Genomic DNA, 288358 nt, shown 5'->3' on the forward strand with positions numbered 1-288358 from the left:
CAGAACTTTGAATAAGGAATGGGCTACTGCAAAAAATATGATCTGCTCAGTGATAATGTGTTAGCTGAAAGTTTGTCAGACAATATTGTATATAAAGTCTTAATATCCATAACTTCCACGGTCGATTTTCCTATTCAGTGTGTGGTTTGTTACTTCGCTGCAGTGGTACAGCCAAACTAGGACAGCAGTAGCAGAAACCAAACAAGCTGCTTCTGTACTGCGTAGGTTTCCAGAGCACACCAAATTGTATGTCAGCTACAGGCAGCGGGTGATCACTACCGTATTTCTCAGTGTTTTTCCTGTTGCTCTTGCTTACTGCAGAGGAGCAGCGCTGACACATTACTGAAGAGAGCAAGGAGCAGCTGGTAAATCCGTTTGGGTTTCAGTTTTCCTGAATAAGGTACTACACAGCTTTTGTATATTGTGAGTAATTCTGGTGACTGTCACAAATGGCCTGAAATTTACATCCAGATCAAAGGACAAAATGTAGACTAAGCAGCAATGATTGCATATGAGAAAGGTTTCAGTGCATATAACTTGATGTGGGACCTGGAGGCTGGCTTGTCACTGGCTGTTAATAAATATGCCTGCAGAGGTCATCAAGGGCACAAACAGGTATTCAAGGAGAGGGCAGGAGACCAAAACTCCTTTTCCTCTGCTGAAAGCAAGGGCACATTGCACCTTTATCTCTGAAGAAGATTCAATTTTCTCACTGTACTCTTCTTTAATTGCTGAACATGTGTGTGTTCCCCTTGCTACTGCTTGTTCCCCCACGAATTGCATAGCCTCTCTGAGCAGTGTGTTGCTCTGCACTAGTGAGATTTTTCTCCCTAGTAGCTGAGACTCACTTCATAGAGTCTGAGCACCAGCTTAACTGTCCAAGTCTTCCAGGCATCGCTCGATGACCCTGTCTTTCCTGATTCTGCCTACGTGGGTCATCCCCTGTCCATGCCCATTGCCTGGCAGATACACAGCAGATACCTCTAACAGAGTGCTGTTGTGTTGGGTCACAGGCATTAACATTTGCTTCTGTGCCCCATCTTTGACCTTACGATGTTGTGCATTTTTTAGACTGCAGTCATGTCAAAAGACTGATGTCATTTCAGAGCAAAACAGTGGAAAAAATGGGGTCAGAGTGAAAGCTTTTATTCCAGTATAAATAACTGAAATAACAACACAGGCACTCCCAAACCTTGACAAAGCACTTCTCTTTGTATGCATGTTTACTTTTCTTTTTAATAAAATGTGCTCTGTTCCCAAATTCCCTCTTCTGTCATGGAAGTGTTAGAATTGGATGAGATACGTATTAACCTCTTGAAAGATTAGTGATCCTCTAACACAGATTTTAGTAGCTCATTAGTGTAAAAGGAAGTATTGCTGTACTGATGGGACATAAACATGATTCATATTCAAAAATAATACAGTGCTTTGAGTTCTATTGCTAACTCCCTCTGGCTACAAGGGCAAAGTGCAGCCATTAAAAAGCAGAAACCAAGAAAATACAGACAAGTGAATCTGACCTGAGCGATACGCAGGCAAACTCATCGCTGGAGGAGGTCAGATTGTTTTACAGGTGTAAATGGTTGCACTTCTGTGGGCTTAACTACAGCAATTCTTGTTTACAGCAGCCAAGAATCTAACCCCAAATGTTTGAATAGTTTGATACACAGTGGGAAGAAGAGAAATCTGCTGTCCACTATTTAGTTGTACTGAGCACTTGAACTATTCATATTTTTGATGTCTCCAGCTCGCATTGTGGCCTCAAAGAAGAAAATGGGCAAGTAACCAAAACAATGAAATCTAGTCTACAAATGAAACATGGGAGTAAATTTTAATTTAATTTAAGCTCTGGCTGTTTCCTCTGTGGCCAGATCATTCCCTGAGTATATCTGACTCCAAAGTCCCTTTGGCAGACTTATGGAGGTAGCTGCTTTGAAGACTACATCGCCTGTAAGCACTGATGAGCTAATCACCACTATCCAGCAAGAGCTGGTGTAAAACAGTTTGTTTGGCATTGCCCTTTGTTAAGTAACCTACCTTGTTTAATGCATTTGTCTTTTTGGTATATTCTGCAATGGACTCCAGAACCTGCCTAGTAGCATTTGCTCTAGCACTTTGGAGAAGGTGTTCATACATTCAACACCTCCCTTGGTGTTTTAAAGTAACTGGGGAGAAAAAAGGATGCTCTGCACAGCTCACCTCCATCCATATATGTTCCGGCAAAGTATCCTGTTCTTGGAAGAACTTAATGATCTGATTCCTTTCCTTCTCTCCTTTTTACTATACTCCCCTTTACTATACTCCCCTTCTTCCCTGCACTTGCTATTTATTTATTTATTTATTTATTTATTTATTTATTTATTTATTTATTTATTTTTGAATGTATATGTTTTAAAGTCTACTGATTGGTGTTGGGAGACATAACAGATAACGATTGTTTCCAAATGGAATTTCCAAGTGTGGTTTCATAACGATAGTGTTGTGACTACATTTATTTCCCAAACAAAAAAGTTGTGTTCCCTTCAAAAAGCAAAATGTGTAGATAAATAGAGCTTATAGTAAATAGCTGAAATTATTTTTTTTTCTAAGAAGTTTAGACTCAGCTAAAAAAATGTAGTTCTAAACAGAATGTTGGAGACACTTGCAATTGATTGGTATGCTGTTAACCTGGGAGATCAAGCTGACTGTCATGTGTTATTAATATATTGCAATGAATGCACTGGATGGTGTCACTTGCTAGGAAGAACTTGTGCTATTGATACTGCATGTTTTTTCAATTGCAGCTTGTGGTTAACTGATTCAACATTAAATTCCCCTTTACTTTTGCTCTGTATTGCAGAGATGAATTGTTTTGTGGGCAGAGAGCAACAGAGTATTGATCTACAAGCCAAATCTTTCTGCCCACCTTTTACATGCCTTTTTGCTTACTACATGGCAGAGTAAATTAAACCTATCTGCTACTGTAAGCTTCTATTTCAGTATAAATCTCTCCTTTTATCTTAAGCTCTTTATCAAGGTTTTAACAGTGAATTCTGCTCATTCAGTTATTCCTGTCTGTTCAGATTCACCAGTTCTAGGATTCTTCATGTCAGACAGTATCTGCTTCAGTAGGATCAGAATTATTTAGCAGCTTTGAAAATGCTACTGTCATTTATTTTAGGAGTCAGCTGTCTTAGAAGGACCAGGAAAGGCCAAAGTAGTTTGCATTTATTGGCAAACTATTGCTTGTGTTAGTACTGACTTTTAATTTCACTGCAAAGATGAGAAAGTAAACATTATTTTGGAAAGTTTAGTCAATAGATGTGGTTGACAGATTTTTTTTTCTTCTGTATTTAGAAAAGAATAAGCCAAATGTTAAAAGTGAAATCCATATTCCACCGTCCTCCTCCCCCCTTCAAAAAAAAAAAAAAAAAAGAGAAAAAAAAGGACTTAAATACACAAGCTGAAACAATGAAACAATGGAAAGTTGTAAATAATATCCTCAAAAATACCAAGGTAACAAGGTTGGTCACCATGTGCAGATATTTACGTAATTAAAGTCCTTGAAATATACTGTTTCACTAACATTAGAGCTAGGTGATGGCTTAAAACACTGTCCAACAGTAACTATCTCAGGAAAAAATACAAAATGTTTCTGTAAGTCAGAGAAGTGAAAGACCTAGGTATGAATCCAGTAAGATTCAGTGTGCATGGGTTGTGCTTCGCAATGGAAGTTTGGAAAATTTTTTTTGAAAAAATCTCCTCTGCTTACACAAGGAGAACATGTAACTGCCAATGATGAACACCAGGTTGAACCAATATGACTTTCAGGTCTGTGCACCCATCTTCCTTTGCTGTTACTGCAAGAAGGACTAGGAAAACAAATGCAAATGCTATTGAGAAGTCTAAAGTTTTTCAACAGAAATTATTCGAAATTCCACATTTGGTGGTTAAATAAACACACCCTTTATCTAGAAAGAGAAAAGGAATCAAATTGAAAACAGCTTCTTCTGTATTTTGTAGATTATATATATAGTGTAGAATGGAAGGGAATGAAACACCAATACCTGCTGATTTTAATGGACTTGCATCTGATTTGCACTTCCATAAATACAGATCATAGAATCATACAATGGTTTAGGTTGGAAGAGACCTTAAAGATCATCTAACTCCAACCCCCTTGCCGTAGGCAGGGATATCACCCACCAGATCAGGTTGGCTAAGGTCCTATCCAACTTGGCCTTGATTTTCAGACCTACTTGTTCATAAAACATAAACTGAATGGTAAAAGGAGGGCTTTTCTGTTTAAGAGGTATGTCTGTTAATGCTCTCAGAAACTTAAAACTTTTCTAAATATTAGTTTAAAAGCTCATGCTTCAGAGTTTAACTAATCCTGGTATATTTAATTGAGCAGTGGTATGATGTAGATAATTCACACTATTGCTACAAATTTTTGCTCAACGTTCCCTTAGACCGTACACTGCTGCATGGCAATTTTTATACAAAAGTATAATAGATTATATTATTTTTGCTTATTAACACTCAAGACGGGTATAAATCACCTCAAGTCTTTGAAGTATGGTACAGAATAGATTTACTGTCATTTTTGACTGCAAAACTGATTATTAGATTTTAAATATTTTAGCTATAAAGATTACAGGTGAAAACTTTCAGAAGTCATTTGTGTTGTCTACATGATTTCAGAGATGTTGGACAAAATGATCAAAAATTCCATTGGTGTTGAAGTACTCTGAAGCTAATAAAGAAGACAACAGAAAAAAAAGATTTGACTGTGGTTTGAAAACAGTACCATGTTGGTTAAAGGTTAAATCTTGGCCAATGATGATTTTCATTTCCTTTCTAGTAGTGACTTTTTCCTTTACAAGAAGGGACATTGAAGAATTGCTCTGCCTCATTTAAATTTCTCAAGCAATGGTAGCTGTCTTTCCCCTCACCGAGGTTGTCTTGTATGTGGAAGAGAGGTTTTCTTCTTTGCTAAAAGAAGGAAAGCTTTCAAGCTTTTCAGCATACTCCTCTACTGGACAACAGTTTTAAAAATTGCAATATTTTCTTATGATTTATTTGTTTATTTATTGCATCACAAGTTTTATTACTCTCTTTGAAGCCTGAGCTCTGGGTGTAAGGAACTTATATGAAAATCCTAGCTTTTACAGGGGGAGGTTTTGGGGGACTGTTCCTTGGAGTGTAATCACTAACAGCTTCATGGAGTTCAGAAAGCAAATGAAGTAACTTCTAGTAACTGTTATTTCCTGATGTTCTCTCATGAGAGAGGAGGAATGGAAAACAAAGTCCAGAGTTATTATTTAAGAATAAAATCTGACTTTCAACATACTCATTTGGAAAATAAGTAACTTCTGTCCACTCTCTCAGCCTTCTCTGTGTGGTAGACAGCAAAGATATCTACTCAAAGGAAGCAAAAATAACCCTTTAGTAAAGTTCGGTCTTGAGGTCTGAGATTCCCACATACACCGGGGAAGGACACGCATGAAGGAAACAGGTAAGGAGACCCTCCAGCACCAGATAGTCCATATCCCACTTTCTGGAGGATGAGGAAAGAGGACACTTCCCAGAAAAAACTAATTTATGCTGACTAAAACTAGTAGCACTTCAGTATAGTGTCTTTTGTAAAATGTCAATTTATGCATATAAAATGGTTTCAGTAATATTGCACTTCACCAGGATGAACAAGTGCTACTTTCAGTAACTTTGTTTTTCTGCAAAACTGTAGGCAGCAGAAAGGGGCACTATGTCATCTCAGTGACATTTTTATAATCATTAACGTTTCAACTTGAAATTCTCAATAGCTGCAGAAAGGCTCAGTCTCTGAAATAAATGTGTCCACAATACTGATTAGAAACTGAAGGGATTAAGTTGATGTCTCTGATGTTATTGCTTGCTGAAATGAAAAGGAAAAAATGTTTAAAGACCCAGATATAATTTACTTCACTTCCCCAGACCTATCAAAGGGTTAGCTTCAATAACTAAGTAATGGCTGCTTTATAGTTTGGATTTTCTGACCTGATGTTTTCAAAAGGCTAATAAAAAGCTACACTGCTGAGAGGAAATTTTAGGTTGAAATGACTGTAAAAATAAAATAGTAATGATAAAGCAATTTGTGTCAGTCTGAGAGTGGAAGTTAAACCTGTAACTATTCCATTCTTGAACAGCAAGTGAGAGGATAAGAAACACCTACATGTTTGCATGTGCATAACTAACTGTGCTTTAAGGTGAGGTTTGTGTATGAATGGAATTTTAAGAATGTTTTGTTAAACATCTAATCTTCATGGAAAATATTCCCTCTCACTCTACAGGATGGCTCTGTCCAAGCCTAGGTTGTGAGAAATAGCATTTTACAGATTCTTAACTTCTTTACTGAAAGGGTTGTGAGGCATTGGAACAGACTGCCCAGGGAAGTGGTGGAGTCACCATCCCTGGAAGTCTTCAAAAGATGTTTAGATGTAGAGCTTAGGGATATGGTTTAGTGGGGACTGCTAGCGTTAGGTCAGAGGTTGGACTCGATGACCTTGAGGTCTCTTCCAACCTAGAAATTCTGTGATTCTGTGATTCTGTGATTCTGTGATACAGATGCTGACCCACAATATTATGTTGGGTGCAAACTAGAGCTTGCATATCAACATTATATTAAAATTTGTGTAGGATACATCTTAGGCATTACTCCTACAATTAATAATTAGCTGGTTCAACTATTTATTTTTAATGTATACTTCAGCCTCTATGGAATTGGAGCTAGAATTTTTTGAATATCCTTTTTACAAAAAGGAGTGTTTAGGCTGATAAGAATGTGATCTCTCACTCGCTAGAGTGACTGAAATTAGTCATACCCTTTTTTCCTGTATCTGGGATAACTACATCCAGAACACTAATTTTCCCTTCATAAATGTGGTGTATGGGATGTCTAAGTGCACTTATTCAGCTAATAGCACTACAGGACAAATATTATGGAGAAGAGTAATGGAAAGAGAAATGCTTTAACCCTTCTTTTTTCAAAGTGGATTTTTTCCTCTCCTGTTGAATAAATTCCTCATATATATATATATGTGACAAGAATTCAAGAATTGTATTGTGTGTGCTTGTGCCTATATAGTGGAACAGAGAAGTGAAGTGCGTCTCTGCAGTGCCAGCAGTGGTAGTGCAGGTAGTGCAACTGTCTTCTGCTAGCCCAAGTCTGCAGAATCTTTGGAGATGTTTTCTCTCAAATACTGCCAAGTTACACTCTATTTTCCTTGTAGGCCTAAGTTTTACTTTTCCATTATGTTAGCTGTCTGCTTTTTTTTTTTTTTTCCCCTGGCTTGTAATCCCAGTGCTTCAGGGAAACTTCATTTAGATTTATACACTTCAAAGAGACAGAGTCTTTATATGCCAGCTTTCCTGACCCCATAGAAGAAATAAAACCCCTCAGTCATAATGAAAGATTACAATCACCAAGTGTTTGTTCTTCTAGTTGTGTCATGTGTAGTTTAGTCACAGTTAATGTATATTATACATATTACAGTGCCTTTTGTCAGCTATATTAAGTAGACAAGGTCCCCTGTTATCTGGTAGCCAAGGTCATACTGTATTGAGTGACAAATGCAGGCATCAAATCTGCTGAAAACAATGAATAGTTCACCATGAGAATAACAAGATCAGTTACAGAATCACAGAATCACAAAATCACAGAATTTCTAGGTTGGAAGAGACCTCAAGATCATCGAGTCCAACCTCTGACCTAATGCTAGCAGTCCCCACTAAACCATATGCCTAAGCTCTACATCTAAACGTCTTTTAAAGACTTCCAGGGATGGTGACTCCACCACTTCCCTGGGCAGCCTGTTCCAGTGTCCAACAACCCTTTCGGTAAAGAAGTTCTTCCTAACATCTAACCTAAAACTCCCCTGGGGCAACTTCAGCCCATTCCCCCTCGTCCTGTCACCAGGCACATGGGAGAACAGGCCAACCCCCACCTCACTACAGCCTCCTTTAAGGTATCTGTAAAGAGCAATAAGGTCACCCCTGAGCCTCCTTTTCTCCAGGCTGAACAAGCCCAGCTCCCTCAGCCGCTCCTTGTAGGACTTGTTCTCCAGGACCCTCACCAGCTTAGTCGCCCTTCTCTGGACCCGCTCAAGCACCTCGATGTCCTTCTTGTAGCGAGGGGCCCAAACCTGAACACAGTACTCGAGGTGCAGCCTCACCAGAGCTGAGTACGGGGGGACGATCACCTCCCTAGCCCTGCTGGCCACACTGTTTCTGATACAAGCCAGGATGCCGTTGGCCTTCTTGGCCACCTGAGCACACTGCTGGTTCATATTCAGCCGACTATCCACCATCACTCCCAGGTCCTTCTCTGCCTGGCAGCTCTCCAACCTGTAGCTCTGATGTGTTAAATTTCTGGCTTGATTTTCACTGAATTCATCTAACCATAGTGGCACAGCACATAAACTTAAACAAAACAAACCAAACAAACAAACCAAAAAAACTGTAAGGTGGTCATTGTATTAAGAAATACTTTCTCCCTCGCATTTATTGTTCAGCTTAAAACTCTATCTGCAGCCATCTTATTTGGAAATATGTGCCACACACACACACACACACACACACGAAGATGAAAAGAAATCATCATTCAGTAGGGAATCATAATTCAGTTGGAAAGCTACCTCTTTGCTCTCTAATCAAGGACTGTGTCAGCTTGGTTATTGTCAGCTGTTGTTGGTCTTCAGCAGTTGAAGCATCTTCAGAAAGCTGAGTTTCCTGATAAGCCATATACAAATAAGTGGTATATGTAGGAGACATGGGAAAAGTTGTCAAGCTCTTTTGAACACAGGCACTCTATGCCTGCTCTTTGCACAACTCATCTCTTTGTTAGATTTCATGCTAGTTTTCTGCAAAACATTTTATCTGGAGAAAAATGTGACTATTCTTAGTCTCTTCAGTAAAAAAAAAAAAAAAAAAAAAGCATCAAGAGCAAGCTCTCGTGTCAGAAAAGGAAATAGCCTAATTCATCTGCAAAACAGCAGATTCAAAAAGAAACATTGGCAACAGATTTTATATTTTTCACTTTACTAAAATGATAAAATTAGCTGAAATTGATCATCTTTTAAAGGTACAAATGCTGATAAATATCTAAACTTTGTAAGTTACAGGCTGCTTCTATGAGAAAAAAAAAAAGCAACAGTTAATGGTTCAAATGCTTCAGAAACTCATAAAGAAGAAAGGAAAGGATGATAAGTCTTCTTTCAGAAAGAGAGAAACAAGCTGGGGTTGCCATAGAGTCTAGAAAATCAAAGTGAAATAAAAGAGGGTGAATAGCGTCATCAAATCTATGGAGAGCACATCTTACCCACCATGCAGCCAGCACATTTCAGAGAATAGACTGGGGCTTCAGAGGCCCCTTTCAGTGAAGGTCCAGCAAATGGCAACAGTACACTGTTCTTTGCCCCCACATCCAAGTCAAACCACAAGTCGTTATTCTGCAAATATCCTTACAGAGAGACAGTAAGTGAATACATGTGAATATTGGGAACCAGTCCTCTGCAGTATTTGCCCAGTTGCTGTGGCTACATTATGTTGCTGCTAAACAGCTCAAGTGAGTCTTTGCCAGGTGCTCAAAATAATGAAATTAATTTAAAAATATATATATATATAAATATAAAAATAAACCCTCAACACTTAACAACTGCCAAAGCTTTTTTTTCCTCTTTTATAAGAGGCAAACAAGACTATTTTACAAGCAGAACCACCTTCTGTTTCTTGGATTTTGCAGAAATGTTCTCCAAAAAGCACAAAGGAATTTCAGCCATTTCTTATCAGTAATGGAGCTGAGTAAATCATTCAAACATCTGTTTTAAAAACATCCTATACCATATTGTGTATTTCAATTAAAGTATTAAGAAATCAGTTACAGCTGAATATCTAAGACACTGTAAAGCTAAGGAGAAGCTTACGAGGAGACAGAACTGGCTGCAGCTTAATGTCATAGCTAACTTTGCCAAACCAGCTGGACATTTTTTTTGTCACACTTTCTACTAGATACAGAGGTACAGCATTCCCAGTATTTAGAAACTGAATATAGGTCTGATAAGTATCAAAGGATTCTTAAGTGTATTTCACTCTAATAGACATTACTGTTGAAAGACTTTACATTCTACGTGACTGCAGCAACAATAAAATACTTGACTGTTTTCTCTTCACTACGCAAGGGTTCAAATATTATTCTCATGCCTAGACATTACCAACAATTTTCACTGAATGTTTCAAGTTGGAAGGGACTTCTGGAGTTCATCTGGTCAAACTCCCCAGCTCAAGAAGGGCCACCTAGAGCCCTTGAAAAAAACTTCAAAAATGTGATATAGAGAGTGAAAGCATAAAAACCCTAGGTGTAATGTACATAGAACAAAGGGAAAGGCAACTAGCTAGTAACAGATTACAATGCAACTCCATAAACAGATGACATAAAGACAGATGGAGTCATTTGCTTTCATGGAATAGTTCAGTTGGAAGGGAACTTCAAAGGTCAAGTCCAACTGGCTGACCACTTCAGGGCTGAACAGAAGTTAAAGCATATTATTGAAGGCATTGTCCAAATTGTCTTGAACACTGACAGGCACACGACATCAGCCACCTCAATATGAAGCCTGGTGCAATGTCTGACCACCCTCATGGTACAGAACTTTTTATGTCCAGTCTGAACCTCCCCTGATGCAGATCTGTGCCATTAATACCCCTCCTACCATTGGTTCCCTTGGAGTAGAAATTGGTGCCTCTTTCTGTGCACCCCCTGCTCAGGAGGTTGTAGGGAGCAATGACGGTGCCTCTCAGCCTTATTTCTATTTAAAAAAAATAAGATTAACTACTAAAAATATAACGACAAGAGTGGCTTTTACTGAAATATAAGCAGCAAAAAAAAAGAAAAAAAAATCCTCTTTCCCCCTCCATGAATAAGGCAATCCCAATCCTCATATGATATTTGAGATTGTTTTAAATACCTAAAACAGGATTTTGTGATTCCAGCAAACAGAGTAAAGAGGAGACTTGTGGCTGCTTAAAGCCCAGACAATTCCACTCACTCATTCACCTATTGGGACAGTTAGAGTAGAGACTGGATCTTTTTTTGATATATTGGCTCAATACAGAAAATACTCCAATTTACAATAAGAAATAAAAAATAAAAAATAAAAAATCATTAGATGTTTGTCATAAGCATATGACAAGCAGAGTTGAGGAGTGTATGATAAACAAGGAGTAACTACAGAAGTTAAAGTCAGAACAAACTATACTATCACCGAATCCAGCCTCTTCTCTAATGCTTGGTATAGTATTTCTCCCATTTATTTACTTGAAAGAACACATCCACCAAGAAAGCATCCAACCCACCACTCCTCACAGCATGTTGTCCCATCCACTCACACGTTTCTGATCAAAACCAAAAACTTTTGAACAAAGCTGGCTTTCACTAACATTCTCTGATTCTTGTCTTCTCCCTGCAGCACTGACACTGTTCCTCCTCTGGAGGTGTCTCCTAGTCATAGTTTGTTTTTAAACCATGATTTTGAATTAACTGCTTAACTCCTGCAATATGTTTGAAATTGGATTATAACAGTGAGCATAGATGTTCAGTTTTACTCAGAAGCGGGCCACAGAGAAGCAGATATACAGACTTCTAGCCATGTGGACTACTGGAGCTCCTTAGGTGAAGGAGCTCCAAAACCCTCATGCTGTGATCACCAGTGCAATGAGCAGTTCCCTCAGCAACCAACAGTTTTCACTCTCGGGTTTCCATCCTGCAGGCACCCCTGGAATTTGTTGAAGTACCAGCACTCAAGTTTCAAAAAAGTATCACTCAGTTGCTGTTATCACTCAGGATGTATGAGACAAATGTGAATTTGGGCATGACTACTAACTGGAAGTTTGTAATTTTGTCAATTTTTACTGCTTTTTGTGGAAAATATACTGACAAGAAACCTAAAGAGATAATAGCAAATGTACTGGACTGCAGACAAGTATTACAAATAAAAGACAGATTCTGAAACAATCTGCCTTCAAATTCATTGTGTTTATAACTTCTTTAATTATAATTCTCCAAAACCCTTGCCAAAACACTGTTGGGTAACACTTGTGTTATGTCTAGATTCTATCCTGACATTATTCCTACTTCTTACACTTTTTCTGGTAATGCAGATAGAGCAGTTGTTCCTAGTTTTTAAAATTCAGTGAGTGACTGCATTTTCTGGGGAAAAAAATAATACTTTAAAAAAAAAAAAAAAAAAAAAAAAAGGAAGGGAGAAATAAGAGAAAGACCCACAATACCAAGGAGGTAGGGAAAGAAGGCAATCGATATTCATTTGTTTAGCAATCTTAAAATATATATTTTTATATATAAATAAACCACTTAGGTCTTTGCAAACTCCTCATCCTGACATCTTATGGTTTCAGTGTAACAGATGTTAATAGGTTTTCAATGCTTTTCTGTGGTTAATAGTATTTTGATAACATAGCTTGTCTTTTCATAAGATGTATCATGATCTCTTAACAGGCATAAACATAGTCAGCCTATTGCAGTTGTGATGATGAACAGATCTGACTCAACAGAAATATAACAGCTTTTCTAAATAAAATCCAAGAAAATGGTATTGGACAGAGAATGATCACAGATGTTATATATATATATATATATATATATTTAAAAATATCAAGTCCAACCTTTCCTGAAACATCCCCAGGGATGGTGACTCCATCATTGATCATTGAGACCAGCTCCTGAGTCTGCACAGGACCACCCAAAAATCAGACCATGTGTCTGACATTATTGTCCAAATATTTCTACTCCAGCAAGCTCAGTGACATGACCACTTCCCTGGAGAACCTGTTCCAATGCCTGATCACCCTCTCAGTGAGGAACTTTTTTCCTAACATCCAACGGGAACCTTCCCAGATGCAGCTCCATGCCCTTCCTTCAGGTTCTGCAGCTGTCCCCAGAGAGCAGAGCTCAGCGCGTGCCCCTCCACTCCCCTCCTGAAGGAGCTGCAGGCCATCATGAGGCCTCCCCTCAGCCTGCTCTGCTCTGGACTCAGCAAACCAAACACCCTCAGCCACTCCTTATATGTCTTCCTCTCTACACTCTTTGACATCTTTGTAGCAATCCTTTGGACACTCTCTAGTAGTTTTATATCTTTATTCTGTGGCACCCAAAACTGCACACAGTCCACAAGGTGAGGCCACACTAGCACAGAGCAGAGCAGGACAATCCCTTCCCTCACCCAGGTGGCAGTGCCATGCCTGATGCACCCAGGGTACGGTTGGCCCTCCTGACTGCCAGGGCTCACTGCTGGCTCATATTCAACTTGCTGTCAACCAAAACTCCCAGACCGCTTGCTGTGGGGCTGCTCTCCAGCCTATCATCCCCCAGACTGTACATATATCCAGGGTTACCCCTTCCCAGATAAAGAATTTGGCACTTGCTCTTGTTAAACTGCATATTGTTAGTGATTGCCCAGCTCTCTACTTTGTCAAGATCTCTCGGCAAAGCCTCTCTGCAAACCCCTTGACAGAGTCAACAGCTCTTCCTGATTTAATATCATCTGCAAACTTACTCAGTACACCTTCATGTCCTACATCCAAGTTATTTATGGAAACCTTAAAGAGAACTGGCCATAAAATGAAGCCCCATAGAACCCCACTAATCACTGGCCACCAGCCTGATGTAGCCCCATTCACTATAACCCTTTGAGCTAGGAATTTACCTAGCTGAGTCCTGGGAACCATCATTCCTCATGCATTTGATTCCAGGACTCATCCAAGGCCCTCAATAGGAGGCATATAATGGGACAACTCCCAAACAGAAGTCATTTAGTCCATCCTCCTGTCCCTGGGTAAAATCAATTCTGCCTAAATCATTCCTGACAAAAGTTTATCAATCCTATTTTTAAAAACTTCAATGACAGAGATTTCATATCTTCCCCAAGCAATCTGTTTCAGTGTTCAACCTTCCTTACCGTTAGAAACATTTTTTGTTTCCTATACTAAACCTCTCACATTGCTGTTTCTGCCCATTTATTTTCTTCCATCCAAGTCCACTGCGAACCATTTATTTACAACCTTTTTGCTGCAACATTTTCCATCATTAAGAGTATCACATCTCCATTTTTTGTTTCCCTCTCTAGGCTAAAAGGGTAAAACTAATGGTTATTTCTTGGTGTTTTGGGGTTTTATTGTGGTTATTGTTTTTTGTTTTTGTTTTTTTTTTTAATGTCCAATTAACATGCGATTCATGCTAATGTGTGTCTTATTAACAATTTTTAGACACCTACAATCCAAAAATATTTTAAGAGAATCATTTACATTTTTTATGGGTATTAATATATGTATATATATATTTAAAAATTCATTTGATCTTCTAATGCTAACATAAAACGGTCCCCATGACTTGTATCACAAAAGCTGCCAGCATTATAGAAATGAAAACATAGTTTATTGATGCTAATGGCATCAAACTTCCTATTTTGAATTCTTCATTTTTCCTGAAGAAGAATTATGAGTCATTGTTTCATAGCAGGAGACACACCGGGATGCAATATCACCAAAGACACATAACCAATTTGTCACTAAAACAGCTCAGCATTGAATGAAGCTATAATAAATTGGTGTTTATATATATATATATATATATAGAGAGAGAGAGAGAGAGAGAGAGAGAGACACATATGGGGGTTGTAAAGCATGAAATAGGTCACAGAGAAAATCTGATCCTATAATTCAGTTCAGTTGTAGCATAAAGCTCAAGCAATGAGATCTTAATAAACACCTTAAATGTCCATTAGACAGCCTGAACTTAACTTTCTGCAGCCTAGAGGATCCAGACCACTATGTTGTGGACATACCTGATCTACCAAGTAAGATCTACCAAGGAGAATCACTGAGTTATGGTGTCTCAATTATCTTGAAGGCTTATAATTCTTTTAGTGAAAACTGCATTATATTTCTCCTTCAAATTGCTTTCAGTTTCATTATCAAAAATCCCCAGGTATAACAGCACTGTATCTTATTTAAAATGTCTTTCTATGGTGTTGCATCTTTGAATGTCTATTAAATGTCCTATTCCACCTGAAAGAAGAAAGATGGTAAATAAACCTAGCCTGAATGTACATGAATGCTATATTCATGTGCATGCAGATGTGTATGTGCCATGCTTGCATATGAGCTGTGTTAAATCTACATGGATAAGAACAGATCATCTGTAAGTTAAGTCAAGTAAACACAAATTTTGGAGCTTACTCCCAGACTTAAAGTTGTTTTGCTCTACTTTATCAAACCCAAGTGGAAAGAATGCTCTCTCATTACAGAATCGTATTTAAAGAAGGAAAAATCAGCCTGGATATTGCTGCCCTACAATACCGTTCATCTTGAAAGCCTGGAGGTTTGTGTGGCCCCCTAAGACTGGGCAACTGGTATGCTACAAGTTGGTTGACTGAATTAGGGATGTTTTGTGGGACTCATCATCTGACAAATACTTGAGATTAAGTGCATCTACTGAGATCAAATGCCAGAAGGCTTCAGACATGCACCACAATGAAAACTAAAAAGTTTTCTTTTTTGCCAATATCACCTCAAAGCTACTTGACAACATCTAGATTCAGTTTGATTCTCCCCAAAGACAAAAGATTAGAGCTAAGCAAGGGTCAGACTAGCGAGAGAAGGATGAGAAGGAAGGGATGAAGCTGGTTTATTTTCTCTTGAGGAGCAGATGGATTCATTAATGCAAAAACCTTCTCCTTTCACTAGGAGAACACTATAACTTCAATGCCTTTCCAACAGTGGGAAAAGGATGGCTATTAACCTGATTTTCAAATGTCTGGCACAAGTTAAGTAAACAGCTGTGCCATGGCTGTTATCTTACTCAGAATGGCAAGTGTTATAAGCTATTACCTACTTTACCTGTGGTCAGAGCTACTCTTGGCAGTTGAAGTGCATATGGTGTTGCTGTTCATTTCAGTGAATAACTAACTGATACAGGGATCTTAGCGATGTTCCACTTCAAATAAAAGAAAATTGCCTGCCCTACGAAAGCTTCAAAGTCTAAGAACAAAAACAGATGAGTTACTTACCGAGGTCATAAGGTTTCAAGCCTGAAAAGAAACTCAGAATTCATCAGATACATCCTTTCCTATTACAAGTGTTATAAAACCTTGTTCATATTGGAGGTACACCATTGGAACACAAGCTGTTTGATTCCATCTCCCCTAGTCCACTTATATACTGCACTCCTAAGCCCTCTTAGGTCTTGTTGTACTGGGTTAGAAGACACGTTGGTATAGTCATTTAAGTATTTTGCTGTCTTTGCTGAAGTACTTCCCTCTGTGAATCCTATTTGTCATATGTACAGCTTCTGCTGTGATCACTTTACGTATGCTTGTCTACCTCCTTCTCCATTGCCAGAACTTGTGTTTCTTTGTAAAGAAAACACCCATAATATATTATTCCCTAGAGTTAAAAATACAAGGACAGACTGCCCTTGAGCACCATTCAAGGACATAATACAAGCAAATGGGAAGCTACCTTCTCCAATATACAAATATACTTATGTCTTTATCATAGAATCATTAGAATTGGAAAAGACCTCCAAGATCATCTGATCCAACCATCCCCCTATCACCAATAGCACTCACTAAACCATGTCCCTAAGTACCACATTCAACCTTTTCTTAAGCACACCCAGGAACGCTGACTCCACCACCTCCCTGGGCAACACATTCCAATACCTAAACACTCTATTTGAGATGAAATTTCTCCTAATTTCCAAACTGAAATAAATAAATAAAATAAACCTGTAATGAAGTTTCATTTATATCAACACTAGCATACCCACCCTTTCCAGTTTTGACTTTGTAATCTAAACTTCCTAGTGACTCTTTATATGCTGGTGTACTACAAAGACTAAAGCCACACTCATTTAATAGGTGTGCACACAGATAAGACACATGGAGGCACTATAGCCATGGTGAGAAATATTAATAGCAGTATGCATTCATAACAAGAACAAAAAACATTGCAGGTCTCTAGCTTAATTTTTAAAGGCTTCACCTGGTAGCAAAAACATCTAGAGCAGAAAATATTCCAGTAGCTCTCCCAGAAATGACATCCTTCTGTCTCTTCTGGAAAGAGGGGAATTAAAAGCAGTTCATGTCAGCAAAGATTTTGAAGAGGCCAAAAGTTGCCTAGACAAATTTTCCTAAAGAAACTGAGATACTTAAATCTTACAGAATTTGAATTCAAACTATCTTTCTATTATCTTTTGAAAAATCATACCTATTATCAGTCTACCCAAAGCTGTAGAGCAAGGAAATCCCTGAACTTACTTCTTAAGTTATGCCTCAATTGTAAACTATTTTTAGCATGGCAAAAAGAGGCACTGCTGTTAAATTCACCAACTATCTTTCCAGTGAATTCTCTCACTTTTGTAAGGGAGCAGGTCTGAGTCCCACTGACACAGTAAAGATGTGCCACTTTAAGATGTCCCACAAGTCACATCTTTCCCACTCCCTTTAGATGCCGTTGTCTCCAGTCTCACATGGTCTATACACTATTTCAGGAACCAGTATTTGTAAGCATGCAGATATTTTTAAGATTATGCAAGACAAATGGCTGCAAGACAGCAGTGAAAACTCACTGGTTCTCTGTTTCAATGACTCATGGTTCTGTCTAATCTACCACCAAAAGACAAGGTCCATAGACTAAAGCCCAAGGGACCTCCTAGAAGCTGCTGACAGTCTACACTAACTGCAGACTGAACATGTGCTTCAGCCACTCTTTAAAGTTAAGTAGTCAAAGGACAGGGTTTCCTGGAAACAACACACCTTCTCAGCACTGCTCAAGCTCCTTTCTCTGGCTAGAAATAAACAGAGGCTCCCTAAAGAGCTGTAGTACACTGTGACTAAGGAAAATTTATTCACTTCAAATGGAAGAAATGATTTCCTGGGGTGGACGCCAAGTACTCTCATTTGTGCCATGCCCTGGACCAAAACACTAACTGTGCCTAGATTTGAACAGTTTTATATGAGTAACAGACTTTCAAAATAGCTCCTTTATTAAGATAAACTAAACCCTGAGAAGGAGTTATTTTAAACTCTTTGTCCAGAGAGGCAAAATCATTTGACACTAGATCATGCTTTTGAGAAGATGCCTGCTAAAGTTGATTAAGCCTCGTTCATTTATTCAGCAAGATTTAGTTTAGGGTAGAGGGGGAAATTTCACCTTTGTGCCACAAGTGAGGAGAGGAAGGAAACCATGGCCTCATCCTTGGCTGAAGCCATCTTGCTCTCTCAATCTGGGAGAAAGCTAGCTGGAAACCTGGTCTCTCCTGGCTGCAGACCACTTGCTGCATACCCAGCATCACACAGAGAGGATCCTTCAGAGTGCAAGAACTTTGGTTGTGTCACATTAATGTAAGGGACATTTGACACCAGTGCTTGTCTAGCATAGCAGATCGTAAAATCAATCATATACTTCCAGACACACAGAGTGACTGATATCTAATTTCCATTGAGATGCTGATTCTTTGCTTTCTCTTCAAAAGCTAAATTAGTTCAGGAGAGACACTTCAAACATACCAAAGAGCTCCCTAATTTTCTTCCAGGCTTTTCTTAGATCAGCAGCTTAAGATTTGCAAGAATCAACAGTCATTCATCTTCTAGACCCACAGAGAATGTCTTTCTTTCTGTCCCTTTTTAAGTCTGGCCCTCTTAACACCTGGCCCCTCTTCAAGCTCTTAGCCACCACTGTATCACAGAAAGAATGACATCTCCTTACCAGGGCTCCCCCAGATCACACTGGCCAAACAAGACCTTCTGATCATGTTCAATCACTCCAAGGGAAGAACCTCTGACACTTGGGACCTTGCCTGATTCAGAGATCAGCAGCCAATACCGTGTAGAGTTGATTTCCTCTCTTTCCCTGGCTACATCCTGAAACAAAGTGGAAAATAAAATAAAATTAAAATAAAATAAAATAAAATAAAATAAAATAAAATAAAATAAAATAAAATAAAATAAAATAAAATAAAATAAAATAAAATAAAATAAAATAAAATAAAATAAAATAAAATAAAATAAGAAGGAGATTGGGTTTACATGCCAAGGCACTGGCAGTGAAGGGCTGCTCTGCAAGGAGAGGCTGGACCTGCCCTTGCTGGACACAGCTGGTTTCAGTTAGCTCCAAGAGACACAGATGAGCCCAGCAGTGATGCTGGTGGCACCTCTATGAAAATATGTTTAGGAAAGAGAAAAATATGAGAGACAGAAAAAAAAAAAAAAAAGACATGAGAGACATCGCTGCAGATACCAGAGAAGAAGCAGGAGGACAGGATGATGCACTACAGGCTCTGGAGCAGAGATTTCCCTGCAGCTTGTGGAGAGCCCACATTGGAGCAGGTATTCTGCATCATGTTTCAGACTGTATACGCAGGGAGATCATAGCAAATTCTGAGCAGCCACTTCTTTTAATAGAGTTCAGTGTTTTGCATTGGCCAATGGCATTCATTAAGATCAGCTGTAGTTCAACATAAAGCAGTCAAAGTGTCAATCTGAATAAAAACAAACATGGATAATCTAAAAATGGCTTAAGCCTGTGTGACATAGAGCCCCCTGTACAGCTCATAGTCTGCAAGGATGGAATTAATTTAACTGAACTTCACCCTTCTGTGTTTATATCCATTACTTGAAAGATTATATCATCAGTGACAAAAATAAATAATTATAAAAAGTAATCATTATAAGACATGATTTATTTTGTCTTAAATGAATGTCTGAAGCAGGTCAAGTGAATGATCCCTAAAAGTACCTGCTTCTCTCCACTTACTTAAAATAAAGTCTGTTTCACATGGTGTGAAATTTGCATCATACATATCTAAATGAGATGAGGTCAGTCTTATCTCTAATGACTATTTGGTCTGTTCTGTGTTGGTTTATCAATACATTTAATACATACATAATTCAATACATTCAGGATCGCTAGCATAACCCACAAAAATAAGCATTTGTAGTACTCCGGGTCCACTAAAAAGTTTTGCACAAAGATAGCATATATTCTTTTAACACACAAACAAGCAGTGGCCTGTGATGAAGCCCTGCACATCTGTTGAGGCACTTAGTATAAGTAGGATAGTAAAATACGAAAATTTTCATCAACAATAAGGGAAAACACATTCATAACTTGTAAAAGGATTGCAAAACCCCAGAAATATAAGACACCAGTTTCACGGACCATACCAGAATTGAAATTAAGTAATCAGGCAGTCAGCAAGGTAGTTAAAGGACTTGACTTCACAGTTTTTGAAAAATGATTGAGCTGAGTCAAAATATGATGTTAGTGGTTTTGGTGTGTTATGTATCATAGCTCAGTAAATACTCACTCAGTGAATACTCATATGCACTGCCTGTGGCCAACAAGCACAGAGAGCAGCCACCCTCAGTCACCATGGGCAGCCCCTGCCCCTGTCTGGGGCTCTCCTCACCTCAGGCCAGGGCTGTCAGTCCCACGTCTCCCTGGTGGCTGTCAGACACCCATCCTGGGGTGGCCATGTCACACACCCACAATGACATGGGTCTGGTCATGTGTCTGTGTGAGCCTCCAGCTCTAGAAGATGAAGAAGGAACAGCCACCACCTGTCCCACCAGGGACAACTCCTGCCTCCCTGCCTGGGCTCAGCCCTCCCCATTCCTGCCCCACTCCCCACCTCAGTCCTTGATCACCTGCTCCTCACCTCCTTCCTGGGTGACTGTGTCATCTGTGACATGGTTCACAGCCAAAATTCTGCCACTGTGACACAGCCACCACATCACCAGGGCAGGTGACAGGAGTACTAAATACATTTTAATCCCAATTTAAGTGCCAAGAAGTTCACAATACTAAAATGAGACTCTGAAAAATATGCTGGTTTTCTTTTGTACTTCAATACTAGAGATGAACCTTTATTCTGCTCAAAACACTGTTTGGTCTCATGTTAAAATTATATGAATGGATGTTGAATAGCTCATAACAGAATTCCTTTCTTTTAGTAAACCCTGAAAACATAGTGACTGCCATACTTGCAGTCAATGCACAGAATGAATACCATTCAGTTAAATGTCAAAATTTTGTTGTTAGGTATGCAGCCTGACCAGTTGGTTTTTGGATGGCACTATTGTCTTGATCCAAAAGTAGTGTACATAGTTTCCTCTCTAGCATTCCTGTGATGACTGTCAAAATAATAGAACTTCATAGACAGACTTTTTAACACCCTTCCAATGAAGACAGTACTGTTTTTAGTCCCAGGGACAGATGGAGAATGGTGTCTCATGAGACCCCACGTGGAGTACTGCAGTCAGCTCTGGGGCACCCAGCACAAGAAGGACATGGAAGTACAAGAATGAATCCAGAGGAGGACCACAAGGATGATCAAGGGCCGGAACACCTGTCCAATAAAGAAAGGCTGAAGGAGTTGGGGTTGTTCAGCCTAGAGAAGGCCCCAGGGAGACCATATAACAATCTTCCAATACCAAAAGAGGGCCTACAGGAAAGCTGGGAGGGACTCTGTCAGGGAACATAGTGATAGAAAAATAAGTAATGGCTTTAAACTAAAAAAGGATAGAATTAGATTAGAGGAGGGATGAAATTCTTTACTATGAGGGTGGTGAGGCCCTGGCACAGGTTGCCCAGAGAAGCTGTGGATGCCCCATCCCCAGAAGTGTTCAAGCCCAGGCTGGATGAGGCTTTGAGCAACCTGGTCTGGTAGGAGGTGTCCCTGCCCATGGCAGGGGAGTTGGAACTACATGGTCTTGAAGATCCCTACCAGCCAAAACCATTCTGTGATTCTATGGTTCTAGTCACAGAAATTTAGAAGTGTCTTCAAATGTGGGGTGTCCCACCTGAGAATTGGAAGTTTTGATTTTGCAGATCTAGCATTATACAGTATTTATCATTTGTACTGACTCTTTTTTTTTAACATTGTATATCAACAAAATCCTTAAGGGTGATATTTGTTTTCTTTTGTCATGGACAATTACATTACTGATACATTTATAGAGATGCTTGTCTCTATAGATACATAGAAAATTGAGTAAGTGAAGAGTGATCAGTACTTCTACAGTGGATGACCTCTTCGGTTATGATGTATAGCACCATTCAATGTTCCTGTTTCTCTCCATTGCCTGTAAAAAGAATGTAATGTAATCTGTGCCAAAAGAGAAGGGATACCTCTTTAGCATCACAGCCTGCTGGCTGGGGCAGATTCTCAGGAAGCTGATGAAGTTCTGTTCCCTCACTGCATGAACTTTTCCACTTCCCAAAGACTTAATCCTGCACATTAATGTTTTACACAGTCACACAAGAGGAGGAAGTTGTGGGTGTCACCGGGGCTATTTATGAAGTCTGCATGAGACATTTATTGGGTAATGCATGCAAACAGTAGACTCATTTTTTATTTTTATTTTTATTTAGTTTATCATTTTGTATTCTACCCCAACATGACTCTGACTCCTAAACAGTAAAAATACATCATTACCATCTTTATAGTTCCCCTGGGTTCTTGTATCATGATGTAACACCCTTTGTTAGGATAAAATCTGAGCAGGAAGGGAACATGTCAGGACTTTAATATTAACAGATTTCCTCTGTGCTTTATTCTGAAATTCTGTGCTTTCTCTGCTTTAATCTGTGCTTTCACACAGCAGCAAGGTGAATGCAAAGGTCAACAAAAATAAGCAATAATTTGCTTTTCAGGCTTTCCAAACCTACTGTTTTCCCCTTATCAAGCCCTTGCCTTAAGAGAACTTTCCAGGAGCCTGTTCCAGGTTTTTGAAACCAGATTCTACACACACATTTAACAGTAAATCTGAGATGCATGTCAGTGTTTGCTAACTAGTGTCTTCAGTTGAAGAAAATTTCAAACTATTTCACTATGACGATTTTTCAAACCATATACAAACCATTTTCAAACACCATTTAGATTATCCGAATCCAAGTTTCTTAGATTCTCTTATATACCAAGCAAGCATTCCCCTCCACGCCCCCTACAGTATTTATAATATATTATTGCCCAGACACCAATCAAGTTCATGAGTCCTTCTTCCCTTTACATGGCATAAAGTATGCCATTGTGCATGGTATAGGTCTTATCTGTTGCCACCTTTCCCATGTATGTTGGCAGAGAGGTTCCTGCAGAACTTGCTTCCCTGCTGCCTGGCATCTGTTTCATTGCACAGCAACATTGGGTTAGTAGTTGTTGTGTGTAGCCTCTACAGTATATAGTCTTATCCCAAACAGCTTTTAAGCTAAATACAAAAGACATTACAAGATGGTGTATGGCAAGTAATACCGCTCCCACTTTATAGATGTTCACTTTTTTATGGCATTTTGGCAATTGGGTGCATTTTGGCATCGGTCACAAAAATTTCTTGCACTTCCCCATACTTTTCTCCCCGTTTCTAACAGCAGACACACCTCCCACACCCACCCCACCCCAAACTTTCTGCAGATACCAGGCTGAAACAAGTACCAAACCCCTCAGGAAAAACACCACGTGGTAGAAAGTTGAAAAGATGTGTGAAACCCACGTGGTGCTAAAGCCTTCTATCTGGGGTAAGCCATTTCCTAACATTTCCAATTAAGATCTTACGGTTTAATTAATATACAATATTAGGAGCACAAAATAGCTCTTCTTTTCACCACCACTACAAACACCTTGTGATCACTTACTTGCAATTCATCTCATGCAAGGCACCAAAAATGCTGAGAAGGAACAGAGGTAAAGGGAATAGATAGATGATCATCAAGTGAGTAAAAAAAAGGAATGTAGTTAATGTGTAAACCAAAGGCGATATAAGGGTCATTCCTTTTTCATATCTTTGCTCCCTTTAGATGCATTTCCTTCTTTGTAGAACAATAAAACATTCCATTAAAAGCTTCTAGCAATGGATATAATTAATAATTTGTATTTCCGCACTATCTTGCTACCTATTATTCACTATTCCACACTATTCTCTAATGTGTTGGCACATCACTGCAGGCCAGATGTATACAGGCAATCAAAAAGACTGCATTCTCCTTCTATTCATTAAATTCTTCTGGGATACTTACATTTTCTTTCATTCAGTTTCTTATTTTTTCCTGCCAGCTTCTGATTTATTAAGGAGAATAACAAGACAGCACAATGCTAATTCATTGCATTAGTAAGTGTCATCCAAATATCATTTCTTTTTGTCTAGCAATTAATCTGTGCTACTGAATTACTTCTCCTGCAAGTTTTTATCCTGTCTTTAATCTAATTAGTGTCCAGAAAGGGAACTAAATACCAAAATAAATATCTGATTGACACCAAGTGGTACATTCCAGTGTCCAAGTTTCCAGCAGAGAATAAATCCTGATGTTGTTGCTTCTGTGTTACCTGACACTGTGGATAGCTGTGCTTCTGTAAAGTGATTGTAAAGTTCTATCAGAATTCTCCAGTCCATTTTTTTTTTGTTGTTATATAAGTGTCTCTATAGTTGTCATTATCTCTTTTTCATGTTTACTAATTTAAACAATATTTCCATATTCATATGTTATGTAGAAATCAGCTTAATGGTTACAAAGACTGGATGAGGAAGGAAGACTTTTCTGTGATGCTTATTTCCAGTTATCTATAGCAAACTCCTTGCTCAGTAGCACTGTGAAGAATGTAAGTGAGGAGGATTAGGTGGGAAAGAGAGCCAAGAAAGCCACTGAATAGTTCTAGTATCATATCTTACAATGGAAAACTTAAAAAAAAAAAAAAAAAAAAAAAAGTAATCAGTTCTGTTTTGCTGTGGAGATAAAATAGTTTTGCCTTTTGATCTGTATTATTGCCTGAGCATGCATAAATGACCACAGAGCCATACTTATTCTGTTTTACTCTAATATTTCACATGAAAGTAATCTCTTAGTTTTTCCATGTTATGAAAAATCTCCCCAGAAAGTTTGAAATGGATGTTGGTTTTATTTAGTTAGTTTGTTGTTTAGAATTTGACTATTTCATTAGTCATACATCATGATAGAACGTTATCACTGATTTTTCATGTAAGCAGTTCCACCTGACACAATACCAAAGCTAAGAAAATCATGCCACTCCAGAAATCATTTACTAAAATCAAAGTGATTTCAGTTTGGGGGATACATTCCTTCTAATTAAGTAATAACATCTCAGTACAGATGCTCTGAAAGGCAACTTCCCAGAAAATAAAGCAAAACAGAAGTCAGGTTTCTTAGCAATACAAAAAGCTAAGCTTACTGTGGGTGTTGTGGTTTAACCTGGCAGGCAGCTAAGCACCACACTCACTCCCCAGTGGGACTGGGGAGAGAATTAAAAATGTTAGAAGTCTGAGAATATGTGGGTTGAAATAAAGACACTTCAACAAGAAAGAAAGAAAAACGAAACTAAACTAAACTGCAAAAATAAACAACAACAACAACAAAAAACTTATGCACAATGCAACTGCTGGCTGACAGCCAGTGAATGCCCAATGAAAGTCTCCAAGGAATGGTAGCCCACTCCAGCCAATCCCTCCTGGTTTTATTGCTGAGCAGGGGGGAAGGAGGGGGAATGTGAGAGGGTGGAATCAGATATCTTTAAGGTCTTCCCAACCCAAACCTTTCAATGATTTGATGGTAGGAAATATCTCTTTGTTCAGCTTTCCTGGCTGTGTCCTGTCTCAGCCCCCTGTGCACCCCCAGGTACCTCACTGTCAGAGCAGCACCAGGAGCTGAGCAGTCCTTGGCTCCGTGTGAATGCTGCTCTGCAACAACTAAAATATTAGTGTTTTATCAATATTATTTCCATCAAAAATCCACAACACAGCACTATACCAACTACTAAGAAGACAAATAACTATCCCAGTCAAAACAAGGACACTGGGACTCAAATCAGCTGATGAAAACAACCACCATACACAGACCTTACTCAGCAGTAATATCGCTCTGCCATCTCACAGTTGGATCTGGTGCCCATCACAGCACTAATTGGCTTTATGTTTTCATTGTACTTACTACAAGCACTCTTTCATTCGTTAGCAGTTCTAACTGTCACATAGTTTTTGGTCATATATACAAGAAGAAAGTATCTCATATATTTTACAAATCTTGCCACTGTATTTCAGGACATGAAATCTAAAGCTCAACTGCATTTTTTCTGGATTCAGTTGTGCAATGCAAAGTATGGTGTGTCACTGCTAACTCTGCCTGTCTATTTGGAGACCCATTTAGAAATTTTAGTACAGAATTGTACATAATGTATTCTAGTTTCCTCTCAAAAGATATAAATGTCACCACTGCCGTGTCTGGAAAGGATTTAGTCTTGACAGTCCTAAAGTTTCTAGAGGAAGCCTATGCTTTCTCAACTTGCTTAAGCTAGGAGTCTCTCTGTTCATCTCAGCTCGAATGTTGACCTGGCAGATGTGGGAGGTTTTGAGGGCATAAAATCAATGGCAATACAATGGCTGAGGTTCACACTTGAGCCATGTTTTGTGAGAGAATTTGAGTGAGGCATTCAAGAGGAGACGTTTCAAAATTCTTCAATGTGGAGAAGGTTTCCTAAATCTGTGGGGAAAAGTATAGTTTAAAGCGTGTTCCGTGTTCCTCTTCAGGTACTACCACATTCTGATCAAGTTCCTGATCAGACATGAGCTTTTGTGGATCCCTTTCATTTCTACTAATCATATTTGAGTATTGATCTTCAATGGAGATCAAAAAAATACATGGACATATGAACCTGGGAACTAAAATTCATAACTACTGGAGCAACAGTAGTTATGACTGAATAGACATTGGTTCATAGTTATTTACAATTTTCCTCAACCACTTCTCCCCTCTGCTCCACAGGTAACAACCAACCTTTTCTTTCATACAGTCTGTTTTTCTCACCAGTATATAAATTACACCCATATCAATGGTTTCCACCTGGAGTTTAGCTTGATACTTACTGTACTTCTTCTAGAGAAGGGCTTTATCCTCAGAAAGGTTGTCTATTCTTATATATATATTACATATTGACATACATATATCTATATATATATTGACTTACATATATCTTTACATATTGAGTTTTTACACTGGCATAACATTGTTTTCTGTTTTTCTCTTGAATCATTTCCTAATAAGCCCCAGGATTTGATCTGTTGCTTGACTTTTGTTTGTTTGTTTGTTTTGCCAACTGCGAAGTATTAAGCACATTTTTTCATGGGTCTATCTATCATAACTTTATGTCTCACTCCTTTATCATTAACGGTCACCTCAGAGTCCCTCATTCTATACAGAAAGCTGAGAGTCTTTCTCCTTACACACATCACTTGACATTTATCTACCCTGAATTTCATCTTTCATTTTATTGTCCAGTCACTCAGTCACATAATATCCCTACGTAGTTCTTCATACTCAGCTCCTGTCTTTTTTTACTTTGAATAACTTCATATCATCAGCAGACTTTATCACCTCAGAGCTCACTCTCTTTTCCAGCTCATTTATGAATATGCTATCCAGAGAACAGATGTGCACTATTTAGAGAAAAGCTGTTAGTGAAAGGCACTGTGAGCCCTTCGTTACTTGAGTTAAAAAAGCATCCTGAGGCATTTGTGGTAGAAGTGCCAGTCAAATGCTAGTGGATGGAGGACTTTACAAGTGGATTTGCATTTGGATGTTCCCTATATAGACAAGTTCACTGGGCTACAAAGACCCAGGCAAGAGGAAGGTTCTCTATCCAACACAGACACTTCACAGAAGGTAAGGAAGCAGTAATTTTCAGATAATGTGGAAAGGGTTGCTCAATATTATGTCTACATACAGATTTCTTTAAATTCTTAGCCCATAATTTGTTACGGTTAGGAGGAAACACTGGCCACTAATCTACAGGACAAAGTCATATGCATTGCCACCTTGTTCCAAGTGCTTGAAAAGAATTTTCTCCAGTTTTTGAACTGTTTTCATTGTTGGTTAGCTGGAGGTTGTTTATCCTGCTATCTCATCACTTGAAATCAAATAATACAAATTAAAAGGCAAAGAGCATACATCATACTAAAATTGAGTTATTACTGGATGGAACTATTAAAAAAGGGCATCTTGCTTTTCATTATGGAGATGAAATTCTTCTGGAAAAAAAAAAAAAAAAAAAAAAAAAAAAAGAAAGAAAAAAAATCAGTCATGAAGGTGATAAAACAACTAAATGTGTAATCCCAAAGCAGTGCTGTAGCAGCAGACTGCATAAAGGTAAATTTTGTGTAAGTAGGGTAGTAGCAAATAAAATGGGTATGGGAGTAACTGTGTCAAAGCAAATGTCTAAGGGAAACAATTCCATTAGTCAGAAAATGTATTGCTAAAAATTAATGTTAACAGAAAAAAAGATAATTATACTGTACTTACAGACTCTCAGAAGTGGCAAGGTATTTGCAGCTGTTTATGTCTCTGTGTTTCAACTGCAAAGTAGTCTTCTCACAGTAGCACGAAACTCTTTACCTATTTCTATCACCTATTTGAGAAATGGTTTCACATTAGTATGAGCCTTCATGCCATAATTTTAATATCTAAGAAAAACTTCCTCTGCAGTGTTCATTGTCAGGCATACTCCAACTCAGAAATACCTTGGGCATAACTGGGAAACAATCATTTTCATCATCTGATCAAATGGTGAGATACAGTCATATCTGAAGAACTAGATTTGAAGGACTGTAATTAGTCTTAATTGACTTATCCAAACAGCAAATGAGAGATTCATCTTCCACCTTCTTTCCACCTTCTTTTTCTTTTTCTTTTTCTTTTTCTTTTTCTTTTTCTTTTTCTTTTTCTTTTTCTTTTTCTTTTCCTTTTTCTTTTTCTTTTTCTTTTTCTTTTTCTTTTTCTTTTTCTTTTTCTTTTTCTTTTTTTTTTCTTTTTCTCTTTCTTTTTCTTTTTCCTCTTCTTTTACTTTTCCTTTTTCTTTTCCTTTTTCTTTTTCTTTCTCTTTTTCAGTATTTCATAGACAAAATAATCTTTTTGCTGGCAGTTTGAAACCAACAGCTGGACCTGACCTTAGAGGTCTTCTCCAACGTCTATGATTTTAATATCTCTCCCATCTAATCTGATTTGAAAGACTTGTTTCACCTAACTACTTAAATCTTGCATTTATAACTATTTGGTACAATTTCGTAATGTTGATTAGTCCATTACCTCTTGTGTTGTATGAGAAAATTTTTATCCTGAGGGATTTAGATATTTATCTTAATATAACTGTAATATTGTGTGTAAATTTTTCTTTGATCTTCAGAATGTCACTGAAAAAGTTCCATTTGGGATTGCATTGATTAGTTTTAATCAAGGAGACATCATTAAATATCATGCATCTAGCATAAACGATTATTTTACCCTTTGACTATTTTATGCAGGTCATGAATAATGAATAATGTGGCACTAAAAAATAATTATGACACCAAAGGTATTTACCACACAGACGTCTGACTACATCTTTCATTAGTACCTGCAACATCACTTCAGATTTTAATTTTGCTTGTGTGTTTTAAAAATATCTACTGTCCTAGGTCATCACCAGAGCTGTCCTTTTGGTTCCTCAAAGCAATCAAGCACATGATTAAAACTGTGTGCTTAATGTTGCAGGGCATCCAAGGGCTTTTACATGTATTACAGTATTACTTTTCAATTATTTCATTTAGAGGCAGGTTTAAGTGTTGCCACATCACAGTCTTTATTCCCATCTGAAATACTCTCTTCCTAGAGCTAGAACTTCAGTGGAGGTAAACCAGAGTAGCTCCCCATTTTCAGTGCAAAAATTATTATTATTATTATTATACATATATATATATATAGCTGATTTTTATTATCCAATATGACTTTTTTACTGTTAAAGCTTAGTGAGGTCATATAGCAAAATAGGTCCCATTTAGGAATCAATTCTCTAACATTTATCAAAAACAGGGGTAAAAAAAAGATACATGTAAAAGAACACTGGTAGACTCCAGCTGTTCAGAAAAACATTTTTTAACCATTCATATTATTCCTAGGTTTCATTCATGTGCCTAGAGCACTTCCTTTACCATTTGTAATAGGAAGTCCACTCAACCAAATTCTACATGACATTTGAAGAGGATGTTGCTTTCCTGGAACAAAAAGTACTATTACATGATTTTTCTCATATTTTAAAAATTTTTCTAGTGTCCAATTTTTTCATTTTCTAACACTAAAGTGGCATCTGTGAACTTTATACCTTTTGTTCTACCCTGTACATCTTTTCCCTGCTTCTTTTGAACAATGGATCACAAAGCCAATGGTACAAAGACCACTGCACATTAATTATGCTTTGGGAAAGGCTGTCAGCCAATGATCAAATGCTTAGCTTTCAAATACTCTTTTTTTCTACTTGTTCTATGTATTATAGTCTAGCCAGGATATGATTCAGTAATGGGTGATGTTACAGTCAAACAAAGACTTTTTTTCTTTCTTCTTTGGATGTGGATACTTCTCCTCAATTTTTATTCTGTTTTCCAGTGAATCCAACAGTTTAAATAGACATTTTTAAGTGCATGTCTTGCTCCTCTTTAGTCATTTTGATTTTTGATTTAAGGAAGAGAAAGAAAAGGTTTTCTAAGAAATGTATATAAAACTAATCAAAAGAAACAAGTTGTTCAATCAATATAAGAGGATTGATTGATTGATTGATTGATTGATTGATTTATTTCAGGACTGTGTACCCAAAGTACCCTAAAGCAGTGTATTTTAATGTATGGAGAACTTTTGTATGTTATTCCCAACTAGTAACAATAAAAATGAGATCCATACTACATATCATAATGGCTTTCCATAGGAAAATACTGGTGTTTAAAGAAAATCCTCAAGCTCAGTATGTATCTATAAACAGAATGTACATTGCATGTGATTTGTTAGGAAGTAATTCAAATGGATATTATGGCAACTAAGAATTTTCAGGGTATTTAATTTTTATTATGATGGTAAGCCCAATTAAAGAAAGTAATTTTCATCTTTTACACTGGTTAAGAAATTAATAGCAATGTTTTGCGAAACCTGTGCTGTGGAATGGTGTCTCAGGAAAGCAATGGCCATGGATTCAATTTTCTACAGGTAGTTTACCTGGTACCATTTGAAACACCTTTGGTATACTGCTAGGTCTTCAGATGCTACTGCAGATGTGCACAGATCTTCTGCAAATACTGGGCAATACCCACCAGCACCAGTGGATTCTTTAGAGCATATCAAATCTTATATACACGCAATAACTGAGCCATGTTCTAATTCCAAAGCTGGTGTGACATCCAGAGCATCCACTGCTTCTGTGTTGCCAAGCTGTTAAGGGCAAAGAACCTCACACATCTGCTGTAAATTTATCCAGCCTTAGTAGCCCCATCTACTTCCAGACACACAGAAGAGATGCTTCATTGATTACTCTTTTAGTGAGGTATGTTGCAGTTTTGGGAACTAAAGGATTGTACAGAATGCTCCATCACATGTATTAGGCAGTGAGGAAAATGCCGCCACAGTTAGTGATTGAGATTAGCAAGAGAGAAAACTAGATAGATGAATGTAATGATACTGAAGAAATAAGGCAGTTAAACAGATAGTAACACATTAGCAATATTTTAGTTTTAAAATATTGTAAAACATATCATTGGACTTAGACATTTAGGTGTTTTTGGTGTACATCTTTTTTTTTATTATTATTATTTTGTAAGAGATATTGGCTAAGCATAAAGATTACATATCTGCAAAGTACTGTGCATCACTTTATTATTTGTTCATGAACTTGGAAAAGGATGCTTTTTTCTCCTCACTGAAAGTCTCTAGGATTTGAAGAGAGGGTAGTTAAAATTCTATATGTGCTCTGTCTTCCCTTTATCTGGGAGAGACAATGAAGAAATTCTTCTATAAAACACTGTCCATTATTTACAAAACTTTTTCGTGCCTCCCTTTTGCACTTTACTGAATAACTTTTCCTTTCTTATTAAATCTTTGTCCTCTTGCTTATAAATCAGGATAATGCACAGTTATTAAAGTAATTACTAAAATGATGACTTTATTTTCTAAGTCCTGTCTTATTTTTGTATTTTAGAGGGAATGGGTTTCTGACAGATTATGGAGCTTGTGCTCTTAAATTGCTATTGAAATACAGCTAAGCCAATGGATAAAATTAATTATGACCTACATCATGACCTGCATTCAATATATTTCTGGGGGACAGATTAACAGTATCATGTGGGGAGGAACCACTTAGGAGCAGCCACTTGCAAACTCTGCCATAGCAGGAGTGGCTACCTTACTCCTCAGAGCTTTCTGATCAGGTCCTGTTTCTCATTCCTCTAGGAGGGATTAGACAGACCTCTATACTGGTTTGGGCTGGGAAGGAGTAACTTTTCTTCATATGATTAAAACAGTGTTGAAAACACAGTGCTGTTTTAGTTCCCACCGAACAGTGCTTACAGAACACGACAGCCTTCTCTGTTCCTCACACTGTCCCCACAGTGAGGTACCTGGGGGTGTACAGGGAGCTGGGAGGGGACACAACCAGGAGCTGACCGAGACTGACCAAAGGGCTACTCCATACCATATCACATTGTGCTCAGCATTGATCACATAGCTTAAGACAGGAGAGGCAGAAGGGGTATCGGTGAAGGGAATGGGAAAGAGGTTTTCACCCTGTGACCTCAAATCACCACTGGTCTCTCTCTGTCCCTTGTCTCCTGTACCTACACCTGATGGACACAGGAGAGAATTCAAAAATGACCCCCAGTGTTCAGTCTTTACTACTCTGTTGAGTGCCCCAGTGACTTCAACAGTTAATCATGGTTTTACTTATTCCCTTGGCCCATGTGTCTCTTGTTCAAAAGCAGGGTTTTACCAAGCAGCAATTAATTGCCTTTCTCTAACCACCTAGATTAAGACACTCTCCCAGTAGTTCAGGGATGTGGGCTTGAGCTGTTAGGAGCCCAAATCTCTCAGGTATGCTCGGAAACCCCTTACTGAACAGGGCCTCCTAGGGACTCATGCTGTATCTACACTGCAATTTGTGATGTGATCTACTGATGTCTTGGCAATTTTCCCAGTTTCGGCTCCAGAAACAACCTAGCTGCAATTGTGCTGAACTCTGCATGTGCTTGCTTTTCTGTGCTCTTCTGCAATCTTTACTATTCATATGCTCACTAGCCAAGATGTGCAGCCCAGTTTGTGAATTATAAATAAAGATGAAAGACAGTAGGGAGAAGTGTTGAGTTTCTGCTTCTGGAAGAAACAATCCCTAAAGTAAAGGTATGCATCCAGGTCTTAAATTTCCCACTTAGTATCCTTAATGCCCTCTCCCCTACCATTTTTTCTTCTTTTTTTTTTTTTTTTTTTTTTTTTTTTTTTTTTTTTTTTTTTCCAGTTTCCAATTGAAGATAGATATTTCAGGGTTTAAAATAAAGCTCAAGATATTTTTCAGATTCAGTGTCTCATTAGTTTTACCATAGACCAGGTATTCTGTAACAAAGTGCCACAGAAGAGCTTTCATCAATAATGTAATGATAATTGCCTAAGAATATAGGCATGGAAAAGTCTGTGAGCAATGGCAACTCTTTTTATTATATCCAAACTGTATAGCTGGAAAAGTAGGGAAGATGATGAAGGGCCTTTACATATAAACTTCTACAATTATATGGCTTTCCAGCATTACAGATTTTCTGCCTGTTTTGAATAGATATGTAATGAGAAAACAGAGGTGACTTGGATAATGAGAGGCAAGTTACTACAGACCAGGAATTAATGTTAGCTCAGCAATATGTAAGAATATTTTTTACAAACTATATTTGGCTTTTCTTTGGCTACACAGAAAGTTTTAAAATCTTCAGTATAAAATTCTCTTATTCATCTTGTAGAATTTATGCTACTATAAATGCAATTTAGCATTCAATGATAACACACTTTGCAACTGAGGTAATTTGTCATATCTGTTATAAAGATACAAATAGAAAAAGAATAGTATCTTTCTCATTTCTATTTTTCTGCAAATTAAATGAATTTTCCCATATCTAACTTTTACAGTGTCTTCCTGATGTAACCATTAAGCAGAGCTAGCAGCTGCAAAGTACACCTTCATATTCTTGAAAAATAAAGATTACCAAATAATCACACAAAAGACTGAAAAATATCCATGGACAACTAACAAGTTGCAATAAACTCTAGTAGCAAGATGAGCTTTGGAAAACCACACATGACTTCAGAACTATGTTTGTCACTATACATCATTTGTCTCGACTTCTAGGAAACCACCCATATTCTGAATCTCAGGGACAGCACAAGAAACAATAACATTAAGTTGCATATTTTTGGTTGGCTTAAATGATGTACAGGCAACTGTATAAGAAACTGCTGAAGGTAGAGGACTAGGATCTATGTCTGATTTGTATTTAATCCAGCTCTTCTACTGATGAGTTTTATCATCCATTTAATACCTTTGAGCCAGTATGTACCGGTCTTTAAAGTGAAGTATGTCTAACTGAAGTCTGTCTAATTCACAAGACTCTGAGCTTCATAAATAACATTTGTAAAGTAGCTTCCTATTGCAAGTGCTTGAAAGGTGTATGCAACGTGATTAAGAAATGTACTAGAGCACATGGCTGAGAATTGGGTGCCCAAGTAGCTCTAAAAATGCGTCTCTTGTGCTATACGTGTATTTGAATTTAGGCACTTGCTTATATACTGCCCAAGACTGGAACAGTGATGGTTGTTTTAAGTATGGCAAACTCATTTCCAAAGAACTACAGTCATGCTAAACTATATAGAAGGAAGGAGTAAAAACAAAAACAAACAAACAAAAAAACTCAACTTCTTCAGGAACAGCAATTAATTTTCAGTTCTTATATTGTTCTTTTTATTATACATCTCCTTTGAAACTCAATCTGAGCTACTTCTAAACAGAAATATTTTCTAAATGACTTGTTCCAACCACTAAATTTTTGACTCTGTTTCAGTGCTAACTGATCTTCTGCAGTCCTTTTACACTATTTTTGACACCTATCCTATTTTCAAAGAATTGCCACTTCAGTTTTGCATGTTAATTGCAGATGAATTGATTCATGAACAGATGCAACCATCTTTGACTCAAAACAGAGACAAATTCATCAGCCTTTTAAATCTTGAATAGAAAATGAAACATACCATAAATCTCTTCATGGAAAATATTGCGGAAGTTATGCTGGGAGAAAGAAACAACATTTATGCTGTGTCTTACAGAGCTTGCAATGATAGCCGGTGCAAGTGGGAAAAGGTTGAGATGACACTATGCATTAAACCAAAAACTAAAGGTAGATCACGCTGCTGCTCTGTGACTTTTATCAGTGAAGAACACCATAGGTCAAAATTTTGATGAAATCATCATGATGGGAGAAGTTCCCACTTTGGCGCTTATTAATGGCTTTTATTCTGAATACGGATATATATCTATATATCATATGTATATATCTAACATTCTTTGCTCCAATTCAAGCTCCTTCACTCTTCAGAAATTAGTAAAAGCAGATGTAAATGTGATCCCAAAGTCTCTGAAACCAAGTATCAATTCACTGTAACTAAAACTGGAACACACTGCAGATCTCATAACTTCCAGTCTTACTACTAGACTATTAGGCACCAGCTCTCACTATGTAATTCATTTCACTTTGTTTCATATGTACCAATCAGTAAAAAGAGATTAAAAATATTTTTGACTAAGAGTATTTTGCACATACATATACTAAAAATTCCCACAGGAAAGAATCACACTATGATTAGGATAAGTTATTTTTCTAGAGCTCCAGGCATAGCAGATAAAAGGCTGTAGCTGTAGTATGTGCAGCTATGCAAGTATGAAAGATTTGTTTTACACCACAATAGTCCTTACCTCTCATTTACACAATGAATGTTATCTCCTCATCATACTGCCTCACCCATTTCCCAGAAGTAAATATAAGTAAGAAATAATTTAACGTAGGGATATTTTCTTGTTCCCATCACTCTATGGGAAAATATTGAGTATTTCCAATTCTTTTAGTTTGGATTTCATTTAAATTGTGGCTGTTTTAACACTGGATACTCATTGTTCATAAATCATCCAGTGCATTATGTTTGCCTCTGTATATTTAGCTTCATTAGATTTTGTGGCAAAAAGTGGCACAGGTAACCCACTTACCTATATACTCTTTGCAGTATCATTTTAATTATTTACATGCGTGCAGCTATGCTTGCTCTGCCATCTCTGAAAGTACAGAAAATTTGGAGTCAAACTCTGAAAAGTCTCTGTGGAGCATGAGATTAGGCATCTGCAGATTGTGGACAGATTAAATAATACACAAGAGCGTTATATTCTTCTCCTATACATAATAATGCTGTACACATGAGAGACAAGTAGTTTATTAATGTCATCTGAAGTCTAAAGAGTTTCAAGAGGTAGCTCAACCTGGTTCTATTCCTCTTTTATGCTGAACAGACTGTCTTCTCTGATGCAATGCTGCCAATATGCCCTTTCTGTATTTTTTTCTTACACTCAGACTAATTTTTATGTATGTCATGCCCTTTGGGTCTAAATGTGTTTAGTAGTACTTAGAAGCCAAGTTTCTAGGTGCCTTTGAAATGCTAGAGAGGAGAAAGCCAGATAGATTGTCCAGGGTTCCATTTACCTTGTATCTATTTTAGAAGAACATTAAATCAAGGATTTAAAACACCCCTGTTAATTACCACTTGCTGTAGTTAATTATAAGACAAGATGGCAAAATAGCCTACTGAGTCATTTGAATAGACCTTGCAAAGATTGGATCTTCTGTGATGCTATGTCCTGAATTCCAAGTTTAACATTTAATATAGATTCAAATCTATAATCTGCATTGGTTAAACACTGCAGCCTTTGGGTTCAGGACTAAGACCTATGTAGTTAGAATAATTTTTTTTTTTTTTTTTTTTTCTTCTGAGAACTTTGTGAACACTAAATAGTTAACATTTATAACACTTTTTGAGTATACATAGTGCTATGTGTCTAGTAAGTAAAACTTTTCCATAGGATAGATGGCTCAAGAGCTATAATATTGTTCTTGGCTATGGACATAGAGATTTTAATTCTCTACATTTCAACATAATTCCCATGTAATATGGAACAAGTTACCTACTCTCAGCAATGATGCCTATTACTAAACCTGAGCTACATGGTCACAGCAATGTCCTGACATGGTCGTACAGTCTGGTGACCTGGTTACAAGATCAACCTTGTCCTTATAAACAACCAAAATGAAGACTGACTAAAAATCGTACCTTCAGTTGTAGATGGTAAATCAGTCCTTTCTAGGAAGAATAGCTTTCTTGTACATGCCATACTAGTCCCATGAAGTCACTGCAAAGGCGGGCAAGAAATATGAAAATGGCCAGGCACATGCTGCTAGGGTGGATCTGCTGTCACTGCAGATTAGGGTGCCTTTGGGTGCACCTTACATTGGAAAAGGTATTAGAGATTTTCTTACTGTGTGAAGCAGCTGGCTTACCCAAAACCTGTCCCTCGCATCACTCCCTATGTTGAATCACATGGTCAGCTGGCAAATCTATGTTCAAATCAGCACTGCTTTCAAAAAATAGTACACAAAGAGCCTATGGTTTCCAGATCTCCTTCTGTAAAATGACGGCAGGTTATAATTAATACAGTCTAACACAGTTGTTATGGAGATTAACATATTTTGAAATGGTGAGCTGCTCAGATACTATTTTAAATAGAGACCTTAAGTGAATGTTACTGATCGTAATTATGTAAGTTCCACATAGTATATTACATAGAACACAATAAAAGACATTCTTATTTTTAGTATTAATAGAAAAAATAAAAGTAGACAGTTACAATGTGTTATTTTTAAACATATTTGTATAATGATCCAAGAGAAAATATAACAATTCTGAATTACATCTGAATGGTGTCATCTCCAAAAAATTCAAGTAATAGTGCTTATAGTTGATAGTATCAGATCTTCAACTTCTATCTATATTCTCTCCAGTACTTACAACCCTGAAGACATAGTCACCAAAATCATAATTTTGATTATAAAAGGAACATAATAAACCATCTTTTTTTTCCATTCATTTGGACAGCTGGGGTCCAGCTGGGTTCATCCATGAGGGTTTCTCAATATGCAAATAGATCAGGTCTTAGAGTCACAAAAGATGAATCACAGATGATTTCATGAACTGAAGACAGGAGAGGACAGTTGCAATGTCTTCATTAAGCAGGTGATGGGCATCTGGCTGACCAGATAATAAATCCACAAAAACAAAGTTTTCAAGGCCGTCTTTAGGAAATGTTTGATCTATCAATGTTAACCTTACACGGGGTCCTTTTACTAATCACATTCATTCTACTGGCTGAATTGGCTGCATATATTTGGCTAAGGAAGTGGTAATGCCCTGTGCTGAATACAGTTGCCCTACTAATCCAAGGACTAATGATAGCCTGATAGACCACCAAAGAGAAATAAATAAATAAATAAATAAATAAATAATCCCTTTGGTCCTTTGGTTCAGATGAGATTTGGATTAAAGGCCAACAAAATATGTACTGAGGATATTAATTATATTTATGAACTTGTCATGATCCTTAATTGCAACTGAATTTTATATTTCATCTCTAGATCAGTGTTGATATTTTATTGTAAGACACTGAAGAACAATTACTTTTCTTCTATGTCTTTTAGAGCAAAACACATTTTGCAGCAGATGACACATGAAGAAAGAGTTGGACTGTAGAAAGGCAATCAGATATATCCACAACACAGGAATTTTCATTTGTCTAGAGACAGCTTTTGTTCTTTAATCTAAAAGAAGTGATATACATTATGAGCCTTATAGTGAAGATGAAAACAAAAAAATCCCCAATATAAAACCAAGTTGAATTTCAATTACATTAAAACTCATTATAAATGATCTCTTTTTCACGTTTTACAGAAATCAAAAAGCTTCATGAGAAAGATTTATGAGAATATGATGATGGTAGTTTCTGATTCTAAATCACTTTATTTTCTTCAATGAATCAAATATAGAGTGAAAGATACTAAGTAAAATACATTACAAAAAAAAAAAAAAAAAAAAAAAAAAAAAAAAGGCACTAAAAATAAGTTCACCAGAGTACTAAATAGTAGTAAATGTATCAAAACTTTGTATGTAATTTCATTAAGTAGATGAGTACATTGCAACAACTGACTTAACTAAAAATAGTTAAGAGAAAATGCCAGAAAAGCCAAGAACACAGATCTCAGTATTTGGAAAGTTTGTCCTTTGTACCTTTTCCACTGCAAGTGTGACACATGAAGGACCAGTACTCAAAGGCTAAGAATACTGTCTCTCAGCACAAAAAGAGCAAAGGAATGAAGAAGATGAGAAAGATGACAGCACTTGGATAAAAGCCAGTCATATATAGATATGGGCACAGAATAATAGAAGAGACTGGCACACATCCCAAATCAATTAAGGAAGATTACTATTGCATAGGCTAAAATATTTGCCCTCAGAATACCTAAGATGTGAATAACAAAGTTTAAGAATAGCTGGAAAAAAAATATATATATATGAATTTGTGAAGATAGGATGAAAATAAAGGCAACATGAATTATAAACCAAAGAAAGTCACAAAAGCATTGTGATTTTACTGACTTCATTCTTCATTTGACATATCTCTGTAACCCACCCAGGGTCTCAAATCACTGATTATAGTCTGTATTTGTGAGTAACTTAGCAGCTGTGAAACACGCTGAGTTACCTTATCCTGAAACCAGGGAGACTGTCACTTCAGAGTTAGCACTCATGAAAAGCTATAAATTAGTGTAACTTCACGAGAGCTTAATCTACTTAAACTGTGAGATATTTTTACCAAACCAGACATGTCTAACAATATGAACTTCCATTTTTACATTAATAATGTTCAATGGAGAGTAAACAAAAACTACAAACAAGCTCCTGCTCACAAATAAATTCTGGGTGTAAATAAGCATAAATACATTTCCACCACTCCTTCAGGAAGAGAAAAAATCATCATTCTTCTTAATCAATCAATCTTCTTAACCTTCTTAATCATCAACCTTCATTTTAAAACACAGGATGAAGTTAAAATAATGCATAAAAGCTGTGTATGATAGTTAAACATACATTAATAATCAGTTACTTGGGCTACAGCTGATAATTACTTACTTGGGCTGCCCATGATGGCTGACTATCACTTTGGGACTGTATCTGAAAATAGGCATGAATTGACAGAAAGTAAAGCTATTAAAACTATTTACTGTTTAACTTTTATGAATAAAAAAATAACATTTGTGATTCAGTTCTTTGAACCTTAGCTCCTTCCACTGCAATTATAGACTGAATTCCAAGCTAAGGAGGAATATCTTCCTTGTATTTTATTTTTTCTTCATGGTTCTCAAATATCTAACATAACAGCAATGCTTCTCATTTTTCATCTGAATCTCTGTTTACACTTTTTAGGTGTAGCATACTTATAAGGGAATTGTCAAACAGAGATTGTCCCTTACACTTCATTTGCTTTTTCTTCTATGCTCTCTGCAACAGAATTTAGAAGCATACATTATTACTCCTTCTATAGAGAGTTACTATCCTTAATTTGTATATGAAAGCACTAAGAAAATATAATACAAAAATGGTCAAACAGTAAATTATAGATTGGCTACCTGCTTCGCAGTCACAGAGCTAGGTTACCTGAACTGATTTTCCTGAATATATCTGATGATGAACATAAAATAGGGTCTCTTTCTTCTGCAAATACATTAGAAGGCAGAGTGTGTGCATGCAAGTGCATGCAATAAATTATTCTAACAAAGAATAAATAACCTGTACTGTATAGATAGATAAAAGTATCATCTGTAAGAATACAGTCAAGATAAGTGCATAATTTCCAGTACAAAATCTTGCACAAACACCACAGTTTTCAGATATTTAAATTCCTTCTGTGTTGAAACTGTGAGGTTTGATCAGAAAACAGTTTGAATGTTTTCATAAAATCTTCAGTAAACCTTTTCTATCTCTTTTTATCCAAGAAAGAAACCTGACTATTTTGCCCTCTACAAATTGTTCTTTTCAAATTTCAGTGACTCAGCTGATTTTGTTACAGATTGGTTTACTTTGATGACTGACTGAAGACCAGTGCAGCTGATTGCATTGTGTTGAAGTTTTAGGCAAGGATATTTCTTTCTTAGGTAAATAATTGTGAGTGTCTTTATTGGAGTTTTTGCTTGGTGCCTAAGGTTTGCACTAACAACATAACTGTCTGTGTGTAGCAGTCATTCTGTGGAGGACTTTGAAATATTTTCTGCCATGCAGATTTGCATTGGGTAAATTCAGATGATGTTGCTAAATACAATTAACTTTCCATCTCCACTGACATTTGATATAGGGCAGCTGACAGCAAAGCCATACAAATATGAGCTCTCTCCAAAACACCTTTCTAACACATTGAGCAATCCCAAAGCACATGTTTAAAAGGGGTGGGGTGGGGGGAATATGTCTAATCATGCACTGAATTGGTCAGTGTTAATGCAAAGACTACAAAGTTCATGGTCTGCTTCTCTCTCTTCCCAAGTAAAGCTGCAATTACAGTACGTATGCATTTGTAATGCCTGGACTGTGGCTGAAGGCAATGTGTTTTTCTGAAAATCGTGTTTCCAAAATAAGTAGACATTTTTTGAAATAAAGGTCTTAATCAGTTTTCTGGCATCCTGCAGTAAACTAAATCAAGTCAGCCTTAGAATTCATGTCTCCAAAGCCCATTTCCAATATGTTAGATGTTAATGTCTTGCCTAGGAAGGTCACCACATTCTCATACACTGTTCAGTGGGTTCATAATGGCTCATAAGGAGCTCACACAATTCCCCCCTGCTTAATGTAAGTTTCCACTGTGATACAGCCAGAGTGAGCCTCTAATGCATGGTCTTGCTGACCTCCACCATCTGGGGCAGCTTTAAAGCAAGTGAAGTGCAGAGGAAAGTAAGTTAGGAAGAAAAGGCAACAATAGCTAATGCTTGGTGAAACTGTAAGACTCCTTGTTGCTCACACAATATCCCCCAAGACATTTACACCAGAAGGGCATATGAAAGGTGTCTTGTAAACTTAAATTGAGCTGTGTCTGAGGAACCATTAATGAAGAGGTACAACCCACAGTCCCCCTGTTGTGGCTGAGATTTTTTTAAGTGACAACATTGCACAAGCAATTTTAAGTGCTTAGTTAAGGTCCTTTTCCATGAGTCTGTAACACCTGCACAGAAAGTCATTGACCTACATGCAAGGGCATGGTACAGTCTTACCAGGAAGAATCAGAGAAAATTTTGTCAGACATTTTAGCCTAATGAGTTAAACACTGAATTGGGCTGCCTTTTGTTACCTGATAATTTTGTGTCATTTGATATTAGACAAATAATTCAACCACAGTTTTCCCTGTGCCTACAGCATGGATGTTAACAAACATCTAACAAGCTTCCAGAGAAAGGCTCCTATGATTGGGCCATTTTTGTAAAAACTTTTGAAAATGTTATATGCTTATTAACTCTGAAGGAGTTAATGCTGAGCAAAGGACTGGAGTGGAGACATGCACAGGCTTACAGGGCTGCCATACAAGCTCTGCTGCCTTCCACTGAACCTAGAGAGGCTGGAAGTTTCCCAGGAAGAGCTGGTAAAACTATTATTAACTTGCTCTCCTTTCCTGCTATAGGACTCTCTTTTCAAACTTTAACTATTTGAACTGAAATGCAATATTCCAAGTGTCTGCCTCAGGCTGATGTCTTTTCATTCCCAGAGAATAACTATTATACTGCTATTGCTATGCCAAACTTTCAAAAGGCATTCTGTGCAACCTTAATTTTGTCCCTTGTATGTAACTATTATGAATTCATCTAATAAATAACATGATCAGAGACTATTTTTTTCTTATAGAATATGCTTCATTCAGTGCCCCAAATGTAAGTCATCAATGAATGCAGGGTTCACTTGGCTTACCTTCAGACATCTGCAGCCCTGATGTCCGCACGTGAGCTCATCACATTGGGTTTCCCTTGCTGTCACTGAAAAACAAAACAGATTCTGACAGGGGTCAGCTCAGCTTATTCTTATATAGACATCTCAGACACATGAATCCCATTCAAAACTGTTAAATTTGTCTGTGTAACAGACATATCTGTAGTTAGACACAGAATTTTATTTTGCAGAATAAACACCAGGCATTTAAGTTGGGTGCTATAACGTATAGTGAAATTTCTCAAGTGGCATTGGAGTGTTGAAAGAGTAAATAGTTTCCACTAGTTTTAGATACTAAGATTTATAAACCTTAGCATTATATAGTGCTATTCAAGAAACAACTTATGTTACCTTCAAGTATAGATATGCATGCTCTGTACTTCTTCAAGTCAGACCCTAGTGTCTCTAGCTGGGCATCCAGAAAATGAGAAACACAGCAATAGAGACCAGCTGTGAGAAGTTTGGTTTACATCATCTGTGTAGCAATACAACCAGACAGGTGTAGAAATCCTTTCAGAGAACTCAGTTGTCTTTAGTTTTCTCTTCCATCCCCTTCCCACACCACTCACTTCATAAGTTTCAACTCTGCAATAGATGAAGTAAATGTTCTACATATTATCTCCATTTTACTGTAAAATCATAACTCATCTCCCTCCCTTATGTGTACTAAATCCTCTGAAAAAGGTATTTTGCACATCAAAAAATAAAGAATATAACCCACATATGCAAAAGGAGGCTGAATTAAGATTCACAAAACATTTTATTTCTGAAATTTCCTGATTGCTTTGATTGTTCTGGCTGGAATTCGTCTTCCCTAACTTATGTTTCCTTAAGTTAGACATTTAAGTCTGCACTAATCATGCATAGTCATCTTACAATTGGGGGGAAAAAGGAAAGTTATTCATTGGGGTGGCCTGGGGCAAGAGGAACTCAACACATCTGAAGATAAATATGAAAATCTTACGTTAGATGAAGCACCCTCTGGTGGCACCTGTTTCTCTCACAGGCTACAAAGGGAGACTATCTCAGATTTAACCTACCATGTTTTGTTCATCCTTCTAAGCTTTTTCTAAGTCTGTGTTTAGAGATGATTCTACGCTTGTTAAAATACCACACCAGTACGTTAAAACGCCCACAGTGACTGCAAGTGTGCACAAATCTTTCTCTTGTTTGTCTCCCTTGAATGCATATTTTTATTTGGTTGCTCCATCTTATAGGCCTCTGGAGAGGCCTCGGTATTTAACTTAGAAAGTACTTCTGAATGAAAATAGAGCTAGATAAATGACAAAATATATTTTACTGTACATGCTACTGCCTAGGAATACACTGAATTAGTATGCTCTGTTGGGCTTTCTCCCAGGAGACTGATTTAGTCTAATGATAGTGCAAGGTCATTAGCACAGTATCAGCATAAATTCTGCTTAACCAATGCCAGGTGGTTAACTAGTTTATGTTAATGTGTTGTGTGCATAAAGCTGTGAACTCACCTCCTTCTTATGACAATGTGCTTTGAAGAAAGATTTGGCCAGCCTGAAAGTACTTACACTAATCAGGAACCAGAGGTAAATAATTCTCACTTATGCACGTAAGATGATGAGATGCATATTCTTGTGCACTGTCATCTAAAGTTGATTGAAAGTATTTTTTTTCTTAACAAGATGATTTATAAATTGCACATATTTAAAAGCAAGAAATTATGATATGTTTAGTGTGCTTTTTCCAGTACTTAGAAATCAAGTCCATTTGAAACTCTATTTTCTTATCTATTGTACTTTGTTGTATATGTGTTCTATTTTCAGCGTGATACAAAATTATTTTCCCTGAAAAAAAAAAAAAAATGAACTGTAAGCATAGAGTACATTTTAAGATGTAAGCACCAGGAGGCAAAGTTCTGAACTTCAGTTTTGCATTTCTGACCCTTAGGTCTGACTTTATCCATTTAGAAGTGTCTAGTTATTGATTGTGAAATGACTAAAAAGACCTCATCTTGCTGTATCTGAAATATGAGCACCACAAAAGGAAATACAACAAGTTTACTTTCCAAGCACAAAACCACATGCAGGACTAAGATGGTCAACAATGGAAAAGTGATCCTCCATCAAGTATTATGCATTTCTTAGTGCAAGCCACAAATTTCCCTATTTGTGAAATGATGTGGAAAATTCTTGAGTTGGAAAGAACAGAAGAAACTACGGCTCAGGTTTTTGGACTATCAGATTTAGTAAGCATCTCCATTGCACATGGACAACCAAACTTCAAAGAGGAATGAAATTACCCATCAAGGAAAGAAAAAAAAAAAAAAAAAAAAAAAAAAAAAAAATTGCATAATAATAGCTCAGTGGTTTTGAAACTCTGCCGACAAGATGAGTAAGTAAAACTGAAAACAAAGATTGAAAGACAAGCTGTAACTCAGGAGGACATAACTCAGGAGGACGAGGAAGAGTTTTACTACAAGGTTCAATCCTTAAAAAATTATTAAATTCATATGATCTAGATGGCTTGTATAGGACACACATTTTATGATGATTCCTCAGAACTTCAACTCTCAGGAAACTGAGAGGGAATCTTTAATCAACAAAGGAAAACATTTGATCTCTGACATGTCTTTACAATTGAGCACATACTGCAAAGAAGTTTGTTCCATCTTTGTGTAGCAAAGACACAAATTACTGCTCTGAGGGTTCTGCACTGAGGTGCCTTTTAGTCTCTATAATATTGTGCAGCTGGTGAGTCCTAATTATTCATAAAATAACAATTTACAGGATTTGAGTGTTCCCAGCTATGCTGAAACTGTGGTGGAGAAGGAAAATGCTCAAGTCAAGTTCACTTCTCTCTTTCCTGTCCAAGAGGTTAGAACACAGAAAAGACCAGAGTTAATACATGTAGTCTGAGCAAAATAACAGTCTGAGGTACCTAAAGCATATTTTTATCTGTTTCACTATAACTGGACACTTTATTTTGTAACTAATAGATACAATGTTCAGACAGAAAACATGAATTTACACAAGAAATTTTAGTCTGAAACCTCTGATCCCTGAGGTCTTAGTCTGCCAGTAATAAACATTCTTAGAATTTCTATAAAATTCTAGGTGACAATTTTCTAACTCAAATCATATCCAGGATAAACAAAATCTGTTTGACCTCATTTTGACAGATGCAAAAAAATTGGTCACAGAAGTAACAAGGGTGGTTAGGTAGAATTGACTGTGGCTTGAGGACAGCTGTTTTACTAAGTCCAGAGCAGTAGGCTCATATTACTTGTATCCAAATATTTTAAGAGGCCAAGCTGAGGATACTAATAGATCCTTATTGCTCATACACCATACAGGATCCAAAGGAAAATAAAATAAAATAAAACAAAATTAAAATAAAATAAAATAAAATAGTTATTAAACACTTGAATTACTTAATGATGGTGAGGAACTCTCTGTCTCAATGTACTGTAAACTGAGTTTCTTTCTATTTTAAAATTAAGGTTTGATTTTATTTTTTTTTTTTCCTAAAAGATATCAAACTGGCTTTTGAGAAATTGTTGCAGGTTAGAAAAAAATGTTTTGTCTCATTTATGCAAGAAGTCAGGCTACATCATCTCAGAAGGGTCTCTTCTGTCCTTAAAATCTATGAAGCTGAGAACTGGGATACAGAAGAAATATAGTCTTTTTGATAGTATTATTTTCTTATTAAGAAATACTTAAAGTGTAGCCCATTGTTTTTAATCATGAATTTAAATGTAAATGGTTGTTCCACTGCTATCAATTGAAACAAAAAAAAAAATTCTATTTAACCTCAGGAGGGCAACATTTCATCTTTCATTGTGATTCATATGCATTTTTTTGGAAGTATGACCATGAATGTTGCACGTTGCATGTCCTGTCACTGCGTACCACTGGGAGAGTCTGAGTGATATGGCAGTTTCTTTAAATGTAATGAATGAACACATTCAATTTCTGACATCCCTTCCTCCTCCCTCCCTACCTGTGTGTATCTGCCAGTGGTGCAATTTTGTCTCTAACACTTGCAGTGAGGACATAGCCAAAAGTTGCATTTGGCAGCAAAAATCATTTAAGAGTTGGGAAGGGAAGCAGGCTAACAGAGAAAGAAAGGAGGGCACAGAACCCTGCAGCACTGCAGGCACAAGAGCAAAAAGTGAAATAAAGCTTAAATTAAAGCTGCAAGCAGCTGTTATGAAAAATGAGAGACAAGTGAGCCACAGCTGGCTGCTGGAGGAGGACAAACAGCAGCACCAGTTGCAGGTCTGTGGCCCAGCTCTAATGTCCAGAGTGTTTTAATGAGCTGCCATTAATCAAAGCTAAGTTCCTAGTGTGTAGCTGGTGGTACCAGCCAGCTCTGCTTGGGCTGGTGTTTGATAATCTCCACACCTAAGGTGTTCAGTTTCGTAGCGGGTTTTCTCTGTATGCTGCTGAACTGCTGCCTATAGCTCAGATAGGAAACCTGGGCCACTCATCGCTGTGCTGCCCTCCTCTTGGTGTCCTGCTCCACCAGGTGGGCTATTGTGATTGTCTTATCAACACATCACTTTGAACTATTTGCTATTTCTACCCATATAGTGGGTTTGGTCCACTTTTCTCTTGCACACTTTTGGTCTGCTGTCATATTTACATTCATTTGCTCAGACTTGCTTTCAGCAATTGTGAGTGTTTTTTTGTTTGTTTGTTTGTTTGTTTTCTCCATCCTACTCTACACACCTCTGCTCTTTCTCAAGTCATTCACAAATTATAAACAAGGGGATGGGATCACTGCCATCACTTGTTGCCCTCCTCTAACAGACATCACAGCGCTGCCCTGAATTCATCCTTGGAGGTAAATAGTTTTAGTTGTCATTTTCCAATAACTGCAGAACCAACTACAAATTTCATCCCTGGTTTGCAATATGGTACATATTAACATGCTTTTCCCTGTTATTTTCACAGACTTTTTAGAATTGATTGATAGACCCTGTGAGTTCCTAACTACATCTTGAAACTGCATGTCTAGGTTTAGGAAAACATTAAATCTTGATTTTCAGTGAAGAAGAATATAAAGCAACTTTGATACTTTTCAGTGTGGCAAGCCATGGAAGTATGCCTTTTATTTCTAATCTTAATTTAAAAGTCTAGCTCCAACTTTTACCATGATAAGTCATTTTTCACTAGACACAATAGCCTCCTGGAATCAATAGCCTACCTTCATGGAGGCACCTTCAGGCTGTGAGCCCTCTGATTTTCTCATTGACCAGCTAAATGGTTCATGATCTTTAGACTTTTCCCTGAATGGTATGTTTTTCACCCCCTAACCGACCATGTGACTTTCTTTTCCCTTTTTTTTTTTTTTTTTTTTTCTTCTGTTTGTCATGGTCCTTTTTCAGACTGTATTCACAGGAACTTGATGCAGCAGTCTAATAGGAATGGAAGAAAGCATAATACCCTTACTCTAACTGGTATTTCCTAGTTAAATAAATAGTGCTATTGCACAAAGATCTTGGATTTTGCTACTTATTCACCATACTGCCAATGCTTTAAGATGTGCATACAGCACATCTGTGCTCCATGAACAAACCGTGTGATACAGGAGCGTCTGCCAGCCAGCAAGTAATAACAGTGAGGGCTTCAGCCCGTTGACTTCCTTGATAATCCATCCCCATAATCATTCCTGCATCAGTGGTTTCCAGGGTTAAATACTTTATCCAGTAGCTATAAATGTATTTATTCCCTATGCTGTCTCTGTAGTCAGTGGAGAGAAACCGTAACTACCAGAAAACAATTCATCCCAGCACAGCACAGCTGCCTAAAACTGATGGGCTAAACTGCTCTCTGATGGCACCTGCTTCTCCCTATGGATCTTATGTGACTGGCCTACACCAGGAACTTGTAGAAGACTGAAATGAGGTCAGATAGACACCATGGGCACTGGGTAGCCCTACTATTGGCTATTTAAAAACATAAGTTATGCCAGTGCTTGCTCAGCTTTGCAGTTCTACCCTGTATCTACACATCTATTTCCATATAACACCATTGGTATAAATCAAACTTTTACTCCCTCAAGAATTTTGTCATTTGCAAATGTCATGAGTAATGATTGCATTTTTCCCAGGTCATTGTTGAAAATACAAATCAATTCAGAACCACAAATTATACTAAGTGGGACCCTCTTGCAAATAATCCATTTAATAGTGTTTCCTTTTTTATTAACGTTTTTTAATCTTTCATTTAATGAATTTTCAAAACATTTAGTAAGCATGACTTTCATTTCATAAGATTTATATTGTGTGGTACTATGTCAAATGCCTTATAAAGGCTGTAATTTGATGTTATTCTGTTTGTCAACCAGACTTCCAAGTTAGCATGATAAGATATAAGTTGATTAGCATTCATTATCTCATTTCCCTATTAATTTGTATTAATTGAACCTCATATCGACTGTTACACTATTTTGCCAGGATCTCAGTTAGGATGACAGATTTTATCTAGGTCAACACACTTACACATCCATATGTCCTTTTTTGCAGTGACCATTAGTTACTGCTGGTCTTCATATAGAAATCTTTATAGAATGCTTTAAATTATCCCAACCCCCTAGAAGAGAGTTTAGCTAATGCATTAGAATGTTCCCCAGAAAGTGAAGATCCAGTGATCTGCTCTTAAAACTGTCCAAGTATAATCCAAACTTCTCATCCTTTGACATGGAGTTCTCTGATGCTTCTTTATAAAGGTACATTTTTTTTATTTTATTTTATTATTTTTTTTGTAGTGGTTTTGTGCTCTTTAAGGTGAATTGAGAAGCTCTAGAAACAGTCATTGTAGTACAGGCTTTTTTACAAAGGTCTACCAGTGCATGTCAGCCTTGCTACTCTGTCCCACAATCTTGCTTTACACCTGTATATTGAATGAAAAAAAAATAAAAAAAAAAAATAAAAAATATGCCTCTGTTTGGAACCCCACAGTAATATTCCTTGGCTGTTTTCTGACCTGAGAAAAAAATCAATGCTTCTGCAAAACTACTTTCAGATTTAGAGCAAAGACAGAAGCATACCATGCTTTGCAAAGGGAGGAACAGAAGTGTACCATGAATGTACGATAGGAGTCATACACAGTTCCTCTTGAGATATGTCAAAGCCACTGGTGCTGGAATCCACTTGCCTGTTTTCATCGCTGTCTAATTTATGAGGCCCCACGCTGTTTTGCTTGAGAGTTCTCTAAGCAACAAGTACACTCAGCAGTACCTCTGCTGCAGAAACAGGAATTTCATCTTAGGCACCACAGAAGTATCTAATATTAAAAAATAATAATAATAAAATAAAAAAAAAAAATAGACATAGCTTAAAATAAAAAATAGACATAGCTGTAGAAAGCTTCAGATCTGAGCCCTGGTCAGCTGGAGGAAATTTAAACTTATAGTCTGCATCAAGCCAGGGAGCACATCAGCCAAACAGCTGCAGAGTGTTTTTTAGGTGAAAGCTTGTTCCACTCCTGTGTTGAAGCTGGACCTGCACAGCCAGGGGGACATGGGGCCAGAAAGAGAGCAGATGACTCCAGCTCCAGAGACAGTTCTTGGGAAGACATATGAGTTTTATAAAATGCAAATTTTATAAATGTGGATAAAGAGGGGTACAGAAAGAAGAATAGTCTTGGAAACAGCATCCTTTCTTGACTGAGCTTTATAACTGCTCAGATACTGTCAGAACACCTTTTTTGCCTTCTGGGTGCAAGGTGATATATCCTTCTTCCTCTTCCTCCTCCACCATCTCTTAAGGGCCGCTGCACACCCCCAGGGGGAAGCAACCACAGGCTGTAACAACCTAAGCAAGAAGGAGGGCCTCAGGGCACTGAGAAAGATTTCACTGAGGTGTTTTGACCAGGGCATTGGTCACTCCCTTTTATCTGAAAAGGCAGCCACAGTTTTCCTCTGGGCTGCCTGCCTTTAGGAGATGGTTTGGTTGCTGAAATCTTTCTGAGGTTTTCTGCTAGTTCCTTATATTGTAATTGGAAAGAGACAGACGTGGACTGGATGAACAGAAGACATCTTCAGAGCTCCCCCTATCTTCATTTTCTGTATCTCCTTTACTTAACTTTCTGCTTCTGTTAGGATGATTGGATTCACCACCTTGCCTCTCTGCCTGTCCAGTTCCCCCTTGAAGTGGGCACCTACAATATAGGCACATTTGCTCACAGATGAAGCACTACTGGGGCCTTTCCTTTATCTTCCACACAGGAGCTGGATTAGGTTCACTGTCAGCTTTGGGGAACACAAAAGGGATAAAGAAGCCTGAGTTATGCATTAACAGAATTGCACCCTACTGGCTCCTTAAGACACACAAGATGTTTCAGTTCCATTGTCATTTTAGCATGCTTTTGGAGAAAATGTTTCATACAGCCAGAGGCAGTCCTCTGTGTGTAGCAGGACTCGTCCCATAGTCCTGACACAGCACTCTATCAACACACTTTGCCTATTACTAAGGTGGTGTTTGATGTTATAAGGTCTGGCACCGTGTTACAAGTTGCTAGCTGCCTGGGATTGTATGTAATGCCTTAAGAAACAAAGTGAGTAGGTAAGGATTTATTAGAGAACAGTTAAAACCTGACTGTTTTTTCTCTGCCTTCACTTCGCTTGATTATTTTCATTGTAGCTAATGGAAAGGAAAAGAGTATTAAAAAAGCAATCTGATCACAATCTGCTCACATACCTTCTGCTCAGACCTTAACTCTTCCAGGCGCTAATGCAAGCTTTTAATAGCAGACCCAATTTAACGAGGAGAATTAATTAGCTGCAATTAACCATTTATGAAATGCTTTGGACATTTACGGTGGTGGTGCTTGGCATGGGAGGAGAGCCCATGCATTTCTCTCCCAGGGCCACGTGCGGTTTCTCTTCGTGTTCTCGCTGGCTGCGCCCCCGAGCTTCCTGCAGCAGCTGGGGTACTTCGAGCCACCCTTGCCCAACCCGAGATGGGGGACGGGGGGCGCTCCGGAGGGGGCCGGCCCCCTCTCACCATCCCTCCCCTCACCCCTTCTCCCCGGGCCGGGAGCGCGGGGAGGGCCCGGGCACGGCTCCCGCCCGCCTCCCTTCCCTCCCAACCCCCGGGCCGCCTTCCCCACACCCCCGGGCCGCCCCCGACCCCAGCGGCGGCTGCAGCCGGGCCGGGCCGAGCCGAGCCGAGCGGAGCCGAGCCGAGCAGGGGCGCTGCGAGGCTCCGGCCGCAGGGGAGCGCGGCTGCGGCAGCCCCCGCCTGCGGCCCGGGAGGGGGCGGCGGGTCCCCGCCGGGGGATCTCTACCTCACCTTGCTGCCTCGGGACGGCCCCAGAAAAGCAGCAAAAAAAAGTTGAGAGCGCAGGAAGTTTTAGGAGCAGCTGGGAGAGTAACTCGGGAGCTCCGGCTGCGATTTCGGGCTCCGTTTTAATTTTTTATTTCATTTTATTTTATTTTATTTTATTTTTGCACCTCCAGCAACCCGCGACAGCAACAACCATAAAGTGCAGGGGGTGGGGGACAGATAAATTGCGAGAGGCAAGCGCCAGGTTTCTTTGCAGAGCCGCGGTCCCGTGCCCAGCGGATCCCAATGCAACTGCTCATCCTCCTCCTCCTCTACGCCGTCGTCTGTGCGAACTTTTGCAGCCGTCAGGGCACCACCGCCCCTGCCCAGAGCGGATCTATAAAAGCCTTGCGGTCCTCCAACATCAGGCGAGATGGTAAGCGTCCTTCTGCCTTCTTTATTCCCCGAAGGGCTCGGTTCGCAGGCGGCGTCCCGAGGGCTACCGCCCCCTTCCCCCGGGGGTCGGTCGTGGGTCGGGGTGTCCCGTCCCCGGGGTTCTTGCGGGGCTCGTCCCGGGAGCGTGCGGCCAGGGGGCGGGAGGGAGGCTGCAGCTCTGCCCAATAACGGCTCCTCCGGGCTCTCCCAAACTTCTCGGGCAACTCCGAGGAGATTTGCAGGGAGCCGGCGGCAACCACCACGTCCCCTCCACACGGCGCAGAGTGCACGGGTCTACGAGGGTCCCAGCTCGTCAGGGCGGAGGGGTAGTCTCCTGTGTTCCCCGCGTCCCTCTGAGGAGACGGTGTCACTCTGAGGAGCCCCGTGTCCCTCTGAGGAACGTTGTGTCCCCCATGTGCCCCAACGAGCCCCAGGGTGGGACACTGCCATTGCCTGAGGGGAGCTCAGCAGGAGCTTGGCCACTACTTTGGGCTCCTCTCATGGGGCTCGGCCAAAGAGCTGTCTGCTGGTGGCCTGCTTTGAGCTTGGCCGAAGGCAGCTGAGGCTGCAGGGTCTTGAACCATGGCTGGCTGCTTTCTGGGGTCTGTCAGGCAGTGCCCAGTGAGGATGGGTTCCTTTTCTTGTGCCAGCCACACAGTTGGCAGAGGTGGGATGTCCACTGGTGGTGAACACCAAGAAGGGTGAATGGGGACTTTGAGACACTGCCTGTGTGGTAGGAGCAGTGGTCTCAGTCTTCAAACAATGGCACGTTGCCTGCTGCAGGCTGCTGGTGGAGGATGGCCTCAGCCTGGACAGCGAAGGTGCTGCCAAGCCGTGGCTTCGTGGTGGATGACTGCAGAGGCTGCACAGAAGTAACACAACTGGAGTTTACCTTTAGAAAACACTTGCTCATGATGAAGGCTAAAGAAAACCAAGGCTTTGGGTTGGGGAAGGGGGGTGAGCCTCTGGTCTGGTGACCCCTTTGTGTACCAGCTTCATGTGAGAGGACCTGATCTTGCCTGTTGCCCCATACCTTGCAGAGGGAAATGCAAGATGTTCTCCTGAAGAGTAACAGAGTTACATTTGGTCTTCAAGTTAATGTTTTACAGTTGCCAGAATTTATATCTTTTATAAACCCTTTTTAAAAACCCACTCACTTGAGACATTTCCAAGATTGTACTCTGCATTTGCCAGTGTTTATTTTTCAGTGTGTATACAGTTCCTGTAATGGGTATACAGTTGATCTAGGGAGATGTTTTTGATTCGGCTTTGGAGTCATGTTGAACTTAGTAATCTTTTGTATACCTTCCCTTGTCAGTGCATGAAGGCATAGGAAAGGTGAAGAGACTTTTTGTCTAGAATTGAGATAGCAAATCTGGAAACAAGACAAAATTGCAGTTACTTTGGTTTGGAAATCAAATTTAATCTAATACAAAATGTATGTGTTTGCAATAAAAGCCTACATCCGTTATTTCTGTTTCATCATTTAAAACTGTTGTGTATTTTATCAAGATTCATGACTTGTTAGCCTGCCATCTTAAATGTCTCAGAAGAGCTGAAACTGTCTCTGAACTAAATGAAGCAATCTTCCTTCCAAGTCAAACTCCAAACAAGCTTTCTGATGGAAAACTACAGCAATTTACTTAAAACTTAAAATGTGGGTTACTCTGATCTTCTCTGTAGAGTCAATAGAGAAATCTGTAACCCACAATATGAATAAAGTTTTCAAGTTATTGGCAGTGTGATGGGTGTTCTACTCCAAAGAGGAAAACTTCTTTTAGTGAAGTAACTTCTTGGGGCTACCATGAGAATTGCTCTTTTCCTAGATGTGATATTTAACTTTGTGATTAAACTTTGTACCTTTAAATCAGACTTTGACACCTTGTAATGACTAAACTTGCTGGGTTTCAGGTGGGCTGGCAGTGGGCCATTTGAAAATGAGAGATACATATATGAAACTGTACGTTATTTTTGATGGACCTTCAGTGTGCTGTATGATAGTCAGGCCTGCTGTGTATGGATGTAGTAAAATGAACCCATGCAGAGGTCAGACATCTCTGTAGCCCTTTAATGGATGTGATCCATGTAATGAGAAGGTAACACAATTTTAGAAAGACCACATGCAGACCTCCAACCCACTGCAATACTGCCTTGCTCTCTCCTGGCACTTGGGAATCTTGATTTTTCTCTGCAAAGAACAGCATGTTCTCATGTGGCCAGTGGAGCTGGGCATCTTCTTACAACATCTAAAGCAGGTCAGTTGCCGATAGGCCTGATTTTACTCAAGCGAATCAAACTGTTGCTTGAGTTTGTTGACTGAAGTTCTATATTTGTGCAGCCAAAGGTTATGAGCTGTATTCCAAATATTGCATGCATGTGACAAGCTCACAAGCAAAGTGTTTAGACCGTACTTGGCTGTATGCCACTAAAAGTATTTCTGTCTTTTATAATTTTTAGAGTCTTGTTTTGATCTGAAGTGCTGATATGGGATTGCATTAAAGACATGTGGGTTGCATTGCTGAGTGAGACAGACAATATTTTTTGCATTGTAAATATTTGAAGATCTGACAATATGGAATAGGATCTAAGAGCACACAATACACTGGGGGTAATATGTTCCAACAGTCTCAAAATGCACAGCAGGGATAAAAACTAATTTAATATTATGTCCTGGGTTGATGATCATGATTATTATGTTGTGGAATTAAGAGAGATACTGAAGAGGAAGCCAGATCTGTTCATCTCTTTAAAAAAAAATATTATATCTTGGCAAGTCCAAGACCACCTGCACATTTTATTAAAAAAGAAAACAATCCTTTGGATTCCAGTTTTCTGTTACCTCCAAGCAGGATAAACTAGGGATAACTGAATACACAGAGCTTTAATATGGATCCTTGGTCTTCTTTCTGGCCAAAATAAACCTTTTTTAGTGTGCAAGATTCCAGATTGTCTTTCTTCTTTTAGGCTGAAAGAGGTTGGCCTATTTGTAATTGCACTCACTTAAGGCTGAGATTGCTCTAGGAAGAAGTCTGTAGATGAAGGGCAATGCATATAAAATCACTCCTATTTAATGATTGCAAAACCTAACCAGACTGTACTTCCTGCTGAAGATATTAAGAGTATAAATAAATTGCTTACAAGACATCCTCTTGTCATCGTGCAAGGACAGGCGTTGATGATTCAGCTCTGTCCGGTGTAGCACTAATCAATAATTTAAAGTGTCCTACAGATGCCAGAAACATTTATAGCACATGTAATGGTATTTATTTAAAGTCTTTATTAATGCCATTATCTGTTAAGCATTTTGAAAATCATCAGAATTCCACACAAAAGGCTTTGAGATGATTCCATTTGCCTCAGTTTCCCTATTTGCATTATTCAGGTAGTGCTGCCTAATGACAAGAAATTGGGCATTTTTGTTGTTTATGTTTTCTTGTAGATGAAAAGTGGAGATGAAAAGTGCTAAATAATATTTACTGTATGCTGTCTAACTGAAACATCAGTTATTTGTTGTTATCTGTTATGAACAAACATCTGTATGAATGCTCAATCTATCCCTAATCTGTGTACTCAGACTAAGCATCACTATGCATATTTTAAACTTCAAAATCCAAAGTTTAAATAAAAAGCATAGACATAGCAAAGAACATAGCATAGTGGCAGATTGTTTCAGTATGTAACACCCAGAAGCCATGGAATTGGTGTCTCCTGAGGTGGCTTAGAGAATGTGACATCAGACAACTTGAGATATGTTTCTGGGGTCATGTGTTTCTCATTTTGAATCCAAAAAATTAGGAGCTCCCAAGCCTTAGTTTGCTTGCACACCAAAGAAATACAAAGAAGAATTGTACTTCAACATTCTGAAGAAATAGCAACAGCTTTTGGCTGTCCAAGATGATGTGTACCATTAATTCTACTCTCCGCTTTCCTGTGTTGGTCTATGCATAAGCACACAGAAAAGTATTTGATAATTTGGTCTGTTTTCTCAAGAGATGAGCATTAACCATCTGCTCTTGGGAGAAGACAGGACTGAATCTTTTTTCATACCACGTAAGAATGGCTGTTGTATCACTACTGGTATAGGAACCTTGGAATGCATTTATGGAGTTCTTCTATAGTATAGAATATATAAAATATTGTATACGTTTGTTTTTTTGTTTGTTTGTTTGTTTTTTTTTTTTTTTTTGTGATTCTTTTTTAAATGACTGTGGTAACATAAAATTGTGTCAACTGCAAAATAATTAAAATAAATTTTAGGCTTCATCAGATAAAAAAAAATAATTTAGTAATTTACCTTTAGTAATGCAATTTAGTCTGTGATTGTTTGACTTTGATGATGTTTCTTATCTGTATAATTAACTGTTTGGACTGAAGTAACAAAGGATATTACATGAGAATTGCAACCCTGACTCAGTGGCAAGCATTAAGGAGGTCTCTAAAGGTGCTTCAAAACACGTTCTATTGAGCAGATGTATATCACACAGTGGAAGTTGCTTTACTTATAAACACTCCAGCCAGTCTCCCAGTAGTTCTTGTTTCTTTTTGATACATTTATTTGTATGGGACTTAATTAGGACAGCTAATTATTAAAGGCCTTGCAGAGAAAACTTGATAATTGTAGTACTTTGGTTATTAGAAAGGGAACATTGCTGTAAATTGCAAAATAATGTTGTTTTTTTAACTGTGATCCCACAGAGATATGTTTTATAAAGCACCTAGGAATAGGCATAAGTAGGAAACTCATGGGGAATCATTAGTGCAGTAACATTTGTCATGTGCTTAAACAGAAGATCCATATAATTCCATTAAAGACACGGGGCTACATCCTGCGGGATTCTATGGTAACGAAGCTTGGATAGTTTATATGAAAGTGTGACTGTGTCCAGTTAAACTAACTGTGTCTTATGATGAAGAAGGAGTACAAGCATTTGCTCTTGTATTTGCAGTATCTGTCAAATATTCTTTTAAAATAACAATATATATAAATATAATGCTTACGTATTATAGGTGTGTTATGCATATGCATACACATAATATATGTTGTGTCTTTTGAATATTGTACAGTATAGCACATATGCATGTATATAATACATAAGTCAGAGGACACAGGAACAGGGAAATCAGAATAAGCATGCAATATTATTGGTTACTAAATTAACATTAGAAACTTAAGGAAAGAACCCAGAAAACATTTTTTTTTGTTTTAGAATACTAACAAAACAAAAAAAAATCCAGTTTTAATGTAACTTTTAAAAATTCTGTTGAACAATGAATTGTTAGACAGATATTTGAGCCAAACCATTCCCTGTAGTTAAGATCCTCTTTATGTGCTGTCATTAGCCATATAATTCATGGAATATGAGTTGAAACTTAAAGGTGTTTGACAGCTGTCCAGGCTGCAAGTAGAAGTTCTGAAGTTCTTTACATGCTGTTAAACTTTTTATTAAGTAAAAAGGAATTTATAGGGAAAGAGATGATTGAAGACAGAAATTCTTTCAACAAAATAATATACATATTCACTTCATTACATTTCTGGCACTCCTTCCTTAGACAAGATATAAATATTACATAAAAAGAACAGATCTACAAAATATGTATTATTTTTACAACAAGAAGCCCCTTTAGGAATGCAAAATTAGAAGGACGTGGAATGGCTTTCATTTTATAACTCTAATAATAGTACGTTTACAAAAGGTGTGGTACAAATCTGAATGTTTTATGCTCCAATGTTTTCATACTGATAGTCTTCCTTATATTAAAACATATCTGCAGCAAATTATAGGATGATCCCTTTAACATCAAATAAAATATATTACAGGACTGTCTTTGAACACAAGCAAAGTAGCTGCCTGAGATACCAGAGTCCAAAAGGCCTCAAAATGCCCAGGTCCTTATTGCCTCCAGAGCAATAATGATGACCTCAACAGGTCCCTACAGCCTCAGCGGTTCTGTGAGTCTGTAATGGCACCTACTGCTGCTGACAGAGAAATGGGGATTAGTGGAATACATCCTCACCCAGAACCAGCAGCTGCTTTCCCCATCTCTTCCATCCCCCTCTCACTTTTCTGCACTCTCACCTGTTCTCCCATGCACAGCAGCAGCAGGAGCATGAAATCTGGTTCTTCCACAGCTCTGGGCCCAGCCGCATCCCTTCCTCTTGCCCTTGTCCTCTGTTACTTGTATAGCAATATCCGATTTTGCCTTCCCAGATAAGAAACCTTGAGTTAACTTTCAATGTTCATAGCATGTTCTCAGCCCTTGAGTAGTTTGCTTCTGCCTGTGCTGGCTTTGTGGACCTGCAGAGATTTGCCACTTAAAATAAACTAAATGGGTCCTAAGAGATACCGTGAACATTCTCTGTTGGCATTCTCTGTAGTAAGATTTTTTCTGCAGTAAGAATTTGTCTGCTAATGCAGGAAAATTTAGCAGTACTCCTAGTTTGTTGATTCAAGTTGTATCCAAGGATTGCCTCCCCAAAGCTGCTGATTATATTATATTTAAGAGGTTGATTACATTATACCACATTTTGAATAAAGGAGTCCACTTATATCATTGCTTCTGGTGAGGATCTCTTGGCTAAAAGACTGGAGTGGGTTAGGTTACTTGGCAGCTTATTTCAAATCAATCTCCTGTTTACAAAGCTAAGGAAGCGTCCTGTGTATAGTGTCAAACTGGATAGATTCTCTTTTGGGAGCATGGGTTTGGCTCTAATATTTTTGGTAGTGAATAAATCCTACATGATCTCAAGCTTCCTATTGTACTTGAGTAATCTTCAGTTTCATGCTTCCTTTTTGATCTGTGTCCCATGCTGTGAAGGCCAACATCCCTTATTTCTGCTTTGGCAGTCAGAGCTCTGTGTATTTGGGGATGGTGCAGGAGGACACACTTTTACCTTCTGTGCAAACTTCCTGCCAATGTATTTTAGCCCTGCTGTGCATTGGGAGTTGGTGTTGTTAAACTCTATAAAAATATTTATTAAAACACCAGGTCCATGAAGAAGTTGAAAAATAGCAGACTTGACCTTCGTTGCGCTGAAATCAATGACAGAACTTCCATCAGCTCTTACTGCAGCAGGGTCTGGCTCACACTTTACATGAGTTAAAGCAGGATAAAGGAAGAGGCTCAGGAATTCAACAAAGAGCTTCTCATTGTTGTGTAGGTAAATTTTACAATACCGACAGTTAAGATATTTAATTAGTGTCCACACACTGGAAAAAAAATAAATGAAATTTTCACTCATAGAGATGAAGAAGCAACTGATGTAATTACAGATTGCGTAGCAAATGTGTCCTGGTGGTTTGCTGTTTTTCCTCCTGTACTGACAATCTTATGTGTCATGCACAGGATATCCTACAAGAGACTTGATCTGCAGTACATTTCTAAATAAGACTTTAAGGAAAGATGTCAGTATTTCACAGTCTCTTGCATTGTTTTTTGTTTTTTTTTTTAAGTTTAAAAAAGCCCAAAGTGTAATATGCGTGGGTTTTTGTTATTGTTTTTTCTTGGATCAGTTGCAGAAGATTTTTCTCATAGTTGAACATGTTTCTAATCTGATGTGACTCACAATAAAAGTGGATTGAGAATGAAGCAGCAAGCCAGACTAGTTAGAGAGAAGGAATAAAAATAGGTACACAGAATGTTGATTACCAGATGTACTGTGGAATTTGGAAACTGTTCATGTACCCTTGTGGCCTTAATTTTTCAACCAGGAATTTGCTTGAAAGATAAATACTTCGCTTCAGCAAATGAGTGACAGCAGTGTTGCATGAAAATGGCAAGTAGATGGTAATAATGCCGTTATATTCTTTGTGGAAATGGACAAACACGGCTTCTTAATCACGATGCCTCAGCAGGGGATAAGCACTGATAGGAATAATTTCACTAACACATCAAGATGTCAGTAAAAGAGTTTAAAACCTCATCACAGAAGCCTATGGAGAATTTGCTTCTTTGAAATCAACAGAAAGTCCCAGCGTTACTGTACTCTGGTTTCTCTCCTAGATCAGACTGTATGTGTGTTCCCTTGCTGCTCTAAGTCACGTTCACATTTCTGTCTTGGGTTGCTCATAAGGAACACTGAGTCATCTTTATGCTGAGGTCAGCACAGGAGATGTGGGTTTGCCTCATTCCTGCCCATAAACTGTGACCTGGGATCCCTAGATCCCTGTGCCTGCATGTGTCACAGTTGATCTGGTAGTGCACAGTATGGTAATAAGGTTGATGGAAGGGTGTGTTCCTTCCATCCTTGGAATGGCAGAGAACAGTTCTTGCCTGCAAAGGGTTGCTTTTGGTTTTGTTTGTAATTAGCACTTGTCACGCTGTAGAGCTTTATGACATGATATGCATTTCTCACCAGTTCCCATCATTCATTAGATCCTGGAAAGTGGGAGCCAAAGTTTCCTTCTCCTAAGCAAGAGGTAAAATTGACACATCATGTAGTAGCTATCTGCTTGCTCCTATTGTATGTGTGATCTCCTTTACATAAGTAGCACTTGGAAACCTACGAACCTCCAAAAACAATTCTTTGACATTTTCTGTTCATTGTATTCAAAATGTCTTGCATGGTACCTCTGAGAACTGGGTGCTGCAGGGAAGCCTTGTGGCAACCCCACCTTGCAGCACCCTCGAGTGATGTCCACATGTCTTGTGTCTATCCTGTCTCCTGTCCACTTTTATCCTCAGAGTTGCAACCAGTCTCAGAGCTGAGAGATGTATTGAGTGAGAATCCATGGGTAGCCATTTTGGAGAATGGTGAACCATGCAAAACAACCATGTTATGGCATGCATAAAACCAAAATATCTTGGTTTCACTTGCATGCCTGAAAGTAACTGGCATGGAGCAGGAAAAAAAAAAAAAAAATGGCACTCTGCCCTCCGAACAAAATCCAAAACAGAAAAGCTGCAGGAAAGCTGCAATTCTGCTTTTTTGTTTCTTTGCATGTTCCTTGGGTTTGGTTTTATCTAGTACATAAGGAAACAGAGGAGAGCCATCAAAAAGAAATAACAATGATTTGATATGTTGGTTTAATTAATTAATTTTGAAAATTGATTTTAAAAGCTTTTCTTATCAATACATGCAGGGTATTTTTAAGGCTTGCAGGTGCTGCCTTTTATTTTTTGTGCAAGGATCCTGTCTAAGGATTTGTCTCCACAGCCTACAGCAGTGCTGTTTCCTTATGCTACTGTTATTTTCTGTGCTATCACCAACTCTTGCAGGACTTAAAGTCAAGTCTTGTCAGGTAGATTGCTTTTCAACTTACCTTAGGCAAGCCATTAGTCAAAATATTGACTGAGTAAAAAAGTGTCTCCTATTTCTCTTATCAGAAGAGAGACAGAATATTTTTCCATATATGCTTTTGCAATGAAGTAATTACAAATTTAAGTACATGTCACTGGAGTTTTGACAGTGTATTTCTGGCACTTCATTTTCAAAGAGGCCTTCAACATGATGCCCAACCTGAAAACAAATACCCAGAGCTGCCTTGTTTCTCTCTAAAGACGACAGCCAGCGTGGTAACCTAATGGGTCTTCTGTTTCTCTTCTGTTCACATGGGCAGGAGAGAACCATTTCCTGTGCTAATTTGTTCTAAATCAATATCCTTTCCAGAATAACAGAATCAGAGAATGGTTAAAGGGACCTCTGGGGGCCATCTGGTCCAACCCCTGCTTAAGCAGGGACACCCAAAACAGGCTGCCGAGGACCATGTCCGAGAAGTTTTTGAAGATCCCCAAGGAGAAGACCCCACAGCCTCTCTGGACAGCCTGTGCCAGGGCTCCCCCAACCACACACCACAGAAGTGCCTGGTGCTCAGAGGGAGCCTCCTGTGTGCCTGTTCATGCCCACTGCCTCCTGTCCTGGCTCTGGGCACCACCAAGCAGAACCTGGCTCCATTCTCTTAGTACCCTGCATTCAAATCCCCCCTGATAATATTCTGTATTGGATTACCATGGCAAAGTTTTGATAGTGAGGGGTTGCAAGGGTGGACTCTGTGAGCACAGCCCAGCAGTTGCCCCATGTCAGATCAAAGCCAGCTCCAGCAGGCTCCAAAAGGGACTTGCTGCTGGCCAGAGCCAAGCCATGAGTGATGCTGGGTGGGCCTCTGGGAGAGAAGATTGAAGGAAGGGGAAATCTGCTGCACTACAGCAGCTGGGAGAGAGGGGTGAGAGCTGAGAGAGAAGCAGCCCTGCAGCCCCCAAGGGGAGTGCAGCAGGAGGGCAGGAGGTGCTCCATGCACAAGGCAGCACAAGATCCCCTGCGGTCCGTGGAGAGGCCCCTGGTGGAGCAGGCTGTCCCCTTGCAGCCCATGGGTCCCACATGGAGCAGATCTCCATGCTGCAGCGCCCCCATGGGCGGAGGAGCCTCCGGTGTTGCAGGTGGATGTGGCCTGGAGGAGGCTGCAGCCCATGGAGAGGAGCCCATGCAGGAGCAGGGTGTCTGGGGGGAGCTGCTGCCCACCCGTGGGGGACCCATGCTGGAGCAGTTGGCTCCTGGGGGATGGACCCCGTGGTATGGAGCCGTGTGGGATCAGTTCCTGAAGAGTTGCAGCCTGTGGGCAGCCCCTGCAGGCTCAGTTCAGGAAGGATGGCATCCCATGGGAGGGACCCCAGGGGGAGCAGGGGCAGAGAGGGACCATGAGGGAGCAGTGGAGATGAAGCGCCAGAGACTGATCACAGCCCCCATTCCCCTTCCTCCTGTGCTACTTGGGGGGAGGAGGTAGAAAAGGATGGATGGGGGGAAGGTGTTTTTGGTTCACTTTTATTTCTCACTTCTCTAGTCTGTTAGCAGTAGGCAATAAATTGCATTAATCTTCTTGTGATGAGTCAGTTTCTCCCGTGACAGTAAATTTGTGAGCCATCTCCCTGACTTTATCTTGACTCTTGAGCTCTTTTTCATCATATTTTCTCCCACTATTGATTTGATGATGGGGAGTGAAAGAATAGTTGTGGTGGAGTTTAGCTGCCCATCAGGGAGAAACCACCACAGATCGCCCCCGTGCCTTCTTTTTTCCAGGGTGAACAGTTTTTATTTTACTTTTATTTTGGCTAAAATGCAACCTTGTACTTACAAGAAGAACCAGCATGAACTCCATGGTATTATCACTCTTTTCTTTTGATTTCTTTTGAGTTTGATGGTCTTGCCAGTTTAAAACTTGTTAAAACTTCAAGTTAAAATAGAAGACCTGAGCATGCGAATCCCAGCTGTTCTGTACAATGACTTGGGCTGAACATCTTACCGATGAATCAGCATCTTGCATGGGTTTCCAAAAGGTGTGAGTGAGCCTGCTGAAAAAGCTGTGCAGAAGACAACTGAGGAGCTCTCACTAGAGACTGAGCTCATCTGTTATAAGAAAGCTGCAGAGCTTTCTTATAAAGCCACAGCTGAGATATGCTGGGCTTGCTTCTCATGGTTACTAGTAAGGGGTTCTCAACAGCAATGATTGCTCAATGATATCACTTGGAGTGCCCATTTTTTTTCCTGTACATGTACCATTTCTGTTAAGAAGTTGGTAATTTTTTATTTTTCAGAGCTGACATCTGAAGCCCAGAAAAAGAGAATTTCCTCAATTCTGGAAGCTGAAGTTTTCTGTTACCTGTCCAATCACCAGATTTACCATATTGAAAACAAAGCATAGCCCTCGCAAATCTTTGGCTGAATATTTGCCCTTATAATAATGCAAAGGAAAGCAACCAGAATAAAAGGGGAAAAAATAAAAAATAAAACCACAAAACAAAACAAAACCCTTAGCAACAGAGACATTTTCATTTCAGTTCTTGCCAAGACTAAAAACAGTGCTTAGAATGACAAGACAAGTACCGTTAATCTCATTTTGAAAATGAAATTAAAAGTCACGTTAGGTGAGAAGTACAATTGATTGCAGCCTTGTTAAAGAAGAAATGGGGTAGTATGTATGGTAGTCTACCCATTATTGTACTACCTCATCCATGTCTTGCTGACGGACATGGAAGGGCATCCCCTTGTTCCAGCCTGTGCTGGATGGCATTCCTCCTGCCTCCTCCTCCCCTCTGCCTGAAGAACTGAGTCACAGCTTAGCCCTGTGTCAGCAAACAGTCTAATACATCAACACATTTGACTTTCTGCAGCTCCTCCAAGGAGTACTGCACCTTTTGTTAGAACAAACAGATGTACGTTTGGTCTCTGTATTCCTCACTGAGTAGTGTGGGAGAGTCAGCCCACATGAGACTCATGTGAGACACATCATTTGTGTCATTTCATGTCCTTGTGTATCATTTGCACCTCCCACGGACGATTGACACTGGGTGTAGATCATCACCTGTCATCACCTTACTTCCAAGACCTAGAATAATGTAATTCTAAATATTGTGTGATTGTGCTCAATTTGTACAAAAGTATTTTATTGTAATTATGACCTTATTAACATAGTATGATTTCAGCTGCTGTTCATCTTCCACTAATGACTAGTAAATAAAATGCTAATCTGTTTTATAGCTTTTCTGTTGCAAAAGTTCAGGTATTCGGATAGCTTAATTAGCATCTGATTTGAGCATTACACTGAATCATTGCTGTAATCTGACAATTTTAGAGATCTTTGCTGAGAGGAATCTAACTGTAATGAAACTGTTAATGGCATTGCAGTTTGAGGGAGGTCCATGCTTCCAATATTAACAGGTATTTCTAGATTCATCTGCTAATGATTCCTATTTGACATATAGTAATGAAGAGAAGGAACAGAACCTGGTTAAACCATGTATAAAACAATTATGGCTTTTTTCCTTTGTGGTTGGCAGAGGAGAAAGGAATATTAGAGAAAACATGAGAAGCGGTGTCTTTATGTTTGCTTTTCTCTATGTCTGGTAGCTGGAGACCTTTCTGTATGCAAAGAAACATATGGTTGAGGAATCTTGAGAGAAAACAGTTTCTAGTATTGTGTCTCAAAAATCCATCAGGATCATTCAATCACCACTGAGGCAGCTGCTGATACCATCTAATTTTAAGCATGTAAATTATGAGTTATTCTTCTATGAGATGCATTACCCTCTGGTGGTGACTGCCTCTCCCTGGGATTATTCTGGCAGCCTCCAAACTAAAACATAATGAATACACCTCGGACAAGCCTCAGTTGTCCTGTCTTGGAGAAATTCTCTGCCACAAGCATGGTTTGGCTACCATCCATTTTGCCTGTGATAGGGGTGTTAAGTGGATTACATAGGGCTTCTTCAAAGAGATTTCTGGTGTCCCAGACTTTCAAGGATTTAGTTTTGGGATCTTACTGTATTTTGTCACCTTCTCCCCCATCCCGTTTTTTTCTGAGAGAATGAATGGTGTTTCCTCGCCTTGTATGTGTGTGTAGCAGTTTATCTACAGAAAGGCACTAAAATACCTTGCAGAATTACTTGGTTCTAGTGCAAATACTCTGTGTTTCCACAGAGCATTCTAAATATAATATACAACTTGTCCGCTGTAAGATTTGTCTCTTACTCCCTTGAGCTCTTCCTGAAAGAATAACCTCAGAATTATTTTTTTTTTCTATTGATTTCTGTTTTGAAAAGAAAAAATAAAGCTGTTATGGACTAAATGACATCATCAGCTAGTGAAATGTTCCTATGTCACTATAGTTAGAATTTCTCTTAAAGTGCAAAGCATCACATATTCATTAGTTCCACTATCCACTCCTAATAGGCACGGGTAATAAGCAGATACTCATCTCTGGGTACCTAACTCCAAATTCCAGTGCCCAAATGCTACTTTTTTGTTTGTTTATTTACAGGCCTACATCCTTCTGTACAAACTCTGTGCAAGACTTTTTATAGTTCTGATAGACACAGAAAAGCAGGTCACACTTCTCTGCTTCTAGAGTTTTGGAGCTGTCTAGATATAAAACTTTTATACTGCAGTAATAAATGTGTGTTCTCAGCCATAATCATGTTTTATATTTCAATGAAAAGCTTTTTAAACCTGCATTGTTTTGAAGAATTGATGTCATATGATCTTGATAAAATTAATAGCATTGTGAAGGTCTATTTGCTTTTTGTATTGTTTACATCTATTACACTGAAAATGAATGCTGGTGGTCCTGCTATGCTCTGGAGACTATTCTGTACAAATTTTATAACATCTGCAAATTTCTCTTTATGATTAGTTTTGAGGGAGTTTTTCCTTAAATGTAGAGTTCAATCATGTGATAAAAACATTGTTAATCAAAAATGCATGCTTTCTAGTTTGGGAAGAAATACATTTAAAATCATGACAGCTTATTTGAAGAAGTGAGCAAACTGTAATACACTGAAAGTTATAATATGTGGTATTGGATTAGTAAAAATTCTACTACTTGAAATACTGCTGTTTCCTTAATTATGTATGGGGTTGAAAAACTATGTTTATCTTTTTGGGCTAGCTTAAGTTTTGCAGCCATGTCACAGTAGGATATACTTCATTAACTATCTGTATTTCCTATATTTACTATGGATTGAATTCTGGTGTTAGCATTTTTAAAAAAATCTGAGGCTTAAATTGCTGCTAACAGAAATTTTGCTTTTGTTATTCTTGTTTCAATTTCCCTGGAAAGTATAGAATTATTATTATTATTATTATTATTATTATTATTTTATTTTATTTTATTTTATTATTATTTTTTGTCTTTGTAAGTTTGAGGTTAAAAAAAACACAACAACAACAACAACAACAACAAACAGACAAACAGCAACAGAAAAGCTCATTTTCTCATTCAGTTCATAAATGAAAACCAAGAATTACTGACTGTAAGATTTTTAAGTGTACAAAGTCAGCATGCAAGAGAAAACACTCATAATACAAATAGGGACATTACCTGTACAGATGCTTTCAAAAAGATGTTAACTTTCAATTCATTTTATATTGGAGCCCATAAATCATTTGGAAATATGGCCACTGTTATGTGAATAGTAGTGGGAGTTCATTAATAGGCTGTATTCCTTTATTTACTAAATCAGACTTGAATGCAAAACATGTTACGGTACTTTTTCTGACACTTTCAGCACAATCAAGGTAATTTTATATAACTAAGAGCTATTTAAAATGCTGGGATTTGCACATTTTAATTGAATCCTGATTTCTATCCAATACAGTTTGATGCAAATTACAGTCAAAACAATCACTTTCATTATTAAAAGTATGTTCTCTGACATCTTAAAATCATGAAATTCAGAATGCACAACAAATATATAGTGAGACAAGTAGCTATAAATATTATTAGATGAGACATAGTTCATCTTCTTAGGGAGCTGAAATAATTACCATATCTTGTGCTAAGTTAAATTTAATTGCAGACATATTTCCTTAACGTCTGTATCTTTAAACATTCTTTTAAACAAGCAAGCCTAAAAAGTAAAAGGAAAACTCAGATTAAAATTAAAGATACGAAGCTATGTCTCCTACTAGTAGCTTCAAATCCCAGCTGAAACCTGAGATGTGAATCAGTCCATTTTTCCAACCCCACAGTAGACCAGAAAACATGTAGTGCAGTCGGTCAGTCAGTTTATCTGAAGTTCTGGCTGCAGGACTTTACAAAAATGTGTGTGTGTATGTGTGTGTTGGCCTTGTGTTTAAGGGATTTTTACACATTTACATTTAGATTCATGCTGCCTTACTGTGTGCTTCAATGAAGCAGAAATATAACTGACAGAGAAGAAAGTTAATCTTACCAAACTTAGGTTGTCTGAAAAACTGGGTGTCTTGTTAAGCTTCCCTTGTAATTGAGGGGGGTGAGAAAGCTCCTGCAGAGAGCCATTCATCCTGTTGGGCTTAGATGTCCATCTTCAGGCTGGATGAATTACCTTCTGCATGCATGTTCTTTCATCACACAGTGCAGAGCAAGTCTAGGCAACTAGGTCACAGCAAGCTCAGAGAAGTACCCGAAAATATGCCTGTCCTTATCACACTCTAAGAAATGTGAGGTATTCTTGATCTTTTCAAAAAGTTGCATCTTTAGGATAAGATAAAGATTTCTTCAGAGTGATGAACAATGGCCATTATACTGGTTATTTCTGACGAGCAATTGATATCAATACATCACTCTGTGAGTGTGAGCTTCAAGGAGTACCTTCACTACCACTGCTTTTGTGATAAAATGTGGAGGGCTGGCACTGCTGTTGGAATAAGGGCAGGTTTAAGATTAGATTTTCCTTCCTTTTTTTTCAAGATCACGGGCATTTATTAAATAGACTTAGAAAATACATATTTGCACAAGATCTCATGTTAGCAATTTTTTATGTGTACAGAGGCCAACTGAGATTAGTATTTATCGCCACTGCCAGCTGGGTTAGACCTCGTAATGGCATTAGGCTCTGACTCATGGAGGATGAATTTGTCAGAGGTTTCTGGCAGGAGGTGAAATCACTGCTTGCAAGGAAACATCTCTCAGTGATGCTTGGTTGAAGGTACAGCTGTGAAAGTCAAGCCAGAGATTGCTGCAGAGTTGTAAGTACTAGGGGAAATATGTGTGTGTGGGGAGGAGGGGGGAGGGGGGAAGGGAATGCTGACTCCCAAAATGTCAAGAACTTCATTAGTCTTCTAGCAGAATCCTATGAAAATAACTCTTATTATGGGCTAGTTGTATGAACACAAAATGCAAACATGAATCTACACTTTTCTGAGCCCTTTACTTCCTAAATCTTTACAGTTGTGTTTGTTTCATGCTGCTTGACTGAAGCTTCTTCCTCATTTCCCTCTCTTGCCTCCTTCCCTCATCCTGACCAAACCACCAAACCCAGTGGGAACAAAACACTGACTCAGAAACCTGTGCCTGCTGATTTCTTCCCTGGACCTGCAACAACTCAGCTGGTAACAGCTCAGGGTTTCTTCACAGAATGAGGTACTAAAAGCATGCAGAGGAGGAGGTGGGCAGAACCAGGCCCTCTCGTTGTTTTTTGTTTTGTATTGTTTTGTTTTTTTCAGATGCTTAAAAAACTTTCAAAAACACAATCTCTGGGCAGCAGTTATTCTTGGCTTAATGCAAAAAAGAAGAGACTTGTTAAGCACCGAAATAAAAACCCTGTTCATTATAGTCTTTGTTCATCATTTCCCAGGGGACGTAGAAAACAAGAGGTTAGATAGCAGCTTAGGTAAAGACATGGAAAGAAGTCATAACACAGGTAAAGCCCTCATGGGAGAGGTGGGTGATATAAGTTCAGAAGGACAAAAGACAATTCTGAGGATGTGCAGCTGTAGCACGTGTGGTCATTGACTTCCATGTGTGTTCCAGCACCTTGAACTGTGGAATGTGAGGTATTTGAGAGCTTTCTACCACTCACATGATATAAGATGCCATTTCTCCTTCTTGACTGACAGCTCTAAAAGCAAGGAAAAAATGAGTAATCCCACACATATTTAGTATTTGTTTTAAAATGTATTTCCTTGTTTAAAATAAACCTAAGTGCATATATAAAATGGCTAAATCTTATTGTGTTAAGGCTTAAACTTTATTTAATATATTGAGTTCAAATAAAATGTAATTCTTTGAACGCAGAAGTAATGCAACCTGATCTCTTTGGGCTTTGTACCTCATTGTAGGCTGTGCTGTGAAATGTGAGCTGTATTTGAAACTTTTCACAGTCTTAAAGCATACAGTAACCTTCCCCCTCTGATTTGCCTACTGACCAGTAAGAATAAAGCTTATGCAGCTTCCCTTTCCTGGAGAGGCATTAATAGAGTCTCTTTTCTCTTTTTTTCCTGCCTGTCCTCAGAAAAGTAACAGAAATGTAATACCTTTGAGGCTTTTATCCTCAGTTTAGCCAACAAGTTCAGTAGTTATTAGGACACCTCACAAATGGGAATATAAGCACAGAGCAAATTCAAAGCAGAGATGTTACTGAGTGCTTAAGTATTAAATAAAATAGATTTTGTGTACACCTAGACATACATTTATGGAAGCACTACAACATGAAATCTGGTCTCAGCACTCATCCCAGTAGAGTGCATGGTAAAGCTATCAGCAACTTCAATGGGAATAGAGAATTGAGAGCTTTCAGAAATCCCCATCCAGTAATGTTTTTATTTCTCAGAGAGTTATAAGTATTTCAGAGAGCAGAATTTAAACCCACAAAGGAAGAAAGGAAGAGTCATAAGAAGAAGCATATTCTTGAAAATTGTAGTAGTCAAGAGAAATTAAGGAGAGGAGGAGTCCAGAGAGATTACGTGCCACTAAGAATGGAAATATGGTGTGTATATCTAAACTTTGCAAGTAAAGGCAGTTAATGTGCAATCCCCATCTTAAGGTAGAATACACATTAACACCTATCGTAGGCTACAGGCAGCATGGGAGAAGGAGAGAGATAAATCACATTTTGGAAATCAGACTAGGATTTATATCTCTGTAGGGACACCATGAGAATCTAAGGTTTGTTCAGTATTGTGCAACAGCTCTGAATCCAGAACGCTTGCGACCAGAAACTTTTTATTTTTCTGGACATCCAGATGCTGTGTCTGGTTCATGTGTAGCATATTTACAACAAAATAGAACGTTGTGGGTTGTCATGCTCTATTTCATTCTTTTCCAAGGAAAGATGCCAACCAATTCTTATTTAGCCCTTGACGTTTTTTCCTTCCAACTGTTGGGGTTAATAACATATTTACGAGGTTGTACTTTTGTCCACACAGAGACATCATAGTTTAAATTGTATAATTATAAATCAGTTGTCTCGTCAAAGTTAGCTTGGAAAGCTTTAGGATCAGATACCACCAAAAATCAAATGTAAGGAAATACAGATGTGTCCAATAGAAGCTTTGTCTTGTTGCTTTGTCTTACACCTGTGAGATATCTTTTATTTGAATATACAAGCTATTCCAAAAAACAAACAAACAAACAAACAAAACAAACAAACAAACAAACAAACAAACAAAAAAAAAACATGAAAAAGCTAGCAAATAGATATGCAGAAGTGAGATGATGTATAAATAACATTGCACAGAAAAGCTGAGATGGATTTTTTTTTTTTTTGGCCCTCTTTGGGAATAGATTATTGAACACAATTTATCTGAAAAACAGTGTTTCTGTGGAGGTCTTTTAAGGATTTATTTGCACAATAAATTCACTCATGCAAATCACAATGATAGAAGGTCTGATGCAGAATATTTCTGAAGGATATTTGATTGCATCTAATGTGAGACAAATGGTTTAATAAGTTTTGAGCAATACTAAGACACTCCTGGATTTGACCATATGCCCTAGAAGATAATGAATGACCTTGCTACTGTTGTGCAGAACTTGTCCCTGAATGAAATTGAATAGAAACTATCATTAAATCAGCTGCATTTTTCTAAGGCTATGAATCCAAGTAGAATTAATAAAAACAATAATAATAATTTTTATTTTGTTATCTGGTATTAGAAAAATCTCATACATTTTGCTGTTTTAAGCCATCCTCTGTGGCTTGGCACAAGTATTATCATGAAAAAAGAATAGTAGACTGATCAGAACAAATGATTTGGTCTGTTCCAGCAGTTCTTACCAGGACATATAAACCAACTGGCTGAAGAATTTCTTCTTGGCTCTTACTGAGTTTATATTAAACAACAAAGCAAAGGCAGATGTGTAGAGTATGTTGGAGATAATGATTTGGACAAGTAGTGACCATTTGTCCTCTGCTCTGATTATCATCTATTGATCCACTGAAAAGTAGCACTTCAATATAATCTAAGCTAGAGGTCTCAGCCTCAATCTTCTGGTTTGAATACCATTCCACTGTGGGTAAGGCTTCTTCAGAATAAAGGAACTGAAGATAATGATAGCACTTTGTTTCTTAATTTTAGTCTGCACCTTGAAAGCTATGTAATAATAACAATAATAATTAAAATAAAATAAAATAAAATAAAATAAAATAAAATAAATAAAATAAAATAAAATAAAATAAATAAAATAAAATAAATAAAATAAATAAAATAATAAAATAAAATAAATAAAATAAAATAAAATAAAATAAAATAAAAAAATAACATGAAATAAAATAAAATAAAGCTGAAGTCTTCATTTCTCTTCTTGCATCTATGTATCTTTTCCCTCAATGTCTTCATTAGGTTCACAAATGTTAGATGGCTTTCTTGTTCTCCTTACTTAACTTGATCTTGAAAAGTGCTGAGAACTGTGGCTTAGGAACAGCAGCAAATGTAAATGGGTGTTTAATGCTGTGAGCAGATCACTGTAGTCAGTGTTCTTAACATTTCTCAACAGTATGTTCTCTCTAAGCTGTCATCCACTTCCAAGGGTTTTTGTTGCCTACTTGACTGGAGTCTTGTCAGCTTGATTGTCTTTCCTTCTCCTCATTCATTCTTCAGCTAAATAATTGTCCTTATTCATAAGCCTATCAATTTCTGTCTTTCATTTCCCCATGTGGCTCCTTTCTAGACTTCAGTAGGGGTAGGTAGTGCCTCATGCTACCCACAGTTGGTCTTTCACTTATCACACCTTTTTGTTGTATGCTGTGTTCTCGTAAAGCAACATTTTCCTGAGGCCAGAATCTTTCTCTGTTAACATAGCTGTAGCCATCTTTCTGATAGGCGGTATTCCTAGCATAATTCACAGTTCATACAAAATCCTTTGCTAAAATTCACAGATTTTATTTGCTGTAGAATATGTGCTGGCACCTCACCTCTGTTCTTTTCTTAGCTTGCACATTGCACTTGGAAGGGCTGCCTCCGTCCAAGTCCCCATACACAGGTCAAGTGAGCTGCATCTTAAAAATAATATATTCTGTACTGCTTCTGGTCCTACTGGCTGTACTAAAGCTGCTTAGCAACCTTGTTATAATTCCGACCATGGTCTGCCTGTGCCAAGTTTATGTCTGTTTGTTCCCAGATAAACTCTGTCCTCTAGCCTGGGTGATTTTCTCCCCTTGGAATTGACTTCTTGGTATATTTATAGAAAATGATCATCTACATATTGACAAACTGACCCTTTCTAATAGGAAGATGTTCCTAGTCATTTTCTTTGTTTTCCAGTCCTTTCTGCAATGCAGAACTTGCACTCTTGTCTACAGTTTAACATTATACTGCTGTGCCAGCAACGTTAGTGGTTGAAAGCTAATAGGACAAATAAATTAGGTTTTTGATTTCTAAGCTATTAAAATGCCTTTCTGAGTGACACTAAGTTGTTTTGTGAGCAGTGGACCAACAAGGCTTGGTTTCGTAATGCCTTTAATCTTTACGGTGAAAGCTCATATGGATTCCCTGATGCCTGATGAGGGTGCTCCAGTTCTGCATCTTTTCTTTGAATGGTGTCATTAGCAGAGTCACTTCTAGATGCCTTCCTGTTTTTTTCTGACCATGTAGAAATACAGTATCTTAAAACTCCTTCTGTCTCAGATTGGTTAAAAATCCAGTAGTAGGAATTGACAAGCAAACATGTAGCCTTGGCACATCCACACAGGAACGAGCTTTAAAATTCCATTCGCCCGTAAATGTGCTGACTCAATCAATATAAGATCGCTTTGTATATTTAATGTTACTGTGGATCCTTCAAGCATATTGTAATTATTAAGTAATAGTTCACCAAGCAAAAGTCTAATTTGCTTTGAAACATTAAGAAAGTTTTACTAAAAATAAGGAAATATGTACAAACAGTTTAAAAGACAGTTTCATGCTTACATAAAGGAATAGATCTCTCTGTTCCTTGTGGCCTTTTGCAGAAAGTGGAGATGTTAATATTCCTAAATACCAGGCATATACAACCCATTGGGGTGGTTAAATGTCAGAGCTGGAAAAGATGAGCTCTACAGCTTTGAACATCTTGGATTTTTTGTTAGCTTAAGTGGAAGAAAGTGAGCAAGAACATTTACACTAGTAGAATTCTCCATCAGATTGTGTCCTTCCTTCCAGCACCTTTCAGTGTGAACATAAAAAGTTCAGTGTGAACTAAATCTTATTTTAGGCCCTGAATCAAGGCAACACTTAGGTACATACTTCCATCCCATCAGCTTCAATAATATTAAGCTCATGTTTACTTACTGACCCGGAAAGAGATTTTTTTGTTTGTTTGTTTTCTTTTTGCAAACATTTACACAATATGAGTATGACAAATGGCAATGTTAAATAAACTGCTTGGTTTGACTTGTTGATTTGTTACCTAAGAAAAGAATTGAGCTACATTCAGTTTAGTGTAATACATGGATTTTTATTTTTTGTGTCCATGCAGGTACATTGTAAATTAGGAGCCGATCCCAAAAGTTATATGAACCAGTTTCCTGTAGGTGAAAACCTGTTTCCAAGATAGATTGTCAAATCTTCATAGTTGCGAGATCACAGAGTGTACTGCTGTGTGCTAGCAACTACAGTTCAGAAGGCTCTCAGCAAAACTTTCATGTCACTGCACAGTGAAATGTGACCAATATTTGCATTTCTTCAGAATAACTTAATGTGTTTGTTATAATAAACTTTGTTCTTGTTTTCTATGAGAAGTGTATTATGATCTAAGAATGAGTGTTGCTGCAATTAAAAATAAGAAACATGACTACTTTTTTATGTTGGAAGACTTTAAGGATTCTTTCTTTTATACTAAAGCCTATTTACATTCCATCTACATCATTATCATTATTTCCATTGTGGCTGCTGGTGACTGCGTGCATGTTGAGTTGCAAGACTTGCTTCACCATCACTCTTAACTCTAAATAAAGGGTTCATTTTTGAGTCTACAGGACCTTGCTCTTGCTTCGAGCCACTGTAACTTGAGTGATTTCAGTAGAACTAGGATGCTATAAGGACTGGCCTGATGGATTAGGCTGGTAATGTTTACACTGGCGGTTCAAATAATGATATTGTGACAGACTTACCGTATTGTTATAAACACAGGTTTATTTATCCCAGGGTAGTTATTCTGCAAGAGGAGTTCCTACAGAACACAAAGGCAAGTTTTAGAACAGAAGAAACTACTAGTTTAGCATCCTCCATTAAACAGACTATAGAATTTCACCAAATTAGTACTTCATTGCAGCGAGATATTTCTAAGTTTATTTTTTTTCATTACTTAACACTATTTTAAGACTTTAAATTGCTAGAATCCACTGTTAAGTTAGTCCACTGGTTCAGAGTTTAATTTGATTTAATATTTTCAGTCTGAATTTGTCTAGACTTGCCTTTGAACTGTAACAGCTTGTTGTGCCATAAATATAAATATTTGTGGTAACGGCAGTGGGAACAGAAGATGAGTACTGGCTAAGAAATATGTGGATTTGCTCTTTTGTTAAAGACAACTCCCAGCTTTTTAAGGCAATAAGACAAACTTCTTTATGTTGGTATTATACAGTTTTGTCACCTATGTGACTGACCAGAACTTAGGTTTTTCAAGATAATTTTGCACTAAATTAGTAAACTTTAAAACATGATGTAACATGAAATCAAATGCAGAATGTGCAGTATATCCTGGGATGATTTCCAGGCTCAGAGCAGTTTATGATCTACGAGTGAGAAGCATGATCATAACACAGCTGCTTTGCCAGAAGTGCATACTTTGCTTTATATCTTGGACCCTCCAGTGAATGTTGTTGTTACATGCAAAGTTTCTCTCCTCTCACTCTGCTGGGTCTGATAATACTGAATTAGCTCTTCTCCAGCTAGTAAAGAGGGACCTATTTCTCCCACCTTCCACCTGGTGAGGTCTGTTGTGTTCCCTCCAACTTCTGCTTCCCTCTGCCTGTCTTACTGCTGAAGACAGTCTTGCATAAAACTTGAGAAGTGTGGACCCTTGGAACTCATGCCTGTCAGTCTCCAGAAACCCCTAAATAATTGTAGGACAGCAGCAGATATGTTTACGTCTTGGGCTCTGGAAGATGTGATTTTGTGTGGAAAGCCTGGTGTTTTTTTTGGGTTGGTTGATTGGCTGTTTTTTTTTTTTTTGGTTGGTTGATTTTGATTTTTTTATTTTTTTTTTAAATTTTTATTTATTTATTTGTCCTAGCATGCAGAGAGCTCTGCAAGTTTGGTTTGGGGTGTATCTGCATACAACATCTTTCTCTCCAGTGTGGTCATCCTTCAGATTTGGTATGGCTTCCCAAGTCATGTTTAGCCCCATGTTGAACCACTTTGTGAGCTCTTAACTCTTACTTAGCAGAAGCTTGGGGTTGTAACAGAGTATTGGATGTTGTTCTGGGAAAATAAAAAGAAAAAGAAGAAGAAGGAGGAGAAGAAGAAGAAGAAGAAGAAGAAGAAGAAGAAGAAGAAGAAGAAGAAGAAGAAGAAGAAGGAAAAGAAGAAGAAGATGACGACGATGAAGAAGAAGAAGAAGAAGAAGAAGGTGACGAAGGAGAAGAAAAAGAAGAAGAAGAAGAAGAAGATGACGGCGAAGGAGAAGAAGAAGAAGAAGAAGGAAAAAGAAAAAGAAAAAGAAAAAGAAAAAGAAAGAAAAAAGAAAAAGAAAAAGAAAAAGAAAAAGAAAAAGAAAAAGAAAAAGAAAAAGAAAAAGAAAAAGACAAAGAAAAAGAAAAAGAAAAAGAAAGGAAAAAAGAAAAAAAGAAAAAAAAAAAAAGAAAAGAAAAAAGAAAAAAGAAAAAGAAAAATAAAAATCTAATTGTGAACCTAACTGGGGATTGTATTAGAATATTAATGTCTTGGGTGTTTTTAAAGAAATCTGTTACTGGTCTGGCTGGAATGTTAACTTCCCGGCAGCAGCCCATACAGTGCCGTACTCTGTACTTGTAGCTGGAACAGCAGTGTTATCACACCAGTGTTGTGTCTACTGCTGAGCAGCAGTGGCACAGCATTGGGCCTATCTCTAACCCTCCTAGGGGGTGGGCAAAAGTGAGGAGAGAAACAGCACTAGGGCAGCTGACCTAAACCAATCAAAGGATATTCCATACCATCTGATGTCACACTCAGCAATAAAAGGTGGAAACAGGAAGAAGAGGGGAGGGGTGGGCTCTTGTTGGGAAAACGTCGGTCCTCCTCTCGAAACACCGGTCTGCGTGGCAAAAGCAGCATATTTGACAATAGATCTGACCCTAAAAATCAGACTGTATAGCGTAACAGGGTATTTTTGGTTAGGGGATTTCCTCAATCTATAGCCTGTCTTCTTTCTTCTTTTCTATATTTTATTTCCCTGCTCCCAGGGGAAGATATGTTTGTTTACGTTACTTTTTCTGCTTTGTTTCTGTCTCTTTGTAAATTGGTATGCTAGATCATACATTCCTCTGAGAGCTTGTAGCACGTGGTTAAAAGTTGCACAACTGTGTGCAAAAGTGACTGAGATGGAGGAGATCATGGAAAGCTGAAAGCCAATTTTGTGATTGGAAGCCAAAGCTGAGATGCCAATTTCTTTTTTGTGTGTGTGTGTCTTGTTGCTAGAGAGAAGTTTATATATCTAATAAATGTCAGAAAAGTCTGTGAAAGGACAGAGTAGAGGATGCATGAGAAATGAAAAATAAATGGGAATCTGAAACATTATTGAGAACACGTCTCTTCCAAAAACCAAATTTGCCTTTCCTTGTAATTTAGCGGAAGTGAGTCCAGTGCCTTACTAGTGCACAGCACAGGTTAGAGAAAACAATGTGTAAAAGTAAAAAGTAAAAGTGAGTAATGTGGTGGTATCACAGATTGGAAAGGGAGTGAAGGGACTCACGTAGGTGTAATCATGAGTGACTTCACTGTTTTTTCTTTTCCTTTAAAAGTTTTACCTCATGGTTGAACAATCTGGCAACTTCCTCAAATAGATGACAAATTTTGCATGGCAGTCGACAACAATATGAGAAGGGAATTGCAGTTTTTTTTTTTTTTTTCTCAACAAATTTGTTTGCACTTCTTACCCAAGGTTAGAGGACTGGAGCACCTGTCGTGATGAGGATGAGCTTAAAGAGCTGGGTGTGTTTAGCTTGGAAAGAGAAGACTGAGGGAAGACCTCATCACTGTATATAAATATCTGAGGGGAGGGTGCTGAGGGATGGAGCCAGTCTTTTCAGCTGTTCCAAGCAACAGGAAGAGAGGTAACAGGCACAAACTGAAGCACAGGAGGTTCTGGCTCAATATGAGGGGACACTTTATGTGAGGGTGACAGAGCACCTGGACAGGGTGCCCAGAGAGGTTGTGGAGTCTCCTTCTCTGGAGATATTAAAAACCCTCCTGGATGCCATTATGCACAATGTGCTCTAGGGGAGTTGGCAGGGGGTTGGGCTAGATGAAATTCAGAAGTCCCCATCCAACACTGCCCGTTCTGTGATTCTGTGATTCTAAGTTAAAGCAAAAATGAATCTGTCTCAAACAACTACTATTATTCCTTCTTTGTGTTATACCCTAATATTGAGCATTCTGCATATGTCATACATAATACAGAAAAGATTTTAGAACTATTTTGAGAGAGTCTGTAGCAGTATGGTGTAATTTTTATGCCTTCCTACTTATAAAAACAAAAGCAGTAAGCTGAAATGAGTAACGGGGGGGGGGGACAAAAAATGCCGTAACCACTTTTCAATAATCCATTAATGTCATTTCATTAATCAGATGCATCAGCTAATATATGTTTTATGGCTCGTTCTCTACCATTTTAATGTTGTTATGTAGGTACTGAAATACAAGATAGGAGTGAAGCAATGGACAAACCAAATATCAACTTGACTAATCGGAGGGCTGTATGGTCACCAACCACATGAGACCAACAAGAGCAAGAACCAGATTCTGCACCTGGGAAGGGGTAACCCTGGATACACGTACAAACTGGGGGATGAGAGATTAGAAAGCAGCCCATAGAAAGGGGATCTTTTTTTTTTCATTTTGTGTGTGTGTGTGTGTGTGTGTTTTCTTTGTTCACAGCAAACTGAACATGAGTCAGCAGTGTGCCCTGGCAGCCAAAAGGGACAACCTGGAGAGCATCAGGCACAGCACTGCTAGCTGGACAATTGGACAATGGAAGGGATTGTCCTGCTCTGCTCTGTGCTGGTGGGGCCTCACCTCAAGTACTGTGTGCAGTTTTGGGCACTACAATAAAAGGACGTAAAACTGTGAGAGAGTGTCCAGTGGAGGGCTACAAAGATGATGAAGAGTCTAGAAGGGAATATGTATGAGGAGTGGCTGAGGTCCCTTGTTTTTTTCAGCCCAGAGCAGAGCAGGCTGAGGAGAGGCCTCATGGTGGCCTGCACCTCCTTCACGAGGGGGGTGGAGGGGCAGGAGCTGAGCTCTGCTCTCTGGCGACAGCGACAGGACCTGAGGGAACGGCATGAAGCTGGGACAGGGAGGGTTCAGGCTGGGTGTTAGGGAAAGGTTCTGCCACTGAGAAGGTGGTCGGGTACTGGGACAGGCTCACCAGCAAAGGGGTCAGGCCACTGAGCCTGCTGGAGTTCAACAAGCATTTGGAAAACACTCTCAGATATACAGTCTGATTTTTGTGTGGTCCTGTGTGGAGCTAGGAGTTGAATTCAACAGTCCTTGTGGGTTCCTTCCAACTCAGCATATTCTATGACTCTATGATTTTACATCTTTTTTTTTTTTTTTTTGATACAAATTTATACAAAAGCAGATCTTATAAATTCTATGGATGTCTTGGGAAAAAAAAAAAAAAAAAAAAAAAAAAAAAAAAAAAAAAAAGAACAAGTTCTATTTTCTGTATTCTTATGTAGTATAAATGTATAAATACATAAATACAAGTATAAATTGGACTAAATTATGACTCATAGTAAATACATTCATGACCCTTTTCATTGATAAACCAGAAAACAATGTAGTAATAACTAAGTAAATAAACTGAAATGCTTCTGGAGAGCCTGTGATGAAAAATAAGAATAACTTCAGCTCTGCATCTTCAGCAGCTGGAACCTTTTCTCACATAATAACATCATGATGTTAGGTTTTTGTCCTTGTTCCATGTGGCCTTCCATTTAGAGGTGTCTGTTTTAGCCGCTAGACTACTACCACTTTCCAGATAGTGATGACAATAGCAATTGGCAACATTCAGCAGAAGGTCCCTGAGGTTGGGAGGCAGTGAAATGGGGAGGAAGAAACAGCCCCTGCTACAGCTTGGGTCCTATTCCACACTATAGCAAGGCAGAGTACTGGGTGTGCATAGTGTAACTCCTTTGCATGTGGTTGCATGGCAGGTGTAAGATACACCTATTTGTTGGCAGCTTGAGATGCCAGCTACAGTCAGCATCATGGCTGAGAGGTTTCCTGCTAAATGGAGAATTTGCCCCTACACTGCACTTCCCTGAAGTCCAATATTTTAGTATTAGGAAATTCACAGAAGGTGGATTTGGTTTAAAAGATTCAGGTTCACTAAATGGCTTCTGCAACATCCCTTGTTCTGTGAGTAATGTACCTGCCTTTTGACATCATTCCGTGACACTGCAGCCATTCAATTCTCTTTTTTTTTTTTCCTTTTGCATAAAAGAGGGGAGAGTTTCAGGGCCTCGGGGATGAATGTGAACATTTCTCTGTCTTATCCTTATTGATTTCCTGTTATAACTTGTAGCATAATAGTGATAATAGCCCGAGCACACTGTTTTTCTCAGCAATAAAGCATGTGATAAACTACTGGTCCTTTTGTGTCTTAATTTGCCCTGTTGGCAGCCACATTAGGGCTTTTTACATAGTTTAGTGATAGTTTTATTACTTGATTCAATTAAAACAGCAGACTAGCTGAATGAAGGATAGAGGTGCAAACGTAGTTCTCATCTGATGCATGGAAAATCTAGTGTCCTGAGCTGTACATTGATTCTTACAGACACAGCATCAGTTTTGTGTCAGTGTGGAATAGTGCTTGGTCATTCCAGCCCTTGTGACTGTAAAGGAAACCCCAATTTAGACATACATAGTTTCAGGTGACTTACCCAACTAGAGAGTCCAATTTTCCTTAATGCAAGGACTTTATTCACATATACCTAATGTAATTTTGGACTAACTTGATCATCATGCACTTGCAGGAGCATAAAGCTCGGGACAGGCAGGGAAGCTTTGCCCAAGCAATTTTGGTAGCTAGTGCTTCCTAAGCTTTATGCTGCTGCACCTGTACTATTACACCAGAGTAGCTGTTTTCAAAAAATGTAATGGTTTCCCATGAGCTGCCATTGCTGCAGACTGTAATATAATCATGTTCATGTCCTTCAGCCTCAGAGATGAGATCCATCTGGTAGATACTGCATATATAATATCTAATCTCTGAGAGTTTGTGACACCTGGCTTTTATCCATGTAAACTTAATATGTCTTTGAAGCTTGTACAATGTAAAAGCTGAGTAGTATTGCTATATCATCTGTTATTCCATTTCACCCTCAAGGCTGTACTGCTTTAATATGTTATATTAATAGAAATTCTTTTTAAAAAAAAAAAAAAAAAAAAGTCAGCTTGCTATGATAGAGGTTGTAACAGCTACATCTTTGTACAGATTCCTAAAGAAATAGTGTTTGGAAGAAACAATTTTCTTCTGGGTTTGTTAAGGGAGACCAGTTTGTTATACAGTGTATTCCTTGTTTAGAACATGCATAGCAACATATATAACATTAGCTAATTAGTTATCTCACAGTGCTTGCAAAGTGGTGACTGCAGAAAGAGAACTGAGGCCACATGTCTTGTCCAGGATCGTAAAGGGAGTCAGTGCTTGATCCAAGTAGTTCCTGGCTTTCATGTGCAGTCTCCTGCATACACACAGGTTATTTTCAGTTGTGCACAGATTGCAGTAACACAAGGGTTGGACCAAAGGATATAAAAATCAGAGCAAATTTAGAGACATTTTCTCTGCTACGCTCTTCCAACTTTTAGTAATCAATACTACAGAGACTTGCTGAGCCATAGTTTGCATCCAAAACATATTTTATAGCTTGTGATGAATTCATTCTCTGCAAATATCTACAATTTTTCTGAAGTCATTTGAACTTTTAGCCCATTCCATATCCTATAATAGTGAGCTCTACAAGGTAATTACATGCTGCATAAAAACTTTATTTCATTTTGCCCTCTTTATGCATGCCTCTTGTATTGCACAGTATCTTATTTTCTGCACTGGAAGAGGACTTCTATTCTTGTCCCTGTGTAGAGCATGGCAGAGAGCAAGGCTCGGGTGTTTGGCTGTGCTCACGCATGTGGTTACCATCCTTATGTCTCATGAGCCAAGCAGCACACAACTGGAGTGACTGGACTCAATACTGGAGACTTCCTGGCTATAGGAAAGTAAAGTAATACAATCCTTCTGATTTTAATGTCAACCCAATCATTTCTTGGCCTGCTTTCCTTTGGCAGAAAAAGCTCTGAGTGGCACTTTTCCTGACTTTCTGGAAAGAGACTGTACTCAATGAAGTGTCTGACCTTCCCCGCTACCTCTGTGTTATAAACACACTGTACCCTTTTCAGCCTAGGAATGGAAAAGCATTTAATCCTAAAAGCATAAGGGAGTTATTTCGGTTAGTTTTAATTAAATGCCTTAAACCTTCTTTACTCCTGCTAATTAAAAAAGAGAAAAATTAAAGTCACATATAAACAATCTTTAATACAAAACCAATTGTACTTTTTATGGTGGTTAGCAATAGTACACAAGGTGAGGATTAATATCCATTGAGATCTGAATGGTTTCTATTGTTTCTTTTTAATACCAGATTACTTTGTCTGGTGTATCTGTTATTGTGTTTTAAGGCTAGACTGGTTGCTTTCCTTTAGCATCTGTGAGAAAAAGGCTTGGGGAGGAGGCCGAGTCCTTTGGTTAAGCCCAGCTGTGACTTTGGTGCACTCCACAGAATGGTCCCTTGTGTGGTGATGGATCCTTGGAGCAGGGAAGGAACCTGCAAGTGCAGCAGCATTGCCTATGCAGGACAGCTTCTTCCTAGTCCTCCCAGCATTGCTCTGAGTTGTTCTGAAGTCTTTTCCTTACTTCTTGTTCACTCTCTAGACAGATTTCCCTTTTGTTTGAGGGTGATACTTTTCCTGATCCCTCTTGATTTTTTGCTGGAGGGCCTTCCACCACACATTCCCACAGTAGCCGTACACAATAGAAGGTCTGTGCAGTTCAGCTGATGTTTTTCAATAATAGAGTTCCCTTTTCCCTTTTTCTTACAGAAATAAGAGGGGAGGTGACAGGTGCTTCATCTCTTTACCATGCCAGGCAGCTAGCCAGCCATTCTGTGTGTCACCTTTAGAAAGGACCTAACAGTGGAGGGAAAAATGTCATCTTGAGACCTTTCAAATCTTTTTGGACTACCACTAGCAGACGAGAATCTCAAATAAATTCTAGCTGGTATAAAAAAGTCATTCCACTTTTACTAGAACATAAGAAAAAAAGAAAAAAAAAATGCCATACTTGGAACATATTCTACACTAAGAAGCTGCATACCTGTTGTATTTTATCTGTGATAGGTCAAAACGCTAATAGAAAGTTTAGCACTGTCTAATAAATCCTATGGCTTTTTAGAGTAATTCCTCTTGAACTCCTAACTTTTCTATAAATCTTGAACATAGGACACCTGTTGGAGAGCTGCTCTTACAGCCTGGCTTGCTTTCTAGTGTTTATATCCTGTTTCACTAACTTTCCACAGTGGTATCTCATTGCATCTCTCCCAGTGACTTTTTCCCCACCCCACAGATTAAATCCTGCCTCAAGATGATGATCCTTACTGAAAATAATACATGATCTTATCCCAGGATAGAGCTTGGCCTCAGGAGATGTGATTTTGTCAAGCTCCCAGTCAGGAGGAATTGCCGAGGCGTTCAGCAGGGATGACTCCACACCCACAAACACCAGCGGTACAGGCCCTGGAATGTTGTTTGTGTCTGCAAAACTCTTTGTGCTTAAGATACACAGGGCCACCCTGGAAGAAGCAGACAAGATAAGTGGGACAGCTGATTCCTGCCTTGCTCGGGGAAGCCAAGATGCTTCAGCAGCTCCTGTTTCCCCAATGAGAAGATCATGAGAGTGATGAGCAATGCCTTGCCCAGTCCCCTGCACCACTGGACACTGGGCACCCTGAGGTGCCTGATTTCGGGGTTGTGACTGTCTGTCTGTGCAGGGAGACAGGGAGAGGTGGTCATGGAGGCTGGGTGTGATGGATACCTGTTGCCTCTCCACCTTAGAAGCTGTGGTGGATGGGTGCTCATGGAGCAGTGGTATGCATTGCCTCCTCCACTCTGCCATCAGTCAGGAACAAGCAGACTCTCACTGTAGTCTCATGCTGAGGAGTAAAGACTTTGCTTTACTCTTTTTTGGCATGAAACGGTGAAGCACAGACGTTTTTCAAGCAGATAAGGCCCTGAATAATTTCCATTTTTAAAACAAACAAGCTTACTTGAGCATTTGTGTCTCACCACCGGTTGGCTGTATCTCTTGCTGCTGTTGCTTTCCCTGCAGTACTGAAGGGGTGGGAATTTCTTGAGACCAGTCAAGTAGGGTATACCCGCTGCCTGTCACAACTGTATTATTTTTTTCTTGTGACTGAAGAGTTTTCAACATGACCAAACTTCATTTATGTCTTGAAGTTTTTATGAAGTGGCATCTTTGAAGAAAATTGCTTTGATTGTCTCCAGACAGAGTCGCTGCAGATAGTGGCCCTGTGCACCAGTGAGGAAGCCTGCCAGTCCTTCCTTTCCAGCACAATGTGCAGAGATGTTGGTGTAGAGAGTGAAATGTGACCCTATTTGAGGATACACACCCCGGAGGCTGCTAGCTACATCGCAGCATTCAAAGCTTCCCCAGTGATGGCACTTTATCTCTCTTGTGCAGTAATACAGCAGAGCTAAAAAATGACTGCATAACTGAGTGTCAGGTGAATTTTTTTCTTTTTTTTTTTTTTTTCCTTTCTTCTGGATACAAATTAAGCAGTGTGAATTTGTCTTCTCAGACTAATAAAGGACCTGTGATATTTTAAATTTACTGCTTGAAGAGTTTTAACAGAAAGCAAATATAACAGTAGCCTGATCTCTAGAAGAGGAATCCTTCACAGTGACTTTGCTCATTTTCTTTTTTACCTAGGTGGGTTTATTTTTTCTTAGTCATAGCAATCATTTACAGACTTGATTCTGCTTCTAAGAGAGCATTGAAGCAGTCCTGAATGCCCCCTCCTGCTTCTTTTTTTTCTGTTGAATTTAATGCTAACTTTTCAGTCAATTTCATTTAAGTACATGACATTTTCTGCAGTCAAAAGTGCTGTCCAAACCTGAACTCGTTCACTTTTCCTGAATGGCTGCAAGGGAGGTAGGAAAACATTGTTCCCATCACTTTAGACTGGAAAATCAAGGTTAAAAGTCTCTTAGCTAAAATGCAGGTCGTACAAAGCCTGTGACTTTGTTAAGAGTTTAAGTCAGCAGCAGAACGGGGCTTTGACATCAGAATTACTACATTCGTGTCTTGAGCTCAAGATTTAAACAGATGACTTTTGTCTCACACTTTACAATTATTAAATGTGCTCCTCTTGTGTGTGCAGTGCAGTGTGGTGTCCTCTGACTCTTTCCAGCTCCTTAGGTCAAATGCAGCTTGATCTGTGGTCTCTGCAGCACATCTTCCTGCTCGAGGACAGAGAAGTGATGCTTCAGGGTTGCACTGCCGCTGCCCTCTCTTCCTTACAGGGCACCATCCCCAGCAGCAGTTTTGATCTGTGAGCAAAGACCTCTCCTACCACAAGCTGTACAGTGGCAGCTTACAGTTAGGTGACCCAGAAACTCCAAGTTTGCTCAGATTCTGGATCTATACATTTTCATAAAACAAACAAAGAAACAAGCTAGACTAATGCAACTCTCCCTAGTTAATAATTACTTCCCACTCATTCAAGTCTCAGCTTGCATGGCGACAAAGCATCAGATTGACTGAAAAATGTTCAAAAGCAACATTCTTAAAATGTCATTAGAGTCAGAACTCCCTTATAAATATGAGATGTGTTTTGCCTTTAGATATTTTTTTCTGCAAGCTTCATCATTTAAAACAAAGTGATTAATTAAACAAAAGAACTTTGTCAGTAATTAATGACTTAATCTGTTTATTTCTGATAACTGTCTTCAAGGTTTTAGAGCTGCAGTGCTCATCCTCTCACCCTGTGTTTTTATTCACAAGACAAAATTAGAAAGCAAGCCGTCTGAAGGTTTGTTTTTTTTTTTTTTTTTTCTCGACTTGTAGTTGGTTTCAGCTTGGAATGAATTATTCGGTGAACCAAAAATATTTAAATAAACTGTCAAGAAAGATACATTATCTCTGTATTTGCAGAAGAGACTAGTGCTGTCAGAATCTGTTTTTGCACTCTTTATTGAAGGTGCTTAACCACTGTCTTCCATTTAGCTGGTTACTAATAAACCACTTTAGTTTTTTGACTTGTTTTAAAACTGTAACAAGCATGTTATGTTTCAATTATTCATTATAAGTAAAATGGTATTAATATTTTATGTTTTAATAGATACCATTGTTTTGCACTAGCCTAATTTAAATAAATAATATTTGATTTCTATTTGGTCTTTTTTTTCCATCAATTCTCACCTACCTGCAGGTGGCCAAGAGGCATCCTGGAGAGTTGAGGTCCATCAGATTATAGTTCTTAAACCACAGAGAGCTGAAGCTTATGAAAAGACATGAGATCCATAAGCACCCATTGAGTTGACTATGATATTTTTCTCAGTCAATCTTTTTTCATTTAGGTCTTGTCTTCACTTTATCTTTCCAAGGAAGAGTCTGAGGGGGCAATAGATAGAAATGAGGTGTTCTGGGCTCTCTGCCCCATGTATGTCCATGATACTGCCTCCCACTTAATTTGCAATATCCACAAACAACTTCAACCAACCTTTGAGAGTCTTTTAAACTGGTCTGTTTCAGGAATTCTGTTGCAATCCTAGTTCACTTTTTTCTGTGGCACATCAAAACTACTTCTCAGAGTCCTCCTGTGTGTAATCTACAAAGCACTCAGCAGCAAGGTGCCCTTTCAAAGTGGTTTTCTATCCTTTCTCCTTCATTCATGGACACAGAAGAGGGATTTTCTGTCTTGTGTTCTACAGCCTGGATTTTCCCAAGTCTTCTGCCATTTCTTCCTCTTTTACTTCCTTTTGTACTGTGTTGCATTCCTTCTTCTGCAATTTGTTGCTGAGGATCCCACATACCAGGAATGGATGTGTTGTCAGAGTCACTGCAAAACAGCTGAGCTGGGAAAACAATAGTTGAGTAAGTTTGATGGATTGAGCAAGTGTTTAATGAGGATCAAGGGAGAAGAGGAGAGGGGCTATAAGGAGCTCCTAAAGTACTGCATTTCCCCTCTGGCTCTCATCTCATCACTTTGCTTCATACCAAAGAGCTGAAGCCAGCTGCCTTACAGTATTTGAGCACAGCAAGTTACAGCAGCTGATTCTCATCCCTGACACAGGCTGCGTATGCTCTTCTGTCAGTATAGAAGTGCCATAAACAAGCTCTAGTGGGGCAAGGAGAGCAATTTGCAGGCACAAAACTGACATAGGCCAAGAATTCAGTAGCTTTGTCATATTGCCACTGCAGATCCCACCATAAAATTGAGTGTGCAAGCTTGCATTCACTGTTGGGCTGATAGAGGAATTCATGAGCTCAGCTGAAGCCACAGGTTGCCCTAAACTGATGCAGACCATGTTTAGTTTAGCTTTGTTTCACTAGCTGTTTTGATCCTTGCAATTGTTTTGAAGTTGTTTAGGGAAGAAGCTGCATGAAAAATGACACACTTACAAGGGAATTTACATAATCCAACTTGGTCCATCTATGTATTAATGCATCCCATTCTAAGAGGCACAGAGCATGAACTCCTTTCCAGGGGAGCCTGTCTTTTCTGGTTACAGAAAAAAACTTGAGGTGGCATGTGTAGATGGTAACTCTGGTTTAGATCATAACATCGGAATAAACACTACCTAGGGTAATCTAACATCTTTTTATTCTTTATTTTTTATTTCCTGCTTCTTTGTTGGGGAGGATAAAGAAAATTCTCTGTGTGGCTTTGAACTGGTACTTACCTTAAACTCAAACTGAGAGGAGAGGGCAGGAGTGGTTCATTCCCCTCAGATAAAAATTTGGGTCAGTGTAGTTACATGACACAGACTATCCAGTGCAGTCTTTCTGACGAGAAAGCTTCAGCAACCAAAAGTGGTAGCTTCACCTTCTTTTGCTGGACTTTGTTACTTAAAAATCCTGGATCTTTGCAAGAATTTACACTCCTCTCTATCATTATGTTGATTTCCTTGTGGCTTTTCTTGTTGAGAGACCATATTGATCATCTTTCTGTTTCCAAGCCTATGAGGAATCTGTGGCCAAAATATGTCTCAAATCTGTTCAGCTGCAAACTTCTGTCTTCCTCCTCCCATTTGCTGTGAAAGCTCTAGCCTTTCCACCTCTGTCAATGTCTGAGACATCATGCCTGTTGCTGAGGTCTGTGTTGGAGCCTGTGCCAGACCCAAACCTCACTGGGGGCTGGCAGCTTCTCCTCTGACACATGGAGCCAAGTTCTGCCTCCAGACTGAAGCTCAGTGAGACCAGGAATAAGGAGACCTCAGCTAAAGGGCAGGGGGTGAATTTCCTTTGGCCTGCAGAAGGCTTATTTTGAAATTTTTAAAGGAGCATACCCCTTGCATGTTTCAGTCCCTGGATGATACTAGATCGCTGCAGTGACTGAAGCTACGGAAGTGGCCAGAGTTACGAGCAGCCTGTCAAAAGGAAAAGAGTATCAAATTGTGGTACTTTGCCAAAACACGTTAGGCACAGATTTTAAAAAGCCCTCTTGTCTGCTAAGCCCGTATGCAAGATGAAAGTAGGGGTGACCACAAGGTCAGGCACCAGACTGGAGGTTCACTCCAGCTGAGAGGCAGCAATTACAGCCTGACCATAGGCAGAAAGGACTGCCAGACCATTTGAAAGCTCTGTGAACAACCATGGTTTGTTCTCAGAAAAATATATGTTATGACTCTTGTTTATTTTTCATTATGTTCATGAAGTGAGTGAATCTTCACATCTCAGTTAGTAGCTGGAACAAACAGAGTGTCTTTGGTTTTTCTTGTTTAAATATATATAGCTTAATATGTGTATACTCAGATATAAGAAAGGGGTGCAAGGCATTTTCCAGTCCTCTAATAACCTGATCACAGGGCTCTCACAGCCTGAGTTCGCTAGAATAGTTGTCCCTATTAAATAAGCCTCTTATTTTGCACTTGGGGTCAAGTAAGTGACCTTTATTAATATGAATAACTTGTACTGTAAGTGAGCAGCAACAATGATATCATATGAATTAAGGTTATTTAGGAACAGAGGAAGCTGCAGAATTATATTAATATCATTTGGTTCCATTACCTACAACACAAAAAAGATTGAGTGGATCGGGTCAATCAGTTTGTTGTTCACATTTTGTTTTTTTTTTTTTCACACATTTTTTCACTTTTAAAGCTGGGAGAAGAAACAGATGGCAGAGAGGAAACACAGTAAAGCTGTTTTGGATAAGTAGGAAGTGATGGAACCTGCTCAAGAGGTAAGGGTTGGTTTTGAGGACTATGCACACCCTTTTTACTGGGTGGCTGTTGTACCCACCCTGCTCCATGGCTTTCCTTACACAATTATGGAAATGTTCCTGAGCCATCTCTGATTCTAAAAAGTCCAAGATGCAGATGTTCCCATATTGCTGGTCCATTCCCATGGTGGTCATTCCCAGTGACCACCCTGGGACATCCACCTAGCCTTACCTCTCTGTTGTGCTTCAGGGTTCCAACAAGTAACAAGTAACAAGTGCTAGATCTCCCGGTCAGACTGGGATACATCCAGCTCTTGGGATTTTATTTAAGCATCTAGCCTAGGGAAAATTTCTGTAAACTTTGCCCACTGTCAATGGAAAGAGCTATGCATCTCTGCAAGACAGTTCTTCCAGTCCTTCACAAGGTATCCCTGGTAAGTGGACCATTGGGTGTTTCTGGTTCTCAGGTGACAGTGCAGGAAGCTTCAATTTGATGCTTAATTTTTTATGACTAAGGCAGGGCCATGATTCTTTGTAAAATGGAAAGGATAAAGCTCTGGGTGTGAGATTCTGGCTGTATGTGTGTTTTAGAGCAATGATTTAGATACTTCTTTACACTGTTAGAGAACAAAGCGCTGTCCTATTTCAGACATAGAAAAACTGATTTCCATTGGGTTTCATCAAGTGCTAAGCAAACATGTTAAACATATTCTTTTTTATTATTATTATTTCCTGTTTTTAACCCTGGTAATTTCCAAGTGGTTTTATTTGTAAAACAGTCACTTAATATGGAAAAGGAGAAATGTTATCATTAAGTTTGGGTTGCTTCAAGTTCAAGGTTTTTTGTCCCATTTTTACATATGAAATACATATAAGTGCATTACTATTTTTGTAGTAAACGTTAATGTTTCTTTAATGGTTAGCTATGCTCAAGAAGAAATTGCACCTACTGTGCTAAATTGTTATTCTGAAACAAAATCCCTGTGTACAGTAGTACCTAATTTGTGGAATTTACACATTTAGAAAGCATTATTTACATGGTATTTTATTCAAATAAATATTTCCCATTTAACTGGGAAAAATGCACTAAGTTGCTTTTATCATGAGGAAGAGAAGAGTAACAGACTGAAATTGTATGTTTATCTTCTTTTGAAGGCAAACCTGTATTAGATATAGGGTAGTAAAAATTGACTCTGTTACTGGAGTCTGAAATTGTATAACCACAAGTGTGCGCTAGATGATATCTGGCTAATATGGGGGATTTTCAAAGGCATCGTGATTGTACAAAAATTCTAAATGTTTGAAATATTTGAAGTATCTGCATTATATTATAGCGGAACTAACTCACATATTATAACTGAGACTCTGCCAATGTCTCCGCTGCAGGAGTGTCTGTTTTACATTCTCAAACACATGCCAGACTTCAACCACAGTACATTTTTCTTTTATCCTTAACATATAACCATGCTATTCAAATATGTGGATAATTTTTTAAAATGAGCTAGCTTTTGCCATAGCTTTTTACAGTTGAGACAAAGTACCCATCTTAGTCAGCATTTGTGCAGTTGTCTGTAACTAAATAATGTGAGAACTTACTGTTCTTTTGTAGTGTAGATTCAGTAACGATAAAGCTAAAGATGCCAGACATTCACTGGAAATCAAAATATGGCTCCATATTAATTGCCTATGGGTTCTTTCTCCTTCCTCACTGAAAATGTCAGGAGACTTGCATTCCTGATATGAGGAATGTTAATATAATTTTCATGTTAAACTTATAATTGCAGGGCTATCAGGCCTGTACTAGTTCTGTAATAACAGTTTGCTGTAGGTCTTACATAGATGGCAAATGAAGCCCAGAGTAGGTTTGAAGGTGGTAAATAACTAGTATGAATAAGATGAGTGGAAGAGAAAAGGCTGGGAAAAGAACATGTTAAAACCCTGTTTTCCCTACAACTTCCATTGCAATTCTTACTGGTCTTATACTCTTTCTGCATTTCAGTTCACCTCTGTATGATGTTAATAATGTCCAGTATTTTTAGACTGTTGGAGGATTTTCTTCTTTCAAGACTATGCAACAATGCCATGTGAATCACTTAACATCCCTCTTCTGCACAGACCTGAATCTTTTCTTCCAGCAATGCTCCCTTGCCTTACTGGAGTTTTGTGACCATAAATGTGTTAAAGATTTTACAGTACTATGGTTGTTTTGGGCACAGGAATGTCATGGATATGTCTTTAAGCAGACCTACCGTGGCTGAAATTTCAGGCCAGGATGTTCTTATTCAGTTGTTTTTCTCTTATGGAATATCTTCCCGCACAGATAACATTATAAAATGCATTAAATACATAATTTGGTATTGTACTTTTCAGTGGATTTGGAGATGGTGGGATTTTATCCTTTGATGAAATTGAGTCCTTCTGGGTTATGCAGCAAACATCTTGGAGGTGGTAATAACACTGGGTTATGATTCTTGTGTTTTTTCTTGCTCTTTATTTAGAAGGATTTTGCATAGATCAACCTACTCTGATTTTTTTTTTCCTGAATTTCCATAGTCAGTATTAAAAAGGCCTCTCTGATCCATCCACCAACATGATTTCTTTCTTCTGCAGCAGGATCAAAGCATCATAGAAATGCCTGGGTTGGAAGGAGCCTTAGAGATCATCTGGATGATCTTTGATTTCACTGGTGAGAATATGGGGTGTTGCTGAGACAAAGGCAGGTTGAGCTAGCATTCTCAGGCCAATCTCCTCTCCATTACCCAGCCATTTAGAAAAATTCATCATGAATAAATATTGTAGGTTTGACTTAGTACCAAATGTCAACCAGCTTATTTTGTAGGAAGCTTCAGAAGTAATTTCTGACCTGTTCTTGCTTTTTTTTTTTTTTTTTTTTTTTTTTTTTTTTTTCTCTTTTTTCCTGCCAAAATATCTGCTAATACCACCAAAATTCAGTTTTTTTATTAGGCCTCTATGGTTTGCTTGATGCTAGATATTCTAAAGAGAATTCTGAAGAGAATTTTGCGACCTTAATGCTCTCTACAGGTACCTCAAAGGAGGCTGTAGCGAGGTGGGGGTTGGTCTGTTCTCCCACGTGCCTGGTGACAGGACAAGGGGGAATGGGCTAAAGTTGTGCCAGGGGAGTTTTAGGTTGGATGTTAGGAAGAACTTTTTTACTGAAAGGGTTGTGAGGCATTGGAATGGGCTGCCCAGGGAAGTGGTTGAGTCACCATCCCTGGAGGTCTTTAAAAGACATTTAGATGTAGCGCTTAGTGATATGGTTTAGTGGAGGACTGGTTAGTGTTAGGTCACAGGTTGGACTTGATGATCTTGAGGTCTCTTCCAACCTAGAAATTCTGTGATTCTGTGATTCTGTGAGAAAATTAAGACTTACTTTCCTGTAGTTTTATGTAATGACCTAACTAAAACTATCCCGTCCAGGAACAAAAAAAAAAAAAAAAATACTGTTTGGGGTCAAGAGTAAACACACATTTTAGGTTGAAATAATCTCACCGCATTACCTGTGGTATATTGTTCCTCTTTAACTAAATCCATTGCAACAGGTCCAGACTAGGTTTATGCCATCAAAGTAACTTGACAGATATATTTATTTACAAGCCTTTGGTGTAGGCTAAGCAAATTGTAGTAGGAGGTCATGAAATTCAGAAGCTCTAAGTCAGGTTTCTGTCTGAAGCTTGAGAGCAGATGAAACAGTTCAAGCAAGCAGAAGCATTCCAGTGTTGGAGTTTGTCATGCCATTGATCTTTGTTTAGTTGGTAATTGCTTTTAATGCACTGAAGATTTCCTTATTTTCTTCTTCAGTCTCATATAAAGTTCAATATTACAGTGTTTATCACCCAGAATTTCACTTACATTCTTGTGGGGCATCATAGTTGAGCATCATATTGAACTAGTATATCATTTCCTCATTGAGGATATTTTTTAGAAGGTGAAGTTGTTATATGAAAGAAGATAATTCAGTTTTCTCTGAACACAATCACAAAATATTTAGCAATTTTAAAAGTGTCTTGAAACCAATAGATATTATTGCTTTTATTTCAGAAGAAGCTTTTGCAATCTTAAAGGGACAATGCCAGTCTACTTTTCATTAAGACGATTCTCCTTTACTCTTGGTTGCAGTGCACATTTAAATCCTAAAAATATTGTTGTTTGTATTTGGTTTTATTCTGCAAATCTACTAAGATATATCAGACTGAAAGAATCAAAGAAAGGATCAGTCCCCAGTCACAGGTCCATTCTCTGGTTCCTGCTCAGGAGAATAATGCTGCTATGGTCATGTTTCTGATACAACGGAGATAAGGTTAATAGGGTTCAAAATTTCTCTATAAGAAAAAGTGAAAGCTATTTTGTTGAAGTGTGTGAAACAAGCTGACATGAAAATATACCCAGGTTTTATTAGACCTCCTCAACTTCAAATATACCTACAAAAAAGACATGCTAGTTCTACTACGGCAAGTGGGTGCTTTTGGCCTCTGATTTGTATACCACATGACATATCTGAGAGAGTTACAAACTCTTGAAATGTGAATGATTTGGTCTTTGTTATGTGTGTATGTACTGAGGGGTGGAGGTAGTGCAATTGCAGGTTGACCTTTGGATATAGCAGCCATAGCAATTGCTGCTATAATAATCACCCTCCTTTCAATTCCCTGAGAGAATGGAAATTACAGTTCTACAGATTGCTTCTAATTTTATGCATGAGCTTGTTTTGAGCCATCTATCACTGAGGTGCATGTTGCCTCTTTACTGTGGCTATTAAACAGCCAGTAACACGCACACTGTATTTGTTGGTGTATAGTGCTGGTGTATAGTGCTGGCTGACCAGATGAAGCCATTGTCACATGGGCATCCTTCCATCTTCCAAAGGAGTTGCTCTTCTCCTCTAACCATGATGAAAGTTGGTGTTGAATGCTTCTGCTTTTCCCAGCAGGCATGAGTGGTGGCCCTGCCCCAGGCTCTGTCCAGATACAGAGCGGATTTGCCCTCTGTAAGGGCTGATCCCTGCCACCTTCTTATAGCCACTGTGGTGACCTGAAATGAATTAGCTCTTGCTGACATGATGTGGTTCTGGGTTGCTCAAAGGCAGGACTGTACATGCCTTCATGGGCACTGGTGTCATTCAGAATGATTTCTGACCTGTTGCATTTTTTGGTTTGTTTGTGTTGGGTTTGGTTTTATGTTTGGAGTAGGAAGAGAGCTGGTACTGGTGGCTTATGGTCACTAGAGAAGGCACTGTCTCTCTTTGAAAGTTATTCAAGAGATGTCTTACTGTGTAATTAAGCTTAGTGTCTTTGGACCTTGCCTTAGTCAATAAACTTGTCTCCTCCTGAGGTGTATAACCTCTTTGAGCCAAACCTGGAGCTCTTTGCGAAGTTCTTATTCAAGCAATACTTCCATGGCCTTTCTGTGAACATTTTGCCTGAGTGAAATTGTGTTAAAACAGTGTAATGACTCCAGGAAGGATGAAAGTGACAGTAGGCAGGCACAGGGATTCACAAAGCTCAAGAAAGCAAAAGGGCTTAGAGCTGTGCTGTGGCTGTGACTAAGCTGCATGGAAATATGAGGACAGAATCTTTAATGTGGTGGAGCCAGGGAACGGAAAGCTGTGAGCAGATTTTTAGAGGGTCAGAGACGAGGTCAGAGAGTCAGTCATGAGAGAAGACTTCCAGCAGAAGTTAGTGCTGGGATAGAAAAAGGTAATAAATATTTTGTAAGATTGAAAAGATTGAAAACAATGGGAGTGATGCTACATCATGCTCAATTATCCTGTGCCTCACCTTAGAAGCTTCAACTTGAATGATTATGGGCATTGTTTTATCCTTGTGCTTCTAGAATTGATCCAAATGGATCTGGGAAATAGCATGCTAGGAGGATATAATGGAGCAAGGTTGCACTGCTTCTTGTGCATGTTGCCAGTTTAAATACAAACACAAGCAGTTAATCAATTTTCACAGATTGTTGTTTTAAATTTCAGGTTGTTATTCTTCTCATGGTGTTCTGCTTTCTCTATATCCACTTTAGGACTCTTGAGTTCAAAAGCATAGAATTGACTTTTGTTTCCCTGGCATGAAGTAACTGTGTTTGCAACACAGATATCGGCATTGCCAAGAGGAACCCTCAGAAACAGCTCTTGCTGCACCACAAAAAAAAAAAAAAAAAAAAAAAAGTTCTGAAAGGAATATACAAAGAGATGGTGTACAGTGGTCAGAACCAAGTGGTCACAACCTGAGTGAAATTTGGCTGCAGTGACATTTCTGGTAAAACTAGATGGATTACTACAAACCCGAGTCTGAGGCTTTGGATTTCATTTCCATCACTGCCATTGAACATGCTGTTCCCCACATATAAAGTCAATATCATGACACTTTCCCATCATTGTACAATACTGCAGGGTCAGTGGAAGGAAGGTCCAAACTAAATCTAGGTACCTAGTTTATTAAGTATTGTTTTATTTAGTATTGTTTTATTGCTGGCTTATCATAAGATAGAAAGTGTGGGGAGGTTTCCCAGCTGTTTTCAGGCACCTCTTGAGTGGACTTTCCCCTTTCTGACAGCTGAGGCCACATCACCCTCTCTGTCATACCATTTGTCCCATGAAACAAGACAGATAGCCACAAAGTGCTCAACTTCTTTAGTCTGTGGCATTAATTCACCATCTGTCCAGCATCTTGCAGCTGCTAGAGATGTGTAATTTCCCTGCAGGGTAGAATATACTCACTGCAGCTGTGGATCCTAGGGGATTAGTGATGCTAATATGGGGCCACTAGCTGGAGAGGATATTCATATCTTAGGCAGGCCTTTTGGTTTGTTATCAGAAATGCACATTCTTTGAAGTGACTTTTCTGATATAGCTTGTCTTCATTTATATTGTTCTAAGTTACAGTCTCTTAAAGTTTTTCAAGCAGCTCTTTATCATTGTGGAAATATATCTCCAATTGAGAAGAGCAGATGGGCAACTCACTTCAGACTCGGTAGGGAATTAGGTTTGTGAGCCTGTCTTATAAGTAAGCTGGATTTAGGGTCTGAAGTTTGCCCTTAGTTTTGAAAGAATATTATACATTTTTCCTGCCTAGGAGCAGTGAAGCTAGCACAGTAGTTTCTATATGTGTGCAGTTATGGTAAGTGAGTGCATCAAATCTGTGCATCAGATACATTTCCCTCTAACTGTGAGTGTCCAACATGTTCTGTCTAGGGTCAGCCGAGTCACAAACCATTTTTTAATATAGATCCTGACACTGTCTCTTCTGTCTCATGTTGCATATATTTATGCACATAGACACATTTGCATATATCTGTGAAAAAATGCATCACAATTTTGCATAGAGAAGCAACACAATAAAGTAAAATTAACCTGTAAAAATTAACTTGAGAGGACAGGAGGCTGCCCGTAAAAGTACTAACAGTCTATTGTAGACAACAAGCTAATGAGTCTTCTTCCAGTTTATAGGATTCTTCCTGTTTATAGGATTCACTTCACATGATGCTTAAATAGTATCATGTGCCGAAGTACTAGAGGAAGGATCATGAAGGTTTGGGGGAGGTTTGCCAGATTGGTAGCTCCGTCTGTGAAGTCTCACTAAATGCATGATGGCACTGCAGGGTGGCTGCAGCTGTGCAGGTGTCAGAGAATCTGTGCACTGTGCCTGGGCAGAGGGGCAGAGTGCTCGTAGCCAGAAGGGGAGGGTGGTAAATGTGGTAGTGTAGGACTGCAACATTAGGAACAGGAGTTTGCAGATATGCACTTGTGCAGAGTGATCTTAGCAGCTCGATTCATTCTACAGTATTCCTGAGAGGGATCCCCCCATCTCTCCACCTTAAAGACCACCCACTCGTCTAACAGCACCTGCCTACCTTCACCCTCCGTACACAAGCAGCTGCCTTCCCCACCACCCCAGGGCAGCAGCAGCTTGCTCCCACCTTTTCCTTAGTTAGGTAGGCATCTCACCCCCTAGCAACTGCAGCTCACCCCCTCCTTCTCTCCCTCCCTCCTTCCCTCAGGAGCAGCAGCCTCCTCCCATCGGCTTCTCAGAGACAGCCAGCATGGCCCCCAGGCCTGCGAGCCGGCACTGGAGGAAGCGTTTGGCTGCTCAGACAGCCATTCTTTGTGCTGCCCAGGAAAAAAGCAGCTGGCTGAATGGAGGCACTGGAGTTGACTTGCTGGCTGCCAATTCGGCCATGCTGTTTAGCACATTCCAGCTATGAATAGTGTAAAATGATATACCAGCAGTACAGATGTGGTTTGCTCACTGGCACTTTGCTTTCCAACATTCCTTGTACATGCTGCATGCACATTGCTCTTTTATTCTTTTTCTTTGATTAAAAAATGGTGCAGAAGGGATAGATGCTTTTTTTGTTGTTGTTGTGTAGACATCATCAATTCTCTGCATTGGCCAAAGAACAGAGATTATGGTACAACTTCTATGCAGTTTGAAATACACAGTAAGGCATGCTTGTAAAGGCATCCACTACTCTACTGACTGTGTGTATGTGCAAGCACGTATGTATTTTTTGCTGTGCTCCTGGAATATCATATACTTTCACACTGCAGGAAGCAAAATATCAGGATACTAGGAAAAAGAGAATCATGGAGTCACAGACTCACTGTACAGCTGAGCTAGGAAGACAGCTCTGTAGATCATTTTGTCCCACCCTCCCCCCCCCCCCCCCCCCCCCCTCAAATCATGGCCACCTACAGCCAGTTACTGAAGGACACGTACAATCAGGTTTGAATATCCTTAAGAATGGACAACCCCGCAAATTCTGGGGAACGTTTCCCAGGTTTTGACCATCCTTAAGGGTAATAAATAAATAATAATTTAATGAATTCCTGTGTATTTCAGCTTTTGGCCCATGGGCAAAAGTATTGGTGGTGAATATAATCCTTCTGGCATAAACTGTTAAATCTGGGATTGGGATAAAGTCTGGTCCAGTCTGGATTCCTCAGAGTTTGGACAGCAAAAGGGACTCCATTCTGAACCTCATGACTCAACATGAGGGTCTCCCTGATGCTTTTAGTCTGACCCTGTTCTCTATGCAGTAAATAATCAAGTGGCTTTGCCATCACAAATCTGGTTAACGTCACAGTTACCATTAGAGCTTTGGTAAATCACTGTCTCATTCACGATTAAGCCCTGTTAAATCACTGTTTTCATCTATAAATATATTGCTGCTTATCTCTTACAGGTGAAGTGCATAATTTTCAACATCAGTTCTTCCTTGTTTATGAACATCAGGTCCAGCAGAGCTGCACACAATTTAAAACTCTCAATAGCAGGAGTTTTAAAGATTACCTGTTACATAGATGAACTTTCTTGAGCTATTGGTAGATTTGATGTATCGCATTCACTTTTTTGTGTCTTGAATGAAAGTTCACATCACCATTCCCTGCAAATTATGGTCCAGGATATTTATATAGTGACATGCTCTGCTGTTGTAGATGGCACTGCATGAACACTCTTCTGATCCACTAAGTGTTATCATATAATTCTATGATTTGGCTGTATACATATAATTCTATGTTGTGGCACCTGAAAGAGCACAATATAGTTACTCCTTGCCAAAATTATCAACACTGTGTGGAAACAGTGGGACTTTGAATGTATTACATGGAAGCACCGTTCTTTCTGAAAAGAGTTTTTAAAGATATACCAAAATTAAGGATGTTATGAAAATTATATTTTAATTCCCTCATTTTGCAGGGAGGTTAGGCTGAGTCAGTTGACATTTGCATGCATCTGCCACATTGATCTCATTCTGACCTGTTAGCTGTACAAGTATGGGCATATGTCTTCCTGAAATCTCACTTTGGGAAGAGACATCAATACAGAAATGTCTGGAATTTCACATCTGATGTTGCTTTTACCAGGTTTAGTTGCATTTTCTTTCCTAGAACTGTGTTCTTTCCCAAGGACAAGTCAGTGTTTGGCTCTTAGCTGTTACAGAAAATGCCAGTGGTGATATAATCAGTTCCTTACTGTCAGTGTGTCAATTCTCAGTTGGCTAGCACAGCAATAGATTAAAAACTTAAGTGGGTGGAAAAACAGCTTTAATTAATTAAGATGGTTCATAATTATTTCTAATGTTACTGTTCTCTGGGGACATAGATAGTCACCCATGAATATGTTGCATTAGTTTTTTTTTTTTTAAAAAAAAAAAAGAGTAATTTCTCCAAAAGGGAAATATATTTTTTATTAAAAGTTAACCAGTAACAGCCTATTTAGATTTTTCCATCTATTTCTTTTATTACAAGTGAGAGTTGTTAGCAAGGTTCATAGATGATGGGTTACACTAAATGATATAATCCTGCCTTTTTCTGTATCTGCTTCAACCCTTGGACATCAGTTGAGTGCCCTTGGGGTAGCTGGGGACAATATTTGCCCCAGAATATGTGCAGGTAAGTAATTTTTTTATTTTATTTTATTTTTTTTTTATTGATAAGTAGCTGTGTGGGCTTTAATGTACAACACTAAATGTTTGTGTTATTCAATATCACTTTCCCCAAGAACATTTTTATGACTACCAAGCTTTTGATGACAATCTTTTTACATGATCGAATTCACTTTCTGTCTCTAGAGGCTACAAATACTAAAAAATCTGATATCTCTTAGAAAATTAAGCTTCAGCATTCATTTTTAGTATCTCTTTTCTAGATCTCTGACACTCCCTCTGGTGAGGACTTGCCAGGAATGCGTTTTGTGGGTATTTATAGCACTATTTCTTTTGTAAACTAAATCTTTTTTGATAGACTTTGACTTTTGGTCTCATTTTTATTCCATATCTCTTTGCGGGTAGTATAAGACCTCTGACATGCAGTAATCCGCTGGAATGAGAGAAGGTTGTTTACTGTAGGTTTATACAAGTTTGAGGGCTTTATGCGAGTTTGGGATATAATTCAAAGTCCTTTTTTGAGTGTCATTATTGTTTGGTTCTTCCAGATCTTTTGTAATGTATTCTGGTGACTCTCTGCTTCAGACTATATTGATCATATATATCTATCCTGACTAAACAAAAAATATGGGTGAAAATGAAGATTAAGTGCATGAAATATTGACACAATGTCAGAGGGGATGTTTCTTTAAGCTTTGTATATATGTCATAAATCTCAAAACAGGAGGTAAAAGAACTGACTGACTGCTCATCTATCTATATATAACCCCTTGCATCAAGATCTCTGATCCAGAAGATTGGGTTGCTTGGTGAAAGTCAACCAAGGCTGACCACTAAGAGAGTTCAAAGTTGGTTTTGTAAGTTGTGTTGTCCTTTTGTTGATCTTAACTATGTTGTGTACGTCATGCCTGATGTAACTTTGCAAATGTGGGCAATTTCCCAGTACTAATTACTTTGAAATGACCTTGTGTCCTTATCTTGAAGAAAAAAGGAGGACAGCTAGATGCACCTCATGCATCCTAAGGACCACTGTCCATTCATCCTACTGACCAGGACTGTATCCCCCTCTCACCCAAAAGTATGCTTTTTTTTCTTTGTTACAAGAACATTTCAGCAAACATGTAAGAGTCCATTACACAACTGCAAATTTAGCTTCTTTCAGTGTCCTAAGCTTTAGTCAAAGTAGTGACTTCCCAAAGTTCATAGTGTTTGTCCTCACAGTTATATGCAACTTTAATCTCTGGGAATCCTCTGTATCTGAAAGCCTCCTCCCATTCATCTTGATTTTACTTTATTTATCTATTTATTTATTGTTGTTATTGTTTGTTTTGCTTTGACATCACCATGAGGATATCTAGGCCAAAAAATATTGTTTTATATGATAATTACTAAATAACACTACTCAATAACCTTAATAACCTAAGAGCTGAAGGAAGTGAGGTAGTTTTTTCATTTGTTCAGTTGATTCATGCTGTTTTTCAACCCTCTTTCTCTATTACATTATCCTCCCTTCTTCATTTCTGAACTTGTGATAGTTAAAATAAATATGCAAAGAAGCCCTCATTGAAAATGCTGCTGACATTGCAGCTCTCCTAGAAATACCTGTGGTACCTTTCAAGCAACTGCGATATTCAGCACACTGTGCTGTGCAGTGTGTTATGATAGCTACCCTGCTATCAATAGTGAGATAGCTAATTTAAAGATAGCTCAAATATGTTCCCTCGAGCTCTAGCAACTGGAGTGTTGACTGTGAATAAGTACTCTGATTACACGGTGAATAAGTATTCTATATAATATATGGGATATACCCAACAAGATAATGGAAAAATAGAAAAGGAAGACTGGTTTTCTCTGTTTGTAGGTATTCAGTTTGACTGCAGGAAATGAAAAAGGTGAGGAAAATTATGGGAGGGGAGAGGCAGGACATCATCATGATAAGGATCACTGTGTTTGTTTCTTCTTGTGATAACGTAGCATTAAAATTCTGAGCACCACGGCAGTGTGCTCGTGGTTGATGCATTCCAGGAGCAAGCAAATGCAATTCAACAGTGCTTACATTTGTTAGCAGATCTTGCAGTTGGGAAGGAAGGGGAGAGTCCACATTAAAGCTGCTAGCATTTGAACACTGACTTCAGATTCCAGAATAGCATATTGTCTTGCAATTATTTCTTTTAGAGTTGATCCAGTGAACTTTCCTCCACTTTTGCAGTCCCACATCTGCTTTGTTAGACAGATGTAACTGGTTTAGAGTCATTGTCATAAAAAAGAAACCTTTTTTCTTTCAAAGCAATCCATAGCTTGGCAGGGAATAAAATGGCCACTTCAGCACTAGTGACAGAAAAATCTGCCTTTAATTGACAGAAATAGCTTTCTCTGGACTCTTGTTTAGTCACAATATCTGGGAATACATATGCCCTGAAATACCCTGGGGGCTAGCATGTGGCATATAAATACAGTTTACTTTTATACTTGCTGTGTACTTGCTTTATACTTTTTTTTTCCTTGCTGTGTTTCTCTCTGAATTCTCCTTCCTCTTCTGCTGTAACACTTCATTCAGATTCATGCATTGCTGTACTGCAGTGCTGTGTTGCAATAACTCTCTCTCTCCTTTATCTTTTGCAATAAAGCAACTACATTTTATGCTTTTGTTGTTGTTGTTGTTTGTTTGTTGGTTGGTTGTTTTTTTAGTTCCTATGCTGGTATTTTTTCCAGGAACCTTGGCTGCTATCATGAACCAAAGAAATTTCAGAGGCTCAGATCTGACCTGAAAAACTTCATGTCTACTGAAATAACTTTGGGGAGAAAAATGTAATTTGATGAGCTAGAACGTAAAAACACAGCACAAACTCTTTATGTCCTCTTCTTGCTCACAAAGCAATGCAGAAAACAGGCAAAACACATTTCACCATTTATTTTTTTGTCACGCATAGTGAAATATTTTCCAAATCCCTAGGTCATTCTGCAGACTCAGCCTTTAATAAGGGGCAGCATGGACTTGTCTCTGGGCAGTGAGGATTGTAGGTTAATGCATCTTCCTCTGCAACTATTCTGTCTCGTTTTCTGCAAGTTCACATCAAACCATTGAGCAGAGAATTTACAAGCCATAAAAATGCATTATTCAGTTATGAAGTAACAGCCTCATCACCATGACTTCAGCAAGTGCTCATAAAAGCCAGAGTCAGATTTATAAGCAGAGGAATTGCCAGCTATGTCTAACATGTGGCTTGTAGTGACAGACTTGCCATTTTACATCAACCAGTAAAGTGAAGTTCTGGTTAGGTGTATTACAAATGACCTTTCCTTACAAAGATTAGATGGGTTAAAAACAGACAAACATTTCAAGCGAAGCACTTGGCTTATGGAGAAAGTATTGTCTGCTTGGATGTGGTTTTCATCATTGCAAGTGAACTTTCAGATTCTTTGTTGTTTTCCCAAAAGCCGTTGTGACATAGAAAGCTGTTATTCTTTCGTGTCACTGCAAAACCGAGTTTGGTCACTATCCCATGGGTATCTTATCATTAAAAATAAACAAAATTTCCTGCAATAAAATTGCATGCTTCTTAAGTCAGGTGATTATAAATATTGGACTCAACTTTTAGTCAAGGATTCTAAGGAGAAGCAATAACTTTTATTATTGCAAATAATGTTCTTGAGAAAAAAAAAAAAAAAAAAAGAAAAAAAAAAAAGAAAAGGAAAAAAAAAAAAAAAAAATTGGGGCATATTAACCCTTTTTCAAGTGAAAAAGGCAAGTCAGTTCAAAAAAAAAAAAAAAAAACCTTTTGGGAAATTAGGCCATCTCAAAGAATTGGTTACTCTTTATGAGTGGGGCTATTGCTAAGAGAATATGCTAATATGCTGATGAGGGGCTGAACACATACAGAGTGGAGTGCCATTACCAGGCCACCTGTGGTGGCAAAGCCAGTTTTCATTTTCCCACCCTTGCTGTTCATTTATGCTCTTCTTCATCACCCTGCAGTTTTTCCCATGCAACTGGTGCCACAGTGCTGGGAGGAGAACCAATGACATGACCAAGTTAGGGAGAAAAAAAGGAATTCTAAAAAGGAGGGGCCTTAGGCACTATTTCAGTTGTAGCTTGAGATACTAATTTGTAAATCTCATCAAACATGTTCTTTTCTTTGGATACTGCTTCAGCTCAACACCTAAGCAGTATGTTTACACTTTACATTGGTCAGCCTAGGGAAGAGCTTGTGGCACATTGCTTTGCTTTTCTCTTAATTGCTCTCCTTAGTTTTTGGAACATGGAATCCATGTTTTCCTTTTTCTGTTCCTTCAGAAGCTCACCAGTTCTACATGACCTTTCAAAACTTATTGCCAGTGGCTCAGAAAGTTCATTTATTCCCTTTACACTTGAGGCTGCATTTCATAGCACGTATTAGTGGCCTGTAAAATATTAACAAAGAAACTAAGCCATTCTTTTCCTTACAGGAATATGAAAAAGGGTGAAAGTCACTGATATTTCATATATCATACACAGATATACATAGCTGGAGAATAATCACTCTGATTATTCTGAATATTTTAAGAATTGCTGTGATGCAAAAAATGGTTAGTGGAGTCTGGAGCCTGTTATTATGAATGAACTATAACAAAGATGTTGCGAGGTCCTTCACATTACTTCAGAATAGCTGTTGCTTATTAACCATGCAATGACCCTCTAGTATTGCAGAAGCTTTTCAAAGACATTTAAAGATCATTAAAATATTAGTCATTTAAAGATCATTTAGAAGGCATTTAAAGTCATCTGTGTGACCCTGGAGATCTTGTGAGGCCCATGACTGTCAATGTGGACACTTAAATGTTTTACAGGTTAGTCCTGTATTGTTTCAATAGTCATGAAAATACCGTGCCTGTAATGTAAAACATTGACACTCCATGTTAATATTAGTGTAATTCCAGTCATTGCGTCCGGTTACATAAAATTCTGTAGCTCATAGAACAGTAGGACATTGTCTTGTTTCTTGCTCAAGTGGTGATCTGGTGACAAGAGCCAGCAGCAGTTTAAGCAGACATCATATCTACTTCTGTTTGCTGTGATTGCCCATCTTTTCCTTCTCTGCTACTTGCAATTATTTGTCAAAAAATTAAGAAAACATAAATACATATGTTTTCATTTTCTAAGAATGTTGCTCAAAGTCTGATTCCAGACCATTGTGAAAATCATATAATCTGGAGCATAATATTATACCCGATAAGGTTACAAATGAGAGTATTTCCAAGAAAAACACTCAATACCTAATGAACTCAGCAAAGTTAATAGTTCCTGACATTAGTATTTGGCTGAAGGTCACAGTGAAATAATTCTGGTTTGAGAGATGCTTTCTGTTTTTTTGAATGCCTGTTGTGGTGCAGGCATGTTGATGCTGCCAGCACATTTGTGTGTTTCTAAGAATTTATTTCCATAGAGCATTGCAGTGTGGAAATGATACTGAATTATGTTTCAAAATTGAGATATGGAACATAAAAAGGGGAATGGAAGTAATTCAGCATCAGAAGCGTAAGCCATGAGACAGGGCAGTGCTCTGTACTTCTTGGAAGCATATGGAAGTGGTCTGAATATTTGTTTTGCACTTCTCTTCATGGATGCAGAGAAAACCTAGCACAAACAGTCTCTTCTCCTAACTACTTCTACCCTTCATTTCCACAAATGAGTTTTGAATGGTGATCCCATAAAGATGCTTAAAGACATAAAATAATGATATAAAAAAGAAAGAAAAAAACAGCTGTGTGAAAACATTTTAAGGCAGAAGTCAGTGACCTGCATAAAAAAAAAAAAATAATAATAATAATAATAATTAAAAAAATCATGCTGAGTCATAAACATTCTTACCAATCTATGTTTAAGAAAGGATGACAAAATTGTTTGTAACCCTATTATTTTTTGGTATTATCATTTGGTGGTTGCAAATTAGTAGTCTGGGCTTTATGATTATTAGTCATCAATTAGGATTCATTAGGATTGTACCCTTCCATAGATATCATAGCACTCTGGCGAAGGGCAGAATAAATACATAAAGATGTCGTTGTTGCAGAGTGGGCCTGTGGCAGGCACACAGTCTGCATTTGCTATGGTGGAAGCAAAAGTTTTCTGCATTTTGTACAAATTGCTAAATGCAGGTGGGCATGGGCCCTGCTTGTTTTGGGTACAATGAAGGATTATGACACATTATTAAAAATTGAAATTGTTAATTGCTGACAGACTTTCATGTTTGCTGGAGCAGACTGTTGTGGGCATGGATGCATCCTGTCCTTTGAGGTGCTTGTGAGCTTACTGCAGGGAAAGTTGCAGGGATCACCAGCAGACCTCTGTAACCCTCTTCCCAAGAAAATCAGCTCAGTCATTGCAACTGAGAGCTCAAATTCCTGTTTCCCCCATCCAAAATTCCAGTTTAAACACATATTTCATTAAATTCAAGCAAGCGGTTATTTCATTAATTTTTTTCAAACACTTGCTGTATTTATTTTTGTTAGCCTCTCAAAATATTTATCAAATCCAAAAGATGGTATAAGTTTTCTATCGATTTTATCATAGCTTCCATTTCAAATAAGACAATTCTTACTTACTTCTTTCTGTTAAAATTGCTTGGAAGTCAGTTTTATGCTGGCACATCAGAAAATGAGACCAGTTATACTTCAGAACAACACTTCAAAGATTTTATTGATTTTTTTTTTCCAGAGGAATGTTTCATCAAGGGCTTGCAGTGAAGTTCTTTCTTCAACACTTGTGGTGATATATAGTGCTTTAAAAAGGCAAAATGTTGTCTTCTTAAACGATTGACCTTCTAAGGAAAAGGCATCAGTGACTGAAGAGTTTTGAATATATAGAATAAGTTGAAATTTAAGTAGATTAGTTAGTAATGCAGATTTTTCCCCTTATGGTATATAGATCTATATACTTGCAAGAAGCAAAATGTGCAGGTAGTTTTCAGTTAAAGATATCTTCTTTGAAACTATTGTGCGGCCACCTTCTCTTTGCGTGTGCATGTGTGTGAATGCATGAACGTTTTAATCAGAAATTTTAATGTCATAATGTGGTAAGCATTTCATTCTGGTCTTTTTAAAAACAGCACATCAAGTAATATATTTTGAGATATTATTTTTTCTGGTGTAATGTGTATTTTTACACAAGATTTAACTCAAGAATACCTGGAAAGTCTTATGTGTTTATGGGTAGAGAGCAGGATGAGAGAGACCAAGGACATTTGGGGGGTAAGCAGAGTGTTGGATGAGATAAGGGTTTTATTGCTAGTCTTTCAGGATCTGGCTGTATTACGAGAGACACAGTGGTATGGCACAGTTATGCACATTCCCAGAGGAGTGCTGATAAACCTCACAGAATCACAGAATCACAGAATTTTCTAGGTTGGAAGAGACCTCAAGGTCATCGAGTCCAACCTCCAACCTAACGCTAACAGCCCTCCACTAAACCATATCCCTAAGCTCTACATCTAAACGTCTTTTGAAGACTTCCAGGGATGTTCCTCGTAACATGCCAACGCAGAGAGGGTACTTGGTAGAGGTGGTTCAACAAAGCTATCTCAGAAATATTTATAATGCTTTTAAATAACTTTGTAGGATTATTAATCATATTCATACGCCTCTAAAGCTAGACTCAATTCTTCACTGTGTCCTGGAGCTTATCCTTGTAATTCTGTGTATGGGCTGAGAAATCCCATGCTGACCACTGTGCCCCTGGGGAGGAGCAGGAGGCAGCCACCTCCCAGTACATGCCTGCCCCTGCAAGTGTTCTGCCCTCTTCCAGGGCCTGCCAGCACAAGAGCCCTGTGGTGGGACAGTTCTGGGGAGAAAGGGTTGCCTCAGCTCAGCTCCATTCAGTCCTGTTGAGCATAACATTTCCTATGAAGACTTCATTCATTTCCTTCTGTCTGTCTGTCTGTCTGTCTCTGTCTCTCTCTCTCTTTCTTTTATTTATGACCCTACTACACTTTGACAGCTTGGGAACAATTTTTGAGAGTTGGATATCTACCTTAAGCTATATTGTTTTAATTATTTTTTTTGGATAAATGGTGAGGAAAATTTGGTGTATTTCTGAGAATAAAACTGTTGAAGAATATGTTTGTTTGTTTGTTTGTTTTTATCAAGATAACTGTGGTGACTTTGCTTGACTAGATATAACTCCTCTGTATTTTGCTGAAGACCTGTAATTTATAAGGAGATGGTTGGTCATGGGGATGTGAGGCTGTACACTTGTCTGAGTGAAAAGCTGTGTTTGCAGCAGTGTAGATCATGTCCTAGTTAAGGTTGAAGAACATTTTCTCTGTGGTTGCACCAGACCAGGTGTGTTCCCCAGACCAAAGCAGGGAGCCTCAGATAGCATGTACTTCCCTTGACACCCTTGCAGACTCAGTGGAGTAGAGGATCACTGATCAATGTAAGGGAGGCATCACAGCCACCAGTGTGCACCAGCAGGACAGAGCTGCTCCAGAGAGGGCCTTGCCCTCTGCTTCTCTATCTCAAAGCGGTAGGTGATGTGCAGCCACATGCTGAGTATCTCATCTCCAGCAAGATGTAGGGGCTGGGACATGCACCCAGCCATTGCTGCCCACTGCAGTGTGTAGGCTCTAAGGTTCACTCCTCACAGATTCCTGAGTCTTGAACTGTGCTACTGGAGCAGAAATGTGGTCTTCAAAACTCAGAATACCCAAACTGGCAGTGTAAAGTTGGAAATCAAACTCCTGCCATTAAACCCAGCAGCAGTGGTCACTCACGGTGGGTTTCCTCTTTTTGCGTGTGCCCAGTTTGAGTCTGCCTCTGATCTGTGTAAGTGCTTGCTGACTTTATCTGCAGCTGCTAGCTGTGCTTTGAGTGCAGAAAATACTGCTACTACAGAAACAAAATGCTGGATTGCTGCTTTGTCCCTGAACCCTGTCCATTCTGCATGCTGAACAGTGTGGGGAGATACAGCATGTGGCCACATAATTTTTGGCACTCGGGAAGAAAGGGAGCAGGAGTGAGGTTTGATGGGCATCTCCACTCTGATGCTTTGTAGGTCTTCAGTGCTCAGCTTAGCAGTTCATGCTGTTCTTTCCAGAGAGCGTGTGTGTGTATCTGTAAGGTAGATATATACATACCTATTTATGTCCACGGGTTTCTGTGCATCAGGTGAGATGTGCTGTGATCTGCGTGGGGATGGGGGAGCCGTGGCTGTGTGTGCTTCATGTCACCTGGAGCTGACATTGTGCCGGTGCTTACGGGAGCCCTTCTTTCGCCGCCTCACCCCATAGCTGCCTCCCACCAGCACCTGCTCCAAGCAGAATAAAAGCATTACACTCACAGATCTGGTAGTCACCTCCCAAGATATATCTTAACATGTCCTACACTGCCCAGAACATAAATGGACATTTGAGGACAAGGTAACTGATACACACCCCTGGAGAGATGTTAGATGAAGTAGACACTTTGTCTCATGAAATTGAAATGTATGCAGATGGCGTTTCTTCTTACATAAAGGGTGGTCACATGGAGCAGGGACTGGCAGTCACATTTATCCTTATTAAAAAGCGGACAAAGAGCCAAGGCTTGTTGTGGTCCCACAGCAGCACCAAATGGTGGCAGGGGAAAAGAAAATCAAGTCTTACTCTTTTTAACCTTTTTATTCCTCTTAATCTGTGCTTGGCTGAGGACAGCTAGGGTAAGGAACAAAGGATACAGAAATACCTGCAAAATCCAAGCTTGTGCTAAGAGCTCAGAACAAGCAGTCAAACCTTCTGGTTTTTGAAAAAGAGGTAGAAACAACACATTCCTAGCAAATCTGCTAAAGTTGTCAGTTCTGTTAGGTCCTGCAGTCTGTAACAGCTAGTGTCAAGTGTATTGGAGGCACAGGAGTACTGTGTCTTTGATTCTGAGTTAGCCTAGGGCAAAAAATGTGGTCTTGTCCAGAAGAAAAATAATAGTGAATTTTTTTATTTTTTCATTTTTTTTTCCCTTGCACAATTAGGAGGGACCAAAGTATTCTCAGTCTAATTTAGTTCTCTAAAACTTAATACAAACCATTCATTTCAAGTCATGTATGAGAAACTGTCCTTATGTCCATATTCCAGAGTGGTTAGCATGTTGGCCACAGGAAGCTGATCTATTTCTCCTTAAATCTGACTTGCTCTTGTTATAGCTAAATTACAGAAGCTGGTTAAAACATTTGGTAGCAATCCACAAGATCCTTAGAGCCCTCTCCATGATAGCAGGTGCTGTCCATATCTTGACCAAGGTACCTGGTTGTGGTGAGGGGCACTTCAGGTAGGAAGGTGCTTCAGCTCTTTGGGCCTTCCCAAGACCTCAGTGGAACAGAGCAGATGGTGTCTGGGGTGCCATGAGAGGAGCTGGAGCAACCAGCATCACTGTTCCCTCATCAGCTTCCTCCTGCTCAAACATTACTGCATTACTGTACTAAACAATGGGCATCCGAAAGTGAGACAATTCAGGTGGTCCAGCCAGGAGACAAGCATCTTCATTAATCATGAATCCACTTAAATAGAACCTATGTAACAGGTTTTTGCAAGATGCCTTACATTCAAACAGTTAAAATGAAAGACATGACCCTGTTCAGCATGTTCATATCCCAGACCTGATTTTTTTTAGGTTACATTCCCCAGAGAAGACCCAGTCTTGTCCTCCACCACAAGTATGGTCAGGGATCATCTTTGTCTTGAGTGTTGTATGAAAAAGAAGATGTAGTTACCCCAAGCAGGTGGAATCCAACACAAGCAATGGCAGTCTCAAACAAGTTAGCATAACAAGCAGATGGACAGACCTGGCTGTTGTAAAGGTTTCATAGGTGTTATGTGCAGCAGTGTAAGAAATTATAAACAAGCTGAAAATATAGACAGGCAGTATTTTGTTTTCTTCAGTCTAAAGCTGCACAGTGAGTGCAGTGAGCCTCGCATTTGTTTGTCAGGTCAAAGTGAGCTGCAGCAGAGACTGTGATTGGACCCATGTTGTGCTTTGTGTTAGTGTGTTTTGGCTGGGTGCCTCACGTTCTCTGCTGAAGGTAATGCTCCTTCTTCTCCATGTGCTTGCGCCTGCCCACAGAGGCTTACGTGCGTAATTATCAGGACAATACCTGCTTGCTGAAGTAGTAACAGATGCTGAAATACTTTTGCTTGGTCTCTTGCACAAATTACTTGTGTTACCACTGACATAAGTGACGGGCATATCAAGGGAGCCAGATGGATCTGGGATGTTTGCCTCTCCCATCCACTTCTAGAGAAAGGTGGAATCCTGACTGTGATAGCCCTGTGAGATCCTTAAATAGGCCAAATGTGCCCATATTCAGAGTTTATGTCAAATCTGCAACTCAGTCTTGAATAAAGAAAAGTATGCAAACAGGGAATTTCAGACCCTTGCCCCTGAAAGCCACAAACATTGCCTTTTAAAATAAATCATTGCCATATGTTTGGTTTTAAGGCACCTCAAAAGGACTTACATGAGTGATAAAAATGTAAAGACCTTTTTATTAGAGTTCTACCTTTGGAACAAAACAAGGCTTCTGCAAGGGTGATATCTCCCCTTAAAGTCAGAAAAAGGATTCCCCTTCCTTGGGGCATTTCTTGCCTTGGGATAAAAAAAAAAAAAAACTTGTGTTTCCCCTCGTTTCCCCTCTGAATAATTTTTTTAAAGGTGCTATTGTTTGCTGACTATAGTATAGCAGATCTCCAGGACTTGAAGCCAACACACTCTTCAGTTTCACTGTTGAGTCTTGTTTGTTTTCTGTGTTTGTGTGGACATAGATGTGCAGGACCTCATACTTTCATCAAGACAGCTTTGTCAGATTGGCGTCCTGACCTGGGCTCTGGACTTCAGGGCCCAGAGCAAACCAAGTAATTTGTGACTGAAATAGTGCCATCATCCCTTTGTCCATCACAGGCAGATCTACAAGCATTCCTTAACACAGGATACGTACTGCAATTACAATACAGCCCATTACTTTATTTTTTGACAACTGAATGTGCACAACCTTATCTCTGCTAAGACAGATAATTCTGGAAGGCAAAGGAGCAAATTTTCCATATATTATTCATGCTTGTTAGAAAACAAAGAGAATGTAGTGAAACTTATGATCTTTCAGGCACTTAGGTTTATAAGTAACTTCAGAGATGTCAGTGGAGGCACCAAGAGCAGTTGAGAGCCTTCAAATCTCTTTTGGAAATGACAGGAAGTCTCTTCACCTCAGTCTCAATCTGAGGATAGATGAAGTCATATGAATAGCTGCCTCCCAAGATCAAAAATATTGTTTATTGATTATGAACTTGCAAAGACTTCTACTTAAAATATAAATCTTCTTAATTCTTTATTCCTGACTAAGTTTGATCTGAACGTCTTCAGAATCTTAAGGACCAAGTACTGTGTCCCAGAGCAGTTTTCTGTGTCTTACATTATGAAGTCAAGGTACTGCTGCAAATGAAAAATTCTGCATGTGTTTTGGAAATCTTCTTTTATAGGATTAGAGAAAACTATCTCCCTTATAATTGAACTGTATGTCCCTGTAAAACAATTTAAAATGTATTTTTCTGAGAAAAAATACAAAACAGAACAAAATAACTTTCTCCTATAATAGTCACAGACACCTTTATTGCATCTCTGCTGCTACAACTACTGTTTTAAAACTTTCTCTGGGTTGCACAAACCTTTGCAATTCTGCCACCAAACTGGGAATTAGACTATTATTTCTAATCTTAATTTCTTAACCTAATATTGGAATTGCTTTGTTATGTTGACCCTTCAATTTCTCTAAGTGTAGATACCCTTTGAAGGGCACATTAAAACTACTGATGAAAGCAAGATTAGATAATATTATGGTAGTGACTGTTTCTTCTACATGTATCAACCTTTCCATCAATTGAATGATCACTGACAAATGTGTGTTTTCCAGTGCTTAGGATTCCGAGTAGAATAAATGGATATAATTGCTCATCTGTTTTTCTGCTTTTTGGTTATGCATGTACTTTCAAAGCAGAGTGTGGGAAACATGATTGGGACCCATAATGAATGGTGGCAGGTAATGGTTATGGTATCTGTCAAACATGTATGCTGTCACCCTGGATAAAGTTGAAGGAAAGATGTTGACCGTTTTGCTAAGTAATTTCTGGGGAAAGATTGGGTTAGAAATTAATGCAGCTGTGGACTCATTTCTCTGCACTCATTTTCCATTCAGTATTTTGTTGATATAAAGAGATTTCTAGTTTAAATATCATGTATGGTCCCTGAGATCTGGTTACATCCTATTCAGCCAACAAGAGCTACTATTGAATGCTTCCCCTGCCAATCCTTATCGAAGTGCTGCTTTACCACAGCATTTGGAGAATTAAATTAATGCCTGAATCTAGTGGAGAAATCATGCCATCACTTTTTGAAAACATTTTAATTAGTTTTGCTCATTATCCCTGAAGGCATCTAGAAGAAATCTGATTCATGAACATATACTCCATATTGCTGCTAAAGTCAAGCTGGGAGAAATTCCTGTGTTTACTTATTATTATTTCCCTATAAGAAACCAAACTGCCATATCTCTTTCTCATATATTGATATGCACTAACACAAATACATTCACACACACACACATACATGTGTATACACGTTTTATCTGTTATGTCTTGATCTCCAATCTTTACGTTTAAGGTCTAAAAAAGCTGATTTGGGCATTATCTATTTCCCACATCTCCCTGAACCCTCTTATTAAGACACTCAGCCTGAAACCATGAAAACTAATGCGGGGCTGACCTTGGAAAATGGTTGCCATGAGCTCTTGCCCTGGCAGAAAGTCAGGTGCTTGCTGTTCTTACTAGGTTATTCTCCCTGTTCTGACACTGTTATTGCATGATCTTGAAAATGCCACTTAGACACTGCAGTACTAAAACTCTGGGTTCTGTTTGCTGGTCTGTGTGCCACTGCCAAATACTGTGGGGTACAGTTTATAGAATCCTAGAATCCTAGAATCATTTAGGTTGGAAGGACATCCAAGATCATAAAATCCAACTGTTAACCTAGCACTGCCAAGTCTACCACTAAACTATGTCCCTGAGCACCACATCTACATGTCTTTTGAATCCCTCCAGGGATGGTGACTCAACCACTTCCCTGGGCAGCCTCCTCCAATACCGCACAACCTTTCAGTGAAGAAATTTTTCCCAGTATCCAAACTAAACCACCCCTGGCACAACTTTCCTCTTGTCCTGTCTCTTGTTGACTTGGAGAAGAGACCAGCATCCAACCCTGCTACAACCTCCTTTGAGGTACTTGTATAGAGTGATAAGGTCTCCCCTGAGCCTCCTTTTCTCTAGGCTAAACAACCCCAGCTCCCTCAGCTGCTCCTCATAAGATTTGTTCTCCAGACCCTTCATCAGCTTTGTTAGCTTTCTTTGGACATGCTCCAGCACCTCAATGCTCTTCTTGTAGCAAGGGGCCCAAAACTGAACACAGTACTCAAGGTGCAGCCTCACCAGAGCTGAGTACAGAGGGACAATCACTTCCCTTTTTCTGCTGACCACTCTATTTCTGATACAAGTCACGAAGCTCTTGGCCCCCTTGGCCACCTGAGCATGTTGTTGGCTCACATTTGGCCTGACTGTTGACTGATACCCTCAGATCCCTTTCCTCCGGAAAGCTTTCCAGCTACTCTTCCCCCAGCCTGTAGCACTGCATTGGGTTGTTGTGCCCAAACAGTTGCAGGACCTGGTACTGACCCTTGCTGAACCTCATACAACTGGCCTTGGCTCATTGGCCGAGCCTATGCAGAAAAAGGCTGTAAGGAAAAAGGCAGAGATAACAGTATATCTCAGTATATAGAAGCTAAGACGTTGATCAAGCAAGATAGACACAGTTGGAAACCAATCTTCATTCCTTCTGCTGTTCACAGAACTGCTGTTTCTAACCTAACATGTTTTGGCTTCGGCATATAGCTGGTTTCCTGCCACAAATTGTAATGGATGTTCATGATGCTCCCTTCTGGTTTGACCATCTATGAACTGTTTGACCAACAATAACATATTTGTTGATTCTTGGATACATATAAAGATCTCTTACTTTTCTTCATTTTTTTTTCTTTTTTTTTTTTCTTTTTTTTTGATGACATTGTGAGTATGACAAGTGGATGATCATGGACTTAAACAGGGATTTGGATTTGCTTTGATTAGGGTATCAATTAAGTAGTTAAATGCCGTCCATTATCTCAAAAATGTTCTGAAATTTCTTCACTAATGGTTTGAAAAGAGGGGATCCCAACTTTTACTTCTTTTTTTCAAGCCATCTTCAGCCATAGTGTTTTCAAATGAGGATAGTTCTGCATCCTCCCAAGACCCTTCTGAGTATTACTGTAGTGCGCATTCACACCTTTAAGAAAAAAAACAAGAGATATGAACAGTAGAATAGAATAGTTCAGTTGAAAGGAACCTGCAAAGGACATCATCAAGTCCAACTGGCTGACCACTTCAGGGATAACCAAAAGTTAAAGCATAATAATGAGGGCATTGTCCAAATGCCTCTTGAACAGTGACTACATGGGGCATCAACCACCTCTCTATGAACCCTGTTCCAGTGTCTGACCAACCTCATGGTAAAGAAATTTTTCCTCATGCCCAGTCTTCCCTGGAGCAGTTCCATGCTGTTCCCTTGTGTTCTAACATTGGTTCCAGGGAGAAGAGAATGGCACCTTCCTTGGCTCTTCCCTCCTAGGGAGCAGTGAGGCTGCCTCACAGACTCCTCTTCTCCATACTGGTCAACCCAATGGTCATCAGCCTCTCCGCAAAAGAACTCTTTTCACAGTGTTATTCACCAGTGATGCATATAAAACATGGGTAAGCAACTTAGTTACAAGTTGTAAGTTATAAGGCCTGCTATGGCCTAAGTTTCTTTTTGCACCTAGATGGTTTGCTACAGAAATTCTTTATCTTTGGGAAATTATTTATTGTAGTACTCCATACAGCTGGTTGATTGTTACAAAAAAAAAAAAAAAAATCAATTTCAAGCACATTTTTTACCTTTTCATTCTGGAAATTTAGTAGTATGCAAAGGCTGTGAAGAAGCAAACCCTGTAGGAAAAAGTGCATTCAGTTTTTTGATCTTGAGATCTTGATCCCCAAATCAATTATGAGTCTCTTTTTCTAACACAGTTACAGTGTCCAGATATGAAAGGTTGTTCATGATATTGCAGTAGAATATGATTGTCATCAGACAAATGCTTTAAGTAATTTGAATGCAATCACAGATACAAATACATATCAACTGAAAATATTTTCACGTTTTGGTGCATGGAGTTGGACAAAAATAATATTGCCCATGGTTTCTCTCGAGCAGAAGCATACAATTTCTGCATAAAACATAACATCCTGAAGAGTAGTAAGTACTTACTCTTCGATTCTATGTAATGCTTACAATACATCAATATTTTTTTTGTTATTTTGGTCTGTATTTTAGGAAAAAACAAAACAAAACAAAACAGCTAAGGCTTTGGACTTTTTTTTAAGGAAAAGCAATTTCAGAGATTAATACATATTTTTAGCAACCACTTTCTAGTAATAAACCCTCCAGAATAATGAAAAATAAGGTAAAGTATAAATGATTGATTGATGATTAATGCTGGGGGGTGGGGGGGGGATTGTTCCTTTATGGGTTTGCTGAAAAGGTCTATTAAAACCACATACAACTTTAAAAATAACAATTGAGTCTTTATAGTCAAGTTAAGATATCACTTTGGAAAAAAAAGAAAAGCTTTAGCATTTTCCACCTCTCTTTCTCCAGCTACTTTTGTGTTCATTTTGACATAAGTACAGCCACATTCTTCAACCAATTTCTTTCAAAGGAATCAAAGTCAAAAGTTGATTCTATACATAGTGATGCCACTTCTGGAATATTCATTTTTTCAACGGTTAAGCTGCTACCTCTGAATGGACACAGATTATTGAACAATAGTAAGGTAATACAGAGAAATCTTCAATCTCTCAGGGTATTTAAAATAACAGCTTTCTCCTGCCTTTAAAGATAAATAGTTTTGGTGAGAAGCGTTCAACTCCTTTGATGTTTAAATATTAGACGTTATAGCTCTTCCAGACAACATTAAACAGAAATGATATCTCAGTTCAAATCATAATGGTTGGAAAACTTTTCTCACTAATGTGTTTGCCAGCTGAAGGACCTTGTGCACATCTGCCTGATTGTCACACTAAAACACTTAGTGCAGAGAGTATGAGGTGTAAGTTGCTTGCAGCTTAAATATGCTTTGTAGTCAAGGACTTGGTTTTCTATTTTGTATTTTTTGTCATCATTTTTGGATCTTACAAAAAAGATCCAAAGAGAGTCTTTGTGTTGACTTCAGTAGCATTTGAACTGGGAATGTAGGAGTCTGAAAAACACTGTTATTTTGCTAAGGAGTTGTTTTCCTTGATTTCTTTGGCCAAATATTGATTTTGTTCCCCCGTGTGCTTTGAATGTTACTTGGAATTAGTGTCTACTTTTATTAGAAGACAGCTTTAAGATGGGGAACAGTATCATGTCTTTCCTAAGCATCTTTTAGAAAGCAGTATCACAGCTGTAAGAAGAGCTTTGCAATCTGTGTTTGTTAATTACTGCTACAAAATGCTCAGAATAAAGTATTTATGATTGTTGTTTATGGGTTTTCTTAAAAAAAAAAAAAAAATGGGGTCCAGCCCTGACATCTTATTTACACCCAGACAGAAAGCCAGTTAAGTCAGGAGTGTTTTAGCCCTTTTCCATTTTCCCCAAGATGTTCACTTCCAGGAGACCAGTAGTCTAAATTGTAGTAGTCTTGCCAGTGTCTTTCATCTGTCCTTCTTGCATTCATGGATCCCTCATAAGAAGTATTGAGGCCACTAAAAATCCATTTGTGAAAATCACTGAGATGACTCAGACACGAAGAGGAGAGACCTGATGAAAATACTTTGCGCACAAAAGCATTTTGATTTTTTTAAGCCGTTTCACCTACTCTAAGTAAAATAATTTACCTTTCCTTGCAAACGTTCTCTGCTATCCTTAGACTGTTGGAGCTGTATTATTTTTCTACTGGAAAATACTAGATAAAATTAGTAATGAATGTTCAGTGACTGTTGCTTTTTATATATTCCTGTTACTTATAGTTTCAGTGAACTGTTTTTCATGCTCCTTCTCCACTTCTTTTCCTATCCCACCTCTTGTCATCATGGCAACTTCTGCAGAAGGGCTCTACATAATCATATGGTGCCCAGTTCAGAAAAGGCCTTGAATCTTGAGAAATGCAGTTTCCTGCCAACATACATTTTAAGAGCAGTAGTCAGTGTTAGAGATATTTTTTCACCAGAGGTGTCCCCAGGCAATTATGACATGCTCCTTTACCAACCCCAGTGGAAGACCAAAGAAGCTATGGGCATGGATGTCCTAGGTCTTGCAGAAAAGGGTACCTTTTTTCTTTTTCTCTTTTTCTTTTTCTTTTTCTTTTTCTTTTTCTTTTTCTTTTTCTTTTTCTTTTTCTTTTTCTTTTTCTTTTTCTTTTTCTTTTTCTTTTTCTTTTTCTTTTTCTTTTTCTTTTTCTTTTTCTTTTTCCTTTTCCTTTTCTTTTTCTTTTTCTTTTTCTTTTTCCTTTTTCTTTTTCTTTTTCCTTTTTCTTTTTCTTTTTTTTTTTTGGGGGGGGAGGGATGGGGATGGGAAGGAGGAGGGAGCTAGGGGCAGGTATTGGGTATCTATGGTTAAGTTAGGTGCAGATATGTTGTCTGGACCGTGATATGTTCAAAGAGGTGTAAATGAGAAATGTGTTGTCTATCATCATGACCAGTGATGCAAACAATTTAGTAGTTTTCTTTGTTTGTAGAAGGAGGGGAAGGAAAGGAAGGAAGACTCACACATCAGATGATGTGGTTGATCAACATATTAACGAATATAGCAAATTCCCATCTGTTTATATGGTTTATGTCTTTCCCAACCATGAAAATGAGATGAGGCAGAAGAGAAGCAAGAAACAAAATCCAGCATGAATGAAAAACTGAAGCTCAATTACATTGCTGCTGAAACTAACGCAACTTCAAAGATAAGATCATGTCCTAAGAAAGAGACGACATGAACATCCACAAATACCATCTTCCCCTAATTCTGTTTGGCAAGAACATTGGGGGCTTTTCTATCCAGATTTCTGTTTTTCATTCGGAATGTGCTTAAGCCCCTGTGTGTCTTCTGTAATAATCAATTTATTTTTTAATGACAAGCAGGATCTAGAATAAAGGATATTATAACAAGAGAGCTTTTCATAATAACTAATTGCAACTTGATGGTGGTTTGAGGTTTTTTTCAGTTTCAGTCTGCTTTGTTTCTTTTATTCATGCTGGCAATGGCAGTGAGGGGGGAAATAAAACATTTTGAGATCCAGCCTATTCTGATAATTGTATTACTTCCTGTGATAACATGAACACTTGAAAAAATACTTGTGATGTCTACAGATTCTTTGCAATAATAATGCTCTGTCACAGTTCTTTCTGAGGTTTCTATGAAAGAAGTAGCTGAAGTGGCTTTACTGCTGATAGAAGCACTGTTTATGGTTACTTTAATCAATATTTACTTTCAGCAAGAGAGCTTTTTCAAGTAATGGGAGTAAAAATAGTTTTCTATTAATCAGTGTAAATGCATAAGCCTGTACAAAAATATTATAATTTAATCATAGACTTGCTTATTCACATATATATGTATATATATATATATATATATTCCAGGAGTATACATGCTCAAATGTATTAGCTGTGTACCCAGATCCTCAAAAATAGTTGTGAATATTTAGTACCTGCATGCATGGAAATTAAAAAGATCAATATTTTGACATCTACCACTGTACCTGCTGCTCCACTTTATGCTTCATGAAAAGCTGTTATAAACTGCTAGAAAATAACTATTGCCTCTTCTAAACATGGGATCAGGAATAATTTGTGTTCAGTCAGTCAGTGTTTGGTAACTCTTGGATGTGGACTGTGACAAATTTTGAGGGTAAAGCCCTGCAGAAAATGAGGTGCTTCCAGGCTCTTGGGAACCTAAGAAGCAAGGCTAAATTTTAGTAAGAATAAGATGCCCAAGTGGCATTATTGGATCTAGCCACAATTTGTGTGACAAAGAGTACAAGTAATAATAAGTGTATTGATTCTCTGGATTAAATGATCCAGTGTCCAATTTCTCTGAATTGTAAATTTCGTCTGAATCCCAAGATAACTTAAAATTCCCTCTGTAATATCTGTTCAATACATAGTCTCTTAGGACAACAGTTTGTTTCCCATTATATTTGTCAACAGCTGGCATAATGGAGCCTTGGCCTTACTCTGCTTTAAGTGTTTATTAATACTACCACTACTACTATGATGATGATAGCAACTTATAGCTCTGATATGTCTCTTGTCCCAAGAAATCTCCCTTCACTTATCTGCCACTGTTGAATTTGGAGAGTAATACTACCTTCAGTGTCTTTCCACTAACCTTAAATATTTATGGTAATGTCAAATGCTTTGACAGCCTTTGCCTCTTGCTCCTTTTTATCAGAGAGAAAAAACAGTCTGCAGGCTTCTTGGTAATCATCTGTGCATTATGTTCTCTAGAAAGTCATTCTTAACAAACTTTATTCCTCTCTAATAGTTGGTCCAGCTTTTTAGTTCTTGGTTTTTTTTTGAGGGGAGAGAGCAATTAATCCCTACATCCATGCTGTACAGTCTCACTGTTTTTCTACTAAGAAAAAAAAACACTTTTTTTTACTTTTTATTTTTGTTTATTTCTCTCTTCATTATATCTTGTTTCAAGCCTGCAGTGGACTTTATTCTTTGTCCTTCTTTAATATATCTTTTAACAATGTGCTATTGTCATTGTGCTTTTTCAGAACCAGCTCATCCAAACTCAGTTTATTTGAGCTGACTCTTTTGCCCTTGGATTTCTTGACAAATTGTTATAGTACATGAAGATTGATAATTCTGCATCTTGACACAAACAACAACCTGTACTTAGAAAATGTGAAGAACTTAATACATACCTAATTGATTCATAGGCTTTTAATTACTAATTAGTATTTCTTTCAGGAGTTGCTTCTTATGCTTCTTAAAAGCAGTGTGTCTATGGCTACATGGAAATATTTCAGATTATTCAAGGAGGAAAAAAGAAAACAAACTCAAATATTATACCCAGGAATCTGCTATTGATAATATTTTAGAGAATTTTGAATTAAGGCCTGAAACTATCTCTGGTGATGATGTCAGTAATGAATCATAGAATGGTTTGGGATGGAAGGGACCTTAAAGACCATCTAATTCCAATCCCTTGGCCATGGACAGGGACACCTCCCACTAGATCAGGTTGCTCAACGCCCTATCCAGCCTCGTCTTGAACACTTCCAGGGATGGGGCATCTCAGCCTTTCTTCATGGGAGAGGTGCTCCAGCCCATTGATCATCCTTGTGGCCCTCCTCTGGGCTTGTTTTAATATGTGATATTGAAGGAATAACATCAGTTCTAAAAAATTCACAAGTGTTCTAGCATCTCAGTAATTCTGTGGGATAGACTATGCTTTTTAATGTGAAATTCCTAGTTCAACACCTGTGTTCTAGTTTGGTATATAGTAGTGGAAACTTTGGTCAAAAGATGTGAGCAAGAAAAGAAAAAAAAAATGACAAGGATTACATTGCCCATGTTGACATGGGCACTAATCATTCTGGTAAAGGTGTTTATGCTGCTCTACAGTAAGGCAGGGAGTTCAAGGTCCTGTTACTGCCTGAAGAAGAACAGTTGACCTCACTACGAGCTCAATCCCAGGCCTAAAAATGAGGCCAGTTCCAATTTAGTCAGCCAAACAATACTGATTCACACCAGTTGATGATCTGATGTTTCGTTTGAGTCATACAAGTGTCCCCAGCGCAGGTATATGAGACTTTTTAGAGTGCCCTACTGCCCATTTGATTTCTTTTTTGAAAATTATAACCCCATTAAAATGTGAAAAGTGTTGAGTGAAATACATATATTTGGCTGAATTCAGTTCTAATTTCTAGGCCAGAGAGGCATGTTTTAGATTTTTCTGATATCAGCATAGCCGATTTAGTTCAATTTATCATAACTTCAGTGTATCACTGTGCTAGTCATTTATTGCTCCTGCTGTTTCTCTGATTCTGCATCCTGCTCTTACAGCTTTCTCTTTCCTCTTTCATCTCTTACTGTGGTTAGATCCTCAGCTGGTGTAAGTAGCTGTGACCACTGTAAGGATGCTGCTGATTTACACAAGCGAATGTTCTGGTTCCAGATTGTCTTGCTGCTTTATGAAAATGGATTTGGTGAATGAGCTTCATCTGTAAATGTCTGATCTAAGTTTATTAACATCCTAATATGTCTCAGGCAAGTATTTTTAAGCGTGTTTTCATTTTATTTTGTAGGAGAATTTTATGTTTATTCTTTCTTTATTACTTAAATGCTGTGTTGAAGAAACAAATTGTCCATTGAGATGGGTTTAGTGGAGCATTTGTTTCTTTCTTGACAGAATATTTCTCTGCATCCATTAAAAAGTGGGAGCAAAAAAATAGAAAAGGAGTTTATTTAAAGCTTTATGTATGAAATAGCCAAGTAAATGTGCATATGGGTAGAGTTGAATTGGCAGGTTGGGGATTATCAGTCCCGTAATTAAAGGGAATGAATCAGAAAGACAACTTGCTGCCTTTACTTTGCAACAATATATCAGAAAAACTGTACTCCAGTGTTGGCCACCCTTGTCAGGCTGTGACCTGTGGGCTCTCTGGAATTTCAGGTTACTTTTGGGGAATGCCATTGCCTTCTACCAGTGAGTGCTAGCACTGACCCTGATGCACCCAGAAGGGAGAGAGAGAGGGAGGGAGAGCTGCCTTCTCCTTGCCGAATATTTGCTGCACAAATCTTGATAATGTTTGCTCATGTCACAGTGGATTTGAGAAACACTTAAGGACCTGTAATTCTGAGAGAGCATGGATATTGACAGCCCAGGCAATAGCATGCTCCATCACATCACTAGTCTATGAGGTTCTCAGGAAGAAAAGCAAGGGATGATGGCACCAAAATGTTGCCCAATGTCTTCTACACTGAAAGAATATGAACTGAGTTGGAAAATCTAGTGTATGGAAAGCAAGTGGGGTGAAACATCTTGTTTAAATTCTCCCAGTACTGCTGCAGTTTCCCTGAGCTAATGTTCCCTGTGGGTGTAGCCAAGTTCAGCATCTCACCAGTCTTTGCAGCTTCAACTGCAAGCAGTTAGGAGAGAAAAGGCTGATGTGGAAGGACTCAATCTTCATAAAAACAGGGGAGGTTTACAATGTTTCAAGTCTGTTTTAGTAAAAAAAATCACAGGTGAGGCTTTGGAAACTGTTGTGAGATCAGGAGCATCCTGTGAGAATACAAAACAACACAAAACAAACAAACAAAACAACCACCACAACAAAAAGCAGCCAACCAACCACTTTAAATGAATCAAACCGATATGCAGGCCAGCAGCTGTACGACAGTTGTGCAGAGCTAAGTAAAACACTATTTACACTGCTCACAACTGATTTTAGTAACACACAATACATCTTTTATTTACCAAAGGTGTCAGTTATTTAATTGTAGTTTGTACTAGAAGGTTCTCAGAGTCATCACTGTGGTAATTCCTTAATTACAGCCTAAGCTTCAACAACAACAACAACAAACAACAGAACATTTCACACTGGGGAACCCAAAAATGGCTGTTGCCATTTCATCTTATTACATACTCTTAAATGTCTGCTGTAGAGTTGGACTTCTGAAGTCTAAATCAAGAAAGGTTTAAAATTTTGTCTTTTGATGAACAATTCTCCCATGGAAAAGACTGATAAACTCAGCAGGAATGACTGCAGCACAATGAAAGTGCAAATAAAACAAAACAAAATGAAAGAATACAAAATAAAAGAAAACAAAACAGAACAAAAAGTTGTCTAGAATTTTTGCGAGCAAATAGAAACTGGACAAATACATTTTTGACACCAAATTTCTAGTAAATCATGTTTTCATATTTGCTCTGCCAAGCTGATTTTTTTTATTATTATTTTTTCTCTTTCATGGGTCAAACATACGAACATTTTTCCTCCTTTGGGCAGAGGTTCAACCTGGCAAGAGTAAAGTGGCTTGTAACTCTTATTTTCCTATCTTTAAATGCAATAAAAAAGCTTTTACTATTCTCCCCCCACACACACACACACTTTTTTTTTTTTTTCTCTAGAAACTGACTAAACCTTATGCAGTAGTATGGTGAATTTATTTTTCCTTTCTTGGTGCAGTAATTTGGGGATGTCTGGCTCAAGGTTGCTGAGGCTATTTTAAAAAATGGCATCACAATGTATTCATTTCTAGTTACAAGGAGAGATGGACTGATGTTATTTTTTTTTTTTTTGTCTTACTGGACTGTAATCCTAGATGCCATCAAAACATGCAAAGCAAACAAAGTCACTTGTTTGTGTAGTCCAAAGGATGCAAAGGTAAGCTTCATTGTTTAAAGCATTAGTGTGGAAAAAAATGCCTAGGCAATGGTGCGGTATGTCCCTGTCTCCATTCAATAGCTCTGATACAGAATGTTCACAAAATGAAATGTTATAAGAATATTGTGTTTATTGGACTTTCTCACTCTTTTTATCACAGTCACATAAGCCTCTTATCATGCTGCTCCTCTGGCCAAACAGCTGCTTGAAGCTGTGTTAAATAGTGAACACACAGTTGTGCCTTTCTACTGAACAGAACCCAAGTGACTTGGGAACCTGAGTTCATCTAGATGTGCAGCATCAATGTTTGCATAGAGGTGGGGTGAAACAGCAGTGAAAAAGCACCCCCTGACTTCCCACAATAGGGCTGCCAAAAAACAGCCCACAGGCTGCAAGCCCTGGAGGTCTGGCATCACTCTCCACATGCAGGGTCCCACTGCTCCTGGGGACCTGCCCTGGTCATGCCTCAGCCAGCTACCAGGCTCCTGTCTAGTGGCCAGAAGTGTGCATCCCAACATTGTTTACTTCTCTGCTTTTTTAGTCTGCAGTTTAGGTCAACAGCAGTAAGGGATAGCCTGAGATTTCTCTCTTAAATCCTCTGCCCGAGCATCAGCTGGCATTTCTTGACTGAACTAGTCTTTCAGCTAGGTAGGGGCAAATCAAGTTCACTTTTTGTCTGGAAGCTTTAGACTGAGGGGATGCTAAGGGTGTCTGCTGGTTAATGTTGTCTCTCGTGTGTTCTGAAAGCCGGAGGAGTGAAATGTGCTGCTTTGGGTTCCTGCTTGCAAGATCTGGAGACAAAGATGGTTGAATTTGTCATTGTAACTGCTCAATTCTTTTTTCTGTCAAATGTTTCACTGAACCTGCAGTCAAAGGACAACTTTGAAGCTTTGTATTACCTCCAGCATGATTACACTGTGGACTCCTTTTTTCTGTTTAAAAGAGAGAGTTCATTGAAGGCCCATGAAAGTGAAGGATTATTTAATTACTTCTTGATTTGCCAACACTATACTCAACTCTGTTCAGAACATAAAGATATATATTGTCTGTTCCCAGAGTCTTAGGGGAGTCTTGAATATGGTTTTCTCCACACAGGTTTCAATGTGTTTTCATCTGCTCACGCAGTATCTTTTGTTGCTCTTAACTTCTTGGCAGCAAACCTAAGCACAGGGAAACGTATTACAGTAGGTTTGAGAATACATGGCAGCAGAAGTTCAAGTTCTGCTCTGATCTTTGTGTTTGTTTTTTTTTGTTGGTGGTGGTGGTGGTGGTGGTGTTTTTTTTGTTTTTTCAGATGAAAATGCATGAGGTGAAAATTATTTAATAGGACAGAAAATCATTCTCTCAGGAAGAAAACCTCCATGCATATGTTCATTTTATTGTGCTCTAACTTGCTGGAAAAGAGGAAAGTACTGTTTTGTTATTGTTGTTGTTGTTGTTTTAATTATTATTAAAAATTGTATTTTTCCATCCTGTTTGAGGAGCTTCTGGGTAAAGAACAAAACCTGGTTTTCTAAGGTCATTGCCCAATTAGGGTTTTGCAGTAGAAATCTGGAAAGACATATGCAATTCTTTGTCCCATCGCTGTTTTGCTGAATGTTAATCATTTATCTTTAGAATTCCTAGTTCTTCTAGACTTTATCTTGTAAATTGTAAAATTTTCAGAGGAGAAGTTCTCCCTCACATTGTTTCTGTGGTGTACAAATACAAAACGTTGATTGGAATCACCAGCTGCCACAAAATTGACAGTGAAATTGTCAGGTTCACATAGACAGAAAGCAAAATCAATGAGACAACCACTGTCAGAGAACTGCAGAACACCCATCAGCTGACCTCAGAACTACCTTTACCCTTGTGTGCCTTTTTACTGCTTCCATTGTCCCTCCATCGTTGTGCACTACAGTGAGGAAAGAGCAAGACAACTAAGTTGTAAGAAAACCAAGGCTTGATTCATGCAGTCAGTATCACTAAGTGAACGTAAATTCCACATTGGTACATAAAAATGATGTGATTCTCATTGCTTACCATCCTTACACTCATTTTGGAGCTGGGACTGACATATATATGAGCTTGACATGTATAAAGCCCAGTACCATTGGAGCTGAATGCAGGTGGTATGGATGTAGCAGGGACTGCATGGGGCAGCAGTATGAGTTGAGCCTGAGTGATGGCTTAGCTCCACAACTTCTCAGCAATTCTTTCTTTGTTGTTGTTCAAACTATCCCTTTCTAGCCTAGAAGTAATGTTTCAAATCTCTTCCTTCTGGTAACCAGCTGTTTTTTTCCAGAAAGTAGTTGGGAATCTGGGATATGGACATGGAACTTCGAGAGCCAACTCCATTTCTAATTTTGTGATCAGAATGTGGCAGTGCTGGTGTAAGATACTGTTGCTACATGTGGCATAGCAGCACCTGAGCTTGTGGGTTGTGCTGATGCACACCAGCATCATTTTCGCAGCCAATGATCCCTATACACTGGCAAAGAATGAGTTCTCCCACCAGGTATTTGTGCCACATCTTGTTTCATTCTTTGGTGCAGGATTAAGGAAATCTCCAGATGATCTTCTGATGCAAGATCATAACAGTAAAGGAAGGCCACAGCCAAGAATTTTATGAATGTGCCTGGAAACTTTGTTAAATTGCAGTATCTATCCACCCGACAGCTCTGCAGTGTTCTGATGCCAAATCTTTGGAGAAAATCCTAAGCACTTACAGGAAAGATCCTCTGCATTTAAAGCATACGGTGCTTTCAGTATGTACAACTTAAATTGCTTTCCAGACTGGGGAAACGTTTCTCAGCACATGGGTTTTATCTAAATGATAGAAAACCTTCCCCAGGGTCTTACTTGTGTTCTGCCTCCATGCTGGGAAAAGACCTCAATGTATGCTGTCCTCTTTGCCCCAGTGCTGTGGTTTCCATCATAAGAAAACTCAGGCATGAGGGCTAAAAGGGAGCCATGGTGTACTCTGGTCTAAACTGTCAGAGACCCTGGACAGGATGCCTTGGAGCCAGAAAGTAGAAAGTTGCTGGCTCCTTCCTTTGTGGCTAAGTTTTGAGTTCTGGCCTCTGCTCCAAGAACTGCTTGTGCATTTTACCTCTAACTATTTCTTGGCAAATGGACAGCCCATCTTGGAAGCATCATCCAGAACCCATCTATCCCTGGGGAGGAGACAGATGTGGTCTGAATTCTCTCAAACAAATACAAGAAGAGCAACACAACCTCCCATTTCCTTGCAAAGGTTTGCTGCTAGGCTACTATAGAAAAAGGAAAGGACTACCTACAGTGAGATCTGCCTACATTGTTCTTTTTTTTTTTTTTTTTCTTTGAAAAGGTCTAGATACCTGTCTTAATGAGGGCATACATGGCTATCAATCCTAAGAGAGCACATGTATGTAGAGATGGCTTGCTGCCAAATGTGCAACTTCTGGTAGTTAACACTCCATAGACTGATCCTGATCATTTTCTCCCTGGATGCATAACAGGTAGTCTGGCACTGGACCTAGTACTCCAGGTCTCATTTCAGCTACCAGGTCCAACATGGGATGCCTAGCTTGGGGGGACTTCAATATTTTTATCTTTGTGCAATTAGTCATATACTGACCCTAACAGACTAAAAACATGCCTTTGACAAAATCAGGCCACAGAAAAGATGTCTGCCAGACTTTGCATTTTAAGAAGAAACACTTCAATCCCTTCCAGAGATTCTGGATCTAGAGTTTCAGTGCTGATATAGAGGGTAAAGAAACTCATATTGCAAGAGAAAATTGCTTTGATTTGTGTTTTGAATCAGTCTTTTCATTTACTGCCTAATGTTTTAACATATGACCTTCCACTCAGTAATCTGCTACAATATATTTAGCATGAGAAACCTTTCCCCTTTTGACTGATTTTGTCTTTTCCTTTTATCAATATTTTTCTTTCTTTAAGGTAGTTCCACATCTTGTTGAATCTTAGGAGTGTTTAACTGAATTAGTTTCTATAACAATATCTTAAATCCTCTTTTACAACAAATGACACCAGATTTCTGATAAAAATAGCCCTTGGTCATAAACATCTAAAAATCAATGAAAGGAAAATGAAAATTAGTATATTTTCATTACACCAGAAGAACATAAAGGAAATTTTCTGCACAGGCCTGCTTACCTGAAACTACTAAACAAGAAAATTTCTCTAGTTTAAATTCTCCAGTTCTTCACTTAGCAAACCCATATGAGCCAAAGTCCAGTGTTGATATTCATGCTTAAAAGCTGTGTCTATTATGGTCTTGTTTGAGGCACTACACATCTGCTGATAAGTCTTACAACAAGTTTGCTATGTACCAGCCTGTTCATGGAGGTGTCAGAACTCATTGCAAACTTCCGCTTCAGTTACTGGGTTTCCTTTGTGTTCTCTGCAGAACCAGGGAAGTAATTTCCTTTATTTTTCTGAAACAATTTCTCAAGGTTTTCTGTATTTTTGTTCTCATGATCATGGGGTTATTTGCATTGGTCCTATTCCACATCATTACAACTACATGTTCTTGATTATATGCATTTTCCTTTTTCATACTTAATTATGGAATCTCAAGAGAAAAATACATTCAGCTGTTGGTGTAAGAGTCCAGCAGGAAGTCCAATCCATTGCAACACAACCACCCATGAAAGAACTGGCAGTTAACAACATATTTTATATGTTGGCGTAGCATATGTTGTTTTTCTATAGACATTTTTGCTTTAATTATGGCATTCGGCATGTCCTTTTGTGTGGAATGAAATCTCTATCAAGAGGTCAAATAAAAGCAAGTAATAAAATTCACTACAGAAAGCAAATGTCACAGAGTTTGTTATCTCCATAAAAACAAGTAAGGATTTGTTTTTTCAGTGTTCATCTGTGGAACACAGTTCAAGTCTTAACAAGGTGCTTACCAAGGGTGACACAGAAGAGTCCCTCTTCATCTCACCAAAATCCAGGCAGGTCTGTCCTTCATGTCAGGACTATTTCTTAAGTATTGCATTCATAAAGCAGTTATGGTGGTAACCATTCAACAGTACAAATATTATTAAATTAGAATTAAAAAATGCTTATTATAGTGAGAAGCACTGTAACAGGCTGTCTCTGTGAGTTATGTGTCTGGACTTCCTTATCAATTGTCCACTTAATATTCTTGTGAGTGGTCTTTGCTGAGGTCCTGTTAAACAGCAGATTGAATATGTAATTCCAAGACTCGTGGGGTTTTCTGCACAGAGACTCACACTGACTACTAACTGTTCTATTATAAAATGGATGATGGCTCTGACTTGAATTCTGTGTGTGAATTCTGTGTGTGAATTTTAGACAGTGTTGTTATGTTTCTTTTTTTTTCCATTCTCCACCTTCGGTGCTGGTATTCTGCACTGGATAATATTGCTTCTTTTAAATACAGCTCAGTTTTTCATGCTTTGATATACCCTATATACACGATAAAACATTATTCTAGCCACATGACTCAGAAATTTGGAGGGAGCTGGGTGAGTGCATGTCAGATCTGAATCTGGCTGAACATGCACACAGCATCTTTTGATATTACTTCAGTGACAGCATTGGTCATGCTTTGGATTTGAACTCTGATGTCTGGAATATCTTACATGTTCCTCATCAAAAGTAAGTACCTGTTGATAAGAGAAGGAGCAAGTACCTTGAGCTGCTTGTTTGAAGTTCAGAGGCCAGCCTACCTGACTGAGTCTTTCATCATTCCCAGTGGGTTTGGGGCCCACTTATTAATTGCTTGATAACTGGCTTGCAAGGAATACAAGATGGTGTTAAAATCCTGCTCTCTTAAAATCCCACTTTCTTATTAGGTTTTGATCTTTGAGCTGAACACAATCTAAGGTAATGCTTTGGACTGGATCCCCTGGCCTGATATGCCCTTACATATGCAGTCTTATTCCAAAATGATTGCTTTCCCAGTTTAGTCCCACTTAGTGAGCTTAAATTTACAACTTGAAGTCTGGACAGGCTTAAAGTGCTATTTCACTCTCATTTATGGCAATCCCAACCCATTCCCCCCCTTGCTCCGCAGACACCCATGCAGGCCCATTCTGTGTTTTTGCAGATCTTTTATTGATGACTGTCTATAGGAGCAGAAATGAGCTAGATGTTTGAAGCTCTGCCCCTGAAATGACAGAGATGTCTAAGACAGGTACTACCATGTAGTACTATTTTCTTCATTAGAGAGAAGAAACATAATATTGTGTTGACTATCCAAGGTTCATTTTATTGTTGATATTTACTAAAAATATATGCATAATATTTTTAACTAGGTAAATGACCTTACAGTTTTATATCTTCCCAACAAGCTGAGACCAGTTATGAAATACACTATTTCAACCATGAAGTCTGTCATCTTTTTTCTCTGATTTATGCAGAACCTTATGGATAACAAATAAAGTTTCTCCTTATTGCAGGAGGTTGAAGGAATTAAAAAAAAAAAAAAAAAAAAAAAGCCAATGAATATCTGAACAGGCTGCCATAAATACAGCTTGTTTGGCATGCTTGTCCCCAGGATTAAATGATTTGTGGCCTGGATTCAAAAATGTTTTACTGTTCTTTGCTTCTCACTCAGAGGATTCAGCTATTTAGATCAGGCTAATTTTCAACTGAAGGAACTGAAGAGCTATTATTCTCCCCGAAGGTTATCTCCTTTGTTTAAAAACTGGTGGCAAACCATTGACCACTGTATTTGTTTCAAAGACGGCAGCAGTGGGGGAGGAGAGTTATATCTGGAAAACTCCCACATACAAACTCCCAAGGTTATTTCCTGAAATAAAACAAATAGTTTCACAAGTGATGAAATGAACTTCACATGGTTTCCAGCAACTTTCTCCCGAACTGTAACAGAGGATGAGCTCATCAGGTTATGCTCCATGGGATTTAAGAGGGTATACTTCTTGTCATAAAGCATGTCAGAATGTCGTATCTTTTCAGTTTCTACAACTGTGTCAAAGTTTATTGATGTTGGCCAACTTCTACAAGTACATGTACAAGGAGAAGAAAGACAGAAGCAAACTTATGCACAGAAAAACGCTTTTACAAGTGAGGCTAAAACTTCAGAAACCTTACAAAAGTGGGACTAAATGTTCCATATTATTGGTTAGGCCTTTAGACAAGGTCATTCTCTGAATTCTCCTTTCTGAAGCAATTGGCACTTACAGACTCTCTTTGCTCAATGGATATCCAAGAACAGATGGCAGCTCAGCTATTAGCAAGCAGTAATTGCATTTTGGTTTTATTTTGATTTTAAGTGAAGGAATTCATTGTCTGTTGAGCGATGATAATAAAAGCAGACTTCTTTCTGTATCGGGTATGTCAGGACTAGGAGCAGGTTCAACAATAGCATGTAGATACATTGTGAAAGCTTACTAGGAAATGCAGAAATCCAGAGCAACCACAGAGCATGACATTAGGAGAGCATGCCCTAGCTGGGAAGGATAATCACTGGATGTGCTGGGAACTTGTGCTGGGGACAGTTTTCAGACAAGCCCTATTTTCAGAGTATTGGGCTGGACTTCCCCCTGTGTATCACACTCAGATATCTCCATGCAGGTGGCGGGAGGCAAACACATCTGAACATGCATCTTCTATAAGCTATGAGTTCCTCTAACCTGGAAGGCTGTAGTATAGACCAGTAAGTTTAAAATTATTAGTTGGGCAAGAATTAAGGGAATAAAAGATAGGTTCATCCAGAAAACTAAAATATAGACAAAGTTGCTTTGCAGTCAGTTCAGCCTCTGCAGGGAATTGCTTTACTGCAAAGAATGTCTCCCAGCTTCCATTTCACTCATCTTTCTTATGAAATAGGCTCCCTCCCCCATATGTAAGGATGTCTTTCTAGCTCCTGCCATCTAGAATATCCTCCTTGTGTGTATTGCTTAAACGGCCTCTGTTTTTTGCCTTATGACTTAACACTTTCCTTTATTCATTGTGAAATGATTTTATATGCTTTTTTGTAAATGTGACAGGTAGTGTATTAACCACTGTCATCTTTTATTTAGTACCATAAAGCATTAAGGAATACAGTTACTACATGGCATTCAGGACACTGTATAATACTGCATTGTATTGCATTACAGCTTGGGACAGTTGTGTGCCTTGAAAGAAAGAGGTACTCTCTTTTCCTTTGCCTACATCTTTTTCCTTTTTTTTTTTCTTTTTTTCCTGACATTCCCCATGTCCAGTACCTGATTTCCATGAGTTCCCCCGGTGTATCTGATGAAGACAATGTTTGTGATGCTTGTCTGCTTGGAATGGTCTTGTTATTTTAGTCTCATGTCTTAGCTCCTACAAGAAATACAGGAGTTGCTTACATCTCCTCAAGCTGTTTCCCAGATTCTCAACAATTTGTGAGGGGCCAACTTCCAGAGACAAAATTTGGGTTGACCATGTTCCCATGTCTATTTTAACCAGTTAATTCTACAAAACTGCACTGAAAATCCTATTAGAAAACTGTAGATTAATTCCTGGCTGCACTACTTCAGACTGAAAATTAGCACATGGGGACAGAGGTAAGAGGGAATCAAACTGTTTGAAAGCTCTTGAAGAGTCTACTCCAGTGTCAAGTGAAGGCTTTGCATTTCATCCCTTGTGAAGGATTATAGAAACAGCATTTGTGTCCATTATTGTCAAACAGATTTTCTTTCTGTGTGGAAAAGCCATACCTTCATCCTGTTATATTTTTATTGAGAATTCTCCTCCCATTCTTCCCTCTAGCCTTTCCTTATAATGAGTTACTCTATAATTACTGTATTTGTTATGATAGAGATAAGTCACTGTGCTTTGATTTTATAAGCTTTTCAATGTGCTGGTTTATTTCTCAATTTACCTATTTAACTTTGATAATGCAGAACTGTGCCAAGCATTGCTCTGATCTAGTCAGCAGGGGCAGAGCACCCCAATCTGTTGGATTCAGAGTTTTAGTTAAATTAAAAACTGACAGAGCATGTCTCCTTGAGGAACAAGAACATTGGTAACATGCTTTCATTACTGGTGTGCTGAGTAACATGAACAGATTTTTTTTGGGGGGGTACATATACAAGCCCATATCTGTGCTCATATCTGGCTGGAAAGGGGAACTCTTCTGTGAGAAAGATGAACCACATTGAATCCCCCAATGAAATGTGTGGTTATAGTGGGAAAATTGAAAGAATTTGCTGCCCAGGGAAAAAATAAAAAATAAATTAAATAAATTACTCTCAGGTATAGGAGGAATTTGCCATGTTTTAATACAGCAACCTTTGTTCTGGCTTAGGGAATGGTTGCTTCATTCAAAAGTGCAGGATTTGCTTTCATCAAAACTGTTTTATTCTTATCCATTTTTCTGGACATTTTGGACTCTGTGAATATCCTCTGTCCTCTTGGGTGGGTGTACTGGGTGTTCTCAGAGTCCAAAGTTGCTCAGCATTTCTGAAGGAACTCAGTAGGGTTGGCTGGACATTTTGTTTCATTCCAGATTAGGGGAAAAAAAAAAAAAAAAAAAAAAAAAAAAAAGATTTTTTTTTTGTTGGTTGGTTTCTTTTTTTGGTGTTGTTGTTGTTACAGAAAATATATATATATAGAAAACAGCCTTGTTTATAGATGCTCCTGATGGAAATTACAACAAAACTGACTTGTGGGTGGTCTTTATTTTCACTGAATTTTCAGTCAGTTTCTCAGTGCAAAATCACTTGGTCAAAACAGAACAAAACAAACAAAACTTTGTGAACTATCTAGTCAAGGCTGTATTTGGTTAGAAAGGATGGCTCAGGGTGTGAAAACATTTCATCTTGAATGAAAGCATCTTAAAAAGATGTCACAAATAGATCTTTGGAGATTTTTACAAGAAACACAGACTTTTAAGTTTCAGGTTGTTTGGATGCAAGAATTATTACCTTGTCAGAAGGGTACAATGAACTGTTGACACACATTCACACTGCTTACAGCTTTTTGGAAGGTGGTATTTACAGCCAGGAACCAGTGAAAAGCCACCTGAAAACTAAATTCACTTACCATGAAGTTTGCAACATTTCTCTGGGTTTCTATTTTCCATAATTATTTAGCTAACAAACAAAATGTATTTGCTTATTTTGTTGTTGTTGTTGTTTGTTTGTTTGTTTGTTTGTTAGTTGGGGGGGAAAGGAGGGATATTCAGTGTATTATTGAGTCTTGGTCCTGAAATTAAGTAGAGTGGTTTGGGCGGGAGAATTCCTCAATAGCCAAAGTCAGGAGAAGGCACTGGTTTTACATTTAGGCTGCCTGCAGTGGAGGTTGACCAAACCTTCAGCAGAGAACTGGTGCTGATGTTCAATTTAAGATCAGGACACCAGAGCTCAGATGTTTACATGAAAGCTAGTGCCCATGTTCCCATTAGTTAACATTTGTTCAATGCAGTTGAGTAACTGAGTGAAGACCTGTCAGAGTATAGGTCCCTCTGGCTATGCTGAGGAGTTCAGCTTGCTGACACACAGGTGGCTCTGTGAGACAGCACAGCTTCCACAGGACTCTGTCTGAGGCTGATAGATGTGTTGCTGGACCTCTCCATCCTCATGGAGACCACGAAGGAAATCATATGGTATTGTAAATGGTGTTAGAAATCTGCAAGTAATTGAGCTGGGCTCAGTTACTCAAGATCTCCATGCATCATATGGGGAGTGTAGATAGCCATTTCACACGTGGAGGCTCAGATTCAAATATCTTGACTGGAAACTGCATGTTGCGCTGAAGCCATCTGATCTTTGAAATTTCACCACACTAAAACTTTCAATGCACAAAAATCTAGTTGTTTGCCATTTGTCGGTGCTGGGAGTCAAATCCCACTATTGGTAACAGCTGGACAATGCAAGTACATGGCACAATTGAGAGGACCCTTTGACTTTTAGAGATCTGGGTCTTGACACGGTTTCCGTTATCCTTGGAGTAAGGGATTTACAGCAGCTGAAGTTTTACCTCAGTATAAGCAAACTTTAGGAACAATTGAGTATTTGCTCAGGCAAAGTTGTGAAATTTTAATTAAGTAAGAGTTTGGTTGTTTGTCTTGAAGTTTCTCAATATGGTGGTGGGTGAGCCAGCTTCTGATTTCTGTTTTGTCATTGTAAGTGTGGAGTACGTACTTGTGTTAATGATCCTTTGACACCAGAAGAATCACACCATAAGAAGACTGTCAGGATGTGACCTAACACATGCTTCTGAGAGGAAATACTTAAGCACAATAAACAAATTTTCAGTCACTCTTTCCTTGTTATTGCTGCTTTGCTTAGAGGGCTTCTCTCCCCAGAACACCAAATTTGGGGAACAAGGATGTTTGCCTTTTCACTTTGCTCTGTCTTACTTGATTGTTCTTATGTTTACAACTTTTATTAAAGTTCAAATTCTGTTTTAAAACTGAAATGGTGAGAAGGGAGTTATATAATCAATATTGATGTAAAAGTAATGATATATTTATCATAAAATAAAGACTGTATACAATTGAGTATTGTTGTTCTTATTGTTTAATGGGGGTTGAATTAAGAGAATGTACATTGTGCTTCCTATTTAATAATGAATGCTCCTAGTTCCAACTTTAAAAAGTGTTAAGAAGTCACAGACTTTAAATGCAAATAATTTGTTCTGTTTTTTAAATTGTTGTATTTTTTTGCCTTCCTGTAACTGGAACAACATACTAATTTCTACAAGTTGTGACTACTAACAGAGAGCAATCACCTCACAGACTTGTACCGAAAAGAAGAGACCATCAGCGTGGCAGGGAACGGCTGCATTCACAGTCCTCGCTTCCCGAGCAGTTACCCCAGGAACCTCCTGCTGACATGGCGGCTCCACTCCCCAGAGAGCACCAGGATCCAGCTCGCCTTTGATAATCAGTTTGGACTGGAAGAGCCTGAAAATGAAATCTGCAGGTGAGTGGCAAACCGTGCTGTGTGGAAGTTTGCAAAGAGTTCTTTAGTATGACCTAGCATAACGGCGTGAACATTGGCATGACACCACAAACCAAAACCTGAGTAACCCTGGCCCTGCTTCAAGCCCCAAGCTTCCACGAGTTCCTTCCAAGCTGCCTTGGTCTTTGAGTTTATCACAAACTGAGCTGCCCTAGACTTGAAGCAGTTTTGGCAGGCTTTAGTCCTTCTGTAACATTCCAGGTACAATGCACTTGTACACTCAAATCCAGCTACCTAACAGCTCAGAAACTACTTTAATAGGATTTTGTCCTCTATCAGCTCTGTCATGTTTCAGCCAGACAAACACATCTTTTTCAGTAGGTGTAAGGCACTGGGAGGAATTCATGAGTAGGTATGTGTATGTATTGGGATGTGAGGGACAGATAAAAATGCATTGAAATGTACAATGAAGTTCTTCAAATTATTTGTTTATTTAATGCTATTCTTCACTGGCACAGTTTCTTTTAAATCCTTTAAATGTAGGCCCACAAACATCAGTATACTCTGCACAGTAATATATCTAATAGAATATACTCTACTGTATTGCAGTTCCTTTGTTTCTTTCTTTTAAGCCAAAATGACCATAAGCCCAGTTGATCTGGCTGATTAACCCAGGTGGATAAACCGCTTTGCAATAGCAGAGCACAAAGCTGAATCTCTCCAGCATTCACTAAAATGCTATAAATAACAATTTTTTGGTTTGTTTATATTTCCTTTGTTCAACTATGTGGTCTGTGAGGGACAGCAGGCTCAAGTTTGCTGTGTGCTCGGAAAGCCAGATTGCTGTGATGCTGTCTACTTCAAAAGCTCAAGTCTCAGCTTCCAGCTCTTTGCCTGATCATGCCGTTACTTGTGCCTTATCTATGTAGAGAACTCAGCTGTAAGAATTTCTGCACACCCAGCCCCTGCTTATCTTATCTTCTTTGTCAATTAATTTGCATTTATAGGACTTGGTAGCTCTGCAGGGTTTTACAGGGTGGATCTTTTTTGTGTTTTTGCTTTGTTGATTTTCTGCGTTACCAATAGAGAGAACCATTTCTGCAGGTTTGTTTTCCATTTAGCAATAAAGGAATGCAGACTGAAGCTGGCTTTCCTCCCCTGCGTATTTATTGTCTTGGCAGCTTCTGCTCTGCTCGGGTGCTGTTGGTCTAAGATCAGCAGCACAGTAATAAGTTACCTCCTAGCACCTCGAACACTTTTGCAGATTGAAAGCCTAATGCATACAGAAGCGGCCTGTTAATATTTACATAGGAGATAAACTGTGGCTGACCTTAAATCATTGCAACTTTGAAACAGGGAGCTAATTTGCCATGGAAAAAGATGAAATATTTTCTTTTAAGAGTCATTAAAGGTGGTGGCATGATGAGGGGAAGTCAAGGTATTATTGGAATTCTGGACTTTGACCATCTTGGAAGGCATGCGGCCTGCTTTTCCCAGAGAAGCTAATTTAGGATGCAGAAAGAAGCAAAGACCTTCCATAATCCATATGTCTATGGAAGCTGGAAAAATATCACATTATTTTCAGAAACAGAGCTGTCCCTGGAGTTACTGCAGTTTTATTTGCCTAGTATACTTCCAGAGCGAGGAATTTCTCAGAGAGACAACTTGTAATGGCTTTAAGCCTGTTCGTTTCTGTATGCATAGCTAGATTTTTTGTTAATGCCTGATATATTTTTCAAAACTAGTTTTTTTCTTCAACTTTAGTGCCTGACAATCCCTCCAGTGCTGCTTTAGACAGACAGCTAGGCACGTTTTTAATTGAAATGAATGCTGTGAGTAGAGCGTGTGTCTGAATGCTGTGTGTATTGAACAAGTTATTCAGGGTCTCTGCACCTTAGATTCCTTTTGTACTTGCTTTTGACTTTATGATTTTTTCCAGAAAGTTCCTAGTGTTTTCTTTCAATTTTTCATTAATGCTAATTATTGTAATTTGCATACTATTAAGGCTGAACTGATTGAAATTCATTCAGGCTAAGGAATGAAAAGGTACATTTTAGCAGAGCTGTTTCAGAGGGGGAAATATTTCAGGTTTTGCAGATCTTTCTAGAAGTGTTGTTAGCATTTCCACAGGTAATTGATAAAGGGTGATTCTGAAAAGCAATTAAGTTATGCAGCCTCTGAGGCTCTGTGGATGCACATATACAACAGAAATTGCAGCTACTTCCATGTTTTTTGCAGCCAAATCTTTGCTGTTGAAAGCAGAGAAACTTACTTAGAAGGGCTTTGCCCCATTTTTGCTAGCAGTTGCTCTGGCTCCTGGTCTTAGGAAGTGGAAGCCAGTCAGGGCAATTTTCACAAAAGCCTACAAGGTTTTGTTCAATCTCCTACTGAAAATGACACAACATCTTGTGTTAGGAAATGTATTTACTGGATGCTGCTGGAGGAGCCAATCTGTTTGGCACAGGGCCTCAGGAAAGGTGGCAGGGCAAGAGGCTGGGCCTGCAGGGCACTGGGGCAGGAGTTAACAACACGGGCTTTGGGCAGCCTAAGTGTCCTTGAGCTGACACCACCTCAAAGTATGGCCCCATCTGTACCTGCCAGCTCAGCAAAGGGGCTGATGCACTGCCCAGAGGCAGTGGAGGACATTTGCATGGGCGGTGGGGGAGTTCTTCTGGGGTACCACATCCATCCCCACCAGAAAATGGGCCTGGCCAGAGGATGGTGGAGAGTGACCAAGACAAATTTACCTCAGTCCTGAACTAAACTTTCTAATGTCACAAAAAAATGTTTGCTTCAGCAGGGTTTGGGCAGATGTAGTGATTCAGTTATGGTGAATCTGTTATTTTCTGTCCTGTGTAATTTGGGGGTTGTGAATGTAAAAGCAGCAGGGCTGATATTCTCAAGCTGCATCATGCTTGGATTTTTTTTTTTTTACACGGGCTCTCAGCAGAAAAAGGAAAGCAGGTCTGTTATTTACAGAGCTATTCAACTCCCACAAGTGGTGAGAGAGGCAGGCACTTGGTCCACAGACCCAGGGGATGGGGAGCTCTTTGATACCACATTTTTACTAAAAGTCATTTAACGATATTAAACTCCCTCTTTGGAAGGAACACATGCTTTGGCAATAAAAGCCTTTCCTGAGTGAAGTCCTCCAAGGTTTTCAGGCTTAGCTGTGCTCTGGGGATGGCAGCTCTCCCTGTCTCCCCTTGCCTGTGCTCTGACTGCCCACCTTGTCATCACCTCTCCCTTGCTGGCTGCAATGTGTGGGGCCTAATTCTGGCTCCATGGATATCGAGGGACTGTTTTTCTCAAAGATGCAGTGAAATCAGGACTCTGGCCTCTTTCTTCTTTTTCTCCAGCTCAATAAATGAGCTCAATAAACGACCCAAGCACATGAACAAATAGGCCATGGTAGCAAACACCATCACCTTATCCTCCCATCCCTGGGGTTTGGTGTTTCCTGCTCCTGGCAGAGCCATGTTTGGACTGAGGAGCACCAGAGCTGTACCTGGCCAGGGTGTAATGTAGCAGGAGCATATTCCACCTACAAGGAAGGTCCTAAAAATCACCTTTCAGCAGCATGTACTGCCCCATGTGCCCCCAGCATCTTCCTTTTCTCCTGGCTCCTGCCCCAGCACAGCAGACAGGAGCCAGTGGCCGCTGCCGCAGGGAGTTCAGGGACCACCACCAAGCTCGCAAATGCTTGCAGCTGCTCAGCTCAGGCAGCCTGCCTTAAATAATATTTTATCAGATCTCTAAATTATTTATCCACCATGTGAAGCACAATGCGTGTGTTTACTGTGTAGCAAGCAGGTCTAAATGCCTGATATTGCTATTTCGACATTGTATAGAATACTGTCTGCCATGTTCCAGGAGTACCAGAAATAGCCATTTGAGCAGCCAGGCAGTAGCTTGCAGCTTACAGCTTAGTATGTTTCGTGCTAAGCAGGCATGTACACCATTTATAATATTTAGCCCAATGTTTTGCAGTAGAGAATGGGGGCCAGTTGTCTGTGCATCTCCAGCTCCATCTCCTGTCTATTTACAGCCACTTTCTGTAACCAGAGCCAGCAAAAATTAATCCTTCAAACTGGTTCCTAGGTATGACTTTGTGGAAGTGGAAGATTTGTCGGAGACCAGCACTGTTATACGAGGACGATGGTGTGGGCACAAGGAAGTACCTCCAAGAATAACATCAAGAACAAATCAGATAAAGATAACCTTCAAATCCGATGACTACTTTGTGGCTAAACCTGGATTCAAGATTTGTTACTCCCTTGTGGTAAGTCATCTCACTGTATAATGGATGGAAGACAGATTGTAGTGTAAAAGAGCATCAGTACTTGAAGACCGGGTAGTGCAGATAACTGTATTAGATCAAAAGACTAATTGACTAGAAGTATTTTCATTCCAGCAACTACATTAGTACATCTCAAAGTAGTTTTGACATTCTGTCATTAAATATAAAATAAAGTCAAGTCCAGGCCAAGATTTACACTAATAACATGTTTCAGAAGCACTAACACTTTGTGCACTGAGGCTGCACTGCGAGTGCCTTGACAGATGCTGCAGAAATAGCAAAGAAATGGCTGCTCCTTTTTTAATGTTCATTTGAGGTCAAATAAAAATACCTTCAGGGGTTATTGCTGCGATTCTGAGTTAGATGCAGATCAGTTTATTCTACATGCAATAAAATTCCACATGTAAGACACAGTGTGTTAATGCTCGGGCTGTATTTTTAACCATGTATAAACATATGAGCACATCCGTTTGCATATGCAGTAGCATTACCAGTGTATCATGTACAGTTTCAATGAGACAAAAACATTTAAAAATAAATAAATTTGTCTTTAGAGAACAGGAATGCTTATTATTTAAGTAGGTTTTGATACAAGTATGTATTCCTTGTATTGTCCTGATTAATATTATAATGCTTTTGGTGCAGTGTAGCTCGAAAGAGGCAGATTTTGCAAACACTCAGGAAATGGTAAGCAGTAATTTATTATACTGTCATCATTATATTTTCATATCCATCGCAATTCTTATTCCCTTTTGTTAGTCCACTGTTACTTAACAAGAGTGAGAAAGCTTGAAATAGCAGTAACGTTAATGCTGTAACAGGACTCACTGTTTTAAGTCATTTCACTTCAACCTCTTGGCTTTGCATGCATGTATGCCTATGTATGCTAAAAAGAATCCATAAACAGCGCATTGTCAAGACAAGTATAAAACCATAAAGATTGTGCTTCTTTGCATTTAAATTGGTAGGCTTCAAGTGGAGTAAAGCATTGCACTGTGAGTAAATCCTGAGCTCTAATTTACTCTAATTTGAAGATAATCTTCAAAGACTAAAATGTAGGCAGAACATTGTATGAAAGACCATTGGGCATAAAAAAGACATTGAAGCAGCCTCTCTTTAGCCTGCTTGTATTTCAGTGCAGCTACAAAAAACTGATGCTTTAGCAACCTTGATTCCAGACCACATACTGATAGCATTAGACTTTCCAACAATTAATGTTATCACTCAAAACACAGGACTCTCTTCACTAGAAAGCTCAGAAAAGCTACTCTATTTATCTAATTTCAACACTATAAGTAAACAGTGAATTTTATACTCTAGCAAATCGATTCACAAGAATACTCTCTAATAGACCCTCTGAATGAAATACTTTTTAATTTTTTTTTATTTTTTTTTTTTCTCAGAGAGAGCTGTGCTGGTGATTAGCAGCATTCTTACATCTCAGTGAGATAGGGGATGATACATACCTAGATAGTTTTCAGATTACAAATGGTCCAACCTAAAACTGTGTGATTAATATTCAGCATATTCAGCTCTTATCCAACAGTCCCCGCAGCCTTTCTGAGCTTGGTTCACAGAGATATGCTGAGCACTGCTGACCCCTGAAGGTTGAACTCATTGTGCTTTTGTAGGTGGCAAAGCAGGGAGCATTAACGAAGCATGCAAAACCACATGGTATTTTGTATCAGACAAAATGAAAGACCTTTACACTGTTTTTTTTCTTTCCCTTGTAACCTTCTGCATGACAAGGCTACTTCTGGGGGCTTACCTGGAAAACTGTATGCAAGATATGTGCAAGCGTTTAACTCCCTTGTTTTTTTCTTATGTGTGGAGTTGGTATCTGCATGGCAGTTATTTATTTGTACACCTGAATGAGGCTGTTAGTTTAAAAAAAAAAAAAAAAAAAAGAAGCAAGCAATTTGGAGTGTTCACTTGAGTTTATTGATCAGCTGCATCTTCGGAGCTTGATGCCAGAATGACTGGACGAATTTCTCCCTGCTATCCATGCAGCCAAACAACATTGCAGCATTGCTCTCTGGTCTTCTTGATTATGAATTTTCAAGGAAGTCAGTTAAGTTCACTTCATTTGATGCAGATCAAGTTTTTACTTAGTTCAGCACTCCGCATGAGGCACAAATGATGCACCACTGAGCTTAGCAGAGACATACTTCATTATCTTCGTGTACTTGTGTTTTTGCATTAACTTCACATTTCAGTGCAATTTAGAGAAACAAAAAGGGATTTTTTTTTTTTTTCTTAGAATTCATAAATTACACTTGTATCCATAAAAATCACATTTGCCTTTGTAAAACCAGGCATGCAACGTAAGCAACCTACATAAGATGAAGAGGCTCAGAGTGGTGGGATTAGACTTCAAAGTGGCTCTGGAAGAAAAGACTGAAGAGATGCAAGGGTGATCTTAAACAGGACAGTTTTGAAAGCCATATGGATTTATGAGAGTAATTAACTGCCTAAATATAAAATAAGGGACAATGGGCAAGGGAGCAGAGATGTGAAGGAAAAACAAAACAAAAACAACAAAAAATCTGAGCATCTAAACACAGCATTTAGCAGTTTTTGCTTGTCAAGGCTGGTTCCCTTCACATTTTCCACTTACTCTACCTCCCTCCACATCGTCTGCCCATCTCTGTCTCTGCTGTCTCCTCTCTGGGTCTGAGGGACTAGGAAGGCTGAAGGGCGAACAGCAAGGGTGGTTTTGGAGGGAAGTGGTGAGATCCATGTCGCCACTCGATCTATGCACATTCGATCCATGTGCTGTTGGTGTTGCTAGTCCTTGATACACTTTTTCCCAAGTCATACAACTCCCTGAGGGTGGGAGCTCCAGGGTGGAGCTGACTCCAGGAGCTTATTTTGTGAGCTCCACCCACCCCAAGTTGAGTCAGAAGTGTCCTGTCACAGCTAGAAGAAGACAGTCGTACTCTGTGGTGGTCTGTGATGGTGCAGAAGCAGGTAAGTATGCACAGCTGGCAGCTCATGTCTTGGCATATTTCACAACCAAAGCCTCTAGTTGTAGCTGTGCACTTTGTTGATATAACCTGAGTATTCACATGGAGAAACGTCTCCCTTGAATATCTTTAAAAATTTTCTTTTCCTTCAGGCTTCACAGACCTAAAGCAAAAGAGGTCTGGACCAAGCCCAGGATGGCTATTACGCAGGAACCTCACTTAGTTGAAAATTTGTTTGAAATTATTCCCTGACACTATCACTTAAAGTGCTTGTTTCTCAAACAAATTTATTTCATTTTTCCTCATTGTATTGCCTTAGAAATATTAGTTTACAGCATACAAGGCACTGAGGTATCCCAATCTTTTTTTTTTTTTTTTTTTTTTTTCCTCAAACTTGATATAATTTCTTACTCCAAGGGTATAGTATTTCACAACAAATGCTCTGTGTGAAATAGAGGAAGACAAGTTACCTTTGGTTACTTACACAGCTTCTAACAGGTAGGTAGGCAATGTCAGGAGACAGGGCCCTGGGTTGCACACCTTAAATGAGGTGATGAGAATTTTCCATATCTTCACAAATGTAAAATTTCATTCCACCATTGGTTTCAGAGCAGTTACCTCAACTGGGGAATCTTGCTTCTAGCAAGTCAGTATTCAGTAATTACTAAGAATACAACATCAATTATTTTGAGATGTAGGAATGTAAATTAAATTATGTTATTACACATGGAAATAATCTTTGCTTGTTTGAAATCATTTTATACAATCTCCCTTTTCCTTCTGAAGTGAAATTCTTCTGATGTCCTCTTTCTGAAAGGGAATATTAACAAGATCAGACCCTGCATGTTACAAGTACATTAGCAGGGACATTTACTAGAATAATCTAGGAACTCATTCAGCAACACGTTTGAAGAGTAAAGGTGAATGTTTTGAATTAAAATTCCCAACTCTGCATCTAATTTCATTTTAATTAGACAACTGGAAAATGTTGGATTCCATTTGCTAATCAGAACCATTATTTTAAGTTTATTGTAAGAGGCATATATTTGTTCAACTTTCATAACAGTAAATTGCTATTGCCTTACTAATCCTTTCATTAATCTTAAATTAAGTCCATGTTTGGGAACTTTGATTTAAACCATTGTTGGAAACAAGGGCCCTAGGAAAACTTGTAACAAACATGTGTACAAACATACATATATATAAAGTTGTAAGGTTAAAAAATATATATTTACATACACATATTTTTGCACATATATACATACATATGTAAGCATGCATATCTGTTTTTATCTTTCTTTTTAATGTAATTCATTAATAGGAAACATCACATGACATTAATAACAATCCTTGCTTATCTGGGAATTATAAATCAAAACTGATATACATGCGCTGTTAAACAGAAGAACGGAAGCACAGTTGTCCTAGGATAAATTTAGCATTAAAATGTGTATCAATGTGTTAGATTCTAAGTAATTTTTGCTTGTTTGTAACAACATTTCTTGAATGAAGAAGCCTTAAAGAAATGAATGGAAAAGAGAGGACTTTGGGTTTTGATCCATTGTGGAATTTTACAAAGAACTGCCTTTCCACTAAACATCCAAGCTATACTTCATCATTTATGATCAAAGAGCACTGGTCACAGAGTGGGGTAAGACCCGACAGGCAGACTAATAAAATGTAATTGTTTTCTCATGCAAAAAGTGTTGACCGATGCAAACACTACAGTTAAACTGTTGGATACTTGCCTGTTAAGCATTTTCATGCCAAAAACTTAAAGCACAATCAGAGAATTAAAATGTACAATATTAAAACTGATCGTGATGTTCATGCAAAGACAGTCATTCTGTATTAAGTGACTGGATCCTCGTATTTAGCAGATTTGCAGATTTGTTTGCATAAATAATGCAGCATCAGGCAGAATGTTTTAAAATGTAAATAAGTAAACTTCCTTGCAAGAGTTAATACAACAGCGAAGAGATTCAGTCACCAGATTCATGAGAGCCATAAAGGATGAATCCTTTATCACCGTCCACAGGACTGAATCCAGCCCAGAAGCTGCAGGAGCCTTTGCTGCTGTGATTCTGTTTTAGCTCATCACTTCTTTCACAGAATAGATATTTCATTTCTGTCTCCAAGACAAAATATTCTGCCTGAAAACCAATATAATATATCCAATGTGACAACAGGCATGATAATGATGCATGAGCATCTTCCCTGCTTTTAGATAATCCACAGAAGGAATCTTGGTAAATTGCTGGGGGTACAAAGGAAAGGAATGGGTATGGAGGGGGAATGTCTTGGTTAATAAATTGATTGAAAGTGAAATAGATCTCACAGTGAAGAAGCCAGAATTTACACATGTGGAAGCTTTATCTGTTGTTCTGCTACTCTTTCTCTGATTTAAATTTTGATTTCCTGTCCAAACTAGACAGCAAAAAACAAAAATTTATAAATACCATCAATGTGCAAAACTCGTAATAGTTTATATGAGAAAACTTCTATTTTCTTAAGTTCATTCCGAAAACTGTTTTCTATGCCTTGCTTAAGGCATATCATCCTCATAAAATTAACAGCCAGAGTTTCATATTTCAGGACAGAAGTAATTAATTCCTTTCTAATTAGATAAAACTTGCCCCAAATCTTTAACATTCCTTTCACAATTTTACATCAGTAGAAGATCTATGTACTTCTTCTTTAATTTGGAAGGTGTTACAGTGTTCTAAAAACCAGCATAAAATGGGAAATATTATAAGGAGAGGTTGTGCCTCAGTGCATCTTGAGACATGAACATCTCAAAATAATTTCTTATGAGAAGAAGCAATACTTTCTATTTAATGAAGATTCCTGAGTACCTAGCAAACCTCAATCTGCTGCTTAATTCATCTCACAGACCTAACCTGTCCTTCAGCAGGGTTTGATGAAGAAAGGCAGCAGTGTGCAGGAACGTTCCAGTTCTCCTAGTACTCAGAGCAGAACGAAAGGTAGCTCAACAGAAACAATGCTGACATACCTGGGTTGATAAAGCACAACTGGACAGACACTTTCACAGCAGCATTGTCTGCTCTAGGGGCAGCCAAAGTTCCTAATTAAAAGATTCATTCCAACATTTGTATCTAGGAAACACATACAGCCAAAGAGGTAAGTCCGCAGAGAGAGAGAGGGCAGCAGAAATGTCAAAAAGCAGCAGTCAGAGAGGCAGAAGACCCAAACAAGCAGATTCTTGAAAGTTTAAGAACAAATAAAAAATCTGAATGACAGAGTGTGACTGACAATATCAAACTAAGCAGTTACATCATGAAAGATAAGCAAAATTCCATCTTTACCAAGAAGATATCCAAGTGTCACTTGCTCATTACAGCAAGATTAAAGCAGTTTCAGTTGGACTGAAGAAGGGAGAATGGAAATTAAGGAAACACTTACAACAAGGGAATCAGGGGGATTTGTGAAACCAGAATATTTGTGGCATGGTTAGGAGAGGAAGACTTAAAACATAAACCCAATATAGCACGAAATAGGAAAGACTGGTTCTAGAAAGCAAAGCAAAAGTAGGGCAATTCCAGTTTCTTTTAGCAAAACCTCTGACTGTAAAGTTTAGAAGCAGTAGGCTTGGATTTGGGGATGTATCAAAGGTGAAAAGAGTCAGCCAGAAGCATGGGTGAGAAATTCAATTACCTCCAGGGAAATACAAACCTTCTGGCAAGGAAGATACCAAACTGAGAAATGAGGCCCAGCAAGTACACAGAAGTTAGTGGAATGTTTTAGACTTCAACTGATAAGACAATTGTTTTAATCAGAAAACAAAATAGACCTTAGCGTCTATGTTTTCCCAGCTGCAAACATGTATGCCTGGAAGTTTTGTTGTTTGAACTGCATGGTGGAGAACTGGCCATTTGTTCTCCTCCGTCTCTGAGTTGTTGACAGCTCAGTTAAAATGTGGCTCCCTTGCAGGATGTTGTCATCGATCTGTCTTAACATAACAGCAATCCTGTTGATGTCCAATTTCTGCTGAAAATACTACATCTTTAATCAAATAATGTGTTATACACTGTTTGAAAATTCACCAAACTTGTGGCTGTGGTCAAGGACAAGAAAATGCAGCACTTTACAACTTCAAAGGATTACACAAATGCAAGCATGTTATTTTCAAACCCAGTATCCTGTCCCAAATAATTGACTTTAACAAGACTTTAAAGGCATTGCTTATTTAGAACAGCTTTAGGTTTTGAAGAACTGCATTTCCTGCCAGCAGAACTGTTTTAAGAATTCCTGAGGAAGTTAGTGACCCAAAGAGGAAGTTCCTACTTTTCTAAGGTAAGTTAGAGATACAAAGATGAGGACAGAAAAGGCTAATGTGCAGTATAAGATGTTACTATGTTATACAAGAAAAAAAAAAAAAAAAAAAAAAAAAAAAAAAAAAGTTTATTTTTGTGGTAGTTATCAAAAGCCTTATTCAGCATCAACTTGATTTCTTGGAAAATATAGCAGAAACAAATTGAAAGATGCAAATTGCAAGAAGCACACAGCCATGTTAGTAGTGAGATTAAACAACTACATAGAGTGTAAGAATAGAGAATAAGGGCAGCAGGTTTGTTGCAGTTGTTGACAGTTGTCTGACACCAACAGAATGGTGGCTTTGTTTTTTTATTAAATGAATGAAGTGAACCTGTTACATAGCTGTGGACCATGATCTTGCTAGCATCCTTTGCCAAGTGCAGGAACACTTGAAGATTCATGATGGGTTTTCTGTCCCTTCAGCTTGCACGTCCATGCGGAAGCCCAGTTCATAATCAGTTTATAGTCCCAACATAGCTGTGGAAGTTAAAACAAAAATGAACAATATGAAAGATAATCTTTTCCTTGCTTTTCAAATGTCAGTTGGGGTCAAGCAATCCCTGTTAAATAAATCTATGGAGGAACACAAATACAAATTGACTTCCAGTGAGAGAGAGTTCATGATTTACTAGTCAGTGGCAAAACTGTGCTATTGGACAAGTAGGAAATGAAACTCATCCCAAAACTTATTGGAAAGATCCTAAATAACTACTGACAATGAGAGAAATAAATCAGTGATTCCTAGCTATCTGGAATACTTGTGAATGAGTGGCAGCTAAAAAAATGTATGGAGGATATTCAAAACATTTATGTACTAAAACTGTTCTGGGCAAATCAATTAGTTTTCAAAGGGATTTATGGTTCCTGGCTTGCCAGACTTAAAATCAGTCACATTATCTACACCATATGTTGGAAAGGATTTTCAGGGTATCGATAAAGAAATATTCCTAATCAACAATAAGCACGTATAGCTAGCAGAAAGCTAGAAATGTTCCAGCATTGAAAAATGTAATACATAAAATGAAAAAGTAAATTTACTGTGCCATGGGAGAAGATAAAAATCATCTCGTTCCCTGTCCTGGTTTCCTGTGTCTGTGTAACCAAACAGAAAATATCAATAGCTTGGACTTGATGTTTCAACACTGTAATAGGAACAGATCCATTCCAGTCTCAGTGCAGCTCCTACTGGAAGACATTGAGTCTTCTAGGAAAGACATTGCAGCTATAGTCCATTGTAGAGTTGACCATTAGGAGGGCATACAAGGACAGATGGGAACTATATTAGCAAATTGACATGCCATGGATACCCTCTCAGTGGACCTCTCTGTGTCTACGCTAAGGAAGAGGGTTAAATCCAGTCATTATCCCACATTTTCTCCAAACTACATCTCAGTGTGTATGAACATGAGGTGAGTTTACACTGTCAAATTTTTTTAATAGCACTCATTAAGCTGTCCGTCACATTAGTTGTTTGGTTGAAAAATAGCACTTGTTGAGGACTTGAGAACATAATTCTGGCTCTGCAAATTCATATTCTGCCCTTTAACTCTGCTTTAGCAACAGCTGAAGAATGTTAGCATGTGGAATTACAATAATATATTAAGAACTTATCTTTCATTTTCTTTGGTGTCACTGTATGAAGGTGTTTTTATAGAAATCTAATTCTAGATGACAAATTTGTAGGGAGAACAGAGATGTCATGTTTGGTTCTGTAAAGAGGTTGATTAGGCACTAAGCTTGTGTAGTAATGCTGCAAATAGGTATTAAGTAACTCCTGGTGCCTTGGTGTGGCAAGGCTTGTCCATCCTTCCACTGTGGGTGCAAGGGAAGAGGAAATGGCCTTTTCTTCCAGACCTTGTTTCCTAGTGAGTAGTCTCTACTCTGCTTTTGCACAAAAGGTAAAGGTGCAGTTTAACTTCAGTGTGGGCTGAAGAATGGGAAGTTAATCTGCTTTTACATTTTTCTTCTGACTGAGTTCCAGAGAAAGTGACTGGTGAATCAAAATGTGCTAGACCTCCAACCTACACTGAAGAACCTGTGAAAACCCTTCACAGCAAGTGTTGGTTGCAGTTGTCTTTTAAATCAAAACAAGAACTGTGTGTCTTCACAGTCTCATAGAGGTGGGTTCCTAGGCTCAACTTCATGTTTTGTATTACACCAGTTTTGTTTATTCAACCATGTGTCAATGTTATCTTACAAAGCCTGGCAGCCCAATCCTGCTCTTGTACTGTTCTAGCCCAAGTTTGCATTGAAGGGTCTGTTTCAAGCTTAGAACAGTTCACATTTTTGTCATTCTTGGCAAACCAGGGGAAACAATGCATTGTGTATAATGCGTGTTTAATTGCTTACAGAATAAATCTTTGCCTTGTTTGTTGCAACAGCTGTAACCACTGGAAAATACTTACAACGCTGGATCAAATGATAATTCATTTGATTTAAGGTTTCTGAGCTAGAGGCTGGAGGCTTTTTTTATTATTATTATTCAGTATGTGTAATGCAGCAAAATATACAATCTGAGAATTTAAAGATATGAAGTCATTCAGCCCATTTTTCTCTAAGGACAAGAATATTTTTGCTTTGTAAGTGTACTGGTTGTTCATCTGGTACCATTTTTAAATATAACAAGCATAGGAGCATACCTCTTGGGAGATTAAACCATAGACTAATAAATCACTGTCAGAAAGACATTTTTTCTTTCATAATCAGTTTTAATTTCCCCTTTTTTCATTCAGTACCACTGAATGCAATTACATTCCTTCCTAATTTTTGATAAAGAAGTCTGTTCTCTTTGTCGTGGGTGTCTATCTGTTTCAGATCTTTGTAGGGTGCTTTCACACTTCCTTGTTTATTGCTTAGTCAAGCAATAAAGTCCAAACTTAGCTTTTAATCTTTCCCCAAAAATTCAGGATATGCATTTCCCACAGAGGTTTTTTGATGTTCTTTTCAAAACTCCCCCACAGTTTCTCAGCTTTTCATAATGTCTCTGTGGTAGTGAAGGGAACTGAATCTGGAGGACTGTGTTACCAGATCTGTATAGGAGGATAATGTCACCTGCCATGGTACCGTGCTTAAGCAGGGCTATATGACAGTGGCTTAGTTGCCCAAACACTGAGAACGTGTCTTTTAATGCGTTTTCCTCTGTCAGCACAATCTGTCTCTGAGCTTGCAAGTTCCCTAGGTGCCTCCCACTCAGCATGTAGTTTAGGAAGACATTAGGGTGCATTTTTCCAGGGTGAACTTTCCCCTTGCTGGGTTGGGATAGTATTTATGACTTTTCCATGCCCTCACAAAGATGCCCATGCCCATTTCTGCCTTACTGGCAAGCTTGGATGCAGCCTCCTGCCTTCAGGGAGGGCATGAACTTCACAGCTGTGGCTCTGGGCCAGGCTCCACAGAAGCTGCCTGCCCCAGTGCTTCAGGCTGCCTTTTCACAGCCTTAGGTTTTCCCATCCGGAACACAGATACAGTGATCCATTGTGAAATGCCATGAGATTAACTTCTGCAAGATGCTACTGAGGCACCTTGTGTTGTTTCTGTTTGCAGTCTGGGATTCTGTACCAGCTGGGTGGGCTGTATTGCCAAATGGAGATTGCTAAACAAAGGGGTTTGTCAGCTACACTGTTTTATCTGGGTGTTCATGTTTGTGTGTGTGCCAGACTTACCTGAGATCCCCTCTAGTTTAAGAAATTGTATGACTACAAAATGGAGAACAGTGGTTCCAGCTTCCAAACCAGGAAGATGAAAGAGCAAGCCTCACCTTCAGAGCATGACAAGCCATTGAGTTTTTACTTCTTGCAGATGTTTTTGCATCTGGGAAAAAGATGGTCTGGTAGTTATTCTCATCCTTCTCCTCCCTGGGATGCATCATAACCAGAGCTCTTGTGATGCCTACACTTCCTTTTAACATTTTTTTTTTGGTCTTAATCTGACTCTGCAATTCCAGGCACAGGTCACTGGAAAAGGTCCTTCCCCCATGCTGGAGAAGACTGTGTGCTTGCAAACCTGCACTGTTCTTTGCTCAGCACATTGCTTCTAGCTTAAATGACCTTCATGCTATGCATCGTATTTCCAAAGACAGTCGTGGCACTGTATAAATCTGATTTGGATTTTTTATGCTTACATCTTTATTAAATGTATAGCCTTCTGTTTTGCTCTGAGGACTTTATAAAGTCCATGCATGTATCCATAGTAATACAGATGACAGATATGTCACAGAGTATTTCTGTTTTTCCCTTACACATGCATATTCACATTCATTTTTTATTGGTTGCAGGGTTCTTGTCACTTTAAACTTGATAGGATAAATCTTACAAGAAAATTTGGGGCTAAAAGACACTGCTACATAAAATAAATCCCTGCCTGGTGCTGACCTCTATGCTACTAAATGAAATACCTCCTCAAACCAAGTGCCTAGGTTGTTATCATAGTTCTTTGCCTACAAGCCCCTGTCTGTCTTTCAACCCAAGCATTTCTATCCAAGCTAAACTGACTTTGGACATACATGCCATGCCAAAGGTCTATCTTATTTCTTGTCTTTTGTAATGCCATGAAAAATGCTGTTTTGGATTGATTACTTGTTTTGTTTTATTTTGTTTCCTCTTTACTAGTTTGATGCCTAATCATATCAATGCCTAATTAAAGATCTGACCAGTAACTGCACAGGGCTAGAATTTGCAACTTGTGTGCACCACTGGAAACAAAAAATATTTTTTAGATCTGTGGAATTTTTGTATCTTGTTATCAGATCATTTCAGTAGAATCAAATAACATCCAGCTTTTATGTGAACCTTGACAACAGTTTTGTTTTGTTTTGTTTTGTTTTCATTTTAATCATTTTTATTTGAGATTTTTTTTTTTAATTACACAGTTTGATGTTTTGTGGAAGGCGAAACTTCTTTTTCAGCTCCCTTTCTGTTCTTAAGTTGCAAGAACAACTTAACTTTGGTTTTTTTTGTTTGTTTGTTTGTTTTGTTTTTTTTTAATACTTCCAATAATCTTGGCAGTTATATAAATGCTTATTTTCAACCAATATTTATACCCTGATGTATCTCTTAGGTGATGTATAGTAAAAAAAAAATAAAATAAAATAAAAAAAAAAATTCTAAAACATTCTGTAATGTAATTTTCCTTCAACTATAGAAATCAGGCCACATATTTTCTCATTGCATGTTCTTGATACTGTGCACCATTGAAGTCTACCCATCAGTCATATAATGAAACATAAATACAAGCTCTTGCTGGGTCCGACTCTTTATATGTAGGATCAGACTCTAATAAAGAAGTCTATGTATCCCACATTGTCAGCAAAGTGATGTACTAGTAATTTAAAAATGCTAGGTGTGAGCCAAAGCATAGAGCTAGCATGGACCCTGGGCCATTTCCAATATGCAGTTTGCAGTTGCCACTCTGTTTTGCAGGGTCATCGTTATGTCCTTGGATATGAATCATACCACACCTTACTGAGCTCTTTTTCATTTCATGCACTAATGTAGATGTTGTCTAAAGGTTCTTACATGGAGATTGGTCTTACCTTTCATTTTGCCTTCACTGTGAGTGATAGTTCATGGCATCCGTGAGCCATGGGGGTCCAGTGTTTGAAGATCCATGGGTAATTTTAAAAGATAATCTTATCTTTGGAAAAAAAAAACAAAAACAAAAACAAAAACAAAAACATATATAAAGAACAAACAAACCCTTAAATGTGGGAAAATGGCCTGAACAGAATTAGGCTGCAAAGCAGGGTAAAACAACAGGCTTTGGATAGCAAATATTTTTTCTCACTCTGAGGTCTGGCTGAGAATCTTAAGATGAAAAAGTGTTCTGAAGAACCCAGTTACAGTGAGGACAGGTAGTCCGACCGCTCCAAGCAGATTGAGTTACATGCTAAAGAGGCTGCTAATTATGGAAATGCAAAGCTTTGCTTTCTCTAGAAGTGTTGGAAATTGGAAAATTGGAAAAAAATGGAAATTGGAAATGCTCTGCAGGTATTGATATCTACACCAAGCAGATATCAATTGTTGTTTTTACAGAGGAGGTAAATTTTTTTCACCACTCTGGAAATGACATTATTTCAAAATGTGCCTCACAGTATATGTCTGAGGTCCTGCCCATTAGGCACACATGATGAAAACAAGGTTTTCCGTGCTTTTTTTAGGATCATGATTAGCAGAGAGTGTGGATATATTAGTCACATTCAGGCCTCCCACCACCACCACCTTTTCTGCATAGATATTATTTTATGCAGAAGATGTAGCATCATTAAGTTCTGATGGAAAATAAAAATAAAAATAAATAAAAACAAAGAGCAGTCAGGACAAATAATATAAGTAAGCAGAAAATAGGACACTCCACTTCCTTTATATATAATTTATCTCCTTCACAGATATGTGAAAGTAAACACCCTGCTTTGCCACCTTGTCCACTGGCATTGATAGCTTAGTGCTGCTTGGGGCACATTTTCTGGGTACATTAAGAAACAGATTAAAAGCAGAGAAAAAGCTTGTGATGCCAGCTAGTGGCATCTGGAGGTTTGCAAAGATGTTTATCTTCTGGTGGAACAGTGGCTGTTCAGGAGGGTTTGTCATCCTTAGGAATAGAAAGGATGGATGGGAGAGCTGTACTAAAACCAGCAGTGAAAGCTCAACATATGATAGTTTTGTTGTTCAAGAAAGACTCATACTTTCTGATCAAAGTCAGAAAGTGATGGAGGGTGCGAGAGCCCTTTCCCAGTGTTTTCTCCCTTCAAGCCTGTGTTGCTGAAGGAGGTGGAGAGCCCCAAACCCTAGCCTGTTCAGACCAGCACTGCAAGACCATGATGGCATGGGCTTGGTGCCACCGTAGTGTCTTCAGAGAAGCTATCTCCTGCAATTTTCGTTGATAGTGATATCACAGTATGGTTAAAACAAATTGATTTTGCCTGTTATGTGTAGAATACGTGTCCCCAGTATCTAGCAAAGTCACCTGCACCCACAGACCTTACGCTCTTCAGAGCAAAACCCTGCCTTCCCCCACGGAAGGTGGTGAAGTGGTGCAGGTGTTCACACACAGCCCCAGCAGTGAGGAAAGGATCTACCTCTGCCCCAGGACCCCTGAAAGGCTGAGATTTGTGTCTCCCATGGTTTTGGGAAACCCTCCTCCCCATGCCCTCAGCAATATCCCTGTGCATGTGCACAGGCAGAAGTTGCCTTGCATGCCATGCCACTGCATTGTTTGCAGATTAGTTTCATATTTTTCCCCTTTTCTAAGCACAGTCTCTTGGCACTAGTTCCTTTCTGAGTCTGTCTGTGCCATCAAACAGAGTTTCTGGTTTGGACCTTTTTTTCCATTTACATTCTTCTAAATGAAAGCTTATTTTTCTTTCCTGCCCCTGCTTCTGACCTCTTGTAGTCCCGGCATATTTCTTTGTATTAAATGGTGTTTAAAACTCCTAATTTATTTTTTTTCCAACTTCTAATGTTTTTTTCAGCTTCAATTTCTGTGACATTTTATAGGTCATTAGTATTAAACTGAAATAAACCATTCCCCTTGATTTTTATTGCTTTAAAAATATTTAGCCTATTTTAATTCTACAGCCATCTTTGGTCTATTTGGTTACGCTTATATTCAGTCTGAACTTAAATAAATATATGTCAAGCACTAATTCTGAGCTAGTACGCACCTTCCTGCTCTGGAGACCGTTATCTCAGTTCAGTGTTTGTGAGCATTTCCCAGTTCGGATTTTGGTAAAGCAATCCCAAAACTGATAACACCAGTCAGTTCAGTCAGATCATTTACAATGAGGCAAATGTAAAATGTCTTCTTTCTTTCTAGTCTTCATTCATAGTCTTACCTGTAATTGAAGTTCAGAAAAATAGTACATAAAAGAAATGAGGGACATGATTCTTCCTAAAGTAGTTGTATTTAGCTTGAACAGCAGTGCAATTTTGTAGGAATAGATTTGGGACTGGAAGCCCAGTCTACATAGTTTTATTTTTCTTAAATTAAAAGAAATTCTACATAAGCAGTATCCCTTGCTCTTTGAAATAAATCATCTGCTTTTGATCCCATCAAAAAAATAAATAAATAAATTAAAAAAAAATGGAAAAGCTAAGAGAAACTGGTTCTTGTATTCTTCAGAGATTATTTGTTCTTGCTTGATTATTGTTATCATCTTAGAAACTTTACATAGCAGTCCTTTCTTGTTGTTCTAAAAAAATGCAATGCCTTCCAGTTAAAGCAGAAGGGTGAACAAATTGTTTTGCTTTGCATTATCTGTGAAGCACAACACATGCTCCTGCTGCATGCTTACTGCAGAATTAAATGGCATCCTCTGGGAGAGAGCTCAAAAACAAATGTATCCTTCACAAAAAATCAATAGTCTGGGATTGCTGCTAGGACAGCTTATGTCCCTTACTGGTACCTTTTTACATTGCATCCTCAGCTTTGGAATTAAATTTGCTTAGCTCCATTAGAGTTTTTCATTATTATTACTGTTCCTTCTGTTTTTCTCCCAAACCTCATTTGAAAATGTGAGTGTGCATGTCAGAGCACTTTGCAGATCCACCTAATAGAACAACAGAAAATTTGGAATATTAAAAGAAATTAAGCTTTGTCAATTATTATTTTCCACTGATGATAGAATGTACTATATATGTACTATATACCAGAATGTATCTATAAATACAGGTACAAACCCTAGTGGGAAGAAGACATAAAATGAATAGTTGTCCCTTAGGAGGTCTTCTGTCAATATTTTTCCTTCTAACCCTAGTACCAGGGCCTCTCAGTACCTTACCTTTTGTTGTGAGTCACACCAACATTGAGGGCCTGTAATAACCAGCTGTCACCGCCTTCTGTTAAGTCTGAAGGACTTTTTTGCTCACCAGGACACTGCAGGGCAAGTGAAGTGTCAGCTTTCTCAGTTTTGTTTGGGGAAGATTCACCTATTACCAGAAAGGCTGCTTCCAGGAAACCTGCCAGTCAGCATGATGGAAGTTCCCCAAGGTCCTCTCAAGGGCACTGGACTCCAAGTTCGACAATTCTGTCTCCTGGGGTCGCTGCTCCCAGGTTCTTGTCCATCTTGCTGCACGGGACATTGGAGAGGGATCAGCAAGCTCTTAAAACTGTGCCAGTGTTGTGGCCCTGGGGCCCTTAGACACCAACCTGAGGTGAGCAAGGAGACAGATCACCTTCAGCACCCTCAGTTGTTACTGCCAAGAGCTGGGCATTGCAGACCACCTGCACAAGGTACAAAGAGTCACTGCTGGAAGCAAGTCTCTCTTTCTATGTCATAGAAATAAACATATAGGAAGCAGAGAGCAGTGGTACTGTTAGCTTCATGCACCTGGGTATTATCCCTACAGGCAATAAGGTGAAGCAGGCCTCACAGGGAAATAGTGAGTGCAGTAAAAGTATATAACATCAATAGGAAGAGAGTGGCTGGGCCACTGCACGCTCATTAGTCTGACCTAGAAAGCTTACAGGGCACTTGTCACCAGAACAGGTAGTTAAAGGTACAGGAAAATAGGAGAAAAAAATTGTATCTGTTTATCAAAGGAGCTCGTGTGAGGCTTGAAGAATAGTGTGAGAGAACGGAAGTTCTGTATGGCAAATGTAACCAGACTGCAGAGGAGCACCTCACCTGTGCCACACAGGAAGCAGTCACTTAGCCGGAGGAGATGGCAATTAAAAAAAGTGACACAAGGCAAAGGGGAAGCAGTGTGCTGTAATGCAGAGGGGGGGAATGCACCAGGGAGAGCTTGCTAAAGGGACATTCTAAAGGGTTGGCCTTATGATTGGTTTTATTATTTTTTTTTTTCTTAAGGACAAGAGCCTAGCCTGTCACAGTAGCATTTTAATGAATTTTGCATCACACACAGAGCTGAAGTGCATTGCCCAAGAATGGGAAAGTCAGAATATCAGGGAGGAAAACTGGTTGACCTTGAACACCAGAGAACTGGTTCTCCATGAAATGCAGCCATACAAAAATAAATAAATAAATAAAATAAATAAAAGAAACCAGGGGTCACTCAGATAGAGATTAATACTAAAAACATTTGCTGCTAAATGATGTCTCACTGGTTAGCACAGAGCAAATAAGAGTTTCTGTGTGTAATAGGCATAGAAATACCAAGGAGGCAGTAATTTCACTTCCTGTGTAACTTTTCTGTGTACAGAAAAGTTCTGAGTACTACCATGTACACTTTTCTGGGATACTTTGTACAATTTCATCCTCATGGTACAGAATGAACACATCTTTCTTGAGCTGGACTCAGGGAACAGCTACAGGACAGCTGAGGGTAGAGAGGACATTTCTCATTGAAAGCCAAGACAACTTGGCTTGCTTAGCATAATAAAATGGATGCTGAGAGGAGATATAACATCTCTTCAGAAGCACTGCAGGAAGAACACTCAGGAGAGGAAGAAAAGGACAAAGCTGGTGCTTACATAAGTGCAATAAAGATAAATTTAGCTTGGAAACTGCCATCCAATCTGAGGAACTTGAAGGAGGAAAGAAAACCTAACTAGGTTCAAAATGGACAGTGAGCTGCTTATGATGATGGAATTGCCTGAAATAATTAACACTTGGAAGTGATGACTTGACATATTATTTCAAGCTGTGTGTCCCGGTGTTTAAATTTACAGGTAGAATTTGCTATTCTAGTAAAAATGAGACTACGGAGTATTTGTAATGAATGGTGGTTGATTTATGTCTTGTTTGCAATTGCTTAGCTACAGTATGCATCAGAGTAGCTATTAGCTGGCAGAATCCCATGTATATAGAGATTTAAAGACAGGCCTACATGATAAAAGGAAAAATTTGAAGCTAATGCATGCTTTGCACAGCTTGGTGATGAAGTCCTGTGCCCTCGTGGGTGTATGCATTAGATGGGGTGCTCATGGGCAATTTGATGCTAAATGACATCTGATTTTTCAAAGACACAGCTATCGTCTCATTTCAACAAGTATTGTGTGACCTTTTAGAGAGATTATTTAAATGTCAGTGTCTTGGGCACTCTCACACTAGGCACCCAGCAATGCCTGATTCCAAAACAAGGTGAAGGATGAAGACAAGTATTGACCGAACACAACTTTTATTAAATGTATTTTCCTGCTTCAGTTTTACTTTGACTTTAAATGTATCAAACTGCAGTTAACCTAAATCATTATTACAGCCTTACATTTTTGAAATTTTAAGTATCTTATTCTTCCTGTTCAGTAACTAGTAAATGTGTCAGAACAAATCAAGAGTGATTTTATCTGTCATTTTGCACTAGTGTTAACTTAGTCATAACTAATAAGGTTGTAGTTACAGATACGTAGTGGCAATTGGGCTGCAGAAACTCAATTTATGTCTTCTGTTAAAGGGCAGGAATCATACTGTCACATTTGGAATCAGACATTTTGGTGGCTGTTTGACCTTTCGTTACTTTAAAGCAGTGGTGTTGTGGATGGTCTGCCTTATACAACTACATCAAGAAACAGAAAGAAAAAAGTCAGTCTGGTTAAAGTTATTTGTTCATATCTTATTTGTTCCAGTAATAGCTTCCTCGGTGATAACATGATCATACTTCCAGTTTGACTATTACTACCTTTGGATTACAGCTACGCAGTTTTGTTAAATGCTTGCATTGCTAGAGAAAAGAGCATGTTAACATTGGTAACAGCCTCTTGAGCTAACTAAAGGTTGTTATCCAGAGAGACCACATTATGCTAGCTCTGGCCTTGAAAGACACCAATCTCCATGTAGTGTTCTATTGCACAGCATGATTTACACATTACAAATAATCAGTATTGCATGTTTTCCAAATTCAGCATCTTTTATTTTAAAGCCTGGTCACTAGAACTGTACAGAGTGGTTGTTTGGCCGTCATGGCAGATAAGAAAAATGCAGCCTCTCAGTTCCTAGTGAGTAGCCTGCTGTAGTTATCTTTCAACATCCTTAGGACAAGTGGTAATAAATATCATTCTGGTAGGAAAGTGAAATTTAGCAATGTGATGGATTGAAATTATGGTAAAAGGAACAGGTATTTCAAAGTGTTCATCTCTATCGTTTTATTTGTCTTTAAGAACAGAAATTGGAGTGTACACTGTACACTGCATAGGAAATTATAGTGAATCAGTGGAAGTGTACAAACTTGAGTATTTGTCACAGCATTATTTTAATGCAACCATGACTTTTATTTTGCCTCTTGCCACTGATACACAGTGTGTTCTGAGCTTGTGTCTTTATTTGCTTGAGATATCTGTTGCTTTCTATATAAATGTAATATCTGAAATGTAGTATCTGTAATTTCAGTGTTCAGAGGAAACGTTGGTACTTAGGGTAATTTGATCTACAAACTACAAGTGCAAGCTTATCTGCTTATCAGCTAACTGTCTGTTCTCAACTCTGAATCCATGTTGACCATGGTTCAAAAACAGCCACCATTGATTTTCCTTTTATTAATTTTAATGTTAGGATAATTTCATCACTTTTTCTTCAATTTTTAATTTACCCTAGGTTTTTCTTACAGACCTTCCACTGTCCTAGCCCTTTAGTTTTAAGTTTTTGATCACGGTTTCCTTTTGTTTCTGCACTGGAACGTTTTGAGCATGCCCCATTTCACCTCTGATCTAGTTTTGCAGAACCTGTTTGGTGGCTCAGTACATCTCTTAACCCTACTTCTCTGTAAACCTCTAGAAGCAACTTCTGTTGTGTAGTTTAAAGATCTGCCATCTAAGTACCGCAGTTGAGCTGCACATAGGCAGAGCTCAACTTTCAGCATTTTAGTGCTCGCTTTTCCTTTGTTATGCTCATTTTTCCTTAGTTTCCTTAGTTCCTTAATTTCCTTAAGTAAACAATCTTTTAGCAAGCTTAATCCATTTACCCCTGGGGCCTGCAGATTATGAAAAGCACTTCAGAGAGGAGTTTATAGACATCTGGGGTTACTTCTTTTCATGGGAGGGATTGCTGCCAGTGTGTTGTGCCTTTCCTGTGGCAGTCATTGCCTATCCCAGGCCTTGTGCCTCATAAGATCTCAAGCACCAAGGTAACAAAAGGCTGGACTACAGTGATAAAGTGTATAAAAAAACAAGAATCACAGAAATGTTATAAAGTGCTTATTGTCCATAAATCAAGGACCAGGTATAATTCAGCATGGCTGTGAGGACTCAGGTGTTGCTGGATTTGTGGTGCAGCAAAGTGAGTCATGGACACCATGCTTCGCAAACTGGCAAGCTTCCCATACCCAGCCTCATCCCTGGTATCTTCCCCATGTCTCCCTGTTCCCATTGACCCTGCCAAACCCCATGGCTTGAGCCTTGCAGATCCTGTGCTGCTGCAGGTCACAGAGCCCTGGTCATGCAAACCATCTCCCTCAGCAGCCAGTGTTGTCTCCACAGGCTCATGTATCCTTAGCAGTGGCCATTATGCATCACTTCTGAAAGCTTCTGGTTAAACAAAGTATGCCCTGTGACTCCCTCTCACTTCATGAAGATAATGGTCAGAGACAGGGTGCAAACAAAGTCAGTCTGTGAAGGAGAGAGAGTAGCTTATCTTTGTCTGAACCAGAGCCACGAACAATATGTCAATGTCCATACATATTCAGCTCTGAAGACTGGCTTGCTATGGTGTAATTTTGGAAGTTGAGGTATGGAAGTCATTTTTCTCCAATAAAAGTAGCTTCTGTCAGAAGATGATTGGAAGCCCTGGGGCTTTGCCTGTAGTTTTGGTGCTTGTAGAGTAAATACATTGCTTTGCTGAAGTCTCGTGTAATAATGCAAAATTACCATGACACATGTATGAGTGAAAGCACTGTTGTCAGGGTAGACAGGGTAGCCAAATTATTGCCACCCTGTTTTTCCAGTATTCAGTTTAAAAAGATGTGGTTGTGTTTGTTGTTGTTGTTGCTGTTGTTGATGTTGCCTTTTATATGTTTTAACTAAAAGTTTTAATGTCATTTTAAGTAAAGAAGAAAAAGAAAAGCCAAGTGATCATGTGCCAATTCCATATACAAGGTAGTATGAATTGAATTGAACTGAATAGATAGCACTGAAAATAGATTTGTCCTTCAGGATCTGTTAGGTGAGGAAGGAGGAGAGGGTTTTGCAATGATGACAATCACTTTGATATCATTACTTGAAATAGCTGCAAGCAGAAGCCATAGATAATAATAATCTTCAAACTGTAGGGGTTGATAGCTCCAAGAAGCCAAGAATGACTGCAACTGCCTTAAGTGGTGGTGGAACAAAGCCATCTAGTTGTGAATACTTTATGCAGATGAAATATAATCACAGAGTCAAAATATGCAGTCATCAGGTTTGAGATCCAAGAAGCAGGTGGTACACATGTCTATCTCAGGGTTTTGGAGGGCTTCCCTGGCATCAGGCCTCTCAAAGAATCATAGACTAAAGAAATTGTTTTGATGCCTACAATTAGAGAACACAAGGGGACCGTCACTTCAAACAGAAAATTATTCCTTGTCTGTGGTCTCCTCCAGGCATTCAATGAGGCAGATTGTTCCTGCTATAAAATAATGCTTCAGAACTCAATGCCACTTTTTTCTGGAAGGGGTAAATGGAACCTAATGACAGAGAGGAAAAGATTTCCAAATTTTGCAACTGGCAACTACTACGAGATGATCCATGAGCTTTTAAAATCCATGTCCATGTACATCAAAGCATGGCTTCTCAATAACTGAGCAACCAAATTTGTAGAGAATGTGGCTAAGGTAGCCCACTACTCCTGAATTATTTATGACCTGGTCACAGCATTTGTAGATGTGTTTACTATTTATAAAAAGCCTGCAGGAAAAATTTCAAAGATAAATTTTTGCTTCTGTATTCCTAGAAAAAAAGACCACTGTAATTATTAACATTTTAATAACCCTGCAGTTTCAGTGATCACTTAGTCACAGAATCACAGAATTTCTAGGTTGGAAAAGACCTCAAGATCATCGAGTCCAACCTCTGACCTAACACTAACCAGTCCTCCAGTAAACCATATCACTAAGCTCTACATCTAAACGTCTTTTAAAGACCTCCAGGGATGGTGACTCAACCACTTCCCTGGGCAGCCCATTCCAATGCATAACAACCCTTTTGGTAAAGAAGTTCTTCCTAACATCCAACCTAAACCTCCCCTGGTACAACTTTAGCCCATTCCCCCTCGACCTGTCACCAGGAACGTGGGAGAATAGACCAATTGCTACAGCCTCCTTTAAGGTACCTGTAGAGAACAATAAGGTTGCCCCTGAGCCTCCTCTTCTCCAGGCTGAACAGTAACAGTATAGTTTGATGTTGATACTTAATTTCTATTAATCTTAAGTACTAAAGCAATTACTACAGTTTTGGAGCCACAAGCTTAAGAGAAAAGAACATTTTAAGGAAGAAAAAAAAGGAACAGTATCAATAGTGAATAAACGGTCTTGTGACTTTTAGGACATTTTAATATTTTTCTGTAGCAGATGAAAAACAGTAAAGTACCATGCATATGAAGTTCATATCTGAAAGCAGCTCTGTTCTTTCTTGACAAATGGAGAAATTTATTGACGATCTCTCAGATTATGTGATCAATTTTTTCTTTTGCATTCATAAGAAATAATGAACATGTGGATATGTGTATGGTCCAATGTGGTGTTGAGAGCACCAGCTGAGTAGTTAGTCTTCCATTTTCCCTTTTAAGTTGTCAACTTAAAAAGTGCATACAGAGACTGAGTCAGTGTAAAGTGAGACCAGACATTGATCCTTCTTCCTTGAACACTTTCATCATTAATTCTGTTATTAGAAACTAATATCTTGGTATGCTGTCACTTCAGTCTGCTTTCTTTATGTGCCCATTCATACTGATCATTAGCATTTCTCTGCATGTGTATGTTAAATAAACATTCCCTAATGCTGCCTTTTTCCTTCATTTTTCTTAGTTTAATTATTCTAGTTGGAAATAAGTAAATCTGCCAAAAGATTAAAGAAATGGCTTATTCATTATTTAAGTAATGATTGCCCGTCACTGGTCAGACGAGTGAGTTGGTATTCAACTGACCACAGGTCAATATCTACAATGTTGAAATCTATATCTATGCTAATCACCCCAGGGCTGTCTTTATAGAAAATGGAAAAGAAAAAAAGCATTTTTAGGATCTGATTGTTGTCATCCCAAATTAGGCAACTAAATTAAATCAGGGGATTTACAGCCTAAAATGCTACTCTTACTTGACTATAATTGAAAGAATGACTAGTTTAGATGTTTGCTTTGTAGATGTCCAAAGGTACATGTAGATTAGATAGATCCTATTGCCATGCTCAAATTAATCATAAAAGCTCAGGGTTTTTGTGATATGACACTTCTAATGTGAATGTACTGTGGCTGTGTTTGTTGACATAAAGGGCATAGTGCCATTCAGTGCCCTGCACAGATGAGCAAGTCCTGCTCAGCACAAGCACCAAAAGCAGTACAGTCATGTTAGGACTACGTTTCAAATAGATTATGTTACCCTGCTTTTCACCATGACATACCAGGGTAGGTCCACATTCTTTCCAGAATGGGTCATTTTGGGAAACAGCATTACACTCTGATTGTATACATGCAGAGGTGGTTAATACTTGTTAGAAGTTAGGTCCTGTTACAAAGAAAAACATACATATTACATATTACAAACAATAATAATACCTAGCCTTGCCTCAGCAAGCTTACAACGAGCTAATTTATAAAGAACAAGTAGGGAGGAACCTGAATACAAGTAACATTATTCTGTGGAAAGGTTTAGGAATGATACATGGCAATTCCTCTTTCATGGAATAGGGTTCAAAAAGGTGACAGACGTTGAATGCTGAGAATTTTTAGGTTCGGTAGTTAATTCAGGACATTGCCTTAACGGTGATTTTTCCTGTGGGTTTTTCCCCTTAGGATGATTTCCAGCATGCAGCCTCAGAAACCAACTGGGAGTCAGTCACAAGCTCTGTCTCAGTAAGTAGCTTGTTACTATTTTGCCCATGAATAGATTGATAGAATGGCATGAATCCAAATCACTGTTATGGTACCTACACAGAGAAGCCATGTATTCACCTTTGGCAGAGGATAAAATAAGTGAGTAACAAACTTACGCTTTTTAACCACTGTGTTTTTAAAGGGAAAAGATTCAAAATATGCCATTGGCTGTTGTAACCACATGAGATAGCCATTGGGAAACATTTATTGCTTCCAAATTCATCTTGCCAAAATGAAAATACAAGATATAAACTCCTTAGGATTTTCAGTGGTAAAATGTCTTGACCTAAATAGAAGATTTTACTTATAGCAGGCTGGTAGAAAAAGGGATTTAGCATTTTATTGTCAATATGAGATTTTTTAAGTGTTTGTAATATAATACTGTATCTAAAAGTCTCCATATTCATCAATGAAATGTGACTCAGGGAAAAAAAAAAAAAAAAAAAAAAAAAAAAAGGAAGCCAGTGTACAAATATTTTTCTTTTCATCACACTCAGTTTGTGTCATTGGATAAAAGTCTGTCCCCTCCTATATTTCTCAAGTAAATATATTCTGGGTCCACATTGCAGGGAATAGCAAGGTATCATCAGACCTCGGGCAGTCCTTTTCTGTGCACCATTCTGGCTGGTGAAGACCATGTCACAGGTCTTACAAACTCCTCCTTAAACACATAAGTGCTCAAAGCAGACTTGAGACCAATGAGAACAATGTTTGGAGCATTTTTGGATGAGAGTTTACTGATGGCACCTATCAGTAGTTATGAGGAGTTGCCAGTGGAGGAACAGTAAATAAAATATGGGTAAATTCTACTGATTAGTATCCAAGCCAGACAATGAGTAGAGAGAAAATTCTGTAGTGACAAAAAAGAGTCTATTCCAATCTCACCTGCATTTACTCTTGATTTTGCAGCTGACATTTGTCCTTCATGATAAAATGCTATGATAGACTTGAATTAATTGTGCTGAAAGTCCTCAATAGCAATGTTAGCAGGACTGAGATATACTGGGTATGCTAAGAAGAAGATACTAGAGACAATTTTGTTAAAAGACACAAACTAATTTTTCATTCTAACATAGAATTGGGAAAAAAAAATATGTCTGATAGAATATTTTGTTTTAAAATTTGGTAGACTGATGTTTGAAAATGTAAGCTCAGGGCTCCCTCATCAGGTAGCTATGAAAATGAGATCATGTATATGGTAAACACCATGATAATTATCCTTAACATCATAATGTCACAATATGTCAAAAAATAAGCCAGTATTTTTTCATGTTGAAAAAAAAAAATGTTTTATCTTCTACATTTCATTTCTAAAAAGCTGTTTTTAATGTATTAGAGGCAGGGAAGTTCAGTACCAATATTACAGGTAGAACGCTGATGGCCACTGTCACGAAGAAGCCTACAGCTAAATCAGTAGCAGAACTCCAGTCTCTTTGTTTTTGCCATGCCATCAGCAATCCAATTAAAAAATACCATCCTCCTATACAATGCTAGTGTGCACTGCACCCACTAGTCCTTTTTTATCCTCAGGGAAAATAAGGTGGAGAGGTTGAGTAATTTTTCTCAAAAATATCAAGGCAAAAAGTCTGAGAGCATGCAAATTCTTCAAGTGAGAAAGGTTTAACGATTCTGCTGTGCTTCTGAGGGGGCAGAAGGACAAACTTGGACCTGTCAGTTGCTGGCAAGATGACATACTGTTCTGCTGATAATAACGTAGCTTGACAGATATATTTTGTTACTGAAACCCACAGGTAACATTAAGACCCATTTTAAGATCTGGATTACTTGCAATGCTTAGAATGAAAACTTAAGGTGAGCAAAGGCTTTCTTCCTTGTTTGAGGTCATATCAGACACAAAACCATATTTCTTGTTTTCACTCAGAAATCTAAAACAAACAGTTCTGTCCTAATCCCAGCATGACCAGCCCAGAAAATAAATAAATAAATAAATAAATAAATTAATTAATTAATTAATCCTTATTGGGTTAGTTTCTATTATTTGTGAAGTGATATTGTGACCAACAAATAACTGTGATGCACATTGAAAAGCCTGCCAGCTTCACAATACAGATAGAAAGTATAAAAAAAATGGGGGAAAAGCAATAGAAATTATGGATAAGAGTACTAACAGGAAAGGTAGCTTTAAATCTCATGAAATTAAAAATGTGCTCAGTGCTTTTAAGAAATGTAGAAGAGGTACATTATATGGAAAATCTTCGCTATTCACAGCTTCTTGCCCTCTCTTTGGATGTGATCGCAGAAGCCAGATTGCAATGAGCCAAGCTCTTCTGCAGCTAGTGTTTCATTCTTGGCAGGACAAAAGAGAGGCATTTGGGTTGGCAGCTTTGAAGTTACTTTTGGGCTTGTCACATGATGTTGCTGCCAGTAGGTTCTCTGAGCTGTTGCAATAATTTCTCTTGATTTGGCTGTCACTGAGAAAAAAAGTTAAGCTTTCTTCTGTGTGCGAACTAGGTTGTGCAAATCTCTCAAGTAGGGCCTTTTATACTGAAAGAAATTGGGGAATCCCTGCTGTCTGTGTTAGTTTGACATGCCCTACAAATTCACAGCCTGACCTGCAGTTCTGTTATGAAAAGCACAATTGAACACCTGAAAAAAACTCTTGTGTTCTCTGCCATCCTATGTCTGTTAACCCCTCCTTCTTGTTTCAGAAACATAGACTTTAGTTAAACTGCTGAGAAGGGGGATGTATCCATGTCATGGGGCGGTCCCTGGACAGCAGCATGCTCATACACACTCAGATTTCCTTTCTGATTGTCACTGGGTTGTCGGAGGAGACCATTGTTTTGTGCTGCTATTTCTTCAGCACCATTGCACCTTTTCCCTCCCTCTCCCACTTTAGAAAGGGAGCCAGGGGCTGGTGTTTCCCAGTTGGGCTGCTGTCACAGGCCAGCCATGAGCTCCCCTCAATAAACAAGTAGCATTTCAAAGTATTTTTCTTTTGTAACCTCAGAGACTGCATTAGTACACTGCATGATGCCCAGCAACATCACTGTCCATCCTGCAGCACTTTACTGGTGTGAGCTTTTCATCTCCTGGGGTTTCCATCTCTTTGTCAGTCTGTACTCTGAGCCACTTATAAGTCAGGAGAGATGCTTTGAGGTATGCCTTCCCTTTTAGTGGATCATGAATTTTTAGAGCCATCTGCACTGTGTCTCAGAACTGCACTATAGAGGCATTACAGGCACAAGTGGCCCTCAGAATCTTCTTGTGCTGTTGGCAAGAAGCAGTAAAGTGCAGCTATGCTTTCTTGACCACGCCACTGTAATGTTTTCAACTTCTTCTCTTTCTTGTGTATAATGATTTGGACTGTCCATACTTTCAGCAAATATATGCAGTAAAATATCAAGGATTGTAAATTTTGTAATATATCTAAGAGGAAAAGACAAAAAGATTATTACTTTGAAACTATTTTAGCCACCATTGAAGGACACAATCCTGCAAAGATGCAAGTAACTTCACTTAGTTGAGTCGAGCCTTTCATTGCTACCCAACTGAGAGAAGTTAACCACAAAGATTAATGGTTTAACATATGTATTTACTTGGGAGATCAGGCAAAAAACTATTTTGGGGGGGGCATTAATTTTAAATGGCATGTTTCTGCTACATTACTTCAGAGCTAGATTTTCAGGATAGAAAAGGGCTCTTTCATTTTTCAGGGCTTTGCCCCAGTGTCTTAACTTAAAATAAATAAATAAATAAATAAATAAATAAATAAATAAATAAATAAAATAAATAATAATAATCCAAACAAAACTCTCATGTTACATTATGCTTTTTATTGGACAAAAGCAAATATTTTGATTGTGGTTCTTCAGAATGTAACAGATCTGCATTAATAGTTTTTCTTGTGCATCTTTTACACAGTTATTATGAGGCTTTGTGCTTGGACAAGGAAAAATGTGGTATCAGGATCCTGAATACTGTGATTCTAACCAAGGATTATGAAAAATGTTTAAAGTTAATTCCAGTAAAAGTGAAATCACTGCAGTCTTTCTTCAAACTCAAGTTGTGTGACAAATTCATTGGGAACAAAGTGTGCTCAGAAAGTGGTACTCGGCTCTTCCTGCTTAGAAATAATATTCCATGTGGTATTGTGATATTGTTGTGAGGATATGACTTTGTTGGTAATCCCAATATTCATTGCTACTTTGTTGAGATCCAAATACCATGTTTTCATTTTTTTAAGTAATTTTGGTTTTGGTAAAAGGGTGGTAAAATTTACATTCATCAATATTTCATAACAGGTTTCATTCTTGGGAATAAAGAGCCATCTTTTCAAGTCTTTAACCTAGCCAAATTTGTAGTCCAAATTGACCAAGGAGGGAAAGAAAATCTAGAGAAGTTGCTGCCTTTGTCTTTCTCTGCTGTGGTTTCTGATCAGCCTCTTTCAGATTTACCTACAGACCTGGCAGAGATGAGAAGGCACCACTCCAGCACTACAAAGCACCTCCATTCTGTGGTCTCAAAAGGCATTTCCACAATATCTTTGCACATGTGCAAACCATCATGTCCTTTGAGGACAGAAAAAGTGGACAATCTAGCAGTAGTGGTACTGCCTCTCCCCAGATCTCCTGGATTTCACCAGGAGTTTGTTTGCTTCTTGCAAAATAAAACACAGGCATAACACAGCCTGACCAAGCGAAGGACTTCAAAAGATGGCCCAAAGTACCTGTTTCAGTCAGAAATAAGACAATGATATTGTAAATTGTTTTGAGTGGTGTTGCAACTTATTCCAAGTACACTGAGATGTATGTCACTCTTAGGGGGTCTCCTATCCCTCTCCATCAGTGACTGACCCTACGCTCACAGCAGAAGCGCTGGATCAGACCATTGCTGCATTTGACACAGTGGAGGATCTGCTCAAACACTTTAATCCAGACTCCTGGCAAGAAGATCTGGAGAATTTGTACACAGACAGTGGCCACCATTATCGAGGCAGAAGTTACCATGACAGGAAGTCCAAAGGTAGGAAAGACATAATATATAAATTTTGCAGGAAAAACAGGCTTTTCCTTCACTCCTCACAGAAATGTCTTAAGTATGAGATTCTGATGCCTATTTTCCTTTTGGGGCCATAGGACAAACTATCACCTGTTGCAACTAGGAATAAGTCGTTTAATCCTTAATCATTTTCTGACTGAGTAGGATAGCACCTGAGAAATCAGTATGAAAACTGCCTATCATTATGATAAATCCACAAACACAACCATAGGCCTTTGAGTAAAATGCAGATGGTTCTCAGCTTCACCTTCTTAAACATTACTTTATGTGTAAGGCATGGGGCTCCTAATTACCTGCATTATCATCCTCTGTTAAATACCCTGCTTTGGGATTATTCTCTGTTGAGTGAGAAATAATCACTTTTATCACATTGTGTTTAGGGAAGCATCTGCTGCAGACACCTGTATGTGCAGCTGTTTTTTTAGGATGTGAGCATCTCACAGTTTTTCATTATGTTGGCGGCGAGCATTACTATGGTTTAACATCTTAGAAATTGAGCAAAGTATGCATTTCTGGGTTATGTTTCTTGTTTTCTTCTGTTAGTTCAAATAATCCACCAAATGGTAGAGCAAAGAGATGGTAAGCTAGGAAAACCATACCGATAAAGAAACACTATTTAAAAAGTCATTCTCCTAGGTCATTGGTGGGCATGAGTTGGCAGATGTAGAATGACATTAGCAGTGTTCGGTATACATGTGGCCATCCTGTCTTGGTGTGTAAGAGGCTAGTGGCAGAGAAGTGGGCTCTCCCATGACTTTTGACCTTGGTGCAGGAGAATGACTGCAGGAACATGCAGTATATTAGTAGTTACACAGCCAGTTTGGGCTGTAGTTTTCAAAATGTGTTGACTATCTCTGTCTTTTGGTTCAGAACTCAAAGAAATCTGTAAAAAGCCCTGAGAACCCATCTAAAGAAAGTTGGCCCTCTTTACTTCACTTCATTTTAGCACATCAAAATTTTCAGGCAACCACAACACTCTGTCTTTTGTGAAAAGATCACCTGACTGCAACAGCATCAGAGATCAGTTTGATCTCTTTTAGGGGTCTGTGAAACATGAAAAGTATGTATCCTATCCAGGCTGGATTCAGCACTGATAGGCATGCATACCGAAGAAATAAAATGACTGTTTTGATTTTACAAAAGGTGATTAGAAACCTGGATCTTGTACTCTTTCTGCTCTCCAGATGTCATTTGATCCTCAGAGCATATTTGGCCTTGTACCCCATATGTATACATGACAACACATATATAGAAAATAGCATTTGATGCTTATGTAGGCTGATGACATAGGCTATAGGCATCAATTTGATTTTCTGTTAGTGCTCAGAAAATTCAGATGTATAAGGGTTTCTTCATTATTGTTTTAATGCTTTTGGTTTATTTAGTTAAGATTTTATTCTACTTATTTATTTATTCATTTTTGGTTTTAACTACAGGAATTAACACGGGGGAGGGGGGGATTAAAACTGGGACAGGGATGGGGGGAGAAAAATAAAAAAGTTTCACAACAGTTTTTCTTTTGTCTTAAAAAGAAAAGGCCAAATTCCCTAAATATTAGCAGCCCTCTGGACGAAAGTGCCTCAACACATTCAAATCTTTAAAAAAAAATCAGTTAATAATTTGTCTTTAGTCATAAACTTCTGACAAGATTAAAGACTGTTTCTTGGATGATGTCAGGAGTAGGGAATAGCTTTAACAAGTCTTTAAATTAGAAATGCCTGGTGGCTTTTAAACACAGACACTGTGGATCTCTGAGGAATGTTTATAGGCACTCAGATAACCTTGCAGTAAAGAGAGCAGTAGATTATATCATTATTTATTTCAGATATCTATTTCTACTTCCAGCTTGGGTTTTATTCTTTATCCTTTGTTAGAACAGCTGTGAGGTAGATTAGATGTAATCTCTGTCTACCTTTCACGATATTTTCAGAACAGGTCATATAAATGATATAAATAAATTGGTAATGATCTCTGCCCATACCAAATTGTGCCAGAAAATTGCGTTTAAGAGGCAGTGTTGCTGAATATCAGTTCTGATAACAGAGATATATAATAAATGACATTTAAATGGTATTTTTTTCCTTAATTTGGCAATCAATAATTCACGAAGATAAGGGTCACAGTTAAGGAAACAAGCACAGTGTTTTAGCAAGGCTTAAATTTACTGAGTCTTGGATTAGATGAAGTGGGAAAGCACATCAAGAGATTGCCTAATCTAACCTCCCTGCTCAAGGTAGGACCATCTGCAGCAAGTTGCTGGGGATCATGTCCGGTAGAGTTTTGAGTATCTCCAAGGATAGAGACTCCACAACCTATGGCAGTGTCTGACCACCCTCAGAACAACAACAACAACAAAGTAGTGTTTGTTTGTTTTTAAATATTTAAGTAGATTTTCATATGTTGCAATTTGTCCAATACCTCTTGTCCTTTCAAAGAAGACTCTGGCTCCATCTTCTTTACTTCATTCATGCATTTATAGACATTGATAAGACCAGTCCTTCCCTGGATTCCTCCTGCAACATCCTTAAAGGTGAAGGCTTTGTTGATTAAATGTATCTTTATATATATGATAACCCTATTCCATCTACAATATCTGATCTCATACCTCTACAACACTGATATTGAGTTAAATGTGTTGCATTCTAGTTACACCATTCAGGTGGGATACTGTTATCATATGTGTCTTGTTAATAACCACATGAAGTTTGAAATTTAATTCTACTTATGTTCAATGAGGTTTTCTGTTAGTCACTGGAGTGACTAACACACTAGTATAGAATGTAAATATAGAATCACAGTGATACCTAGACAAAATAAAAAGACAGAAAAAGAAAGCAGAAGATACACGCTTGCATTTTCAAAATCCTTACATGAGAGGTCTTGTATAAGCTATAAACTACAGTGTACACCTTCTACAAGAAAATATGACAAGTAGAGGTTTCAAAAAGCTTTGCAGCAGTTTTAACTGTACTCAAAAAGGTTTGCTCATCACTGATGCATTTTAGAAACTCTGAAAGTATGAATATTCAGCCTTAGGCTCATCCTAGACTCTCAGGAAAAAGCAGGTCATACCAAATAAAGTATATCTTTTAAAGTAATTCCTCTTGCTTTGCTGTAATATGTTTTAGCTGACCTCAGTGTCATAGTAATTTGGCTGTTACAAATACAAAACTTCTCTAAAAGGCTATCACTAGCTATTGGGTTATTTTATACTGTTCTTAGCAAGAACACCAGCACATATAAAAAAGAAAATGGCCATATTCTGCAATTGTGTTGAACTTCTAGACAAATAGGTCTCTGTTCTTTTAGGGAATCATAAGGAACATTTAGAAGTGTTTGAAGGGAATTTGTTCATCCAACAGTTGTTTTTTTGTTTTGTTTTGTTTATTTTTTGTTTTGTTTTTGAAAGCATCAGTGTATCTGCTTAATACTAGAAGAGCTCCTCAGACATACTGCTGTAAACAGTTCCAACTATCAGTTAAACATCATTTAACTTTTGCCACATGCTTATTTACATTTATCTTTTTTTACCCTGAAGTTTTATATCTCATTAAAAATTCTTTAGAAGTAGAAGTTTTTGTTTTTGTTTTTTTTTTTAAAAAAAGAGAGGAAAAGAGGAAGGAAGGAAGGAAGGAAGGAAGGAAGGAAGGAAGGAAGGAAGGAAGGAAGGAAGGAAGGAAGGAAGGAAGGAAGGGAGGGAGGGAGGGAGGAAGGGGGAAGGGAGGAAGGGAGGAAGGAAGAAAAAGAAACAAAGAAGGAAAGATACCTCTGCCTGTGAAATGACCTGTGTTTAAACATCTAGGAAGAAGGAAAAGAGAAAGAAAAAGTTCAGTGTCTTATTAGATCCAAATGTCTAGGGGATGTTACATAAAGAAAGGGGTCGTCTTTAGATTTTTTTTTTTTTTTCATAAATAGACCTAGGAAACAGGAACATCTGTGGATACATTCTGGTAATGAGCAAGACTACACATGCCTCTGAGATCATTTTCTTTTTGAGAAACAGTATGCAGGAAGGCTTTGGCTATCAGAAGAAATTAATCAGGTGGGACATTCTTGTAATAACATCTGTCTGCAATGACAGCTTTACAAGTTAAATAAATAAACACTTGCTAGCATAGCCAAACTGCTCCCTAGAAGGGGAATAGCAAGGTGAGACCACAAGTCTTAACAGAATGTTGCTGCCATCCACTGCCATACAGTTTCCCAATATCAAGCAAGTAGCACCATGTCCTTAACAATACCTTTTAATTATTACTGTTTACAATGCTCTAGGAAGAAGTTAAACAAAATTTGAACCCAGGAATGTCATTTCTCAGGGGTTTGCAAACAGTGGCCAATAAATTACTGCAGACATCCATGTACTCTTCCTTGAAAGCTTCTGGGACGGCTGCCAGCAAGTTTCAGTGCACCAGACAGGGAGTGCAGGCATCACAAATGCTGAATGCATGCTCATTCATGGCACATGTGAATATTCTGACTAGATGGAATACCTTCTCAAGTAGCTGCTAATATAAAGTATTCCCTATGCTTAAAAAAAAAAAAAAAAAAAAAAAAAAAAAAAAAAAAAACACAGTATACTTCCTCTCTTCCTCAGTTAGGAAATGCTTTATCTGTTGCATGTGAATAGCACACACTCATTCATTTCATAGTCTTAATTCAGATCTACATCCATATTCTTCCTCCTCTGTAATAAATGAGATTTTCCCTCATGCTTTACATGGCATTATTGTTGGCCACTGCAGTGAAAGCTTTTCTTATTAAACCCATTTTTTTAAAAAAAAAGCTAGTGAAACTTGCAGCATATTATTTATCGCTGGAATAAGATGTTCAGTTCCACTGATTTCAATGAAGCTATGTCCATTTACGGCATTGATGGTTTGGCCTGATTTTGCTACTTGACCCATACCACAGCTGATAATTGGTTTGCTAGTCTATAATAAGCCTATATATTGTGAACATTGTTTCATGCAGACAGTTATAATCCCACTGAAATTCTGATCTCTCATTCTTCTAAAATAATAGTTGCCATATCAAGTAGATTCATCTTGGCATTGTGGTTCTGTAGTAAATCCAAATCACAGCATCTTTTCCCTGGTTCGCGCAAGAAAGAACTGGGCAGCTCCCAAAGTTTTCAGGTATATTTAACATAGTGATTATTGTGATATTATTAAGCATGTGCAGGGGAGCACTGATTACCTTTAACCATGTGTGCTGAAGACTAAAAGCCACAGGGTTTGATCAACATTTGCTATGGAGAATAATTTCATCGGCGTTGATGTATTTGGGTAATTTAATCAGTGGAAGATTTAACTGTTTACTGCATGTATGAGACTGAATTTTCCAACTCAAGCTCAACCGCACCATGTCTGCAGTCAGCTGCAGCACTGCTCTGAATTTCTTTGACCATTTGTATAATATTTCTGCACTACCTGACACAGCTCTGACACACACAGGAGTACAAATGCTGGGGATAAGGGGTGCAATAATACATTCATAGGTCTCTGAGAAAGTCCATGATGTATAGGAAAAATTTTTAAATGTCTAGGCAGAATAAAAACAGCAGCACAACCTTTGTTACAAACTGTAAATCACACATGAAGGGGGATGAGAGTCAAACTAGAACTGAGCTTTGGACCCATGTATGGCACATAATGCTCGTACCACGCTTCAGTTCCATCACTTGCTGGTGCAAAAAACATGAGCAGGGGCAAGTAATGAGTGCATGTCTCTTGCATGTGTACATCTCTTTAGCTGCCAAAAAGAGTACAAGTTTTAGAAATTTCAGCAGGATTGGCAGTGGCTTGCTTGCCTTTGGCAAGAAGCCCAAGGTGATGTAGATTTTTGAAGGGGAGAATAGTCAGGGAGCTGGGCAGTCTCTGCACCAGTTTCCTGTATAATGTGGGTAAATCCCCTCAATGAGAGTTAGGCATTTAACGTCTTCGAAGTTCTAAGCCTTATACTCTCTCTGCATACTGATGATGTTTAATGTTGGTCTATCGTCAACATAGCCTGGTAATGAATGTCATCCCAAAATCCAGTTCCACACATCCATATTGCCTTCACAACAGACCATAATCAGACTTTTTAAACCATATCTGTTCATATAGTTGATGATGTCGATACCTTTTCAGGAAAAACAGCAAACATGTAGACATCTTGGCAGTTTAATATCAGTCACAGATTAATAGAACAATTTTGGATACAAGGGCACTCTGTGGATAAGCTCATCCAAAACTCTGCCCAGAGCAGGACCAACTTCAAATTTAGAACAGGTTACTTAGGGCCTTCTCTAGTTAATTATGAATATTTACAACTAGACCACAACATTTTGGATAATTTGTCCCAGTTTTCAATCACCCTTATGGTGATTAGTATTTCTTCAGAGGTCCCTTGTTACGACTTGTGATTTTTGCTGTGCATGTCCAAGAACAGTCTGCCTCCATCCTCTCTGTAGCTCCTTTTAGACAGCTGGAGAGAATTATTAGAACCTCCCATAGTCTACTCTCCAGACTAAACAAATCCAGTTTCCTCAGCCTCACTGTGGCTGCTGTGGACCAGCTGCTTAACCATCCCAGTCATCCTTCACTATACTCCTAGTTTGTTGATCCTTCCCTTTTGCTGAATGACGCTCAAAACTGGACACAGTAGTCTAGATACAGCCTCACAAGAGCTGAATGAAGGGGGACATTCACCTTATGCCTATGTTTCTCCTAATGCAGCTCAGCATGCAGCCTCTATCACTGCAAGAGCAAAAAGCTGATTCATGTTCAGCCTGCTGCCTACCAGGACGCCAAGTCGTCTTCTGCAGTGCTGCTATTTATCCAGTGTGACCCTAGTCTGGACTGATGTTTGGGATTATTCCAAGTCAGGTCCAGGAATTTCCATTTGTCATCACTGAACCTCATGTGGTTCTTGCTAGTGCATTTCTCTAGCCTGCCAAGGTCTTTCTGAAAGGCAGCCTTACTGCATACAGACAACTTTCCACAATTTGATTTCACTGACAAACTTGCTGAGCATTCACACCATTCTGCTCCTCAGGTCATTAGTGAAAATCTTTAGCAGTATTGGTTTTGTCATTAACCCCTGGGAACGCCGCTAGCAACCAGCCACCATTTGTACCTGGAATTGCTGGCCACTTTGTGTAAGCTCCCTTATCTTTCCAATTATCTACCCAATTTGTAGTCCACCTATTCCATTGTATCTCAGCAGTTTGGCTGCAAGGATGCTTTGGACTGCTGTGTCAAAAATAACAATAAGGCCAGGGTAGGCAGCATCCACTGCTTCCCCCTCCTCCAGCAAGTCATCTCATCACTACAGGTTCTCAGATTGGTCGCTCACAATTTGCACATGGTGAATCTGTGATGGCAATTTCCAGTCAACCTCTTGTCTTTCATGTGCCTGAACATTGTCTCCAAAAGGATTTACTCCTTTATTTTACAACGGTTATCCTGACTAGTCTGCAATTGCTCAAATCCTCCTTGCCTTGTAGATGGCCTTGACATAGTGTATAGGACTGTGAGTGAGGCAGATACCTTCTCTTATACCTCAGCTCCAATCTGTAGCTGATGCATGAAAAAAAAAAAAAAAAAAAAAGTGTAAAATGCTCAGATATGAAAATGTTACAGCCATGTACATGTATGAATTTGGAACACATACAGTATTAAAATAAATCCTAGCGGACTGTCTTTTTAAGCAAAATCAGTGACCATCAGCATGGGGTTTCTCTCCTGTCCAGTCTTGAAAGCTGTGCTTCTAAACAAGACATAGTATCAGCTGCAGTCCCTCATTTCAGTGCTCACCTCTGATTAAGATCAGTGTTTAAAGGTAAGCACATGCCTTAGTGCTATTGAAAAATGAGGATGGATTTAAGTGTAGGATTTAAGAGGGAAGAAGGAGCAAACATTGTACCCCAAGTATCCAGCTTGCTGCTCCAGTACATCTTTTTATGTCTGCCTTGCCTTTAAATTGAATCTCTGATGCAGACATTCTGTAATAATACTTCGAAGTTATTTGCATCCAGTCTACAGAACCTTTTAGTTCTAGTTTTAAATTAAGGACGCCGGTGGTTTCAGTCCTTGATAAGTAAAGCAGCAGGATTTCACACCAATCACACCAAGGCTCGCTTACGTTTTAGTCACAGCAGTGAAGAGATGCATGAATCTGACTGTACTGTAAAATCTCATTGTTATATGGATGAGGAAATAGACTGGCTCCAGACAGTAAAACAATCCCGAGATAGGGAAAAAAAATGCATATTGAAGCTTTCAGCAGAGTTATTCAGAGAAAAATGTGTTCTTTTGTTATAGGGGTTGCAAACCATGCTCTAAAGCTAATTAGGCAATAGGAACTGTTCTTGAGTGTCAGCAGGATACTACTAGAGTACTGTACACGTACTTTAGAGATGTTGCACACTCGCCTTGTCCCACCGAGCATTGGATTTCAGTAGAGCAGAGTCAGAAAGAATGTGTTTACCTCCAGACATTTTTTATTTTTTTTTTGAGGATGATTTGTGTAGCTCTTAAACCTGTTACCTGATACCTGAAGTGTGATATGGCAAAGTGCAGAATTCACATTTTAAATGAAAGCTCTGGATTTGGGGGTCCTGAGAACTATTGACAAGTCATTATTAAAATTCTATGAATATGAAACTAAGGAGAATTCATGCAGTTGTATTGGAAAATTTCCCATACTTTCTTTTTCAAAATTAGTTCAACATGGAAAAATACACTAAAAATGTGTTTGTTTTTTTCCACTGATTGATTTCAGAATTCCTGAGAAATGCATCTGTTGAAAGCCTTGAGCCCTCATAATAAACAGCTGAGCTTTTCACATTGCATAAAGCAAGTTATCCTAATTATCTGGTTATTCCCTCCTATGCTTTGAGCAAGTCAACAGCTCTCTACAGTACTGACTCAGCTACAGTCTAAGAGATCCTGCAAAGACTTCTGAAAGTCATCAAAACTAGGCTTTTGAGGGCCAGTGAGTATAGCCTTTCCTCCAGAGAAAGCCCTCTGCCAGGTCACCCTTGCCATTTAAATCGAGCAGCTTAAGCACTGGAACTAATACATGTGACACTGTCTCTGCAGGAAGGACCCCACCCTGGTCCTTGAAATGTTGGTGCTGTCTCTCTCTGCCAGTCCCTTTGCAGAGACTCATTCCTGTGCTGATAACACAGCAGTGATAATAGGTATCAGCTCAATGCAGGAATGAGAACTGTTGAGCCTCAGGGGAAATTTAGTCTGTGATAGAGCACATTTTGTTCTGTCCCCTGAACATCTTCGCCTGGACAGAGATGCTGGTTCACATTGCCTAGGTCTGGGCCCTCTTTAATGACCAGACTGTTGCCAGAAGCCTTGTTTGCTGTGTTACCTCAGTGGGAGGCATGGTAATCAAGGGCTGAATTAAACCTTTGAGCATTTTCTTCTAATTCAGTCTAGAGATGCACCATCGACATAATGCCATTCCTGTCCACATGCCTGTCCTGGTAGGAACCTACTGGTATTGATATCCGTTCCCTTGGATTGCTGCAGGACAGAATGTGGATGGCCTGGGCATTCCCCTCAAGAAATCTAATCATTCATCAAGGCAGAATATTTACTGCTCTCTTTTTTCTTTGATTATTTTTCACTTCATGCCAAACATTTGAAATTAATATTAGCCAGATAGTGCTTTGCTTTATCTGCCTTGATGGCAGAGGTCCTGGTGAGAATGTTCAGAGGAGTGTGAAACACTTCCCTGTGAGAAGAATTAGCCTGAGAGGCTGCAATGAGAAGGGGTGGCTTTGAAGAATGACAGTGGAGAACAAAATATCACCTGTTAAAACAAAAAAAATCAATATTCCCTGGTCTTCTAAGTCCTGACTGTGGACATTTGGGATGTATTTTTCTCCCAGTGCATGAGTATACCAACAGTCCCATTGATTTTGTGCTTATATCAGGAGGATGATCTATACCACTTCTGGAGAGATGCTAGCTCTCTGGACAGAACCACTGAGATTTCATGGCGAGATGTATCACAACTGCTATAAAATCACAATTTATCTGTTAAATTTCCTTTGACTGAGATAACACCTTGCCAGAAAACTGAAGTTGCTATGATTTTGTGTAACAGTACTCATGACATTTATGTACCCTTGCCTCTTGCATATCTGCCATGAACCAATGAGTATCTCAAGGCCAGAATGTAAAGGTGGATGATATTTACAAATCACAGCTTTTTCCATAATTTACTTTGTGACAAGGGCTGAGTCACGGACAAAATGAAATGCAGTAGTGCTCCTGACTTTTCTGGAGATTTTCACATGTTTATAGCACAGCACAAGCATAGGTGAGCTCAGTTCCAGAGGTGGTGGTGAGCTATTAAAGATGTCTGTGAAAATCCAATATGTTCACAAACACTGTACTGTTGTCTCAGTCCTCATTTAAACCATTCCTGTTTTGCTGTTTATATACCTGTTAGCAACTACTATCTGGAGTGGGAGGGGATTATTTTTTGTTTTCTGTACCTCCACTCATTTTGTTATTTTTATTTGTTCACATTAATTTATCTTCTGATTGTAATTTAAGTAGCGATTTATCACTGATAAAAAAATGAGTGATCTGTCAGTGAGAAACTGTTTCTGATTTTCATTTTTCTATTTTTTCCTAAAATCCTGAAATGGATTTATAGAAGTTTTTTGAGTTTTATTTTAGCTTTGCAAGATAAAGCTAGAAACAGCACTTAAACTTACAGTTGATTGTCTATAAGTCATTTTTATGGTTGGCTTTAATACTTGTTTCCATGATACATCTCACAGAGACACCAGGCATTTTAAACATCAACCAACTATTGGCATTCAATGAAGCTCATTAGTTTTAATTGTATCTCTTTGTATGCCTATTATAACAGCACTTAAAGGCTGAAATTAATATTGTTCAGATTGATTTAGGCAGCTAAAAGTGAGGTATGTAGACTCTATCCACAAACAATACAGACAGGCAATTCAGGAAAGCAAGGGGTGTCACCTGTCTTAACGGCCCTTTTGAGGAAGGGATGAATCGCTCTACAAAGGCATTTCTCTACTGGCCAAAGGAAGAGCTTTGTTTAAAATGTTTGCCCTTTGTATGCCTACAGTTGGGCAAAAAATTGTGCCCAAAATAAAAAATAACATCATCTCAATAAGTAAAGTATAATCAAGGAGGGAAGAGAGTGGTGGAGGTGGAATCTCTCACACAAGGTTTCAGCAGATAGGAAACAGAGCAAATAAAATAACCAGTCTTGAGCTTTCAAGCCAATATTTTATTACAAGCTTTGCCATCACCTTTAGAGTCTGTGTGAGCCCTGCCGCGGGAGTTGGTGTGGGAAGTATAAGAGACGAGATGACCACCTGTAATGACTTAAAATTGGTGTGTTTATGTTTATCTAGTCAGAAATCACTGCTGTACTTCATGTGTTTTCCAACCAGTGCCACATCATTTGGTGTTGTTGGCTGCCCAGGGAACAGTATGAACTGGAGGGGTGGATGTCTCATTCAGTCCCTTCTAATGAACTCTCTTTTGCATTACAGTTGACCTGGACAGGCTGAATGATGATGTGAAACGTTACAGCTGCACTCCAAGAAACTATTCTGTCAATTTAAGGGAGGAACTGAAGCTGACAAATGTAGTTTTCTTCCCTCGCTGCCTCCTCGTCCAGCGCTGTGGAGGAAATTGTGGTTGTGGGACTTCGAATTGGAAATCCTGCACATGTGTGTCAGGGAAAACAGTGAAAAAATATCATGAGGTATTTTTACTCTTTTTCTTTTCTTTGGTACCTCTTTTGTTTATTTATTGCTTATGTGAATTCTGAAAGCTTTTCTTGGACCAATGTGTGCAGCCATGTTATTTATCATGTTGCATCTGCAGTGTGAAGATGAGCAAAAATTGCTAATTGTAGTGAATATTTAAGTGAATGCTCACTGTGATCAGTGTTATTCCTAAAGTGAAGGTTCTGCCTGGGCTTCCAGACAGGCTCAGGTAGCCTGAGGGTGGAGCATCCCTTAGTCAGTGGCATTGCTGTTGCTGTCCATGCTAGATACCAGCTTGGTGCCTCGTGGAGCAACTTTCACACCTTATGTTGCAGTAAGCATCTGTACACAAACGAACAGTGGTTACAAACAACTATATATTTTTTTTCAGTATTTTTTTTCAATATTATTTTTTAGTAACACAGAGATATGTTCCTTGAGGCATTTAACTGTGCTTCCTCTTGGTTTACACTGTATCTTTTAAACTTATGATCACGCTAGGAAATGACAATTAAGTTGCTTATAAACTCTCTTCCCTTCCAGATTTATTACCCATAGGAAGCAGCTGAATATTTCAGCCTTAGTTTTTTTCCCACTCAGCATTTTTTTCATCCAAAACTCTGCATGAGAACAAAGTCCATTATATTTATTTGTAATCCATTCAGAACAACAAGTTTCCCTTGTTGGAGCGAACAAGGAAAGAGAATTAGAGATAATTTTTTATTCTCTCCTCTGAATCAGCATTTTCAAAACCAGACAGGAACAATGTTCACCAAGTGAACATATCCAGGAAACTTGGTATGATCCTTTCAGTGTCTGAAGGTATGTAGCTGTGTGCCATGTTGACTTAAGTTTCTGACACATATCTCTTTTAAGAGCTTTGATTTGCCACTTGGCTTAAGTCTTCAGTGAAAGTGAACTTCATGGACTTTTAATCTGGAGGTAATGTGTGCTCATAATGGCTTTAACCTGGGAGAGCCTAAGGCTGAAATAGCAGGAGTCTGCTGAAGGTCAGACTGTTTTCCTCACTGTGAATGGTGAGGTTACCCTTTTCCAAGGTAAAAGAGTTTTCTCACAATTAGCTGCAGCATATGGCATACTCCACATCATCTAGGACTAGAGAATAGTTAATATTTTATTTAATTTTAAGCAAGATGCAGGGGATGACCCTGGTAATTACAAAGCGGAAAGTCTTATCTCAGTGGTAGAAAAGTTAATTGGAAAAAAATTAATAGGTATAAAACACCTAGATGACTGTGAGCTGATAAAATGAAGCTAGAATGCTTTACATATGAATAAATATTTATACAGCACCATACCATTGTACAAGAATGCTAAAAGGCCTGGCACCTCCTTCAGAGAGCTGACAGTCTACCAGACAAGATCAGTCATAGATTTGATAAATAGCAAAGCAGTGGAAGAGATGAACAATTTGCTACATAGGAGCGACTATCTGTGGGTGTCCCCGGTATGGGGATTAAGTGTTATTTCATGTATGATCAGTCCAGAAGGAAGTGAACAGTGAGTGGCAAAAATGACAGATAACACAAGAGATAAAGTACTGTTTTTCAGAAGACCTGTGAAACTACTTATAAATGCAGTTTAGAAAAGCAGCAAGCATTGGGACAAGCAGTCTCAACTATTTATTCATATAGCACTGTGCATGAGAAGGGAGGAGGGAGAAATGAGGGATGGAAACTGGACCAAAGGTTGAGTAGTGAATCAGTGTGAAGAGCTTCAGGAAAACATTTGTTTAGCACAGAGGTAGTGGGAAAAAAAAAGCAAGCAACAGTATTCTGCAGAAGCAGAGGTGAATAGAGAATAGCACACCAAGTATTTACTACGGCCACAGATAAATAGGTGGGGTACTTGTATGGATTTTGACTGTTGGTGCTTAGAAGGATACGGGCAGAAGCATAAGAGATACATAGAAGCAGAAAATATACAGCAGTGGAGATACAGCAGAAGACACTTATCAAAAGCATTTTTAAGAAAAGTGGCTCAAAAGTTTGGAACAATTGCATTTAGAAAAAACACAGTAAAAGATTAAAAAATTAAAAAAAAAAAAAAAAAAAAAAAAAAAAAACACTACCTACAGGAAATTCAGGTCTTCCCAAATAATCTCCTTTAAAAAAGACCAAGTGCAGTCAAAGATATTGAAATAGAACTAATTTCAAATGATAAAAAGGATTTTATTTTTTTTTTCACAGTAAATCTATATGAAATTTCAAAACTTAAATATAAGAGTTGGGCATAATTCAAATTCAGAAGGATTCTGAGAGAATTAGAAGCAAAATATAAGCTAAAGAATCTTGTGTCATATCTGTGTCAGAGCTTAAGCCAACTGTTGACAGCAGCTAGAAAAAATGTTGGTTGCAAACGTTGTCAAGTAGTTATTTTTTATCAGCTGTTTGGGAGCATCTGGTGCTGGAACACTGGAATATCACACCAAGTGGGTACTGGTCAGAACCAAGATGTCACAGCATACCAAATTAATCACTAAAGTCAAGAAATTCAATATTAACATTAATACACCACTGCTTATTTATTTCACTGGTCCTTTGTTCTCTGAAAACGGTGAATTTAAAGCAGTGTTTCAGCTTTAGCATTGAATGGTTTTTGTAAGTTTAAATTTCAATTTAATCCCTGAGGTATGAATTAACAGCTCACTGAACAGAAATTTAGCCAAGTGGCTGCCATTAAAATGAATGAAAGTCATGCAGATAAATTCATATATGACATATAAAGGTATATCCATTACTTTTAGTCCACAATATTTTCCACTTTATTATTATTATTATTATTGGTAGGGGCAGGTAATCGGTTTTATTCTTTATTCATTTTCAACTCTTAACTTTAATTTTATTTAAATGTCTGGCAGTAAAAGTGCAGAGGAGGGGCTTCTCGACATGCCGATTTTAGAACCATGTATCTGCTTTACCCTTTTCGAAGCCAATTTGAAACCCACTAGCTTTAATCAAAAAGCCTTTAGTTGCACGACAAAGGACAGAGTTTCACACTTTAAGAAGTTCCCCGGAGGTGTTAATTTTGTTAAAATTCTCTGCCTTCTGCTCCAGGAGAAGGTCAATCAGATTCAAATGCAAGTCTCAATTACTTTGATTCAATTGCAAAAGACACCAAAAGTACAAGATAGTGGAGCAAAGGAATTGTTTATAGCAGCTGAAACTGAGTTGTGCAGATACCATATTTTTTTTTTCTTGCCAGGTGAAATTTGCCTAAACACTGTCCTAGAGTTTCATCTACCAAATTCCTGGACCCACCAAAGCAGCTCACCCTACACATAGATATGTTTGTTCTGAACAGTAAAAAAACGACTAGAAAACACATAACAGTTGTCTGTCATTTCTGAGCTACCCCGCATTCTGCGTGAGGAAGACAAACAGGCAAATTTTCCAGAAGCAATGGGCTGCTTTTCATCTTTGCAGCCAGTGTCTCACAGTAGCAGAGCTGCAGCATGCAGGCAGCTCTGGGGACACAAACGCCCAGCATGCGTGTTGAGAGGCTTAGAGTCCAGAGAGATTTCAAGGTTATCGTCTTATGCTCATGATGTTTTTTAGTTCCTACTCAAAGCCTTATGCTGTACTCATCACCAAGGTCTCTGAGCACTCCCTCCTAGTATCTCAGGACTAATAGCAATCACATTTCCCCAAGCTGCTACTGCTGCTACAGTTCCTTGAACAGACTATAGCTCTTTCCTATCACATCCAATTGTAAGAAATAATGCAACAGCGGGGAAAAAGAGAAAATGAGAATGCCTCAATAAGGGGTATATTTTTATTTACTGCCCTGGGAAATGCTAATAATAAGACCTTGGGACTTTTTTTTTTTTTTTTTTTTAACTTGGAAGTCTGCCATAACTTTACCAAACTAAAACTTGAGTAAACAGCTAGTTTTATGGGTGTTTTTTTTTTTTTTTTTTTTTTTTTTTTTTTTAAACAGAGTCTTGTGATGCTCTTTGGTTTTCCGCAGCTTCTGGGCTTGCTTGAAACGAGAGCTCCTGGACAAATACGCATGATTTACCACATAGTTAGCGTCACGAACCCTGCAAACCAAACAGGACAAGAGCTGGCAACTTCTCAAAATGTCCCTGACAGCCTACCAGAACAGATCCTGAGCTACGGTGCAGGGCTCCATGCAAAGACAAAGCAAATCATGGAAATGAATGCAGTACTCCTTAATCAAATACTCACATCTGACTTGCTAAAGGGAAACTGAAATGAAAGGATGTTTTCTATTGCAGTGCATTTCTTCAGAAGTGCCTGCGGCTGCCCTTTAAGGAGAGATGGACTCTGAAGCTGGAGATGACCCAGCCCAGAGAGGCCAGGACTTGGTGCAGCTAGATCTCCAGGAGTGCTTGTACCTCACAGAAACATGAAATCAGTATCCCCATCTTATTGCTGTAACTGATGAAATGTTAAATGAGTTTCCGTGAGGAATAAACACTTTTAAGGTAGCAACCAGAATTTGTCACCGTGTATAAACCTCCACTAACACTGTACTCTGCAACACAGCTAAAAGACACATAAGGAAAAATAAAGTGGTGAAGCTGATTGCATCTCTCTTACCTACTTACTTTCTCAATGGTAAAGATTGATGCACTTTTCACTGTATATGTTGCTTTGTTCTGGTTTGGGTTTTTTTTTCAGCATTATAATATATTCAAGTTTCATGCTGACTGGAGTTTGCTTTCACAGGACATACACACAAATAATTCTCAACCACAAGGTTTATATTACTGTTAGTGTGGCAAACTCCTAACCACTCACTGCCCTGGGAGAGGCACCAGGCACCTTGAAGTACCTGCACAGCACTGAGCCTTTACACAACTTGCTGGGGCACAGAAACAGCTTTAGCCAGACCCAGCACAGTAAAGGGGGAAACGAGACAGTACAGAATGTTACTGGGAAGGAATGAACACAGGAGAAAGTAAAGAGATGATATGGGACTTCAGTAAGACAGAAGAATTCTTGCAATGGATTTGCATTTAACTAATGCAATTTGGTGTTGCCTGGGCTTTTTTTTTTTCTCCCTTCTTTCTTCTCTTTTTCCACAGGGAAGTGAGAAGCAAACCTTAAGGAGGCGCTTGAGAGACTAGACAGTAATTCTCATGCTGTCTTAACACAGGGAAACATAAGATAACTTGACAAAGATAATACAACAAAGGAAATTGATTGAGGGATTAAAAAGAGCTAGCATCATCAAACCAATGTGCAAGGATTGTTGATTGGTGTGATTGTTGTATGTCCTGGAGGTGATAGTACATGTATGAATGAGACAAAAAGATTGTTATGGTAATAAAGGCACAGAATTAACCTAACAAGAGTTAATACATAGAAATATTGTACAAGAAGCTGCAATGGGATTTATTTGGAATGCAAATGCAAGGAAACAGAATGAGTCAGAAATGACTGCTAGATTGCAGGAGGAGCAGTGAGAGCAAAGTAGTACAGGGAGAGAATAAATGTTGATTTTTGACTAGATTAAAATGAAGGTTCTTGGGATGACATCTGGAAGTTAAGCTAATTAGACAGCTGCAATACAGGTCTGGGCAGACTGAGGCAATTTGGGAACAGGGAACACCTGTATCTGTCAGTGAAAAGCAATAGCTGGAGCCATAATGTTTGACAAGATGATCAAAAGTGAGGGTCTTGTTGATGTCAAGTACATAAAAAACATTGTAGCTTTGGTGACTCTTTCAGATGCTTGAGTTTTAAGCCAAGTATTTTTTCCCCGTGTTTGCTGTGCTACAAACAGTTGTTTCTGATTCATACAGATCAAAAAATAATAATTAAAAAAAAAAATAGAAGCAATAATCCCGACCACATTTAATAATCCCTTAGTTGTAATGCTACCACTGATCAACAAAAGAACCCTTTTTTATTTTTTCTTGTTCCTGATATCCTATAATTATTCTGAGTAAGAAAGAATACAACTTTAGGTCTGTTGTTATTTTAGGCTACATTCCTACTAGAATAAAGGTTCTTATGCTAAATTATGAACCACATTCCCATGATGCTGGCTTTGTTATGCTAAGGGTATAGCTAAACTATGTGTGACCTTGGATTAGATAACTTTTAGAAATTGCTGAGTAAGATTTTTCATTTGTATCAGAACTTGGATCTCTGTTGATGTTTTGCACTTTGGATGTGTCCTCTTTCATGAGCCTCAGACAAATGTAATTTGGTTTGCATGCTAGAATGATGGTATTTTTAGATGAGCAAAAGGAGATTAGATAATGCTGCATAGCTGCAAGTTAAAATAAATTCTGCAAAGTACAAATTTCACTATCTAAAATAGCATCCAGAGTTGCTCTTCATCCTCTATCACTGAAATATGAAGCTAACCAATATTTGGTAAACTGTAGTCATGTTGATTATTTGTAGTCTCCTTAGCCTAGTCAGAAAAAAAAAAAAAAAAAAAAAAAAAAAAAAAAAAACTATTTTAAATGAGGCATCAGATCTTCATTGTTATTTAAACTACTGATTAAGAATTTAACAAATAATATTAGTGAAGTCAGTATAAATAAATACTAATATATAAAGTAAATGATAATAAATTAAAAATGGATACGAGCAATTAGATACATTTTTCTTGCTGCTGTTATAAGTGTTGGCTGGGTTCCCTATTGCTCCTTGCTTTTTGTTAGAACAGAAATCACCTATAATGGACTTCTATGGCTAAATGTTGCTTGACTTCAAAGGCAAATAATACTTGGTTAGGAAGGAGTGGTTTTCCCCATCTAGCTCTACTCATTTAAAGCTGAGAGTCCAGCCATTGGGCTCCTCTATTGGTCAATGGAGTTAGCCCCACCACACAATTCCAGAGACAGGTGTTTCAGGTGAATTGTTCTCCAAAATTACCTCTGTTGCTGCTTCTACTGGAGAAGTGCTGGGCATGGGTCAGGGTGAAGACACCATCTCCAGATGGGTCCTTTCCCCAGCCGACATTATCTCTCTGCTCTCTTTAGCCCTCGAACAGGCCCCGCTGATTCTGACATCAGGTTACAAAGTATTTTTATAGATCTGAGGTTAAAGGGGCCATTGGCCTTGACCTCCCATGCTCCACAGTCCACTGTAGAGCACCTTACTGCCCCAAAGCAAGCACCAAGCTTGTACTATAGACTTACTAGGAAGGCTGCTGTTTCTTGATGTCCTCGGACTGAGATCAGAAACCACTTAGCTCCTTGGAGGGCTGTCCAAGTGTTGAGTTGCCCTGACTTAAACAGCTGTTCACTAATTCCACACTGAGTTTATCTGGCTTCAGATTCCAGGTGCTGTTTTTGGTGATGGCTTTAGTCTTTAGTTAAGAGAATCCTTCACAATCTGGAATCCGAATTTAATGCACAATCAGTTAGTAAGACTCCTGGCAGAGAGCATTTTCTTTCTATTTCCTTCACCACCACCACAACATAAAATTATGCAGTTGTCACAGTCATTTGACCCTGAAACTTCTCAGATGATCAGTCACACCTACAAAAAGTGCTGTCTGGCATAGTGGCATGCTCATGTGGTTATCCACATGTAAAATGTAACAAGGCACTGATTCTCTTTTTCATATTACCTATAAACACTGAGTCTAGCTCAGATGTTAAGTCCCATGTATTGCTTTTATGCTTTTATGTATATATATATATACACACTGTTTTAATAGCTTTATGACCATAATTAACTCAGTGTTTGATGAGGGTGATATGGCTGTAGTTACATTCTTTTTGAGGCAATGATTTGAACAGCTGAGGCACTGCATTTTGATTAGTAGTGACAGACATTGCTCCTTTAATTTGAAAGCTGCAAACATTTTTTTCTACCACACAAAATAAAGCTTTTGAACATTCCATGTCCTTCCTTATATCCATATTTTTATGGCAGAGATGCTTCTGATCTCATCAAAAAGGGAGCAATAAAGGGTCCTAAACAAAATTTCTTTGAACTATTTTCATTAATTCAGTAGTTCCTCACCTTTAAGGAGCTGACCATGAAATGAATAAACAGCAGCTATTTTCAAAATAAAGGGTTTTCTTTCAACTACTGTGGTCACCAGAAATGGCCTTATTTCCTGATTCTTTTCAATTCTCTGTATTTAGTTGAAACTAAAACTATTAGATGGAAGCTAGACTGAAAGCTTTGAACATCAGTTCTGTGATCAGCTATTAAAGCAGTCCAATTTCAGCTGTGTTCAAACACTTCTTTCCTGTCTTGTCTGAGGAAATGTCTGCCAATTCATTTTTCTACTCTTATCAGCAAAGCCCATATACAGTGCTCGTTTCTTAATATAAAACACAAGGAAAATCCCCAATCTGTCAGGAGGTCTGTTAGCTTAAATACAGCCCACATCTTTGCTCTCATCCGATTGCATACTTTCATTTGCTCTCAATTGAAAAAAGCATATCTACCTACCTACAATCTTGCAAAGAACCAGTCGTCTGAATTTGTCAGGTTTTGATGAAAGTCTTCCTTAACTAAAGAATTCTATCATGGGTTTGGCTTCAGAAGCTGTACTTCATTTTAAAAGTCTGTTTTCCCTAAAAAAGAAAAAAGAAAAAAAGAAAAGAAAAAATAAAAAAAGCATGTTTGAAGATGCAGTCTGTTTTGAGCTCTGTAATAACCTCAGTAGCCAGATTACATTCATTTCCTTTCTGTTTTGGATGACAATGTGGTACAGTGAGTTGTCTGGGATCAGGATTTAGGGCCTATATTGAGGCAGTCAATGTTCAAAATTCAAATCCATTATATTTTTTTCTTTGTTTCTAATGGCATGTCTCTACATTTCTAAAGGTTTCACAACAGGTGAAAACACCATATCTGTACTTTGCTTAGGCACAGTCCTTCCTCTTAGTAGTACATAGGTTAAACATGAATTATATCACAAAACGGAGGATGTTCAGTGTTCCTCTCTTTTGTTACATCCCACAGCCTTCCTACCCTCTAGGCATTACCAGTGGACAACAAACTCTCTCATCCTGAAGGCTGCTCACCCTTGCTTTCCCCACCAGCTCTCCCAAACATTCATGGTTAACCTTTGGCAAGTCATTCAGACTACTTTTTGGGGCTTCCTAATTCTATTGAAGCTGCCAATATTTTGTCAATCTGCTGTCCAACCTTTTTCCTTCTCCTTCCCCAAATCATTTCAATTCTTGTATGATGTTTTGAGGTCAATGTACAGAGAGTACTTGGTACAAAAATGAGGTTATTCCTTGAGTGACAGCATGATCTGTTAATTAGGGGGTCTGTTATTCAGTCTTTAAGATGAAGGTGTTTCTGTGGTTGAGACACTAATGGGGCTTCAGTGGTCCACTCCCCAGCTGATCAGTGATTTTGGCAGTTCACAGACAAGATGGATTTCTCTCCACCTTTTGAACAAGCAAGACAAATCTAGATGGTGTAGAAGTGCCTTGGCCAAGCCAATATGGCTCACAACAGCCATAGGGATGAGATGATTGGCTCTAGCATCTTACCAGCACATGGTTTCTGGTTTCTGGAATGGCTTGATTGAGTTGCTTTGGCAATTGGTAGTTCTTCTACTGATCTGTAGAGAGCCTTGAAGAAATAGTTTCATATTCTCCATCCACTGAAGTTTGATAATGATGCATATCTTTCTGTGGAGTGTGCTTTGAGATTTAGGGAAAAAATGCTATAGGAGGGTTAAGATGTTCTTGGTTTTTTTACTCAACTTCTGTACTTGATCGAAACTAATACTTGAGTTTTAGGGCAGTAATTTGAAATTATTACCTTTTCTGTTAAACTACTACAAGCATTTCAACAACTAGTGGTGATATGAGCTTTTAGACAGATACTCAACCTCCAATGGTGGGCTCACTAAGCATGCCCAAGCAAAATGCCATCCTCCTCAACCTTTGCCAGTCCCTTTTTCACATACATATGCTATCACAGAAGATGAGATAGGACTCAATATTATGGCTGTTTTCCACATCTTCACACCATTTTCTATGAAATCATATATTCATATAATAATTTGGTTTGGAAGACATTTCTGGGGGTCATCTAGTTCTATCTCCCATTCAAAGCAGGGAGAATTTCAAAGTTATAAATGTTATGAAAAGTCAGATTCTAGAGAAACTCAGTGGTATCTGGGTGAATATTTTGCACAAGCTCCATTCATATCCTTCTGCCTCCAACAGGCATTTCATTTTTGGACCAATTCTAATGATGTATACTTCAGAACTTTAAAAATGTTTTTAAAAATGTTCCTTGTTCTTTAGAGCAGAAATATTATACAAGTGAGAGAAGGGACAGAACAATTCAAATATATATGGGACTGTAAAGACAAACCAAAGGAAACATGCTTGATAATCAACATGCGAAGGGGCAGCTCTGGACATGGTTAGGGAACTGCACAATACAAAGATAACTGATGTAGAAAATAATCCAATCTGTCAAAGCTCCAGGAAAAACAATACAGCAGGGTGTCACAGAGTGGGAAAAAAAAAGAAAAAAAAAAAAAAAGAAAAAAAAAAAAAAGCTGGAATTATAATTAAAATATGTCCAATTAACAGAAAATAAAATCTGAGCTCCAAGGTAGAATCCAATAACCATTCCAGTCCAAAAGGGGGAAACAAATAAACACCAAAGTACAAATATATTGCCAAGACAGACTACCTAAACATTATCTTGTGAGTATGCAGGTGTATGTGTCCATGGGAAAGGGTGTTGGTGCAAGCTGCAGATGAGGCTGGTCAGGGTGGTATCCTTAGGGCCCCAACACTCTCATCCTTTTATTTCTAGCAGCATTTTCTAATTGATGCTTTTCTCTTAATCCTGCCAGGTGCTGAAATTTGTCCCTGAGGCTGGGCATCCTCGAAGGAAAGGTAGAACCAGGAACAACATGGCTTTAGTAGATATACAGTTGGATCACCATGAGCGCTGTGATTGTGTCTGCAGTTCAAGACCACCACGATAAAACAAAACCAAAACAAAACAACAACAACAACAACAACAAGAAAAGAGAGAAACAGAAACAGAGAAAGAGAGAAAGAAAGAGAGAAATAAAAAACCCAAGACCCACTAATTGCAGCTTACCAGACATTTACTTTTAAGCGGGATTGCTCTGAGGACCTTTATTCACTAATCACTTGAACTTTGTTATTAGCCTGCCTTTGCAATTAGCAAAAATGATTAAATAATTGTTGTGTTTCAGTATAGCCATGTTGATTAGTGCCACGGCAGCTAAACAGGTATATCATAGATTTATATATCAGCATCCAAGAATATAGGGTTATGGTTTTCTATAGCTAGATTCTGAGGGTTGAGATTTCAAGAGCTCACTTGCAGTCCTTAGGCACACAATAACGCCCACTGATATTGTGGTAATGAAAGAGCATTTGTTGTGTTTCTGCACATCTCTCACTCAGTATTTCCTATACTCAAATTCTGCTGCCATTTCTACTTGCTGAACTCTCCTGACTGGCAGTAGGGTTTTGTGGGTATAAATGAAGAGAGAATTTGAGCCTGTATGATTGGAAAAGGGTTAATCCAGCTTTAAAAAACGAACTTCCCAGTGTTCCCTCCCAGCACAGTAAGATGCAATGAGGAAAATCCATGACTACATGAAATCTAACACTAGTAGAGTCAAATCTCACTGTCTGTACTTGAGCAAACCTTGTGCTGAAATTACTAAATGCTTTGTGTGATCTGGGACACTAGTGGTGGTAGGGGGTACAGAGGTGGGTACTTTTGCCACGATGACTCCACAGGAACCATCGTCCATGTGCTTCTGCAAGCACAGTGAAATGGGGCTCCCTTCACATCCCCAAGTAAGTCCCTGTGGCCTGGGCCTGATTCTGATCTCTACCCACCTGAACTGGACTCCTGCCACTTGCCCTGAGCAAGTTGCCCAGGAAGGGCCCTCTCTATATGAAAAGCAAGATAGAGCTTCCCCAAGTCCCCCCCTCACTGTATTTGGGGGCGTGTTGTGTCTCCTCAAGCAAGTGATGAAATAGGGCACTTGTTTGTTGAAAATATGATTTGTTTTGCAGTTGTGTTACTGGGAAACTAAACTGTGTTTGAGATTTAATTATCGTTATTTGGTTTGGGGTTTGTTTGTTTGTTTGTTTTAAATATGGATTATTATAACTTTGTCATATATCCATTAATCTTAGTTATCTGAGGCTAGTTGTCTCACTTCAGCTATGTGTATTGCCATGGTTAAACTGTTGACAGTGAATTTCTTTTTGATTGCATTTTGTTGAGGCATATTAGCTCATTAAGCAATGTCTGTCTGTCATGGAAAATGTGCATCATTTATTAACTTCCACAAGAATATTAGTAAACACCACCTCGTAATAAAATAAGCACTTTACAAGCTACAGCATAGCTTCCTATGCCTTTTAAAATATTATGAAAGTGCTCTAGATGAAAATAAAATAAAACAAAATAAAATAAAATCTTTCCAAAATAGCTTTAAAGGCTTTAAAATGCTGCTCCAAAAGTTGTTCAGTGTAAAACACAGACAGCTTTAGGTCTGTGAAAGAACTGGAGTTCTTTCATGAATGTAACAGAGAGAATGGGGTGGCACATTTAATGGCTGAGGTTTTATATTTAATAGCAGACATAGACTGCATTGGTCCATCTTGTTTATGTTGCCTCTTGTGTTTCTGCCTCTCTGAAAGAGCAAAGTAGTTTGACAATAGCGTGTCATAATTAGTGAAAACTGTTATATGCTATAGTATAATATTGAAAGCCCTTAAGGTGTGTTTTAGCAATACACAATTTTATGTTTCATAATGTGCAGTATTGTTCAGACTTAGCCTCTCTATCAGCTCAAGTATTTTATAAGTGCTTTTTTTATAATTTTAACAAAACTTTGCTGAAACATCCCTTAGAAATGTTGTGTTGCTTTTCCTCCTGTACTTTAACATTTAAGACTCAAAATATGTGGGGTTTTTATTATTATTATTTATATTAATTTTTCCTCTCTGGCTCCCAGATGTCTATTTAAAAATGCTCCCAAATGCTGTGTTGGGAGGTGATTCATCATTTTTCACAGCAATTCATTTTAAAAGAACAACACTGTAACCAAAGACTGCTGGCTTCACTTCTTTTCAGGGCTGTTTAAAGAAGACTTCATTCTTTGTCTGTCTCTAGCTTTATAACAAGATTGACCCAGACCTTCCATAATTTTCAGCTAATTTGGAAATAAATTTGCATGTCAGACCTTGACAGTACTGATTGTTTAAGAGACACTCTTTCTAATGCATATTCCTGACTGAATTGTGCTTGAAGTATGCTTAAGCACTCTAGCCTAATAGTACCAGTGCTAGGAATCATCTGTCTCACATAATTTTGTGCCTTGAGGGATCCTTTGATTCCCACACATCAAAGGAAGATGTGCACCATGTCTGGCATCTCCCATGCTCCTCTGCTTGCTCACCTGGTCTCCATCCCCACCAACCCTGTCTTGGGAGGTGTTTACACCATCTAATTTTGGAGATCCAGCCTCATCGGAGAGCCAGAGTCACTTCTCCAGGGAGCAAGGAGAGAGATGCTCTTACAAAGTATGCCATAGACCCGAGAGATCACCCAGTATGGGAATTTTCTCTCTCTCTTTTGACTGTGTAGAGAGATTTAAAATCTGATTTGAGCATCTAAAGGAGATACACCATGTCAGCTGGTATGATTACTCACTTTAAAGACTAAACAGCCAATAGTTTTGCTAACTGATTTAGATTCAGGCAGCAGTGGATGTCAGGATCCAGGAGGAAAATTCAGCTGTAAAAGAGATTGGTATAACAGGGATTATCCTCTTGCTTAATGTTGGGTTTACTTTCTTAAAAAGAGGCTAAACTTGTCACAAAACATAAAGTGTTTTTCCTGTGACACTTAGCAATGAATAGAACCACTGACCAGGACTCACTGCTTCATGCTGCCATCTGCCATAAAGACAGCATGCTCCAGGCCAATGCAGACGAGTTAAGGATGGGTTTTATGTTGCAGTGAGGGGGAGATAAAAAACATCAACCAAGTAAAACTTTCAAACTCCCTGACCCCAACCTGTAGTGAATCTGGCAAAATCAAATACCAGCATTTTTTTTTTATTTATAGCAGAAATTGTAGAGATGTTTTTCCACACCTATTTTTTTCTTTCATTTATGTAATAATTTCCATGTTGTTTACATATTGTTTTAATATAAAAAGCAATGCTATTAAAAAAAAAAAAAATCTCATTCATTTTTATTGGTGGAATTGGGCACTCTAAAATATATACATTTTCAAAGCAAACTCAAATAGATTCTTAATTTCAAAGCCATTTACTAAATTTTTATTTAGTGTATTCTTCTGGGATAAAGCCTACTTTCTCAAGTGCAATTTATATATATATTTTTTGTTATTTCAGTTAAGTGCAGCTTTTGTAGCAGTATTTTTTACTTTATGCAGTATGTAATGTGTCTTATCTTGATGAAAAAAATAAATACTGCTTTTGAAAGAAAAGTGATCTTTTTGGGTGATCATTCAGAATTCAGATGAATTAAAAATGAAATTTACTGGAGGACATTTCCACAACAGGACATCATCCATGCTGTCTCTGAGATTTTTAGTAGTTTTTCCCAAGAAGAACATCATGGAAAAACTAAGGTGTGATTTTGGGATAATCAGATTTAAAACTTACTGCTAAGCAGCAGTAGTTTGACTGAGGTACAGCATTTCTGATAAACATTTCTGATAAACATTAGAGCCCCTGGGCTTGTCACTACTCTCAACCCCCATGGGCTTGGCTATAGCAGAGCTATCCTTGTTTGTTCTGCTGAAGCTCAGCTGTTTAATAGCAAAGTAGGCTCCTGCTGGAGTTCTGCATCCCACCCAAACCATGGCCGTGTTGAGCAGCCAATTCCCGCATGCAGGGCAGCTGTAGGAAGCTGAAGCACTGGGGAGATGGGGAGATGGGAAGACTGGAGCAGATGGTGAAATTTAACCAACCCTGGTGAATTTGGACATTTTCCCCAACTTTGGCAGAAGCAAATTATGTTATGTTCCTCTGTCTGGAACATAACTTTCATAACATTGATAACCAGCTTTCAATTTAAGGTTCTCATATCAAGATAAAGTGTTCATTAAGCCTTCTCTGGATCTTGGACTGAATAAGAACATGAAACTGTTGCCATCCTAATTCTTTACCAGCTATCCTTCCTGTCTGACAACGGGAAATTGGAGATAGCATACAGTCTGGGGACACAGTTTTGCAACCTGTCCTCATGCATGTGCACCTTGTTCTGTATGGCAGTGCCACCAACCTGTATAGTGATGACATTTTTTTTTTAAATAATATCTTTAAAAAAAAAAAAAAAAGGACACACAGAACACACAGAAGAGACTTTTCCTAACAAAAGAAGCAGTTCTCTTGTGTTCAGTGGGCAAGGACATATTTAATGGGTGGAGGAGAATATTTTTGCCCAACAGAAATGTTCTGAATATTCTGTAGCTCAACAATAGCAAAGTGTGCAAGAATGGCACAAAGCTCCTTCAATCTGGCATTGCTATATAAGTAATGGCTTGCTAACATTACCAGAATGCCCTTGTGCTCACATGAGTAACAATGTTTATAAATCTGCAACAAAAAAGCAGCTCTCCATCTTTTCAGCTGAAAAAGCATATGATTCTTGAAGTCATCAGAAACTCACTATAACAAGTTTTTTAAATAATATATATTTAAAAATAGTTTTCTTCTCATTTCGGAAGAATCCAGAATCTTCTTTCAGTTAATTTTAAGATCTGCAACTGCTGTAGAAATACTTTCCTGCAAATTCATTTATGATTTCCCTTGCTCTTTACTGGAGTGCACTGCCCTGTCACTCTGCTGAAATGTGAATTCAACAGATGTCCAATTTGTTCTTATTCTCCCAGGGACTTCAGTGCAGAAGCTAATGAAAATGCAGAAATTAGTATTCTGGTCTCTCATTCTAGAAACTATAACTTTGTTTATTGACTGTCTTGGTCAAATCTGCTGAAATATATAATATTCATAATTTATTTGGTCATTCATTGACAGGCCTTGAAAATCTGCCTTAAGTGTTTAAAGAACAAAGTAGATTTTGCAGGTTTTTTTCAAAAACTTCTTCAGTAAATGGAATTTCCAAACCAGCAAATACCCTGCCATGTATAGTAGGAAGGAAATATTCTAAGTTTTAAACTATCTTCTAAAACTGATTTAATTTCAGACTTGGGCTGAAATTCGTTTATAGATAGGTATAGTTTCAAAACTGAATTTATAAAGCCTTATTTTTGAAATTCATTTTCAAAACCTCATTTATGTATTGCTTATAGAAATCTGCTGTAGAACAGACAAGCTTTAATAAAAATGGAAGTAGCTACAAAATAACAGTGACTGTATTTGATGCTCCAATTTCAAGCTGACAAAGGATTTCAGCTTCAGTTGAAAGAATTTCAGTTTCAAAACCGGTATGAAGAGAAAAGGATAAAGAGGGCTGGCTACCTTTCAAATATTTTGATGTAAAGGGTGGTGACATGACAAAAAGCCCTTAACTTTAATTCATTGTGTTTCTATTAGATAAGTAATAGCAGCAGACAGCTTAATCTTTCTGGTCTGTGTTTGAATTTGTAGAGTACCATCTTAAGTAGCAGGTGCACTAAGATGAGCTCTCTGCCTCAGCCTGAAATCAGTTTATTCTCACTGAGATGAAGGTGGTCTGGGGAACCATTCTACATATCACTACATTTCTGCCAAATAGTCATAGTCACAGCTTTTTACCTCTTCACTTCAGCACAGGAAAATAGAAAAAGCAAGTAAAGAAAATACATATCAGTTCAGTTCTTTATTTCCACTCACAATTCATATATGAAGAAGAGTTCTTCCCCCAAAATGAAGAACCATTATGTGTCGAAGAATCACGGACTGAATGAGGTGAGGAATGGCCACCTGGAGATGGACTTGTCCAACCATCTGCTCAAGAAGAGTCACCTACAGCATGTTGCTCAGGACTGTGTCCACTCAGGTTTTGACCATCTCCAAGGATGAAGACTCCACTCTTATTACTAGGCTGCATGGAGAGCAAGAAGGAGGGAGCAGTTTGCTTCATGAAGTGGGTCCTAAAACCAAGAGAGAGAGAAAATCCTGACAAAGCCTTGGATTTTCACTGAGGGCTGTGGCTCATGGAAGAACTCCATAGTCCATGGCAGCAAGGTCTTTCTGCCTGCCAAGGATGTCAGGATTTCAAGCTTCTAGCCCCAGTGGAGACACCAAAACCTATCTGGGCAACCTGTACCAGTGCTCCATCACTATGTTGGTTTTACACAGCTGGGCAGATGACTTCCATCACAACGACTCTCTCACTCCCCTTCCAGAAAGAGAAAAAGTGGAGAAAATACAATGAAAAAGGCTCAAAGGTTGACATAAGGACAGGGAGATCACTCAATAATTATTGTCACAGGCAAACAGATTTAGCACAGGGAGATTAATATCATTATTGCCTGTCACCAGTTCACTTGAACAGTGAGAAACTGAAAGAAAACTAAAAACGCATTCCCCCCATCCACCCTTTTCTACCTCCTCCCCCTGAGCAGCACAGGGGAATGGGCACTGGGGACTGCAGTCAGTCCCTGGTGCTACGTCTCTGCCACTCCCTCACGGTCCCTCTCTGCCCCTGCTCCACATGGGGTCTCTCCCATGGGATGCCATCCTTCCCGAACTGAGCTCTTCAGGAACTGCTCCCACACGGCTCTGTCCCATGGGGAGCACAGGTCCCTCAAGGGGGGGTGGCAGCTCCCCCCAGACCCTCTGCTCCTGCGTGGGCTCCTCTCCATGGGCTGCAGCTCCAGCCCGGGGCCTACTCTTGCGGGTGCTCTCCATGGGCCACAGCCTCCTCCAGGCCACATTCACCTGCTCCACCAGGGGCTCCTCCATGGACTGCAGCATGGAGATCTGCTCCATGTGGGACCATGGGCTGCAGGGGGACAGCCTGCTCCACCAGGGGCCTCTCCACGGGCCGCAGGGGAACTTGTGCTGTGTGCCTGGAGCACCTCCTGCCCTCCTGCTGTACTCACCTTGGGGGCTACAAGGCTGCATTGTTCTCCCAGCTGCTACAACATGGCAGTTGTTTTGTTTTGTTTTGTTTGTTTTGTTTTGTTTTTTCCTTTTTCTTAAATACACCCTCCCAGAGGTGGAAACAACATCACTTTTTGGCTCAACTCTGGCCAGCAGTGGGTCCCTTTGCTGAATCTAGACTTATCTAACATTGGGCAGCTTCTGGAATCTTCTCAAGGAGGCCACCCTGCAGCCCCCTGCTACCAAAACCTTTCCCTGTAAACTGAGTTCAGTCATCTGTACAGAAGAAAAGTGCTTCCTTATGTTCAGAGGGAACCTCTTGTGTTCCAGTTTGTGCACATTGCTTCTTGTCCAGGCATTGATAATCACTGAAAACAGCCTGGCTAAATCCTCTTTGCACCCTCCCTTCGGGTGTTTATAGACACTGATGAGATCCCCCCTGAGCCTCCTTTTCTCACTAAACAAACCCAACTCTCTCAGACTCTCCTCACAGAAGAGGTGCCCTTTGATCATCTTTGGACTCTTTCTAGTATGTCCATGACTCTCTTGTACTGGAAGGCTTAAAACTGCACACAGTACTGGAGGTGTGGCCTCACCAGAGCTGAGTAGAAGGAAAGAATCACCTCCCTTGACCTGCTGGTGATACTACGTCCATGTCTCTGTCGTACTGGAGGATACAGAAGGGGCAAGAGGATGAGGCCACCGATGCTGTTTGTGACTGTATGAGTGCCACTTTCTATTCATTTTTTTCTATCTGTTTTGTATGGCCAATTCAGCAGCTGTTAATAGACTGCAGCAAGCCATCACAGAGGAAGCTTTCATAAATTGTGAAAGGATTGGAGATTTCAATATCTCACAGCTTCTAGATAGACTTTCTGCTTAAGCCATAGGAAGGCAAAAAAAAAGTCTGCCTTTACAGTGGAATATGCAGGCTGGGCTGCAGCGTAGCCCCCAGAGTACCTACCCGAACTCAGAGAGCACCTGATGTAAAGCAGGGCTTCATTAAACTGCACCGATCCCCGACAGATGGCATTCATTACAACCTTTACATCAAAATACCAACCCTTGGATTCTGTTGCTAATTTATTTCAAAAGGTCAAGCAAGGATTTGTGTGCCCTCAAGGAATCGATTGTTATATATATGGTAAGGAAAATGCAGTTTCAGTATTCAAATAACCCCACATAGGCAAAATGCTGCAATTTTCCTCATTAAACTATATCTGAACACCAATTACACAACCGATTATTAAATGAAGATAAGCCATATAGACTTCCAAGAAAGACTAATTGTTTTTTGCAATTAAAATGAAAACACTTGGGTCCAAATTAAGATCCTCACAAGAAAATATAAGCAAATTAGCTTTGCTGAGAAATCCAGCTAGTGCATACCTGAAATCTTCACTATTGAACAATGCATGCTAAGTCAGCAATTTTAACAATTGAAATGGAAGTATCCCTTAAAACATCCTTCTACAGCAAGCTAATTCAAGGAACAAATGAAAACTAGTCCTTGCATTTTAGTATCACCACTCATCTGTGGCCAACATCAAGTTCTTTTTACTTTATCTGAGTGTATAAGTACTTTTTTTGACAATAATTTTGACAAGCTATTAGTATATTAAGACTTCTAGTTTTCCCTTCACAGCTGTGCCTATTGAAAAACAGAGACTGAAGAGTACTCCATGCATACAGCAGAGCTCACTTGGATGTGCAATTGTCTGCATTAAAAAATACCATGTTTTAAAAAGTTTGCATATATGACACAGGAATTTTCTCAACTCTGTCATGCATTTTAAGACAGCAAATTGCCTTTAGATCTTCAAATACAATTTTGTATACTCATGTAGGACCCTAATGGTTAGTCAAAAATAGCTACGTTAGCAAAGTGACAACTCACCTATAAACTGTGTGATGCATCTGCTAAGTGAACTACCATTCCCATTGACACCTCCTGCCTTTTCCACTGAAGGATTACCCTCTAAACTACACAATGTTTTATACCATGTGACAGTGGCCTACCGGGGCATATACAAAGGCACTCTACAATCAGCTTGCACAAAAAAAAAAACTACCTGGCATGCTACCCTGTATCAAAGTGAAGGCTGACACGCAATATGGAGATTTGGCCTCTATAAAACCTAAAGCTAAAATGACTATGTGGACACAGAATAAAATAGGCAAAAAGATGGCTATAAAAATACATGTTGGAAATTAAAAAATAAAAATGAAAAAATGTTAAGACCTGTAACATGGATAAAACTTGATGCCTGCTCCAAGAAAATCAAATATTAAGGGTACTTGTCAAGTGCCAAGGACCTTATGAACTTCCTTGTGAGTACAGAGCATCTGACATGATACTGAATAACTGAGATTTTTTTTCTACAAAAGTGTAGAAAATTACATTGTAGACATGTTTTTTTTTATCCAGTCTTGGAATAAAATCTGAGTAAATTCTTTATCTGTATTTGGTTCCAAACAGTTGCTCCTTTTCCATTTTATCCAACATGGAGCAGTGCTCTTCAAATGCATCTGATTAATATAACCTCTGTATGTATAAAAATACCAGTGTATGTTTATATGCTGCTCCACCCTGGGCTCCTCCATCACGGGCCGCAGCGTGGAGATCTGTTCCATGTTGTGGGACACATGGGCTGAAGGGAGGCAGCCTGCTCCACCAGGGGCCACAGGGTAACTTGTGCTGCAACCCAGCTGTTGCAGCGCAGCAGGTTTTTTTGTTGTTGTTTGGTTGGTTGGTTTTTTGTTTATTTGTTTGTTTTTTGTTTTTTTTTGTTTTTTTTTTTTGTTTTTCTTTTCTTAAATAGACTCTCCCAGATGTGCAAACAACATCACTTTTTGGCTCAGCTCTGGCCAGCAGTGTGTCCCTTTGGAACCAGATGAATCTGGCCCTTATCTAACATTGGGCAGCTTCTAGACTCTTCTCAAGGAGGCCACCCTGCAGCCCCCTGCTACCAAAACCTTGCCCTGTAAACGTAATACAAGTTACAATTAAAATTATAGATTTGAACTTAAACATTATATTAAATACATGTATGGTTATAGACTTTAAACAAGGTGTTTTTATACCATGTATAAGACTCTAATGCAAAGATACTGGCATGCTTTTTGGATGGGAAGGTACATTTCAGCACAAGCATGCTATTCCATTACAAATAAATATTTTTTTTTTCATTGAAGAAAACGAGCAACACAATGTTATTTATTCACATTGCCTATTCCAAAGCAGTATTTGCCAACTATACTGACTGTGATGATTACAGCATCCATTATTTCCTGCTAGAACTTGGAGAAACTAAAAATAAATGATAGATCACTGAAAAATCCTCCCCTCTGTCTCTTGGCAAACAATGCTCTCTGTTCTCTTCCCAGTGACCACTGAATGGCAGGATGCAATTTAAGAAAAAAAAAAATGTGAAAACCATGGAAAACACGTGCTTCCTGTCCATTAATTCTAAACTGTTCAGACAGGCCCAAGCAATGGGCAGTTATGATATACATTCCAACTAATACAGGAAGGACGAGTTCAATAAAATAATTATTAAAAGTCAATGTAAATGTGGCTGGGAATCTGACCATGTCTGAGCTTTATTTGGACTTAGGAGAAATGGATGCAGTAATGCAGAAGAAACTGTAAGGATTTATTCTTCCTTTGGGATGAGTGGTAAAATGATTTAACATACTTGTAGAGTACTAATTTTCTTCAAGTATGAAGTGTCATATATCATGTTATTTGTGGACTGGATCATTACAATTGTTTCTAGATATTATCCTATTGCAAAACCCCAGCTCCCAAGCTTGGATGGTAAGTCCTAAAAGGGTTTTACATTTTATGTGCTGGCCAAACGACAGGGCAAATCTCTCTGTGCAATTCAGAACAACCATGCTTCAGCTAAGGCAAAGTTTTCAGATTGTGCAGAGTATTAATTTGCAGGCATCAATGTGATATCACCATAAACTAGAAAAACATTCTAAGTCCCTGCATCCAAAAAAAAAATACAAACCAGGGTTTCATTTTCCCACATTTTCTTGATATGTTGTATTAGTCAGAAAAAAGAGTGAAACTTGGAATTCTGTAATACCCTTTCCTCAAATATTCACAGAATCACAGAATCACAGAATCACAGAATTTCCTAGGTTGGAAGAGACCTCAAGATCATCGAGTCCAACCTCCAACCTAACGCTAACAGCCCTCCACTAAACCATATCCCTAAGCTCTACATCTAAACGTCTTTTGAAGACTTCCAGGGATGGTGACTCCACCACTTCCCTGGGCAGCCTGTTCCAGTGCCTCACAACCCTTTCAGTGAAGAAGTTCTTCCTAACATCTAACCTAAAACTCCCCTGGCTCAACTTAAACCCATTCCCCCTCGTCCTGTCACCAGGCACGTGGGAGAACAGGCCAACCCCCACCTCGCTACAGCCTCCCTTGAGGTACCTAAAAAGAGCGATAAGGTCACCCCTGAGCCTCCTCTTCTCCAGGCTGAACAAGCCCAGCTCCCTCAGCCGCTCCTCGTAGGACTTGTTCTCCAGGCCCCTCACCAGCTTCGTCGCCCTTCTCTGCACCCGCTCAAGCACCTCGATGTCCTTCTTGTAGCGAGGGGCCCAAAACTGAACACAGTACTCGAGGTGCGGCCTCACCAGAGCTGAGTACAGGGGGACGATCACCTCCCTAGCCCTGCTGGTCACGCTGTTCCTAATACAAGCCAGGATGCTGTTGGCCTTCTTGGCCACCTGAGCACACTGCTGGCTCATATTCAGCCGACTGTCAACCATCACTCCCAGGTCCTTCTCTGCCAGGCAGCTTTCCAACCACTCATCTCCCAGCCAGTAGCTCTGCTTGGGGTTATTGCGCCCCAGGTGCAGGACCCGGCACTTGGCCTTGTTAAACTTCATGCAGTTGACCTCAGCCCATCGGTGCAGCCTATCCAGATCCTCCTGCAGAGCTTTCCTACCCTCAAGCAGATCGACACACGCACCTAACTTGGTGTCATCTGCGAACTTACTGAGGGTGCACTCGATGCCCTCGTCCAGATCATCGATGAAGATATTAAAGAGGACCGGCCCCAGCACCGAGCCCTGGGGGACGCCACTAGTGACTGGCCTCCAACTGGACTTGGCTCCATTCACCACGACTCTTTGGGCCCGACTATCCAGCCAGTTTCTAACCCAACAAAGCGTGCGCCAGTCCAAGCCAAGAGCAGCCAGTTTCTTGAGGAGAATGCTGTGGAAAACAGTGTCAAAAGCCTTGCTGAAGTCAAGGTAGACCACATCCACAGCCTTTCCCTCATCCACCCAGCGCGTCACTCTGTCATAGAAGGAGATCAGGTTCGTCAGGCATGACCTGCCTTTCATAAACCCATGCTGACTGGGCCTGATCGCCTGCTTCCCCTTCAAGTGCTGCATGATGACTCTCAGGAGGATCTGCTCCATGAGCTTTCCTGGCACTGAGGTCAAACTGACAGGCCTGTAGTTTCCCGGGCCTGTAGTTTTCATATTCTGTAGAGGTTTTCCTGAAAGGATGGAGATAAAATCTCACCCCAAACCATTTGTCTGAGAAAAGCAGCTGAATTTCAGTTAAGGTCGTTCCCAACCTGTGGATAGTAGTGAATTTGCAAGCCCTGATTACACTGACTGTCCCTGTAATGACCTTGCTTGGTCATACCTCATTGGCATTGGCCAATGCTCATTTGTGCAAAAAATGCCAATAAAAATTGCTGGAAAAGAGTGAACTGAGTAGCACTTAGCAAAACTGCAGATATTGCAGATGGAATGACTGACAATTGCAAGATTTGGAGTTTTAAATTTATTTATTTTTTAAGTGCCATGGGTGGTCTGATTCTGGGTTCTGAAATATGTATATATTATATACATATATACATAAACAAACTAAGGTGGGATATTTTTTTATTTGTAAACTGTCTAGTCTAGATGATTCCAAATTGTCAGTCACATAAATGAGGCCCAGGGACAAAATGGATATTCAAAATCACCTTTGGAAATATGCATTTTTGTTGACTCCTACCATGTTAATTTACTCAATGTTGGGCCCACTGCAGTGTGTCATGCCGCTTTTCAATGCCTAAGGAAATAATTGAGCGTTACTACAGGGAGAGGATGGGTGATATAAATTTGAGAAAAGATTTTAGTTTGAGGGAACCTGTTGTGCAGTAAGCTTGATGGAACTCTGTAAAGACCAGAAGCTGTGATGATTAACTCCCCATGACATTTAGGTATCACAGAGGGTAGAACTGATCTTATTAGTTGAGGAATGGGTCAAGTAGCATGCTATAAATTATCCTTTGCCCTCTCCAAAATCTATCTGCTTCTTACTGTGCTAAAGAAATCGTAGATTACAGAGAAACAAATGCTAGAATTAAATTGCAAGAGTGTTACTGTGGCATCTTATTTCCAGTGCTGTATTTCTTCGTAGCACTGGCAGCATGATAGAGAAGATAGCATTTAATTTAGTGCTGCTTTCAAACTGTAAAGAAACTTTGGATTAATTTTATTTTTGTCTGGTAAACAAAGATAGTTTCTAGAGCCTAAAAACAGTTTATGCTACAGTTTATTTCTCAAAGCTTTTTTTTTTTTTTTTTTTAATTATATACGTTAAGTATCTTAAGTGAGCTTAAAAATGTTATATATACATTATTTTTAAGACAGAAACCAACATAAGCCAGAACAACCACTTGCAAGAACTGTTCCACAATGAGTAATAAGTAGTATTATACTATTTATATACAGAATATAAAAAGCCTTAAGGATCTAAGTTAAAGGTATAGATTGAAAGAAACAAAGAAGTGCTGGAGAGGTAGAAGGCTGCAAAAACTGGAACCTGAGAAGAAAATCATGTAAGCATGACACTTACATTCAGAAGTAACTTTTTTACCACAAATTTGTTAAATTTAACAATTTCATATTTTAGCTCAAGGTTAAGTCAAGGTTATTTTTTTCCTGGTGGAAGGAAGGAAGGAAGGAAGGAAGGAAGGAAGGAAGGAAGGAAGGAAGGAAGGAAGGAAGGAAGGAAGGAAGGAAGATTGGTTGCTTACAAGAAGAGTAAAAAAAAGCCCAAAAAAGTCCAAAAAAGTCCAAAGCCTAAGAAAAGAGATGCGTCTGCATGAAACTGTAAAATTACATGGAACTGCAATGGCACAAAGTGTGACAATTTTGAACAAGTGTAATAATCCAGGAAGTGCTAAAAAAAGTGTTCAGAAAATTATCAGTCTGGCCTTAATACCCTTTTCATAACAGCTTTGCATTCCTGGCAATACTACTTGCAATCAGGAACAAAAGCCAGACAAAGCATTAGTGTTATTAATAAAATGTGATCTTATTTCTTGTTTGAGTGTTCATAGCAAACCATGTAGGCATTTAAATATGTCATTAAGTGTTACCTGCAACCTCTGCTGTCTGAACTGTAAAGAGTGCCAATTTCTCAACAAATTTTCTTTGAGCAATGTTGTGCTGCAGTCAGCAAAATATTCTTAAAGCTTTCCAGACAGGAGAAATATGCTGTGATTTTTACACTGTCTTTAAAAGAGGTAGAAACCTCAACCACCTTCCTAATTGCCAAAAGCATACATTACCATTTTGGATTCTGAGTCAGGGCTCTGCAAAATGTACCAGAGAAGAAATACAACCTGAGTAACCCACACCAGAGCTCTCTATAGAACCTACACAACTTTACTACATGCAGGAGGGGTGTTTTTTATTGTCAATAAAAACATGATTTCATTAAGGAGCTTTATCATAGGCAACATTACATAAACTATTCTATTTAAAATGCACAAATTCCCACTGAGATCAATTGGGCAAGGGTCCAATTCCCAGACTAGGGATTCTCTATAATAAACATAGTATGTAACAGCAGAGAAGAGTAGTATTTCAGATTATGATTTCTAGTTAGTGTCTGACATCACCTCATGAAAGATCCTCTTTCCTTTCCAAAGTCTGAAGTCGTGGTTCCATAGCCCAAAATGGTCTGTGAGTGTTCTCATGACTGTCTAAAGGCTCTGCCATCCCAGAATGATGCTGAGGATTGTAAAGGCAACTCTATGCTGAAGAGAAGGGCATTCTCCTATATTCCCTGAGGGGGGGGGGGAATAATATATATATATATACAATAATATATATATATATACACACACAATAATATACAATAATATATATATACATATATATATATTAGTTACATTATGCTGCTAGTGGTATTGTGCTTTATTATTTTTATATGTTGGCAACTCCATTATTCTTCTCAAATGGTACATTGATGCATTGCCATTTTATATCGACATAAATCCTACGTAAAATTCAGTTTGGTAGAATTATGAGAAATAAAAATATTATGCAGTTGTTCTAAGACTAAAATGACATCTATGTAAATTCTACAGCTTTCAATACTGGTACTGTGATGAAGTCAGCCTTGTCCAGTTGAATAGAAGCTAAATTCATCTAAATTTTTTAATGCATGCTATATTTTTATTGAGATCTTTCATCTGTATATAGGTACTTCTAGACTTCTGATTCTGTTGATCAAAGTTGTTGCTGTTTGCAGTGTTTTTGTTGTTGTTTGGTTTTGTTGTTGTTATTATTATTATTATCCCCTTATCTCCCATTATTTGCAGTTTCAGCAGAGTTTCAATTATTATTGCCTCTCTCTTTATTTATAATTTGGATAACGTCACTGTACATCCTTCTAGGCTGCATTTTGGTAATCTCCTGAGGTTTCCTCTCATCATGTCTCTACAGGAGCAGGGTTAGTTGTGATGTCTATACACACTGCCTTTTCCTCTCTCTTATTCACCAAAATGAAGAACAAGGATGACTGTTGCACAGGTGGATCATCTAAACGTCAGCAGAGTGTTAACATTAGAAGTTCTTCAACAACAGATGAAGTTTACTTGAACTAGGGTCAAGAATATTGGTAGAAGATAGTTTTCATTCAATGCAGAGCACAAAGAAAGAACAGATATTTTCGTATTGCATTTAGACATGAAAGTTTGGAAGTTTTATAAACCACAGGATCCATCTATAGTCAATAAGGGTGAGACTCAGTTGACCAGTTGTAGATGTCTAAAACATAAACATCCATTATTAAACAGATGACAGAAACCTCCCATAAATAACTGTGGGATAGAAACATGTGGCCTGAAGTGGATTTCTACATTTAGTCAAATGAATTATGCCCTCAAAAAATCTTATTTCCCTGCATTGATTTAATCAGGAATCTTACTATTTGCATTGTAGACCTCTAAAAAAAAAAGTGAAATTGATTACATTGTGTCAAAAGTACTTGAGAGGTTGGATGGAGTACCCTCTGGAGAAAGGTGCGTGTGGCTGTAGATATGTTTCTCTGTTCCTATCTTCTTTTATGGATTTCAGTGATAAGATATGGCTTCTGCCTTAGGTATCTATGTTAGGTAACTGACTAGAAACTAGTCTAGAATCTATCTTTAGACAGTGCAAACCATTTCTTTCATAAATAGTGACAACATTTTATCACAACATTTTAGTTCTTAAGTCCATATTTAAATTATCATTTCGTCTGTTCTTTCAAAGTTATAGAGTTCACCAAGCTGCTTCTGTTTTCTGTGGAAAGCATATGTTCCCAAAACTTATGCCCAAACTGTCTTTATCGTGGATTCAAAATTAAGACCTGTCAGTGCTAGATTAATGGTTGAACTTGATGTTTTTAGAGGTCTTTTCCAACCTAAATGATTCTATGATTCTATGATTAAGACAAACAATACACAGTGCCAATGTAATCTGACACAGGTGAACAAGCAACAAGCTATTGAAAAGAAAATAATGTAAACTAGATACAGTGGTGTATTCTCTGCAGAAATGCAAACATGGTACCTCACCCAGAGGTAAGTACTAAGGCATTCTTATTTAATGTCTTCATTGACTTGCAGGCAAAGGAAAAGTTATTCCTTAGCAAATCTGTGAATGACACTAAATTGGAGGTTGAAGGAAGGAAGGGACTGTATGAGGCATAGTAGTGTTTCAATTCAGAAGGATCCTGAGAGGTTTGAGGCTTGGACCACTAGAAAGCACACGGAGTTCAATAATGAGAAGTGTAAAGTTCTGTCACCAATGGAATAATCCCAATCAAAGTTGGGAAGTGACTCTAAGTAGCAGTCATGCCTAAAAAGACAGTAAGTTACAGTTAACACCAGGCTGAACATTGGTCAGCAATGTGTTCTCAGTGGAAATACAGCAAACTGCATCCTAGGATAACCTAGGGTGAGCATCATCGGCAAAAGAGAAATGTTTTACACCATATTTACCACTGATGAAGCAACACCAGGAATCATGTGTTTGGTTTCGTCCCCTCCTAGTTTAAGGAAAATTAAAAAAAAAAAAAAAAAAAAAAAAAAAAAAAAAAAAAAAAAGCCGGAAATGATCCAACAGAGGACTGTTAAGATTGTGAACAACCTAAAGAGCATCGCCCATGGGGAAAGGGACCCCTCAGAAGGGGTAAACCCAGTTATACATACAAACTGGGGGACAAGAGGCTGGAAAGCAGCCTCACAGAAAGTTTTCTGGAGATTTTGGTTGACATCAAGCTGAATATGAGCCAGCAGTGTGCCCCAGCACCCAGGAGGGCCAACTATATCCTAGGATTCATAGGGCACAGCATTGCTAGTTGGTGAGGGAAAGGATTGTCCTGCTCTGCTCAGTGCTGGTGCGGCCTCACCTCAAGTACTGTGTGCAGTTTGGGTGCCCCAGTATAAGGACATAAAGCTATCAGAGAATGTCCAAAGGAGGACTACAAAGATGGTGAAGGGTCTGGAGAGGAAGATGTATGAGGGGCAGCTGAAGTCCCTTGTTTTTTTCAGCCCAGAGCAGAGCAGGCTGAGGAGAGGCCTCATGGCGGCCTGCAGCTCCCTCACGAGGGGAGCGGAGGGGCAGGCGCTGAGCTCTGCTCTCTGGGGACAGCGACAGGACCCGAGGGAATGTATGGAAATGGGACAGGGGAGAGTCAGGCTGGGTGTTAGGGGAAGATTCTGCACTGACAGGGTGGTCGGGCACTGGGACAGGCTCCCCAGGGAAGTGGTCACAGCACCAAGCATTTGGACAATGCTGTCAGACATATGGTCTGATTTTGGGTGGTCCTGTATGGAGCTGGGTGTTGGACTCAATGATCCTTGTGGGTCCCTTCCAACTCAGGATATTCTATGATTCTATAAAAAGCTGAGGAAGATAGGCTTATTTAGTTTGGTGAAGAAGACACTGATGTATAATCTGATAGCTGTCAGCAACTACTTGAAGGGGTCTGACAGAATCAGAACAGACAATGGTTACAGTTTGTATCTTAAGACATTCTTAAGACATGAGGAAAATCTGTTCTACTACTACAGCAATGAGGCACTTGCATGGGCCTCCCAGAGAAGCTGTGAAATCTCCATCCTTGGCAGCTTTCAAGAGTTGACTCAATAAAGCCATGCAGCCATGATCTAGTGTGAGCAACAGCCTTATCTGAGCAAGAGATTACACAAGAAACCTCCAGAACCTCTTCCATACCATTTAAGTGACTCCCTAAGACCTCCACTTAGTACTGATGCATAGGAAATGCAGCAATGACTGAGGAGTTAATATTCAGAAGTTCTTAGTTAAGTCATTTCAAAACCTTTTAAGAAAAAATTTAAATTACAGAATTTTAGTTATAAAAATGGCAACTGATTTGTATCTTCTTCCCCTTTTTCTTCCTTTATTCTCCCTAGGACAGCTCAATTAATAGATGACACATCAACTATCATCTTTGATGAGACATCACCAGGTAGAGACCGTTTGACTGAAGACTCGTGTTTGAACCACATTTCTAAGATGTTTGGCAGTATTCTGGTGTCGTGGTTCCGCTCGAGTGGGCAGCTGAGCTCCACCACAGCTGCTCTCTCATTCCCCCTCCTCAAAGAGGAATGGGGAGAAAATATGTGAAAAGGGCTCAAGGGTTGAGATAAGGATGAGAAAATCACGCAATAATTATTGTAACGGGCAAAACACACTCAGCATAAGATAGTAAGATTTATTGCTCATTACTAACAAGCTAGAGAAGTGAGAAAAAAAGGAAAGAAACCAAAAGCACCTTCCCCCCCCATCCACCCTCTTCCACCTCCTACCCCCGAGTGGCGCAGGGGAACGGGGGAATGGGGGTTATGGTCAGTCTACAGCACTTCTTCTCTGCCGCTCCTTCTTGGTCACTCTCATCTCCTGTGCTGTGGGGTCCCACCCACAGGATGCAGTCCTTGATGAACTGATCCACCATGGGCTCCCCACAGGCAGCAGGTCTCCCAGAACTGCTCCAGATATGGGTCCATACCATGGGGTCCATCCCTCAGGAGAAAACTGCTCCAACCTGGGTCCCCCATGGGCAGCAGTTCCTGCCAGGTCACCCGCTCCTGCGTGGGCTCCTCTCCACGGGCTACAGGTTAGGCCCGGAATCTGCTCCAGCAGCAGTCTTCCACAGGCGGCAGCCTCCGTCGGTGCAGGGCCACCTGCTCCACTGTGGTCTCCTCCACGGGCTGCAGCGTGGAACCCTGCTCCACCATGGTACTCCATGGGCTGCAGGGGGACATCCTGCTTCACCATGGTCCTCACCACAGGCCGCAGGGGACTTCTGCTCCTGTGCCTGGACCACCTCTCCCCCTCCTTCTACGCTGACCTTGGCACCTGCAAGGCTGTTCCTCACTCCCTTCACTCTCCCAGCTGCTGTGTGGTGCAGCATTTTTTTCCCTGTCTTAAATATGCTCTCACAGAGGTGCAAAACAACATCGCTTATTGGCTCAGCTCTGGAAAACAATGGGGCCCTTCCCAAACATGGGGCAGCTTCTAGATCTTTCTCACAGAAACCACCCCTATGGCCCCCTGCTACCAAAATCTTGCCACGTAAACCCACTACAGCTGGACACTTAGTTGAGCCTCATAGATGTGAAATAATGCCTAAAGGAACTTACACCCTAATGGGGAGAACTGTCCCTCTCCAGAGTCAGCTTGAAGCCTATATTTATGAGAATGTATGTCACACTGTTAGTCAAATAATTTATTGCAAGTGTGAGAAAGCACAGTGCCAGCATGGCTAAAATAACATTTTGTACAAGCTTTTTTTCTTTAAGTATTCAGCTGTGACAAACATAAAGCCAGCAATAATTTGCTTTTGCCAATTGAAACTTAAAACTATAATATCTCAGTTAAAACCATTTGCAGGGTCTTAAGACACTTCCTTCAAGTAGTTATCCTAAAAAACAGTTTGGAAAGGATTTTTGAATATCCTGGCATGAACTACTACATTTTAACCAAAATTTTTCTTTAACCCTGTAATTTAAGTATTCAAGACTAACAGCAGTGATTTTAAATAACAGTCATTCAAATAAGTAATTGGGCAGTGCCACAAATTTGGGGAGAAGCGAAATATGTTATATTATCTGGGCAGGGTTAGAAGTTTCTGGTGTGCAACCCACTGAATTTGAGGGGGAAATAAAACAGCCACAGAAGAAAAACAGAATATAAATATATATTTTGTTTTCCAGATGTTGTGTTGACCGTATATTTCAGCAGTTTTCAGTTCTGAAAAGCCTGGAGTTGCAACAGTTAAGACATAAGGAAAATATTTATTAAGAAAGACTCAAATTCTCTATGAATTAGATAAATAGCTGTTATTATGCCCACACTCCAGAGGGAAAGGGGATTTGAGATTTGCCCAAGGCACTGAGGAAATGTAGCAATTTAACTAAGACATGAGGACTGCTGAAATTTTTCATTATTAATTCTGTGTTTAAACACCTGTACTGTTTATTCTCATTCTGGTTTGTTTGTTTGTTTTTCTAAAATTTGAAACATCCAGAGACCCTCAAAGACATAAAGGTTTAATTTGATCTCTGTTTATTATATCCAGAAGGAAGCACAAATGCAGATACAGATACACATATGCATTACTTAGATATCATTTGTGCTTATTTATCCTTGCTTATTTCCCAGGCTGCTCTGATCTGATTTGGTTCATTTAAACAAAATAAGATATTCCCACTGACTTCAGGGCTTTGTTTCAAGCAGGTCTTCAGAGAACAATTTTTTGGATCAAAGTAATGTAAGCTTCAGTCCTTCAGTCAGCTTCATTGCCTGGACTTTGGAATGAGAACCCACATATTGCACAACCCTATGGATGACTCCCGAAGACCTTACAAAGTTTGGGAGATATAAACAAGACAGTGTACAGAGAGAAGAGAGCTCCTCAGATGGGGATACCAGAAATAAAACATTACACTTGAAACAGCAACACAAGCACTTGAACCTGCGTACCATCATCAAAACACTGTTTGCTTTTTAAAACTTTTTCTTCAAAACCCCAGAAGTGAAAAGCAGCTGCTAACTTTCAGTGACTTCAGTGCCCAAATAGCGACAGCACTCCTATCTTTTGGGAATTGAGATTGATTTTCCACAGCTAGCAGTGTGAGAACCTTTAGCCCGAGAGCATACAATGATACCAAGGTCAGAGGATTTGAAGGCAACAACTTTTACAGGGTTAGACTTCTACTGTGCAGTGTTTACAGCTACCAATTAATGGCAACCATTTTATGCCCCGAAGTCACCTGGAGTTTAAAAACAGATTAAGCAAAGTGGTCCCCTCAAGCTCATGGGGGCAATTCTCTAAAGTGAAGTCTCAGACTCTAAGGAGTCTGGCAGAAGGCAATACATAAATCAAAGCTAGTAATGAATTACCAGTGCATTTACTGTTGGATCTGAAGTCTTTGCAGGGTACAGCCAAAGGATATGCTGTTCTCTTTGTTCTGAATACTGATGCTTCTTTGAGGAAAGAGGACTTTTGCAAAGGAGGGATAGAGCTGAATTTGCTGATGGATGGGCTTTCTGGAGGAAGCCCAGATGCATTTTCTTGCTTAAGAATAATTTAGGGTACCATTTCTCTCTCTCTCTCTTTCTTTATAAAAGTCCCACACTGTCTGAAGCAATTATTGCTCTTAGGTAGACAGCTTTAAACTTACTATGTATCTCCTCTCTGCCACCATTTTACCCTCATATTTTCAAATTCCAAGCCTGTTCTGCTGTGAAACTAAGCTGTCATTCAGACAGACAGGAAGAAGATAACAGAAGTCTTACATTGCACTGTACAAACCAATGCAGAGGAAATGCTGGTTATACACAATATAATGAAACACCCAAGAACTCACAGAAGCAGTTTACTCCAGAAACACTCCTGTTTTGAACCATAACCCTTTGGATTTGATATAGAGCAGAGAACATGATTACTGTAATACACCTTGGAAATTTAGCCCCATCTTTCTTCCACCTGCTTTCCACCCCTTGCTGCATACCAAGCTCTCTGAAGAGGAGCATTGCCTCACCGCTGATAACAAATGTCAAGACCTTTCTAAATAATTCTAGGTGCTGAAGTCAATATAGGAGTAAATACCTTCAGGCTCTTTCTATCATCAGTGTAAAGACATTCTTTTGAAAGAGAATTGAAAAGTAACGTATTGTATGTATGTCACCATAGAATGAAAACCACTGTAGATGCAGTGATTATGTGACTGAATATAAATGAATAAATGAATTTACATATGAAACATGGCTTCTGTAATTTTGTGAATACACTCTAACTATAACTATATAACTCTAACTATAATACCTATCATAATCTCCTGAAGACATTGCACAGTGTGAGACATTTGTCCAGTGTGATCAAATGCCCAGTAGAAGCCTTTGAATTCAGAAGTGTTAAAGTGGCGCACAAATCCATGTAGATATATTTTAAAAATGAGTCTGCCAGCTGGAAAAAGATGTAAATGGAGAGGCTGAGAACTGCTAATTATTCGAACCACTTAAATAGTGAGAAGTGCTGGGCTGTGTATTTAACAGTTTTGCATTGCACTAATCTCTGCTGGTAGCAGAGTCAATAAAAGCTCTACAGGGAGTCTGAACACAATGTGATTTTCCTAGCCAGATAAATCTTCCCCATCCCCACTATCCTTATTATCCTCCTGACAATGCATCTAACAATTGGAATAAATGTGTAATTGAGATCAATGCTACAGAGTTTTTGCTCTGAAAACATTATTCAGGAAACAGCCACAAGTGAAGGCTCAAGTTTTGTATGAGTTGCATGCAGTTCTCATTGCTCTGGGGGAAGGGAGTATCATCTAGGAAACAGGAACGTGCACCAGTTTGACTTCCAAATGTATTTCTGATTCCAATTCAAAAGCTGTAAGAGCTTTCCTGAAGAAAAATGAAATCCAATTGCCAACAGCTGTGGGATTATCTCAGGTGTTTGTTGCCTGTGTTCATCCTGATTGAAAACAGACAACAAAACCTGATCATAGGTATCACTTTGGATGAGAAGTGGAAATGAAATGGCTGAAGAAAGAGGTAAGATAGACTGGATGAAAAATAGCAATTTCCTTGTAATCTTTCCATGTAGGCTGCCAAATCTTGCCCCAAAGGCACTACCAGAGATGAAGACTATAAGAATATAAACCAAGAAACACCTTCCTGAATCATTCATCCCAGTCCCTTGATATTACACTCAACCAACTTCTAAGATTCTTCTCATATCTATAACAAACTCTGCCTCACAAACAGATGGGTTTCTCTCCCCAGTTGGAAGAGCTTTGGAAAGTTCTACCAAAGCTTCAATCATTAAATGTCTTTTATATATATATATATATATATATATATATATATATTTAATTCTGGACTATTTTTATTTATAGCTAATTTATACCAATTTCTTTTCCTGCCAACAAAGTCTTAGAGTTCAAATGATTCTTACCTATCTTGGAGAGATATCACACTATGAATCTAAAATGGGCCAACATCAGTCCTGTTTTCTTGCAACCTGCCTTTAAACCATTATTTAAACGTATTAAAGTTTATCACAAACTGCAAACTTTTCTATGAATTGTACACGCCAGTGAATATCCTGTTTCAAAGTCCCAGCAGAGGTGTCTCTTCTGGACCTGTTGCTTTCAGCTGCTATCAAACTAATTTATAAGCAAGCCAACTGTCTTTTTCTCTTACCGAGTCTAATACTTTAGGTATGACAATCTATATTCAGGAAGAAAAGGAATATGAAAAAAACTTCTGTAACTCTACCAACCATCAGTGGAAGAGATGTTCATTATTCTCTTCATCTACCCCTCTGCAGTGCTCAGCATGGCTGAAATAGGATACAGTGAAAGACAATGCTCTGCATTTAAGGTAAGCCTGGTTCTTATGGATATCCAAAGTCATCTGAGCTTGTCCTTTTCTGTAACTAGAAGTAAACATTCAGTGATTTAGTGATGAAATAGTATGTTAGCCTGATCAAACATCTTAGATGCTGGAAATGTGCAGATGACTCACAGCCCTGCCCATCCTTCACCACATACAGTCAACTCTGTGCTTGGAAAAGACTAACTCATAAATAAAGACATCTGCACCAAAAAGCCCACAGTGCCAGTGGAGAAGAGATGAAACTTCCAATTGGTCAAGCTGAGAACTGCTCTTAGACTTCTCATTACTCATTAATTCCTGCATCATTGCATCCACAGTGTTATCCATCTTCAGTTCATTAGCAGATTTTGACCCACCCAGATGAGCAGTGATTTTATTTTTATTAATTATTCTCATTTTACTTCCTTGCTAGACAATAGCAAAAATTTCAGCATGAACTTTCCGCACACAGAAAATTATAGCTAGTAGAGATGGAGGTACTGTGTCCAGATACATTTGATAACCACATCTGCACTAGTCTGTCGCTGACGTCTTCATTCTGGCTTCCTGCTATATTTCAAATCACATTCAAGGTCTCTGCTTATTTCAAAGGCATTTCATGGGCTGAAATAAAGAAAACAAATAAAGCAACAACAACAACAACAACAAAGTATAAGACTTGTGACAAAAATCGGAATAAAACATTTGTAATAACTGTGTTTTTCTGATACTATGAGACTATATAACCAGGTTAAAGCTCAGACATGCCTGAGCCTGAACTGTTTCGAAATCTTTCATGAGACTTAAAATTCTTTTTACTTTCTCCTAAGATAGTGTGGCAGTGTACTCCTCCTGCCTCCCTCACCCCCCTTCCTCCTTCCAGCTTGACCCTTCACCCATAACCCTACTTTGCCAATAGCCGTCAGTGGTGACTGTGATGGATGTATTTGGTCATGATAGCCAAACTGGGCTCCAGGTGGATTTGAGGGAAAATGGTTCAAGGGCTAACTGTTCATACACCAACCAAACTGGGCTGGTATGCACATATAGTATAGTAATCAGTCATCTCACCCCATAAACAGGGGAGAGCCCAGAGCCTGATGAGCTCTGCTGTACTGCAGTGGGCTGCATGCCAGGATCGTCCCCTTGAGCAGGGACACCTCTCAAGGTTATTCCTAAAGGTCAGTTGCTTACCTGTGACAGACACTTGATAAATGACTAATAGCTAGCTTGTTGAATCTTTGCAAGTATTTTGCTAAGGGTGTTGAAATTTGTAATCTTAGCTAAGTGATATAAAGGATTGGTTGTGCATATAATCCTTCAGGCATAAATCAATAAATCTAGGATTGACATAAAGTCCAGCTGTATCTAGACTCCTCAGAGATTGGACAGCAAAAGGGACTCCATTCTGAACCTCATGACTCAGTATGAGGGTCTCCCTGATGCTTTCAGTCTGACCCTGTCCTCTATGCAGTAAATAATTAAGTGACTTTGCCATCATGAATCTGGTTAATGTCACAGTTACCATTAGAGCTTTGTTAAATTTCTGTCTCATTCACAATTAAGCCCTGTTAAATCACTATTTTAATCAATAAATATATTGATGCTTCTCTCTTATAAGCTAGGTGCATAATTCCTTTTGTGGCATATATACAAATAAGAACAAATCTGCATACTAAAAATGTGGACAAAAAGTAAGTGTTAAGAATGACTCGGAAAGTGACGAGTATCCCCAGAACAGATACTGCAGAAATATCAAAGGTTCAGAGGATAATCTGGATGATGAGTGATGTGGTACTCTAGGGGACAAATTGCAACTCCTGCCTACTGGCTGTAGAGTTGCCTGTCCAGAAGACTTGTGTCCAAGTGGGTAAATGATCCTGGGTAGCACATCAGTACCACTGACCGTTCAAAATCCCCTGAGAAGATATATATTTCATCAGACTAGTGATAAACTAGAGGTTTTTGCCCAGAAAAAAAAAAAAAAAAAAAAAAAAAAAAGAGAGAGAGAGAACTTTTTTTTTCCTACTTCTCACTTCTCAGCCTTGGAAATTTGAAGCATTAGCTCTTTATTATTTATTTATTTATTTATTTTTCCAGGAGTGTGCCCTTAGGGTCACAAAATTGTCTGGGCCATAGCCACAGAACTAGTAGACCTTGGGGTATCCCACAGAAAGGAAAGTCAGATTCCCACAGTAAAAGCAGAAAATGTCTGAGGGTTGGGGTGAATCTGACTGCTCCTTCTGCTTGTATTCAATGACTTGAACACCAGCTTTTCTCTTCCCATTGCTAGAGGAGACTTCTGCACAGTCAGGACAACTGCCTGTGGTTAAAAGTAGCTGTGAAAAATTATTTGTCCTCTGCCCTCTTTCCCTTCTCTGTGAAGTCCAGTGCAGTGCTGTGACTGACAACTCATGTGTTGGGGAGATACGAGACCATTTCAGTAGAAGTTTGGGAGTAGCAGTGTGCAGGAGACCATGTGAGACTCAAAATACTTTTGCAGTTCTCTGCAGTTGATGAGGATACCACCGTTAATGTTCTGGCTCTCTGGAATGTCAGCCCAGCCAGTTATTTTCTCAGTACTACCTAGGGAATTTCTACTTCTCTCTCTCTCCTCTCTCTCTCTCTCTCTTTCTCCTTTTTTTTTTTTGTTTTGTTTTGTTTTTTTTTGTTTTTGTTTGTTTGTGAAATGGGGGGATATATACTTCTGCCTCTGCTTTTTGGAAATACTACAAGGGGTGAAAAAAAAGATGCAAGTAGAGATAAATGAGTGCAAAGGAATAAATCATGTTGGTCAGCAGAGGTAGAAGTCCTTGTGGGAAAGGAATTCTGTTGTAAAACATTATATAAACTAGGTTTCTTCACTATATGTATTGACCAGCACCACTGTATTTGGTTTTGATTCCTTCAGCTGCATTAATTACCATGTAGGCAACATGAGTTAAAGATCATATTTGATCTGCACATACCTCCTTCCCAGTCTCCTGGCCCCCACATTTATTCCAATGTTTATGTAGGAGGATCCTGTCAATAGCACAGGTCTGCATCAAAGGTCACAGCATTTTAGAGCAGAAGCTGTAATGCTGCACTGCAAGCTATCTCATTTGGTGAAATCACAGTACAATTAATTGCTACATTAAAATAGAATTTGCATAGGGCTACTTATGACATTCCCATTAAAATCACATTAGTTCATCATGATTAACACTCTTTCACTGAACACTGAACAAATTAATCTGTGGATGCTTTGCTATACCTGTGCCCAGAACACAACTTGCAGAAGACAGAGGACATGCATTCTTTCCATTGTGCGATGACTGCTCAGAGCCTGTTTCATACCAGAGCAGGCTGAAAGTGAAGCATGTCAAGATTGTATAAATGAGAATGCAAGAAATTAGTAACTCAAAAGAATGGCCAAGCGACTCAAAACCACACTTACTTTTTCTATGACCAAAATATCCTTTCCAAAATAGTTCAGTGAGATTTATTTATTTATTAACAGTAATTATTTTGGATTTGTTGAAAATCTTACTATTTGGGCCAATGACAGCAATCAGTGCTGAACATGCAAATCCTTCAATTCTTCATCCAATGTTTAGATGTGATCTGTTGTGATAATTTTGGCTAAGCTCTGCATAGCGCAGCTCTTGACTGTGAGGGGAAATGCAAAAAAATAATGTTCTGTGCTGATTTTGGTTCCCACAGATGGCAAGTGGCCTTGGGAAGGGAAGGGAAGGGAAGGGAAGGGAAGGGAAGGGAAGGGAAGGGAAGGGAAGGGAAGGGAAGGGAAGGGAAGGGAAGGGAAGGGAAGGGAAGGGAAGGGAAGGGAAGGGAAGGGAAGGGAAGGGAAGGGAAGGGAAGGGAAGGGAAGGGAAGGGAAGGGAAGGGAAGGGAAGGGAAGGGAAGGGAAGGGAAGGGAAGGACATACTGTGGTGAGTCCACCTAAGGGCCATAAAATTTATTAACAGCTTGGAGAATCCGTCATACAAGAGACTGAGGGATCTGGGACTGTTCCGCCTGGATAAGACTAACCAGAAGAGCTTGTTACTGTCTACAGTTACTTCATGGAATCATAGTCATGGAATGGTTTGAGTTGGATGGGATCTCAAGGATCATCTAGTTCCAACTCCCCTGTCATGGCAGCCTTCTTTTCTCCAGGCTAAACAATACCAGCTGCCTCAGCATTTCTTCATTGGAGAGGTGCTCCAGCCCTCTGGTCATCTTTGTGGCCCTCCTCTGGAATCACTCTAATAGGTCTATATCTCTCATGTACTGAGGTCACAGAGCTGAACATAGTACTCCATGGGGAGCAATCCTAACAGAAAGTAGAGGGGGTTTATCAGCTCCCCCGACTTACTGGCCACACTTCTTTTCATGCAGCCCAGGATATAGTTGGCTTTCTGGACTGCAAGTACATGTTGCTGGCTCAAGTTGAACTTTTTGTCCACCACTACTCCCAAGTCCTTATCCACAGGACTGCTCTCAATCCACTCATCGCCCCACCTGTATTCACATTTTGGATTGCTCCAGCCCAGATGCAACATCTTGCACTTGGCCTTGTTGAACTCATCATTCACATGGACTCCCTTCTCCAGCCTGTCAAGGTCCTTCTGGATGGCATCCCTTCTTTCCAACATGTCAACCTCAAATTTGCTGAGAGTGCACTCAATCCCACTGTCCATGTCACCAACAAAGATATACTAAATAATATCAATCTTGATACCAGCCCCTAAGAAACATCAGATTTCTACCTGGACATCAATCCATTGACCACAACTCTTTGAGTAAAACCATCCAGCCAATTCACCATCCACCGACTGGTCCATCCAACAAATCCACGTCTCCTCATTTTAGAAACAAGGACGTAGTGTGGACATTATCAAATGTATTGCACAAGTCAAGGCAGATGACATCAGTTCTTCCTTTTTCCACAAACTCTATAACCCTTTCGTGGAAGGTCACTAAGTTAGTTAGGTATGATTTGCCCTTAGTGAAGCCATGCTGGTTATCACCAATGACATAGATTCCAGAGGATTTAGCATAGATTCCAGAAGATTTGTTTCATGATCCTGCTAGGAATAGAGGTGAGACTGGCTGGCCCATAGTTCCTCAGGTCTTCCTTTCTTCAATTTTTAAAAATGGGAGTGATATTTCCCCTCTTCCATTCAGGCAAAACTTCACCAAACTGCTGTGACTTTTCAAATATGACAGATAGTGGCTTACCAGCTTCATCCACCTGGTCACTCAGGATCCTCAGATATATCTCATAAGATCCCATGAACTCTTCTCAGATCAGCATATATCTACCTCTAGTAAAACAGCTGGTCAAGCCTGAACAAAAACTAATCCAACAGCACAAAATCCTCTGCTAGCAACTAGACAGCCCAAAAACCCATTTCCTCAGCAGAAAATATTTCTTTGATGTCATTCCTTTGTCCAAATGGTTTTGAAGAAAGCTAACATTGTTTCAGTATTTTTCATTTTGTCTCAGTATTTTTCATTCTTTCATAACCTACTTATTAAATTAAAAAAAAAAAATCAAGGCTGCTTGTGGGAAAGTGGTGTTTCCCAGCTAAACTGCAGTGTTTTCTCTCCAAAGCAAAATCCTAAAGATTAGTTAAAATAAAAAAAAATACTTACTATCCAGTCAAAATAAGAAGTAGTACAGATCTGTACAGCTTAACACTGCAGGAAATCAATAGAGTTAAATACAGGGTAGTTTGCCTCTGTATTTTTTGAGTTACCTTAGTACTTCATCACATGTACACTTTGCAGTGGATTTTTGAACTGGTAAGCAGCTGAGATCCAGAAGATTAACCTACTGAATATGGACCAAAAATTTAATTAGTGTGGTGACATGCTAATGAGATTAAGTAGTTTGAGACAAGGAATTCATGGATGCTATGGAAGCCTATTTAAAATAAATAACTAAATAAATGCCAACAATAACTGTAAAATGAAAAGCAATTTGAAACTTCTACCTGATGATACTTTGAGATACACTGCTGGGAAAATTGTGCCCAATTTATTTATGGCAGGTAAAAGTAACTTTCACTGTTCCTTTGTATAGAATGAATTTCACCTTCTGTCTTCTTTACTAGGGAAACAAGCATGATATTGGCTTATAAATATCATACAGTTGAAGACACAGTGAAGAGAACAGCTTGCCACAAACCGTAACCTAAAATTTGCTTGGAAACACACAAACACACAAACAAACAAACAAACACAATTTAGAAAACACCTTAATAGAAACAGCGTTATGTTTATAGAAGTTATAAATACAAAGTCAAATCTGAATTCCCCAAACAAAACATCTCTTGAAAAACAAACAAACAAACAAACAAAAATTTAAGCTTGGTTATTAACCCAGCTAAGTGATTATCATGTACTCCTCATTTTCCTGTGAAAGATACCTTGGAACCTACAGTTTCCTGTATTCATCTACAACAAGAGGAGAATTTGAGATAAATCCCTTCAAGGTGGCTAAAGAGTAAATAAAACCTTTGTGGTTTGCTGTTGTTTTGATGTTGTTGTTAAATATTAACATTTTCCTTTCACATAGACCACTTTTAGAGAGACTGCATTTTCTATGCATGATGCTTCATGATGAAGTTTAAAAGCCATAGACAAGTTAAATTCCTGCCTGTGATGACAACCTCTCTCTTTTACATTTCTACTGAAATCAGGTATCATAGAATCATAGAATCATTGAATGATTTGGGTTGGAAGTGACCTTATAGATGATCTAGATCCACACCCCTGCCATGGGCAGGGACACCTCCCACCAGACCAGATTGCTCAAAGCCCTTGTCAGACTGGCCTTGAACACCTCCAGGGATGGGGCATCCACAGCTTCTCTGGGCAACCTGTGCCAGTGCCTCACCACCTTATGAGTGAAGATTTTCTCCTAATGCCTACTCCAAATCTCCCCCCTTTTATTTTGAAACTATTACTTGTCCTATTACTACAGTTCCTCATAGAGTCCTCCAATTTTCCTGTAGGCCCCCTTTAGGTACTGAGAAGCCACGGTGAGATCACCCTGGAACCTTCTCTTTTCTAGGCTGAACAGCCTCAACTCCCTCAGCCTGTCTTCATAGGAGAGGTTCTCTAGCCTCTTGGTATATATAACGCAGAAGAATGCTTCTCTTTCTGTATATTCTTGGCTTATTATTCTTATGTAAGTAAATGAGGGTGGTTTCGATATCTATGTCCTTGTGAATTTGCTGAACCTTGGCTGCATTGATGATTCACTCTGATCAGAGTGTAGTTTATGCAAGCTGTTTAAAAGCAGTTTTCAGAATTTTAGAGCTGTTTTATTTATTTACCATAACAAAAAGCAAATCTACAAAAATCTAAAAACTCATTCACTTCCCATTTATAAATGGCATCTCTAATAATATTTCTGAAGGCATTTTGAACATTTTTCTCCACTTAAATCTGTTAGATTTCTCCCCCAAGTTATACCAAGCATGTGTTACTGTAGGGATAGATAGCCAAGCAGCATTCAGACTTTATTTAATCTTACCGAGCACTACAGTTCTGAATGATGTGGATGGCCCACAAGTGCTTCTTTATAGACGGTGGGCAAACAGTTGTTCAGAACAGATTTTTAAGGTTAGTCTAAGGGTATTTTTGGTTGAGAGTAATTTATTGGCTAGTCATTTTGTACTCTTAGGTGTTAACAGGCAGCAGTGTCATGCCCGAGAGAGGAAAGGCCTCCACTTCTTGGGCTGGCATATATTGCTGGGTACAAAAACGGTGCAACGCAAAAGCTGCAGGAGCAGCTCAGCTCATTGCCTGGAGAGAGTTGCAAACCATGATTAGTGTGCATGGATCTACATGGGCACTTGAGCATCGATCAGGCTTAACCGACTTTTCTTCCTCCCCTTATTATGCACTGACCAGTGGATTTTCTAGTAGGAAAGTCCAGGATAGCTCAAGAAGTGAAGGCAAATTGACAGGGAGATCCTAAATCACCTGCAGACAGGCAGGGAAATGTGGTTTGGTCTCTTGTTTTCTTACTAGAGCAGTAGGTCTAGCTCTGGTGTTTTCTACAGTGCTTGAACACTCATTTATGAAGCAAAACAGTGACAACTATAACAATGACAACTATTCAGTGAAATTATCATTTATTTCAAAGGCACAGGTCTGACATTTAAGTGCCAAACTTTTACTGAAACTTGCAGGGGAAAAAAATGTCCACTTGCTATTTGTGTGACTGAAAATATCCTCACAGAAAAGGTATTATCATCCTGAAGTATTGTTGCTATATAAGCATTGCTGCTGGTTTTTGTTTTAATGCTGCAACAGGCTTGTCACATTATTCCCTGTCCCCATGGGATGTGCCATTAGACAAACAGTGCACCAGACAGAGAATATTCTCACCAACAGCTACAAATAGCAGAGTGATATTTTGCAAATAACCAGAGTGAAAGAAATCCATTTGGTTGCTTAATATATTGGCATCCCTGTTAGAAATATGCTTTAGCTCTTAAAAAATCCCCCAATGTATGCGTGATTACAAAATATGACATCGTATCAGTCTATTCTCCACAGCACAGTGTATTGCCTGACAGCTAATGTGCTTTGCTGCACTATTATTAGCTGTCTTGCTGCAATGCAGTACGTTACACAGAGTTACTCTGGTGTGCACAACTCTGCCTTGCTCAGCTTCTGAATTTGCAGGGTAAATGTTGATTACCTTGAAACAGTGTTAATACGATAAGCCACTAAAAGCCACAACAGCACTCATATAGTTAACAAAAGCTGTGACTGTCAGCCAAATTGCATAAGAAGAACATTTATTCGTGCCATTAATTGGAGTATAACATTTTCTCTTGAGATAGCAAAGATTAAAATTTATGGTGATAGATAACTTTAGGGCAGGATTGAAAACAGTGGTTTTAAATACACATGCAAGTCACACCTTCGAGGAGAACTTGCTGATAAGCCTGACAGTTTATCACTGCTGTAATAAGGAGGAACAAAAGTAGCATCCATATAAAACAGCAGCATCCTGTGGACTGAAACCCATCCCTGCATTTTCTAGCCAGCTCCTGAGTTATGCTCCTGTCTACCTGCAGATGGTCTGAGAACCTTTTATGCAAAATCAGCAGGGATAATGAGGCATTATTAGACACTCAGCAGGAGCCTCCATCCTTGTTTTTCAGGGGAAAATCTCCACTTGGTGAGTTGATGACGCATTAGAGTACATTGGCCCAGATCATCAGAGGTGCTCTGATCGCTAACAGGTATTGATTTCAATGAGCACAGTGCATCTGGGCACCAAGACACTAAATCACTGTCACTATATAGTCTCTCTGTCTGTAAGGGTCATATACCATAATCTAATGTTGCATCTGATCTTGCCCATCACAGTAGTGTCAGTAGTACGAGCTAGGATTTTGTGACTACATAAGCTTTGTCCCTGCCAGCTGCTACTGCAAAGCAGCCCCTAACTCTCTGCAAAAGATGAGTAAAACCCAAGAATGCTACAATTTACATTTGCTCAGCTTGCCTTGTTCTTCACCAGCCATGAGTTTGGTGCAAGCTCAGTTGCTGCGATGCAATCTGACATACTGAGATCATAATGGAAACACTACAAGTGAACAAAGCTGAAAAATTAACAAATATCCATGCTGTTCCCAAGCTTCATGTGCATGCATAAAGAGATGCAAGCATGCACATGGACACGCAAGCTGCAGCAGTCAGCAGTGCTTAGCAGAGTTAGTTCCCATTATTCTGCTGCAGGGTGAGGATGGGGAGATTAACCTTGTGTCACTTTTTCTGCCTCATTTTACAATTCTAAAATCTCAAATGTCCAGCAGACAAAAGCAGAAAATGTGCAGAAAGAAATTACTGAATTTCAGCTCCTGTTCCCCTTTGAAAGAGAAAAACAAACAAACAAACAAGAACAACCAAAACCACACAAGACTCTGAGGCTGAAGTATTCTACCATATTTTTGAGAGTGACATTTTGGACCCAAATCCTTGTACTGTAACACAGTAAAACAGGCCACTACTTTAGGTTCTGTAATCTGTATATTGCTCTTGGGCTCAAGTAGCAGATGCCAGGAGGGAAGACAGGCACTGTCCTGCCAGAGCAGAGGAAACATCAGTGACCCACAGCCATGGGACGGGGAGATGCTGGAAAAAACAGGGAAAGTACTGCCAGCAGAGCACTGTTCTGCAGCAGAATGCTCCCTCCGAAGGATGTAGTGTCAAAAACCTGCAGGCTGGTAAAATATTACCCTAACTTGTAAACTTTAGAGTCCATTTTATGTAGTCATGGCTGTAAGTGGATGCTGGACACCTAAGCACTCCCATATCCATGCAATGGTCAGAGCACTGCAGTATTATAAAACCACATGGTAAGGTCACAAGGTGCATAAAAGATGCATTCCCCACAATTTTATATTCTTTTGCATATCCAAGTCACAAGTAGCACCTTCCTGAGTCTGGAAAGACAGTATCATTTTTTTTTTTCTATGCTGCACTTAAAGCTGGAGCGCCTCTCCAGAAGCCATGTTCTACTCACCAGTAAGCTGAATGTATTACTTACTGCCCTCTCACTATGTTTGTCTTCAGGAGGATCTATCAATCTGCACCTTCAGCTTCCTTTAGTTCAAGGTTTAGACTGAAGAACTAAAGTTTCAAGACATGGGTCTGGATTTCTACAGGTTCTAATTAAATAGGGCAAACCACAACAGCGTAATCAAAGAACAAATCTAAAGGTATTGTTTCAAGCTTGAAAAACAGTGCCTGGTAAAGATAGGGAACAATAATGGTGAATTTGGGATGTCAAAGCGGTGCCTTAAGGTGAGGAGTTTCTTGTTTTGGGGACCAAAATTAGCATTACTCTTTGCATTCTTTCTGTGGGAAGCCTGAGGAATGCAAAGTTAAGCTAACATACCCATGCCTTTGTGAGACCCAGAGAAACAGGAAACCACCTGACCTTTATTTTTAACATTTATTTTCACATGACTGAATGCCCATTGCTCATTAGACAACAACTGTTAAACCAGAATCTACAGGCCAAATCCCACAGGTAACTGTCCTCACTAAAAAGGAAACATGCTGAATTTTTAAACAAGCCCCAAACAACAAACAAAATATGTGTACAAAACGACTCTCATGAGTTTCTGTTTGGTGCTTGACAAAGGTTTGTTGCAGATATGCATCCCAGCTGCCCGCTGGTTCCTACCCTGTTTCCTCTCTCTGTGCAGCTTGTTCATATTCTCCTTGCACAGACTCTGCTGCTGAAGTAATCCATCACAGCTATCCATCTTGCATGTTATTAATGGCATTGCCATTCAGGCAGCAAGACACAAGCAGAAATCTGAAATATAAAATGACCCTCTTCTCTCGAGGAAAAAAGAAACTGAAAACTAGTCATTGTGTATATCTAGTGTTTTCAGTCCCAAGAATCTTTTCCAATTGTTCAGTGAAGAGGAAGTTGTCGTGTCTGTACAGCTAGGGTACAGGACAGAAAAAAAATCTTTGAGAAAAGTCAAAGCTGCATAAAGGGCATGACCCAGGAATCACCATCTAGGATTACAGCTTTGTTTCCCATAATTACTGACAATTATTTGCACTGACTCATGTAACAAAAGCAGAACACAGATAAGGAAATTGCCATGATCGAGAGTTTTAATTTGTATACAAAAGACTGGAGTTAAATAGCAATAGCTTTCTCATGATTCAGTGCTAGCCCAGCCCCCTGCAGATGCAGCTCCTCAAATCCCAGAGATTTCACTGATAACAGCTCTGTGTTCCTGCTCCTGAAATCCAAGCAATCTCCTTAATCATCTGAACTCCCTTCCTGAGATCACAGATCAGAGTCCTCTGAATATCAGGTTTCTGCACTCAGTAAAAATAGTTTAAAAATTTATTTAATTTATGCCTTGTTTTATGAATGAATCTGCATCCTGCTTTATTACTGGCATTCATGGGCAGATGAAGGACCTGATGGTATGGTTTGGCAAATCCTGAAGCCCAGTGGAGGTGAGGTGCCACATCTTCATACTCCTAGGTTCAGCCAGCAGCGAGGCTGAATATGTGTCCCCAGCAGGCACAATCACACAGAGCAGATGTGTACACCACATATACAGGCATAGATATGGCCAGCACACAGATCTACATAGACAGGACACACAGCACTCAGTGAACAGAAACAGTACTGACGGCTGCATCCTGCCCCTCAAGAGAGAAATAAAATGTATCTTAGCTTTGCAAAGAAGAATGGCTACAATGTGTGAATTGGTCATATAAAAAGTGATAGGCTCCTTAAGGTTTGAGGGTCTTAAACTGCTTTGATAAATGGCTAGGCTACTTTTAGGAACTGTAATACATTATTCATAATGTAGCAAATAATTCTGAAAAGTTACTGATCCAAAATATGTCTAAGTCACAGATGAGAAATCACAACTTGATAAGCAATAGAACTAAAAAACGGTTGGTATTAGAAGTCTGTTTAGGTAATGGAAAGTTGAGAGTTCAGTTTATAAAAAAATAATATTACTTTCCCATTTTCCCATACTTCCTCTCTCCCCTCCTGCCCCCCTCCCCCCCCCCCCCGAAGCACTTTTATCTTTTGATTCTGGCAGTTTATATAATTAAGCAAATTTGCATCGTCTCTGTTTTTAAACACACCTTCTCTTCCTGAACTGTTTCTTGACAGTATTATATTTTCCTTTCAGCTTGTTCACCATTTATAAAATTAGTTCATGCAGCTTATGGGAAGATCAGCCTTTTACCTTCTGTTATATTCAAACTGTTGCTGTGGGCAAAGAGGAGAGAACACTTTACAAGTGAAGTCAAGAATTTCGTTTTTAGAAGTGCTTATGTTTTAATAGGCTAGTAGACCCATTTATTTGCTTAGCAAATATTAGCAACTGATGTTAACAATTTAAAGTAATGTTACATATGGAGTAGTAATTCGTGTCGAGAAAATGGTTGATATTAATAAAGAAGAGGGAGATTTGGGAATGAGGCCATGGGGGTTGGAAAACCCCGTGACTGAGATGACATTAGACTCTTAAAGACAAGGCCATCAGGATTATAAAAGAGTTTAGAGAGAACAAAGAAGGGTGATTCAGGAGACTCCATGCAGTCTGGGGTTTCTTGTTCTCCAGGTGTTTCCCTTGTTCTCCAGCCATTAAGGCATGGATGTTTCTGGGTGTTTGCTGTTGTTGTTACATTCAAAGTTGTTTGACCAATGAAAAGTTGTTTTGAAAAGAACTGCTGTGGAGAGAAGGATATAAGAGGGGAGCCTGCCCTCAAGATAAAGAGAAGGCAACATGAAGTTACATCAATAAACAAGCAGGAAAAAGAAGTGAAGAGGAACAGGCTGGCAGAATGGAGACCAGGATGGGAGCAGGCACATTGATTGCCTCACGAAGACAGGTTCGGCCAAACTCAGCAAACCGCTCAGAGAAACTCGTACAGAAAGTCGATGGAGATAGGCGCACTGGAGCTGGAGAGAAGCTCGAGCTGAGAGAAGCAGACCCGTGCACGCAGCTGCCTCTCGCTGGTAAGCAGTTGTGCATTATGGGGAATCATACGTCCTTAGGAACAAAGACTGTCCTGGTAACCTTACAGCTTATTCTCCTTATTAACAATTGGACAGTTTATGATCCTGAAATATGGGACCAAACTGAGGTCAAGGTGTGGGACTCTGCAACTAAAAATGACAAGGTTGCAGTGGGATTACTCGGCACCTGGCGAGCAATCTCTGAGGCCTTAAAGAGCCCTGTGGGACCAGTCAGAAACGTGTGGCTTGCCAGATACTGAGGGAGCTGCAGGCTCCTTTACTGACCCGACTGCTATGCCATCGGCCCCTCTGCTGCTACAGCCATCGAAGGCTTTTGCTGTTGCCCCCTGCTGACCTGGACGTGCCTTTTGACCCAGGCCTCTTGGCCTTCACAAGGAGATGGATATGCTTTTCTTTGATCTGTGAAGAATGGGATACATAAGGCCTGAAGAATGGAAAATTGAGACTGTTAAGTTATGGAACTTAAAGGATTGTTTGTTACCTTTCCTGATTGTACATATGTATAGGCATACTTGTGTTTAGTGTGTAAAGCAATGTTCTATATGTTTAGAAAGCTTGATGTTTGTGTTTGCGTGTTGGTGGAGCGTAGACTCCCCACACACCCAGCACTGTTTACTTGCCTTTTACACCTTTTATAGCTTTTATACCTTTTAGAAATATTTGTTTTATAAATATTACAAAATTCAGCTTGACTTGAGGCCTCATTTATAACAGTAATACAGATAAATGTCAATAAAATTACTATTTTTATACAGAAAAACTTTCTTAGAACAGCCTTTTCTTTGGAGTTATGCTCTTTAGAATTACCTTTCTGCAGTTGAAAATAAATGAATAATTAAATAAAAAAGCTTGAATGTTGTCTGTACGCTTCCTGTCCTGCCCCAAATCATCACTGGAGTTACATTTACATTCATCTCACCTTCTCTGCCCTTTTCCCTTTTCATCTCCCACCTCATTTTTTTTTTAAATTTAATTAAGGAATAAACTTAATCATAACGTCGTAAAACTACTGGATGAATTAGCATCAAAGTAAATTATTAACATGTTGCTTGACACTCTGAATAAAACACTTGGGCAAGGCAATGTTCCAGTGCTAGGAGCTTGCACTGCATTGTACAATCTGTAATTGGCAACCATACTTCATGCAAGCAAGATACTGGGCTTGGGCAGGGAGGATAGTAGTCATTGGTTTTATGTCTACTTAAATTTTAATGTTATATTTAAATTTAAAATTGTAGTTGATCTTAAACCAAAAATAACTATTTTTCCTTGTCTCTGTAGTTGCAGGCTATCATAATAAAGTCCTACAGCACAGTGCTTTCATTGTTTGCAACAGAAGTAGAAGTTTTCACACAGATTTTTCATTTGTATTTTAAAATGTATTTACACTTCTCTCCCTCCACACTAGACCATTTAAACAGACCTACATGAGAATAAAATTAGTAACTCAAAAATACATAATATATGGCCACCAAGCTGTACAGTATTGCCTAAACTGGAAAGTGTCTGGGGCAAGGATTGTTCTGTATATATATATATGTACAGATGCTATATGTATATATAGCATCTGTACAGTGGAAAATTTATTCCTGGCTAAGTTAGGTTAAATGGCTGTGATGTACATACCATGAATTCTCAACATGCCAAGGAAGTGGCAGAAATTTATCCTATAAAAGTTTAAGGCCATTTAAAAATGACCGGGACTTGCCTTCATGTCCTTTTGGTATTAAAGTCATGTGTCCTCATCACAAGTTCAATGAAGCAAAACTCAGAGAAAGCCATAAAACTTTTCGTAAATGATATGAAATACCGTTCATTTCTCCAGCAAGTCATCTCTCTGTGCCCTTATACTTAAGTCTAGAAATGAAGAACGTGTATATTTCATAGAAAAGTGGGAATCATTCCTACAATTTCATGAAGCTTCTGGTTTGAACTCAGTAAAAATGGGAACTATAGGACCTTTACATTACAAGTTTTTATATACTGGTAAAAGATTTTTACTCTAGGACTGAATTTCATCCATCTTGCATCTCAGGCAGGAATATGATTGAGGAGATAACAACACCATGGAGGAGGCAAACTCCTGCCATCTTTTGTATTAATTATTATTTTTCTCTGAGTTGAAGATTTGTCACCCTGGTTGTGGACAACAACATTTTTATATAAGGGAAGCCGCAGACACAGATTAGAGCAGCCATCTCTACTGATTACCTACCTGATGTATCTATTCTAGTAAAATAAACAGGTACAGACCTAAACTTGGTTTTATTACCAGCCAGGGCTTGCTCACAACCATGTTCCCTGGAATAGTGTTGGTTTAGACCCACTGGTCCTCTCCCTGACCATGTTCAGGCACAGTTTGGGACAGCAAGTACCATGAAGAGCTTCCTGATGGATGTATGGATAGATGGATGGATAAACGGATAGATGGGTGGGTGGATAGGTGACTGGATGATGCCACCCTGTTCTGGAACTTAGCCATGTGGAGGTGAATCACAACATGTGCCCCACCCTCTGGACAAAGAACTGTCACTGACACACTTCTTTCAATAGCATAGATGCAGCCAAAGAGTTTGCACCATCTTATTTAACTAAATAGCAGCTCCTCATCACTTGACATAGTTGAAGAGCTTGTTTTGTGACTGTGATGCCCAAAAGTATAAATGAGTTCCTTGTAGATACAGTCAGGTTAGACTCAGGCATGCACCTGCTTTTTCATGCTCCTCTGTACATTTTCTGTCTCTCACATATGTCCAGTATGGTAATGTTACCTCTATTTTCCTACACCGTCCTTCTTGCACAACATGACTGGTCATGGGCTGCCAGAGCAGCAGAGTGACAGGAGCAGCCCACCACCAGTGCTGAGACAGCTGCACTGGCCAGCAGCCCAGCAGCATGACCTGGCTTCACCTTCCCAGAAAGCTGACAAGCTGGGGAATTACTGCACTTGGTCACTTTTTGGCAATGACTAATGACTGAGATCACACAGGCAGAATATTCTGAATTACTTTCCCTTGTTTATCTTAAAATAGACTATATTCAGTGATTCCCATAAAGGATGTACACAACACATGCATCTGTGTGTTGGGGTGATGTGTGCAATACCAGATTTGTTACAGGGTACTTCAATAGCAAACCACTCTCTGTATTCAGATATTGCCCTTTCATTTTTATCAAGACCATTTCCAATCCCGAGTCTCTCACCAGGCTACATTTATCCATGTATGTGAATTCAATCAAAATCACACCTGTGGTGTCTCCTAATCATTAAAAGGCACTCTCTGAAACTGAGAGGCACAGTTATCCATATTTGATAAATGAGGAAATGAGGTATAGGGACTGACACAGGCTACTTGGGATGACCACTAGGAAGATGCAAAGTGACCCAGGTCCTCAGAGTGCCAGTCCATGTCCCTGGCCCTGGGAACGCTCACTCCATCATTGCTGCGTTCACCCATTTGACAGTACAAGTAACAGTGCAGAGTGTAAAACACTGCTATCAACATTTTAATTTATATTAAAGCAATGAGCAAAAGTGAGGGAAATTCTTGAACAGTGCTCTTTTGGCAAAATCTGTATGTGGTAAAAGTTTTTGAAGCTTTACATACAGTCACAAATTTATTTTGAGAAATTTCTGTTGATTTGTTCTTGTTAAAGGACAAAGATCTTGTTTTGTCTGTTGTATGCCTGTGTTTTGAGGTGTCATTGTTCCATTGCTCTGTTGCCACAGTGGCTTTGAAGCACATTCTCTGTGGATCCAGTCTGGATTCAGCAACCTGAAGTCAGTGTTGTAGCTTGAGGTGCAAAGCTGGGTATGGTGACCACGAGACTTCAGAGCCACAGCTCAGCATCTTCTGAAATCAGCAGGACTCTGTTCACTGAATGCAGTGGGATTTGGTTCAAGTTCAGTCTCACTTTAGCCTGCAAAAGACATGAAATATAAGCAGTTATAAAGAAGGGAAATAACCCTTTTTTGCTCAAGCTGGTCAGCTCAGAAGCCTCTTGTATGCATACATTAGTACATGATGCCACTTCTGCACTGGTGGGAGGCCTGTGATTTCTGAGACATGGAACAAACTGATGGGTGAGAAACAAAGCCTAGAGGCAAATTTATGGCTTTCTGGGTATCTTGTGGGATTCGGCCAGCTGTAGGGGCAGTGGATACACTGTAGGCTGCAGAGCTCTGTGGCACAGATCTGTGCCCTGAGTTTGACTGTGAGGAGGCTTAACAGGCCTGAGATGATGAAATGAGTTATTGTTTAATAAGATGTGTCAGGCCCAGACTAACAAAATATAAGACAAAGTGGAAGACAGAAAGTGCTCATCTGGTTCAAAGGACTATGAACAATCAAATGACAACTGCCGCTTTGTGTCACTCAGGCTGGTACTCATCCATCAGAAACAACTTCAGGTAACGTAATTAACAAGATCTCTTCCTCACACAGGCCTCTTGCTTTGCTCATGGAAGTGTGAGAGGAAAAAAAAAAAAAAAAAAAAAAGAAAAAAAAAAAGAGAGAGATTTAAGAAATCTTTAATTTACTCAATTAAAAATCAAAGTCTGTTGCTTGCATGCCAGGAGGAGGTCACCTTTCAGCTGTTAACACACTTAACACACTGCCTGCCACCCTGCTATGTAAGACACAGCACACAGTGATGTAGTGTGGAGTCACTACGTCCCTGGCAGGGCCAGGAGGGGAAGCTGTGGAGACGAGGGAAATGGCGCAGACGGGTTTTGTCACCCTGGGAGGCGGATGGGGGAATCACAGTGGGAAAAGCAAACGGAACAGGAACGGAAACAAACAAGCAAACAAAGCTGTGCCCAGAACAAAAGACCAGCTATGAAACAATTCACTGCACCATAAACAAGAAAGGAAAAAAAAAATGCACATGAAATGAGGAAAACATCTGCGTCCATCATTGTATCCTCCCACCCTCACAGCCAGAGACAGCCCCTCAGTGGTGTTTCACAGGCATGCACCAAGTTCCGCTTGGAGGTAGGCAGTAGCAAAGACTGAAGTGGCAGGACCTGTGCAAAACTTGGCATAGGTTGACATGCATTGGTGCTGACTTGGGGCTCCACAGCCGTTGTATTTCCCATTCCAATTCATATTTCTAAATGCTACGCAGAAAGAAGCAAACTTCATAGTACTCCGGGCATCTTGTGGAATTCAGTGATGAGTCACTGGGTTTTAGAAGGAAAAAGATGTTTAACTGAGAAGGTAAATGAAAATAATCTAGTCTGGACCATGAAAAAATATATTCATCTTTAGAGAGGGCATGAAGTGTGACTTGAATTCCAGAGAAAAGGAGTCTGAAATGTGAAATCACAGTTGCAGATGTGGGTATTCTATGTCTGAAGAATCCATGTAATATCTCAGATGAGATAAACATATATAAAGAATCTAAAACCCTGGTTAAAGACAAAAGACAATCACTTAATATCTTGGCTACAAGATATTACCTTAGGAATTGATTATTTTATGCTTAGCACATTCTTCCAAAGTACCTGTATCTTGGCACCAGCAGATATTCAGAAACAGACAGAACAGCCAGCAGACTCTATCTCACGGCCAGATATCACTGCAGAACCTAGACAGATCTGCTTTGCTGTGAAATCCACCTCAGGTCCAAAAATGGACCTGTAACATGCGGAGTCATGCACACCAGCAAATATGTTTTTTCAAAATCTACCTGCCTATTGTGTTTCAGTGTTTGTTTTTTAAAAATAAAATAAAATAAAAAAAAATCTTGTCTCCACTGCTTGAATCATTGTAAATCCCCCTTCCCCTTCAAATGACATATTTTTCTCCCTGTATCAGTCCTAGGAAACCAGACACCTGTCCAAGGCCAAATATAGATTTCAGGCCTCTTTGGAGTGAAGTTAGATTGTCTAAGCACCAGTGCAGTCCTTGAGCAATCTGCCCAGCCTAACTTTACGGGATTAAGGGTTCTAAACTGACAGCAACATCCTTTAGGGACATCCATCAGGTTCATGCCTGTGAAGTTGTTCAAACCTTCCAGAAGTGTGGTTCTGTTGAGCTGTTCAAGTCACATACCCAGTGCTTCCCCTCACATCTCCATTTGGAACTGAACCTTGTCAATGCATTTCTTGTCCTAGAAAAACACAGCCAAGACAAAGGTCTTGGAGCAGGCTAAGCACATCTTTTTCAACCTAAGAACTCAGTGGCTTGGGATAATGGTTAGTGGGGCTGTACATCCTGCTTTCCTTTTCTCTGGAAGGAAACATGAGTGCATAAGCAGAGGAAAAGCCATGGATTATTCAAATATGCCCCAGCAGGGATGATGAGAATGGAGGGAGGGCAAAGACCACATATATGTGCCACGCTGACAACAGCCTTTGAGATTCTTCATGGTAAAGGGCTGACTCCAGCAGCTGAAGAGGTTGTATTGACTGGGAATGCCAACTGCAGCTACCTATGCACTACCTTTAAGTGGTAGAGATTGGTGAGGGATCCTCTTCTATTAGCCATATCACGGTTAACTTCCTATTTTCTCTAAAAATTCTACCCTCACATTTCTATGTTTCCTTGTATTCCACATGCTGTACTGAAGGCAGAGACATTTATAGCTGGTCACTGTAGCAGCAAAGGTCCTGATTGATTCATTCAAAGAAAATGCACTAAAAGTGATTATGATTTAAACCAAAAGTTTCAAAATCAGGAAAAGGGCAACTATGTGTCAGAAGTGCAGGAACCTATACTTCTGTGTACTCAGAATATTTCACATTATTTTGGGAGGGGCAGGAGTGCAGGAGAGAAAGAAAAAAAAAAAAAAAAAAAAAAAAAAAAAGTAGACAACCTCAAACAGACATTTTAGGCTGATTTTCCCTGTAGCAAAGTCTACTAGACTGTAAAAAATGTTCCCAAGGGAAACGATGGCAGCTCCATCAGTTGGGTAATATAATTGCTGCATTTTATGCCTTTGGTAAAGCCTGAGAACCTGTCTCTGAACAGAGACCGAGCCAGGATATGCCTTTCTAGTGAAAACAGAATGCTTAATAAAGCTACCAGAATATTTACTTACTTTTTTGCAGATTTAATACCTCAAAGTTAAACAAGCATGCCATATGCTTGTAAGTCAAAGCATCCCTTTTATGCTTCAAACTAGAGCAATTCCCTGGAGTATGGGCAAACTTGTAAAACACTTTATTTTCACTCCCTTTTCTGTTTTGTCATTCCTCCCTCTGGACCCTCATTTAATTAGGTGTTGGAGTCCTAAGTAAGTCTTTGCTATACTTGCACTTCCCACACCGGGGATCATGGCAGGCAGTGCTCAATATTCAACTTCTGATTTATATGTTCAAGGGGGTACTGAACAAATAATGCTCAGTGGTTGGTCATTTTGATCATACTAGTATTGCTGTCAACATTTGGCACCTGACTACTTACACGTGCACACAGAAAAATGAATTCAAAAACATTCAGAAGTAATCTACAGAGTCATTTCAGCAAATCCCTTGTGGGATTCAATAAGAACAGTAAAGTTGATCATACTCGGATCTTATGTATTGTATTTCATCAATAGAGCTTAAAGTATTTTACAAGCTAGGTATAAGAAGCTCACATTTTAAAATGGAGAAACTGGGGAAGGGGGGTGTTCAAATGGCTGTTCTGTGGAATCTTGTGGAAAGTGATGCTGATGCAGAACCAGAATTTATATTCAGGATCTATTCAGCAACATAATCATCAGTCTGTAAGAGTCTAGGCTGATTAGCTTCCAGGTGTCTGTAGAAACCTGCTTCTGAATAAATAGGCCTGTCTCACTGCATGTTATCATAGAGAACTAGCTTGTCCCACCACCAGGCTCACACAGAAAATTTGGGGCACTACTCATAGCTCTAAGACTAGTGTGGTACCACTGTTCTGCTCACCCTCTGGTGAGCACAGGGGAATGCACAACTGTAATAGCATCAGTCAGGCAGCTCATACATAAAGAATCATGGAATCATACAATGGTTTGGGTTGGAAGGGACCTTAAAGACCATCCCATTCCAACCCCTCTGCCAAGGAAAGGGACACCTTCCACTAGACCAGGTTGCTCAAATCTCCACGGACTTAAACATTCCCAGGGATGGGGATGTTTAAGCTTCTCTGAGCAGCCTGTACCAGTGCCTCACTACTCTCAGAGTAAATTTCTGCCTTATATCTAATCTAAACCTCCCCTCTTGTAGTTTAAAACCATTACCCCTTGTCCTGTCACTGTACTCCCTGACAAAGAGTCCCTCCCCAGCTGTATATGCTAAGAAATGATGTACTAGGGAAGTCTATACAGTAAAAGAAGCTTCTGAAACAAGGTTTATGTATTACGAGAATACAGTTGGCTTTCTGGGCTGCAAGTGCATGTCACTGGCTTATAGCCAGTATTTTGTCCACCAATATCCGCAGCTTCTTCCGTGCAAGGTGGCTCTCAGTTCACTCATCACCTAATCTGTATTCATGTTTGAGATTGCCCTGGCCCAGGTACAGGGCCTTGCACTTGGCCTTGTTGAACCTCATGAGGTTCACATGGGCCCACTTCTCAAACCTGCTGAGGTCCTTCTGGATGTCATCCCTTCCCTACTACGTGTCAATTGTACCACACAGCTCAGTGTCATCGGCAAACTTGATGAGGGTGCAATCAATCTCTCTCTCCATGTCACCAAAAGATGTAAATAGTGCTGGTCCCAATACTGACCCTTGAGCAACACCACTTGTTATCTGTCTCCACTTGGACATTGACTGCAACTCTTTCAGTATTCCCTTCTCTGCATTATACATCTTGAATTTAACTTGAATAATGCTACTGATACATAGTTTTTCTTGAGGCCAATACCTGGATGTACTGTTGGTTGTGATGGTAACAGTGGTGAAAAAATCATTTGGCTGTGTCTTTTTAGTACTTAGAGAACACTCTTGCTTAGCTCTTCTAAAAGCTTTTATGAATCAAAGCAGGTCAGTTCACTGAGGGCACGCTGAGTGCAAGTGCTAAGGACTCTGCAGCATGTCTCCAGCCCAGAAGTCCTGGCAAACTGTGTTGTAAGAGGAGTGATGCATGAAGGCTTTGAGCAGTGAGCGGCTTGCAAACATGAAAATGTTACTGTCTGGACACTTTACAAACTACAGTTTCTAAACTGAATAAGTATGAATATTACCAGTAATTGCATGATCATGGAAAACAGATGGTGTTCCTTTTGTTATCCTTCAATATTTAGGAGAATCTACCACCTCTTTTTCTAATTAATGCTGTAGCTTCAAGCTAAAATTTCGCTCCATCAAAGCTTCTTTGCTCACTGCTCCACTGAATTTCTTTGTCCTTACCTAAAGACACACAGAAATGATAAATTCTTTTATCTGAGAACTGCAGCTCAGGACAAACAGTTTAATCACAGCTCCTGGTTCTGACTGTGTTACTCTGGCTCTACACAGGCACTCTTGTGCCAATGTCTTAGGCACAAGCTTTCTAGGTCACCAATTTGCTTTGATTTTGAGTTAATTTGCACAGTTATGTCAAAGACAAATATATCACTGTGCTTGTCGTCAGCTGCATCTGTGCTATGTTATTAATTTGAAGCAATGTAATTTGTGTGCGCAAAACTATTCTATTTACTTGTTTTTGTTTACTGTCATGATAACCCTTAACCAAACACAAAATGTCTTTCTCCATGTTTTACAACACTCATGTTTCAAGCCATTCTACACATTTTTTCTTTTCCTAAATATATAGAATTCTGAACACTAGATGTTCCCATTTTGCTGTGCAATCAGAATTATTCCTAATGCAATTATTTTGGCCACCCAGCCTTAGCTCCATAAAACATACCTAGGTAACTGCATGTATCATAAATTTTCTCAACACTGATTATCTTGAAAAAAGGTCTTGATAAATGTCAATGTTTTGTAATGTAAGAGGCAACTACGTGATATTTTAAAAAGATCTCTTTTTGCCAACAGGCCTTTGGGCACCCTGATTGGAAGGTGACCCTGCCCATAGCACAGGGGTTGGAACCAGGTTATCTTTAAGATCCCTTTTAACCCAAACCATTCTTTGATTCTATGATTTTCAGATGCTGGAGAAACTGTTTCAATAGAGAGAATTAAACTAATCTGGGAGGAGAGGGGCACATTAAAATCACAAGCAAACAAAATGTAAGAAAGTCTAGATGTCAGAAAAGGCTAGATCCAGCCGCAGCATGCAGAAATAGCCTTACAGTTAATTGACAGCCATGTAAGCTGGAAGAGCAGTCAAAAAATATAAATGATAAAATTCAGATTCAGCTAATACTCATATTGCTGAAGAGATTGGCCTGTCTTGAGTACACTCACATTTTACAGTTTCAGATCAGAAATGGATCAGCAAATGTTAGCACAAGGAATACTTGTACTGCTTTTGAATAGTACTATTAATAGTACTATTACTATTAAAGGGGATGACCCTTTGGCCTGTGTTAGTACAGAACCTGGCACTATTGGGTGTTAATGTGTGGCACATATTCTTTGAAGTTATGGCAGTAACAGCAATTAAAATAAAGTAGACTTTAGAATAGGCTTTATGGGCTTCTTGTGACCACCTCTGCAGTGTGGCAGACTACAATCAGTCATTTCTACATAGACTATACAAACTAACATTTTTACAACACCCTTTCTCCTGTCTGTGTTGCAGGATAGAAGGGAACAACTGCTGTCTGTTTTTCCTCCTGTCTACAACAAAACCAGCAAGAAATTGTATAACTTTATGTGCCTGTCATTAGAAAGAGGTCCTCTGTTTTTTGTATGTGTGCAGTCATATCACTTATTTGTACACGTCTAAATTTAGAATCTAATATAATATAATTACATAGAACCCCTGTAAGAGATAGCAAGAACTTAATCCTCTAAATGAACTATCATCAGGCTTGATCTTGATTCAATTAATAAGTTATGCCATGATACTCCAGGGTCTCCAGAACATCCCCAGAACTATGGGAGTCCGAATGCACAGACTGTTTTTTCCTGGAAACCAGGTAATTAGAGATGAAGAGGGCTGGTGCATGCCTGATCTTCATTTATCATGGAGCTGAAAGCTGGCTGCAGTGCTCACCTGGGCTCATCATCAGGAAAATGTCTCCAGGTTAAGTGATATAAATTGCATTAGACAACTATCTAAGAACATGACGAGTGTAATTTTTTTCTTTCTGTGCTGCCTACAGAAGGAGCCTAAAGGTTTAACTTAGACAAGTTAAGTTTAGGTTAACTTAGACAAGTTAAGCCTTAGACAAGTTAAAGCCTTAGATTAAAGAGGAAAAAGAGAACAAAGAAAAAAGAAAAGTAAGAAAAGAGAAAAAAAGAGAAAAAAAAAAAAAAAAAAAAAGAGGAAGAAGAAATGAGTAACTGGTTATAGTCATGGTGGTCTTTAAGGTCTCTTACCTTGTAAATAATCCAAAAATTCATTTGAGATTTATAACATTTGCAGAATGACAAGTCTATGTTTATTAATGTACAGATCCCTTATTGTTATGCTGTAGTAGTATTCTAGGGTGCCTGCTGTTGAAGTGCAATGGAACACCATGTTTGGATGTTCTTATAAAACACAGTTTTTAATTAGCATTATTTAGTGTGCATAGAATATTCTGTGTTCAATAGACTCAGTTTCACAGCATTATCCTTAGAGGTTTATTTGCCAAACATTACATAGACAGAACTGAAACTTTAAAACACATATAGAAAAGTGACTTGCTTATTTTTATATATAAGCAGGCATTTATTTGTTATATTGTATTGAGTTAATAAGTCATATTATGGAGGGACCTGACCTATTAACGTACCAAGTGAGAACAGAAGGTGCACATGTATACACATGAATTAAACATGCCCAAGGTCTTTTCATGACCCTGAGACCAACAGACCTGGATGTGTTCCCAGAGCAACCTCTCAGATCTTCCAAAATCATGTGCCTATATCCAGGCAGCCTCTTGGAAATAGCCACTAGGACACATCCAGGAATATTGTGGGAGACAGTAAACTGGCACAAGCTTTTTGCAGGGTCATTTAAGCTCCTGTGCACACAAATATTTTTTCATCACTGTTTAATTCACAGTCAGCTAGAATGGCAAAAAGGGAAGGGGAGAGGTGTCTCCAATATTTTTTTTTTTTGCCTTTCCTGTTGTACTAAAGCTACTGGAAGTAGAAAGCCTCATGGTGTCTTTGCAATAGGCATTTCCCTGTGGTAGCTGTTAGGAAGAAGGGATCAGAGCAATGGCTCCACACACTCCATTTGTGGACTCCTACACGTAGCTTACCTACACTGAAAAATGCCAAAGACCATTTTAATTGCTACCTGCCCCCTCTCACAGTCTTCTGAGTTAAATCACACCCCATGTGTTAGTCCGTGTTGTATTACCCCTGAATTTGTGGAGGACTGTGCAAACCCATGCAGAAGACATGGGACATTCTCAGTTACAGTAAGCTCTGGTGATGCAAATCTGAACCTAGCAACAGGTCAGGTAAAACTGACTTTTTGAGGCAGCTACCTACCTTTGGCTCATAAGAAAACATGTATATGTGCCTAAAAGTCCTCTAAAGTGTTGAATGGAAGAGTTATATATAGTCTTTATTAAGTAGCAATCCCCATCTTTCTAATTCCAGTGGGTAGAGAACAAGGTTTTCTTTATAAACCAGTGACAGTCCCACCTTGTTGCCTTCTGTTTCAGACTGGAAGGGTGTAGTGTTGGCCTGTACTCCCTGAAGGAAATGTATGTAGGAAATATTTAGCATTTTGCAATCACAATAGAGTTCCCCTTTATTGTTCAGCTTCTGTGAACGAATTTGGTAGAACTTGAAGATCTAAGCCCCCAAAACATTTGCTACACAACAGAGGTGATTCACAGTTTCCAGGCTTCAGGAGCTAATGTCTGTGCAGACTAATTCATTGATTTTGTGTGTTGCTCACAAAAATAAAAAATAAATCTTTTTACCTTTCTCTTCTTATCTCCTTTTAGGGATTTTAAATCAGGCTCCTACATATGGAAGCTTTTCTTATGCCTGTAATTTCAGTGGGATTCAGTAGGATTGTTTTTTCCTGTCTTTAATTACTTCCCCATCAACTCTGTTCACTATGCTCATAAACCACACCAATAGTATCCTTCAATATTTTATATTTTTCATCTGTGAAAAGAAAAAATCTCATCTTATTCTATCCATGCCTGAAAAAGATGGTGGTTTATTTTACCACTGCAGAATGACAACATCTGAATATAGAGATTTATCAAATAACATTCACACATGGACAAGCAACTGCTGCAAGTATTGGCACTGTTAAAGGAAAGCTGCCAGAGAAAGATCAAATCATAAACCAGGAGAAGCTAAAAATCAAATTAGATACTGAGCATATTGAACACAAAACCAAGAACTAAAGGGACCTTCCTTTTTAAGAAACCTGAAATCTCTATTTTTCATATGCTTAAAACGACATGTCATTTAAATATTACAATAATAAATTATTTAAAATGATTAATAGATGTTAGCTGCTACAGATCTAAGCTGTACACGTACCAGATGGTTATAAATACATCAGGAGCAGGTAATAAACTATGATAATTGGCAACCTATTGACCCGATGAAGTCTATAAGAATTCATTATTTATTGAAATATCTATTAATCATACATTAAACCCTTATACATTAATTTATACATGAAGATTTAATAAAAAGCTTATAATAATGCCTGCTTTCTTACCCATGCAGTAAAGACTCAGAACATAGCTTGCAATGCTACTGTTTAATGACTTTTAAAAAGGAGCAGTGCAGTACATGTTATGAGGTGATCTCAGGAGAATATAACATTAAGGTTTTGCAGAGAAAGCACAATATGGTAGTAGTCGTGTTGATTTTTCATTACAGTAAGATCAAAGGGGAAGGCAGAAGAAGGAAGAGAGAAGGGAGAAGGGGGAAGGGGAAGGGGAAGGGTGATATGAAGAGAATATAACATTAAGGTTTCACAGAGAAATCACAATATGGTAGTAGTCATGTTGATTTTCATTACAGTAAGATCAAAGGGGAAGGGGGAAGAGGGGAGGTGGAAGGGAGAATGCAGAAGGGGGAAGTGGGAAGTGGAAAGGGGAAAAGGGGAAGGGAGAAGAGGGAAGGGGAAAGGGGGAAGGGAGAAAGGGGCAGGGGGCAGGGCGGGGCGGGGCAGGGCAGGGGAAAGGGGCAGGGCAGGGAGGGGAAGGGAAGGGCAGGGAAGGGCAGGGAAGGGAAGGAGATTTTCTCCTTTAGTGATAAATTTATCAGTAGATTTAACTATTGTTTCTCAACTCTGTACAAGGAACTTTAAAGCAACAAAAATTCCCCTGGAAAACACAAATAAAATTGTACATTTGGAAGCACTGCACAGTCTCCAGCAAGCTACTTCCCTTTATGTATTTTGATATAACATTCAACTTTAGAGCCATCATATTGTTTTGTTTTTACTTTATTTTACTCCAGAAGCTCAAAGCCCATTACAAGCAAAACAACCCTTTCCCAGAATGCTGGATAATATCAGCATCACTGTTTCACAGGCAGCTGAAGGAAACCAGCACCCAGCTCAGAGCCATTCAGATAGTCAATACAGGAGGGCCACCCCGGATATTTATTTTGAGTGGTGATTCGGTGCAGTGCTTCAGTTGGTGCTTCAGTGCCCAGGGAGATCAGCAAGAGGCACAACCACTCACTGAGCCTGCCAAGCAGGCTACTGTCCAGCCTTAGGACTGCAGGGCCTCCTCCTTTGCTCAAATGCGATGCAGATGTCAAAAGAAAACAGTTTCATTTCCAGGCTGCTGTTCCTGCTGCATACTAGTCCCCTTAATGATATATCAGCCACAGTTACATCCTGAGGTCCCCAGACAACACCAGGCATGCCACTCACAGCCACATGAGGGGGAACAATGTTATATGTCTGCAGATAAACAGATGGTTAACTAGTGTAATTTACATTTCATCCCTACACCCAACAGAGTACAAATAAGACAATGCAATTTAAAAATTTATTTGCATGGCTTAAGCAAAAGCAAATATACAAGAGCTGTCTAATTAGGCAAGAAGCTAGGGCTGTGCAGATGTTTTCATCCATTCTCATGCCATCAGAAGATTCTGAACAACCCCATCAAGGAAACAGGGAGGTCATTTTTTAGTGTTCTTTATAATTACATAACAGATAGCTCTTTGGAAAAGAGCCCTTATTAATGAACCACAAATAGACACCTCCCTCAGGGCATGTTAAACCACATTGTACTCACTCTGAATAGGACTTTTGTCAGATAGAATTAAAAAAATTTCATATAGACTCATAAAAAAAGCTCATAAAATACATGTTTATGATTCAGTCATTAGTATACTGATGCTTATGAAGGATATATTGAGATACCTATAAAGTATTAAGAAAGCCTGTATTCTAGACCTGCTTTGTGCAAAGCAGTAAGAGAGCAATATGCAGTTGAAAGACAAATGTAATTAATCTGATTATTTTTTTAATTTTGCATTTTTTTTTTTGAGGAAAGCTATTAATTTTTTATAAAAAAAAATCAGATTAATGCTATTATCTGTTAGATTTTAAAATGATAATATGGTACAGTAGGATACTACAGGCACAGTTTCCTTTGTAGTCCTATAGTAACAGCTCTTACAGGTTTTTACTTCTGCTCTTGGACACACACATGGTGAAATAGCTGAATAATAGCTTCTATTGTGGAAAGACCAGTCAGGTATCCAAGTCACATGAAAACCCTGAATTTCTTCACCAATTCTGATTATAATCACCTAGTATCTCCTTTCCTGTGTAACTATACAAGTTTAAAAATGCCACAGATTCTTAGGGCCCAAACATTTCCTCCAGTGCCCAAAATCAATTGCTAAATCTCCCCTTTGGATAGTTATTAGAAACCAGGTAATAAATCCCATTGAATTGTAAAGGACATAAAGGTTCCTGTCATATATTAAAAGGTCAGGCTGCTTTTACCTAAATATTAACCAGATATTTCAGACCAGGCAATTGAAATTCACAGCATTCTGAAAAATACTTATCCTTATTTTGGGATACTGAAAAATACCCAAAGCCAAGATAAAGTATGAATAGCTGTCAGCTTTCTCATACACACAGGTGATAATGACATTTGCATCTTTTCCTTAACCACTCTTCCAAACAAAATCCTTCTCACAGCCCTCTTTGTCAATCAAACCCGATCCATCTATCACTCTGAAACACCAGCACTAGACGCTGTGCAGCAGGCTTCCCTGTCTCCTGGAGACATTCCTGCTGAGTACTGCTTTGCTTTATCCTAAGCAGTAGGACAGATTTTCTACTGACAATATAAACTGAAGGACCAATAAATCATCTAAGTAAAAGCCATTTCTTTTAAAGCAGGTATACAGTAGCCTTAGACTTTACTCATACTGAGGGAAGGAAAAAGCTGAGAAAGTGTGGGATAGATGAGTGTACAGTAAGGTGGGTTGAGAACTGGCTGACTGGCTAAGCTCAGAGGATGGTGATTGGTGGTGCAGTGTCTGGCTGGAGACCTGTGACTAGTGGTATTTCCCAGGCGTCAGTGCTGGGTCTGATCTTGTTCAACATCTTCATTGACAACATTGATGAGGGAATAGTGTCCACCCTCAGCAAGTATGACAATGACACAAAGCTGGGAGGAGTGGCTGACAAGCCAGAAGGTTGTGCTGCCATTCAGCGAGACCTGGACCAGCTGGAGAGATGGGTAGGAAGAAACCAAATGAGGTTTAATAAGAGCAAGTGTAGAGTCCTGTACCTGGGAAGGAACAACCACATGTATCAGTATGGGCTGGGGGATGACCTGCTGGAGAGGAGTACTGAGGAGAAGGACATGGGGATCCTGGTGGACGACAGGTTGACCATGAGCCAGCACTGTGCCCTTGTGGCCAAGAGGGCCAATGGGATACTGGCGTGCATTAAAAGGAGCGTGGCCAGCAGGTCAAAGGAGGTGATCCTCCCCCTCTACTCTGCCCTGGTCAGGCCTCACCTGGAGTACTGTGTCCAGTTCTGGGCTCCCCGGTACAAGAAAGACAGGGATCTCTGGAAAGAGTCCAGCGGAGGGTCACAAAGATGATACGGGGCCTGGAGCATCTTCCCTATGAGGAAAAGATGAGAGACCTGGGTCTGTTCAGCCTGGACAACTGAAGACTAAGAGTGTATATAAATATCTGAGGGGTGGGGAACAGAAGGATGTAGTCAACCTCTTCTCAGTGGTTTGTGGGGATAGGACAAGGGGCAATGGCTGCAAGTTAGAACACAGGAAGTTCTGCACTGACATGTGAAAGAACTTCTTCATGGTGAGGGTGACAGAGCACTGGAACAGGCTGCCCAGGGAGGTTGTGGAGTCTCCTTCTCTGGAGATATTCAAGGCCTGTCTGGACACCTACCTGGGCAGCCTGCTCTGAGGAACCTGCTTTGGCAGGGGGTTGTTGGACCCAATGATCTTTCGAGGTCCCTTCCAACCCCTACAGTTCTGTGATTCTGTGTAATTCTGTGTTAGTGGTAGTGATATCTATACCTAGGTGAGACGAATTCTCTCTCATGCTTCAGTTGGATGATGTAGAAAAGTCCCTGCAGCTCTCCTACAATGAACTGAAGCCTTGCAAAACGAAAATCTGTTGTATAAGGAAATTCCAGACACCCAGGAGACACTTCCAGTTATGTTCAATGTATGAGTCAGATCCTGTGATCTTCTACCTTTGAACAGATAGCAACGAATCTTAAGTCAAAAGAAGGTGAAGTATCACAACACATTTTGGGTAGTGTTGAAAATGTGTAGGAAAATTTTTGTGATCATCACAGACAGACTTGGTTAAGAAACCTTTTTCTTCCACAGTACTATCACCCTTGATCACAAAATACTTAGAAAGAGGACAAAAATCGGTTAACACAGGCACTCCCACATTAAGTGGTCTGGGAAATGCAAGTGAGGCTAAATGTTTCATATGATCCTGTCTTAACTGTTCCGAACACTCTGGCATTTCAAAAGCATGATTTAAGCCTACATGTTCTAAGGGATCTCTGAGAAGAAACAAATATGTCTCTGGAGTGTTTGAGACTACATTTGGCTCTTGGGTTTATACGTTTGTAATAATAAAAGCTAAAATTTAATTCATATGCCATCACTTGATTCCATCAGCTGATTCATTTTGCAACAATGTAGATTTCAAACCCTTAGGTATAAACAGCTGAACCACTTTTTCATTTTGGAATAGGAAAGATCATGAACTGAGGCATTTTGGAAAGCATCTAATATGCTTTTAGGTGCTATAAGATCATAAATATAATGCATAAAACACTGTGAGAGCAGCCAAGTCAGGAAGTATTAAATATATCTTTGGCACAAACCTCTTTACTTTATTCATGTAAACATTACTTTTTGGTGGCCACAACCTCTGTGCAATGTGAGAACCTGTTTCATTTATTTTGAAGCTGATGGGAAATCTAGTTAATGAGGTAACAGCCAACGGCAATTTAAGAACTTTCCACAGACCTTGAGGATACCTCAAAAACTAGCCTTTACCTTGTTAACACTATAGAAGAATCTTAACACAATTAGCAATATGACACAAATAACCAAAATTTAAATATGTGCTTACAAATTAAACTTTGCTTATATAATAACTTTGTTATGTCTTGCCAATATTTATGCTGGAAGGAATGTTTGAGAGTATGCTACCCAATTAACATGTATGAAGCTCACACAATTGGTTCCCAAAAATATCATCTAGATATATTCTAAATAGGTTTTCCTTGAAAAACTTCCTGGGATATACAGACTTTACTTATTGATAGTGACTGAAAGAAAACCAATTTAAAAAAAAAAAAAAAAAAGAAAAAAAAGTATTGCTAAGATGAGTGTGGTTTACCAGTCATCTTAAAATGCCTGATATGGTTTGCTGATGTAAGTAAAGATATCTCAGATATCTCCTGAACCAGAGTTTCAAGTAACATTGTCAGTGTTGTGTAAGAACCAGTGTGGACACAAAGCAGTTTTACTGAAAGACAATAAAATATAGAATGGATTTTGAACCTTCTCAAACTGGAATTTAATACTAGGAAGCAATGTACCATAATTTCCCTATATTTATATCATGAATAGTTTTCGTTGGTGGTGGTGGTGTTGTTTTAATTACTGTTGGCTCATTATTATACTGGAAAGTCTGTTCCATATATACCACCACAGATCACTCTGTCTCAAGACTGATCAAAGCTTTCTTGGCTAGAAGAGTCTTACCATAATGCTCGAAAGTCCAGGTTGGCTCGCTGCCTCAAACATTTTCATCAAACCTACCAGAAAACATTTAAATCTTTAGATAAGGGCTTGGGTACACGTCCAGGAGTTTTCAAGAAGTAACATTAATGCTAGTTTTTCTGTCCTTTACCCTGTGTCACATCATCATTTCAGAAGTTTCCTTTCTACAAAACACAGCAACACCACTCAGCCCAGAACATCTAAGAGAAGACCAAGACAGATATTGTCAGGCTCTCCTTGCCTTGAAGTCTTTGACATGAATTTCAGCTTATAAAGTCCAGAGATACAATATCCATCAACATCAGTCAGATAAAGGTTTGTGCAGCCATGTAGTTGGGAATTTGTCCTGGAGCCATGCACCTGTTTGAAGACATATGTCAATGCTTAGATCTAAATGCCCTGTATCTTTGTGTTGGTGTGATTGTCACAGTCTTTGAAGTGTGTTCTTAACTACTTCCCTCTAACCAGTGCTTTACCAGAACCTTTCCTCCACCTATGCTTGTATGGTGATTGTCAGGATATATATTCAATTCATCACCCTTGACACAGAACTGGGGATTTTTCATACAAATTAATCTATTTTGGGCTACAGAAAAAACTCTCTAAGAGCCACCTTGCCAGTGATTAAGTCTAGGATACCTAACAAATCTGTGTTTTTTATTTAAGCAACTGTTTCACTAAGGCAACCTTTGTACCACTTGCACAGAAAATTTGATCAGGGCAAGAGCAGAATATCATATCAAGCTTGTTGTTCTTCCTAATCTTACCATTCCTAGAAAGAGTTTCAGAAGCAGATGCAGCAGCAGTCAGCTTCAGCCCAGCTCTTTATCATACCCTGCCATTTAATATTTTTTCCAAGACTAGCCTCAACATTTGCTTTGCAGCTGTTAGGCAATATTTGGTATGGCTTTCTTAATGCAGTTTTGTATTAAGTCCTGCAGTCGCCTACACAATAGTAGTAATCGCACATGTCAGAGGTTTTTCCAGCATAACTCATATTGCTAAGGTGACTTTGAAAAAGTCTTATTTACATTTAAGATCAATTTCTGGTGTTCAGCTGCTGGAAAACACAATCAAGCCCACAAAGAATGATATAGTGTTTCTGTTGGTACTGTCCTTCTCATGAGGTCAGGCAGCTGTAACCTGACTTATACGTGCATCCAAATCTTAAAGTCTAATAAGCTTTCAGGATACAGATAATAAGGTCACAGAGCTCAGGATAGTAGCTTTCTATTTCCTCTGCAGAGTTCATCAAAAATGACACCTAAATGCTTATGATGGTTGCACGATGGTCTTGTAAAAAGAAGATGTATGCATCAGGCAATGATTCCTGCTCACAGTAGGTCTCCCAGTTCATCAGGAATTTCAGCATGTATCAAAGCTGACACCAACAGGATGATATTTCTCAGCAAAATGGATTCTTTATGAGATGGTTATAAACCATACTCTAGTACACCGCACTATATTATACTCTATTTTTTTATCCTTTTGAGTATCTCCAGTCATTCAAAAGTTCTTTTATATTTTTGCTTTCAATTCTGTTCTATCTTTATGGTTTATTTTAAATTAATATCCCTCATTCTCCTAAGCATTAGGTCTAAGGTATGCTTTTTGTTGTTTGTTTTGTTTTGTTTTGTTTTATTAAAGGTCTAAAAACAAGAAATATTTTCCAGAAAATCAGGAATTACATAAATCGATGATAACTGCAAAAACTTTCTGAATAAATATGGCTTCCTGCAGTCTTCAACCTAGAGAGATTTCATACACATGGTCATGTGAAATTTTTTGCAAGTAATAGTCCATGAAATAAATGTAGTGAAAGAAAAGAAAGGAAAATAGGAAATGTGTATCAACAAAACTTAAGACTATAAAAATCACAGAAGAAAAATAGAAAATAGGAACGTGAAATAACCAGCTGGAGATTCAGAGTGTCATCAGCTAATATAGGCAAACTAATAGAGAACAATAAAATAAAGACCAGTACTTCAGTTTTAATCAAGAAAAGTTCCTAGTAAAGATTGACCAAGAGCTCTAAGACCAATTTAAAAACAGTAATGGAATGGGAAAAGGATTGGTAGGGGTAAAGGGTCAGTAGCTGAGTTTCAGTGACATTTTAGGTTGTTTTATTTTACAAATAAGGTCCAATACTATGCTCAAATGTTAAGGATTTCAAGCATGATGCTGACATTGTATATGGAAGTTTGTTGATGAAGAAGTTTTTAAAACAGCACCTTGCAGTGCAAACAGGAAAAATTTGCAGATATACAGGAAAGCTGAATTACTACAGGTTGCACAACAGACCACTGAGATATTTATACACCAAAATCCTTATGACTTACTGCTTTAAGTGTTATTTGACACTTCCAGTGTCTCAGGAATAATGTGGTGAGAGATGCAGAAAATTATATTCTTACACAAGAAATAATGGATGAGAGAGTTTACAGTATTGTGAGCTATGCTCACAATTGTGAGCATATGCTCAAAATTGTGAGCTATGCTCACAATAGGTTTATATCCCAGCAAACCCTAATGACTTATCTTGGGCTGGAAAGGATCCTTGTCAACACTGAATGTGGTTCCTAGTTTCCACAGGCACACTAGACTTTGTCTGAGTGAAGGGTAAAGGAGGATGAAGGGGTCTGTGCTAATGAAACACAAGTTTTACTGCTGATGTTTAAAACTTTCTAGCCACAGCCTCCTTTAAAACCATCACTGCAAGTATTAGTCAGTCAACAGTTTTCATTTGCATTGATCAGTTGACAGAGTCTGTTCTCAAGAGAATTAATCATTAAATTACATCCTAAGAGATACAGGAAGAGCAAGCTCTGTGCTAATTTTATGCCATTCTTAATTTTTCATATCTCCTAGGTGCTGCAGACTGTGCACATGAGAGTATCCATGCATCACCTAGTAATGAGACCTATTTGAGTTGCAGGAACTTTTTTCTCATTTTCTGTATTCAGAGAGTGTGAGAGCTGCAAAATGCCAGATGATTGCTGAACAATGAATTCTGCCTATGAATATACAAGTATGTCCTGTTAAAATCAAAGAAAATACCTTTGCTTCATAAGAACTTTGGTCTCACTCTGATCTCCTCTTTCACCAGTTTAAATTGTGAGTAATGACAGTGAAATCCACGTGTCAAGAAATCAGAATTCATAACCCAAAACACCATGCCAAGCTATATAAAAAATAATTCACTGGCAGATTAAACTGACCTGTGTAATGAAAGAGATTAAAATAGTGCAGAAAATAATGGTCATTGGCTAGCCATTCATGCTCTTTGATAATAACCAACATTTCTGAAGTGTTATCATCAAAGAAACTCTGATCATTTCATAAAAGCCAATATATCTGTGTCCTCTTTCCATGAAGGTTCAAAAGAAACTTTCCAAGGCAAGATCAACCCCTCATGTCTGTTTTAAGTAACTACATTGGACTCTACAGGCATCGCTCAGACTCCCTAATGTTCCTAAGAGTTTTATGAATGAAAACACTTTTGAGCTACTGGGTTACACTTTTTTTTTTCAGTGTGTATATTAATATAGTATCATTTTTTAGAAAAAACACAGAAGGTGTTCATCCCTGATGAAGTTACAAAACAGTTAAAGGTGATAGACAAGCTGTATGGATGAGGAAAAGAGGATATACAGAGTGTGTAGAAAAGACTTCTTGATCCTGTATCGTGCTGCTGACTTGCTGTATGGCCATTGTGAAACTCAGGGAGCGTTTCACAAGCAGAGTGGTTAGTCATCCACTGAGTTTCTTTTAATAGGAGCATAGCTCTCATGAATCTCTCTTGCAAATTGATTGCTTTAGCTGAGTAACTGTACAAATGGAGCACATTTACTTGTGACAAAAGTTATTCGGAAGAGTTGAACTTTACTGCTTAAAAATGAACAGCATGTGGTTGTGTAATTCTGTGTTATTGGTGCCCAAACTTGTCATTGCTATTAACAACAGAAGGGCTCTGTACATCAAGCTGACTAAGCTCTTTATATATCAAATTAATTGGATACTTTAACACCAACCCATCACATAACAGGTTAAATTTTCATCACATGGCTAAAACATGAGAGCCCACACTCTGCCTGTGTCTGAGGGAAGAAAAAAAACTATGAGGGACCAGTAGATGAAATTTCTGGAAGCCTCAATCAAGTATCCTGAACACAGGTTGGCAGCTGCTGAACATGGTAAATATTTAAATGATGACTTCTATAATTTTGTGAGTGCTTAGTATGAAAATGTTTGAAATTATTGGAGATAACTGGATATATGGATGAAATACATAAGAGATCCATAAATCTCAAAAAGTAGCACTGGTACTCTTGACATTTTGTGATCAGTCCAGTGATGATTTATTATGGTTTCCTTTGTAAACAGCAAGCACAAGAATCAGAGGGAGAGGGATTATAAGGATGCAAGTCTTTGAAGCAATGTCCTTTCCTGCAAAAACCCCATGGCTACAAATGCATTTTTAAATAAGAAACTGAAAATGAGGAAGGTATTCTGAAAGTACGCATCTGAAGCTAAGCCCAACCTGATCACCTTCCCTACTTTGCCAGATCCACTTTTGCAAATTAATGGCTTGCAGCAGTTCTCTTTTCCAAAGCTGTGTTGGTACCTTCAAGTTCTGAGCTGTCAGAGCACAACAGATTAGCCTGGGCAAAGGAATAACCTTGGCATTTCTTAATAGACTTTGTTTCTCTTTGATAAGTTCCCATGAAGCATATGGCTGCAACTTTTGCCCTTCTTAGCTTTCCTTTCTGTGAATAACTTAATAATCTTAGCATGCTCAAGCAGAGTCTGAAGTGGGTTAGTGGTGGTATGTAAATCCTTAAGGTATATATGACAGTTAAAGAATATTCAGTTGTAGATAGATTGGCTATTTCTTTTATAAATTAAGAGTTTCCACAGTATCCAAATGAAACAATAATTATGTTCTGAAGGAGGAGGGGGAAAGCCACAATAATTGTTTCTGCCAATAGGTCTTTTTCACATTTCAGCAAAATGACAGTACATAATTAGCAGAGAAAAAATAAATAAATAATAATGTCCTGAATAATCTTCAAGGCATATGTGAGTTTAGGCCAGGATAGAGGACTATAATAAACTGGAGGAAGGAGATCTGGATGAATATCTTAGGGGAATGGATAAGAAAAAAATTCTTAAAATATTGCCTGCCTTGGCTACTTTGAAAAAGGCACATTGACTTCTTGAGCATTTCCCAGCATGCAGTATGGAGAAAAATGAAGGTCGTGCAGCTCCAGTTAGTTAAGAGGTATTTTTCCAGTCTTAGGTTTAATTTTATCATCACATTTTCTAATAAAAAAAAAAAAAGTTAAAAAATCTCATTTTCCACATATCAAACCTTTGTTCAGCCACCCTGAAAAACCCACTGAAAGAGTAAGCCAGACAGCAATTCCAGTGGCAACTCCTAAACTGTCAGCCTAAGTAAAGCCATAATAAGAATGGAAGAAAAAGCAACATACTGCCTCTGGGGCAAGCATTTAATTAGCATAACTAATATTTTTAATTGTTCAGGTTCTCAGAGGAAATACTGATTCTACCCATCGCTATTTCTCTTCCACTGAAGAGGTAGAGAAATTCATACTATCAGCTCACTTGATTTGGGAAGAGAAATATACTTCAGAGAGAGCCTCAGCATGGATTTACTTGTCTTTAAGTTAGACAATATAATGCTAGTGTTTGAGTTGACTGGCCTTAGTGGGAAAAGCAAAGGTCAGTGTTATTATAGAGAGAATATTTCATAAAAATAATCTTCAAAACATTGATACTCAGATAAAAGGCACACACTAAACAGTAGGAATTGCTTTGCAGAGGAACCTATCTGAGTTTTCTTGCTTCTTTAGGGCTACAAGAGAGGTAGCTCTTAATGTACCCAAAACTTACTCCTACATTAAGTTTAGTGGGAAAAAAAATAAAAAACAAGAATCAACCACTTATGAAGACCACAAATTTATTTGAATATTTAGTGAGGCACATGGATTTACAAATTTCAGAAGCTAGAATGAAACCTTATATTTTTTACAAGTTGTCTTGTATTCATCTGCTAAATAATTTTTAAACATCTCTGTTAGAATCATAGAGGGGGTTGAGTTGGAAGAGACCTTGGGTTGGAAGATCACCTAGTTCCAACCCTCCTGCCATGGACAGAGACACATCTCACTAGACCAGGTTGCTCTAAGCCCCATCCAACCTGGCCTGGAACACTTCCAGGCATGGAGCATCCACAGCTTTTTTGGGCAACCTGTTCCAGACCCTTATCACCCTCATAGTACAGAATTTCTTCCTTATATCTAGTCTAAGGCTACCTTCTTTTATTTTAAAAACATAACTCCTTGTCCTATCAACACACCCCCTGACAGAGTCCCGCACCAGCTTTCCTGTAGGTCCCCTTCAGGTACTGGAAGGCCACTATAACGTTTCCTCGACGCCTTCTCTTCTCCAGGCTGAAAAACCCCAACTTCCTAGCCCATTAACCTGCTATTTCCAGTCTGTTGCAAGAACAGAACTGAAAATGCAAGTGTGGGCTTGGAAATGTGGGTTTGCCACTTTATTGCAGTTCCTTGGGTTATAGGCATCAAACGAAAAGATCCTCTTTGTCTAACTCCTTCTCCTGTGTTGGCTGCATTTTCTTCTCTCAGATTCAACCTATCCATTCCTGTTTCTTATATATAGATAATAAAGAATGAATTTTATAGACAGTTTGAACTGAAGTAAAACAAGGCACATACTAATCTGAAGTTATAGTCAAAACTCAAGATTAAAGTAAAGACAAAGGGCCTCTATTCTCAACATCAAGTGTTAATTAGAGCTCCTACAACATGAACTATATTTCTGTGACTACATTTCTCTTTATTTTTCTTTTTGTGGAAACAAAAATATTAGAAGAACAAAATCAACACACGGTCTGGAAAGGGAACAAGTTGTTAATTAATGTTTATTCACAGACACAGATACCTCTTGGTATAAAAACATTGCATTATGGTTTGCTAAATGTATTCTGTAAGCACTCTGTTAACCCCATGGTTTTAGAGTTGCTTCTCTTGAAATGAATAAAAGGACTGCCAATCCCCCTCTGGCTTATGTAGGGGCAAATGAGGTATTCAGAGTGAATCTTATTCAAGAAAAATCTCTTGGTGAAGTCAAGTTTTGCCTCTGTAAGCAGTTCAGAACATAAACCTCGATTATGCTCCAGAGGGACCTTTGGAAGCACCTTGGTATAACAAAATCTGTCTACAAGTAATTATGCAGAACAACAGCCCAGAGCAAACAAGCTGGAATAGCAGAGGATCCACAAACTATAGCCAAATAGATTGAAGATGAAATTTTGCAGTCTTTGGCTCATTTACATATTGCTCAGTTTATACTGACAAAGAAGTGCCTGACTGCTAAGCAAGGCCATTCATGAGACAGAGGAACTTTGTGCAAATTTGTAATTCATAGAAAAATATGCTACTGAACATAAGAATTACATGGATCAGGATGCTCCATTTAAAACTGAAAAATTTATACAGAAATCTCTCACCAAGCCAGACAATAATCGTTTATTTGTGTGGCATGCTTTTCATTTTCCTTTTTAAGCTTACTTATCTGCACATGAGAAATTAAAATTAACTCTGCCAAAGTTAATTTCAGAGTCACTTAGTAAACTGAACCATTATGATGCCAAGCACTGATGTCTGTTAGTTTTGTGCTAATGTGAAATGTTTTGTGCATAAGGCCTAGGGAACATTTAGGTTAAACAGGCTCAGATCTTTAAAGAGCAGATGACTGAAGTCTTAAGTCTTTTCCAGTCAGACTCTGTGGACTAGGACTCAAGAAAACAGAGGAAATGGATGGGAGAGGAGAGAAGTTTCTTTTATTTAATCCTTTCTTAGGTGTATGAAAGATAGAAGCAGAGGATTTGAGATTGATTGACATATTTATCCAGGCACATGAAGCTAGGAAACAAACCAAAGAAGTGATTTTATAGTTTCAGGTCTTTTTTTAAGATTCAACTTTAAAAAGGAGGAAACACTGATAAAACAAAGTTAGCCTGTGTCTACTTTCCATATTCCAAAACAAGAAACATTTTGTGACAATTTTGTCTTTGCAAAGAACATACTTCTTTACATACATACAGTATGAACTAGGGAGTGCAAGAACCAAGATCAGAAAGGGTCTGCACAGAAAGAATCCCTCTTTTTCTGAAGCTGGGGCAGCTCCTGTGACACTTTTTTCTAGAATTATTAGCCAGACTTACAGACATACACAGAAAAGTATCAACTGCAGAAGTTTTATAAGTTAATAATGGTTTTGTGACATAAAATTATTCTGGGGAACCTCCACATCAAATAATAATAATCATCATCATCATCATCATCTTTGGTGATTAGTAACAGTTAAGATTATCAAGAGTTCAGTAAGATTTTTTTATAGCAAGTAGAACGAATAAAAAGAAAATCCCTGAGTTGCACTAGTATAGTGTAAAAGTTATGACGGAACATAAACTTCCATGCTTCAAATATAAAATACAAACTATCTGGGGTTAGAAAAAGCATTCCTCTGTGCAAAGACTGTTCTATTACTCTTTATTATGGGCTTGTGGCTTCTTGTGAAGTAGCTGGGTCTGGCTACTGGCAATGGAAGAGACAAATTATTTTGCTTCATGTCTTTCAGCCCAAATAGATGTAAATATTTGTGAACCTCTTCCCCAAACATTGTTAGCATTCACTGACCTCCTGTGGCACACCCCATAACTTCTCCTTTGTGAGTTTCCTGACCTCAGTTGTTTTCTTGAGCATCTCACATGGGAGGGTGTGAGATAAACCCTATAAATCAGGAAATACTGCAGTAGAGAGTGTTACTTTACAATACTTGCACATGCCTGGAGCAGACGCAGTAACAGAAATAAAGATCTTATCAATTTTAGCAGAAATACTGTGAGGTATTTCAACATTTAATGATGTAGGCATCACCATTGCCATAGGCTGCCCTACCCTCCTGGCTGTATTGCAGGCAGGTGTGGCTTGAGAATAAGAACGTGCAAGTACAAAAAGGTCTGTAAACTAGTTTGTTTAAGTTCAGAGTGTGGCCTTTTATGAAAGCAAATGGGAGTCATTTTGATCTTCCTTCTCTTAGTTTCATCACATTGCATTGTAGAAACCCTCAGACACAGCAAGGATAACACTCAGAAGTTTTCCCTACAGACCTCTGATTCTGAACAGCCTACTGACACGGCTGCTGGCAGCACCTTGAGGTGAATTTTCTGCAGCCAATATGAACTAAGACAGAGCTTTCAAGCTCCTATACCCAGTCTGAACACACTGTCTGAGTCCCTAAAGTAAACTTGCCAGACACCAGACATGAACTGGTTTCCCATCCTCATGCCTTTGCATGCTGGTCTCCACAGAAAGGAAAATCAGGCACTCAGCAAACACAGCATGCTTTCACCTAACTGAGCAATAGAGAAGCAGGTCCTCAGAATGCTGCAGAGTACACATGCATAACTTAATTTAAGCCCAACCAATAATAAAAATTGTAAGAGAGGGAAGAAAAACTTGATTGTCAGTGGACTTTACAAACCTCTGTTGAAAGTAGAGGATTGGTAAATTCACCAGCAACTTTCTCCATTTCTCAGAGGTGTTTCCCATGAAGTTTAAGCCTTCTATTTTTATTTCTTCAATATCTCCATTCCAACCTCCTCCCTTGACAAGCCTGTACAAGGTTTCACTTCTCAGGCTGCCCATCCTCAGTTTGGCTCTTTGTGTAGGCAATGCCAGCTACTGCTAACTCCTTTTACAGCTTCTCCAATCCTTTGGAGGCTCAACAAGCTTCATATGTGCCAGGCCTTACTTCCCTATACTTTTTTTCAAGCAGAGTATTCATCTTTTACAAGGTGAAAATGATACCACTGTTTTTTCCTTTGGTCCCAGGTCCCCGTGTCACTACTGTCTTGCTCTCCAACAAAAACTTAGTGTAGTGGGGCTTCTTTGACCATGAGGCAGTATTCCAGTGATGCCAAGTCTGGTGCACTGATCTCAAGCCCACTGAGTAAACGGAAAGCAATTCCAATTATATGAGCCACATATACATAAGGTTTCCACTCTTTGGAGAAGTCTGAGCTTTCTTGCACCAAGTAATTGCTTTTCTTCTCTCCCAGTCTGGTTTGTGTCCTTGCTCCTTTTGAAACTGATTATGTCTTCTTTCACACCACCCAAACACAAGATGGAAGTCATTAACCGTACATTTATATGACTAGGTAAAAGATGGATAGGAAATAATACCTTGATATGGAGCTAGATGGCATAGAATGAGAAAAGATTAAGTCTGGAAGGATCTGTGGAAACCATCTGGTCCAAACTTCTGTTCAGGGCAGGGGCCAGTTTCAAAGTCAGATTAGACTGCTAGGAGTCTTCTCCAGTTCTGTTGTGAGTATCTCCAGGGAGTGGAGATCTCACAGTCTCTGTAGACATATTGTCATGTTCAGTCTAAATATTTTTTTTCCTTATGCCCATTGGGAATTTCCTTTATTATGGCTTACAACCATTGGTTCTTTCTTTTCAGCTTGCACCACCAAGAAGTGGTCCTTCTTGTCTATAATTCTCTTCAGGTGGACAAAGACAATAATTAGATCCCCTCCCTAGTCTTTTCTCTGGGCTGAACACTGTCAGCTCCCTCAGTCTCTTGTCACACATTTTGTGGTCCAGTTCCCTGAACATGTACTGAGGTCTCTAAACTGGACACAGTATTCCAGCTGAGGGCTCACACATATAAAATAAAGGGCAAAAGGATATCTAACAATTATTTCGCACAATCTTTTATATTGCTAAAGCAATCCAATACATGTCTGGCCTTCATCACCTCAAGAATGACTGCAGGCTCTTCTCCCTTGGTTTCCTGTCCTCACTTTGACCTCCAGTCCAAGCTGAGATTTTTACATTTGAACTCCATCTGGAATTCCTTGTACAGTCAAGGTGACCTCCTGCAATACCTGCCCTGCTGACCAGAACACCCTGATCCTGAGCTTTAATGACAGTGTCTATCTTTAGACTTTTCCCCTGGTGGCACAAAATTGTCCATGTTACACCATGCTTGGTTTTGAGTCTCCTCTGGATCTCCTGTGGCTCTGTACAAAAGAATTTTTATTTTCTGTTTAAGTTGGTGAGTTTTTTCCTTTCATAGTTCAAATTACCTGAAATAACATGAGGTCTATAATAGAATGATTTTGCTTAAATGGTACATTTAAGCGTTCACTGGTACATACAGCATTCACTGGTTAAAGGTGTTCCTCATGGGATTTGAGAGTGCAGTCTTTTGAGACACTCTCAGAAGACAGGAAGATCTGGTAGAGACCTATTCATATCATCTTATAAGAACTGTCTCTGAAATGAACTGCCTAGTGAACCTGCCAGGCTACCCCTTGGAATAAGCTAAACAGAGCAGTCGAAACCAGAACCAGCAGAATTTACAATAAAGTTACATGGATGAGCAAGGCTGTAGGGCTCAAATTCACTTTCTGAGACTTTTATTTAGCAGTCTAGAGAGAGTGCCTCAGGTTGTTCCTGTATATAACAACACCCTGTTAGAGAGCAAAAGAAAACAGCAATATTGAGAAGGTCCAGCTTTGCTCCTGATGTCATAGGCCAAAGTATACTTAGGGATGATAACAGCTGTATTGTCTAGAGACACAAAGCAAATGAAAGATTTTCAAAGCCCTCTGGAACACACTGAGAGCACAGCTGTTAAAAGGCACCAATTCACTGAGGAGTATGTGGGTACCGAACTTTTTGTAAAAATATATAATTCTGCACCACTGAAGGAATTTCCACAGGAGTAAAATAGTCATCTCTAGCATAAATGCTGCTCCTGACAAATATGCAGCCTTTTCTCCATGTGTCCAATTTCTCAAGAAATGAGTGAAGTTCTAAACATGAGAAGACTGATCCACTTTTTCCTAAGTGTCGTGGCTTTGGCTGGAACAGAGTTAATTTTCTTTGTAGAGCCTCACGCGATGTTGCGTTTCGGATTTTTGATTAAAATAGTGGTAATAAAACACTGTTGGTTTTAGTTGTTGCAGAGCAGTGTTTACATAGAACCAAAGACTTTTCTGCTTCTTGTGCTGCCCTGCCAGCATGATGAGCCCTGTCTTCTGGGAGTGGCTGAACACTTGTCTGCCTATGGGAAGTAGCAAATTAATTCCTTGGTTTGTTTTGCTCGAGCATGGCTTTTGCTTTACCTAGTGAACTGTCTGCATCTCAACCCCCGAGTTCTCACATTTTTACCTTTCTGACTCTCTACCACATCCCACCTGGGGAGAGCGTGAGAGCAGCTGAGTGGGGCTGAGTTGCCTGTGGAGGATAAACCATAGAAGAGCAGGAAAGAAGGGCTCATCAGGTGTAACAGTTCCTTCAGAAAACAAATGCCATCACCCTGAATGCCCACCCTTTCCTCATTCTTTACCCGAGCTGTTATAGCTGAGCATGATGCCATGTGGTATGGGACATCCCTTTGGCCTGTCTGGGTCAGCTCTTTGCTGTGTCCTCCCCCAACTCCTTGTGGAGCCCCAGGTGTCTCATTGGCAGGGCAGTACATGAAGCTGCCCTTTACAAATCCAAAACAGCATTTTGTGTTTTTTTCTATGAAGAAAATTAACTCTGTCCCAGCCAAAACCATGACAACAAGTCATAGTGACTGCTTGGATAAATCAGGAAATTTTGGACAGAATAGTTAGAATTTAGCTTTCTTCTAATTTTGTTTTAATTTTGCTGAATTCTTTTTTTGTAGTATGATTCCAATAATGTTTATCTTGCTAAGTACATTTTCCCATGAATTGTGTTTCCCATTATTATACTTAATTCAAGATTATTATATCTTTTCCTCTAAGTAAATTCCTGGTAAGTAAGGTTATCTAGAAATTAATAAAGAAAATAAATCCCAAATTAATGATAAAGTCCACACATAAACACAAACTATTGTGAAATATTGAACATTATTGCACACATGAAGCAGGATAATACTTCCTGACTAGCTGAACCTATTTGAGTTCTTCTGAGTTATGGTGAATATGAGGTCCTGGAACTACATTTTCCACTTATGACACATCATTCAATCCTGATTCACAATGGTGAGCTTTATCAAGTTTATTGATGATTTTACTGGAGAGAAGCACTATTTTCTTTTTTTGTATATTTTTTTCATCTATTTTTTTAGAACGATATTTACAAAATTAAATAAAGTGATGTATTAATTAAGTTAGGACATCCAAATTAGGTTCATCAACACAGAAATAAGAATATGGTGCTCAACATATGTAACAATGCATGATTTTTCATGTTATGCCCTTAGATACACGGATATAGTAAATTTCACTGACAGCTGTACATACACCAAAGAAAAAAAATATTTCATTTATTATGCTGGATAGCAAGATGTGTTGCCCCTTAATGCTCTCATTGATTTCAAACTCATCAATATTTAGTTTATTTGTTAATATATATAGATTAGAAACAACAAAAAACAACCTCTACTTCTTATTTGAAATCCAGATTCAAACAGTTCTCAAAAAAGGGAAGGCCGAGTTAAAACACAGGTATGAAATCATTATGCTATAAAATTTAATAGAAAAACTATTCAAAGTAGACCCCTACAGAAAGAGAAGCTTGTGTAAGTCTTATGAAAAGAGACAGAGAATCCACTAAGATCCTGTATGACACCTTAAAGAAGAAAGCAGAAAACATTACACCATATCTGTAGATGTACAATTTTTTGGAACCTGTAATATTGACTTTCTGGAAGAGTTACTAAATAAAATTATGACATTAATGACAACTCAGCCTGACCAGCAAGGATTTGGTTACATTTCGTATCCTGTACCTATGCATCCATGTTAGACACTTAAGGGATGAAGCAATGTTTTAAGATGCCCATTTTCCCCTCAATTAATGATGGAAGGGTGATAGTTTAAAATAAGTTGCCTGCAGGTCTCTGGGATTAATCACAATCTATGGTTATTCATACAGAAAATTAAATGAACTAGTTTGTATAAGAGAAAAATGGAACCTAAGGTTTCTTGCCCAGTGGTTTTGATCATATTAAGGACATGACTGCATTATGTATGTATATACATGTATGCACATATACTGAACATTTGTCTCAAACTGTCTTGAACTGCAAGTAGTAGAAACAAAGAATTATCATGACAGCCTAGTTACCTCATCTACAAATGAACCCATGTCTGAAATGACAGAGCATATATATACTTAATGCTGGCTTCATCCTTTTGCTCTTTATTTTCAGCCAAGACTATAGGTTGTAAATGCCAGTCAAGTGATTGATTGCCATTGGACCCTAAAAAGACCTGCAAGCAATATGAAACTTTCTGTGGGCAGTGACCAGCAAAAATACAGACAAAAGGATCCCATACTGATATTTGTTCTCCAGATGCAGTCAAAGTGGTAGCATTATATACAATGCTGCTCTCTTCTGAATATCTAGGAGAAGAAATAATCACTCTCTCATTTGTGAGCAATGGCTGTGAGTAGTACTGACTCTTGAATATTGATCACTGCATAGAAGACTTGGAGCTTCACACAGTGCCAAGAAACAGAGTTTTAATTCCCATAACTGTGTTCTACTTTTTTTTTTTTTTTGGTGGAGTCCAGAACAGGTTTTTTTGGAAACGCTGATTTGCAGAGTGCAGGCAGCATTACAAGGACTGAGAGCTGAGTTTTCTGGTTTGAATTTACAGCTATGCCATTGAGTCTCTCTCATGAGTCTCTCATTTCCTGACTTATCCTCTCCAGCTGTAGATAAATAAAAAGGTAAAGCCCAACATAAAATTCTCAGCAGAAAAAAAAATAAAATAAAATGGTAAGAAGATGCTGAGTCCAAGGTAAACCCAATGAATAAGGGCAATATTAATCACCAAAGTCAACCTGGCTCTTCACAGGTGGTTGCTGGTTGAAACAGTGGAATCATCATCACTGACAATGTGTTGCAGTTTTCTGCCAGATTACCCATAATAGCTACCTACAATGGGAAGGTTTCATACAATCACCATCAGGTTGGTTGGGTGGAACATCATGAGACCACCTATTCCAATATATCTCTCAATGTGGTTCTGTTGCCAACATGAAAGCAAGTCATTTCTAGCCTTCTCCTGAAAACTTTCAAGGATGGAAAATATACAGAATCTCTGGGTAATTTGTTGCAGTTTTGTGCTCTCTTCCCAATTAAAATGTTTTCCTATGATTTCCTAAAAGTGAAAGATTTGACTTGTTCTACTTATTTAGTCTTAATGAGATAGATCGAGAAAAGACTAGCAAAACTTTAACTGTCTCTGGGTGAAATTTAGCTGCAACAAAATTGTACTTACTCTTGTAAGAGAACTAACATTGAAAAGAAGGGCAGCATTAAGTGCTTCCAATTAAAAGTATATTTCAAATGAAGGTGCAGTCCTACTTTCAAGGACAAGTTTAGAACTATCAATCCCCTGTGGATGGAATACATTCTGCACCTTTAAACAAGGGGATTAAGAAACCAGATTTCAAGACTCAATCTTTCCCTCAGTATTTCCTGGAATTAATTTAGGTTGTTCCATATTCAGTATGTATTTACTGACTCCTAACACAGAGTTTGGGATTCTGTACCAAGGGCAACTACACTTAAAAAAGTTTATCAGTGTTTACTGGTTGTCAATTAGTCACTTCACTGAGGTACAGCTAAGGAAAAAAAAAAGCTTTATACCAAATAAAACTCAGGATTTTCCATGGGACAGGAATGAGGAAAGTAGATGCCAAGATTTAAATGAATATAATAAAATTTTAAATGATAACATTAGGCATGTATTCCACAGGGACAAGTCATGAAATATAATTAACAATCATATGCTTTGAAATCCTTTCATAACAAGCACAATGTAACCGTAAATCAGAATGATTTCTTTATAAAATGCAATAAAAGTAATTCATCCCTGACCCAATTTCAGTAGGTTTATTCAGGGACTAAAATCTGTTGAATGGAAACATGAATAATTATTTCATTGACATTAGAAGATAAATAAACTATCACTTGTATCTGCAAGTTTCAAACAATAATTCAGTCTAAGTACCTTTGACAAAGACCGTACAAGTACTATAACCCATTATTCTAAGTATCTGTAGAGATGCAAATCTTACATTTGCACTTTTGATGCATATGCAAGAACACATCCTTATTTTTGGCAAATGCAACTTCACAACTCCATGTGTCAATAATTTAATAAAGTAAAAATTAAAAAAAATTAATCCTTAAAAAAAAAAAGTGGAAAAAATAATCCTTAAAATAAAGTTAAACATTGTTTTGTATTGAAGCAAAGACTTTACCAGGAGCAAGAGCTAAGTGTGCAACCTTGAGAATCCTTCTTCCTTATCATGGTTTTGGCTCGGATAGAGTTATTTTCCTTTGTATGGGTTCTCACAATGCTGCATTTTGGATTTTTAATGAAAATAATGTTGATGACACAGGAATGTTTTGGTTGTTGCAGAGCAGCACTCACACAGAGCCAAGGACTGTTCAGCTCCTGGTGCTGCCCTGCCAGCGAGGTACCTGAGGGTTCACAAGGAGCTGGGACAGGACACAGCCAGGACCTGATCCAAACTGGCCAAAGGCATGTCCCGCACCATGTGGTGTCATGCTCAGCTATAGCAGCAGGGGCAAAGAAGAAGGAAGGGGTGGACATTTGGAGGGTTGGAGGAGGTGTCATTTTTCTTCCCAAGTGTCGTGGTTTAACCCGACCGGCAGCTAAACACCACGCAGCCGTTCGCTCACCCTCCCCCCTCCCTCTCTGGGACGGGGGAGAGAAATGGAAAGTGAAGCCCGTGAGTTGAGATAAAGACAGTTTAATAAGACAGGAAAAAAAATAACAAAATAATAATAACAATAATAATAATGATGATACAATGGTGATAATACGAAAGTAATAATAGTATGTACAAACAAGTGATGCACAATGCAATTGCTCACCACCCGCTGACCGATGCCCAGCCTAACCCCGAGCAGTCCGGCCCCCTCCCCCCGGCTAGCCACCCCTATATATTGTTTAGCATGACGTCAGATGGTATGGAATACCCCTTTGGCTAGTTTGGGTCACCTGTCCTGGGTCTGTCCCCTCCCAGCTCTTACTGCACCCCCCAGCCTGCCCGTTGGCAGGACAGAGCAAAGGCTGAGATGTCCTTGGCTTAGTATAAGCACTGCTCTGCAACAATTAAAGCATCGGGGTGTTATCAGCACTCTTCTCATTCTAAGCCAAAACACAGCATTCCACCAGCTACTAGGAAGAAAATTAATTCTGTGCTAACTGAAACCAGGACATCTATCCACCCCTTATTCCATACCATTTATGTCATGCTCAGGTTACACTCTTTTCCATACATTCTAATTAGTCACCTATAGTAATCATGGTAGTGATAACATACAGTATAATATACTATTTAACATGGTGCAATTCAGTTCATGGGCTATTCTCACCCAGTATTAAATCTCCTTGAGGTACACACCGGACCTCTCCGTTCTTTTGCATCACCCACCAAGTATATCCAGGTCCCTGAGCGAAAACAATTCCACGAATAGGTTTGCCTTTTCCTGAGGCAGGAGTAGCCCAGACTGTTTTACCCAGCATATTTTTTACATGCACTACAGGAACTTTATCCCCATCTACAGTACGTAACAGGTTTGATTGGGCAGGTCCAGCTCGGTTGGTAGATCCCCTAGTATTGACTAACCAAGTGGCCTTTGCCAAATGCGTATCCCAGTTTTTGAACGTCCCAGCGCCCATTGCTTTCAAGGTAGTCTTTAACAGGCCATTGTATCGTTCAACTTTCCCGGAGGCTGGTGCATGATAGGGGATGTGATACACCCATTCAATACCATGTTCTTTGGCCCAAGTGTCTATAAGGTTGTTTCGGAAGTGAGTCCCATTGTCTGATTCTATTCTTTCTGGGGTGCCATGTCGCCATAGGACTTGCTTTTCAAGGCCCAGGATGGTGTTCCGGGCGGTAGCATGAGGCACAGGATATGTTTCCAGCCATCCGGTGGTTGCTTCCACCATTGTAAGTACGTGGCGCTTGCCATTGCGAGTTTGAGGGAGTGTGATGTAATCAATCTGCCAGGCCTCTCCATATTTATATTTCAGCCATCGTCCTCCATACCAAAGAGGCTTTGACCGTTTGGCTTGCTTGATTGCAGCACATGTTTCACAGTCATGAATAACCTGTGCTATAGCGTCCATGGTCAAGTCCACCCCTCGATCACGAGCCCATCTGTATGTTGCATCTCTACCTTGATGGCCTGAGGTGTCATGGGCCCATCGGGCTATAAATAATTCACCTTTATGCTGCCAATCCAGGTCCACCTGAGCTACTTCAATCTTAGCAGCCTGATCCACCTGCTGGTTGTTTTGATGTTCTTCAGTAGCCCGATTCTTGGGCACATGAGCATCTACGTGGCGTACTTTCACAGCCAGGTTCTCTACCCGAGCAGCAATATCTTGCCACAATGCAGCAGCCCAGATAGGTTTGCCCCTACGCTGCCAGTTGTTTTGCTTCCATTGCTGTAACCATCCCCACAGGGCATTTGCTACCATCCATGAATCGGTGTAGAGATAGAGAACTGGCCATTTTTCTCGTTCAGCAATGTCTAAAGCCAGCTGAATGGCTTTCACTTCTGCAAACTGACTCGATTCACCTTCTCCCTCAGCAGCTTCTGCAACTCGTCGCGTAGGACTCCATACAGCAGCCTTCCATCTCCGATGCTTCCCCACAATACGACAGGACCCATCAGTGAACAGGGCATATTTCTTTTCATTCTCTGGCAACTGGTTGTACAGTGGGGCTTCTTCAGCACGACCCACCTCCTCCTCTGATGATATCCCAAAGTATTTGCCTTCTGGCCAGTCCATGATCACTTCCAATATTCCTGGGCGACTGGGGTTTCCTATTCGAGCCCGCTGAGTAATCAGTGCAACCCACTTGCTCCATGTAGCATCAGTTGCATGATGCGTAGAGGGGACCCTTCCCTTGAACATCCAGCCTAGTACCGGTAATCGGGGTGCTAGGAGGAGCTGCGCTTCAGTACCGACCACCTCCGAAGCAGATCGAACTCCTTCATATGCTGCCAATATCTCCTTTTCAGTTGGAGTATAGCGGGCCTCAGATCCTCTGTATCCCCGACTCCAAAACCCCAGAGGCCGACCTCGAGTTTCCCCAGGTTCTTTCTGCCAGAGGCTCCAGGTGGGGCCGTTCTCCCCGGCTGCAGTATAGAGCACATTCTTTACATCTGGTCCTGTTCGAACTGGCCCAAGGGCTACTGCATGGACTATTTCCTGCTTGATTTGTTCAAAGGCTTGTCGTTGTTCAGGGCCCCATTCAAACTCATTCTTTTTACGAGTTACTTGGTAGAGTGGGTTTACAATCAGACTGTAATTTGGGATGTGCATTCTCCAAAACCCCACAACACCTAGGAAAGTCTGTGTTTCTTTTTTGTTAGTTGGTGGAGACATAGCTGTTATTTTGTTGATCACATCCATTGGGATTTGACGACGTCCATCTTGCCATTTTATTCCTAAAAACTGGATCTCCCGTGCAGGTCCTTTGACTTTATTTTGTTTTATGGCAAAACCGGCTTTCAGAAGGATTTGGACTATTTTCTTCCCTTTCTCGAAAACTTCCTCTGCTGTGTCACCCCACACAATAATGTCATCGATGTACTGCAGGTGTTCAGGAGCTTCCCCCTGCTCTAGTGCAGACTGGATCAGCCCATGGCAAATGGTAGGGCTGTGTTTCCACCCCTGGGGCAGCCTATTCCAAGTATATTGGACTCCCCTCCAAGTGAAGGCTAATTGTGGCCTGCACTCTGCTGCTAGAGGGATGGAGAAAAATGCATTAGCGATATCAATTGTGGCGTACCACTTGGCTGCCTTCGATTCAAGTTCATACTGAAGTTCCAGCATGTCCGGCACTGCAGCACTCAGTGGTGGCGTGACTTCGTTCAGGCCGCGATAGTCCACTGTTAGTCTCCACTCGCCATTAGACTTTCGCACTGGCCATATGGGACTATTGAAAGGTGAATGAGTCTTGCTGATCACTCCTTGGCTCTCCAATTGACGAATTAGCTTATGGATGGGAATCAGGGAGTCTCGGTTGGTGCGATATTGCCGCCGGTGCACAGTTGTGGTAGCAATTGGCACTTGCTGTTCTTCGACCCTCAGCAACCCCACAACAGAGGGGTCCTCTGAGAGACCAGGCAAGGTAGATAATTGTTTAATGCCCTCTGTCTCTAAGGCAGCAATACCAAAAGCCCACCGGAACCCTTTTGGGTCCTTGCAGTATCCTCTTCTAAGATAGTCTATGCCAAGGATACATGGAGCATCCGGACCAGTCACAATGCGGTGCTTTTCCCACTCATTCCCAGTCAGACTCACTTCAGCCTCCAATACAGTCAACTGCTGAGATCCCCCTGTCACTCCACAAATATAGATGGGCTCTGGTCCTTTATAGCTCGATGGCATTATAGTACATTGTGCACCGGTGTCTACTAAAGCCTTATACTTCTGTGCGCGTGATGTGCCAGGCCATCGAATCCACACAGTCCAATAAACTCGATTGTCCCTTTCCTCCCCCTGGCTGGAGGCAGGGCCCCCCTAATCCTGGTCAGAATCTTCCTCGTTTCTGTGTTTGAAGGACTGTCTGCTGGAAGTTGGAGCAGCAAACTTTTCGGAGAATCCCTTTTTCCTGATTGTTTTCTTTTGCAACTCATGTACCCGTGCCTCTAGGGTCGCGGTAGATTTTCCATCCCACTTTCTCATGTCCTCTCCATGGTCTCGTAAGTAAAACCACAGGGTGGCACGGGGTGAGTACCCACCATATCGTCTTCCTTGTGTGGGTGAACGCCTACCCCTGACAGCTGAGACACTGCTTTGTACAGGTGCGAAGGAGAATAATCTCTCTTCAAGTTGGTGAACCTTTTCAGAAAGTTTCTCCCAAGTGTTCTCCTTTGGTCGGTGGGCACTGGTTGGTTCAGGTGGGGAGGACAATAGATTCTCTTCAAGTTGGTGAACCTTTTCAGAAAGTTTCTCCACAGCTGAGACGCAGGCCTGTAAGGAAGAGGAGAGACTTTCTTCGTACTGCCGGAGTTGTTTAGCCGCTTCACCCACTGTGGGTTCCTCATCCTCTTTCCAGGCCATTATTGCCAATGAGCTGGCATATGATGATGGTGCACTCCGTACAAACTTCCGCCACATGGGTCGTGTACACTTGACTTCATCTGGATCTGTGGATGTTTGTTTGAGGTCTGGATCCTCATAAATCACTTCCCGTACGGCTAATTCCCTCAGGTACTGGATTCCCTTCTCCATAGTGGTCCACTTGCCTGGTAGACATAAAATATCTTCCTTGAAGGGATACCTTTCCCTCACAGCTGAGAGGAGACGCCTCCAGAGGCTGGTGGGTCGTGCTCCATCTGCAATTGCTTTGTCAATGCCGGCGTCTCGAGCAAGGGATCCCAGCCGCTTGGCTTCCCTGCCGTCTAATTCCACACAATTGGCTCCAGAGTCCCAGCACCGGAGCAGCCAGGTGACAAGCTGCTCACCTATACAGCGACCAAAATCTTTTCGCACATCTCGTAGCTCGCGCTCGTTTAGGCTTCGGGTAGTTACTGTTGCTCTTTCGGCATCCTCATCTTCCTCCTCCTGAATCCTTGACGGCCCAGCGTCGTCATCATCTTCATCATCTCTATACTTAGTTTTGGCAGAAGCCTTACCTGGATTGGCAGAAGACTCTCTGCGTTCTAAACGACTTGAATTTCTATACCATATTTTCACCTTCTCTACAGGGGCAGCTTGCACTGCTACTGCTCGTTTCTCTGACTTTGTTACAGGGTCTGCCACAGGGGTTGGAATGCCCTCTGCAGGGTCAACTTGCACTGCTACAGCTCGTTTCTCTGACACGGCCACAGGAGCTGGAGCGGCTACAGGAGCTGGAGCAGTTGCAGGAACCGGAGCTGTAGCGGCTACAGAAGCTGGAGTTGGAGCTGGAGCAGTTGCAGGAGCTGGGACTGGAGCAGCAGTAGGAGCTGGAGCTGGAGCAGTTGCAGGAGCTGGGACTGGAGCAGCAGTAGGAGCTGGAGCTGGAGCGGCTTCAGGAGCTGGAGCTGGAGCGGCTTCAGGAGCTGGGACTGGAGCAGTTGCAGGAACTGGGACTGGAGTAGCGGCCGGAGCTGGAACTGGAGCGACTGCAGGAACTGGGACTGGAGCAGCTCCTCTACACGTGATGAGCTCTGCTTTCCTGGAGGTGGCTGAACACCTACCTGCTGATGGGAAGCAGTGAATGAATTCCTTGGTTTGCTTTGCTCACATGGCTTTTGCTTTACCTAGTGAACTGTCTGCATCTCAACCCATGACTTCTTTCACTTTTCCCTTTCTGATTCTATCCCCCATCCCACCAGGGGAAAGCAAGTGAGTGGCTGTGTGGGGCTGAGCTGCCTGCCAGAGATAAACCACAACAATCCTACACAGGAGAGAGTAAGAGAAGCAGATTACATTTTTTCAATTTTATTTTTATTTCTGCAATTAGTCATTTCTAAGAATCACTTATATGAAATAGATTTACAATAAGTGAATCTTAATTGTTGCCCAGTACTGCTGAATAATTTTTGACTGAATATTGTGCTATTGTGAAGTCATCAATTCATTGATTTAACTTCAGTTATCTCAGTCTGGAGGACTGCATTATTCAAATTTACCTAGTTCAATCACAGTTAGTGCTAGTGTGTTAGAATTTTAATTTCATTTTGATAGATTTTGATTTTGCATTATTTTGCTATACAGCCTATAAGAAAGACAAAAGTTCTGTGGTTTTGTTGTTGCTGTTATTTTGTTTTCATTACAAATTGTAATAAGGATGACCAAACTGAGAAAACAAAACATAAACTTGGGCAATAATTTGTCACTCTCCTCCATTTTGCCTCAAAACCTCCGTAAGTACATGCCATCAAAAGACAGTTACAACTTCAGAGAAAGAAATTATATTTGACTAATCAGGAAGTAATATACAGTCACCTTGTTTCCTACATGAGTTAAATAAGCAAACAAACAAACAAACAAACAAACAGAATGAGCAATTCAGAGAACTGCAAATATCCAAGATTATATTCATCAAAATTAATTCCTCTTAGTTGAAAGTTAAACCTAGATGGCAGTTGTCATCCAGCCTATATCAGTAGAGAGAAATAAGAACCATCATATAATATTTTAGTCTATACTATGAAAGCTGTCTAAATAGGCATAGGTATTTGTTCTAACATGAAGGTGACCCTGTCTCCATTAGCTGTCAGGGCAAATAATGAGATGAGATTAGATATTTAACTTGTTTTTACAGAAGCTGGACAAGGTGGAGTCCATGCCTAATATGCATAATTCCCTAGAATTTCTAAGTTTTATGTATTCATAGAAGTTGGTCAGAAATGTTAAAAAAGCATAATTTTTCACTGTGTCTAATTTCAACCACAAAACAAAACATACTTACGTAATGAAATTAGAAACCTATTTCCACTCATATATCACAAGAAAAATACAGGGCATTTTAAAAGCAGTCACGAAGCAGCATGATAAATTTTAAAGTATAAGTTCAGTGGGAACTGAGACCTGACTAAAAACAGCAATACCTGATCTTTGGGCTGAACTTCTGATGAACACAACTGTTATACGCATATGGTGCAAATACTTTCCACTGGACTTTTCCACATTGCACAAAAACCTAGGACTATCAATAAACGGAACAAAGAACTTTTTGTCATGGCTGATCTGGGTCATAATAAACAGAAGGACTCCCCAGTGTTTCAGTGGGAGCAGAATGTACTGAAATTCCTGTGATCCCTGACTGGACTGGAGACATTTTATGGATTCCACTCAAAGGGTTTTGTGATGAGCCACAAAATTCAAGCCTCACTGACCATCTGGAACTATCAGAAACTGCAAAATAGAATAAAAAAATTACCTGGACTTTTCCTTTAAACTTTGAATTAGGATGAAGATCCATGCAGTTTCTTCTGGACTGCTTTATCTGCATTAAAATTAAGACTGATTACTAGACAAACTGTTTTTGCTATCCTATAAATATCTCCCTTTCAGTGGCAGCTTCTGTGAAGAAATTTATGGTTTTTTCCTTGAAGAAACTTATTTTAATTCTTTCCTACTAAGAAAATGCCTTCACAATCAAAAATCCTTAGCAGAGCTTTTGTCATGAGCAAATATTAACTTTATTTTACATTCATTTTTGAAGGATTAAGGTCGCCTATTGAAGTTATGGGGGAGAAAGCTCAAACACAAATTGGTTTAAATCACTGAAACTTCTATAATACATAAAGAACAAACAAAGCTGTAGTTTATGCTAGTTACAAGTAACATTCACTTTGGCTGGCAGAAATATAACTAACATGTTAACTTATGAGTTAGAATACAAATTCATGGCAACTGCGATTACAGTCAGTAGCAACAGCAGAGCAGTATTTCACTATCTGACAGCTTATGCTAATATTTACTTTGGATTTAAATGCTGTTGCTGCTTCTCTGCCTGTTCTTCCTTCCCTGTCAGGATGCAGGTAACTTTTCCTGTAAAGTAACAATGATCATAAAGCCTAGGGACCAGAGCATGCCATCTTAAGATAGCTCTTCCAGCCACTGAGCTGAGATGCTCTGACCAGCAGAGACCACAGTCTCCCCTTGTTTACCAATTCCAACCCATTTATTTCCTGCAAGCACATAGTATATAGCAGCTGCTGCCTTTACCTTTGTTTGAAGACCATGAATACTTTCTTCTGGAATCATCTCAGTTTGTCACTGATCCATCCATATAGGTAGCAGAAGACCTGCTTACATCCTAGGCCATCTTTGCACTGGCAGATCATACTAGCAGGCACCACAGAGCTACACTGCTTTAACCTTTTCATAATTCATGAAAGGATTCAGATGGCTGAACTTGCAGAATCAATTTTATGTGCTTGTGAGATAATGCAAACCTTTTGCACAAGTTCCATGCAGCCTGTGGAGAGGCCCCTGGTGGAGCAGGCTGTCCCCCTGCAGCCCATGGGTCCCACAGGGAGCAGATCTCCACACTGCAGCCCATGGAGGAGCCCCCGGTGGAGCAGGTGGATGTTGCCTGGAGGAGTCTGTGGCCCATGCAGAGCCCCCACAGGAGCAGGCCTTGGGCTGGAGCTGCAGCCCGTGGACAGGAGCCCACGCAGGAGCAGGGGGCCTGGGGGGAGTTGCCGCCCACCCGTGGGGGACCTGTGCTGGAGCAGTTTGCTCCTGATGGATGGACCCCATGGGATGGAACTGTGTGGGAGCAGTTCTTGAAGAGCTGCAGCCTGTGGGCAGCCCCCACAGGCTCAGTTCGGGAAGGATGGCATCCTGTGGGAGGGACCCCACGTGGAGCAGGGGCAGAGACCAAGTGCTATAGACTGACTGCAGCCCCCATTTCCCATTCCCCTCTGCTGCTTGAGTGAGGAGGTGGAGGAGGGTGGGTGCGGGGAAGGTGTCTTTTTTTGGTTTTACTTCTCACTGCTCAAGTCCACTAGTGATAGGCAATAAATTATAATGATCTCCCTACGTTAAGTCTGTTTTACCTGTGACAATAATTGCTGAGTGATCACTCTGTCTTTATCTCAACCCTTGAGCCCTTCCATCATATTTTCTCCCCTTCTTACTTTGAGGAGGGTGAGTGAGAGAACATTTGCGGTGGAGTTGAGCTCTGAAGCAGCATAAAACCACCACATAAGCCAGCCCTGCCTTTTTCTCTCCACCCCTCTTACTCTAGGGAAGCTCTCCAGTGCCTTCTGTCCACCTTTCTTCAGGCTGCAAATGTTCCAAGCCCTGTTCCCCACCTATAACTGATCCTTGACTTTCTCCTCCCTACCCCCTGCCCCAATATGCATCCTCCTCCTTTTTTGAAGTGGCACTTAACCACAGTACATGCAAGAGTTGAGGGCTGAGGGTAATCCAACAAGCACATTGGATGGCGTCTCTTCATCTTAGTCCACATGGGCTACCAAACTTATTCTGAGCCTCTGTAAGAGGTGGTGTATAATTTTGTAGCAGAGGTCCAGCAGCCTATGATCATACTGAAAAGATTATCAAGGCTTAACATTTAATGAACACAGCTATTCTGAGATTAATGTGTCACAACAGAGAAGCCTGTGTACATGCAAGTACATTCAATGCAATGTATTTAAAGAGAGTGTTTTCTCTCAGGGTGACTTGTAGGCTGATGCACAGTTATAAAGGAAAGTGTTTAAAAGAAAACAGCATCAGAGTCCAAAATAAACTATAAACCCAATTCACAAGATTTACAAGAATTGTAAATGCATATATATTCATGTATGCAAAATAAATAGATATTAAAAATAGTAATCAATAGTAATCAATATGCAACCTGTGAAACTAACTTCAGTATATGTTTTTTCCTAGGTGGATGGACTGTCAAGTCTTCGGTGAAGGGATGAGAGTGCACAATGCAAGACATAATTTGTCCCCGCGGGTAATAACTGCTATATGAAGATAGAATCAGGCAGTGCTCTGAGTAGACACATATCAAGTTGGACTTCTGTGCCCATTAACAGCTGGGAGGAGAAGAGAGTCCTAATTAGCAAGAGTGTTGGAGGTTTTTAAAAATAAAGGTCAAAAAACTTAGTGACTGACTGAATAAATTGGAAGTTAAAATCATATTGTGTTCTACTGCTGTCTTCTTGTAAATAACCCATGTGATAGGAAAGACACTGAAAGAACCAGGTAGAAGAGATGGTGTTTAGAGTGTGAATAAGTATAAACTAGAGCAGATTTTTAACCCCCTGTTCCCTTTACTGTTTCCCATGAGATTTAATCCTATATACTGGGCCTATCATAGTAGATACAACTTTAATATTAAAATTTTTTGAGTGTCAGTAATCTTCAAGGTCTGAAACATGGAAAATTGTCTCTCCCAGGAGCTAGAACAACATGAAAATTTGGTTCTTGTGAAATTTTAGCAGTGGTGGTACTTCATCCTGCTTGTGATTCAGCTCAGAAAACATAGAGTGGCCATGGGTTTGGATCAGCAGATAAAAAATGCAACCTCCTTTTTCCCCCAGGATTCAGGTCCAAAACTCACTTATCCTGAAACACGAGGCACCCAAAACAAAAAGGAGTTTAAAAAGACAGGAGATGAACTATGTAAAGATTTATAAAAATTTGTCTTCCTGTTGCTACCCACTTCTCTGATTCATTATCTCCCAATTACATTCTAAAAAAAAAAAAAAAAAAAAAAAAGGGGGGGGGGGGGGTGCTCTAGAACTGTGCCTTAAATTTAGAACTGTGCAAAAACTTAGAACATTTCCCCAATACCTAATTAATTACTTGATCACCTGTAAGTATTCTGCTGTAGGAGATACTCATCTTCAACTGGTGCTCTAAACAATACACCTTTCCAGCCTCAGGTATTAGTAACTTCAGGGCAGAAGCAAATTGTCTTTTCTTCAGTGTCAGAATGGTCGTTCTATAAAAATATGTCATGCTTCAGGTAGATCAAAGTTTATTTCAATACATGTCATAGCAGATAGGCGTTTAGATATTTACTGAGAGCAGAAACAGGAGGCTTAGTCAAACATATAAAACAGATCAAGAGGCCATAGCTATGTGACTCTTCTGGGCTAGCAGGGATCAACGGTGTCTTCAGTGGCAGTAAGTTAATTTGGAGCAATACAATAAAAGCTTGCAATCACTCATAATGCGACAGGCTATTTTCCATTAATTTTGCCAGGAACAGGAGAGTACGAAAGGTCAGCTTTTCTCAGGATCAAGTGTGATGTATGACAGAGGAGAAAGTCTATTTAGCTTAAACAGGAGTTGCCCTTACTGCCCTTAATGTCTCTACAAAACTGTACTTTTTATGCTTTGAAATTCCACAGTTTTCACTATAAGAGCTTTATTTATTTATTTTTTAAATTTATTTTATTTTTAAATATGCTATGAGGTAGAATAAAAAATGGACATCTCTGTCCTGAAATAGCACTGGACGGGCTACTTTCCCCATGCAGCTACCACGTCACCAATACCAGATGATTGCCTAGCTTGTAAGACAATTAATTTTAAAAGCTTACAGTAAAATGTTTAGGTAAAACAATGTCATATAGGTTGTCATTTTGAGCAGCTTTGTATTAAAACTATTCCTCATGAGGGAAGCAGATGGGCAAGCACCGAACTCTTCTCCCTGGTGATCAGCAATAAGACCTGAAGAAATGTCTGGAAGCTGCAACAAGGGTGGTTCAGGCTGGATATCAGGAAAAGATTCTTCAAGAGGGTGGTTGGGCACTGGAACACATTCCCCAGGAAAGTGGTCATGGCATCAAGCCTGACGACATTCAAAAAGCATTTGGACAATGCTCTCAGATACATGGTCTGATTTTTTGGGTGGTCCTCTGGGGACCCAGGAGCTAGACTCAATGATCCTTGTGGGTCCTTTCCAACTCAGGATATTCTATGATTCTAATTTTGTATCCTATTCTACTCACTTCACTTTAAGGGACATAAAGACAAAATGTAGAGCAGGTATACAGGGGAAAATAAAAAGAAGAGGTTCAGAAACCTATACGGAAAGTTCAAGATCTGCTTTGACTAAGCTGGCAACATTACAGGTCTGTTTGTATGTATTCCAAAAGAAAAAGTAATACTTCTCCAGGACTGCTAGAAGTAGGACCTGGTGAAGCAAGATTGACCTTTAATAAAGCAGTTTAGAATTAGAAAGTTTCTTTAATACCAATTTAAGGTTGGATAAACAGCAGAGCAGACTAAGAATGATATAATATTATCTTCTTTAGATTTAAAATAATAACAATAAAAAACATCTACTAGAGATTGACTGTGGATGTTTATAATTCTTTAGTGCAGAGAAAGGTCCCAAGGCAATTTTTCTGTCCTGTGATAACAGCAAAGAATCGTCAAAATCTGATTTTTCACATGGTCACTACTATTATGTTATGTGATTTGAAGCTCATCCCCACACACATGAAGGAGCAGAGGGGTACACTGGCAGGCAGGGAAGCCCCAGTCACCTCCTTAGGCCACCAAACACCCACCACCATGGAGGGGGTCACCACCTAAAGGGCTGTTGAACTCATTATGTAATGCACGGGAAAAGCATTTGGGGACTGTAGAAGACATAACAAATTTAATGATTATTTCAGAATTTAGCATCAGACCTAGGACATCTCCATTAAAAATGGCAACTAACACCTTGCATTTATTATTGTATAAATTCAAATTTAAAATTGTGTAAATTTTTGCGTAATTTATTATTGTATCATTTATTATTGTGTAATTTATTATTTATTATTAAAAAATTCTCCCTGAAATTTTATAAGCTACTCACTGTGCTGCTAGCTCTCATAGATTTATCTTGGAGGTCCTGTAGTTTGGTGTTTTTATTAAAACTGAGCTGGAGGGCTTAAGCAATTATAACAGAAGCTCATTTTTTTTTTTTTTTGTAAAAGAGACATAAAGCCAGCTTGACCCTTGAAGCCTAAAAATGTTAATGCACGAGTTACAGAAATCAGAAAACCAAGGAAAGAAGTAAGGGTACTTATTACCTTCTGAAAACTTACAACATTGTAGTCATTCATGAGCTTGGCACACTTGGAACTGGTGGTACTGTGTCTATCACTTCATTTTAAGCATCAAACGTATTGTGAGCATCTGGCCATTTATTTTCCCCTGAATTGCCAGGAGCTTGTCACCACTGTCCTACTGAGAATTGACTCTTCAGTGAAAACCTCCAGTTCTGCATAATGAAATAGGACAAAACACCAGCATCCATGGAAAGAGCTTGCAAGCTTTATAAACCTCTTATTTGGGACTGTTATTCTTTGTGATTGATAGCCTGTCTACTTAATTAAATAGGCCTGCAGTCTTTAGCTCACTTAACCTTACTCTGACAAACTCTAGTGCCAACTTCCATTGCTTCCTCAGAGTAATAACCTTACTGGGTTTGTTATTCAAAAGTCAGTGCTTGGTCTTATAGGGGTTTTTATTTGGGATACATCCCTGCCTTCATGGCTGTAGAAATGGGCTACTGGAGAGTGCTTATTGGAGCTGTGTACCATTCAAATATCTGCATTTAAGGTATTCTAAGGAAAGCAACTCTGGGATAACCAGAATTGTATCCACACTGCAGGTGTATAGGGCAATGTAAGAAGAGGTTTCAAAGGTACTAAAGACCCAGCCATGGGCATAAGACTTTCCCAGAGAAAAGTCATTGACACAGCAGATATTGAAAGTCCTCTTTAGTGTTATCTAAAATTGTCATTTGCCATTTTAGAAGTTAAAAACACAGCAAAAACCTTGTGAGTCAAACTTTGGGTTCAACCAAAGCAACTTTTTATTATCATCCAGACGGAAATATTTGTCACTCTGTTTACTTCTAAAAATAGATACACCCACTACAGTCTCTCTGGGAACAAGTACATAGAACAAATACACGGAAGTGGTTAACATAATGAACTGCAGCAGAAAAGGAGATGCACCCTGCTATTGACTGCTTGAACCACAGGTCAAATGTATAAATGGGAGAAACTCTGAAAACTAAAGGCTCAGAGTAAAATGGGAGTTGAAATGTTAACAAACTTTTCTTTTAGGTACCATAAGGAGGAACAAATGAGCTTTCCTTTTTGTTGTATGACAGGACAAGCACAAACTGAGCTCAAAAAAACATTCCCTGTCACTGAGAATTAAACCTAAAAATTAAGAAGGCATGTTGTAGTTCAGATTTTAAGGAATATTTCCTTTTCTGTGTCCATGCACCTTTTATAAAACAAAAACAGCCCCCAGCATGAAGCAAGAGTTCTTTTGCAAAGATTTATAGTAAAGACATGATTTTATCATGGACATATATCACAAAGTCTGGTATATACTCCAGGTCTGGTATGTCCTAAAATCTGAAGAATAATCTAAAATCCATTATATTTTCCAAGCTGAAGCACAGAAGCCAAAGGCAAACTGAAGCCAAGTGAATTTCCATTGTAACTCACCTAGGGATGGCAGTCTTGCGTGACAGATCTGCTGCATTCCTGTTATTTTCGGTGCTTAATGCCTCCCTTAGTCCAGTTTTCTTTCCCCAGAGCAGGAACTATATTATTTATAACAACTATTGGTGTCAGAATTATACTACTGTCCAGAGGCACCAGAGAAAGAGAAAGCAAGAAGAAAATATAGCATTTGACAAAAAAAGCAAGAGTTGAATCTTGAGCTGGGTCAAAAACCTAAACAGAAAGTAAAGGTAGGGTGCAGGATACAGAGCTGAAGCCTCAATGGCAGCTGTTGGGATGTCACATACTTAAAAGAAACAGAAGCTGAATTGTGTTAAAAATTGAACCTAAAAAGAGAACAAGCTTTAGCCTTACTTACTGCCCCACTTGTTTAAATTACACAGGGTAAAGCCTTTTGCAAGAACAACTTTAATGAGCTTCACTAGTAAGCAAGACAGATATGCCATTTCAGCATGTCAGAGCAAGGCATAGCAGAGGCAAGTTCAGCTGTTTTCCCTCCATTTAACATTCAGGAAAGTTGGAAACCACTGTCTTAGTTATGTGATATCTCTGAGCTATCAGCTAACTCATCCTTTCCTTGGTCTTATCATTCAAAACAAAAAAAAAAATAAATAAAATCACTGTGTTACTGCATAACTGTTGCTGACTTAGCTCAGAAAGATCCATTTGGCTGTTCTTACCCCCAGTTGCCTTGCAGAGTCTGAGCCTCTATGAATATGTATGCTGTGGCTGCTGCTCCTGCTCCCCCTTATGCATCATTAAGAGAAACCCTACAGGGCCCTATCACTGTAAGGTAATGAACCTGCCACTCACACCTGTAAGACTTACTGAGGGCTGGGGGTAGCACAGAAAGCCTGGCCTGAACTGCTGAGTTTTGGTCCCCAGGGAGGCACCACCAGGAAGAGAAAGCCCAGCTGAGTTCTGTCTGTGTGGTTTGCATCCAGGAAGGTACTTCTTTTCCTTAACCTGAACTCATTCAATGTGAACTCATTCAATTGAGAAACAGTAATGTGGAGACTTGATGCAAACTGCAGACACCAGGATTGGGTATCTGTATACAATGTTTGCCCGACAGAGCCCTGTGTACCATTACGGAATGCAGAGATATAATCAGTACATCCAAGGAAGCCTCAGACAGCTTCCACACATCATTTCCAGGCCAGTGTGAAGGTAGGTGGTACCACTAGAGATCACGTGTGTGGGGGTACATGAGCCACCTGCACAGGGCAGCTGGACATGCCAGATCAGAGCAATGCGATCTCCAGAGCTCCTCAGACATCACTATGTGCCCACACGTAGGCAATGCAATTCAGCCTCAAGTTTTCCCACTGCACAGATCTTAGACACCCAGCCCACATGTAGATACCATCATATAAACATCTACAGGGAAGTTTCTTTTTTTTTTTTTTAATTGAGACAATGAATCCAGGAAGAGGAACATCTTTCTCTGAAAATATTCTAATTATCCTGAGCTCCTACATATTTAGCATTTTAGAGAAGAGCTGATCAATACACTTCTCTGGGGACAGAATTCCTTTGAAGAAAAGTATCAAGAATAAGCAAAAAGATCAGGTTTGCTGGAGCTTTGCTGGCACGATCTGCTTATACCATGTGGCTCAGCTGTTGCCACGTCATACAACTATACGAGGCTCTCCACACAGCCAATTTAAAGCGGGAATTACAAACACGACCTAGTGGAGGAGCTTCATTGAAAAAGGGTGACTGATAGGGAGGCAGACAACTCATTCACCACACTGGTAGCCAACTCAAAATCTCAGTCACACCAGAGCGTATGCAATTAAGGGTCGGTCACTCTCACACTTGCAGCAATCAAGGCAATCATTCCCATGCTAACAAATCACCTCATTAGCACAGCCACTAGTCAGCTTGTTACCCTAGGTGCCCTGAAGAAGATGTAAACATGAGAGATATTTAAACTATTTGCTTATGTTCAGTTCACAGCTCTAAAGGTGCCAATTAAAAAGACAGCAGGGTATTAAGATGTTGTTTTTGGTTGGTTGCAGTAAGAGTTTGCTATTACTTATTAAAGCTTTCCAAATGGCTGCTGGAAGTGATTCCCCAAGAAAATGCCAGAAGCTTCAGGAAATTACTAAATAAATCATAGAGGACCAGGACTTTAACGTTAGATACGGATGCATTTTTCTAGCTGTCTTTTTGGGGTTCCTTTACATTGAAATATAGATTTCTTTATGATGTTGTAAACATTTTAATGGCTATATAGATTTAACAACAGTTTTCTCAGACTCACAAGCCAGAGGTTAAATACACAGTTTTGCTTCAAAAAAATAAAAATAAAAAATATAATAATAATAAAAAAAAACTGTGATGGAACATAGAGGTGAAAAAGACCTATTAGTTCCCCTACTCTATTTTCCTGGTGACTACAAAATTGTTCCCTAAAGTGTATTTTGCAATGCTTTTGTCCAGACTACTTTTGTTTGACTGAAGAACAGAACAGCTGACCATTGCTACTCTTGGGACATTTTACCACATCTTAATGGACTTCACATTCAGGACGTACTTTTCTAGATATTCAGTCTTGTAAATATTTTTTTTGTTTGTTTGTTTGTTTGTTTTTTGTACTGTCTGTTTATAGCATACCTCCCATAAATAATTGAGAAATTTACCTAAATACTGTTACCAAATGTGAAAAACATTCCAAACTGGATAAACAACATGTTTCCTTCTACCACTGACTTGCCAAATGTTGTGTTTTCCCTTTTAGTAACTGACCTATATAAAAGATAAGAATCTACATTTACTAGCAATTTTTGAGCAATTATTTTGGCTCATGAGAGAGTGCATAAGTTTTTCAGATATATCTGATGGCCATAAACTCAAAACAAAGAAAAAATCTCAGGCACCTAAAGTAACATGTAGGGAGAATGCACTCAGGAAAGTCTTAAATGGAAACCCTGAAAGCTTCCAGCTCAACTGCTGCCTAAATCTGAAGCTGCAATCTTTGTAGCTTTTCTGTTTGGGCCTAAAATATCTGTTTCTGCAAAAGAAAATCTTAAAGTAGATCTGTCAATTTTAGTTTGGGTCTGAATTTTCTCAAAATTGAAGGGTGTTTGAATCTAGAATTTTAGCTCATATTTATCAGTAAAGCTAAAAAAAATATTATGCCTTGTCTATGTTTTCAGTAAGAAAGTTTGCTTATTTCTTCAACTCTCTTCTACAGCTGCTATATCACTTCAGACCTGGCACGCTAGAAATGACAGAATAGAGCAGGATCTCTTGTCACTGAGTAGGGAGAATCCCTTCTGCTTTGGCAAAATTCATGGATGATATTTTCTAGCAGAGTACATTTTAAGCTAGAATACAAGAAAAATATAAATATATATACAAATACATATATATATAATATATTTTAAAAAGCCAAACCAAACAAAAATTAAACTGATGTCCAGGAAGGAGAAATAACAGAAGAAAGAAAAAAAAAAATCACAGAAAAAGAAAACCAAGTGCTGGATTGTTGCCAGGGGTCTAGACCACTCATAACTGTAGATAGTGTTGCCCACCCTGATTAAAGGATTCATTTGATCCCAGATTGAGTGCCATGTTCCTCAAGCTTTACTTTCCAAATGTTCTTGGAAAGCCAAGTCCTGTCAGACTGAAACTTCAGGATTAAATTCAACTAGTGCTAAAATGTGAATGTTTTAAAAAGGCAGGCATTATGTAGCAGTTCCTCTCTGCAACTCGTGATCCCCTTGTTATTTTTAATTTATTCACTTTTCTTCCTGTGTCACTGTGATAATATTCCCTTGATATTTTCTCATCCCTTTCCCCAGTTTAAATCCTCCTTTCCCTCCAGACCATGCTGGTTTGTCTGTAATACATAGCTTAGTGGCACCGTGTACAAAAAAAAAAAAAGGCTCCTCAGCTGTGTTTAATCATTTCAGTAATTTGTCTTGGGTAGAGAAGCTAAAGGAAACTCAGTGAGTTTAACTCATTTGTGCTTTTAAAAGAGATCATTTGTATCTGAAGGATTTGTACAGTATTTCTCAGGGATGCTTTTCTACAGCAGAACTATTTCTTTGCAAACAAGTGATATAAGGCACATGACAGGACCATATATCTCTTATGCACTAAGTACCCACATTACTAGTGTTTCAATTTCTTTGTGTTTTTTTTTTTTTTGTTTGTTTGTTTGTTTTTTGTTTGTGTTTTTTTTTTGTTTGTTTGTTTGTTTTTGTTTTTTTTTAGAAAGAGGATTTAAGCATGGGATTATCTCTTCCATGATTTCCACACCTGAGTGCTGAGGAAGAGCCATGACAACAGATGACAGAACTGATGACAATTTAGCTGCAGAAATACCAGCTGTGGAAATGCCTTGAAATGAGAATCCATTGGACTGCACAGTACAGAGCTGTGTGCTGGGCTGTCCCTGTCCACATCACAGCCTTAATGCACAGCATAAAATGAGTTTATCTTCAAATTTTTTTTTCTCTAGCTTGTTGTCTGTCTGAGCCAAACTATAACGTCCTTAAAAACCATTAGCCTCTGACAGAAAGGTGAAAGGTTACACAGTGAGCCCTCCATTTTTATTTTTATAAGACTTCCTCACAGATTAAGAAAACAAATGTCTGTATTCAGTATTGAGGCTTGCATTTCTGAAAGCTTATCTGTATTTTTAACTGCATCAAGTAGGTCTAATAGAAGCCATAACCACTCTCCCCAGACCTTGCGCTTTTTATATCCTTAGACCTTCACAGATATAGCACCGCTACTACATCCATAACATTATTGTTACCATTGCCAGATCACAGTTGAGGTATGTATCGGCAAAATAAGTTCCACATGGATCTCACAAGTACTGTGAAGACTATCACTGCTCCTAATCATGTTAAATGTGAAACAACTGGAAAGGGCAAGAAATTGTGCTAATCTCATGGCTCCTGTGCCACCTTTGATTACCAAAGGTGCCATTAAAAGAGGATTAGCTGTGCAGTTAGATGAGCACAGAATTCACAGTGCTAAATAGACTGGCTCTTCCTTCTCTCCTTACAGGGACAGACATCTAACAGAAAACACCCAGAGTGCTCAGTGGCCCCCACGTGTGGTTTCTGTATGTGCTTAGGACTCGGGGTTTAGGAATGGTGACACAAAGAGGGCTTCGTGGCCGCTCACTCAGCTCCCACTGGCACTGCCCACCCTGCACTGCCCCACCTAGTGGAAACCCAGCAGGGTTTTCTCAGGATTCCCATGACCTGCACCCTCTAATGCTTGGTATCAAGGGCTGGGTGAAGGGGTTAAGTCTGGATGAGAGCTGTGACCCCTATGATACCTCCCACACTCCCTCCTGTGTGTCACCCTGAGAGATGGATGCTCACAGACTTTCCTTTGTCAGCAGACACTTGTTTTGAAGACATCTCTCTCAGTGTAAAGCATTGCTTAATTCTTCCTTTCGAAAGGGAAAAGTATTTAGAGCAAAGTTGAAATACAATAAAAAGCCTGTACACATGGAAACTTCCTCCCATTTTTTTTTTTTTAGCTGCCCTCAGTTCAGCTTAACTCTGCCTCTGAGCCTGTTGGCAGCTCGCAGGAAAGTAGTCCTGTGCACTCAGCAGAAGTCCAAGAGAAGCTGACTTTTACACGATGCAGGGCATTTCCTTGATAAACAAAGCATGGCCTCCTTAACATGGCCTCAGAGCGAGAGCAGGGAGAGAACACAGGTGAAGGGCCACCTAGCAGCTTGGCATGTGGACCTTAGGCAAGGGTTGGGAAGGTCTGCAAAGGGTGTGCCACCTCCGTGTCTCTCTCTTTGGCTCTTTAGGCAATGACTTTGATGGTTTATTTCACACTTCTCATGCATCTATACACCCCACTGCCTTTGAGGAATCAAGCAACACCATCTCTCCGTGTTGCTTTCCCTGCATTTCAGAGAGAGAGTGGAAGTCCCTGCTGTGACACAGCAGCTCTGCAACAGGCAGAGGGAATGTGTTTTCTGCCTCATTTTTGCCTGAGCTATTCACCAATAGCAAATATTTGTATAGATTAGTAACTTCTACCATTTCTTAAAATATGTGAACAGAGCTGCCCAAAGGAGTATTTTGACACGTGCTAGACCCTGATTTGTCTTTCTTGTCACCAACATTTTGGAAGATGTTTTAACTGAGTACATACCCTTCTACCCAGTCTGTTTGTAGATAATTTCAGGGATAAGACCATTAAGTAACTTCTTTCCCCTTTTGCCCCTCAGTTCCCATATTAGTGGAACATTGGTATTTCAGCTTGGTGTTGTCTATGGTGAACCTGCAACTTCAACAAATTTCCAAATAACCTCACAGAACAGTTCCAGTTTTCCAGAATAAATCCCATACTACTTCACAATACAGTCAGGAATTGTCAGGGTTTTTCATGGACTTCTAAAGAGACATTTGCAAAAGCCAAAATTCTTCCAAAACCTTTCATTTGAACATGTATTAGAGCATAATGAGGTAGCCTACTTATGAACCTACATCATCTCCCTTTTCTCATCTTTTTCCAACATAATTTTAATGAGCTCTTACTAAGAATGGGACACTGATGCACATCTCCGTTGTGTTCCAGAATTACAGTAACCATGTTCAATTTTACTGATTAAGAAATTATGACTTAAATAGTTTCCTCAGAAGTACATTAGCCTGAGGTAGGAAAATGAATAAATAAATACATACATACAAACATACAGAGATCAGCCTGAAACCCAGTATTGCCCAGCAACTAAGTCTACATTCATCCTTCTTCTAATGCTTAGTCACTAACTGATATCATGTATTTTGCCTGCTTAATACATGTACCTATATCTTCCATTTTAGAGATCAAGAGCAAGGAGCAGTATCTCCATTATTCTCTTTCTATAGTTCAATGAAGTCTCCAGAGGCAAAACAAAACATGAATGGTGCATTATTAAAAAAGATTATCTGGATTTCTTTCTTATCAAGCATCCATAAAAACCTGTCTAACTTCCATCTGCATGGACTTCAATTCATAATACAACTAGTCCTGCACTTTTCAGTAAGGCAGAAGCCCCACTGACCAATTGGACTGGCTCCTTTAAA

At 39.1% G+C, this 288358-nt stretch overlaps 1 protein-coding gene across 3 annotated transcripts; it reads left to right on the forward strand.

Annotated features, from left to right (window-relative positions):
- The first annotated feature begins 52172 nt into the window (after nt 1–52172).
- PDGFD (platelet derived growth factor D) lies at nt 52173–193093 on the forward strand. 3 transcript variants are annotated; one of them, XM_032190312.1, is made up of 7 exons: nt 52173–52706; nt 136591–136795; nt 140876–141056; nt 165240–165299; nt 170105–170306; nt 181888–182102; nt 192910–193093. In XM_032190312.1, exons 1-7 carry the CDS (start codon nt 52577–52579, stop codon nt 193042–193044), a joined length of 1128 nt encoding a protein of 375 aa, XP_032046203.1. In that variant the 5' UTR covers nt 52173–52576; the 3' UTR covers nt 193045–193093. The 3 variants fall into 3 exon arrangements, with proteins under 3 accessions (XP_032046203.1, XP_032046209.1, XP_032046215.1); XM_032190318.1 differs by having other exon boundaries at nt 136609–136795; XM_032190324.1 differs by lacking the exon at nt 165240–165299.
- Nucleotides 193094–288358: the final 95265 nt, after the last annotated feature.

The sequence above is a fragment of the Aythya fuligula genome, chromosome 1 (assembly GCF_009819795.1).
Source record: "Aythya fuligula isolate bAytFul2 chromosome 1, bAytFul2.pri, whole genome shotgun sequence".
Classification (NCBI taxonomy): domain Eukaryota; kingdom Metazoa; phylum Chordata; class Aves; order Anseriformes; family Anatidae; genus Aythya; species Aythya fuligula.

What these genes read in the sequence shown, in the direction of transcription:
- PDGFD (XM_032190312.1), top strand. Translation starts at nt 52,577, where the DNA reads ATGCAACTGCTCATCCTCCTCCTCCTCTACGCCGTCGTCTGTGCGAAC. An exon ending in CTCCAACATCAGGCGAGATG is followed by an intron (nt 52,707 to 136,590) that starts GTAAGCGTCCTT and finishes GACTACTAACAG; the next exon opens with AGAGCAATCACCTCACAGAC. An exon ending in CCTGAAAATGAAATCTGCAG is followed by an intron (nt 136,796 to 140,875) that starts GTGAGTGGCAAA and finishes ACTGGTTCCTAG; the next exon opens with GTATGACTTTGTGGAAGTGG.